Source organism: Bradysia coprophila, unplaced genomic scaffold (genome assembly GCF_014529535.1).
Source record: "Bradysia coprophila strain Holo2 unplaced genomic scaffold, BU_Bcop_v1 contig_87, whole genome shotgun sequence".
Lineage (NCBI taxonomy): Eukaryota > Metazoa > Arthropoda > Insecta > Diptera > Sciaridae > Bradysia > Bradysia coprophila.
In genome coordinates this window covers 1,390,109-1,678,466 of record NW_023504014.1, presented here as the reverse complement: position 1 = coordinate 1,678,466, position 288,358 = coordinate 1,390,109, and the positions used below count along the sequence as shown (strand labels likewise).

At 34.9% G+C, this 288,358-nt stretch overlaps 2 protein-coding genes and 1 long non-coding RNA gene across 3 annotated transcripts; 2 read left to right on the top strand and 1 right to left on the bottom strand.

Moving 5' to 3' along the window:
* The first annotated feature begins 21,498 nt into the window (after nucleotides 1-21,498).
* On the top strand, nucleotides 21,499-22,337 carry LOC119084640 (probable serine/threonine-protein kinase clkA). Its single transcript, XM_037194707.1, has 3 exons — nucleotides 21,499-21,652; nucleotides 21,721-21,867; nucleotides 21,929-22,337. Exons 2-3 carry the CDS (start codon nucleotides 21,729-21,731, stop codon nucleotides 22,153-22,155), a joined length of 366 nt encoding a protein of 121 aa, XP_037050602.1. The 5' UTR covers nucleotides 21,499-21,652; nucleotides 21,721-21,728; the 3' UTR covers nucleotides 22,156-22,337.
* A 65,291-nt stretch (nucleotides 22,338-87,628) lies between these two features.
* LOC119084638 (neurotrimin-like) lies at nucleotides 87,629-275,554 on the bottom strand. The gene is made up of 10 exons (XM_037194706.1): nucleotides 275,263-275,554; nucleotides 265,236-266,386; nucleotides 202,924-202,992; nucleotides 154,403-154,656; nucleotides 146,246-146,362; nucleotides 146,032-146,125; nucleotides 135,080-135,207; nucleotides 113,862-113,971; nucleotides 113,726-113,784; nucleotides 87,629-87,748 (listed from the first exon to the last, which is right to left on the bottom strand). The coding sequence occupies exons 3-10, from the start codon at nucleotides 202,985-202,987 to the stop codon at nucleotides 87,648-87,650; spliced, it is 927 nt and encodes a 308-aa protein (XP_037050601.1). The 5' UTR covers nucleotides 202,988-202,992; nucleotides 265,236-266,386; nucleotides 275,263-275,554; the 3' UTR covers nucleotides 87,629-87,647.
* Nucleotides 258,460-272,758, top strand: LOC119084639. Its single transcript, XR_005089104.1, has 3 exons — nucleotides 258,460-258,491; nucleotides 269,826-269,829; nucleotides 272,748-272,758. It is a non-coding gene; the product is annotated as an uncharacterized LOC119084639 (long non-coding RNA).
* Nucleotides 275,555-288,358: the final 12,804 nt, after the last annotated feature.

Genomic DNA, 288,358 nt, shown 5'->3' with positions numbered 1-288,358 from the left:
GCTACGATCTGGCCACAAACCACACCCTCGAAATGCGGTGAGAAGTTGACGCTCTCTCTGAGGACAGTTTAGGTGAGAAATTTTTTATTTTCTCACCTCTTGCTTCTCTTGGACAAGAGTTATTTTTCTAATAAGTTGCGAGATACAGTAGTTTTAATTTTTTTTTCCTTTTTGCAATTCCCTTTCAACTTTTAGCCCATTTGTATGCTCATTTTTCTATTTTCTGTGGGTTCAGACGACCACTTAGAAATCGACGTCGTTTGGTTGCTTCTATCTAAGCACAATATAATATATAATATACAATATAACACAACGAAAGGTGTAACGTCTGCAACTGCTTAATATTTGGAAATTTATACAATTTGCAATATTTTCCTAGTTGGAATCATTTCTGTAATTTCCAATTATAATGTTACACTCCCAGACTCTCGTATCTAAATTCAATTATGTTCCGTTATACAGTTTAGGTCTTTATTTATGCGACAATTATGAAATGGAAATTCCTATGAAAATAATAAATAAACTAAGCCGGCACCAACGTATCATATATTAAATCCACATCCACATACAACCGTTTGCATTCCTCACAAAAAGGTGCTGGAACCATGTGTATAAATGCTTGCCTTTCATATACAGGATAGAACTTAGCCTGGAAATAAAGACATCTTCCACATTCGAAAAGTGTAATACAAAACCCGACTTCAGTGTTGTGGTTAGACCATAATTTACAATAACAAAATTTTCTGATTCTCTTTAGGCTACTCTTGTGTTCGACCTAAATGTACATTGTACGTATAGGACGTATAGATACGATGCCAACAAAATGGAAATTGTTTTGAATATTAAGAGGACATATATTACGTAATATAATAAGTGGTTGTTTCGGAAACGATATATATATGTATGCTCACGAAGCACAATTTTTACAGGCTACGTTTTCGGTTTCCCTTTGTTGTTTGTATTTAAGCATAACGTAGAATTTAATTTGGAAATATCGCTCTCCTATGTGGAATAATCGATTCCATTTCAACAAATAATTGTTAGACGTTTTCATAAAATTGACAATATACTGTAGACATGGGAATAATGAGAGGAATATTAGGGTCCCTTAAAACTTTGAAATTTCAGAGAATTACTGGGGAATAAAACTTATAATTTTTGTCATCTCATCGCTAAACTAATTACCAGGAAAACTTTTACATTGTTACAATTGATTCCAAATAACAATGGTAAAGTACAGACGTATGGTCTCTTCATCATACACAGCCATCGTTGCATGTGGAATCATGGGCGCGCGTTAGCATAGCGCCCGTGACGCAAGTCCTATTACTAGAAAAAATTTCAAAAATTTTTTTTTGTCGTAGACTGCAGAATCATGGGCGCCCGTTAGCATAGCGCCCGTGACGCAAGTTCTATTACTAGAAAAAATTTAAAAAAAAATTTTTTTGTCGTAGACTGCAGAACCGTATATACAGAAAATATTGAAGTTCTACAATTCAAAGACAAATGACTCCAAATTACCATTAAAAAAAACTGGGCGTCCGTACGAGTTCAACGAGCTATCACACGTTCTTGCAGCTTAAAATTTAGCCACGCAAAAAATCTTCCAAGAAGCCCCATTTCCATACATTTTGGTCAGTACTTTAAACGAAATGAAAAAATCCTACGTTACTTCCGTCCGTCCGTCCGTGTTTCCTATCTTCTAAAATCTTCTTTAGATTTTGTTGAAATTTTGGGAGTAGATTCTAGTCGTCATTCTAAGACATTCCAGAAAAAAAAATTTGGGGGAACCGGCCTCGTTTCGGAGCTAGGGCTCTTCGAAGTTTCCATATAGGCCCCATATAAGAACACCTTTAAGTGTGTGTGGATGGGTATGGTAGAACAAATTTGTTCGCTTTTGGTATTTGGTAAGCTCTGCTCGCCTCAATTTTTTTCCTAAATTTAGTATTTTAAAAATGTTTAAATTTTTTAAATTTTTAAATTTTTTAAATTTTTAAATTTTTTAAATTTTTCAAAAATTTTTAAATTTTCAAAATTTTTCAAATTTTTGTTAATTTTTCAAAATTTTTAAAATTTTTGTTAATTTTTCAAAATTTTTTAAATTTTTCAAAATTTTTTAAACTTTTCAAAATTTTTAAATATTTTAAATTTTTTCAATCTACTAATTCTTCCAAAAGAACTGATATCAGTCAAAAACACTCAAAAGAGTAAAAGTGACGCAAGTCACTGTGCATACTTCCAAAACAACTGCTATCGCTGGAGGTGACGCATTCTGCGCTTGTACGCAAAAACAGTAACAGCAAAAATTTGACCAAAGAAATTCTAGAAACAAAATTTTACCAAAAAAATTTTGCGTCACAAGTGGCAGATGTTGAGGAAAGTACTTTTAAGAAATTTTTTAAAATAGGCAAGAATTTGTCCTAATACGTCCGAACCATCTGCCACTTTGTGACGCAAAATTTTTTTGGTAAAATTTTGTTTCTAGAATTTCTTTGGTCAAATTTTTGCTGTTACAGTTTTTGCGTACAAGTGCAGAATGCGTCACCTCCAGCGATATCAGTTGTTTTGGAAGTATGCACAGGGACTTGTGTCACTTTTACTCTTTTGAGTGTTTTTGACTGATTAATAGAAAGAAAGGAACTCATAATTCATAGTAAATGTAGTTCATATAATTCTTATCACAGTGCTAGTTAGTGTATTCAGTATGAACTAAGGTTAGTCTGGACTAAGGAACATATTAGAAGGTTTTTGACTTTTTCCCTTGGCACTCTCAAAGTTTGCTATCAAGGGCGTATCATGACTGTAGTGACTTATGCAGCAAATGTCCGATGATGTTACGAACATCCTTAGATTTGTGTAACGTAAGTCACAAGTCGTGAATCAACAGTAATGATGGAGATAACTAACTGCACAATATACAATTTCATAAGTGTTAAGTACCTTCCTGATGTTCTATCGCCTTCCCAGCGCTATCCCGTATTTTTATCGGATTTCTTTCATGTTTTTCTGGCATTATGTGATTCTGGAGGATATTCAGGGACCTAGAAGTTAAATGACCTATAAGGAATGATCAGTAGATCAGTTGTTAGGAACTGGCCTCTAATTACCGCAGTAGCGACTTTCCATTTCCCAGAAAAAGCTTCGTTCCACAGTGCTCAATCATATGAGATAAGAAAAAATCGAAAAACTTAAAACGAGCGACACAAGGGGTTGGATTATTGTGGTCAATATCTATCTCGAGATTAGCCCAAACGATTTTAATGAAATTTTAAGATTAGTTCGGGAGTAGTAATCTCCCGGGTGCTTTCGTAAGTTAACATACATGTGTAAGCGTATCTCGATGTGTTGCGAAGTTAGAGTTTTTCTTTGACAATAGATGTCTCACAACAAGTACAACTGTGCGGTATTTGCGAAAAAAGTCGGGCAGTTGGAAAAGTGTTTAAATACAAAAGAGATGATATCCGACAAAAACCTTGCAAAAGTTTGAAATATAGAGGGAACTAGTTTCGGGACAACATTTTCCCAAATTTTTTTTCATTTCTCTCATAATATTCCCATATTGAAAATTCAGGAAAAATCGGTAAAGAAAGGAAAGCGCTTACCAAAAATTGGCCAAATAAAGAAAAGTGTAGATCTGGTTGTGGTCTACATTTTTCTCCATTTGACCAAAAATGAGCCATCATGGCTTCATGGCGAAAAATCGTTTTAAAGAATGTCTTGGCCAGAAATATGTCAGTAAGTTTTATGATTCTTTTTATTTTAATCTTTTCTCTGACCAGGGAGTATATATTCTGAGCTGAAGCGCGCTAATGGATAAAATACAATTAATGTGGAGCCACTCTTTCTTTCGTATAATTAAAAGATTTGATTCAGAAAAGGCCTAATCATCACTTAGTGTGACATAGAAACGTATTTCAGCGATTTATCGCTGATTTGTTATTATGGTTATAAATACACAAAACATTGGTTCTCTTTTTCAATTATGAAAGGATTTTCATTTAGCGTCTCGGGGTGCCTTCCTCGCATTGTTTTTTTGTTTGGAGTGTACAAGGACGTTTTTTTTTTGTTGTTGTCCTAGGGATTCCTCTTTCTGTTGTTTGTAACACTTTTTATGTTGCCTTGGTAAAGTGGGTAGATTTTTTTCTTCAGCTTGGTATTGTTATGAAACTGCTAATTATTGATACACAGACAGATGGTTCCATTTATGTATTGAAAGAGAAAATAATTACTTTTCAGACGAAAGCAATTTGTTATTTTTGTAATATAACACCATAGAGTTAATGGAAAGCTTAATCATCATCATACTCGTATAGCTATGATTAGTTGATAGATTTATAAGTGCATGGTGGAAGAAGCGGGAAACAAAATGTGTAGCACAAATTATTATTTGAAAGATTGATTTTGTCTTCTTTTTTTGTGATTTTTCCGACGCGTTTTTATGAAAGTGATCCAATACTTTCAAACGATTAGCACTGACAAATGCTAAGGTTATGATCGCGTGAGTTTGAGTGTTTCTAGTTTCAACTAGAACACCGCCTTGGCATTTTCATACTACAACCGAATTAGAATTTAATATACCTTTAAAATAACATCAAAACTGTGCCATTCGCTGGTCCTTGGACCAGATAATTTTAATTATATTTTTTTTTTAGTTAGAGCGGTATGGCGCTGATGTACAATAGTGCTATAATGACACTGAAATTTTTAAAAATGTGTTTTATCTCCTGTAATGTCATAATATTCACAATTTGAGTGTCACTTTTAGAATCAAAATGGGCTGGATTTAAACACGTCATTCACAGAACGTACGTTTATTAACTGAAAATTTCTATAAATGGTCATTTGCGCACGGCTAACTTCGATAATGTCACATTTATTCACGGAAAACTTCAATAATTTCTCATTTATTCACTGAAAATTGACAAATTCTTGACAGTGTACTAGATGTGTATTTTATTCGTGGGGAATATGAATGAGTGACGGTGTCATGGAATGTTTATGTTTCAGATTGATTTTTTAAATTTGTTTTTTATGGTTATTATGACCTTACAGGAGATAAAACCTTGTTCCTAATACGGTAGTAAATGGGGGTTTTGCGCACACGATGTGTTGCCGAATTCGCTTCGCTCGTGTCGGCAATCTCACATCTAGTGCGCAAAACAATCCCATTTACTACCTTATTATGAAAATAGCTATATATTCAGTAGTGCGCTAGTGCGCAAAAGTGACGTTTGGAAAAATGGCTTCGGCTTCGGCTTCGCCTTCGGTTGGCAATCTTCACATCTATTGCGCAAAATTTCCATTTATAGCTATTTGTGCATTCATTCATCTGTTATCGATAACGACGACAAAAATAATGACAAGCTCTGGGTAATATGGTGTTTATAAAGTAAGATGTATGTTAAAAAAATTGAAGTACAAGATTTGAAATTAATTGATTAAACATAGCTAACGCCGACCCGTACGAAACACCTATTTGTATCAAAAGCCTTTAATGTGAAACTCTTCATTTCTCTTACTTCATTTTCTTCTCTGCTGAAAAACTATTCTCCCTTTAAAATCACTTACATTATCCACTCTTTGCCTTGTTATCATATACAACTAAATTGCCGGAGGCAATATAGACATAGACAGCCCCGTACGAAGACAGATTTCATAAATTCCTATTTAAACAGCTATATACCGCTATATTTAACTATATTTCACTATAAATAAACATTTCACAGATAAATATATTATATAGCTCTATATGCCTGTATATAGCTCAATATAGCTGTATATAGGTATATATAGATGTCCGTATATGGAATCCCTGAAACCCCACACACATAACAAATTATTTCCATGTTAACAGAAACTCTCTAAGTATCATTTTTCCCAAGATATTTCTATTTTACTAAAATCCAATAAAGCCGCCGGCAGCCATTTTGTTAGGAGACCGGAAATAGTACCGACGCTTTACATTCGTTAATACCTTTCAAACAAAAAAAATTCATGAAATTCGGTCAAAATTTACTCGAGATATTGTCAAAATACACCACGTTCACTGTACTTCCGAGTAGCCAGATAAGAGCTCACTCCAAGAGACCTAGCTCACGCTCCGGAGAACATAATTTCATTTTTTCCCTGATTGGTACAGTCAATACATATCTAATAAAGCTAAAACAGACGAAATATGTTCAAATGTGGCCGACCTACAAGCAAAAACTGCTTGCCGCCCTGTGCCTGTTCCACACCAAGGGGTCTAACTCACGAGTCGGTCATCCGATTTCCATAAACTTTTTTTTTGTCGATCGGTATAGTAGATACCTTTTATTTGACGTATCACTTACAAGTTTAACGTTTAAATGTCCGGAGATATCTTCGAAAAACCGTAAAGCACTTATTGGGCCACAGCTCGGGAGGGGTCGATCCAAAATCACTCATCTTCGAACTTAGCCTGTTTTTTGACATTACCAAACGGGAAAAAAAAGAATTTTCAAAATCGGATGCGTTTTACTCAAGTTATCGTGCAGACGGACAGACGGACAGACGGACAGACGGACAGACGGACATTTTTTTTTCGCGGATTTGGCATCTCTAGACAACCACAATAGGTTTCCCCTTACTCAGGGAGTTCAATTCGACGTGTTACAAACGTATGCGTAAACCTATAAGACCCCAGTACTTCGTACGGGTCTAAAAATACTTTGATCAATGGAAGTAATACGACAATTATTAGGAGACAATTATTGAAATTTGTAACTATCTGATGTGAAAATGATTTACTTACTTATCGTGCCGTCAAAAAACTAGTAAAAACCCTTTTAGGAACAACTTCTAGATAGTACATATGGTCTATCTAAGAAGTTAACCTCGGGATTTTTTTGCATCTATGATTGAAGCCAATCTGAAGACCTGTCCATAATTACTCAAGTTATCGTTATCGTTATTTTCCGTTTTTTGCTTACTCATTCATACATTTCATAAAACCGATCATAGTGAACTTTGAGACCTATTTTCTGATGTAAGACCATTGACTTTACAGTCAAGGGAACTAACAAAATAAAATGTTTCGTACCTGCAAATGTACTTGGGAGTTCCTGTATTATTCTCACCAGATTTGGTTACAGAACGTTCGTCCTAACTTGTTTCTGCTGTTTGATATGTGAACAACAAAAGAATCTTGTCTACGCAACACACTCCACATATCAACTCAGATGACTTGTGTATATTGAGAGTACACAGACAGGGGGTGCTGGCAATGTTATCATGACAATTTGACATTCAGTAGTATTTTCATCCATGGATCACTACAAGTTTGTTCTTGCTCTGAAAAGATGATGGACCGTGGGATTTTAGGAACCAACCTACTACCTATTACAAGAGAGTCCAAATAACTTAAAACAAGAATAGACCGGCTGAAGCCTGGTGAGGTCTTTTTCATTTTTTTTCAATTTCTGTTTACTACTAGCTTGGTACTCATTCAAGTACCACTTTGGTATTCAACTACCAAATTTTGGAATTATGAATAGGCAAGCAAGCCGATTAATTTCATCAGTCGGTGTGCAGCTCTCAAACAGTAAACATATCTACAACATCCGTATTAGTAAACTATCATGTTGGTAGTCAACTACCACTTTGGTAGTCAACTACCACTTTGGTAGTCAGTCAACTACCACTTTGGTAGTCAGTCAACTACCACTTTGGTAGTCAGTCAACTACCACTTTGGTAGTCAGTCAACTACCACTTTGGTAGTCAGTCAACTACCACTTTGGTAGTCAGTCAACTACCACTTTGGTAGTCAGTCAACTACCACTTTGGTAGTCAGTCAACTACCACTTTGGTAGTCAGTCAACTACCACTTTGGTAGTCAGTCAACTACCACTTTGGTAGTCAGTCAACTACCACTTTGGTAGTCAGTCAACTACCACTTTGGTAGTCAGTCAACTACCACTTTGGTAGTCAGTCAACTACCACTTTGGTAGTCAGTCAACTACCACTTTGGTAGTCAGTCAACTACCACTTTGGTAGTCAACTACCAAATACTCGATTTATAAATAGACCAGCAGGCCGAATAATTTCGTCAGTCGGTGTGCGTCTCTCGAGTAAGAAACATCTTTGCTGCTATATAGTTTGGGGGTCTAACTACCAACAACTACCAAATTGCAATGTCTGCTATGAGCGATTGGTTACCAGATAACAAATAATAATTGATTTGCCTGGTGTTGGTTTGCTCATAGTAGCATTGCAATTTACCACCGAGGTAGTCAACTACCAAATTTTTGAGTTATAAAAAGGCAAGCAGGCCGAATAATTTCGTCAGTCGGTGTGCGTCTCTCGAGTAAGAAACATCTTTGCTGCTAAATATTTTGGGGGTCCAACTACCAACAACTACCAAACTTTCAAATTGCAATGTCTGCTATGAGCGATTGGTTACCAGATAACAAATAATAATTGATTTGCCTGGTGTTGGTTTGTTCATAGTAGCATTGCAATTTTAACTTTTATCAATCACATTTTATTTGTGACACAGACGGACGGACGGACGGACGGACGGACAGACGGACGGACGGACGGACGGACGGACAGACGGACAGACGGACGGACGGACAGACGGACGGACGGACGGACGGACGGACGGACGGACGGACAGATGAAGTGCCCACAATAGGTCTTTTTTTCCTATGGAAAAAAGACCTAAAAATATCTGAAGATCACATAAATTTTGATAGATCTTTTTTTGCTACTTTTCCTCATTTGACCTCAGGAATGCAGTTCACACAAAAGATCCCTGAGTTATTGTTAATATTAATAACAAAAGAATGTTAATTAAACGTGTGAAGATTGTACTGAAGAATCCTGTTCCAATTATGTGTCAATCACAATTATACACTTATACATGGTCATTTCGTTCGATTTAATTACTCTTTTCGAAAGAGTCGTTCGACATGTTTGAAATTCCATTTCGTTGATGAAACCAAATACTCACTTGGCATACATAAATATTTATCTTAACAATAAATATTTTCCAGAACTATGCTAAAAAGGTAATATTTTTCCAAACACACAAACGAGTGGAAGCTTTATATAACAACCAATCCCACATTATATTACAACATTTTTAGTGATATGTTACTAAATTTATGTATAATACTAAAATCAATTCGGTTTGAATATTGCGAATCGATCCCTACAGGCATATAAAGGTGCTGCAAATCCATCGGTACTCTACGGTATGTATACGTTTATGGGAAATCCACGGATAGATGGGAAATGAATTCTCTTCAAGAATGGAGCTGAGATAGGAAAGGATAAAAAGCGATTTTTTTTCTTCTTCTTTTTTCTCGGTTATCAATGCTGATATGTTTTTGTGATATCCTTTGCGCACCCTGTGTAGTCGTAAAAAAAGTGTTATTTCCGTCCTGTGAGAGAATGTGGAAATAAATTTCGAAAATTTATCAGCAAATTTTTTTTATTTGGTTGTTTTTCGGTTTTTTTTTTTCGATGTGCAATTTGTTGTGAAAGAGGTCTTTTGTTTTATATTCATGCTTTTTTATACCTTCATTCGACAACAATAAAATGTATCTCGACATCCTCAACATTTTGCGCTTTGATGAAAATCAATGATGGATTTTGTTGGAAAGGATATTGTTCCATGTACATACTTGTGTACAACATGCACTACATTACTTAACATTGTGATCATTTCGATGGGGTTTTTTTAGGTAGAGCGAAATAATCAGATTGCCCAAAAAAATTACTCATTTCATTGAGAAGTGTACACTATGAAGACAGAGCGCCGATTTTCATGAATTTTGAGAGATCGTAACTTGAGTTGTCACCTTAAACGTTAAAAATCGTGTGGACCACTCTTACACGGAAAATTCAGCAAATTCGACATTTGTTGTGTGCTGCATATATTTGCTGCTGACTGAATAATGTTCCCGGGTGCTGTATTACAATAAACATGTAATATGAATATTTTCAAAATATAGTTCCGGCAACAATATTATTCAGCTCGTAGGAATATTGTGAGGTTCCCAAGTATATATTTGCTGTGTGCTGAATTATATCTTCAAATTAGGTGTGGGAACTATACCTGCATGCCGAATATTGACTAAATTGTACTATCGAACTATACCTGCATACTGAATATTGACTAAATGAATAAAGTCGTCTGTATTTAGAATGGACTATGCAACAATAAATTTATTGTTTTAATGAAATAAAAGGAAGATCTCAAGAACATACGCATAAAGATGATTATCAAATCTAATTTTATTCCTTCATTTAAAGTTATTTCTATTTTTACCGAATTAATATGCAATGATAATGTTACATTTATGTATTTCAATAGAAATTTTGACGAACGAACTTTCAAATCCATTTGCGGTGTTAAAGGCTTTTGAAATGTTAACAGAAATAATTGTTGGTATTCAGCAATTAATTCGCGTAATAGATGCTCACTATTAATGTGAACAGTTTTTTGTAGAACGATTGAAAAAAACCTCTAATTCAGAACCAGGCACAGAATTAAAATAATAATATCCGATGACATTGCTTATTGGGGAGAAGTACTACATTTCATAGAAAATAAACTCAATTAAATGTTGTTGTATAACCCATTCTAAATACGGACGACTTTATTCATTTAGTCAATATTCAGCATGCAGGTATAAATATGCCTGTGTGCTGCATGAAGCAAAGTAACAACGGTTCGAAATAAGACTGCCACTATACGCAAGCAGTATAGCAGCAGTGGTAAAGTCGTTGGCAGTCAGAAACTGAGGTTAAGCATCGATGGTCGCGGTCCGTACTTGGGTGGGTGACCGGAAAAAACGTAAGCAAAAAAAAAATTCTGTTAGCAATTTAATATGATGAATTTAAATATAAATCTACGGCTAATAACAAATAATAATAATAAAATTGAAAATAAAAAAAAAAAATTTGAAAAGTTTTTTTGTTTTTTTTTTGCTAACGCAAATAAAATTGATAAAGTTAATTAAATCAATTTCTTCTATTAAACGATAAATTAGGTTGTTTATTGAATTGAAAAAAATGGCGTCATTTTATATTATAAAACAGGCATACAGCTAAGACCTGCACGCTGAAAAATAATATCCAGCACACAACAACAATATTCATTAGGCGGGCATTGTATGATCCTCAGATCAATATGCAGCACACAACTAATGTTCTATAATCGTGAAGCTGTTCCCGATTTCTTCGTCTGGGGTGCATATATGAGTTTTCCGTGTAGCATTAAGGTGAAAACTGTTAAGTTGCGAATTCATAAATTCACTAGAATTGGCGCCCAATTAATGGTTTTTTTAACTATGAACATATTTGAGATTTTTTAGACTTCTCAGTCAATAAAGTGTTCCCTGGTTATGATATTTTAGCACAAAATTTGAAAATTCCCAAGCGAATTCAAATTTTGCGCCAAAATATCAGATACTGGGAACATAGATGACACTTAAAACTAGGATAAATCCGATAAATCTAAAATTGTGTTTTCTAAAGTTAAACAAACTGTATCATCGTTTCGTTTCGAACATATGTAATTTACGAGAATGTACATTGTAGGAAGAAAGGTACTACCAAGAGCGTGAATATCCGTTTCGGACGATTGATTTGCGTGGTGAATTTTTAGCTCCGTACGAAGTACAAAGGGGCTTATAGGATTACGATGCCGTGTGTAATTGATGGAATTCGAAGCAGACGGTAAGGGCAAAGTGTTTGCCTATGTTCATAGATGACGAATCTGCAATAAAAATTTAGCCTGTCCGTCTGTCCGTCTGTCCGTCACGTCGATATCTTGAGTAAATCAAATCCGATTTCAAAATTTTTTTTCCCCTGAAATATAGTCGAAATAGTGAGGCTAAGTTCGAAGATGGGCATATTCGGGTCGGCCCTTCGTGAGTTAGGGCCACCTAAGTGATTTAAGGTCTTTTGGTGATATTTATGGCAAAATAAACGATGGAAATGTAAATGACATGGCAAGTGATAGGTATTGTCAATACCAATCTAGGAAAAAAAAGTTTTAAAATCGGGTGAGTGGACCGTGAGTTAGGGCCTTAGAAGTGAAATCCTACTAGGGCCCTATGAGTATTTTACATAGAACTCGAGTAAATTTCATTCGTTTTTCGAAATTTTTGTTTCATTTGGAAGGTAATCAAAGGCCGAATAGAATGTTGTTGAAAAAAAATTAAATTTGGGTCCTTGGACTAAGGCCACTACTAGGGCCCTATGTGTATTTTACATAGAACTCGAGTAAATTTCATTATTTTTTCGTAATTTTTGTTTCATTTGGAAGGTAATCGAAGGCCGAATAGAATGTTGTTGAAAACAAATTAAATTTGGGTCCTGGGACTAAGCCGCTACTAGGGCCCTATGTGTATTTTACATACAACTCGAGTAAATTTCATCCGTTTTTCGTAATTTTGGTTTCATTTGGAAGGTAATCAAACGCCGAATAGAATGTAGTTGAAAAATTTTTTAAATTTGGGTCCTCGGATTGAGGCCGATACTAGGCCCTATGAGTATTTATAATCAATAAATTAAAATTTTAGGGCGATTTGAAATTTTTGTTTCATTTGAAAGGAACGTCGTACGGGGCTTCGTAATTGCGCTATGCGCAATTTGTAAGATGTACACATTACATAATAATTTTACTTTAACTACATTAACCGGCGCAATAGGCTTACGGTCAAAGTAGGGTGACAGACGCACTAGGGTCACGTACGCAATAGATATACGGGTTTGTACGGGGCTCAGTCGCAGCAAACGCTCCGACTGTTCTGATGGCTCGTTTGTATGTCACCCGCGTATCTGCATCTGGATGAGCTCTCCAAAGTGATTCCCTTTCCATTATTACGAGTTCTCGGGTCATTTCAGGATCCTCTAGCTTATGATAAAAAAGTATTTGCAATTTAATTACCTCTGACTTGATGGTAATGATGATAATGTCTATAAAATGAACGTAGATGGACAAGCCTAATTATTACAGCTGGGAATTGTTGTATTGCTTATCGGTTGAAAAACAACAACAAACGATTAATTATTACAACTATCTGGGTTGAAAGAATTTAATAGTTGGGATATGCTCAAATTATTGCCTGATTGAAGAGCAGTACGACAAATTTCCTGCAAGTGTAACTGTCATATGGCAACAATATTTTAAATTAAAGTTTTCAACACGAGCTTCTGTGTGAAACTTTTGATATATTATTTACCTGCCAAAATCTAGTTACTATAAAATGGGGCAGGTCAATCAATATGTGTTCAATTCAAATGCCAAAGCATGGGAAGTGAAACAGTCCCTCGAGACGGACAAAGGTTGACGCTTTCCGATATTGAATACCATGTTGGACAGCGCTCCCTTTTATTCAAATATGTTGATTAATTACATCATTCCTTCTGCTCAATGTGTGCCATATGTTTTCCGATATCATGTGCAGAGTGGAAATTTGTTTATCCAAAAAATATTCTTTTTTATTGATTTCGAAGCCATTGTAATCATAAATTTTGATGGGTCTATTAGAGAACGGTATATATATAAGGATTGAATTTAATAAAAACGAAATATTCCGGTGATCGATTCGCATACATATTTTACGATGGACATTCATTTGCAGCGATGAATTCAGTGATTTATTTAATAAGCATTTTGGAATTCGTAAATCTTTTTCGGAATTAATTCAATTTACCACAACAAGGGCATTTGGAAATTTGTATTGGAAATCAATGCGACATTTAAATTTAATACGATTTTCAGATGACAATTTTCGTACGAACAATGGATATGCAGAAGCAGAGGAACGGTACCGCGTTGTGGAAATTGGAGGTTAGGTTTTGCTAAATAAACTTCGAATTTTGCCGCATAAATTATTCATTGAATATAATGGAAACGTTCGTTCATCCGATATATTTGCTAAAATGAGTCGAAAGGGTTTTCGATCTCTCTCCATTGAAATGGATTAGTGAAATGGCCGAAAATGTAGGTATAGAAGCTACAAAGCCTCATAAAAGAGTTACTATAGTACAATACACAGTCGAAAGCAGTTGAAGTATATTTTTTTGACGCTTGAAAGCTTATTACGAATGAAAAGCTTTTCTCGCTGGAAACGTTAGTGACGCATGATAACTTTTTATACGTGTTTTTGTGCCATAAGGATAAAACTACTGATTTAGATAGAAATGAAGAGATAACGAAAAATTTCTTTTGTTTTCACCTGTTTTCGTATTGTCATAAAACGTCAAACTGACATTTGCTACCAATTTTTCTTAATTGATTCAATTCAATAGATCATCTTTAAGATACGGTACTTTCATTCATTTGTATGAGCACGACAGAGTAAAGTTAACCAGGCAAGAGCGCTGATTTGACTAAGGACCTGAATAATCTAGTAGGCCTATATTTTTTGCGAATAATTCAATTTATGTCAGTGTTCATTTGAGTTCATTTTCATACAGTGTATTAGGTCCCTTATTTGACGTTTCGAAAATGAATCGCTCCTGCCTGGTTTACTTTACTCTGCCGTGGTATGAAATGTTTTTTATCGCATACGCGGTGTGATTCCCCGAAAAAATTATTCACCTAGGATATATAAACAAACATTATACTTCTCTAAATTGTCAAAGTGTCATTCGCATATCTTGTTGTCTCGTTTTCGCTTATGCGATAAAAAAGAATATGCACGTATGACAAGCCATCTCGGCAAGCCTCGACCGCTTTGTCATACGTGCATAATATTTATAACGTGGATGGCAAAATTTGCAAACTTTAGATGCTTCTGTTGCATAAATCGTTGTATGAATCTCGGTGCAAAGTACTTTATTAGACTCTTATTATGACAGGATACGGCACTCGATGTCATAAATAACTATTATATTCAGGTGGACCAAAAATATCACTTCCCATCACCAGATAGCACGTCAAAACGAAAACAGTTGTTCCCACATTTTCGTCGCAGTTATATCTCCTTTTGCTCGGAACGTGTCTTTTTGGTGCGTATGTTACTCAGACCAAGAACGTGTAATTTTTTATCCTAGTGACATAATATACTCCTTTGTCTCGAGAAAAGATGGTGACACTACTCTTGTGTGATTTAATAATTTCGAAGAGAGACTAGAATGTCTGCTATTATATACACATCACATTGATAAAATATAACAAAATACCTAATTCATTCAACTGACACAAATAATATCAAATCCAGAATGTGGATCAAATCAATATGACAGCAAACGATAGATAACACTAAATCAGTCATCCGAAATGAAATAAAACTTACAAATAATATAAAATGTTCCTTCAATTTCATTTCTTCAAATCAAAGATGAAAAAACAAATCCTTCAACAAAATAAAGTATAAAAAAAATAAGAAATCCCTTTCTTCGCATGTTTTAAACTTAGACGGTCTTCTTGTCCGTTGCCACATATATTTTCTATCTATACACACATTCGTCTATAGATGTGTACATGAAACGCTTTATGGTATATTAAATGGAACATTTTCCATCTACAATCATACCATATATGATGTGTGTGTGTATAATCCATGTGAACTAACTAAACCCGATAAAGAGATATTCTGGCACATTTACAAGAAATTTAGTTCGGAATGAAAAATACGTAACCATACGTATTGAATCGGATGTATAGATATTATACTGTTCAGTTGCATATTAGGCTTTCAACTACCTCAATTTCTGAACTATGCAATGTACACAGCCTGTTATATATAGATAATGACCCACTATATTGAATTGACGATAAATTTTCAATTTTAATGTTTACCCAATAACTTATCAACGACGAACTTCAATAAATTCGGAGTGTTAAACATAATTTTTAGAAAAATAAATGCATTTCGGAATACAGTTTGGGATGGTATAAGAAAGTCATGGAATGGTATATATTAAGGCGTGTTCTCATTTCTTTTTCGTCCAAATATGCTCAACATTTTCGATGATATTTAACATTTTAGAACCGTTAATCGGATAACCATAACGATTGAATCTATTAGTTCGTTTGTTCAAAGTATCGCTTAGTATTTGATGACCTGATGATGATGACCTGATGACCTTATTCGAATGCAGGGATAATTCAACGTTAACTCACGAAATTTCCAAAACCGACACATTTTCTGTTTTGTGTTTTACTGGTTTTTTGTGAATTTTGCGTGTATTTTCGTATGGAGAAATCAGAAACTCAAGTAAAACACAGAAACAGAAATGTATCGGTTTTCAAAATTCCGTGAGTGTAGTTCGAATAAACTGTATACCAGGAGAATACGTTTTCACCACTTGGGTCAAAAACAAACCTTTTTGTTCCGGGTGACATTTACTATTTTTCATTCAGGCTGACCAAAAAGTCATATTTTGAACAAAGCATTACAACAAACACTACAGTACATGAGTCACCAAGGCCAACGCAATATCTATGTACTGTACAGACCATTCACGCATACACTACACTACACATTCAATCTAGCACACGGTGTGGTTGAATGGAGTTTAATTAAACATGTCGTCGCAAATTTGATATTTTTGGATATTCTTAGTCTGCTTGTGACCCTGAACAACGTTCCACAAAAATTTTTGATTTTCATCCGTGCAGTCCGGAGCACCCGTACCAAGGCTGCCTAGAGTGCTCTGTGGGTGCGATAGAACTGATTGGGGTTGCAATCGATAGGGAATGGAATTTTAATAGTCAAAGTACAAAAAAAAAATTCCCATGGATTCAAGGTGCAAGTCATGCTTAAAATTTCGTCGTAGATGGACTTACCTCACTCAGGCACTCAATAGAATGGCACTGTTGACCAGAGATATAGCAAGTGAGGTGTTGTTGGAAAGCTGAGACTAGCAGCAAAACAAATCTAAGCAGTTTGGCTGCGAAAAACTATCATGAGTGTGACTTACGTGTTGCTGAGTTTCACAACTATGGCCAAAAAAGTGAGAAAAATTTTGAACCACTATAAAGTTGCTATGTAGAAAATTTGGAAAAGTAATTTGTTGGATATTGGTAGAGCTAATGTCCCTCTACTTGTACAACTAATTACCACCTCTGTGACTCAAGTATCCATACCTGTAGAACCTATCAAAGATCGTCATTTTTCAACTTCAATGAGTCGCCACCTGTCCACCTTGAATCCATGGGAAATTTTTTTTGTACTATGACCATTAAAATTCCATTCCCTATCGATTGCAACCCCAATCAGTTCTATCGCACCCACAGAGCACTCTAGGGGGCCTTGGTCCTGGTTCTCCTGACTGCACGGATGAAAATCAAAAGTTTTTGTGGATCGTTGTTCACATGTTTAATTAAACTCCATTCAACCACACCGTGAGCATGCTACACAACATAAAAGCCTTCGAAGTAAATACTTGAGTAAATAAAATTTTCTATGAACCCGTGGCTTTGGCGCTAGAGTTCTCAACTCATAATCGATAGGTGCCGTGTTCAAATCCACGACTGTTTTTCCGTCTTTCGATTTCTATGTAGCCCTCACTAATATGATATTCTAGTGGTCCGTTGCCAATTCACAACGTTAAAAATATCGAATGTTTATTTAAAACATGAAATCCTTAGCAACACGCAAAAAATGACGTGAGTGAGAGAAAAGAGAAAAAGGTGTTGTTTTGGTGAAAGAATGTGACGTTTTTGGTCCACTTGAATGGAAAAACTATTTCCACTCTTAATGTAAAATATTTTCCGAAACCTTTTTCTACGCGTCAAAAATATTTTCATGTGGCGAAAATAAATTTTCCCGAAACATGTTTTCAAAATGTTTAGGCGTTACAAAAATGTTTCCTCACTTAAAAAATGCATCCAAGACGCGGACGGAGAAAAAATCTCACGTCAAATAACGCATGAAATTTAAAAAAAACGCGGGTTCCTCCTAAATTTTCCTCAATAGTCAGTATATTAACTTTCAAGTCTTTAGGACTTTTCGAAATTAGCGAGTAGTATTCTTCTATAATATAATTTTTTTAAATTAATTTTTGGTGGTTTTCTTTGATCATTTGGTGATTAATAAATTGTGTTCGATTGTCTCGAGTTCACATAAACTAAACAATCGAACTCTTTTGACCAATACCCAAGAAAATCGACCAAAATTAATAAAGTTTACAGTTTGTTTGTTTAGCCCAGACAAGACCTAAAACTTGGCATACTGACTGCTGAGGAAACTTAGGGAGAACGTTCAAAAAGAAAAATTCACTTTCATGCTTTATTTGACGAGTGAATATTTTTGTCCGCTAGCGTCGCAGGTTGTTTTAATGGAAAAACTTTTTTACGCGTGAAAATTTTGGATGCGTGAAATTCTGTATTTTGAATTTACTCTTGGAGCGTGAAAATATTTCTCAAGGGAAAATAATTATCTAAAATTTTGAAATTATAGCAATCTGTCAAGTACCAGAAGGTACATAAGACTAGATATTGACTACCGACATAAGTCCAATTTAACCAACCATATTTTCATTCTGCCAAGCCAAGCTTAAAAAAAGTTTTTAATTTATTAAAGATCTGAATTAACGCGATTTTTTGTCGTTAATCTGCGTTGTTGATTTTTGTTGTTAACATTTTTCGCATCACACGTTGTACAAGTACTTTTTTATAGAAAAAAAACCGTCTTTATTGACCAGATTGATATATACATCTTAACGAATAATTTAAGTTTTAAGTATAAACTACCGAAATCATACATCAGGGTCAAAATTGTAATTATACACACGGAATAATCAAAATATGATAAGCTGCGCAGATAGTACGGGGGACATAATTCATATTTTTTAGCCCCGTACGAAGTACTGGGGGCTTATAAGATTAATATGCCGTTTGTAACATGTTGAATTGGAAGCAGACGGTAAGGGCAAAGCATTTGTCTATGTTCATAGATAACGAATCCGCAATAAAAAAAATGTCCGTCTGTCCGTCTGTCCGTGACCCCTCTACCTTGAGTAAATCACAACCTTTTTTCAAAATTCTTTTTTTCTCCGATTGGTATCTCATCCGATTTTGCAAGACTTAGTTTTTTTATGGAAGGTAATTGAATACCGAAAAGAACGTGGCGAAAAAAGTTTCAAATTTGGGCCCTTGGACTAAGGCCGCTACTCGGCCCTAAGTGTTTTTTGCACATAAATCGAGTAAATCTCATCCGATTTTGCTAGATTTAGCTTTTTATGGAAGGTAATTGAATACTGAAAAGAAGGTGGCGAAAAAAGTTTCAAATTTGCTCTCTTGGACTAAGGCCGCTACTCGGCCCTAAGTGTTTTTTGCACATAAATCGAGTAAATCTCATCCGATTTTGCTAGTTTTTGTTTCATTTGAGAGATAATTGAATGCCGAATAGAATGATGGCGAAAAAAGTTTCAAATTTGGTCCCTTGGACTAAGGCCGGTACTCGGCCCTAAGTGTTTTTTGCACATAAATCGAGTAAATCTCATCCGATTTTTCTAGTTTTTGTTTCATTTGAGAGATAATGGAATGCCGAATAGAATTAGAGCAAAAAAAAGTTTTAAATTTGGGTCCTTAGACTAAGGCCGCTACTCGGCCCTAAGTGTTTTTTGCACATAAATTGAGAAAATCTCATCCGATTTTGCTAGTTTTTGTTTCATTTGAGAGATAATTGAATGCCGAATAGAATGATGGCGAAAAAAGTTTCAAATTTGGTCCCTTGGACTAAGGCCGGTACTCGGCCCTAAGTGTTTTTTGCTTATAAATCGAGTAAATCTCATCTGATTTTGCTAGATTTTGTTTTATTTGAGAGATAATTGAATGCCGAATAGAATGGTGGAAAAAAAGTTTTAAATTTGGGTCCTTGGACTAAGGCCGCTACTCGGCCCTAAGTGTTTTTTGCACATAAATCGAGTAAATCTCATCCGATTTTGCTAGATTTTGTTTTATTTGAGAGATAATTGAATACCGAAAAGAACGTGGCGAAAAAAGTTTCAAATTTGGTCCCTTGGACTAAGGCCGCTACTCGGCCCTAAGAGGTTTTTTGCACATAAATCGAGTAAATATCATCCGAGTTTGCTAATTTTTGTTTTATTTGAGAGGTAATTGAATACCCAATGGAAAGTTGGCAAAAAATTTTGGGTTTCTAAAATAATGTCGTAAATTGTTGGTTTTATTTGAGAGGTACTTCGTACGGGCTTTCGTAATTGCGCTATGCGCAATTTTAAAAATGAACACTTTCAGTAAATTTGACCATGCCCAACTTGACTTGCATTTTGGTAACAGACGCATTAGAGGGTTGTAGACGTATTAGGGGTCCGGGCGTATTACGGCTACGTTCGTATTATGGTTACGGACGAAATAGGATTACAGGTCGTACGGGGCTAAGTCGCAGCAAACGCTCCGACTGTTCTGATGCCTTGTTTTATGTACATTTACTGTTTGCGTTAGGTGCGTTAGGGATTTTTGCCAATATTTTTGTTTTTGGAAAAACAGGTTTAGATTGAAAGTGTCTGTCTCCAAACAATTTATTTATTCATTTGACAAACAATTAATTAATTCCAATAAATTTTCGTTGAAGATGTCTGTGAAACCGGTTCAGATATTCAGAGGCATTCGGAAATAGCTAAAATATACAAAATTTTACTATACTTTTGCAGTTATTAACATGTTAACAACTTAAGGATGGTGGTAGGAGGAAGGAGTAATTTTGGTTCCATGCGGCAAAATTGATGGATATGCCAATTTAAGTGTAACTTTTGTAATCTTCCATTGACACATAAATCACAAAATATCAGTCGATACTTCTAGGTGCAGTCGGTTGGGCATATTTTTCGAGCACGGGGTTTCTTCCTTTGTAAGGTCCATAAGAACGATTATATGGATTTACAGTTTTGTCCTTATTTTCCCACTACTACGAAGGTTTCTATTTCGTCCATTCCAATTTTTTTATCATGTTTTGATCTTTGAGATATCTTTGAGTGACAACGAAAAATTCTCAAAAAATGAAGCTGAATCTGTGTCTGTTAATATACGTGCGTACCAGGTCATGGAATACCAAATTTTACCATACCAACACTAAAGAAAATGTTTGGTTTTTGGCCTTAATCAAGGAGGGTAAGAGATTGTAGATTGTACCTACTGCGAAAAGTTTGCCCATCGTGAAAAAATCAAATATTTAGGTTGTAGCCAGTTGTTGAGCATAATTCATTACACCAAAGCACCTAGCAGGATAATAGAGGTTTTACCACGTCAACTAGAGTAGTATTTTGATACCAATAATACCATTAGCACCCTTAATGGTAATTTTGAAATGACATTAAGAAAAGAGGTATGGAAATATTCGAATACCTAGATTAAAATTACTATTTGTTTCTATTACCCTGCTAGGTACGTTGATTACACTCAGCCAAATACAAAATTCTTGGTTTGACAACCACTGAAACCAATTCTTTTGTACGTTAATAAATATGCCTACGTTTCATGGAAATGCACGTGTGTCTGCTAAATCGGTTAAGTGTTCAAATCGTAAGTGTTTTACTTAGTCGGCTCTGTCAACTGTACGTTTTTCCCTACCCCATGTCACTCATTTACATCCAAATTGGCGAAGACTTATTACCAGCCATATAAAAGATTTTTGTTGGAGGAACCAATTATACAGTTGTGTTTTCTATTTCATAAACGGCAGTGTTTTCGTGGATAAAAAAGTGAGATCATTTACAGAGTCGAGTGCTTGTGGTTCATTTTAATTTTCTTTTTCGCTTTAATTTTCCAGTTGATACAATGAAGACCATTTTCTTCATATTATTTGTTACGTTCGGATGTGCGTATTGCAGATCCGTACCAGTACAGCCAACTGATAGTAAAGTGGAATCATTAAATGGAAATCCGATTCCTTTAGTGAGAAAAGCTCGTCAATTCGGTAACATTAATTGACTTACAAACGTATACGAATCATACATCTATAAATTCATCGATTGCAGGATATGGAGGCTATGGGGGCTATGGAGGTTATGGCGGTTACGGAGGATATAATAATTATGACTTCAATCCCTATAACGATACACCCAACAACTATGACTCAAATCCATTCAATGATTCACCCCATCGTCAAATCTACAACAATTTTGATTTTAATCCATTCAACGATTCACCCAACAATTATGATGGTAATCCGTTCAACGATTCTGGATTCTTCGGCAAGAAATAGACTTTGTTTCAATGATTTTATTAAATAAAAGTTTTCCTTGAAATCCGAAAAAAAATCTGTCGAAAAAAGGTGACGCTTCAACCTAAGTTTTCAAGTCCAATAACTTATTCGCATTATAAATAACGAATTCGTATCAATGTCGTCACGTGTCATTGTCAAATACACACTGCATCAATACCATCGACGATACGGTCAAAGACCTGATTTCTACAAATTGATTTGACACCAGACAAGACACGTAAGAGATTTTTTTTCTCTGATTTCGAATTTTTTTTTTGCAGCAACTTTTGGATAGATTTAAAGAGCACACTCAATAACTCAGGTAGACTGTTGATGTGCTGATGAATCGCTTATAGTTGCTTCAGCAATCAGGAATAATTTTCAAATCTACTTGAAATTGTGGCTAGCAGAAGTGAATGACAATTGGTTCATGAGAATTAAAAGTGTTCTTCAGTGGTCTTGCTTTTAGAATTGATCCGAATCCGAATCCTTAACTGCTAAGTGGGTAAAAATTATTTTAGGTAATGTCATAGCTCTACTTTTAATAAACAAGCTTCGATGACCATTCTGATTTATAAGATTTGTTAAATTCGACATCCATCCATAGGTACCTAATACATAACGGCACAAACAGCTAAAGTTGTTGAGTGAGGCGATATAAAACTTACAGATCGTGTGAACGATACCGTTTTTTGTTTGATAGCGAATCTTTTTAGATATGTCGATACCCATGACTACAGAGAATATATTGTTCTGCAACCGTTCCACAGACGTCACGCACATCACCAATATTTTAATTCTATCGATCAAAACAATTCCAACAGGTGGATGCAATAGTTATTTTACTAAAAGGCATTTTTAGCGAATGAGAGGTTGTTGTTTATAGTCGAGGTGTAGTGAATGATCCGATGGACATTATACGAGCGATCGAGATCGTTCACGTACCGAGGTGAAGTGACTGATCTAATTTAAGTTCGAGATCCGATTCCTTGGTTCCTATAATTAGCCAATGTAGCAAACAAGAATAGTACCGGCTAACGCCTAGTGAGTCTTTTTTCTTTTTCTTTTTGAATCTCACCATCGTTTTTGAATCTCCTGTTTATTGCCAGCTTGGTATTCATTCAAGTACCACTTCGGTATTCAACTACCAAATTTTCGATTTATAAATAAGCAAGCGAGCCTATTAATATCATCAGTCGGTGTGCAGCTTTCAAACATTAAACATCTCTACAACCTCCGTATGAGTTTGGTAGTCAACTACCACTTTGGTAGTCAACTACCACTTTGGTAGTCAACTACCACTTTGGTAGTCAACAACCACTTTGGTAGTCAACAACCACTTTGGTAGTCAACAACCACTTTGGTAGTCAACTACCACTTTGGTAGTCAACTACCACTTTGGTAGTCAACTACCACTTTGGTAGTCAACTACCACTTTGGTAGTCAACTTCTACTTTGGTTAGCAACTACCACTTTGATAGTCAACTACCAAATACTCGATTTACAAATAGACCAGCAGGCAGAATAATTTCATCAGTCGGTGTGCATCTTTCGAGGAAGAAACATCTTTGCTGCTAAATATTTTGGGGGTCCAACTACCAACAACTACCAAACTTTCAAATTGCAATGTCTGCTATGAGCGATCTGTTACCAGATAACAAATAATAATTGATTTGCCTGGTGTTGGTTTGCTCATAGTAGCTTTGCAATTTACTACCGTGGTAGTCAACTACCAAATATTTGAGTTATAAATAGGCAAGCAGGCAGAATAATTTCGTCATTCGGTGCGTAGCTCTCAAACGGTAAACATCTCTGCTGCTAAATATTTTGGGGTCCAACTACCAACAACTACCAAACTTTCAAATTGCAATGTCTGCTATGAGCGATTGGTTACCAGATAACAAATAATAATTGATTTGCCTGGTGTTGGTTTGTTCATAGTAGCAATTTTAACTTTTATCAATCACATTTTATTTGTGACACAGACGGACGGACGGACAGATGAAATGCCCACAATAGGTCTTTTTTTCCTATGGAAAAAAGACCTAAAAAGAATAGACCGGCTGAAGCCTGGTGAGGTCTTTTTCATTTTTTTTCAATTTCTGTTTACTACTAGCTTGGTACTCATTCAAGTACCACTTTGGTATTCAACTACCAAATTTTGGAATTATGAATAGGCAAGCAAGCCGATTAATTTCATCAGTCGGTGTGCAGCTCTCAAACAGTAAACATATCTACAACATCCGTATTAGTAAACTACCATGTTGGTAGTCAACTACCACTTTGGTAGTCAACTACCACTTTGGTAGTCAACTACCACTTTGGTAGTCAGTCAACTACCACTTTGGTAGTCAGTCAACTACCACTTTGGTAGTCAGTCAACTACCACTTTGGTAGTCAGTCAACTACCACTTTGGTAGTCAGTCAACTACCACTTTGGTAGTCAGTCAACTACCACTTTGGTAGTCAGTCAACTACCACTTTGGTAGTCAGTCAACTACCACTTTGGTAGTCAGTCAACTACCACTTTGGTAGTCAGTCAACTACCACTTTGGTAGTCAGTCAACTACCACTTTGGTAGTCAGTCAACTACCACTTTGGTAGTCAGTCAACTACCACTTTGGTAGTCAGTCAACTACCACTTTGGTAGTCAGTCAACTACCACTTTGGTAGTCAGTCAACTACCACTTTGGTAGTCAGTCAACTACCACTTTGGTAGTCAGTCAACTACCACTTTGGTAGTCAGTCAACTACCACTTTGGTAGTCAGTCAACTACCACTTTGGTAGTCAGTCAACTACCACTTTGGTAGTCAGTCAACTACCACTTTGGTAGTCAGTCAACTACCACTTTGGTAGTCAGTCAACTACCACTTTGGTAGTCAGTCAACTACCTTTTATCTCACTTTGGTAGTCAGTCAACTACCACTTTGGTAGTCAGTCAACTACCACTTTGGTAGTCAACTACCACTTTGGTAGTCAACTATCAAATACTCGATTTATAAATAGACCAGCATGCCGAATTATTTCGTCAGTCGGTGTGCGTCTCTCGAGTAAGAAACATCTTTGCTGCTATATAGTTTGGGGGTCTAACTACCAACAACTACCAAATTGCAATGTCTGCTATGAGCGATTGGTTACCAGATAACAAATAATAATTGATTTGCCTGGTGTTGGTTTGCTCATAGTAGCATTGCAATTTACCACCGAGGTAGTCAACTACCAAATATTTGAGTTATAAAAAGGCAAGCAGGCCGAATAATTTCGTCAGTCGGTGTGCGTCTCTCGAGTAAGAAACATCTTTGCTGCTAAATATTTTGGGGGTCCAACTACCAACAACTACCAAACTTTCAAATTGCAATGTCTGCTATGAGCGATTGGTTACCAGATAACAAATAATAATTGATTTGCCTGGTGTTGGTTTGTTCATAGTAGCATTGCAATTTTAACTTTTATCAATCACATTTTATTTGTGACACAGACGGACGGACGGACGGACGGACGGACGGACGGACGGACAGACGGACGGACGGACGGACGGACGGACAGACGGACAGACGGACGGACGGACGGACAGACGGACGGACGGACGGACGGACAGACGGACGGACGGACGGACGGACAGACGGACGGACGGACAGATGAAGTGCCCACAATAGGTCTTTTTTTCCTATGGAAAAAAGACCTAAAAACATCGAAACAGCAAGAAATGATTTCAAGGCTGTGAAGAGGTTGGATGGTATGTGCAGAAGGTTTTCAATTTTTTTTACGAAAATATGGAGAAAGTTGGGAAAATTGAAAAATTTAACGGCAGTCAACTGTACCATAATGTCGTCAAAGTCTACCATAATGCAGGGCTTATTATTGGAAATTTTTAAAGAATTTTTTAAGAATTTTTAAGAATTTTTGAGAATTTTAGGAATTTTTAAGAATTTTTAAGAATTTTTAAGAATTTTTAGGAATTTTTTAAGAATTTTGTTGATTTTTGCTGTAAAAAGATAAGTTCATGCAAATTTACGTATCTAAGTTAATTTTTATATTTCAATTACGATTATAAAATCGAACAATTCAAAATTCAATTTTATCGCATGAAGTTGTGTCTGATACGATTTCGACTGATGAAGTCACCTCTGTTTGTCAAAGCGACAAAAAACCATTAATTAATGTGAAGAAAGTTATTTTGAGTTTGAAACTAGGCCCCACCTCGCTTGTCTGACTAAGTTTTCCAATAATTGTAGTCCTAGTTTTCTTACCATTTTTGAATAAGCTTGTGTTTTTAAGCTTAGAGTAATTATACCTAGAGAGGAAATTGGTACGACGAAATATGGTCCCAACATCAGTTTGTATAAGATACAAATTTCGTATAATTTTACACCAATACATGTATGCGTTTGCTTTGTATAGTTCAATAGCTCTTAATTAAGAGGGCAAACACATATACCAATAAATATTTCGTATTTGATGTTGGGACCACATATTTTACGTATTTTTTTTCGAAATTTCCTCTCTAGGTATAATTACTCTTAGTTTTTAAGAACACAAAATTATATTCAGATGAAAAAGCGATACAATAATGGTCTATTTGCCACATCATTGATTGTGTATCTCTTTTACTTTCACTGGCCGTTTAGAAAACTCAAAATTATTTTAATTTTCTGAATAAACGAAGAGAGCTCTGAGTTGAAGGTTCAGCAAGCGATGTTTTACACCCGATAAATATGAGTCTACTAAAAAGCACTGGAAAGGTGGCATATTTCTTACCTACCTCGGTGAATTACTGCCCTCGCTTCGCTCTGGTCGCAATATTTACATTCGTTCAAATGTTCCCTTTCATAAGTTTATAAGCATGTTAAAAATTCTTTTAAGAATATAATTTCACGCAAAAATTGTCTTAGATTCCAGATTACTAGTCCAATAAAAATCCAATCTTCGAACTTCACTACCCACTAGTCGGAACCAGCAGAAAATATTTAATGTCATGTAAATCCATGCTTAAACTTACTTTCAAAACTCACTTTTCTGAACTACGACCGAATGAAGTTTTATAAGACCCATGTACCTCCAAACCACAGACTACCTAAACCCTTATCTCTATAAACAATATGGACAGCAATTCGTATCATACAATTAAATTTCGTCTTTCAGTGATTTCATGTGTATTTTATGTAAACTCAATTTCTAGAGCCTAATAACTACAGTGAACGACATCTCAAATGTCTCACTGTCAAATTTTTCTGAGAATTTTATTGTGTCATTGCAAATTCACAATGACATTCTCTGAAAAAAATGACAGTGAGACATTTGAGATGTCGTTCACTGTACTCAACCAACCAAAAAAAAAATTTCGTGGCAATAACAAGACAAAAGTTGTGTATAGAATTACTCCCATCTCACTACTTCAATATTGCCCATCTACGAACTTAACGTCATGATTTTCATTCTCCATCGATTAAAACCAAAATTTTGAAAATCGGTAAAGAATTACTTGAGTTATCGCGGAAGCAAGTGTACGGACGTTTTCTGTATTTAACGTTTTATGCCAATGTAGAACATTTTCAAAATATCATATTGAACCTAGCGTTACGTACATTAAGGTTATTTTCTGTCATAAAACCCTGACTTTCATATTAAATACAAAATATTTTTGAATTTTTTTAAAGAATTTTTAATGAATTTTTAAGAATTTTAAGAATTTTTTAAGAATTTGTAAGAATTTTGAGAAATTTAAGAATTTTTTAAGAATTTTTAGAATTTTGAGAACTGAAATTCCCAATAATAAGCCCTGCCATAATGACGCTAATTAAAGTCAAGTGCACTGTAATTGTGCTGTGGTACTGTTTTGATGTATGGATGGAACTCGACTATAATCGGAACATTACAAGATATTTTCACCGATTTTTGGTGTTATATTGGCGTATTATAGTATAGTCCATCCACAATGCAATAAAATTCTTACAAAAAATTTTTTTAAATAAATTTTATGAGATTTTTAAGAATTAAGTTCCTAAAAATAAGCCCTCGTATCCATGCAACGCAATAGTAACAGTAATAGTAACAATAGTAGTTTATAAATTAAAACGGATTAAGTGTATGGAATTCATTTTGGCTCACGTAAAACCATATAATTTCACTAAATGTATTCCTGGAACTAAATTATTTAACTAATTACATTAATTGAATAAATATAATTCATTTCGCTAAACGTTAGCACAGCAGTATTATTATCGTGGCCGGGATTTAATGCGCACAGTAGAAGTATAAATATTAGTTTATTTATCGGATGGATAAATTTTATCGTCATTATTTAGTGTGACACAATTTGTTACTTTAATTTTTCATTCATACGATTATCATCCGATATAGTTTCACATTGCATCGCTGAACAGTGGATGTCATGCAGAAAGAAAATTGAAAATGCATTACAATGTTATATTATCTTGCATGTAAATGTTCTTAAATTTCGTTATTGTTATTTATTCCAACAGAATTTTAGATTGCAATCTATTCGGATGCATAAATTGTCGCAGCAAAAAAGACTCCGGTGCTAGAAATAACAATGGAATGAGTGTTGTTCTTTGTTGCCTTTAGCATTTTTTGTCTGTCAGATAATTGATAATGTAAAAAAGGACGAAAAATATTAAAACTTTGCTTTAATGAAAATAAAATGGGTAAATACCTAGCTGAAGTTGAAGAAGCGATTTGGTTCGCTTTGTTTACAAGAAATTTAATTCATAATTCTTAATAGGCGGAGAGCCTTGTTTCATAGAAAATAGGGTCGCGTTTTCAAATTGATACAATGTTGACAGGCTAAGATGATAACTAAGTTTAAAATATCGCGACTTCGTCGTTTTTTAGCGAATTCGATTCGAGACCTTACCTCCGGAAACCATACTTCTTAGCATCCGTTAAGAAAATAACTACAGTGAACGACATCTCAAATGTCTCACTGTCATTTTTTTCAGAGAATGTCATTGTGAATTTGCAATGACACAATAAAATTCTCAGAAAAATTTGACAGTGAGACATTTGAGATGTCGTTCACTGTATTTCTAAATTTTATTTTTCATCATTCGTAAATATCTTCATTTGGACACCAACTGGCAAAGACAGACTGGCTACTAAAAGGCGCATCGCCCGATCGCCCAGTATAGCCAGTCCGGGCCCACCAACTGGTTAGGCTTGATTCACACTCAAGAAAAATGTATCCGTTTACAGAAAATATTATCCCGTTTATGTAAGCCACGGCTCGATTCTATTGTTTGACCACAAGTAAATGAAGAGCTAAACGGATGCATTTTCAATCTGAATTCAGCCTTAAGTCTCCATTCCAATCAACAAAAAGTACTCCGTGAGAGAGCGAGCTGTCAAATAAACAACTGAAAATTGAAAAAATTCAATTTTGTCTCTCACACGGATTACTTTTTTGGTAAGAGGAAACTAAGCATTAAGCTAAGTATAAAGTCACCTGTGAAATCAAATTCTGACATATAATGTGCGGACTTTCAGCCACTTTTTTCGCTAGGAGTGACATACATTATCTGTCAAAAATTTATTTCACGGCTTATTTTATAATAAGGCCTACTAATCGATGAAAAACGCTGAGTTACAGAATCGCATCACAGCACTTGACTCAGGTTTATTGGCAGTGGATTGATTCTAATAATGCGACTGTACTGATCGAGATATTTATTCAGAATAAATTAGATTCACAAAAATGAATTAAGGCGCCTACATGACTCAAAAACATTTAATTGAGAATGTAGCCCGAGCCGAAGGCCTAAATAATAATTCGGACAAATTTTTATTGTTTTTTCCCGCATCTGTTTGGATTTATAAGTAAAAAGTAAATGCTAAAATATGCCGTAGATCTAAAAATAGACGGTATTTTTAACCATATTATAAAACTGCATGACAATTGTTATGATTTTCCTTGAATAAATGAAAGCTTAAATGCGCTGCAACTAGAATAACTGTAAACTACTGCAAAATAAAAAAAGACACTCTTTTCTAAGTCATAGAATATAAGACTACCAAAGGAGCATTCTGCACTCGATCTCGATGTCATAAACTATTATGACATCGATTGTAAAGTACTTTTTTAGGCTCTAGATGTGTAATTATGACACGAAGCGGAGGCCGCAGGCCGTGTGTCATAATACACATCATTATCATTAGCCCAATCAAGTACTTTGCATCGAAATTCATACAACAGTATCTCGAGTTGCATAATAGTTATTTATGACATCCAGTGCAAAGTACTTTATTATACTGGTCGAGAGTCACAATACACATCGTGAGCCTAATGAAGTACTTTGCACCGTGATTCATACATCGATATTATATAGGGTAGATAAGTAAAATGTCAAAGCAACTTTATGCGGAAAGATCGTATGGATGTATGAGTAACGTAACTTACGTTTTGAGAAAGCGCGCGAAATAATGTCATACAAATATTTGAAAATAATTGAAACTCTGCATTTCTCAATTTCCTTTTTCTGTTCGTTTTAAGTGCCCATTCCACTCAAAAAAAGTACTCCGTGAGAGAGCCGTGAGAGAGCAATCTGTCAAATAAACAAAGAAAAATTGAAAAAATTCAATTTTGTCTCTCACACGGATTACTTTTTTTGGTAAGAGGAAACTAAGCATTATGCTGTGATTCGTATTTTTTGCACTTGTATGCGTGCTATATTTCCGAAATTTCGTTCTTCGTGTCTCATTATCTGCAGTATATTATATCGATGGATTCATATAACGTTTTATGCCACAGAGACATCTAAAGTTTGCAAATTTTGCATATTATGATGCTGAGTTGCATAAATAACTATTTTCTGTTCGAATCAGAAAATTCATCGCTTTAAATGACTAAATAATGACAGAAAAATTATAATTCGGGTGAAGTGTTCGATTCGATCTTATTGCAAAATAACAGTTTAACCAATGTAGCCATTCATATTACAGATGACCTGACTTATTATCAATTTGGTACATTTATTCAAGAAAATAATATGCTTTCATTTCAAGAAATCGCAATAAAACTGAAGCATAAACAGAAATAACGAAGAAAAAAATTATAAAAAAACGAAAAAAAAAATCAACAACAACATCAAAGGGAAGAAGAGCTTATAAAAAAATGATAGAAACAAACTTACACATACGAGGTATTTTTATGAAAATGGGTAAGGCGCTTAGGGCAATATAAGGAAAATAATGTGGACGTGATTCATAAAAAAGTTCATGTTCAGAGAGAGAGGCGCCATAATCTGTAACAGTCGTACAATTGCGTGCAGACGAAAACATAATATTAACCATGATGTATAGGGATATGAATTATTAATTTACTTTTGTTATTTATGCAGATTTTTTCAATATTGGTTTCGGGATCGTCGTAATCGTAATACCGAAAACATCAAATTGAATAGGACTTCTGTTTCTGTGTAATATTTATTGAGCAATGAACCTAAAAAAGCTTTTTCTGTAATGAACCATCGAATATCCGAAATATTAGGGTTATTATGTGTACGAAAGAGAGTACATGAACATGATGATAATAAATAGATTGAATTAGGTTTGCACATAAAAAGTGATGTATATGTATGTACTCCGGTACTCGTTACATTGTACACTCACCTTCAATGGCACGGATGTTCCGGAATTAAAAACATCACCAATTGATAGAATTTTCTCTTTTTTGGCGAATATCCAAATTATTTGATTCGAATACCGAACGTAGATCGACGTAGATAATGTTGCTTGATATGTCAGTAGATATATATTGTAACAAGGAATTGTAGGCTATGTATAGAGCGAGTGAATTTCTCGCTTCCTTCTTATGTTTTTCTTTTTCTTGTAGCAGGAGTGTTCGTTACAATCGAAATCGGTTCCACCATTTAGATTTCTTTATAATTTTTAGATTAACCGTGCTCGCTAATTCATTCAATCGATAAAATAAATTCCTTAGAATCGATTATCGATATTCTCAAAAAATCAATATGAATCGATAAATCGATAAATATCGACTGATAATTCCGTTATTAGTCGATACTTATCGATTATCGATAAAACATTTGATTGATATTGTATCGATTATTTGGAAATTCCATCATCGATTGAACATGTCTATAGATAATTCGAATTCGAATTCAAATGTCTGCGTTTTGCTCATAAAACTTCTTTCAATACCCAAAATGTTTCCTAAAGAGACTTTTGGCACACAAAGATTTTATTTGAGAAAAATGATTTTAAATGATTTCGTTGGCCGATAGTCTCTCTTGGATAATCATGTCCGGAGCGTTAGCGGAGGACTTGACGCAGTCTAACTTCCAAAAACAGAACGAAGAAATTTTTTTGAGACGCGGCAACTATATATAGGCGAGAATTTAAGTTTCTTTCCTTTGGCCTGTATCACCACAAATCCTATTCTATCTTATTCGCGCTTCAAATACGAGCAAAACGAGCTATCACTCGACTATGTAACTTTAAAATTGCCGGATACATCGTTTTGAAGTTGGTCATTTTGATAGAAAATGCACCAAATTGACTTTTCCCAAACAATCAAAATCTTTCAACTTACTCTGTATGTTTCTATCTATCTATCTACGAGTCTATCTATCGACGGTCGATCTCGGAAACTAGTCAGCCAATCTCCATGAAATTTTGCACTAACCTCAGGGTGGGCATAAAAATGAAAATGTGATACGCCATTACCCCAGGAAAAACCAGAATTTTGTTTTATTGGCCTCGAAGTGGTTTCTGAGTGTGGTTTTCGAGGGTCGGGAACGCGTTTTCGGCTGTAGCTTAGCTGTATTGAAACCTACAGAGGCGTGCGAGCCATCAAATGAAAGGTATTCGTAACACGATTCGAACAAAAAAATAATTAAAAAAATCGGGGCAGATTCGTTTGAGCTAGAGTGATTAGAGTGACCAAATTTTGAGCTACTCGAGCGTAGGATGAAAGGACTAATATTTTTTTGGGTTATGAGAGATAGAGAATTACTTTCTTCGGCAAAGTCTCAGAGTTTTACGAGTTGGAAATGGGTGGGTCAATTATGTTTTTAGAGGTATTTCTTGAATGGTGACAGATAGAGAGTTACTTTCTTCGGCAAAGTCTCAGAGTTGTACGAGTAGAACAGAGGGGAATATGTGAAAAATGTCGAAAGTTGGAAATGGGTGGGTCAATTGGGGTTTTGGAGATATTTGAATGGTGGCAGATAGAGAATTACTTTCGTCAAATTTTCGATTTTCGTCAAATTTTCTGAATTTCGTCAGATTTTGGATTTTCGTCAAATTTTCAAATTTCGTCAAATTTTGTCAAATTTTCGAATTTCGTCAAATTTCGTAAAATTTTCGAATTTCGTCAAATTTTCAAATTTCGTCAAATTTCGTCAAATTTTCGAATTTCGTCAAATTTCGTCAGATTTTCGAATTTCGTCAAATTTCGATTTTCGTAAAATTTTTGAATTAAAACTGTAAACTGTTATAAAAAGCAGTGTTGACTACACTTCTAAAACGACTGATATCCCAACAAAAATCTCTTCGAGAAAAGTGTGACGCCGTCTTTGAAGTACAATTTCTGAAATGAATGATATCGCTAGAGTTGACGCTTTCAGCTTCGTTACGCAAAAATTAAATTTTACACCCAATTAGTTCAAACAAGCTGGCTTAGGTTTTCTCATCATCAGCCAAATAATTTTTACAAAAAAATTTTTGACTGGAAACAACCAAAATTTTACCAAAAAAATCTGCGTCGCATGTGGCAGATAAATTTTCTTGCTGGTCTGTTCCTGAACATCTACCACATGAGACGCAGATTTTTTTGGTAAAATTTTAGTTGTTTCCAGTCAAAAATTTTTTGGTAAAAATTATTTGGCAGATGATGAGAAAACCTAAGCCAGCTTGTTTGAACTAATTGGGTGTAAAATTTAATTTTTGCGTAACGAAGCTGAAAGCGTCAACTCTAGCGATATCATTCATTTCAGAAATTGTACTTCAAAGACGGCGTCACACTTTTCTCGAAGAGATTTTTGTTGGGATAATTTATTAAACCATTGTTCAGAATGTCATGTCAACGAATTTAGCGGATATAACAAAATTATTTAAAAAAAACATTGTTAAGAGGCATCGATGCTTTGCCGAAAAGCATACATTTGGTCGTTTTTAAAATACTGGGTTTTAGTTTACTTTTGATGACATCTTTCCACCAGAAACTTTTTTCAAAATAATAGTACCGCAATGACGAAAGCAGACCTGCATCCTTTATTTATTTTATTAATCTCTCATCGATAACGACGACAAAAATAATGACAAGCTCTGGGTAAACATGGCACTTTATGTAATAAAATGCATATTAAAACAATTGAAGTACAAGATTTGAAATCGGCCGATTAAAAATACTTTTATCATGGAAAGTAATAGACCACATAATAATGCTGGTCATATACTTGTTAAAGTTTACATTGAGGTTGTTCCGAGGGTCGACGACGAATTCGATGTCAACATGAAATTTTAATTTTCGACATACGAATTACCATCACCTAATGATCAGCGTAGGTCCTTTCGATTTTCGGTTATACCACTTATAATGGGCTTTAATCCGGTGCCTACATTGGGACATTTTACCACGAAAATCAAGAAAATTACTGAAATCCTAAAATCAAGAAAATTTCGAGAAAATTACATCGATTTTCTCGAATCTTGGAAAATTTAGGAAAATCGAGATAATCGAGATAAAATCGAGCTGAAGGAATAAATCCTTTTAATCGGTTATTTTTAGTTTTTCGAATCAATTTTTTACTTCGACAACGGCACAGTGGAAACAACTGATCTTTCACCACTGTAAAAAAAACCTTGCATGAAAACCTGCGTACAGCTGTTCAGAAATTCTGTCTGATATTCCGCTTAACGGAAAACTGAATAAGATGGTACTTGGTAACCAGTCATTGTCATCGCATTTATCGTTAGACTTAAAAGTTTTAAGTTAAAACTCCTGCTCTGTAAAACAATTTTAAAATTTTTGATTGAGGCGAATATGAGGCAAAGCATGAGAAAAAATAATTCACGATCTATCAGTTGAAATCACTGCGAAAACTTTTTCGATCGGAAAAGTTATAGCGAAAATATTTCCGGTGTTTGAAAAATGCTAGACACTGCCCACCCACCTCAAATTTCTGATTTCATATTACAGTTTTTGAAATGTTCAATGCATACTGGAAACTATCAATTCCCTATGGAGAAATCCTTGAAGTGCAACTCATGTGCAAGTATTTCAAATAAATTTTTTAGTTATACACCATTCACTGGTAATGCTATCAGCAAAATGTTAACGATATACACATGGAAATCGATATTCTGCAGTCGAAAGGAGGAAGTTATCCTTCGAAATTATCCTACAAACTCGATGCCGTTTTTCATATGTAATACACCTGTCTGTACACACTTTATCCATAAAAGATATGCAAAACCCATTGCACAATGGTAATTTATTTTTCGGGAAAAATGTAAAAATGAATCAATTGCTAACTTGAATACCATAAACTCCGTTCTGCTCCTTTTTTTTAAAGTTTTTGTTGAAAAGAAATATGGAAATTTCGTAATGTTTTATCCTCGAAAGTGTTCCACTTTAAAGCTATGAAAACGGTGAAATTGTTGAAGTACCTCCGCTGGGAATAAATGGCCAAAACTTTTACATAATTTATGTGACTGCTTGCTTTTTGATATATTTTAAATATGCAAAATATAACTATACTCTCTGCGCTACCCCGGTATAATATTTGACGGATACTTTTTTTTTGGTCGGTTAGTTTTCTGTTGTTATAAGTTTACTTTAAATAAAAGATTAAAAACATTTTCTAAAAACTTTTAATAATATTTGTGTACACCCTCCGTTAACAACGGAAACTTTACAACGTTACATTAACATTTGTTTACAAATTTTTTGGTACGCAGACGAATACTCCACCACCGGCATACATTAAATGAATAATCGTTTAGTTAAAGATTTAGTTGGTACAGAGATTTATGTTGCAACTTTTTATACTAAACAACTGAAAAAATCATGTTCAAAATATTGGGTGCAGCAAAGTTTCACCCGTTTCACCTCCCCCGTATCATACTTATTTTTTACTTATAAAAGAAAAATTCCAGTTAAAAAAATGGAAAAAATTTCTTTATGAAAAGTCTGACGCTTCACGAACAAATTTTATTATAGAATTCGAAATGTTGCCGGTATATAATGGTGGTGCTTTATGCTTTATAAAACACAAATATTGAAATTATTTATATAAAAAAATGGTGGCATAACGGTGGCGTGCGGATGTGATATAGACTTTTAGTTTAAATCGTTTTTTTTTTAAATTCATTAAGCAACAGTTTGTGACGACTTTCAAGGTTTAAACATCAAAAATATCAGTTAGGAGTTGCTTCACTTTTCCGAAATTAACATACTTGCTCCAAACCTCTGCCTATTTCAGATACGAACATTCAACAAAATCCCCTGAGCTTCCGATGTCTCCCGAAGTTTCAGCTGAGGTGATAAAATGACCGATAGTAATATTTCGGTTGATAAAAAATATAAAAAAGGAGATATAAGTGGAGATAAAAAAGTGTGATGTGGAGATATGAAACTCCAAAATGGAGATAAATTCCATAGAAAATTGGAGATAATAAAATCTAATTTCGGAGAGAATAAAATGAGTTTTGGAGATATTATAACTACAAATGGAGATAAGAAATGTATGGAATGGAGATAAAATAAATTAAAAAGTGAAGATATTAATTTCAGAAAAGGAAATAACATCAGAGATTAAAAATTTAAAAACGGAGATACCAAGTGGAGATAAAAAAAACTAAAAACAGAGATAACAAATTTAAAAAAGAAGATAATATAACTCCGTTTTCAATCAAATTATCTCCATTTGTTAATTTTTTATCTCCGTTCCTTGTTATTTAATCTCAAGTTTTAGTTGATTTATCGGCATTTTTTAATTATTTATCTCCATTTTTACTATTTTTTATCTCCTTTTTTCAATTTTTTGTCTGCCGTTTATTACGATCCATAAAATGACCATTTTCTCGACTGCGTTGTGAAAATTAATTTGTTCATGATATTAAAGTGTATGCTGAAGCTAGGTTTGAGTCACACGATATGGTTATCAAAATACCTTCATAACACCTCATCTAGAGACAAACCACCCCATTTTCAAGAAAACCCTTACAAAATTTGTGACCAGAAGAGGATTTGTTCACTCGTTTCCTATGAAAATAGAATATAAAGTTAGTAAATCTTTCAGTGTTTGGAATATTTTAGTAAGATTTTACTTATCATAACATTAAAATCATGGAGCGGAAGCGGAAGTTCCTTCTGTAAGAAAAAAGCAAACGATGAAATGCTTTCGAGCGTGACACTATGTATAGTCGAACACTTTTATCTCTTGATCTATATCGCCACAAAACCTATTCCATCATACTATCGAAAGTTTTCGTTAAATTTATGATTTTCGTCAAATTTTCAATTTTCGTCAAATTTTCAATTTTCGTCAAATTTTCAATTTTCGTCAAATTTTCAATTTTCGTCAAATTTCAATTTTCGTCAAATTTTCAATTATCGTCAAACTTTCAATTTTCGTCAAATTTTCAAATCTCGTCAAATTTTTGAATTTCGTCAAATTTTCTACATACAACTTCTAAAACGTGTGATATCCCAGCAAAAACCTCTAAAGAGAAAAACGTGGCGCTGACACGATCTCGTTCTTAGATACATTTTCCTCTGATCTTGTTAACCAAATATAAAAAAGAAAATATCAAAACGAGATCAGAATCATCATTGTGTGTCGCTAATTTTTTAACATGATTTTCTACATGAAGACAACTATTTGCACGTAGAGCTGAAAGCGACGAAGTTACACAAGGCTAGCGCCAAACTTTTCTCTTTATAGGTTTTTGTTGGGATTGTCTCGTTCCTATGTTACAAATACATTAATCTGAGATGGTGACACTAAAAAAGAATATTCTACAATTCTTTGATAGTCATTCAAGTAACAAAAAATTACAGTGCTTGGATCAGCTAACAAAAGTTTGTATAAAATCTTTTTAGATGAAGTCCGTTCTAACGTTACAATTCTTAGACTTTTGTCTGAGATATAATGCCAGGTTCGAATGGCAAGCATATTATATTGAAAGCTCTCATATTTTTGACTTGTTCATAAAGAGCTGAGAAACTTCCACTACTAATTTAATGTATAAGCATGATATGGTACACAAAATTAGTTCCGTTTTAATTTACCAATTAGAACAGTAATTCATTCTTTCACAACGCAGTTCGTCTTCAGGGCATTTATATGGTCAAAAGTCATATTCAATTCAAATTAATACGAAAAAAAAATCGTGTTTGCGACATGTAAAACCTAATTTCCGGTAGTTCAATAAAATAAAAAAATGTTCGATATTCATTGGGTATATAACAGACTGACTATGACTGGACAACGTTTCATGCTGAATACAAACGTTAAACAAAATTATTCGTAATATTGACACGAGATTTAAGCAAAATGTTCTTCCGTTTCTTAGAACTTTTCAAAGCTTTTCGAACATTAATAACAACGTATCACCCCAACCAGCGAACGGTCATCTTAAGGGTGTTGATAAAACATGACTAATTGGATCGAGATCATCAAGAAATAAAAATATTCCCTACAGCTTTTCAAGACAATTAATTAACTAATTAAATTAGATTCGGTATTTGCACCTACTTAACAACCATTTCTTTTATACACATACATCCATATATATTCTACTACTTTTACGGATGAGTAGCCTGTTTGCCTGCGCAAAACTTTTTTTTATTTTTAAACTTAAAGCTTCAAAATGTGTTTACGTCTATAGTCATACACTGACTCGTATCGCATATTTTTTGCACGAATTTCTGTAATGTTTGTGTACATTTACATTTTACATTATCATTTATGTGCTTTTCACTTTAGCATAAAAAAATATTGTGAATCATAAAAAGTATACCTGTTTTCTTCGCAGAAAATATCTTTTATCGTTTTCTTTCTTCGTTTCTTTTTTTTTTTTTAAATCCTCTAAGGAGATTTCATTTACTTTTCTACTTTTTCTTCCAACGAATTTCTACAAGACAAGCCTCATGAATGCCATGTTTTCATAGGAAAATATCGGCTAAATCAAAAGTGATTCGAACAAAATGTGATGAGAGTATACATAATAATTTGCTGGTGACTTATTGTTCCGATCCAATATGGATTGTATAATGCTGATAGATTGATATTTTATGAAATCCCAGTGCGTACATTAAATTAGATGGGGAGATGGAATTGATTTAAATATTACGTTCCTGATATAACAATAGGTTGTTGTACCAATCTTTTGAAACCACGACATTGTAAATACACTGATTTAACTCTGTCGTGTTTGAAAAAGAAAGTATTTTTCTTCGATCTTTTGCAACAATTTTGATTGTTTAATAAAATAAAATTAAATTCAATAAAATTTCGTCACTTCTTACCTACCTAAATACATGCAACAGTAGATTTTGTGGGTTGGTAATATGTAGTATCTACTGTTTTGCATACGTAAATACTGCCAAATGAATCGATTGACCAAATTGCGTAGCTTTCGCAAGTTTGACATTTCAAAACAATTGGAAAATGATTACAGGAATGTGTGTTTGAGGACTAATTTTTTGTTTAAAAAAGTTTGAGGACGGTCCTTGAAAACTGTTCAAAATTTAGTAGATTTTGAGGGCTTATTTTAGTCTGCTAGTCAAATTGACTGAAACTGGTGGTCACAGCACCGCTCGGTATACAAACATTGGTTCTGAAACTATGCTGTGGTTACGAGTCGGTTGCCAACCTTTAGATGCGATGTTTCTTATTACAAATTGTTCGATTATTCTAATTTATCATAAAACTATGTTGTGGTTATGAGTCGGTTGCCAACCTTTAGACGCGATGTTTCTTATTACAAATTGTTCGATTATTCTAATTAATCATAAAACTATGCTGTGGTTATGAGTCGGTTGCCAACCTTTAGACGCGATGTTTCTTATTACAAATTGTTCGATTATTCTAATTAATAATAAAACTATGCTGTGGTTATGAGTCGGTTGCCAACCTTTAGACGCGATGTTTCTTATTACAAATTGTTCGACTAATCTAATTAATAATAAAACTATGCTGTGGTTATGAGTCGGTTGCCAACCTTTAGACGCGATGTTTCTTATTACAAATTGTTCGATTATTCTAATTTATCATAAAACTATGCTGTGGTTATGAGTCGGTTGCCAACCTTTAGACGCGATGTTTCTTATTACAAATTGTTCGATTATTCTAATTAATAATAAAACTATGCTGTGGTTATGAGTCGGTTGCCAACCTTTAGACGCGATGTTTCTTATTACAAATTGTTCGATTATTCTAATTTATCATAAAACTATGCTGTGGTTATGAGTCGGTTGCCAACCTTTAGACGCGATGTTTCTTATTACAAATTGTTCGATTATTCTAATTTATCATAAAACTATGCTGTGGTTATGAGTCGGTTGCCAACCTTTAGACGCGATGTTTCTTATTACAAATTGTTCGATTATTCTAATTAATAATAAAACTATGCTGTGGTTATGAGTCGGTTGCCAACCTTTAGACGCGATGTTTCTTATTACAAATTGTTCGATTATTCTAATTAATAATAAAACTATGCTGTGGTTATGAGTCGGTTGCCAACCTTTAGACGCGATGTTTCTTATTGCAAATTGTTCGATTATTCTAATTAATAATAAAACTATGCTGTGGTTATGAGTCGGTTGCCAACCTTTAGACGCGATGTTTCTTATTACAAATTGTTCGATTATTCTAATTTATCATAAAACTATGCTGTGGTTATGAGTCGGTTGCCAACCTTTAGACGCGATGTTTCTTATTACAAATTGTTCGATTATTCTAATTTATCATAAAACTATGCTGTGGTTATGAGTCGGTTGCCAACCTTTAGACGCGATGTTTCTTATTACAAATTGTTCGATTATTCTAATTAATAATAAAACTATGCTGTGGTTATGAGTCGGTTGCCAACCTTTAGACGCGATGTTTCTTATTGCAAATTGTTCGATTATTCTAATTAATAATAAAACTATGCTGTGGTTATGAGTCGGTTGCCAACCTTTAGACGCGATGTTTCTTATTACAAATTGTTCGATTATTCTAATTTATCATAAAACTATGCTGTGGTTATGAGTCGGTTGCCAACCTTTAGACGTGATGTTTCTTATTACAAATTGTTCGACTAATCTAATTAATAATAAAACTATGCTGTGGTTATGAGTCGGTTGCCAACCTTTAGACGCGATGTTTCTTATTACAAATTGTTCGATTATTCTAATTTATCATAAAACTATGCTGTGGTTATGAGTCGGTTGCCAACCCTTAGACGCGATGTTTCTTATTACAAATTGTTCGATTATTCTAATTTATCATAAAACTATGCTGTGGTTATGAGTCGGTTGCCAACCTTTAGACGCGATATTTCTTATTACAAATTGTTCGATTAATCTAATTAATAATAAAACTATGCTGTGGTTATGAGTCGGTTGCCAACCTTTAGACGCGATGTTTCTTATTACAAATTGTTCGATTATTCTAATTTATCATAAAACTATGTTGTGGTTATGAGTCGGTTGCCAACCTATAGACGCGATGTTTCTTATTACAAATTGTTCGATTATTCTAATTTATCATAAAACTATGCTGTGGTTATGAGTCGGTTGCCAACCTTTAGACGCGATGTTTCTTATTACAAATTGTTCGATTATTCTAATTTATCATAAAACTATGCTGTGGTTATGAGTCGGTTGCCAACCTTTAGACGCGATGTTTCTTATTACAAATTGTTCGATTATTCTAATTTATCATAAAACTATGCTGTGGTTATGAGTCGGTTGCCAACCTTTAGACGCGATGTTTCTTATTACAAATTGTTCGATTATTCTAATTTATCATAAAACTATGCTGTGGTTATGAGTCGGTTGCCAACCTTTAGACGCGATATTTCTTATTACAAATTGTTCGATTAATCTAATTAATAATAAAACTATGCTGTGGTTATGAGTCGGTTGCCAACCTTTAGACGCGATGTTTCTTATTACAAATTGTTCGATTATTCTAATTTATCATAAAACTATGCTGTGGTTATGAGTCGGTTGCCAACCTTTAGACGCGATGTTTCTTATTGCAAATTGTTCGATTATTCTAATTAATAATAAAACTATGCTGTGGTTATGAGTCGGTTGCCAACCTTTAGACGCGATGTTTCTTATTACAAATTGTTCGATTATTCTAATTTATCATAAAACTATGCTGTGGTTATGAGTCGGTTGCCAACCTTTAGACGTGATGTTTCTTATTACAAATTGTTCGACTAATCTAATTAATAATAAAACTATGCTGTGGTTATGAGTCGGTTGCCAACCTTTAGACGCGATGTTTCTTATTACAAATTGTTCGATTATTCTAATTTATCATAAAACTATGCTGTGGTTATGAGTCGGTTGCCAACCTTTAGACGCGATGTTTCTTATTACAAATTGTTCGATTATTCTAATTTATCATAAAACTATGCTGTGGTTATGAGTCGGTTGCCAACCTTTAGACGCGATATTTCTTATTACAAATTGTTCGATTAATCTAATTAATAATAAAACTATGCTGTGGTTATGAGTCGGTTGCCAACCTTTAGACGCGATGTTTCTTATTACAAATTGTTCGATTATTCTAATTTATCATAAAACTATGTTGTGGTTATGAGTCGGTTGCCAACCTATAGACGCGATGTTTCTTATTACAAATTGTTCGATTATTCTAATTTATCATAAAACTATGCTGTGGTTATGAGTCGGTTGCCAACCTTTAGACGCGATGTTTCTTATTACAAATTGTTCGATTATTCTAATTTATCATAAAACTATGCTGTGGTTATGAGTCGGTTGCCAACCTTTAGACGCGATGTTTCTTATTACAAATTGTTCGATTAATCTAATTAATAATAAAACTATGCTGTGGTTATGAGTCGGTTGCCAACCTTTAGACGCGATGTTTCTTATTACAAATTGTTCGATTATTCTAATTAATAATAAAACTATGCTGTGGTTATGAGTCGGTTGCCAACCTTTAGACGCGATGTTTCTTATTACAAATTGTTCGATTATTCTAATTTATCATAAAACTATGCTGTGGTTATGAGTCGGTTGCCAACCTTTAGACGCGATGTTTCTTATTGCAAATTGTTCGATTATTCTAATTAATAATAAAACTATGCTGTGGTTATGAGTCGGTTGCCAACCTTTAGACGCGATGTTTCTTATTACAAATTGTTCGATTATTCTAATTTATCATAAAACTATGCTGTGGTTATGAGTCGGTTGCCAACCTTTAGACGTGATGTTTCTTATTACAAATTGTTCGACTAATCTAATTAATAATAAAACTATGCTGTGGTTATGAGTCGGTTGCCAACCTTTAGACGCGATGTTTCTTATTACAAATTGTTCGATTATTCTAATTTATCATAAAACTATGCTGTGGTTATGAGTCGGTTGCCAACCTTTAGACGCGATGTTTCTTATTACAAATTGTTCGATTATTCTAATTTATCATAAAACTATGCTGTGGTTATGAGTCGGTTGCCAACCTTTAGACGCGATATTTCTTATTACAAATTGTTCGATTAATCTAATTAATAATAAAACTATGCTGTGGTTATGAGTCGGTTGCCAACCTTTAGACGCGATGTTTCTTATTACAAATTGTTCGATTATTCTAATTTATCATAAAACTATGTTGTGGTTATGAGTCGGTTGCCAACCTATAGACGCGATGTTTCTTATTACAAATTGTTCGATTATTCTAATTTATCATAAAACTATGCTGTGGTTATGAGTCGGTTGCCAACCTTTAGACGCGATGTTTCTTATTACAAATTGTTCGATTATTCTAATTTATCATAAAACTATGCTGTGGTTATGAGTCGGTTGCCAACCTTTAGACGCGATGTTTCTTATTACAAATTGTTCGATTAATCTAATTAATAATAAAACTATGCTGTGGTTATGAGTCGGTTGCCAACCTTTAGACGCGATGTTTCTTATTACAAATTGTTCGATTATTCTAATTAATAATAAAACTATGCTGTGGTTATGAGTCGGTTGCCAACCTTTAGACGCGATGTTTCTTATTACAAATTGTTCGATTATTCTAATTTATCATAAAACTATGCTGTGGTTATGAGTCGGTTGCCAACCTTTAGACGCGATGTTTCTTATTGCAAATTGTTCGATTATTCTAATTAATAATAAAACTATGCTGTGGTTATGAGTCGGTTGCCAACCTTTAGACGCGATGTTTCTTATTACAAATTGTTCGATTATTCTAATTTATCATAAAACTATGCTGTGGTTATGAGTCGGTTGCCAACCTTTAGACGTGATGTTTCTTATTACAAATTGTTCGACTAATCTAATTAATAATAAAACTATGCTGTGGTTATGAGTCGGTTGCCAACCTTTAGACGCGATGTTTCTTATTACAAATTGTTCGATTATTCTAATTTATCATAAAACTATGCTGTGGTTATGAGTCGGTTGCCAACCTTTAGACGCGATGTTTCTTATTACAAATTGTTCGATTATTCTAATTTATCATAAAACTATGCTGTGGTTATGAGTCGGTTGCCAACCTTTAGACGCGATATTTCTTATTACAAATTGTTCGATTAATCTAATTAATAATAAAACTATGCTGTGGTTATGAGTCGGTTGCCAACCTTTAGACGCGATGTTTCTTATTACAAATTGTTCGATTATTCTAATTTATCATAAAACTATGTTGTGGTTATGAGTCGGTTGCCAACCTATAGACGCGATGTTTCTTATTACAAATTGTTCGATTATTCTAATTTATCATAAAACTATGCTGTGGTTATGAGTCGGTTGCCAACCTTTAGACGCGATGTTTCTTATTACAAATTGTTCGATTATTCTAATTTATCATAAAACTATGCTGTGGTTATGAGTCGGTTGCCAACCTTTAGACGCGATGTTTCTTATTACAAATTGTTCGATTATTCTAATTTATCATAAAACTATGCTGTGGTTATGAGTCGGTTGCCAACCTTTAGACGCGATGTTTCTTATTACAAATTGTTCGATTATTCTAATTAATCATAAAACTATGCTGTGGTTATGAGTCGGTTGCCAACCTTTAGACGCGATGTTTCTTATTACAAATTGTTCGATTATTCTAATTTATCATAAAACTATGCTGTGGTTATGAGTCGGTTGCCAACCTTTAGACGCGATGTTTCTTATTACAAATTGTTCGATTATTCTAATTTATCATAAAACTATGCTGTGGTTATGAGTCGGTTGCCAACCTTTAGACGCGATGTTTCTTATTACAAATTGTTCGATTATTCTAATTTATCATAAAACTATGCTGTGGTTATGAGTCGGTTGCCAACCTTTAGACGCGATGTTGCTTATTACAAATTGTTTGTTTATTCTAATTTATCATAAAGGCCCGAAAACAATAGTATTTATGTCAAACTCGCGTCACTATGTGTAGCTACAGTAACGTATCAAAGCTGTTCTTTCTTTTATTCGCCGTTTAGTTACCCACCCTGGTTTCTCTCATTTCGTATGTTATAGATTGTGGCTCTCGTCACTCCCGTAAAAATGATCGAGTCGGGTCGGCCTTTTGAGATACGAAATTTAAAAAGAAAAGTCATTTGTTAGGAAATATTGTTCGTGTAAATGACAGAAGTGACCGACTTACCGACAGCGTCGATTATTGAGAGTCCTGTGAATCCACAATCCATTCCTAAATGAGAGGAATGAAAACAGAAAATATACGAGGCCACAAGTGTTCGATCCCAGCAATTTCGTTAAAAAGTTCGATCAGTTTAAAAATCGAAAACTGTCAACAGCGATTCTGTCGATTCAACAGTGTCAAATTAGAATTTTTTCTATAAATCATCTTCAAGGACGTTTGAAATTCCATCCACGTTAAAAAATTTATACAAAAATGAATGAATGAACGGAACATTCAACGAAACTTTAGTGAGGTTACGTCTGAAAGTACCGTAACTTGAAGATGATCTATTTCTCCTTGAATATGTGTGTTGACATTTGCAATTTTGGTGATATCAGTTTGTAACTGAAATAAATTGTGTGGAGCTGAGTGAGTTATAATTAAATATTTTTGTGTAATTTAGTGTGTAACACATCATGCTTTGTGCCAACCGAGAATTGAAACAGACAAATGCACAAAAAATCATAATTTTCATTGTAAACAGTCATCCTTCGAATTCGATCGATCACATTTCCTAAAACGAATGTTGTAATAACTCATACAAATCTCATATCCAACACTGCTTTGAATGCTGAAAAACTCTTACAAAATGGTTTGGAAATTATGGACATTTCAATCTAGTTATCGATATGGAAATCCGTCGTACTCTCGGTGGCACTAATTACTTATAATCTCGCTACGCTCGTAAGGAAAACTTGGGTCTAGTGCTGAAACATTACAATACTAGTAACACAACATACTATATAATCGCTACAAGCGAAAAAATGTCATAAATTTTTCGAACTTTGAGGTTGATATATTTGAGATAACAGTAAATTTGACATCGCAACGAGGAACTTGTTTAAATGTGAGCAGAGCGCTCGTATACATCCTCGTGTGATATCATTCCACTCTCGGCTCCACTCTCTTCACTAACATTAACATGTTAAGATATTCAACACATTCAAACTAGTGCAATAATGACTCACTTACTTGACCAAGGTTGTAATATAATATTACATGCTGAGGGTGCCGAAACTAGTGCTTAATTGATGAGAAACACGGATTTCGGTGCCGAAAAATCTTTTAGTGCTCGTTTAGGTCTACTCGAGATATGTTTATTTAGCTGTAACAAGCAATGTAACCGCCCACATATATATTCATTTGGCTCTGATATGATTTTTCACCTACACTATAGCTATGAGAAACTTTATCATGGATCTTCTTAAAGAAGTGTATTTCTCGCAAATAAATTAAATTTTATAATTTATTTTGGCGGTTTGCGTATATCACCAGACACCATAAATCCAAGAACAACAACATCATAGCTATTCAGATATTTTGCTACTAACTTTTTTTTTTCTCTGAAACACAAAGTAAAAGTAAACAATGTAATAACAGAAAAGTTACAAAACTAATTATGTATGTTGGTTATAATATAGTTTGGCATCAACATTTTTCGTCTTTGGGAACATTTGTTCTGCTGGATACGGATAAATGTACGTAAATAACGTTCTGAATATACATACACACTACACAGTGACTTTGTTTTCTCCATCGAACGTATTTAAAAGTTTCGTAGTTTTTAGTTTAGATTAGATTTTATAATCCAGGCCACTTAATGCAAGAAATTTCTCCTGAATTTTATAAATAATTCTAATGGAATTGCTTGGTAGGGAGCAGATCTGGTGTAAATTGACTTCGAATCATGGGCTGCATTGGTGCATAAAATTTGAAAATTACATTAGAACAAGTGAATCAGTGTGAACATTTGAAGCTTTCGTACTTAATTTGCAGATATTTGGAGAAAATCCTCTGTCAGTCGAAAGAAAATCCTTAAAAAAATCCTTTAAAAACTAAAAATCCCTTCATCAGAAAATCCTCAAAAACTCCACAGGAAACTAAAAAAATCTTCAAAACTTAAAGAAAATCCTTAACAAAAACAGTTTTTAGAAAATCCTCTCAAATTCATAGAAAATCCTCAGAGAATTGTCTTTTTTTAAATCCTCAGAGGATTATCTTTTTGAAAATCCTTTGTCAACGAAATTTGCAAATATCCGCCATCTTTTAAAAACGGATACTAATAAACGACCGATAAATTAATTCAAAACTACCGATAAAAAATAATAAATGACCGATAAATACGGTACCGATACAAAATAATAAATCGATAGACAAATTCACAAGTACCGATGAAAATATTCAAAACTACCGATAACTTTTTACCGATAAAAAGTACTAAAGTACCGATAAACTGGTCGTTTTATCGATCATTTATCTTTTACTATCGGTAGTTTATTACTTTCTATCGGTAGTTAATTATTTTCTATCTGTTGTTTATTATCAGTCAAAAAAAACCCTAAAGGGTAAATGTGACGCAAGTCCTTTATCTTACTTACAAAATAAGTGATATCATTGTGCGCCGTACACAAAAGTTTTATCAACAAAAAATTGACACAAAAAATTTGAGGAAGAAAATTTTACAAAAAGAAGTTTGCGTCACAAGTGGCAGATGATTCGGCTTTCTTCCGTTTAAATTTTTTCAGTACATTTTTTAACTATTTCCCTAACAATAGGTTTCTCAACATCTGCACTTGTAACGCAAACTTCTTTTTGTAAACTTTTCTATCACACATTTTTTGTGTCAATTTTTGTTGATAAAACTTTTGCGTACGGCGCACAATGCGTGACCCTTATCGATATCAGTTATTTTGTAAGTAAGATAAAGGACTTGCGTCACATTTACCCTTTAGGTTTTTTTTTGACTGATATCACCTCTTTTGTAAGTATGTCATTTCGACAACATCAAAAGTCTGAGTACCAAAATCTAGAAACCAATCTTGGAACACCTCACTTAGATCGAAAACAGCCCAAATACATCGAAAAAACAGGCGGAAATTAAGAATTGCCAGAGGAATAGCTGTCATCCCAAAATTTAGGAACCAACCTTGGAACACCTCACTCATGTCGAAAATAACCCAAATCCATCAAAAAATCCGATGGAAGTTAGGAAGTTTCAGAGGAATCATCTGTCGTCCCAAAATTTAGGAACCAACCTTGGAACACCTCACTTATGTCGAAGATATCCCGAATCCATAAAAAAATCCGATGGAAGTTAGGAAGTGCCAGAGGAATCAGCTGTCATCCCAAAATTGAGGAACCAACCTTGGAACACCTCTATCACCCAAAAACGCTTGCGTACCCCCATTTTTCCACAGTTTTCCAATCGAAAACAACAATTGACCATTAACGTTAAGCATTATAAACTGCCGATAGAAAAAATAAAAGTACTGATAGAAAATTATGAATTACCAATAGAAAATAATGAGCTGCCGATAGAAAATAATGAACTACCGATAGAAAGTAATCAACTAACGATAGAAAATGATAAATGATCGATAAAACGACCAGTTTATCAGTACTTTAGTACTTTTTATCGGTAAAAAGTTATCGGTAGTTTTGAACATTTGTATCGGTACTTGTGAATTTCGCTATCGGTAATTTATTATTTTTTATCGGTACAGTCAAAGGCAGTCAATTTTCAGCATAAATTTGCTTCAGCTGTTTTTCAGCTGATCCACACATACAATCAAAACTGGTTTTCCTTGTTCATACGGTTGAAGCTGCTACACGCACGCGCATGATAGTGGTAAAACTGTATAAAGACGTATAAACGGTTGTGATTGTTTGTATGGATCAGCTGAAAAACAGCTGAAGCTAATTTATGCTGAAAATTGACTGCCTTTGCCTGTAGCGAGTTTATCGGTCATTTATTATTTTTTATCGGTAGTTTTGAATCAATTTATCGGTCAAATATAATATCCCTTTAAAAACCACTTTTGCTTCTCTACAGAACAGACACACACACACAATAGAGGTGGCATGTCTCGTAATGAAATAATGTAAAAGTTTATTTTCATTTTATTTATAATTCACTCATTTTTTTTACAAAAAGGTATGACTTACTTCGTAGATAATTCCTACAGAGAAATGATAACAGAGAGCGTTGCTGCCGCATCGGCATCTCTTATCATTTCTCTGCATTTCTATGACAAGCAACCTGAGGAAAAACCACTAGCAATAAATTAGTTGTTAACTGGAAAATTTCATACAAACGCACTTCAAGCAAAAGTGATAACAGTGGTCAGCTGCAGAAAGTACTCTATTTTACATGAAAATATTTTTACAGTTGTGTGAACACACTGTCAAGTACTACTCATGTACTTGTTCTTACCGATTGGGTTCACTTCTGAAAATACGGAGTTAATTCAAACGTAAAAAATGAATACAGCGGAACTGTACAGAGCGAGTCCTCTCCCTTAAACGATCTATTAAGTCCAAGCTATCAACAGATCTACAGATATTTGATACTCTTGTATCTTGAAGTGGGTGCTCTGATCACCTGATGGAGAATACGCTAAATGTAGTTGCCAAGCATCCGAGCGTCTTCACTAATGATTGATTAAAGAAATTATCTTAAGTTCACTATCGCAATCGCACGTCCAAGAAAAGAAAAATTGGAGGCCGACAAATCCATAAAACGATTCCGAACTGTGTATATGGGTCTTATAGTTTATACCGCTGCTGTGTTCATACATATTTATGAAATCGTCTTCAGAAAATAAATAACATTTTTAAAGTAATTCCACATTTATCTTCTGTTGTGCTTATAAAGAAATCTTGCTTTATATCCATGTTAATACAAAGAAAATTACATTTTTTATGGTTGCATATCGTATTGTGGCGCTTTCGAAAGCAATAAAATGGGGGCAAAGACCATTTTCTATGCCAACTTTTGCCACAAATTGGCTTGAGAACACTGATCTGATTTAACAAAATCCATTTAATGGTGTTTAGATACACATATTTCTATATCAAACGAATGGCTTTCGGTTTGCATATGAACTAAATGGAAATATAGAGAGCGAAATAAGCCAATAGGTTAACCAAATACATGGTGCACTTCACCCAGTTCTGTAGTTGGGAATAACAGATTTGTCGTTTGTTTGATAAATTCAATTAGTCGCATTTTACATTGTTTGAAAATAGTACATTATGTTACCGGTAAATATGTCGAGAATTAATACATCGAGTGCACATTACACAAAACAAGTGTCTGTGTAATATACAAGATAAATTAATTCAAAACTACCGATAAAAAATAATAAATGACCGATAAATACGGTACCGATAGAAAATAATAAATTATCGATAGCGAAATTACCAAGTACCGATAAAAATATTCAAAACTACCGATAACTTTTTACCGATAAAAAGTACTAAAGTACCGATAAACTGGTCGTTTTATCGATCATTTATCATTTTCTATCGGTAGTTTATTACTTTCCATCGGTAATTCATTATTTTCTATCGGTAGTTCAATACTTTCTATCGATCATTGATTACTTTTTATCGGTAGTTCATTATTTTGTATCGGTAGTTCATCATTTTCTATCGGTACTTTAATTTTTTCTATCGGAAGTTTATAATACTTAATGTTAATGGTCAATTGTTGTTATCGATAGGTCAAACATAAATTTTTAGTGCTCAAGATTTTTTAGACAATACGAAAAATATAAAAACAAAATAGAAAAAAATAACGGAAGTAATAATAGAGAAATGAAAACACAACGAAAACCAATTTATAAATGTCGTAAATGTCGTGAGGCTCCCCGTCCAGGGCCGAACTGACCATACTGGGCGTTCGGGCGATTCCCGAAGGGCCTTTTGCCTCAGTCGGGCGAGGTCCCAGCAGGGCTTTTTTAAATTTCAACCATTTAGTGTTCAAACAAATGCAGCCCATTTTAGCGAACATATTGGAAATCCTACTGATTGGAAATCGAAAAAAAAAATTAACAGAAAGGCCCTCAGTAGAAAAATTTCCATTGGAAATCGAAAAAATTAACAGAAAGGCCTCTGGAGGAACAATTTTGATTGGAAATTGAAAAAAGTTAACAGAAAGGCCTCAGTGGAAAAATTACGATTGGAATTCGAAAACATTTTGATTGGAAATCGAAAAAAATAAGAGAAAGGCCTCAATTGGAAAATTCTGATTTGAAATCGGGAAAAAATTAACAGAAAAGCCTCAGTAGAAGAAATTTGATTCTAAATCGAAGAATTAACAGAGAGGCCTCAGTTGGAAAATTTTGATTGGAAATCGAAAAAAATTAACAGAAAGGCCCTCAGTAGAAAAATTTCCATTTGAAATCGAAGAAAAATCAACAGAAAGGCCCCAGTGATGAACTACCGATAGAAAATAATGAACTACCGATAGAAAATAATGAACTACTGATAGAAAACAATGAACTACCGATATAAAATAATGAACTACCGATAGAAAGTAATAAACTACCGATAGAAAATGGAATTTGACCGATGAATAGTAGTAAAATTATTAATTTATCGGTATTTTATCACTTTTTATCGGTAAAAAGTTATCGGTAGTTTTGAATATTTTTGTCGGTACTTGTGGATTTCCTATCGATCATTTATTATTTTCTATCGGTACCATATTTATCGGTCATTTATTATTTTTTATCGGTAGTTGTGAATTAATTTATCGGTCGTTTATTAGTATCCTTTAAGATTTGGTGTAATCCGATCAGTGTTAGTGTAAGCGTTTGAAACTTATGACAAAACTTTACAATACATTTGTACACGACTTTTACCTTTGAGGGCTCTAACGAATATATAGACCTAGTGCACATTTCACCCGTCTCACATCGTAGACAATCTAAATTGGTGACAAATTGTAGGTCATGACGAATGTTAAAAAGTTTTTGTTGAAAGGTCTTTCGTGCCAGACAAGTCAAACTTTCAATTCTCATCAACAATTAGAATTGAATCATTTAGGCGACATTTTTAGACATTGCAACAGTTCACAAAATTAGACAGAGGATATTTATTTCAAGGCTGTAAAGTTTAGAGAGTTCACTAAAATTGCCATTTTATTTGATACTCCGGAACACACCACTTCTGAGGATTTTTCACCACAAGTATAGTCAAGTCTCCATCTAGTAACTAAGTAGCTAAGTAACTAAGAAAACTAATAATCATAAACATCGTAATTCAGGGAATCTGTCATTAGAAAAAAAGAAGGAGTTTCAACTCTACAACCCTAAGCATACTTTAAAAACCACCGCTAAGCCATTAACCTATTATAGACGGCAAGCAAATGACCAGTACTATAATCGAGTTTATTACTTCCATCGATCAAAGTATTTTTAATCAGTTTATTTGAAATCTTGTACTTCATTTTTTTTAAATATGCATTTTATTACATAAAGTGCCATGTTACTTTGTCGTCGTTATCGATAACAGATGAATAGCCGTATGTGATAGGGTAGAAACACAGTGTTTCAAACAACCATAAGATTGATTTACGAATCATGTAAAATATACTCCAGAGCCAAAAATGGACATGGCATTGAGTTTAGTGAAATTTTGGAGATTAATTCGTCAAAAGAAAATCTTACGCGTTAGAGCCCGTAATGTCAACAATCAATACAACTTGAATTTATTTTATTTCTGATTAACCTGTCACAGACGGCAAGCATATTAACAGTTTTACTATTCAAACTATCACTTCATTTGATCGAAGATTGATTTCAGAAATCTTTTACTTCATTTGTTTTGAACATTTTTTTTTGCTATATAAGACCTCATCAGTCATAGATTGTCGTTTATTCTTGCTGTCGTTGTCGATAACAGATGAAATTTGTGTCTATGTTTGCTACAACGATTTTAACCAGCTGATTAACCAACAGACTGACTCGTTTTAATCGTACGAGCAGTGTGATTGTATGAGAGGACCATCGGATTTTAAAAAAATCAGCAACAAAGCTTAGATTCAATATTGATTAATCTGAAATGCATTGTTATATGAATCGTCTGTAACCGACATCTGTTCGGTGCAATTCTGCTTTTTTGCGTCGATACTGAAAAATCCCAATTTTGCGAGTGTGTGATTTCTCTAGGAATTTCCGGATTCTATTTTTACATTTAAGATAAGTATTAAAACTCAATTTGATTGTGGTTGATAGCTATAATGGCTGTAATAACCGTAAAATCCGATTCAAGATTAAAATGTGTATAAATAGCACAACAAATATGTCGAAAACGAGAAGTCAATTATCGTGAATAATCGCAAAAACCTTTTTTTTTATTAATATGCAAAATTCATAAAATCCGCATACATCGAGGGTTTGCGCTTTTATCCTTTTTTTATATAAAATATGGAGAAAAAAAATTGTGTTGCGGTTTTGTGTTGTATTTTGCTATATATATATATGCTGGATGTTCCAAGGTATTGGATATTGGCTATGGTGTGCATATTTGTACGCTTAAAGAATCGATGGCACAAACGGTACATATATATATTTGCTTAGTCAAGGGATGTGTGCTATTGTACCATAATTCTAAAGTAGATGTATTGATATCGAACGTAAATGTAGTCAAATTTATATTCATAGGTATGCTGAGATGAATGGCTCTTAAGCATTTCAATAAATTATTTATGAGAGCTTTAATATCTCCGTTCTATGTGGGTGTGCTATGCAATATTCAACGGCAATACGGCAGAGAAACCTCTCAGAGCACCCATTACTGATCTATTCGATGAAGTATGACCACGGCAATCTAAATTAATCAAATTTAATATCAGTTTCCTTCGTCATTCTAACGTGTTTTCTTCTTCTTCAAATTCTCACTTTATTCGTTAACTTGTCTGACTTTCACCTCAATAAATTTATCTCTGGAGACATTCGCAAAATTGTGTGTTAAAGCAAAATTATTATTATTCAAATCTTTATTTCAAGTCTAATTTCAAGACACAAAAAAAATCCATTTTTATTTTCAACAGTTATAATAAATGAACAAATCCACTTCCGCACCGAGCTTTAGCAAAATGCCTTGTAGTTGAAATCCCACGGGCAAAATAAATTAAGACTCACGATTTCGTTTTATATAAAAAAAAAACAAAACAGGAAGAGAGAGAGAGTATTGCTTGCTATATTAGTATATTGTATCCGAGTGTATGTACGAACAAAATGTACATCGGGATTCGGTGAATACACAATAATGAAATATTAAAACATAATAACAATTTTAGAAATTCATTATTGTTGTACTAAATTCGGAAAATGAAAGAAATAAGGAAAATTACACGCTGTGTATCATTATAAAAATATTAAAAAAATGGCATACCATTTCCTATGTAGAACACGTAGTTGTTAATTATTTACATGGTAAAGCGAAAAGCTGCGATGGAGTAGAATCAACGGAATTGTACACTTATCATAAATGAAAAAAAAAGAAGTTTATTAAACCGACATCATCGAACTATTGTTTGTAAATCATCTAGATTACAATTAAGAGTGATATCGCCAAATCTTCAGGTGATTTTTTCAACTTTGGAAACAAGCGGTCTCCGATTTTAATGAGTGATAGCTCGTTGGATTCGTCTTTCAATTCTAGGAAACACGTGTCCTTTCACTTTTTCTTAAAAAAATTTGTTTTCTGTGAAAAGCGCTCAAAAGTGAAGACATGTCAGAGGGTACCGAAAACAGTTTTTCGGCAATAACTCAAGAAAAAATTATTTTAAATTGTTGTAATGTTGTACGATTGTCGGCCTTGAAAAGACCTACAGGTAGAGTATACGCACCGCTTGGTGCTAGTTGATCCACTAGAGTTATGACTAGAAATATAGTGAATGTTCGGAGAGTCCGCCTTTTCTGCAGCTTCGATGTACCACGGAGCTGAGTATGGGGTGTTGTAGCTGGCCTCACCCACTATCGTTGCACATATAAATGAACCCAGTACTTTTGGGCTGCAAGCCTACAGAAGTCTTGAAAAAAAAGTTGGTGCCAAAATGCAGATTTTTTCCTTCTGTCTGAGGGCCCAACTGCCAGAACAGCGTCTGGAACGGTTCTACGTGAGTTATTTTGTATCGTCTACTATTCCCTTACCGTATACGCTTCACTTTGACTCGAATATAGGTCGTTACAACATATCAAGTGTTAGTAATTCTTGAGAAAAATTATTAAATTTTTCTCTGAGGATTTTAGTCAAATAAAGTGTTAGCGTATAGCAAATGACCTCAGGAGTCCGGAACAGTAATTAGTTTTTCAATTGGACCCATATTTGCTACGCGACAGGAGTTTGGAAAAACGATACGATCAAGTGGGAGCAAACGGTTTTCCAAACTCCTGTCACGTAGCAAATATTGGCGATGCTCTTCTGGCAGTGGGCCCTCAGAAAGAAGGAAAAAATCTACATTTTGGCACCAACTTTTTTTTCAAGACTTCTGTAGGCTTGCAGCCCAAAAGTACTGGGTTCATTTATATGTGCAACGATTGTGGGTGAGGCCAGCTACAACACCCCATACTCAGCTCCGTGGTACATCGAAGCTGCAGAAAAGGCGGACTCTCCGAACATTCACTATATTTCTAGTCATAACTCTAGTGGATCAACTAGCACCAAGCGGTGCGTATACTCCACCTGTAGGTCTTTTCAAGGCCGACAATCGTACAACATTACAACCATTTAAAATAATTTTTTCTTGAGTTATTGCCGAAAAACTGTTTTCGGTACCCTCTGGCATGTCTTCACTTTTGAGCGCTTTTCACAGAAAACAATTTTTTTTAAGAAAAAGTGAAAGGACACGTGTTTCCTAGAATTGAAAGACGAATCCAACGAGCTATCACTCATTAAAATCGGAGACCGCTTGTTTCCCAATCACCTGAAGATTTGGCGATATCACTCTTAAGAGAGGTATTATACCTAGCTGAAATTGGAGTCTAAATTTAGGCGCTTCGTACTGTATTTTCGCTGAAATCTTTATACAAAAATCCTTTTCAAAAACATAAAACGAAAATAACCACCACGAATGTATTAGCTTTCAATAAAAAAATTGATTTGTTTGTGGCAGTTTGACCAGTTCTGAGAAAAGTCAACCGTCTGTATATTTGCATAAACTGCTGAGTTTTCCGAGTTTTCTCAGAGTGCTCCAAAAAGTTATTAGCGAAAATACAATACTTTAAAACCGTCATAATGCAGGCTTTTCAACAAATCATCCATTCCTCTTAAACCTTGGAATTTTGCATATATGCGGATAATAACAGGTAAAGCCATTAAATCTCTCCACAGTACTGTGGATGCATCAGTTTATATCGGGACGTCTAGTATAGATTCAATGGCTTGCGAAATCAATTGAACCTGAATTCAGGTGAGCAACAATTATAAGACCTTATAACATTGAAGTATTAGAGAAGTGAATTTGGATGGAATGCCCAGCCTGTAATCCAACGTTGCCGTTTTTGCGCTTTAAGCAGGAAGTGTTAAATCGGACGTTCCGCGATCTAATAGAATTGACGTACGAAAGACTAAGATGGTGAACTGGCAGTTAACTAAGATATGTGGGAAAGGTATAAGGACGCCAATGAAGTGGTTGATAAGGTAAAAGTCGAAATTGAAATAAAAAGGAATGTGGCTTTAAGATGATTGATGTGTGTTTCAAACCGTCTCTGTCTCGCTCTGCCTACAATCCGATTGAAATATTTAAAAGCCAAACCATAAAGTTAAAATTGCAGCTAAACTGAACGACTGTTGTAACGACTATCCACTCATGTTGCTTAACTCAACAGTACACTGCACTAAAGTTACAAAATTCATTGTTTCGAAACAATAGATAACTAACTTCAACTATTATTAGACATAAAAAAGTAAATTAATCCGATCTGTAATTACAAACCCCCTCTGTTATATGTATTATGCAGGAAAATCAAATAATCTCCAATTTAAACATATGAGAGATTATTCGAACATTGCAAATTATTGGAGAAATTACTTAAATGCATAAATTCTAAGCATATCTGATTGTAAGGTTATTTTAAAATTAATTCAACGTTTAACATAAATAATTACATCAGCATCACATACAGTGGTTGGCTTCCAACCAAAATTCACGTAGTTTATGGCTTAATTACATGAATAGTTCAACCTGATTTCCCAGATAGTAAATGCTACTATATGCTACGCTACACCCATAATACGAAGCCAGAAATACAATCGTACACCCATTTACTATACCATAACATCGATTCGAAATTGGATTTTCTGATATTATAAAAGAGAATTGCTCTTTCCAACGATATCGTAAGCCATTATACGAGTTACTCAAAACAGATTTAAAACCAAAGTTAAACTTCAAATTTTCTGTTTTCATTGGTTTTAAACGCCCATTTGATAAATTTTCTTAATGCATACACATCCAATGATGTCCCTACGAGTGCATATTCTCTAGGTAAATATTCCTTCAAAGGATACTTTTGTGTGGTTCCGATATAGAGTTAACATTAGGTAATAGAGAATATCAATTTAATTGTACCGATTGGCCTCTATTAGTTATGCTAAAAGGGTTTTAGTGAATGAATCGATGATAATATATGATGACGAACTGGGAAAATATGTGCAACGTCTAAATTAGAACGTTTTTTGACATCATCGAAAAACCAGGTTAAGACACTCATAAAAATGCGGGAAATTATTAAAAAGCTAGCCTTTCGTTTATTTTTCTGGTATTTTCGTAAAATTATTGTAATTGATGCCATTTACACGATTAACTATAATTGCAGAGTGACATGAATTTTTATAGCTTTCTAGTTTATTAAATTTTCTAGGGTTGAGCAGAAATTTTTAAAACAAACGCTGCGAAGAGCATGTCACCGTATTGCTATGGACTTTAAGATTAGCGCCCTCTTATGTTTATTGGTGCAGCTCCATTGTACTGGTGGAAAAAGAAGAAACTGGTATAACATTGTATCGAAATTACTGGTACGCCAGCACATGAGAGAAACCAGGACATGAAAAGTGAACGCATCCTAAGCTCTCTCGTGTGTGAGAGAGAGAGAGAGAGTTGTATTTCTGAAATAAAAAGCCGCACATCTCTGGGATCGAACACGGGCCCTCTCACACGTCGGCTCATGACAATTCATGTGAGCTAAATCGTTCTTACATGAATGACGGTAATTGTCGAATAGCATTTATCTGCTCTTCTTGTACCAATTACTTTTATTTGTTTTGAAGCTATGAGAAGGAAACCTCAGATCGACGTCTTCTTATTACCTTTTGAAAGCTTGTAAATTAAGACTTCAAAATCCAAAATACCTCTTGGGTCCCAGCCTCCTGGCTCCAGATATAGCTTGTAGAATTTTCCATGTCATACAAAGGACTTTGTTCCAGAGCTACCAGAAGTCACCTTGGACTCACGTCTCACTATACTCAATCGATAGCTACTTGTACTAGTTAAATACTGACAAAAAATTATATGAGTCCAAGCCTCTTGGCCCGAGATATAGCTTCTAGAATTTTTCATCCCATACAAAGGACTTTGTTTCAGAGCTACTAGATATCAGCCTTGGACTCATGTCTCACTATACTCAGTCGATAGCTACTAGTGCTAGGTAAATACTGACAAAAAATTATATGAGTCCAAGCCTCCTGGCCCGAGATATAGCTTCTAGAATTTTTCATTCCATACAAAGGACTTTGTTCCAGAGCTACCAGATATCAGCCTTGGACTCATGTCTCACTATACTCAATCGATAGCTACTTGTACTAGTTAAATACTGACAAAAAATTATATGAGTCCAAGCCTCTTGGCCCGAGATATAGCTTCTAGAATTTTTCATCCCATACAAAGGACTTTGTTTCAGAGCTACTAGATATCAGCCTTGGACTCATGTCTCACTATACTCAATCGATAGCTACTAGTGCTAGGCAAATACTCATATAATTTTTTGTCAGTATTTACCTAGTACAAGTAGCTATCGATTGAGTATAGTGAGACATGAGTCCAAGGCTGACTTCTGGTGGCTCTGGAACAAAGTCCTTTGTATGGAATGGAAAATTCTAGAAGTATATCTCGGGCCAGGAGTCTTGGACTCATATAATTTTTTGGCAGTATTTGCCTAGCACTAGTAGCTATCGATTGAGTATAGTGAGACATGAGTCCAAGGCTGACTTCTGGTAGCTCTGGAACAAATTCCTTTGTATGAAATGAAAAATTCTAGAAGCTATATCTTGGGCCAGGACGCTTGGACTCATATAATTTTTTGGCAGTATTTACCTAGCACTAGTAGCTATCGATTGAGAATAGTGAGACATGAGTCCAAGGCTCACTTCTGGTGGCTCTGGAACAAAGTCCTTTGTATGGAATGAAAAATTCTAGAAGCTATATCTCGGGCCAGGAGTCTTGGACTCATACAATTTTTTGGCAGTATTTGCCTAGCACTAGTAACTATCGATTGAGTATAGTGAGACGTGAGTCCAAGGCTGACTTCTGGTAGCTCTGGAACAAAGTCCTTTGTATGGAATGAAAAATTCTAGAAGTATATCTTGGGCCAGGAGTCTTGGACTCATACAATTTTTTGGCAGTATTTGCCTAGCACTAGTAACTATCGATTGAGTATAGTGAGACGTGAGTCCAAGGCTGACTTCTGGTAGCTCTGGAACAAAGTCCTTTGTATGGAATGAAAAATTCTACAAGCTATATCTGGAGCCAGGAGGCTTGGACCCAAGAGGTATTTTGGATTTTGAAGTCTTAATTTACAAGCTTTCAAAAGGTAATAAGAAGACGTCGATCCGAGGTTTCCTTCTCATAGCTTCAAAACAAATAAAAGTAATTGGTACAAGAAGAGCAGATAAATACTATTCGACAATTACCGTCATTCATGTAAGAACGATTTAGCTCACATGAATTGTCATGAGCCGACGTGTGAGAGGGCCCGTGTTCGATCCCAGAGATGTGCGGCTTTTCATTTCAGAAATACAACTCTCTCTCTCTCACGAGAGAGCTTAGGATGCGTTCACTTTTCATGTGCTGGTTTCTCTCATGTGCTGGCGTACCAGTAATGTATCGAAATATTTATCAGACTGTTTCCTGATTCCTGTGTGCAGAGTACAATGTCATAAATGTCCATGAATATAAATGAAACAAAACAAACCACCAATACGTAATGAAATACTGTCGGTAAATTAAAATTCCGATCATGGAGGCGATACGGCAACATTCCCAATTTTTATTCGAATTGGAGTGTCGCAAATATTTTCGGTCTTATAAAATCCTATTCCATCGTGAAAGTAAGTGTCACAAACACTAACTCTTTATATGAAACGTTGAATGGCTGTTGATTCAACTCAATGATCTCAAATTTTTATTTTTCAAGTCTAGTCGGAATGCTATTCTCATGAAATATTCAATAGAACAATACACAAAGCTTTACGTTATCGATCGACTTGAATATTATCATTGTTGCAGTGCATCATTTTAGTTTTCTTTTAGCTGACTTATTACTGGTACTTTACCTTACGAACGTCGAACTGTAACAACAGAAAAATGTTTGCAGAAACATCCTCAAATTTTATTGTTATACGAAATATCAATTTTGTCCATGTTTCTATGCATCCGAGCAGATAAAAATAAGACACACAAAATGAACAATGGAAGAAGTAAAGAAAAGTATCAAAAAATTGTGAAAAGACAAACGTATTTTGAGAAAATGAAAGGAAATATACGGAAAATTATTACGGTATTTTCGTTGTCGAAAGTATAATATAAAGAAATGTTCAAACAGACAAGCACTTCAAGTCTGTGATTCTCAACGTATTATACATGGTACATATCAAGGGAAACTTGTCCAAGATTTTTTTTTTTCTTTATTTTCTTTTGAATAATTCACAAGAATTTCGGCATTATTATAATATTATTATTGTTATTCTGTTCTTGTGGTATTGTACTTTATTATGTTTCGACTTATATGGGTGATATTTTTTGGTAGAATTTCGATTGTACATGCCGCATAGAATATTGTGGCTGTAATTAGATATCAAACAAATTTTAAACAAGCCGTAAAGAACAGTCAAAGCGTTTGTTGCGACTGAGCGAGCCCCATACGACCCGTAAACCTATTTTGTACGTGATCCTAGTGCGTCCGTAACCCTAATCAGTCAAAAAACCCTTCAAAGGTAAATGTGACGCAAGTCCTTTATCTTACTAACAAAATAACTGATATCGAGAGTGACGCAAAAAATTGTAAAATTGTAAAAGAAAATTTTACAAAAATAAATTTGCGGCACAAGCTTTTCTTCCGTTTAAATTCTTTCAGTACATTTTTTAACCATTTTCCTAACAATAGGATCCTCAACATCTTTTTGGGCCATTATTAGCCTATAACCAAAATATCAGGAAAATCTATAGAAACGTTTAGGAGTTGCTGGAACCACTTTTCCATTGGAACTAAGTAACTAACTTAGACGATTGGCATTATCTGAAAATTCGAAATTTTGCTTATTTTCATACAAACATCAATATGTCGAAGTTCAATATCTCGGCCAATTTTGAAGCTGCTGTAACGTGTGATCCCAACAAAAATCTCTTCGAGAAAAGTGTGACGCAGTCTTTGAAGTACAATTTCTAAAATGAATGATATCGCTTGAGTTGACGCTTTCAGCTTCGTTACGCAAAAATTAAATTTTACACCCAATTTTAGTTCAAACAAGCTGGCTTAGGTTTTCTCATCATCTGCCAAATAATTTTTACCAAAAAAAAATTTGACCTGAAACAACCAAAATTTTACCAAAAAAATCTGCGTCGCATGTGGCAGATAAATTTTCTTGCTGTATGAACATTTGCCACTTTGCTACGCAGATTTTTTTGGTAAATTTTTGGTTGGTTCCAGTCAAATTTTTTTTTTGGTGAAAATTATTTGGCTGATGATGAGAAAAACTAATCCAGCTTGTTTGAACTAAAATTGGGTGTAAAATTTAATTTTTGCGTAACGAAGCTGAAAGCTTCAACTCTAGCGATATCATTCATTTTAGAAATTGTACTTTAAAGACTGCGTCACACTTTTCTCGAAGAGATTTTTGTTGGGATATCAGTCGTTTTAGAAGTTTTAATACATTGCTTTTTGTGACAGTTTATAACAGAAATTCGGAAATTTGACGAAATTCGAAAATTTAACGAAAATCGAAAATTTAACGAAAATCGAAAATTTGACTAAATTCGAAAATTTGACGAAATTCGAAAATTTAAGAAAAATCGAAAATTTAACGAAAATCGAAAATTTTACGAAATTCAAAAATTTGTCAAAATTCGAAAATTGGACGAAATTTGAAAATTTGACGAAGAAAGTAATTCTCTATCTGCCACCATTCAAGAAATATCTCCAAAACCCCAATTGACCCACCCATTTCCAACTTTCGACATTTTTCACATATGCCCCTCTGTTCTACTCGTAAAACTCTGAGACTTTGCCGAAGAAAGTAATTCTCTATCTCTCATAACCCAAAAAATATTAGTCCTTTCATCCTACGCTCGAGTAGCTCAAAATTTGGTCACTCTAATCACTCTAGCTCAAACGAATCTGCCCCGATTTTTTTAATTATTTTTTTGTTCGAATCGTGTTACGAATACCTTTCATTTGATGGGTCGCACGCCTCTGTAGGTATCAATACAGCTAAGCTACAGCCGAAAACGCGTTCCCGACCCTCGAAAACCACACTCAGAAACCACTTCGAGGCCAATAAAACAAAATTCTGGTTTTTCCTGGAGTAATGGCGTATTACAATTTCATTTTTATGCCCACCCTGAGGTTCCTGCAAAATTTCATGGAGATTGGCTGACTAGTTTCCGAGATCGACCGTCGATAGATAGACAGATAGATAGAAACATACAGAGTAAGTTGAAAGATTTTGATTGTTTGGAAAACGTTAATTTGGTGTATTTTCTATGAAAAGTGCCAACTTCAAAACGATGTATCTCCGGCAATTTTAAAGTTACATAGTCAAGTGATAGCTCGTTTTGCTCGTATTTGAAGCGCGAATAAGATAGAATAGGATTTGTGGTGATACAGGCCAAAGGAAAGAAACTTAAATTCTCGCCTATATATAGTTGCCGCGTCTCAAAAAAATTTCTTCGTTCTTTTTTTGGAAGTTAGACTGCGTCAAGTCCTCCGCTATCGCTCCGGACATGGTTCGTACGGGTCCCTTGTTTTGTTATTATATCCATTTTTCAAGGATTCCGATTCGTTAAGGCCACATGACTGGTCACAAACTAATTTCTAATTCACACTATTTATCGAATTCTATCAATGTTCTGAAGTGAAACACTTCTCTGGTTGTAATAAAACGGTAAATACAATTTCTGTTAATCCAGTGATATAGGTTGTATTCAACGCACGCACAGTGTGTTGTTGTACAATCTCCATAAGTTAACAAAGTTTGACAGTCTCTATACGATATCTTGATTATTTAACGTGCTAATGTTCATTTGCCTTTGAAGTAACCCCATGATTCCATTACAATTGAAATCAATTATAAATAAAAGATCTGAGGTTAATCCTCCGGTAATTCTCAATTTTGTGACTGCTCCATTTTCAAAGTACACATCAAACAAAATAGAATCAAATGAATATACAATGTACATTACCGGATATTAGAAAGGATAATTTTCATTGTTTCTCCATACATAAATCTAACATATTCTCGGTCGGATATTATGAAGCGAAAAGACTGAAAACAAATTATTTTGAAGAAATTTCGACGCTACCAAAAAGAGAATTCACATCACAGAGATTATTATTTGTAAATCGCTTAAGACATTCTACCTTAAATATTTATTACTACGGTACTGAAGAAGGAAGAAAGGACTTTTAACGTATTCTACTTCTAAAGGTCTCGAAATGTTTAAATAGACGAAAGCAAAAATTGAACGAAATTGGGCAACGGTAAACTTAACATTCGACGGACCCTTTTGCCATTCACATTAGGATTCATTTTTTGAAATTTCCGAGAAAATTTTCAATCCCAAAAGAAAATATTTTATTGAAACGCACGGATACGTGAAACGAATGAAAGGAACAAAGCTGCACAATGTTGAAAGGTATTTGAATTTAAATCGGAAATTTCTTCATTTATGCGATCGCTGCATAAGTTTTCGATTTACTGAAGTGTTTTTGATAAACATAACCTCAAATTGTTTAGAATAATTTAGTTTTTGTTTAGTTGCAGTTTGTTCATTTCATTTTTACACAGTTTTAGATATGTCAGAGTTTTAAATGTACCCAGTCAATTAAGTTATTCCCAAATTATGAATTTTTGCCGCAAAATTTAAAATTTCTATCGCGAATTCAAATATTGCGCAATTTGGGAAGAACTTAATTGACTGGGTACATTAAAAACTCTGACATATCGACAATCTTTAGAAACTGTGTAAAAATGAAATGAACAAACTGTATTAACAAAATAGACCGTGTGCAGTATAAATAATTTATTTTTAATTGATGTAGATTATTATTCTGTAGAACAAAAGTGTTAACAGAATATCTGAAAAATGTCTGCTTGATTTTATATCTCACTTTAAAAGCTGTAATTTGAATGAGACTAAAAGGATATCCGAACCATTCTAATTCATTCTAATTGGATTCTTACTAAGATTCTAATAAGTGGGATGGCATCGGGATGGCAACAATATTTTTCAATAATTTCTATAAAAAAATTTAAATATTTTTTTCAATGGTTTTCATGGTAAATCTTCTTTTTATTGAAATATGAAACTTTTTTCTCAAAATCGCACACGGTCTATTGTGAGCGTGCATACAAACCGAAGGAAATAGCGATTTCATACAAAGAAACTCATATTTTAATGATTGGCAATGGCATTTACATTGCCTAATCACGTGAAGCACCGTACGTAAATGACGTACATGAGTCGCTTCGCTCGTTTGATAACATCACATCTAGTGACGAAAACAATGTCGTTTCGCAACTAGTTGCATAAATTACTATTTCCTAACGCAGGCTAAAATGCTTTTTTAGCGAATGGGAGGTTTCCAGCCAGAGCCGGAGACGAGCCTTTTAGCATAAGTTAGGAACAACGTTTTTCCTAAACGACGTGAGAAATAAGCGACGAAGTCGCGATATTTTAGCACTAGTTAGGAAAACTAATTATTTTACCGCAATCTAAGATCGGGCACTGACATTTTGTTTTGATACGTTGAGTCAAAGTTTTATTTTTCTGTTGATAGTTGCCATTCAAACTCGATTTACACTCGATATACCTACTTAATACCTACTTAATATACTCTATAACAGGCATGAGCGCCGACGGAGAAACCTCGGCGGCGGCTAGCCGAAAAAAAATTTCTCGGCGGCGGCGAAAAAGTCGGCTTGAGCCGGCTTAAAACGGCTCGGCTGGAGGTTCCTTTTAACTTTTTTTCAAAATAAAAACGTTTCGATAAATTCATGGAAAATGAACTAGTAAGCATGAAAATGAAATTGTACGGAAAGCGAAAATGTAGGTAGATTAGGTTGTTCAAAGTGCAAGTGGAACTGGTCTTGTTACAAGCAAGTCTCTAAGTCTAAGGTTCACTAACACGTCAAGTTTTATTGCCTCAAAACTTGAACTAAATGGAAAATCATGCTCCGGTACACTCATTTAACTCATTAAGAAAATGGTTTTCGATAAGAAATGGAAAGCTCACGAAAATCAAGTAAAAATTGAAAAGAAAAAAAATCGAGAAAATTCGCAAAGATCGATAAAGTTTTCTCAAATTTGTGAATTAACTGATTGTGCGCCTTCGGCTCGTTCCGCTAAGGTCATACTTGCCAAAACAACAAACTTAGAAGCGAGGACGTAATATACCATTCTGGAAAATTCATGAAAATTGAAGAAAAAAAATTCAAAAAGTACTTGAGCTGCTTAGGATCAACAGGAATCTCGGTTTTCAAAATTATTTCACCCATTCACCTTTCGAAATCTTTATTTCATTTTCCATTTTCCACTGGCTCGGCTGCGGCGCGGCTTGCTCAAAAATGGCCGGCGGCGGCTTGATCGGCGGCTTATTTTCGGCGACGCTCATGCCTGCTCTATAAAGTCGAGCCTTGGAATTCCCCTAATGTTTCATATTTATGAAAATGAAGGTAGTCATTATAGAACTTAAATAAATGATCCGCAGAGGTTTCAACAAACCAAATCTGTGCCGCGCTATTACGAGTTAGTGGTTTACCTCAGCATTATGCGATATAAGTCTCTTATTATTTATTTATAGACATCCAATGTTTACTGTTTATCTTAAAGTAATCGGTACTTGGTAAGCCGCTGACTCTTATACACAAAGCTTCATTTTTGCCATCCAATACAACTCCTTCCATTGAATGTGCCCCGGTTTTTTTGTTATCAGTTTTTAATATGGCCTTTGTTCTGTAGAATGAACGGGAAAAAAATATATCTGGAGCTCAACACAAAAGAAAATAATTAGGTTGTTTTCAAAACGTTGAACCGAAAATACACAACAAGCGACGAGAAATGTTATAAGCTTTAAAAACTCAGTCATCCATTATCCTAATTGTATACACACGAATACGAATGTTTGTTTGACAAATAAGAAGTTGAAGACGAGGAAAAAAGAGAACCTCCCCAGTTATGGTTGGGTTATACTTATGTGTACTGGTGGAAATGTATACTTTATGTCGATTGTATTTTATATACATAAGTCATATATGAACATACTAACTCGAAAATAACAAAAAAAATATTACCAGTTTCTGAAGTCTTCTGCTTTTGCTATAAGCTTTTATTGAATGATTTTTCCAGTTTGTCAAAGTTTTGCGATGTGTGTACGTACATAAATAAATAAATAAATCTCAAGCCCATATGTACCATGTTCGGGCGAAAAAAATATAAAAATAAGAAGCAATTCAGTCTGACTGAAGAATTTCAAATAAATATACGAATTGCTGGTGTATATTATACTATACGTATAACCGACTAAATTCATACGGATATGCTCTATAGAGTTGTCGGTTTATGTTGTTTTTTTTTCTTCTTCCACATATTGGCAATAAGTTCGCGGTTGCGTGCGGAGCTTGCAAATATTTAAACTATTGGTTTGGAAAATTCTCAATTTCAAAATGTTATGTTGAAAGGAAATTTATTTATTTGAAATAGTACGGTTAACTTAGTGTTATACTACCTAACCTAGTGTGTACTGGCTTTATACACAGGCACTGTACAGATAATATATTATGTTCAAAGATGTTGTTTATTGAGATATTGCGCGTATATTTTCGAGATAAACTCATAAATTATGTCGTAAATTCGTGATAGAGAAGTTAATAGCACAGAAAATAACTCATTTGCTTTGTGAAGGGTGGAATTCGTAAAGTATGCAAAGTTGCGTTACCCAGCACCACAGCCATTTCGACCTTGAAAGTATATATATATAGACGAATCTATCTATATAAATTTCTAGCACTTACACTTTTCCGTATCCATTTGCAAACAATTCTATTTGAGCAAATAACAAATCTGTTAAATGAAATATCAAGGAATCATTCGTCGGTTTCGTTTATTTTGCGCCTATGCAAACAGAATTAAGTTCAAAGAGTTTTGAAATGATTTTCTCTTTTCGCAATATTTTCTTACGTGGGACGAATAAAACAATTATCCTTTATTGGGATATCGCAAATGCTAAAGACTGTCTCGTCCGATGCTCGTTCCATGGATAGATAGACAACAATTTGCTATTGATTTATCAATCATTACCAAAATATTGATGGTTGAGAATTTGTAAAGTTTAGAGGTTATTGACTCTAGATTTGTACGAAAGAAGTTTGTATTGATTTAATGGAAGATCTGATGAAAAACGATCAAATTATAATGCACCGAACCGACATTGCTTTGAATTTCGAGTGCCTTACTGTTAAAAAATGATTGTATACACCAGATTCATTCTATATTGACGTGGCTAAAGCGTAAAGTGTAAATATATGAAACATGCTATGCATATGGAAACTCACTAGTCAATATTCGCTCCGAAAATGTAAAAAAAAATAATTAAATTTCCATCAATCACATTGAAAAGCATATTTCAATTCGGAAACCTTTTTTTATTGTAAAGTGAAATTGCTTCTCTTTGCCACTATCGACAAGCAATTCAAATAGTGTTTCTGGTGTCAATTTGCCCTTCCTACTAATACTTTCTGTTCTCTATTACGTGGTATAGCCAAATATTGTGATATTGTCAATTGTCACACACCATTTACATCGGTATTTGTTGCCGATAGATGTCGATCCCTTGTAACGTAATAGTCTTTAAAAACTAGGTCCCACCTGTTGGGTGAGTTAGATCCATTGACTGTCTGAACTTCTCAATAGTATTTTTATTGGAAATGATTTATTAATTTATTTCAATGAAATGTAATTTTGATGGCCACAAAAACGTACTTAGAAGAAGAACTACATGGTCTGAATATCTCATTAAATTCTGTTTAGCTTCCACTGAGAATCTTCGAAACGTTTCTATAAAATTCCCCGGTAAAAAATGGCGTATGTTTTCAATAAAACTTAAACTCTTGTGAATTGCGGCCCTCGCTTCGCTCCGGCACTCGGTAATTTTTGTTCAATTCGTTCGGTTTTGTTTACACGACAGATCACATAAAAAGAAAAATACTTTTGAAATAGACACAAAAATTCGTTTAGCAACAGCAGCTAGATCGTTAGACCAACATAATCCATCTTGGAATCTAACCTCAGGAATTTCATTCTCCACATTTTTTTTTCTCAATCCGTTGAGATTTACTTAAGTTATCGAGTTAACAAAGAGCACAAAATTGTTACTTTTAACAATTCCATACTTTTTTAATCATAGTGAACGTGCGCGGTGTATTTTCTTTTGTGAGACCTACGACCTACAGGCTACAGCCAATGGAATAAATAACTTAGAAAATCCTTAAAAAAGAATGCCAAATCATCTGACCTAATTTTTCTGGGATACAACTCGTTAACATAATCTCTTTTTTTGTGGAAGTGATAGCACAAGTACTTTCGTTTCATTTGACTTTAAGTTTTGAATGTAGATAATTCGTCGTTAGGTGTTTTGTCCGTTAGATACTTTTCCGTAGACATTTTGACCGATACCCCTTTCATTTACCCTATAAGAATTTTTGGCAGAACTTTGCAGAGTGTGAATCCATGTAATGAGAGAACTATTTTTACATTGTTACCGAAGGAGAGGCAACACCTCGCGGACCAAACAAACATACGTGTGTAAAAATAATTCGTTATTGAAAATTCGCATTATTCAGGAAAACATCGTTTCCCGTTCTAGGAGTGTTTCCGTTCATATAACGAGATACGTAAAAACGTGTTGTTCCGCATATCTTTAGGCGCTTAAAATTCAGTGTTTTCGTGATATGGCGAGTTGATGCACACCTAGAAACTTAAGTTACATGACACTATATTAAGAAACTATTTCGCTAAAACTTAACTGCATCCAAACAGTAAACGGCAAGAACTTCCACAGTCTAACTAATTAAAATGCACAGGTACACAAGAGTTCCTCCGTCAAACGTAGAACATTTAATTTAATTTTTTTTCAAAAAATGGTTTTATTTTGTAAACAAAGTGAAACAGAAAAACCCCGGTTTTCTACGTGATAAAATCCAAACTTTCTTCGTAACATATACGACGTGCTTTTAAGTTTCAAATTATTTTTCAAATAAAGTTGAGTTAATTAATGAAACATAAACTTAAAATGTCTCTACGCTGGCTGTAGAGTTTCTTATCTTATCTCATTTGAACATTCCATTTTTCTCCTGTCCTCAGCTCAATTGGTAGCTCATGGAACGCTCTACATTTTGAAAGTTTTTTTTTTCTTCTTCCTTAATTACCACTAACAATTTAACTACGACTTGAACGTACTTACTATCCGAGGTTGAATTAATAGAATAATAAAATAATTTTACGACATTCAGCTTTAATTGACTTTCCTTGCGTTCATATTTTCATGTTAACTAATGCCCGACAGCTGTCCGGGTAGTTTTTAATTTAGTAACATGAAATTTATTAATTGTTTTGTAAGGCGAACAAAAGGAAGAGCGCGCACAATTTCGAATTAATTTTTTTTTTAATTTGATGTTATCCGTCCTTTTCACGCTATCACGCTTTTCACGTTGGACTTTTATTCCCTTGACGGTAAGTCAGGGTCTTATGTCAGAAAATATGCTAAAATGTTTGTCCCAAAAGTTCTATGAAATGATGAAAAACGTAATTGTTTGTTCCAAAATTTTGCTTGTAAACCCTATAGCTTGAGTAATTCTCAACCAATTTCTTTGAAATTCGTTTTAATCGACGCAGAATTAAATTTCTGAGATTAAGTTTGAAGATGGGCTATGTGGGATTAAGGATCGGGAAGTTGCACTGTTGGAAATTCAATCAATCGAAAAATATTACTTTGATGAAATTTGATTTTGTCGGTTAGTTTTATCTAGCTATTACGCATGAGTGAAAAGATTGCGACCAGAGCGAAGCGAGGGCCATAATTCGCACAAGTCGTGATATTTTATTCACAATTAAAGGTTTTGTGAATGTATTAAGTACCGAGGGACTTCCTTTTTGTTAATATGTGTAAGAGAAGAACACCTATCTTCCATTTTTAGTTTGTATCAAAGTGAAAGAGTCCTCTAACAATAAGACAATGAAACAGTGGGGTGGGAAGTTTGCGGCCGGAGCGAAGCGAATTTATGCTTAATGATTGATTAAAAATCTTTCTGCAAATTTACAAGGAAATTGAGAACACAAAAAGTACTTTTCCAAAGAATTAGGACTCAGGCGAAGATTTTTGCATCAGTGATTTGACATACTTCGGAAGTTCGATGTGGCCTAGTTCATAAAAGCTCAAACGAATCATATTGTTGTAAATAATGTTTCGGAGCAGACTGTCATTGGTCATTTATGTAAGAAGGTGAAATGACTCGTGGATAATTACACGTGAAGATGACCCTTTGACCCAATTTATACACGAAATACAAAAAAAGAAATACTTTGCCCTAGGGTTGTAAATATGAAAATTTATTACCGAAGGTGTTGGAGATCAACATAGCAGTCACATCGAATTTGTAATCATAGGAACTTTAGTCTAAATTGTATATTTGTCGTGTTCTGGTTTATCAACCTGTTCTTTACATAAATCGTTTCTTCACTGGAACTCATTATCCAAGATTAATGGCATCAACGACTAGTTTTCGAAGTATCAAATTTTTACGATTTTTTGGGATTTATGGTGTAGTCGAAGCTTACAATGGCTTCCAGATGGAATCAAAAAATCTTTCATATCCGAGTTAATCCCAAAATCCCTGTAAATCTCAATAAATCTTGAAGAGTACGGGACTCCAACAGGTGTTTTTTCCTGATTTTTTGGTTTTATTATTCGTCTAAGGTTATAAATATTTTGGAGGCTGTAAATACTGTGAATTCGGGTGATTTTTGTATGATTTTTTTTTTTTAACTTTTAGGCCTTTAACTAATGAGTTATGTATGTAACCCTCGACGGACTTTTTCGAGCCAAATCAGCCCTGATACCTTGTATCATTATATTCATTTGTCGTGGATTTTTAAGCCAATGCTTCGGGTTCTGGGCATATACATTTTTCAAAAGCTTTTCAATGAAAATTTTTCCGATATTATCAGTGCCGCTTTTAGGTTTTGGGCGCCATCGGGCAATTGGAAAAATAGGCACCAATTTAGTAGAGCAAAATATTTTTTAAGCACCTCGGGCGCCATTGTCTTCTGCTCCACTTCGGGCGCCACGGGCATTTGCCCATTCGGCCCATATGGAAAAGGCGGCACTGGCATATTATGATCTACTTGAATGCCAAACGCGTTCAATCAAGAGAACATTATCCTCTTTTTATCGTTTGATGTTTGGATCGGAAAATCGAATCAATCAATCATTGTAACATAATAAGCTTTACATTTCAAAAACACATTCAATATTTACAACTCATATACATTAGTACAAAGATCTGTAAGAACCAATGTGGCAATAATTTGAATATTGCGAAAAAATTCACTTAATTGTGTTCATATTGACCATCTTTTATTGCTGTCTGGGCTACGTCCACTGAAGGCATTTATTTATGTCAAAAACCACCAACCCAATCGCGACATAATCCACACCTGATAAAAGTACTCTATGAATTGTTAATTGAATTAAACATGCACCCACGTCAAGAACAATAGCATGATTCGGCTTTGATCTCTAATTCTCGAAGAGAAGCAGCCCTTATATAACCGCATTAACGCTATTCATTTATTGTCGATGAATTGCGAATAAACCATTCAATATTTCTGCAATGCATACATCAATGCATTGCTAAAATGCTGCTGTTCGACGTTATGGTACATTGGTACATCCACTCCACATATAAAATTGTAAAGCAACATTACTATTCCACATGACTAGCGTATAGTTTAGGTATGCCATTCAGGTGAAATGTTGGATATTTTCAATCCCATCCATAAAGATACACACCACCGTGATGGCAGCACGAAGTGAAGACGGGTGTAAGTTCATGACACTCAATATTATATCTATTCAAACTGTACGTACAATATTCCATAGTCGTGTATATCTATAGCATGTTCACGAAATGGAACATTTGTGCGAAAGGGGGGCGGGTATAGTATCGTGGCGTACCATATTATATGTAGCACTATTGAGTTACATTCACATTCCGATGGGGATCAGTTTGGTGTGCCGTTATATATATGTGGAGGTGGAGAATACACTTAAATTGTATGAATTCAACATTACAGATATATTGCAAACAACAGAATAAATGCATGGAATCAAGGATGCGGGACATAAATAGTTCTTCTTTTGGTCCTTAGTAATTTCCTTGCAATTTTATCGTCATGTTTTTGCTTTATTTCTGTAGCATAGTTCGTACGGAGAAAATATGTGAGGGAAATTGATTTCAGTATATGGAATTTCGGTTTTTCGTTCTTTTTTTTTGTTCATCTTGCCTCTTCACTGTGAGATTCTTTTATTAACTTGAATTTAATTTCGTTTCAATACCCTCATCAGTGTTGATGCATTTCATTGGTTTTTCACTGCACAAAAGTTTCGTGTGGGAAACGACAAACAGATTTACGATACAAGATATAACGCGACAATGTCACATAATATAGTGCCATGCATTTATTAAATGTTTCTCGTTGTGAGGAGGGTGGATAGGTTTCTGGTAGTTTTACATATTTCACCGACATTTTTGGAATGTTGCAAAAGTACAGGGATTAATTCAACATTTGCAATCAGATTAACGAATTATGACGCTGAAGGCGTCAGGAGTAGATTTGTGGCATATAAGTGCGCTTCGTAAGCGAAATTTACATGATAAAACGAGCCATCAGAACAGTCGGAGCGTTTGCTGCGACTGAGCCCCGTACAAACCCGTATATCTATTGCGTACGTGACCCTAGCGCGTCTGTCACCCTACTTTGACTGTAAGCCTATTGCGCCGGTTAATGTAGTTAAAGTAAAATTATTATGTAATATGTACATCTTACAAATTGCGCATAGCGCAATTACGAAGCCCCGTACGACGTTCCTTTCAAATGAAACAAAAATTTCAAATCGCCCTAAAATTTTATTTTTTTGAAGGGCCTAGTATCGGCCTCAGTCCGAGGACCCAAATTTAAAATTTTTTTCAACTAAATTCTATTCGGCCTTTGATTACCTTCCAAATGAAACAAAAATTACGAAAAACGGATGAAATTTGCTCGAGTTATATGTAAAATACACATAGGGCCCTAGTATCGGCCTCAGTCCGAGGAACCAAATTTAACTTTTTTTCAACTACATTCTATTCGGCCTTTGATTACCTCCCAAATGAAACAAAAATTACGAAAAACGGATGAAATTTGCTCGAGTTATATGTAAAATACACATAGGGCCCTAGTAGTGGCCTTAGTCCAAGGACCCAAATTTAATTTTTTTTTCAACAACATTCTATTCGGCCTTTGATTACCTTCCAAATGAAACAAAAATTACGAAAAACAAATGAAATTTGCTCGAGTTATATGTAAAATACACATAGGGCCCTAGTATCGGCCTCAGTCCGAGGACCCATTTTTTTTTTCAACTACATTCTATTCGGCCTTTGATTACCTCCCAAATGAAACAAAAATTACGAAAAACGGATGAAATTTGCTCGAGTTATATGTGAAATACACATAGGGCCCTAGTAGCGGCCTTAGGCCAAGGACCCAAATTTAATTTTTTTTCAACAACATTCTATTCGGCATTCGATTACCTTCCAAATCAAACAAAAATTACGAAAAACGAATGAAATTTACTCGAGTTCTATGTAAAATACACATAGGGCCCTAGTAGCATTTCACTTCTAAGGCCCTAACTCACGGTCCACACACCCGATTTTAAAAAACTTTTTTTTCCTGGATTGGTATTGACAATACCTATCATTTGCCGTGTCATTTACAGTTCCATCGTTTATTTTGCCATAAATATCACCAAAAGACCTTAAATCACTTAGGTGGCCCTAACTCACGAAGGGCCGACCCGAATATGCCCATCTTCGAAATTAGCCTCACTATTTCGACTATCTTTCAGGGAAAAAAAAATTTTTTGAAATCGGATTTGATTTACTCAAGATATCGACGTGACAGACGGACAGACGGACAGACGGACAGACGGACAGACAAAATTTTTATTGCAGATTCGTCATCTATGAACATAGGCAAACACTTTGCCCTTACCGTTTGCTTCGAATTCCATCAATTACACACGGCATCGTAATCCTATAAGCCCCTTTGTACTTCGTACGGGGCTAACAACCGTACGTTTTATAATTCATTCGCTTCTTTCGCCGCCCTTAGCATGTAACACCAGATTATGCACCTATGTCTAAAATGTTTATTTTGACAATTTGGAAGTTATGTACCTGGCCGAAGGTGTGGTACATAATCTAAATCGTCAAAATAAACATTTAGGACAGAGGTGCACGCTATTTTATCTGCCGAGAATATCTTAATGAAACCAACAAGAATAGACCGGCTATAAGCCTTCTCACTTCTCGAGATACCAACTACCAAATACGTGAGTTACAAATAGGCAAGCAGGAAGAATAGTTTCTTCAGTCGATATCCAGCTGTTGAACAGTAAACATCGCCACCATCGTTCTATCAGTTTCGTAGTCAACTACCAATTTTGTATTCAACTACCAAACTCAACTATTCAACAACCATTTTGGTATTCAACTACCAGTTTGGTAGTCAACTACCAAATTATCGAATTATAAATAGGCAAGCAGCCTAAATAATCTCATCAGTTGGTGTGCAGCTCTCAAACAGTTAACATCTCTACCACCTCTCTATCAGTATGGTAGTCAATTACCAGTTTGGTAGTCAACTACCAAAAATTCAAGCTTTAAATAGGCAAGCAGGCAGAATAATTTTGTCAGTCGGTGCGCAGCTCTCGAATAGTAAACATCTCTTCCCCAAAAATTACGTTTGGTAGTCAATTATAGCCTTGGTAGTCCAACTACCAAATTTTCGAATTGCAATGTTAACTGTGAGCTATCGGTGATCAGATAACAAATAATTATTATTTGCCTGGTGTTGATATGCTCATGGTGGCTTTGCAGTTTTGAATATCAATCCAGCTCGCAACTACCAACTACCAAAGCTACCAACTACCAAATTTTCGATTTATAAATAGGCGAGCATGTAGAATAATTTCGTCAGTCGGTGCGTAGTTCTCGAATAGTAAACATCTCTTCCCCAAAAATTACGTTTGGTAGTCAATTATAGCCTTGGTAGTCCAACTACCAAATTTTCGAATTGCAATGTTAACTGTGAGCTATCGGTTATCAGATAACAAATAATTATTATTTGCCTGGTGTTGATTTTCTCATAGTAGCATTGCAATTTTGAATCAAGGCTGTTATCGTCTCATTTTTTATTTGTGACACAGACACATGGACGGACAGACAGACAGACAGACGGACAGATGAAGTGTCCACAATAGGGTTTTTTTTCTAAAAGAAAAAAGACCTAAAAACTGAGAATGAAAAAAATTCTTCTAAAAGTTACAACACAACTGATATCCAGCCAAACCCCCTCATAGGGTAAAAGTGACGCAAGTGTCTGCATTAACTACACAAACGAATGATATCGCTTATAATTTGATTTCTTTCAAAATTATTTGTTTTTAAGTTACATTTTTTCGTAACGCAGCTGAGAGCGGCTTCCACGATATCAGTCGTTTTGAAAGTTAATACAGACACTTGCGCCACTTTTAGACTCAGGTTTTGAATTTTTTTTTACACTTAAAGCTGAGTCTACAGTCAGCCGTGAAATGAAATTCTGACTGAAAATGTATGGACTTTCTCTCACTTTTTTGCTAATGAAGATAGTCCAGGCTGAATGAATAGCTAGCTTAAGAGCAACTTTAATAAAGAAATAATAAGGTAGAGATGATTATACTCATAAGCTATTGTTAACCTAATCGTAAGGACATTTGTACAAGAATTTAATTCCTATTTGTTCTGAGAATAATAAAAATGAATTGAATTGAATAAACTAGTGCCGGGATGAACATAACTGTATATAAGGTGAACTTACCAATCCTCACAAATATTCAACGCTTTTCGTGTTTCGAAATGCATTTTCTGCTCGTAATTTCATCCATTCCGTTTTGTTTGACGACGAATCATTGAGACAATATTTTCCATGTTAGTCTTTAAACCGGAATTGTTCTTGAGGAATGGCAAATACGACTAATGGAACATACCAAAATGTAGACGGTAAGTTACTGCGGATGAGTGAACATTATATCCAATAGAGTTTTTTGTACCAGCACTAAAAAAACGCATAGATTCCAATGTCATTTTCGGCGAATGAGGTATCATAAATATTTACGATTATTGGCCGCCACGGGTATTGACTCCCAAACGGCGTACGAATAAAAGAAATTCGATAATGATAAATAAAAGAAATGACCGAATTCCAATATTATGCTGGCGACTCATCCATATTAAGTGCGTGTTATAGAACGAGATGGTAGGTAATATAGCATAGCTATCCCCCGTCATCATCGTACCCCGTCATTTATATTGCACAGTGTTAATTTGATTGGATCCTTTCACATAAATCAAATCTCGATCTCGTCGATTTATTCGTGCCGCATATTAATCAGGAACTTAACTTAATAACCCTAAATTCGAAAAAATTTGACGAACATTTGGACGAGTTGACATATTCCACCAAGGATTGAATTATGATAATGACGAATGCCCATCTATTCAATTTGATATTCATTAATTTTCGACAGACTGTCGTACAAAACTGAACACAAAAACATTTTTCCCTCTCTCTCTCTCTCTCACACACACACTCGACTCCCCAAAGCAAGTTAATATGTTCACCTTCATAAAATACGTGATTTGTTACATAATTGCTAACGTAACCAAAAAGTTGAACGCAACAACATTTTCATGTAAAACATTTTCGAAAATCAGATCACGTAGCTACCTTAAAAAGGAAAGAAAATTTCTTATTCTGGAAATCCAAACAATTTTGTTTTGTGTTTTTTTGTGTATGCTTTTGAGAAATGATGCAATCTGGTTTCGCTAAACACTTTAATGTTGTTATGCCATCTAAAATTGAACAGCATATGCTCTATGGTAGCGTATACATGTTAATGAAAATATTGTAAAGGATTGTTTACCGATTGTTTATCGATTGTTTAAAAATTTTTCCATCCAGCACAAAATACAGGATGTTGTCATGCAATTTCCTATTATTATTTTAGCAATAAGCACAACATCGGCTAAGCTCTTCTGGGAATAAGATTGAGCGCAAAATATATACTTGAAAAGGGACGATAACATTGAAGATCGCTAATATTGTACCTTGTCAAGGAAAAGATGATGTCATAAGTTATTTATAAGTTTGCAAAAACTTGAACCCTCCATTCAACATCTTGTACATTTTTCGGTAGCTTTACGCATCGATTGCTTTCAAGTTGTATCTGAAAAGAATTGGATAAGTTTTCGTCAGTTTTATTTCATGAATATCAATTTTTGAAAGGTAAACTTCAGGACTTTTACTTTGTAATTGCGTCCTTTGTACGACGAGGAGTTAAGAGTGTTGTCGGGGAATGAACGTAAACTTTTACGATAGCAAAGATTTTCTCCGTTCGAGACGTGCGAGTAGCGAGATCCACTCCCTTGCTCATCATTATATTCATATCGCTATTTTCACCTAAAGGGATATGCGTGTCAATTTCGATGTCAATATGAATCTGCCGACATGTCGTCTCTTTAGATGTAAACGAATTGATAAGATCGTAGCTTGGTTTCTTTAGAATTTATGGAAATAGTGATTTTTAGGAGACGCGCAACCATGTTTTCTTTTGACAAATACATTTCATTTGGGTATAGAGTATAGAGGCAAGTTATACAGTGTTCAAAGAGCGTAAAAGAGAGAAAAATTAACTGGTTCCGTTGGGTGATACGTCAAAATTTGTATGTAAAAGTCCAGTTAACTAGGAAAAAACCAGTTAATTTAACTGAGCTCGATGGGTGAACACTCTTTTTGACATTCTCTTTGAACACTATATAATAAAGTGATCTGTGGTTCTCTCGCTCTCAACGTATCGTGTTGAAAGAGAAGCAAATACTTTGACAAGTACCCCAAGGCAAGTTATAATTAACTAGTCTTCGGTTTTCTCGCTCTGATCGTAACAGTCTATGTCAATCACAGTTCATCCTTTTAGAGAACCTCTACCCCTGTCACAGACTGTACACAATTAGCCATTTCTCAGAAACCCTCTGTCTATCGGCGTAGCATATCTACAAGATGTTCTTTCTCCACCTGTCACGAAACTCTCCACTATACAACCACACTTGCAATTGGAAATAGGGTAGAATCAGACAAAAATATGACACTCTGTGTTCAAACGTTCCATATTAGTCTGCTGCGTTTAGGAAAATCTGTTCATAAAATTAGTCCCTGCTTCCAATAAAAGTGAGTTTGTCGTCTTGAGTGTTTTTTAAGGGTCATACAATTAATGTGAATCGAAATATTGTTAATCTAGAATACCATTTTCCACAGCAACGATATCGAATATTCCGTAGACAAATTGATAAGATTTATCTGTCTCAATGTTTATACTGGTATCGAAGTTTCGGGACATTTTCTTTGTTAAACGACATGAATATGCCACAGTATATCGCCGTAAATGTCATTGCTTTCAGACAACATTTATTCGATCACAATTTTGACTTGAGTATTTCGTAGTTGGCGAAGAAAACCCGTTCTCTACTCCACTTTCTCCTCCTACATTTTATTTGTCTTTTATGTTACAACAATAAATTATTTTATGCATGAACGGTTCTCCAAACTCTGATGAATTCTCTTCAAACTCATTCGGTTTTTTATGTATCGAGTAATTGGTTCTTTCTCCCATATTCTTTCAACAACTTTAAGATAGAATTTATATCCTTTTTGCTTTTTCAATTGGATGAGAGAGGCAAATATATTTCAATTTGTCGAGAGAATTAAACAAATAAAATATTTTATTTTCTTGCAAAACGAGAAATTTAATTACTTGGGCATTCATTCATTTTAATAAAATAATTTGAACAAAATAGAAAAAAATAAGTTCCTTTCATAGCAGAGGGATAATAAATTGTGTATGCGAGCTCTGACTGAATTTATATTCAGAAAAATAATAATTAGATTCTTTGTGCGCTGCTCATTTGATGTAACAAAACTAAACTGAATTACAAATTGCAATGGTAAAATAGTAGTTGCGGTTTAACTATAAGGAAGAGGGACAAAGAATAGCGAATCTAGCAACCAAATAGATGTGAGAGAGCTATTCAACATAGTTTTCTATACCAAAAACGAATGCAACAGTACATCGTTGTGTCTCCTACAATTTCTATTCGAAAGGATAATGAACTTCAAGTACATAAAAGTATTTTTAATGCAACTGTGTGTCTGTACGTACTACCCACCCAATTTTCATTTTACAATGCACTTAAATGAGTTCAAACAGTTAATTAAAAGAAATTTGTCGTCAAAACAGTTTCATTAAGATGAAATTTATGAACTCTCCGGTTGTATTCTGTTGGATACTTTTAAACGTTGAGCTATATTCCATCTTAAAGTTGGTTGTCGACCTTATTTAGCTTTTCTGACTTTCCAGCTTTGATCTTATTGAAATAGGAATAAAATTATCTTAACCGAATGAATGGAATTGCCTTTGGAATTGACATGTAGATTACAGCGTAGTCAGTCAACATGTAGAATATAAAGAAATAAGGTGTGAATTTGACACAGAGATTTCTAGATAGAGTATTGATATATCCATTCATTACAACTGTCAAAGGAAAAATAATAAATTTTGACCCGACGGATTGTTTATTGAAATTGCCAACCAAATCACGCATGAAAAAGTTCAGTTTTCGTAGCACAGTTGCAGAAACTTTAACCCTTTACTTCATGAGTTTTTTTAGTGAACGAATAATTTTTTTGAGAAACAATCAAAGAAAACTTTGCTTTATAAATGATTGTGTCGAAAAAAAAATACTCAGAGAGAGTAGTAGAAAAAGAAGAAGAAGAAGACAAATTACCGATCCACGCTTGCACTAACAAAAACAATTCACTTCTCAAAATTCCGTACAGGAATAAACACCAGGGTTTTGAGGGTCAACACAAAGTATATTTTCTAATTTTTGTATATTTCGACAACAGATGTTTTAATAACAAATTTTTATAACTAACGCGTATTGAATATAAATTCATCGGGCCAAATGTGAGTTTTTTTTTTAACAATTATGGAATTCGTGGAAACAGTTTCTCTGCTTGTTGCAGCACAAAGCCAAATGACATTTAGAACATCGTACTGACGTGAGCCCTTTGCACTTGGGTTTTTTACATTGCACACGGTTATCGAACCACATCGGCCAGTGGTCAGTTTTGTCCATTCGAGTTTCTTTCGGCGGGATCGGCGAGCAGCTATGATGTTTTCGTTTTAGTGAGATTTGGCGTTCCAATTCGGTTGGAGGACGTCCAATTTTTCGAGCAACGTGATTTACTCTGCATAAAGTTACGCCCAACTTGAGACGAAAATCTGCCAATGATAACAGATGTTTTCGGTGTGTACTGCGATGAAAATTAACTCTTTTATATAGTATCCATGCGTTTGTAGTGGTTAAATCCAAGAGATGGTAATAGATTCTCATATACCATTTTTTGGAACGCATTTTAATTTTATTTCGTCCAATCATGCTATCGAGATAGTCCACTCCACCCATATAACTGTTGTATTGCTTTACGATGCTTGGACAATCAACAGTAATTTTCTTGCTTAGTTTTTTGTCGAAGCGGTCTACACTTTGCAACGGATTTGCGCCCACAAAATTTGAAATCAGATTAACGACCTTTGTATCTCGCCAGGTAACACAGACCATTTCAGTTTTATCTATTTCGGTAACCATTTCAAAAGACGAGCCACGACCAAGAGACATGATAACTTTATCTTCCGGCAATTTTGCATTGTGGAGCCGCTTTCGTCTCATTGTGCCCACAGCATGAATTCCTCTCTTCGATAGCTGGCCGATAAGTGGTAAGGTAGAAAAATAGTTATCGAAACATACAATATAATTTTGAAAGTCGGGTACGATTCTCAGCAGCCGAATAACGATATTTGCACTCGATCCCAGATCCATTTCATTAGCTAGTCTGAATCGAGCGTCATTCTCACAACCAGTAAAAATTTCGAAAGTGTAGCAGAATCCTGAATGACTTCCAGCAAGGACGTGCAGCTTGAATCCCCATTTATGAGGTTTATTGGGCAAATATTGCTTGATGATACTTTTGCATTTAGTTGAACATAATTGTTCATCGACAGAAAGATTTTTTTCCAATGGAACTGTTTGAAATCTTTTGATGAGTGCGTTGACGAGCGGACGAATTTTATAGATCCGATCGTGATTTACGTCACCTTTTGGGACCATATTCTCATTGTCATTGAAGTGCAATTGTTGTTTGATCTGCTCAAACTTATTAACGGACATTGTTTCCTTTATTAGTGCATTTCCTGTGATAGGTGCCCAGTAGCGACGCGTGTTAGACATTTGAATCACAGACATTAGTGAACATATACCAATAAATTGATCAAGCTCTGTTTTTGAAAGTTGCAACCGTTTTTCTGGCCAGTTTTGAGAACAATATCTGTTTGATTCGGTTATTATTAAATTGATGACATCTTCATTGAAAAAATATTTGAAGAATTCATATGGAGTCTCCAAACTCATAATGTCATCGGGTAAGGTGACATCACCCAGGAATTCTTTTTCATTTACTGGAAATGACTTTGCATAGCCAGAATACCAGAAAGGTTTTTCCTTATTTTTCTTTTTAGTTTTACATTTTAGATTTTTAGAAGAGACTTTCTTCGTACGTTTTGTTTTGACACTCTTTTTTTTCGGTGTATTTTCCTTCCTTTTCTTGTTACGGATTCGGTTAACGGTTGGTATGTAATCCAGATCATCGTCATCATCTTCATTTTCAAGAAACTCATCTTCGCTATCCCCCCAATTCTCAACAATTTTCTTTAGACGCGACTTGTTCAGACGCATTCTGAAAGTTTACGTTTACTTATAAGAGAGGCTCTCTCTGTCAAGAAATCAAAAAGGAGGGCCTACTATATGTGAATTGAACACTTTAAGCTGTAATATCAAATATGATATGCTATGAAATCAAGGGTTAATTTACCAGTCTTACGCTGCACGCTGTTATTTTGTTCCGCACGAAAATCTGTCGAGTCGAAATTTGATTATTTTTCTGTTGACAGTTGTTTTGACTAGATACACTCAATATACTTGAGTATATAAAGCCGAGGCTAGGAATACCATTAATGTTTATAAGTTGTAGTGCAATGGCTCAGTATATGTATCTCATTACTTACTTCCGTTCATCTATCCATTAAAAAACGATTGTTAAATGATATGATAAGCTAACATTAGTCAAATGTTTGACAAAACAAATGGAAGCCAAAAAATGGGTGAAATTTTCAATCCCAGGCGATCCTTAACATATTCAATGATTATATCGCGATACATACGAGCTAAGAAAATTTTCGTTTTTCATCGAAATGTTTTTTTCCGTTCAGCATAACACATTCCAAAACTTAATTTTAGTCGTCTTACCAAGAAAACCCATCCGTACCATTGTTGACATCGGTCGTTGTTTTTGTGGTGAAAACGAACGGAAAATTTAAGGACTTTGATAGGATCAAATAAAAATGTAAAGTTGGATTAAGTGAAATGCTCCGGCAAAAAAAAATACTTAAAGTTGTGGCGATTGCGTTTAGCTTGACATGGGAAGTTTTGATTCATATATTTATCTGTTGAATTTGCACAAATGAAATCATTGCAAAGGAAGAGGGACACTCTAATCAATTAATGTTTGTTGATTCATACATTTTTGAGAATTAGATTCCTTTGGAATCTTTTCAAGGTTCTTTGAGTGAGTTATGAAAGATTTGCCACTATTTGTATACAGAGAATAAGCGAGCCTTTTGAACTATATGAAAAACATTCAAAGTACCATATAATTTAATACCATATAATCAAGCATTAAAGCATGCTTAGCTTACGAGTTTTCCACTTGCATTGTGAAATGTTTACTGCAAATGGTTGAAATGATGTTCACATTTATCTTTACATAATGCTCGCAATTTAATATATCAGAAATTGAAAGACAGAATGGCACTACGTTCTGGCTTTGCGTGTACATTACATTTACTTCCTTGGTTCTACAAGCGATTTATAATCGTATTCAGGTCGCAAATATCATTTTCTTAGAACAGAGGTTCTATGAAGACTTTACAATCGTCCTTTCACGATGTTTATCATAAATGTAGAGTCAATTCATGGAAACGTTTTGCAGCGAAAAACATGAGCGAAGTTTTCTATGACTGTGAATGAGAGCTCTCTGAATCGTTCGTTTGATGATCGTCTCATTTTCATATCATTGCATTGCGTTTGTTTGTGTAAATTTGTATCGATGGATATAAATGCTTTTAGATGTATGACGGACTTATTTAGTCAAAGAATTTGTAAATTTGTTTACGTTTATGTCTGACATAGATAAGAGATGATTTTGTTTTTGTTTTTGATTCAACCCCTTTAATACAGAAAAGCTGTTTGTACAGTTTAAAGGACGAGTAGTTTAAGAGCAATTGACAATTTGCAAATTTGTAGCCTACATAGTAGTATCTGAACCAATTTTTTTTTTCGGAGAGTCCGGATTCTCTGCAGCTTCGTTGTTCCACGGAACTGAGTATGGGGTGTTGTGTCTGGCCTCACCCACTATCGTTGCACATATAAATGAACCCAGTACTTTTGTGCTGCAAGTCCACAGATGTCTTGGAAAAAAAGTTGGTGCCAAAATGCAGATTTTTTCCTTTTTTCTGAGGGCTCTACAGCTGGAACAGCATCTGGAACGGTACTACAGCAGCCATTTTTTATCTACTACTATTCTTTTACCTTATCAGCTACAACACCCCATACTCAGTTCCGTGGAACAACGAAGAAGCAGAGAATCCGAACTCTCCGAACATTCACTATAATTTTAGTCATAACTCTCGTGGATGTACTCGCACCAAGCAGTGCGTATACTCTACCTGTAGGTCTTTCCAAGGCCGACATTCGTACAAAATTACAACAATTTAAAATAATTTTTTCTTGAGTTATTGCCGAAAAACTGTTTTCGGTACCCTCTGGCATGTCTTCACTTTTGAGCTCTTTTCACAGAAAAAAATTTTTTTTTTAGAAAAAGTGAGAGAAACGTGTTTCCTAGAATTGAAAGACGAATCCAACGAGATATCACTCATTAAAATCGGAGATCGCTTGCTCCCAAAGTTAAAAAAATCACCTGAAGATTTGGCGATATGACTCTTGAATGAGTTACTTTTAAAGGAGAAATTGGTTTGTGGGTGATAACTTTTCCCACTTGGAGTAACCTTTGCAAATGTGTAAATTTATGTGTTTTGCAAAGGTTTATCCAAATGGGTTAAGTTACCGACCACAGACCAATTTTTCCCTTGAAAGTAACACATTTTTGTATGCTTTAATGGTTTTACTTTTTCAAAAAATGATTTTGATTCAGGAAAATGATCAAAAAAAGAATATTTTTGCGCACAAATGTAGGCTAAAAATTTTCCAAGGGGTGAGCGCTCTTAAAGGAAAAATTGGTTTGTTGGTTATAACTTTTCCCACTGGGAGTAACCTGTGCACATTACACAAATTTGTTCTGAATTAATAAAACAAATTGAAATTGAAATTTACGCAATCTGCAAATGTTTCTCCAAGTGGGATAAGTTACCACCCATGAAACTATTTTTCCTTTAAAAGTAGCACATTTTTGTGTACTTAAAATGTTTCACTTTTTCAAAACAAGATTTTGGTTCAAAGAAGTCATTGAAAACACGAATATTTTTCCGCCTAAATGTGGATTAAGAGTTGGAAAAAGGTCCATTGCCCTTAAAAGTGAAATGACATTACAACGTTAAACGGTGTGAGAAAATACAGAATTTTAAAATTTTCAACGTTTTTACAACCAACTTGTTCCACATGCGAAATGTCCACGTTACTATTTATATACCTATGCATCAGTGTGGTCTGTTTGACAATATTCAAACTGTAAATTTATATTTTGTAGTCGAATTGGGATAACGCATTCAAATAATTCCTCAAATGCATTTCTCGGTATGTACTAAACAGTAGATGCTATACAAAACATCTTTCGCAAATACGAATTATCAAGCTAATCTGTTGAAAGATTTCAGTAACTTTAATGGTGATGTAGGGTAAAACTACCACAACTGAGACCCTACTGAAATGGAGTTTTATACTACCGTTTTCTTTTGTTTATTTGAATGAAAAAAGGAAAAGGCTTGTATTATAGTCGCGACTCGGATTTGGTAGTTTTACCCTATATATATGACGAGTGTGCAACACGGCGCGGCGCATAAGTTCAGAAACTCACAACTTTGTCTTTTCATTTCCATAATTTATTTATTTGATTTCCTTGTCTTTATATTTATAATTTTTAACTTTCTAAAAACGAAACTTAAACAGTAACAAAAATTTTTAGCTATTTTGTAATTTATAATTATTTGTAATCTTTTCTTTATGTTTTTAATCATTTTATTTAATTTAGTTATGTAATCAGCTTTTGTTCGCTCATTTCAGAAGAGTTTTTTGTTTTTGTTTTTTTAAATAGATTTCTATATTTTATATAGAATTTAGGTGAAGGTTTTGTTTCAGAAAATATACAAATTCACTTTTAGAAACTTGTTTAGATAGGTTTAATGTAGGTACTCACTCATTCAAAACGAAGTTTTTTTTTATATAAACAAAATGGCTCCTCTCAGTTCTATAATAATAAATTTGGTTTTTGTTTCCATCAGCCAATCAAATCTTAAAAATTAATTTTTTCATTGTTATTTACACTCGTACTTATACATTTTAAATTTTTTTTCTTTTAATTTTATTTTTCGTCAGTAAACATTTAATTTATTTATTTTTTTCCTTATTATATTTCTCATATTTATTCATTTCTTTAAATTTTATTTTTTATTCAATTATTTAAAAGTTTTCATTTTCTGTAATTTTAAGTTTATCCGTACATTAAAGTATAAGATTGGTTTTAATTTTATTAAATTTTCAGTAGGTTTTCCCTTCTTTTTTTTCATTAGATGTAATAGCTCTTACCGTTGAAAAATTAAACTAATTAGGACAACAATTAGTATAAATATTGGACTTTTGGTATGTAAATTGTTTCCGCGTTGTATGGCTGCTGGTTCCTCACCTGGAATAGAGAAATGAGAATTCAGTGGCATTCATATAAAAGGTAAATAGTGTCGAAATTAAGGCTCGAAAGATTCAAATTTAATTCCTTAATCCCTGACGGAATTAAATTTTAATAAAAAAAGAAGATTAGGATCTATTTAATTCGAAAACGAAGACACTTACTCATTTATTTGACTTATCTAAAACTTAACTAAAATCAATTTGTCTCTACTGTAAAATAAAATCAAGATCTTGACAAAGAAAATCATTTCCACAGTTTATATTAGTCCAGATATATTTTGGTGGGAAAAATGACATTTTTATATCCCTTCGAATCGTAATCGAATACTCGAACCTAATACATTTGCATTTTACCTTTTTTCCTTATCTTCAGTTAGCTGAATTTCAAGTCAGAATTCCAAAAGATTCACTTATCAGTATTTCTTTGTATTGTATTGAGAATGGCGAGCGAAGCGAGCAAACTTTTTTTAATATGAGCAGGGCCTATTATGTAGAATTAAATTTGCAAAAATTCGCACAAAATTCTCCACAAATTTGCAAAAATTTTCAAAAAAAATAACTTCTACAGTCGAGGAAATTTAGATTTCGGGTTTTCCAAAGGTATTAATCTTATTTAACCCACACTTTATCCCACAACAATGGAATCCACAAATTTAAATTTAGTTAACACAACGGTCACAATGACGGCGCTGCAGTCACGATTTCAAAATGTGATATAGGGTGGCTAATTAAATTTTGGTTTTGGTTACATTTTCTCTTGGTTTTTAATTATTATATTAGGCTTCTTAATTAAGAGTAAATTTATGCAATATAAACCGTTTGAGTTTGAAAAAAGATGTTTTGTATCAGTGAACGATATAGGAAAGCGTTCAGTACGTCTCAACATACAAAAGAACGTAAAATATAATTGTACATTTAGCCACCCTACGTCCGTCATCGCTTCTATTGTCTTCAAAAACATATTGTGTGCTTGTCATGATATGTATCAGACGTTTGTTTATTTATGTGTCTCATCTAAAATGCTGGCCAGCAAAATTTTAATCATTAAATTCAACGGCAAAATTGATCTAAATGTTAAAATAATTGTGAATAATAGTGAATAGTGAATAATAGTGCCTCTTAAGAGGCATAATTGTTCCTCCTCAGACACACTCCAACATGATTCTTCTTAACAATTGATACTTGTTCCATCCAACGATCACAACTCAAAACAACTAGGAAATTCGGAAAAGCGCAATAATTTAAATTTGAACACACAAAATTTTGACTAAAATATGTAGATTTTCTGTTACTTATTTACTGAAACCAACTTCTACAATGTATGCACTGGTAATCAGCGTATAATAAAGGCTGAAATCGTTTAAATTATCAAAAATTTATTTTATTATTTAGATCAAAAATTTGGCTGCCCATATGTCCCCTTCACTGAAAGTAGCATTTTAATCGAAATGACATCATTTTTGAAATCATTTTTCGGAAATGATTCGATTTAGTGTGACGCCATTTTATTATATTTTGATAATGCTTAAACCTATTGCAGTTTGTTTTTTAACATTTGTGAAATTTAAAGATTTATTTTAAAAATTTGTGACCGCAATTCTAACCGAATCAGTGGCAGCTTTTCATATAATACGCTCTTGTGTTGTGATATTTTTGGTGTTGTCAGGAAAGTGAGCAGTTTTGTGAAAATTTTAACTCAAAACAGAGATACTTTAATTTCATTACTTTATTAAAATTTTATTAATTTCTGGAAAATGTAAGACCGCAATTCCAACGGCGAAAGTCCATATTACCTTTCTGAAGCATATTCGAATCATTTTATATGACTTCCTAAGAGATACATCGACAGTTTTCGGGTCGTTTTTTCGGGTTTTGTGGTAGGAAAAAGTGCCGATGCCTCTTAATGTGGTTTTGTTTTCTCTTCATAAAGGAATTTGCATCAGTTCGATGTAAAGTGCGGAGCACCATTAGAAAAAAAACTTGTCGCTGAAGAATGATCAAAAAGTTGCTGGACGCAATAGCTTCAACTAATGCTTTGCAGGATATAGAATCAAAATTAGAGAAACACCAAGAGCCGTCCATTTGAAATCTTCATCATCATCGTTTCAACTAAAGGTTTTTGTTAACGAAACGGAAGTTCGCTCGCAGATTTGGATCGGAACATCTCATTCGTTTTCGCTAAAGCTCGTAGCCGTCATTAATCATGATTCCCATGAAGAATCGCCAAAAATAAAAAATTGGCAAGGGATGAAGAAACGCCAGCAAAAACAAAGAATGATAACTTTGTCTTTGTTGCGTTTCTTCACACTTTGGCGATTCTTCGTGGTGATTAAACAAATCCTTTGAAATTTATCCTTTTACGAAATTTATCTAAAAGGCGTTATTTGTTCGAAGCTAGTGAATCTATCCTTTTATAAAAGTTACGAAATGCTGCCTGGTTCGATCCTAAGGAAACTCTTATTTTACGTCAGGTAACGGCATCTTGTTCGATCCTAGGGAATTCATACTTTAACGAAAGATCCCGAGGACACTATCATTTTACGAAAGATAATGTAGAGACATTTCAAAAACGTATTTTTACACTTTGGCGTTTCCTCACACTCTGGCGATTTTTCTCTTCTTCTCTTCACACTCTATCGATTTTTCTTGGCAATTCATCATTATGGTTGATTTGTTAAATCAACAAGAAAAATCGCCATAATGTGAAGAAAAACCAAGAAATATCGCCAAAGAGTAAAGAAACTCCAAGGATCATAGAGAATTGAAAATTTGTCTTTATGGCGTTTCTTCACACTTCTGAGACTTTTCTTGATGATTTAACAAATCAACTAAATATGATGAATTGTCAAGAAAAATCGCCAAAGTGTGAAGAAACTCCAAAATATGACAAATCGCCAAATAATACAATATTGTCGATTTGACTATAACTTTTATTTAGAAAAAGATTGTACGGGACAGTATGTACTGCATATCCTATAATTCCTCTCTCTTGTGTTTATCTGTGTTCTACGAAGCCAAAATATAATTTCGGACTACAAGTAAACCGTCTCGACTGCCCAGTAGTTATTTTCCTAAGTTCCTAATGAGTGCAAAAAGGCTATTTCAACATTAGTTAGGAAAGCACAATTTTTATGTGAATGTTTCTGAGGTTTTCCATCTTAATATTTTCATGAAGTTACAAATAATCCACAGAAAATTTTATTACCCTAGAACGAGGTCGGAAATACATCAAATAAATCAAATAGAAAACAGACTTGGAAATTGTTATTTTGTCTAAAAGTTGATATTAAAATTCTTTGGAAATCGTAAATCGCATAATTGCATGAGCAGGCATCTCAGGATTATAAATCAGGAACTTTGAAGTTCGTCATATATTCATATTCTTATCTTATTCCTGACCAGATTCTGTTTTCATGATTGAGCTCAATCATGAGCTTCACTTATACAAAGAGTTGAATTTATTTCCTATGCCAAATTGTAATTTGGCGAAAAAGAATGTTCCGAATCTGCGTTTCGTTTAAAAAAAAAGCCTTTAGTTGAAATGATGATTGTGAAGATTTCAAATGGACGGCTCTTGGTGTTTCTCTAATTTTTATTCTATATCCTGCAAAGCATTAATTGTAGCTACTGCGTCCAGCAACTTTTTGATCATTCTTCAGCGACAAGTTTTTTTTCTAATGGTGCTCCGCACTTTACATCGAACTGATGCAAATTCCTTTATGAAGAGAAAACAAAACCACATTAACTTCACTATTATTCACAATTATTTTAACATTTAGATCAATTTTGCTGTTGAATTTAATGATCAAAATTTTGCTGGCCAGCATTTTAGATAAGACACATAAATAAACAAACGTCTGATACATATCATGACAAGCACACAATAGGGCAATTCCCGACCCGAGTTTAATTTTTTATACTGGAGTATAAAAGTTTAGAGTTGAAGATTTTGACATTATCGTATAAATGTGATGATTGTTGACTGAAAAATAATTACCTTTTTAGTCGACGGATTTTGATCAGTTAGTTGGCCACTGTGTAGCAAATGATGTCAGCATTCCGGTAAACTAATTAGTTTTTCAATTGGACAAATACCTTGTGAGCGATAAGGCTTTGAAATCATGAGGTGATCAATATGTAAATTCCGTTTTTCCAAACTCTTATCGCTCGCAAGATAGTTGTCCAATTGAAAAACTAATTAGTTAACCGGACTCCTGAGATCATTTGCTACACACAGACAGTTTGTTTGCCAAAATTCATGGACTAAAAAGGTAATTATTTTTCAGTCAACAATCATCAAATTTATGCGATAATGTCAAAATCTTAAACTTTAAACTTTTATACTCGAGTATAAAAAATTAAACTCGGGTCGGGAATTGCCCTAATATGTTTTTGAAGACAATAGAAGCGATGACGGACGTAGGGTGGCTAAATGTACAATTATATTTTACGTTCTTTTGTATGTTGAGACGTACTGAACGCTTTCCTATATCGTTCACTGACACAAAACATCTTTTTTCAAACTCAAACGGTTTATATTGCATAAAGGTACTCTTAATTTAGAAGCCTGATGTAATAATTAAAAACCAAGAGAAAATGTAGCTAAAACCAAAATTTAGTTTATCCACCCTATATCACATTTTGAAATCGTGACTGCAGCGCCGTCATTGCGACCGCTGAGTTAACTAAATTTAAATTTGTGGATTCCATTGTTGTGGGATAAAGTATGGGTTAAATAAGATTAATACCTTTGGAAAACCCGAAAACTAAATTTCTTCGACTGTACACACCTTCAAAGTCAAATTAATTGCTTTATTCACCTTAAATTGTACTAAAACATACAAAAGAACGCAAAGACTTGCAAAATGTGCTGAAAATGAAGCGTAAATTTGTGCAAATTTTTGTGAATTTCTGTGAATTTTTGCAAATTAATTCTACATAATAGGCCCTGAATATGAGTCTGAAGACAGTAATGAAAATAAACTTTGAAAATTTCCTGAACCTGTTACAGACGGTAAGCACATCAAAAGTTTTACTATCTGATCTATTACTTCATTTGATCAAAGATTTTCAGATATTCATTTCAGAAATCTTTTACTTCATTTGTATTGAACATACTTTTTGCTATATAAGACCTCATTAGGTACAGCTTGTCGTTTATTATTGCTGTCGTTGTCGATATCAGATGAAAGCCGTCTGTAACAGATAAGAGCATCTTTATTGGATGCTTCATTGCTATATCTTCAAAGGTTGGAAATAACAAAAGAAAAGTTCCAGTTGTTTATTTGTGATTTTCCATAATATACGCGTGATAGTCGCACACAATAAAGTGTCCATTCCACTCAACAAAAAGTACTCAGTGAGAGAGCCGTGAGAGAGCAAGCTGTCAAATAAACAAAGAAAAAATTGAAAAAAAATCAATTTTGTCTCTCACACGGAGTACGTTTTTGGTAAGAGGAAACTAAGCATAACACAATTATACAGATTCATCTATCCGTTCTTCAAATATTGACAGATTTGGAAGAAGGATAAAGAAGAATACAAAAACGAGTAATTGTATGACTGAGTTTCTTCATATCTCGCGTATATTATGCAAAATTACATTTAAACAACTTAAACGATTCCTTTGTTATGTCCAGCGTTTGAAGATAGAGCAATGAAGCAACCAATAAAGATGCTCTACAAGTATAAAATTTCGTCAAGGTTTTCCTGTGAATTGTCAACTATTGGCTCACCAGAATTAAAGAAAAAGCCGTGTCGTGAAATTTTTTGCTTATAACATCGCAAGACTAGATTTAACGAGGTACGTTTGGCCACTGTTTCGATCTGTGAGAAATTTAAATATGTCTTTCGACATGTTGCATTAATATGCAGTTCAAAAATACCATTTCTCATCAGGCCATGGCGACGGTTTAACGGTTTCTGATTCTCAAAATCAGTTTTCAAGTTAGGTTCAGTGGTAAACTTTTCGCTCCTTCTCATCTTAAAAATTAAGATTCCACTGGAAGTCGTATATTCGATCGAAATACCCAGTGCTCTACCGTGGAGTCCACGGAGTGCTGCACTCCGAGTGCACATTAAAACTGTTTCGATCAACATTATTCAAACTTATGCTCTAAAAGGCTTCAGAAGTTTTCTCCTATAACAACAAAAGAGAAAGAAATTTTTATTCTTCTCAATTTCACCATTTTTACGCGCTGTAGTTCCAAAAAACGAATACATTCCTTTGAAAGCAGTTTATTTTTCATGTGAGTGAATCGACGGATGAACAGCATAAACTTTTCCAATGTACCTAGACGCAATATGATACGAACAAACGGGGAAAAAAATCAATTCGATAAAGCGAAGCGATTTTTTTTTTTGATCTGTTTGAAGTGTTCGATTTTTTTTAAATATCTCTTTTTGCTTCTCACACGACTGAGCGAACCACTTTCGTTTGTCACTTTGTTGACATCATCTCGTTACAAATCAGATTTTACTTGCTGTATCATGGCATGCCATTTATATTCAATCTTCAAAATATATCACAATAGTCTGCAAACTTTTCACATTCAATCCTCTTACCCGCCTCAGCAAAACTTTGAAAGAAAACTCCCTTTCCACGTCACACATTTTCACACATTCTCAGAAATAAGTGTCAAACAAGCATTTTTCATGCACTTATCCAGCCTCATTTTGACCAGCTAGATGATATAAACCTTTTCAAGTGCCATCATTTAAAGTTTTCTGAAATATTTGCCTCGTGAGACATGCACAGCCACACGCATATATAAAACCGTTTCCATATTCGCTTAGGAAATCGTTTATGGAAAACTTAAAAATCGTAAGAAAAATCAAACTTTTATGACGAAACTTTTCCGAATATTTTATCTATATCTTAAGGCTGAGGCGCTATGAACAAAGTTTAACTTTGTTCAGTTTTGTTGAGTCTTGTGAAATCAATTTAATTTAACCGACAAAATCGAATTGATATGGTGATAGATCTCAACTTGTTAAAGGCAAAACGAACATTCGTCCTACGCCAGGAAAGATTAAATTGAACTTCTCTTTAAGAGGCATCGATGCTTGGACAAGTTTGTAGCCAACATTTGTGTGTTTCGTATTTTATTTTCGATTACATCTTTTCATCAGAATCTTTTTTTTGAAAAATGTAACGACCAAGAACGTATCAGCTTTCAATAAAAATTAGATTTGGTTGTAGTTGTTTGACCAGCTCTGAGAAAAGTAAGCAGTTTAAGAGGAATCTACACATGGCTAAACTGTTGCCGACATTTGGGGGCAAAATTATTACCATTTAAAAAAGTACGACCATCATTTGGTGCTATAATGAGTTAGCTTCCAGTAAAATATTGAAACTGCTAATAGGCCACACAGAAAAACAAGAATAGACCGGCTGAAGCTTGGTGAGGTCTTTTTTCATTTTTTTTCAATTTCTGTTTACTACTAGCTTGATACTCATTCAAGTACCACTTTGGTATTCAACTACCAAATTTTGGAATTATGAATAGGCAAGCAAGCCGATTAATTTCATCAGTCGGTGTGCAGCTCTCAAACAGTAAACATATCTACAACATCCGTATTAGTAAACTACCATGTTGGTAGTCAACTACCACTTTGGTAGTCAACTACCACTTTGGTAGTCAGTCAACTACCACTTTGGTAGTCAGTCAACTACCACTTTGGTAGTCAGTCAACTACCACTTTGGTAGTCAGTCAACTACCACTTTGGTAGTCAGTCAACTACCACTTTGGTAGTCAGTCAACTACCACTTTGGTAGTCAGTCAACTACCACTTTGGTAGTCAGTCAACTACCACTTTGGTAGTCAGTCAACTACCACTTTGGTAGTCAGTCAACTACCACTTTGGTAGTCAGTCAACTACCACTTTGGTAGTCAGTCAACTACCACTTTGGTAGTCAGTCAACTACCACTTTGGTAGTCAGTCAACTACCACTTTGGTAGTCAGTCAACTACCACTTTGGTAGTCAGTCAACTACCACTTTGGTAGTCAACTACCACTTTGGTAGTCAACTACCAAATACTCGATTTATAAATAGACCAGCAGGCCGAATAATTTCGTCAGTCGGTGTGCGTCTATCGAGTAAGAAACATCTTTGCTGCTATATAGTTTGGGGGTCTAACTACCAACAACTACCAAATTGCAATGTCTGCTATGAGCGATTGGTTACCAGATAATAAATAATAATTGATTTGCCTGGTGTTGGTTTGCTCATAGTAGCATTGCAATTTACCACCGAGGTAGTCAACTACCAAATATTTGAGTTATAAAAAGGCAAGCAGGCAGAGTAATTTCGTCAGTCGGTGTGCGTCTCTCGAGTAAGAAACATCTTTGCTGCTAAATATTTTGGGGGTCCAACTACCAACAACTACCAAACTTTCAAATTGCAATGTCTGCTATGAGCGATTGGTTACCAGATAACAAATAATAATAATTGATTTGCCTGGTGTTGGTTTGTTCATAGTAGCATTGCAATTCTAACTTTTATCAATCACATTTTATTTGTGACACAGACGGACAGACGGACGGACGGACGGACAGACGGACGGACAGACGAAGTGCCCACAATAGGTCTTTTTTTCCTATGGAAAAAAGACCTAATGAGCTGTGTATAGCCGGTGCTATTTGTTCTGGATATTTTCTGGAGAAAGAAAAAACATGAGGGTTTGAGGCTCCACTTCACCGATAACCATGCCGATAATGGATTTTGTAATCTCAATTCATAGAAAAGACTCAAAGACATACACAAAGAGGAATACGACAGATGTTTTACCAAAGTAAGAAATTATTGTTTTTGAACGTCACCGTTTCCATCTTCCAAGAATATCCAATTTCTAGATGATATCCTTTTTAGTCAATGAAATAGACAAAACAATTCGAAAATTGTTTGAATCTTTCGTTCTTTTGTTTGTTGCATCAATAATACAAAAAAAAAAAACAAAACAAAAATTGATAGCAGTAAATAAAACCTTTATTCCATATCAAATGTACAACTTTACGTAGCCGTACATCAAATTTCAGATATTACATATCGATGTTTGTGTGTATATACGTACGAATACTTCCACATGAGCATGAACAAGTATTACATTTCCAATTTCAAGTTTCGAATTTCAATAGAAAATACCTTTTGCTCTTTAGTTTTCGTTTCAAATATTTTTCAATCAACAGCATCTTGAAAATATCTACATTCTCGATCTTCTTCAACGGAATATTTATTTCATGAATTTTTATTTCCAGCAACTTTCCAGTAGAGATAGGTTACATTGAAGAAAAAAAAGAAGGAAATTGTTTATAATGTCAGGTAAACGCTGACAAACGTTTGTTTCCGCTGAAATATTGGGTTGGTTTTAAAGTTCAACCAATGTGTCTGCTGTACCTATAAATGCGATTGTATCTATTGATATTTACAATACCTCACTTGTCCTCATTTCAAAATTGAAAATATTTATTGACATAACTTTAAGGCGCTTTTATGATTCTTATTTCTGTTATGAAATGGCCGTTGTGCAATTTCACCTGATCCACTCATAGAACTCTTAGAACCTCACTATCACTATTTCACTACGTGTTTATACGGATTTAGCACTACTCGTCAAGACACGTATCAGACAGTACAGTTGGATGAGTAGATCAGCTGAAAACAGCAAATGTGATTGTGGTTAATGGCGATGGCCCTCTGCAAATATAGACCCGTTTAGGAGGAAAAACATTTGTTTTTTGATGATTTCTCTGAATCAAAATCTTCCTTTTAAAGGAAAAATTGATTTGTGAGTCATAACTTAACCCATTTGGACATACTTGTGCAGATAATATAAATTTACTCAACCTGCAAATGTTTCTCCGAGTGGGATGAGTTATCATGGACAAACCAATTTTTCCTTTAAAAGTAACCCATTTTTGCGTGCTTTAATGGTGTTACTTTAAAAAAAAAAGATTTTGTTTCAGAATCATCAAAAAACGTATATTTTCCGCCTAAATGTAGGCTAAACAAATTTGCAAAAGAAAGAAAACTGAATCGTTGATGGATTTTGATAATCGTATTGCAATTGCAAACCTTTCAGAACTCTGAGAACACACAAAGAAAGTCAACCTCATTGTAAATAATCAAGGAGGTGCGGGAAAGTATGAAAATATACAGTTTTTATTGCTTTCTAATAGCTACTGCAGGGAGCCCACTCCTCCTTGATTCCTTAAATCTCCTTGATTTTCAAAAATCCTCCTGAAACCTCCTTAATCTCATCAAACTCCTTATTTTTAGTTTCACTTTAGTTAAAACATCTAACATTTTAATTCTGACTATGGAACCATATATATTCAAAACCAAAAAAGCTCATGAAACCTAAATAATTCAACAAATGAGATCGATAGAGCTAAAAGGTACTTGCAAAACCCTATTGCTTCAATTGTTCTTTTCATCGATTGTGTTGATGCTGCTGGCAACTTAATCATTTATTGTCAATCAATTGTTAACTTTCGTCTAGTGTGTATCGTGTTTGAGAAAAGTTTGGCCATCTGGTTATAAGTTAGCCAATGCGTATTTATTCCTCAATCATACACTCACTGAATTTGAAAAACCGACACATTTTCTGTTCTATGTTTTACTGGTTTTTTGTGAATTTTGCATGCATTTTTATATGGAGAAATCAGAAACTCAAGTAAAACACAGAAACAGAAAATGTGTCGGTTTTCAATATTCCGCGAGTGGAGGAATGCTGATCCTGAGCGAGGATTTAGCGTAAATAAATTTGTGTTTCCCGAAATTTCAAGGAGCAGCTCTTAGAAGAAACGATTGCGGCTATTCGGATAGGTAGCGAATGTAAATTAGATAAATCGTCAGTGGCCAAGGCACAGTTGATTTTAAATGCGGGCATTACAAGTAGCAAGAAGATAAAATCAAAAAAATAAAAAAAAGACAAAAAATTATGTTACTTTTTTGGAAAAATCTTCGATAAAATATTTGTGAAAAATTCGGAAAATATTTTCCAAAGAATATTCTCTTAGAAACACCAAAAAATCTACTTCATATATCCTTTATATGACTTTGGAAAGTCAAAAAAATTTCGAATTCATCAAATTTAATCCAAAATCTCATATTTTAAAACTCCTGAAATTCTCCTTAAATTATCGAAATATTCTCCTTTATTCCATAAAAAAGAGGCCGAATTTTGAGTGGGCTCCCTGCTACTGTTGCATGTACAACTCCGATTTTCTTAAAAATAAAAACATTGAAAATCAATGAAATCCTTGACAATTAGTGGAAATTCCGTGAAAATGCTTGACAATCATTTGAAATCGACATAAAATATCCTTGAAAACCATTTCAAGATTTTGTTTTAGAAAATCATTTGTACTGAAAATACACGATTATCTTCCTCTGACATTTAAATTAGTTATCTAACACATTCCCCGGTGAAAAAAAAAACGTATTTGAGACCCTTTTTGAGACCGAAACTTTTGTATGGCCGTGAGACTACGTATTTCGAGCCTTTGAGAATATTTGAGACCGAGAATTTATCGAAATAGTTCATCGGAGTTCATCCAAAATTCATGAGACGTCTCTCTTTAGACTCATTTGAGGATGTTCTAGTCTGACTGAGTGGTCTGGTTTCGGATTTCCTAGACGTAGTGAGACTGACTGAGTGGTCTGCTTTCGGATTTGCTAGACGTAGTGAGACTGGATGAGTGGTCTGGTCTCGGATTTGCTAGACGTAGTGAGACTGGATGAGTGGTCTGGTTTCGGATTTGCTAGACGTAGTGAGACTGGATGAGTGGTCTGGTTTCGGATTTGCTAGACGTAGTGAGACTGGATGAGTGGTCTGGTTTCGGATTTGCTAGACGTAGTGAGACTGGATGAGTGGTCTGGTTTCGGATTTGCTAGACGTAGTGAGACTGGATGAGTGGTCTGGTTTCGGATTTGCTAGACGTAGTGAGACTGACTGAGTGGTCTCATTTTGGATTTGTTAGACCTTGTGAGACTGGATGAGTGGTCTCATTTTGGATTTGTTAGACCTTGTGAGACTGGATGAGTGGTCTCCTTTTGGGTTTGTTAGACGTTGTGAGAATGGATGAGTGGTCTCATTTTGGATTTGTTAGACCTTGTGAGACTGGATGAGGATAAATGAGTGTCATAAAAAAAAAAACTTTTTCAGACTTCTAATTTTTGAGTTTTTTCTAGACCGTTTGAGACTTCTCTTTTTTCAGTTTTTTCTAGACCGTTTGAGACTTTTCATATTTGATTTCTTTTTAGAACTTTTTTCTTCGTTCGTTATTTATCGGAAGATTTTTTTTGTACTTCTATGTTGAGTTCACAGATGGCCACTACCCTTTACTTTTTTTATAATTCGCTAGACCAAACTGACTGAAATTGTAGAATCGTTAGTAATATTTGAATTTTTTTATTTTACCTTTTTTTATTTGTAATGTTTTTTCCGGTCACCCATCCAAGTACTAACCGCGACGAATGATGCTTAACTTTCAATTTGGACGGCCGTCGACGTTCACGTGCTGCTAAATCAGATATATCTATTTGGAGTTCTAATTTTGAACCGTTGTTACAATTTCCGAGGTCGGATGAGCAGTCTCATTGGCAGGCGGCTTGAGACCGAGTGAGTGGTCTTTTTTGAAGAAAATAATTTCTTCAATTACTGAGACCGGTTCAGTGGTCTCATTTGAAGAAAATATTTTCTTCGATATCTAAGACCGAGTGAGTGGTCTTTTTGGAAGAAAATATTTTCTTCAATTACTGAGACCGGTTGAGTGGTCTCATTTGAAGAAAATATTTTCTTTGATATCTGAGACCGGTTGAGTGGTCTCATTTGAAGAAAATATTTTCTTTGATATCTGAGACCGGTAGAGTGGTCTCATTTGAAGAAATCATTTTTTCGATTTCTGAGACCGGTAGAGTGGTCTCATTTGAAGAAATCATCTTTTCGATTTCTGAGACCGGTAGAGTGGTCTCATTTGAAGAAATCATTTTTTTGATTTCTGAGACCGGTAGAGTGGTCTCATTTGAAGAAATAATTTTTTCGATTTCTGAGACCGGTTCAGTGGTCTCATTTGAAGAAAATATTATCCTCGATTACTGAGACCGGTTTAGTGGTCTCATTTGAAGAAAATATTTTCTTTGATATCTGAGACCGGTTGAGTGGTCTCATTTGAAGAAAATATTTTCTTTGATATCTGAGACCGGTTGAGTGGTCTCATTTGAAGAAAATATTATCTTCGATTACTGAGACCGGTTCAGTGGTCTCATTTGAAGAAAATATTTTCTTTGATATCTGAGACCGGTTGAGTGGTCTCATTTGAAGAAAATATTTTTTCGATTTCTGAGACCGGTTTAGTGGTCTCATTTGAAGAAATAATTTTTTCGATTTCTGAGACCGGTTCAGTGGTCTCATTTGAAGAAAATATTATCTTCGATTACTGAGACCGGTTCAGTGGTCTCATTTGAAGAAAATATTTTCTTCGATATCTGAGACCGGTTGAAAGCTGTTGAGGAAGACATTGACTTGTCCGAGGTGCTGCTGTTTCGAATGGGTTCAGCAGAAGAAACATCTGCTTCAATATCATCAGAAACGAGCGACAAAGATCCTGAATAGAAATTGTTACCTCTTTGTCTCTTACCTTTGGTGTACATTTGCATGAATCTTTTTTGACGCAAAAAACGTCATTTTCGTACCTTTAGTGTACATTCGCATTTATCTTTTTTCATTTTGTTGACGCAAAAAGCGTCGTTTTCATACTTTTTTCGTTGTTTTGACCAATTCAATTTCCTTTGTTAATAAAACGTTTGATTTAATTTAAAACAGTTGTCTCACTGGATCTGCAGAACGAACCAAAAGAACGCAAAACCTCAACTATTCGGTTGCATTTATTTTTAAAATTAGCATTTTCTTCGAAAGAGACCACTCGACCGGTCTCAAAGAATTGAAAAAATATTTTCTTCGAAAGAGACCACTCGACCGGTCTCAAAGAATTGAAAAAATATTTTCTTCGAAAGAGACCACTCGACCGGTCTCAAAGAATTGAAAAAATATTTTCTTCAAAAGAGACCACTCGACCGGTCTCAAAGAATTGAAAAAATATTTTCTTCAAAAGAGACCACTCGACCGGTCTCAAAGAATTGAAAATTATTTTCTTCAAATGAGAACACTCAACCGGTCTCAGAAATCGGAAAAATTATTTCTTCAAATGAGACCACTCAACCGGTCTCAGATATCAAAGAAAATATTTTCTTCAAATGAGACCACTCAACCGGTCTCAGATATCAAAGAAAATATTTTCTTCAAATGAGACCACTCAACCGGTCTCAGATATCAAAGAAAATATTTTCTTCAAATGAGACCACTCAACCGGCCTCAGTAATTGAAGAAAATATTTTCTTCCAAAAAGACCACTCACTCGGTCTCAGATATCAAAGAAAATATTTTCTTCAAACAAGACCACTCAACCGGTCTCAGATATCAAAGAAAATATTTTCTTCAAATGAGACCACTCAACCGGTCTCAGATATCAAAGAAAATATTTTCTTCAAATGAGACCACTCAACCGGTCTCAGATCTCAAAGAAAATATTTTCTTCCAAAAAGACCACTCACTCGGTCTCAGATATCAAAGAAAATATTTTCTTCAAATGAGACCACTCAACCGGTCTCAGTAATTGAAGAAAATATTTTCTTCCAAAAAGACCACTCACTCGGTCTCAGATATCAAAGAAAATATTTTCTTCAAACAAGACCACTCAACCGGTCTCAGATATCAAAGAAAATATTTTCTTCAAACAAGACCACTCAACCGGTCTCAGATATCAAAGAAAATATTTTCTTCAAACAAGACCACTCAACCGGTCTCGGATATCGAAGAAAATATTTTCTTCAAACGAGACCACTCATCCAGTTTCGCACAGTTCACCAATAAATGTTAGCAAAGAGACTACTTGTTCCGTCTCAAGCGATCTGGACATATAACTGCAACGAGACCACTCATCCAGTCTCGCACAGTTCACCAATAAATGTTAGCAAAGAGACTACTTGTTTCGTCTCAAGCGATCTGAGTATATTACTGCAACGAGACGACTCATCCAGTCTCGCACAGTCTGGCGAAATAATATTCGAAAAGAGACTACTCGTTTGGTCTACGGTATTCTCATTTGTTCATCCGAAATGATTTTAGCAAAAATAAAAATATTTTGAGACCTAATTGAGAATTCCAGCAATTTTGAGACTGGAATTAGACCGTTGAGAATACGTATTTCATGGTCTCGTGAGACCGACATTTTCACTGGGGTTGTCTTACAATTGAAATCGATAGTTATCCCTGTCCAAACGCGTAATCGATGCCGTTGACCTAGTCTCCGTTTATGATAAATATATCATTGAATTATTCACACAAGCGTTCGTGCCTGTCGAACCGAAGGAAAGCTTTTCAAAACTGATTTTTCTCAAATCTCAAAAGTTACGACGCGACATTCGTTACTAAATCTAAGTGGTTGGTGATTTACGGCCAGTGAACTAAACAGATAAAAAGCAAAAGAAAATTGCGAATATTTTATCGGTATAGAAATGCTAATGATAATCATCAGCGAAATTTAAATTGAGAAAAATGAGATTACTTTAGCAGGGGTCTTCGCACCGATTTTTAACAGCTAAATTGAAGCCGAAAAAATAGTTATTTTTCAAAATGGTTTATATTTCCATGTGCGATGTGTAAATTAGATTGTCTCTACGATAACGTAAAACCCTCATCCAATTAAGTATGGAAAGAGGTTGAGAAAATTTAAAGAGAAAAAAATCATCCAAAACCTAAATATAACACAAAATCTATGTGCATAAGCAATCAATTCGTGCGTGTTTTACGCCAAAATCATCCCCCGTTTCATTATAACGAATCCAGTCTTCTGCACAAATGAACTTACCGAATAACACTTGTACTCGATGAACCTAATGATTATCATTCATACCTCGTCGATATTTTGCCTCGATCGACACAATCGTAACTTAGAAACATCAAACAATCAAAGTTTCGATGTTTGGATGTTTGAAAACGAACCTTTCAATTAGCGACACTTCCACATAAAGCATTTTGTTAATTAAATATAGTCGAATGGAAATCGATATTTGTTGTAGAAATACATCGCTCGAGTTGATGAATAAGTAGTGTCGTTGTTTAGAAATTTAATGATATCGTATGTACTCAGTACATTGTATACTGTACATCGTTCGTCAATTTTTGGCCTTCATTTATTTTTTATTTCGCACTTTTCGAGTATAAAATGGCGATTAAAACACAACAAATATGTGGGTCATGTCGTCTAACAATTTGCATATATAAGTTGATGGGAAAGCACTGTCCAATGCTGATATAAAGTATCAATCACTATCGTGCGTGTGAGTGTGTGTGTGTGGACACAGTATATTGTGATGCTTGGATGGGATGTGAGGGATAATATTGAATGGAAACCATGCACATTTCGTTGATACAGATGGTTTGACGACCAGAGAAACATTTAATCCATCAACATATTTTATTCACTGGCAAATTCACATTTTTCGGATAGTTGTACAAACACACACATGATGCTGTTCCCATTTTGATAAATTGAAATATCATTATCAAATGAAATTTCATACAACAAAACAGCGAAATATGCACCATAGGCTGGGCTGTGTTTCATTTTACTTTTGAAACGACAATTTCGGATCAAAGTGGTTTCATCTCTGTGAACAATCGGGAAATCAATGATGATATGACCGTTTCTGGGATCATCATTTCGACCGTTAGTTAGCTAGTCGGACCCTGCAAAATATTCTGCTAGTGTGGGGATACCACGCAGTTTATGTAAGGAAAATTGGATAATTCGCCCGACAATTCAACAAATGGCGGATCTGTAAGCCTGGCTAAGAAAAACCTCGTAAGATACGTAAGAAATTGTAAGAAAATCTTTGAAAGCTAGAGGAAAATCAGAAAAAATCGAGGAAAAATGCTTGAAAATCCTTAAAACTCCACCAAAAATTTTTGGTAATCAAAAAAAATCCTTTCGTTTATATCCGCTCGCACTCAAAACACACGTGATTATGTGAAATAGCTACGTCACCACTCAGCTTTGCGGAACGAATCGAAGACGAGTGAAGAAATCACACAAGCCGAAACAATAACTTACAAGCAATTACGTAAGTTATTTTACGTGTTACGGCATGTTTCATTTTCATTTACATTGCCTAATCACGTAAAGCATTGTACTTACGAGGTTCCAAGTTGTTATTTGACGGTGGCGGGACATTTCCACACCGTCAATATCGTTCTGGATATTATCGTTTTTTTGGACGATACTATCGTCTAAAAAACGATACTATCGTCTAAAAAACGATAATATCGTTTTTAGACGATAGTATCGTCCAAAAAAACGATAATATCCAGAACGATATTATCGTGCCAAAAATTATCGACCAGGACGATAATATCGTCCAAAATAACGATAAATTTGTTCAGAAAAAGAAAATAACGATAATATCGTCCAGCGGATGTTTTCATCCAGGACGATATTATCGTCAAAAAAACGATATTATCGTTTTTTGAACGATAATATCGTTTTTTAGACGATAGTATCATCAAAAAAACGATAGTATCGTCCAAAAAAACGATATTATCGTTTAAAAACGAGATTATCGTTTTTTTAAACGATAATATAGTCAAGAAAACGATAATATCGTCCTGAAAATATTTTAAAATTTATAATTTTAGACGATATTATCGTCCTGTATGAAATTTTTTTGGACGATAATATCGTTTTTTAGACGATAGTATCGTCCAAAAAGCGTTCCTGACGGTATTGACCGTGTAGTTATGTCGCCTCATCTATTTGACACTTATCAAATACTAAACTTTCAACCTCGGAAGTAATATACTATTACATGTTTGTGCACGGTGCAAGTACATTTTCACTGTCACAAACAGTGGCGTAAAGTGCACTTTACCGTGCATAAACATGTGAAATGTGTTTGCATGCTTCAGTTGTGACTTCGTTCTGCAATAAATTACTACAGACCAAGATAATACGACCAGTTGTTAAATCTTGCTTCAGCATATAAAATGCCTTACGTAGTTGCTTCCCAATTTCTGTTTTGTTTAGTGGGATTACGAAGCTCACCTCCGGCTCGTCGTGCAAACCACACACAACTTAAAAATTTGATAATTTATAGGAAAATGTAAATATTCGGAATCTGTGCAACGAAAACCATAAGCGCGAAACTCTTTTTTGTCAGTGTACGTCTGAGCCCACAGCACTCGAAATGCTTGACATAATGATAATGACACATTAAACTTAAATAATATCAATTTCCGTTGTCTTTGCATCGTAAAAATTTTGATGCGAAACAAGTTAATTAAAGAGCTATTGATTGGTCGTCAATGGAATGTTTCACATTATGTGAATCAATCCACCCTAATGGAGGCTCGATATATTTACGATATTTTGAACATTCCTAGCAAAATAAATTGAATGGATGGATTGGTTTATCGATAATAACGTCTGATTTATTGTTATGTTATATGAACAATATTGCAAAATATATTTTCCGAGATAGCATTGTGAAATCGGGGCGCATTTTACCCGCTTTTTTTTTAAAAATACAGATTTTTGCACTTTATTTATGTTTTTCGGAGGAAGTTATATGGTGACAATATTTGTGACATGTCATTTTTCACATCATTGTTACGATACACACATAAATATTTTAAATGGAATGAATAGACGATTTCCTTATGGCTTTTATGAGCAGATTATGAGCCTATTATATTGATCGGTTGTTCCATACCCTGAATTATAATAAGCATTTCATCAAATATTTTACAGAAAGTAACATAATTTTCATAAAGTTTGCGTAATATTACGTATAATTTACCGCTTGCTAGCAGAGCCATTGTATGATTTATGTTTTGTAATGAAAGGAATAGATCAAAGTATAAAGTTTTTGGAACAAGGCATTATCTCGCCGTGTTGTTTAACCGCAAGTTTTACTTCGGAATACAAAAAAAAAACTTTTTCAACTTTCGTAACAAAGCAAGTTGGATTAAAACTTTACATAATGCGGCCCAGGCCTATTCGGTGGTGAACTTTTCTTCTAGTACACATTCCTAAGTAATTATGAGTATTAAAAAAAGCGAAAACTTTTACTTATCTTGTTATTCCATTCAATCAACTTTAATTTCCGGAATATTGGCAATACTTTGCGCCGCATCAAATGTATCAACGAACAAAGAAAATTGACCGTTATGAAAAGAGACTTTTGGGACGTGTCAGACGCCTCAGTAAAAGAATATCCAGAAAGTCGAACCCATTTTGACAAGTTCGACAAGTTAGTTTCATCACTCTCTAACTAATAAAAGCCCATTAGGATAGCTGATCTCCATAACAAATGAGAGATTTGAATTATTGATCACAGATGGCGCTTGTAAAAATAGCATTTCGGTGCTGAAAGAATCAATCACCGACTGAAAGATTATATTCTTGAATAAAGCAGACCAGAACTGTTTGTGGTAAGACAACGCAAAGTATATAAACCACTGAAGGTAATGCAAATCCATGAAAACACACGGAACCCAAGTTTTGGGTGAGTTTGAGTGTAGCGCAAGTAAAACACTTCGTTGTAGCATCTACGATTTCAATAGAATTTTTGCAGTGTGGAAGAACTTATCCAACATTTATGCTATCATCAATTCGATAGAAACCGTTAGTGCTACACCAAACCAAATGTGACGCTGGACTTAAATTCATCCGAAACTTTGGTTCCGTATGTTCTGTGATCCTTTGAATATTTAGATTAAGCTGAAAACACACAAGCAATTTTGCGATGCTGAGATGATCTAAAAGTAATTATACCTAGAGAGGCGAACAAAATTGCATAAAATACATGAAATACGTAATGTTTGTTGGTATGTGGTTGCCGTCTTAATTTAAGAGGGAAAATTGTGCTGTCGAAAGCGTCAAGGTATACATGTATTAGAGATGAATGGGCCGCCCGCAAAAGCGGACTGCCCGCAGCCCATGTCTCATGCCCATGGGCATGGGCGTAATGGGCTTCAGAGATCGTGGGCATGGGCCTGGGCGTGTGCATTTTTATAAAACTTGGGCGCCCAAATTACGATTTGTTGTCGTCATCCCATCAATTCATAAGAATTTTTTTTCGATAATTAGTGTAATATCGGAATTTTTTTTGGATCCTGGAATCAAATTTTGTTTGAAACGTTCGTCATTAATTCATGGGAATTACTAGCAGAATGTCTTTATACAAACTTATTACCCATACAAGACATATTTAACGCTAACTAAATCAGCGATTTTTGTAGACAAAGTTTGTGGGCTGGGCTAGTGCCCATGGGCATTTTACTTGTGGGCATTGGTCTGGGCATTGGGCTCATTTTTTCAAATGATGGGCATAGTGGGCATGTGGGCACAAAAATTTGCTATGCCCACTCATCTCTAACATGTATTGGTGTAAAAATATAAGAAATGTGTATCTTGTACAAACTAAATAATGTTGGGACCAAATGTCGTCGTACAAATTTCCTCTCTAGTAATGATTACGTAATCAGTCAAAAAACCCTTAAAGGGTAAATGTGACGCAAGTCCTTGTGTCTACCTACAAAATAACTGATATCGCCGAATTCTGCGCCTGTACGCAAAAGTTTTATAAACAAAGATTTGACCCAAAAAATTTTAGAAAGAAAATTTTACAAAAAAAAAAAAATTGCGTCACTAGTGGCAAATTCGTTGGAGTTAAGGGGGAGAAGTAAAAAAAATTCTGTAAATATGCTCCGCCGTCCTCAAAAATATTTTTTTAAAACATTTTTGGTAGTGGACTTGCGTCACGCCTGCTTACTAACGTGCGGGCATGATTACGTAATAGAAATGTTTATGTGTACATATTTCATCATAAATGCATCCAAACTTCATAAGACCCTATTTAGCCCAAAAGCACATTAAATTACCTTTCAAATGATACCCCACACGACCATGTACGTTTTGTGTACCTCGAGAAATTTCAGTAAGGACAGTTTGAAAACTTCAACTGCACTTATTTCAGTGTCGATGAATTTTAAACACAATAAGTACCTATTCGGCTCAATAGAACATGCAATTACTTTCCTAATGACACCCCACACGACCCTGTACGGCTCGTGTAACTGGAGAAATTTTTGTTAGAAAAGTGCGAGTTTTCGGTTTTTGATCACCTTTCACCAGCCACACAAACTTCGAAGAATTATTTTGAAAGGGATTTTGGCTTCTAGGGTCGAATACCATTCTAGACACATATTAAAAGTCACAGATTTGTATTTGTCCCTCATATATGTGCATGGAACTTCTGAACAGGAACTAAATTTTGAAACTTCAGCAACGGCTGGAGCATTTTTTTAAGTCTTTGCTAAAAAGAACCAGCAGTTCCTCGGTTTCGGAATTTCCTATTAGAACTTACCAAATCACGTAGAATTAACAATTAATTGAAATGAGTAACTTCCGGTCGAACGTCCACCATCCCCAGTAACTTATAAAGCTCCAAAGTTTGGTATTCCCAACCAAGTCAATATAAATAAATTCAAAGTATTTTACTGAGAGGAATGAGCTTGAAAATTTCTAGATTTTGCCGCTAAAATTGAAGCAAGAATTCAGATAATTTTGTGCACTCAACCAACTTTTACAGTTAACGATAGACTGTGTAGTTTCCACGTCTGCTGCCATTCTTATTAGCATAATTATTACGAAAACAATTAAAGTTTTATTCTTTGATTAAACGCCTCAAAGGTCTCATGTTTTTGTAATCATTGTATGAAATTAATTGCACAGTAGGTACTGTGAGATAATATTAATAATGATTTGCCTACGGAAGAGTACTAGGAAAGCATGGATAAAGTCTAGCTCTTCCGTTTGATGTACGCCAAGTTCATAAAAACATTCTTCCCATACTTGTAGCATTGTTCGCAAAGTTTTTATTAAAATGTTCAAAGTGACAATACACTGGGTTGTAGGAAAATATACAATTCTTAGAGAGCGAGATTCAAACGAAGTGGAATGTTTTCATTAAAATTAAAGTGAATTAAGCACAGGGGACACCTATACAGCGAATCACCATGAAGAAAATCAATGACGCAATGTCGTTTATCGTTACAAGAATTCCAATTATTAGCTTTACAGTAGAAAAATAATAATAATTTGAATGAATGATTGTAAATGAAATTACTTCAAATGGATGCGAATATGCTTTGTTGTTTTCAATGGACTGGTCTAGTCTAGGACTTGGCTATAAAACGAATATGCACATCACCGTCTGCCTTCCAATATTGTTTCAAAAGAATTTTATAAAAATCATTTAAAAAGTAAGAGAAAGATATAGCACTGAGCGATGGATGGTACGATCAAGCAACATGGTAACTTGCGAGTGCACAATGTCATAATGTTCAGACCCGTACGAAGAACAGTGGTCTTATACGTTTACCGCCCAATTTTACCGACCATTTTTCGACTATTTTATAGGTATTGACAATACCAATCCGGAAAAAAGAGTCACGATGTTCGTTTCTTAGTTAGTTAGTAAAAATGATACTTAGAAAATGTCCGTCAAGTGAATCTTTTGGTTTATATTATTAAATGGGCGAGATTTAAGCACGTCATTCACAGAGCGTACGTTTATTAACTGAAAATTTCGATAGTTGGTCATTTGCGCACGGCTAACTTCGATAATTTCACATTTATTCACGGAAAACTTCGATAATTTCTCATTTATTCACTTAAAATTGACGGTGTACTAGATATGTGTTTTATTTGTGGGGAATATGAATGAGTGACGGTGTCATGGCGTGTTTGTGTTTCATTTTGATTTATTAAATTTGTTTGTTATGGTGATTATGACATTACAGGAGATAAAACCTTGTTCCTAACACGGTAGTAAATGGGGGTTTTGAGCACACGATGTGTTGCCGAACTCGCTTCGCTCGTATCGGCAATCTCACATCTAGTGCGCAAAACAATCCCATTTACTACCTTATTATGAAAATAGCTATTATCTACCTACGTGAAATAATAGCAGTGAAAAAGTGCTATTATTTCGCCGTCGGTAGATAAAATAGCGTATTCACCTCTGTCCAAATGTTTATTTAGACACTTGGGGTTATAACATTCGCCTTCGGCTCATGCAACAACTCCCCAAGTGTCTAAATAAACATGTGGACAGAGGTGAATAATCTACTAATATATGTGACATCGTACTAAACTTGGCTAAAAAATTGCTGCAATATAAGCTTATCTCATGTATCGATATCCTATTTTTTCACATGAGAGAAAACGAGACAACAACAGTTGTACTTGTCAATAATTACAGATTTATCATTCTAGATAAATAAACGTGACGTTACAACATTGCGTTTGTATACTGTTCGTGCGGGTCCATCCTTACGTTTGTATTTTTAAAGTTAAAGGAAAGCGGGACATATTTTCACTGCTTATATGAAAATTCTGGAAAATGCAGCGTGTTTTTCTTTACATTTTTGTTGAATTTATTTATTTAGAAAAAAATATTAGATTTCTTTGACGCTGGATGTATGAAATTTTTTCAATGTAAATTTTACAAGAAGCAAACATATGACAAGAGAAAATGGTCGACCGGTTTTATTTCTATTCGATAGAATACAGCGTTAAGAGGCATCGGTGTTTAGCTTACATTTGCGTGTCTCGTTTTTCATTTTTGTTGACGCCTCTTAAAAGGCCCGTCATTGGGAAATGACAAGACAGTTTCCCGAAAATGTATGTAAAATTTTATCACAAAAATTCACCGAAAAAATTCAAAGACACTCACCTCTTATGCTTTCCATTGTATTCGGACATAGTCTCTTATGGTCGCCAAGGCATATTTGAACACTAAAACACTTTTTACTCGATGCAAAAACAAAAAGTTTTTTTTTGTTTTGTCGCGACAAAAACACAGAAAATATTGCGACACAACTGTGACACTCCGCTACCTGTAAGTACTACAATCAATGTTTGCTGTGTTCACTTCGGCGGTAAAATATTTTCATTCAAAAAAGTGTCGGACGTTTAAAAACAATCATGAAACAGTTGCCAAAGGGTAGCGTATACAGTTAATAATGTTCATCGACCATTTTTTAAAGCTTTACGAGAGCTCAGCGGACATTCTCTCAACGATGGGAGAGCATTTATTAAAAATTTAGCCTCTCGTAAGACTGCGCTGAGCGTAAGTAAATGTTCGTTCCTCTTTAGTAAGCTAAGAAGACTTCGCGACGGCTGAAATTCTCCGCTGAGCTCTAATAATTCTTCGCAAGGCTTCAGGATGTGTCCGTTAGGCCTAAGGAAGTTTCAGGAAGGCTTAATGGAGCTAATCGGACACTCAGCGGAGATCTGCCAAAGCTAAATGGAGTCTTATTAAAGCATAGCAACAATTATTAGGTATCCGCTGATGCTTATTGAGTGTTCGCTTAGCTTCATTGCCTTGTAGTAAGGCTAAGGTCTGACGGACTCTTACTGAAGCCTAGCGGAGAATTATTAGAACTCATTAGAGGTTTGTCAAAGCTCAGCGGAGAATTATTAGAGCTCAGCGGAGGTTTGTCAAAGCTCAGCGGAGAATTATTCGACCTCAGCCGATATTTTTGTTCGAAGAGGTGGCATAATTAGACTCAGCGAAGTCTTGTTAGCTTACTAAAGAAGTGTCAGAGGTTACAATTTTAATAAATGTCTACCATCGTTGAAGTATCGGACACTTTTTTGAATGAAAATATTTTACCGCCGAAGTGAACACAGCAAACATTCATTCTAGTCCTTATAATAGCGGAATGTCACAATTGTGTCGAAATATTTTCTGTGTTTTTGTCGCGACAAAACAAAAAAAAAACTTTTTGTTTTTGCATCGAGTAAAAAGTGTTTTAGTGTTCAAATATGCCTTGGCGACCTAAAGAGACTATGCCCGAATACAATGGAAAGCATAAGAGGTGAGTTTCGTTGAATTTTTTCGGTGAATTTTTGTGATAAAATTTTCCATAGATTTTCGGGAAACTGTCCTGTCATTTCCCAATGACGGGCCTTAAGAGACATGGCTGTTTTGCTGAAAAGCATACATTTCCAAATCTAAAAATCTTTTTTTTTGATTGAAATCGTATGAAATCAAACTGGATTCTGGTTCTGGTGAAAAGGTATCATAATAAAATACAAAACATACAAATGTAGGCTACAATTTTAGCTGAGCATCGATGTCTCTTAAAAGTTCGAAACATATTTCTCTTGCTTGGCATTAAATCGTCAGTTAATCTAAGTAGGCCCAAGGTTGTACATGAGGAGGTTACACCGATCGCCGTTATTTCACTGGGGCTGTATCGCAAAACATGGCAGCTATCGGTCACTCTAACTACAACTCTAACTGAAATTGCTCTACAATTTCGTATAGTAATTGAAAAGTTCAGTGGATTGTTTTCTCATAGACAACCTTGATTAGACTAAGTAGATAAATAAGAGAAGATAACAAATCGAAGTCGAATATTCTGGGTAAATAATAGGAATAATGGAAATATGTGGTCATTGGTTGTCCTGTGATTCCATTGACTAGTGGTTTTCCACTTGAAATTTTAGCTATTTATTTGAAATCAAGGCAATGACAGTGTCTCATTTCCGTTGAACAAAATATTTGATTGTCATCTGGTCACTATTTCAAATTGATAAATTTTCAATTAAATCTATTTTATTCAAAATACTTTTTTGCTATTAATATCCGCAAATATACCTTGTGTTCATCTCAACAGTTTCCATTCAACGAAATTAGAATTTTAATCTACAACATCCTGCCTGTACGACAGAAACAATATCTTACACCTCGTTTCACATTGTGGGATAAACTCTTGTTTGTAATGTGAAAACAACGAACCGTGATTGTTTAAATTCTCAAACATAAAGAGCACTTACCGTTTAAAACGTGAACGTTCACCGTTTGTGGATTCGCATGACTCGGAGTACAAGTATACCTATGTGGAACAGTAAAAAATGGAAAGAGAAAAAATGTGAAAGAACGGAATAAACAATTCGTACAAAACACACTTACTTTCCCGAATCTGATATTTTCGCTCGTTGTATTAGCAGATAGGATGTGGTGATTTCACCCTTTTCGGTAATGACAGAGACACCACCACGAGGCGAATCATAATTTATTTCCTGGAAGCAAGAAAGAAAAAAAATCTCTCAGACTTACAAAAATAACATCGGCTCGGTACAACCATTCATACAAATTCTTAGAGAGCATTAAAATAACTCATCCGACAACGACGTTGCCTTTATTATTTAGATGGCATTATGCAAATCATATTTTGACGATCGTATTTATTCTCCATGTAAATTCTATTGTGTTTTATTAATTTAAATTTTATTTATATTTTACGACCAATTTTTCGGCTTCTCCTCTCGACTGAGTAATTTTAGTAAAAATGTCGATGGGCGTTAGTAGCATTTTTGGCAACATATTTTACAAATTTTTATTGCCCATTTTAGGCGCGTGTTAATTCCGTATTGCACTAAACAGAGTGTGGTGTTAAAAAGGGGAAGACGATTTTTTTTCTACCACAATATTCATTAGTGAAACGTTTTACATAATTTTCGATATTTTATTGATTCTCCAAAAATAGAGAACATTTGCTTTTTTGTTGAACTTTTTTTTGGCACTTCAAAATTTTTAAGACGATTACCAGACGGCTCAATAAAAAATTAACTTGTAATTTGAGCGAAAAACATTTAACTCAGACAGACGTACGGCGTGAATAATCCAAATCGTCAAAACAAATATTTTGGGCAGAGGTGCATCATGAACCGAAGTGATAGCGGAGGTTCGTGACGCTAGTCGACTCCCTAAGAAAAGAAAACAACCAACGGGAGACTAAGGATCATGAACCGAAGCGATAGCGGAGGTTCGTGACGCTAGTCGACTCCCTAAGAAAAGAAAACAACCAACGGGAGACTAAGGAACCTATATATAGGCGAACATTTTAACTTTTCCATACTGAACCAAATCAAAAGAAAATTATGTTCAAACGAAAGTGCTCGTCAATACGAGTTCAACGAGCTATAGATCATTAAAAACGGTGGTCCACATCCGGAGAAAACACCACTTGAAATGAAGCATCTTCACACATTTTCAGCACATTCTCCATATTCGAGTTAATAGAAATGTTTCATGTGGGTTTGATATACGTATCGAACCACTACATCTGTTTGCGAAAACTGCGCTCGCACTTTTGCTAAAACTTATATTAATTCAATCTTAACACTTTTTCATCGGCAAATCAATAAATTTTTTTGAAGTTTTTTACTTAATTTCTGTAAATTTAATTAAAACATTTTCATGCAAAAAACCAAAAAACACACTTAAAACACACTTATATGAAAGCCATTATTTCATTCATATGACAAAAATATGACAGCTACTATTATAATGATTGTGTAGTAGATCAGTGTTGCCGTGCTTCATATAAAATGTGCGCGAAATTGTGAATTTGAAAAATTTGTTCGTTCGCAAAATTTTTGGATCATTTTGGAATTTCCAATGAAAGTAAATGGATAGGTATGGCTAAACGTTCAAATTTGTTCTAGGCGGAGCACATACGGATTTGCATGGCGCCACCTCAAACGAACTCATTTCTAGTGCAAATTTCCACTAGAAATGAGTTCGTTTGAGGTGGCGCCATGCAAATCCGTATGTGCTCCGACTTGTATGGACTGGCCATACCTACTTATCTACTTTCATTGGGAATTTCAGGTTTCAGGTTTCAATATGGAATTTGTTTTAGGGTTAGAATGTCCAACAAAATGGTGGAAAGCAGCCATCTTGGAAATTCTTTGAATTTTTTGTATCTATTGTACTTAGGCCTATATGGCACATACACAGTTGCAGTAAATTGATAATCATAGAGTTTCGTTGACGGATAACTTTTTCCGGCATTTCAAGAAAATAGCGGCCATCTTGAAATTTCGTATTTTTTAGATATTTTCGGCTATAGAGAGTTGGGAAAAGTATCGCTTGTACAGTTTCGTTGACGGAAGACTTTTTTCAATATTTCAAGATCATGGCGGCCATCTTGAAATTTCGTATTTTTGAGATATTTCCGGCTGTACGGCATGTAGATAGTTGTGACAAAGTGTCACTTGTACGGCGGTTATCTTGAAATTTCATATTTTTGAAATATTTTCGGCGATATTGCATGTTCAGCTTAAGAAAACACAATTTTAGATCATTTATCAGAGTTTTAATGTCCATCGACGCACCCAGTGCATTAAGTGATTTCCAGTGTTTGATAACTTGGCGCAAAATATCATAAGTGGAAACAACTTAATTGACTGGGAACATCGATGACTGTTAAAATTCGAAAATGTCACTTGTAGAGCTTGCTTAACTCTATGTATTACCCAAAACTTCCAAAACAACTGATATCCCACAAAAACCTCAAAGAGGAAAAGGTGACGCTAGTGTAGTAAAAATTAAACTTCCAAAACATTTGATATCGGTTTTGGTGACGCATTCTGCGCCTCAACGTAATCAATTTTCACCAAGAAAATTTTAACAAGAAAATATGTCAACGAGAAGTTTACCGATGAGATTTTACAACGAAAGTTTTACAAAAAAAATGCGTCACAAAGTGGCAGATGATTATTGTCGTATGAGAGGTTTACTCAGCATCTGCCACTTGTGACGCATTTTTTTGTAAAGCTTTCGTTGTAAAATCTCATCGGTAAACTTCTCGTTGACATATTTTCTTGTTAAAATTTTCTTGGTAAAAATTGATTACGTTGAGGCGCAGAATGCGTCACCAAAACCGATATCAAATGTTTTGGAAGTTTAATTTTTACTACACTAGCGTCACCTTTTGATCTTTGAGGTTTTTGTGGGATACGCTATTTTACTCAACAATGTTTTCTTGTTGACCTGGGATATAGCGGCGGATTGAAAAGACAGTACTCAACAAAGCAAAAAATCAACAAAACAAGAATCGACACAACCAAGTATAACGTATCCCCCTAGACGCACACCGCGTCAATTAAAACAGTTCAAAATCGACAAAACCCTACTAATCGACATTATCAAATTATGAGCTGTTTCTGTTGTACAGCTTTGTCGTAGTCACCTTGTTTAATTATTCTATACCAATGCGGTCCTGTTAAATTTCCTGCTAATGTTAAACAGATCAATAAAAAACCACTGAACCAGCGATGAAAGAAATTCGCTTTGAGCTCAAAAATATTGTAATATGTTATTCGACAAGGCACTGTGTCCTTGGGGGCGATGCGTCATATATATTATGAATTTTAAAGATGTTTTCGGCGCATCTGAATTTCTTTTCAGTTTTTTTTTTATTATTATTTTGTGCTTTTTGAAAAATTGGTTTAATTTTAATACAGGTTTGATAAAATTATTCAAAATTCAATGAACGTGACATTGTTACATGAAGATGAAATATATAATTTATAACAAAAAAAAAACGTGTGTACTGTGTATACGGTTAGGTGGGTATAAAATAGCATGATCCACAAAAATATGCCTAATGCCAATACATAACGTTTGACTGTATACATCAGTCGTGGCATAATATACGCGAGTTTTTTTTTTATATGGCAAAGCAAAGGAAAATATGTGCCAGCATTAAAAAATGAACATTAAAGGTACAACAATTTTTCAAAAATAAAAAAAGCAAGAGAAAATAAATCGAAAGAAATTTATTTATATTAAAAATTTGTTGAAAACAGGTGCAAAACATGTTTCGGGTGATTTGTTTTCAATTGTTAAAATGTTATTGTTGTTAAACTTTTGACTTTGATTTTTCATAATAAATTCGGTTTCAAATTTCATCCACAATTTTTGGATGAAATTAATGGATACGGGTACAGAGAACAGGAATATCGTGTACTATAACGGTGTTATAGTTATTTGTTAACTGAGGGGAGAAAATAGGAAATTCTAATAAGACCTATGTTTATGGCCATTTAGAAATTTCTACGTTTCAAAAAGGTGAACACAACATTTTTCATATGTGCGAAGTCGAGGTATCTACACGAAACAAAAAACGTCAATTCACCATATCATTTTTGAAAACATACACTTAGTGACAGTTCAAGTCAGGCATGAGCGCCGACGGAGAAACCTCGGCGGCGGCTAGCCGAAAAAAATTTCTCGGCGGCGGCGAAAAAGTCGGCTTGAGCCGGCTTAAAACGGCTCGGCTGGAGGTTCCTTTTAACTCTTTTTCAAAATAAAAACGTTTCGATAAATTCATGGAAAATGAACTAGTAAGCATGAAAATGAAATTGTACGGAAAGCGAAAATGTAGGTAGATTAGGTTGTTCAAAGTGCAAGTGGAACTGGTCTTGTTACAAGCAAGTCTCTAAGTCTAAGGTTCACTAACACGTCAAGTTTTATTGCCTCAAAACTTGAACTAAATGGAAAATCATGCTCCGGTACACTCATTTAACTCATTAAGAAAATGGTTTTCGATAAGAAATCGAAAGCTCACGAAAATCAAGTAAAAATTGAAAAGAAAAAAAATCGAGAAAATTCGCAAAGATCGATAAAGTTTTCTCAAATTTGTGAATTAACTGATTGTGCGCCTTCGGCTCGTTCCGCAAAGGTCATACTTGCCAAAACAACAAACTTAGAAGCGAGGACGTAATATACCATTCTGGAAAATTCATGAAAATTCAAGAAAATTTTCAAAATTTTCCTAATTTTGTAAAAAAAATTCAAAATGTACTTGAGCTGCTTAGGATCAACAGGAATCTCGGTTTTCAAAATTATTTCACCCATTCACCTTTCGAAATCTTTATTTCATTTTCCAGCCGTTTCAAGCCGGCTTGAGCCATGTTTTTGGCACCGGCTCGGCTACGGCGCGGCTTGCTCAAAAATGGCCGGCGGCGGCTTGATCGGCGGCTTATTTTCGGCGGCGCTCATGCCTGGTTCAAGTGAGAAAAGTTCTGTTTTCTTCTCACAAGTAGCACTTTTCTCACCAGAAATGTCATTTGACAAATCGTTCGCAAAACGAAATTTGATAATGGTCTAATGAATGAGATAATGGTCATTCTGAGAGGCGTCATTTTAGGCGAGAAAGTTATCATTTTATCCTCTAAAATGGCTGACTACCAAAATAAGTTTTTTATTTAATTTTCTTCAAAGTGGACAAAAATGCAGATTTTCGCAAAACGCAAACATGAAACACGTTGAAACACCTCGGGGAGAATATAGGAAGCTTTCGCTCTTGGTAGAATTTCCTATTTTCTCCCCTTGGTTAACAAATAACTATTCAATTCGTTTGCGATACAAAGCGCACGTTCTTACATTTCGTCTCCATGTATAATAATAATTACATTCCGTTTTCATTCTGATTTTTCTTTTCTTCTTTTTTTTCCTTCCATTAAATTATTTCTGAACATATATAATGTGTAGGTGTAAGTCCACACTCGTTCGTTATACAATGTACATTATTATAATTACTATAATATGCAGTATAGGTACAATGTTCTGAACATTACTTGTATAGATAAAAAACAGTGGGTGTTTCTAAACCCCCAACAGAGCTCTCGACATCGATGTTCCCTTTCATCTTTTCACTCATTTATACCAAATATATATTCGTTTTGTTTTATTCATGGTTCGTTATTAGTTTTCATTTCTACATGCTGCTCGTCATGAAAAACAATCGACATCAATGGCAATTGTGCTATACTCAATTTGGAAAAAAAGGAACACCAATCTCGCTGATTTACAATGATCTGGACTGGATTTACAATGACTGGAGAGCACCCTTAAACATGCTATATTGAGCATTGCAATAATACCGTGGTGTGTATAAAAAATCGGTCGTTCCATTTTATTATTCTGTAATATGTGCATGAATGTAAACATTTTTAAAAACCGTTCAGGTTTAATGCTCATTCACAATCAAACACACCTGAAAACATAATGGTGCATGTTTACTTAGGTGAGAGTCTTGTAATCGATTTATCCTGTTTAATTCGGAATTTTTTTTTAAATGTAAAATGGTCCAACAAAATAACAGAAATTGAAGCACGCAGAGTATGCCGTTTCAAAGCGCTATAATCACATCCCCTTCAGTGAGAGTTTTGTTTGGAAAATATTTTTTCACAACGCAGGCGAGAAAATAATCATTTTCTTCCCTCCGCTGAAACTTCGAAAGCCATTGTTATGGAAAACGTTGTTTTAAACTAGGGAAAACTAGGGCCTAATAAATTTAATTTCCATCTTTTCTTCCCTCGTTGAACAAATAACTATTGCTTGCTTACGATCAGAAAATGCGTCATTCCTGTTCCGATGTATTTTCTGTATTGTCTTGCTGGGGGTTTTTTGCTACAAACTTTCCGCACATATCAACTAAAAATATCTCAGACATGTCATCATCGTGCCGAAATTAACTAATCGTATTATGACCATGGTTGCTCTAGCGGTAAATTTTCCATTAGAGTATTGATTTAGCCACGCTTATATGGTTGGATTTTGGTATACAGTATGTTCGTCTTTAGAAAACATCAGTTTTAGATTTATCAGAGTTTTAAATGTCATCGATGTTTCCAGTCAATTAAGTGCTTCCCACTTTTAAAACTCTAAAAAACCTCAAATATGTTCCGAACTAAAAACGAGCCATCAGAACAGTCGGAGCGTTTGCTGCGACTGAGCCCCGTACAAACCCGTATATCTATTGCGTACGTGACCCTAGTGCGTCTGTCACCCTACTTTGACCGTAAGCCTATGCGCCGGTTAAAGTAGTTAAAGTAAAATTATTATGTAATATGTACATCTTAGAAATTGCGCACAGCGTAATTACGAAGCCCCGTACGACGTTCCTTTCAAATAAAACAAAAATTTCAAATAGCCCTAAAATTTTAATTTATTCGGCCTTAGTCCGAGGACCCAAATTTAATTTTTTTCAAAAACATTCTATTCGGCCTTTGATTATCTTCCAAATGAAACAAAAATTACGAAAAACGGATGAAATTTGCTCGAGTAATATGTAAAATACACATATGGCCCTAGTAACGGCCTTAGTCCAAGGACCCAAATTTAATTTTTTTTCAACAACATTCTATTCGGTGTTCGATTATCTTTCAAATGAAACAAAAATTACGAAAAACGGATGAAATTTACTCGAGTTGTATGTAAAATACGCATAGGGCCCTAGTAGCGGCCTTAGTCCGAGGACCCAAATTTAATTTTTTTTTCAACAACATTCTATTCGGCCTTTGATTACCTTCCAAATGACACAAAAATTACGAAAAACGAATGAAATTTACTCGAGTTCAATGTAAAATACACATAGGGCCCTAGTAGTGGCCCTAGTCCAAGGACCCAAATTTAATTTTTTTTTTAACAACTTTCTATTCGGCGTTCGATTACCTTCCAAATGAAACAAAAATTACGAAAAACGGATGAAATTTGCTCGAGTTCTATGTAAAATACACATAGGGCCCTAGTAGCTTTTCACTTCTAAGGCCCTAACTCACGGTCCACTCACCCGATTTTAAAAAACTTTTTTTTCCTGGATTGGTATTGACAATACCTATCATTTGCCGTGTTATTTACATTTCCATCGTTTATTTTGCCATAAATATCACCAAAAGACCTTAAATCACTTATGTGGCCCTAACTCACGAAGGGCCGACCCGAATATGTCCATCTTCGAACTTAGCCTCACTATTTTGACTATCTTTCAGGGAAAAAATTTTGAAATCGGATTTGATTTACTCAAGATATCGACGTGACGGACAGACGGCCCAAATTTTTATTGCGGATTCGTCATCTATGAACATAGGCAAACACTTTGCCCTTACCGTCTGCTTCGAATTCCATCAATTACACACGGCATCGTAATCCTATAAGCCCCTTCGTACTTCGTACGGGGCTAAAAACATCTGGAAAAATTAGCTGTTTGTTTACCGATGAAATTACAATAAGAGAAAATTTGATAATTTTTTAGTCGTTTTACTTTTCAACTACTATAATAAACACTTTCATGTGTTCGCAAAGGATCAACTAAGTGAGTTATTAATTAGTGAATAGTGAATTCCATTAATCTGTCCAGTATTCCAGTTTTTATTCAAAAAGGGAATTAAAACACACGATAAATCCGGCCACATTCACGTTTGATTTTTGAAACATTTTCCGTCTTTGTAGTCGGTGGTCTGCTTAACTCGCATTGCTGTTAAGCTCATCCGGTCGTATTGCTTGCGAATCCACTGATTTTGCTTTCGGGATACTTTACGTTTATCGCACAGTGTATATACAGTCTCTTCTCGTGTCTTACGACAACCCCAAAGTATGGTACAACACGATCCATCGTCGTCTGTATTCGAGACCAGTAGTTTCTGTCGTCCTTTCTCGGATATTTTCGTTGAACAATCTTCGTCGCTTTCAATATCGAAAGTGTTGTACTCTTCGCCTAATTCAAAGTTAATTGTGCTGCAACATTCACCGCTAGATAGGGCGAAGTACATTTGGAAATTAAGCAACGATAAGTGATACGACAAAAGGGCTGTACTGTAAGTGAAAGTCGTCCCACAGCATTTCACTTACTCGTTTGTTATTCTGACATGAAGACTGTCGCATCCTATTGGCTCAAACTTGCAGACTTGATTGTCAGCATATCCGGTTGATATGTACAAGATGTAGAGATATCCATCCAGTTGCTTTGAAAGTTTCAAATTGAAACAATAGAGTAAAATCAAAATTCTATTTCTTCTTTCAAAAAGTTCATTTTTACCGATGCGAGGGTAGCGTTGTGTTTATAATTGTTACCCGCACACTTGTTATTACGGTTTTTTCCATCGGCACACGGCTTTTCGACTACAGTCAGCAGTAGAAAAATGCACCAATTGAATCTCATGTTCATTCTTGCAGAGTCACTGGCCTCTGTTAAGTGAATGCATTTTTCACCGCTTTATAAATGAAGGCTTATTCGAAAAGCTGATTGTAACTAATTTTTAAATTTGATTTAATTGCAAATGCAAATTCGTTTCTTGAGGGTTTATAGATAAAAGTTTTTATTATAGACGCAGGCATTGGAGCTGCTGAATATCAGCCGCCGAACAATTTTGACCAAGCCATGTCACCAGTGATATATGTGAATATGGTTATTTGAGCTGTTATGTGTTCCAAGGTTATTTGAGCTGTCAAAACATCATCTATGCAGCCGTAACCAAAAAAAATTTTGTTGAAAAATTGTTCGCAAAAGCGTTGATGTTCTGGATGCCTTCGTTCGTTTTCGGCTTGTCAAAAATCGTTTTCACCGTACGATGGAACAAACCTATTTACAAGAGGAATACTGTGATATTATTTCCGGTTGAACCGGTTCGACTAAATACTTATAGCTTCAGGCTGTGAAGAATTTAAAGTTTCATCAGGGTAAATCATGATTAATGCTTAATTTCCTCTTATGCCGTTTACGCTCCGTTTAGCTAAACCACGCCTCTTTTTTATTGTTTAAAACATAAACGGAGTACAAACGGAGCGTAAACGACGTAAGAGGAAATCAAGCGTAACGAAGGCTTTAAACTGGCGGACGCCATTTTACGTGCAGATCACCAAGGTCATCTTTCGTACAAACTAACAAAACAAAATAACGCGACAATACAGTGAACGACATCTCAAATGTCTCACTGTCAAATTTTTCTGAGAATTTTATTGTGTCATTGCAAATTCACAATGACATTCTCTGAAAAAAATGACAGTGAGACATTTGAGATGTCGTTCACTGTAATTCTATTGTTCAAAAAAGTTTTTCTGTTAGACGTCGCCGACAATTTTTAATCGGCTTTCATGCCTCTTTGATGGTATTATTTTCTACATACATTGTCGAAAAAAAACGAGGTAATTTAGCGATTAAATAAAGTAAATTTAATGCTATAACAATTATAACGTTCGAGCCAAGGTCTAAGTGACTATATTAACAGGATCAGTCGAAAAGACGCTTGTCCGTGTAGATGTGACGCTTGTGCTTATGTAATCGCGTGAAAATGAGCGAAATGACGAGTAAATTTTCTATTTCATTTTGATTATTATATTCTAAAAGCGCGTCTAAACAAAGAGCTGGCGACCTCTATTGACATTTTACAGCTGTCACCGTTGACATTATAATGTTGTTAGCTTACGACCAAGGTAAATATAGTGAGGAGGTAATGCCATATACAACCGAGTCAGATGCGCAGTGGCACGAAAGTTTGCTATAAACGCCATCTCTCTCTGTCTTTAAAATAACAAAATTGCTTAGAAACCTGGGCCATCTGTTTTGTGATAGGCACAACATTGGCATTACCTCCTGTCTGAATGGCATTACATCCGCCCATATATTTACCTTGCTTAAGGCCAACTCACATCTAGCATCTAGTGTCATCAGGAATACGATATTTCTATGAATTAAATTAGCTAAAAACTGGTAAAACCGATTTTAACAATAGAAATATCATATTCCCGATGACACTAGATGCTAAATGTGTGTTGGCCTTTACATTTGTCTGTAATATTCTTATAGCTGGAATTTTTCAAGAATGAAAAACTCTCGTTTCCGGACTGAAGTATGAGAAAGTTGTTAGCAAGGTCAGTCCTGATTATGACAAGTTGTTATACGCTAGTGGCTCTTCCTTACATTTATAACCAGAACCGGTGTTGTGACCCCGTTAATTTGTTATTCGATAAATATGCTACGGACAGATTTTTGCTGTATAAAAGACGATCATTGTCATTGACCATCAATTGCTTCGTTTTTGCTGTCGTTGAGACATCTAAGTAATTTACATATTTTCAGTGAAGCGGCAAATTAATTCTAACAAAGACAACGCAGACAAATTTGAGCACACATAATGTAAGCGCTTTCTGTGTATAACTCTTTACGATTCGGTCAGCTTTTCGTCTAAAAATGTTTTATCTTTTTTATAGCTCCGTACAATGTAACGGTTCAAGGCGGTTGTCTTGAGAGTAAGAGAGTAAGATATTAAAAAAAAATGAAATGGCACAATTCTGTTGCCAAAAAAAGAAGCAGCGCGCCGAAAAGCGAATAAACGTCCGTTGCTTATTACATCAATTATTTTATTTGAGATTCTTTGCCGTATAATTTTTATGTCGATTTTTATCTACTATTAGCATGACTTTGCGAGTTTCTTAACCTCCACCACTCCCACATGCCTTCTAATAATAATAATAAAACATTGAACATAAAAAAATGCAATAAAAACGGAAGAAAAGTATTTACTACAATTTGAGATACAACCAAAAAAATATGAATTCATCGCGAACACAGCCAACTTGTGTATGTTAAAGGAGATTTTTACTGTTTTCCATTTAAATTTTATTAAAATTGTAATATTTTCAACACACAAATGGTTGGCAAAAATCAGGGCTGATGGAAGAGAGTAAACCGAAAGTAGAACAGCCAGTGTACACATACTTACAAAAATGTAAATACTCGTTCCCAGAGTCATATTAAAAACACCACATTACCCGGTCTTAAATACACACAAAACACGATATACATACACGGTGTGTGTGTACTTTCCTACTTTTACAGCCCAGCAAAAAAAAACCCATAACCGTACAAAATGGAAACCATATAATTTCCATATTATTTGGTGTATTTGAAAAATATTCATGGAATGCTTTGAATGGTAATGGTTTTCTGCACTTCGCCTTTGTCTCCGTTTCAGACAAAAGCCGGAATACTCTTCAACGAACCGAACAAAAAAGCTTAAGTGAAATCGAACTCAAATTCAAACTTTCTACTATATATTCGCTAAAGATGAACTCTGAAGAAAAGGAATTTTCCTTTCCAACAATTTCATGCTTCCACTTCTATCTTCCCTTAAGTGTGTATATATGTTGTGTGGTACGAATACTTCTTCTTCTTTTTCTTCCTTTTTATTTTTGTTTGATAACTCTCTTATTGTTATCATCGAAAGGAAATTTATTATATTTTATGGAACAGATATGTATACACATACAGTACAGAGCGTAAAATAGACGCTGGTTATACTTTGAAAATAAGAATGAAAGACAGCATTGAGATAGGATTGTTTTATTATTGTTGTTCGAAGTTTTTATATTATCATCGTGTAGAAGCTACCAGAAGGTATTGGCAATATTGTAATTTCATATCCTTCCCAAGAATATCGCACAGTCAATGTACTATACGAATGATTTGAAGAAAAAAATAAATTCAATAGGAGATCAATTATTTGCACTTCTCCTTTTCAGCAGTAACAATGAGAAGTTTCTATTTGTAATCATTGTAATCCTGCCGATGTTTACTTAATTGAATCGAAATCAATAGATGGAATATACACTGAGAGAAAAGTTAACGTGCTGAACGTATAGTATACGTAGCAGACGTCTACACAATCACTGCCAGACACAGATATTTTCGGATCGTACTTCGGGTACGTTAGTCCACGTGTGGTGCGTAAGTAAACGTCCCATACGTTTGCTCTGGTATCCGAACTTCGTTTTTTTTCGGATTTTTCGTGTTTTTATTTCTGTTTATAAATTTTTTTCATGTGTGGTGCTGGGTTCGAATTAGGGACCTCACGATCTCCGATCGGCGCTCCAATTAATGCTGCCATTAAGAGATACTACATTGCTAGTCTTATTGTCAGGGACGCCGACTTGTGTTTGGGAGTAGTGGTGCTCATACAACAAGCGAATCTGGGAGTAGTGGTGCTCTTTCCAGTAAAACTGGAAAGATGTAGTGGTGCTCATCATTCGAGTAGTGGTGCCCGAGCCTCGCTTGTCCTTAGAAGTCGGCGCCCCTGCTTATTGTGAAGTGTTGTTAGAAGTAAGTAAACGTGGTGCACGTGTGCCCACGAAGTACTTATACATGCTGCAAATCATTTTATATTTCTGTTTTTTAGTGAAATCTAAAATCCTGATACATTCAACTCATATGGAAAATACACAGCGTATGTATGTTAACGCATTTTGGCATCATACCTACCGTGCGTTGCGTATACAAACATGTTGGACGTGTTGGACGTATGGTATGAGGTATAATTTTGCGATGACGTTATACATACCAAAATTTTTACACATGTCCTACGTCTACCATACGCGTGAGATGTATGGCTGGCAAACATATTTTACGTAAACTTTACATACGAAACGTTTGCCACCCGACGCATACTATACATAACAGAAGTATATCATACATTCGGATATGTACACCTCCAAAATCATTTTTATCAGTGAGGTGCGTGGCCATTAGATGCTGGCCCAAGTCAATAAACGGATTAAGAAATGACCATGCATTTCACTTTTCTCTTTCACCTTTTTCACGGTTGGTTTGAAACGAGATTAAATAGGGACCGCCGACCACCAATAATTTTTTTTCATATTTATAATGAGTGATGGACAAGAACATACCACAGGAAAAAATTAGCCCGAACCCCTGAGCCGTTTCTGAGAACCAGTGGATGCGCTACCACAAGCAGTCAGACACAGCCTGATCACAAATTTTAATGGGGATCGGTAGAGGGAACAATTCTAATATCTTCTGTGTAAAAATTATTGCTTTCGGTCATTTGCTCTCGGAGCAATAACTGTTGAAAGTCAAAATTTCACCATTTTCAAAGAGTAATATATCCCTGACAAAGTGACCGACCCAGCCAGTTAAGATTGATTCGAGACGCGGTTAGTAAGCTCTTTCGAATGACGAAAAAAAATTGAAAATATTCTTCTATGTTACAATTTCAGAGAAGTTACTTTTTCCGCTACCCTCGGTGAAATTCGGTCACTTCTGTACCCTTCTGGTAGCTTTATTTCAAACTTATTTTTCGCTGATATTGTAGCCTGAGGAATAAGCTTTTCAACGATACCAAACATGCCATACTTGATCCCCAACAAGTACTGTTGATGATTCAGTTTTTCAATCGAAGTCACTCTACTCGCAAATCTGAAGCCCTCGAAAACGAAATTATTAAATTTCAAGATAATATTACAATTGAATGTCTTTTACTCAATTATATGTATGGTACCGACTCAGAGAGTCATTAAAGTCCAATTCTTTTCAAAAAAAAATTTAAATTTAATAATTTCGTTTTCGAGGGCTCCAGATTTTCGAGTAGACTGACTTCAATTGAAAACTGAATCATCAACAGTACCTTTTGTGGATTAAGTATGGCATGTTTGGTATCGTTGAAAAGGTTATTCCTCAGGCTATAATATTAGGGGCAAATAAGTTTGAAACAAGGCTACCAGAAAGGTACAGAAGTGGCCAAATTTCACCGAGGGTAGCGGAAAAAGTAACTTCTCTAAAAATGTACCATAAAAGAACTTTTTCAAATTTTTTTTTTCGTCATTCGAAAGAGCTTACTAACCGCGTCTCGAATCAATCTTAACTGGCTGGGTCGGTCACTTTGTCAGGGATATATTACTCTTCGAAAATGGTGACATTTTGACTTTCAACAGTTATTGCTCCGAGAGCAAATGACCGAAAGCAATAATTTTTACACAGTATATCTTAGAATTTTTCCCTCTACCGATCCCCATTAAAATTTGTGATCAGGCTGTGTCTGTCTGCTTGTGGTAGCACATCCACTGGTTCTCAGAAACGGCTCAGGGGTTCGGGCTAATTTTTTCCTGTGTGATGTTCTTGTCCATCACTCATTATAAATATGAAAAAAAATTATTGGTGGTCGGCGGTCCCTATTTAATCTCGTTTCAAACCAACCGTGATTTTAAGAAACTTAGAAAATTAATTGTTGCCCAACACAACTGGCCTAAACAATATCAGTTCATCAGATGTTTTGTTGCATCACACCTCCTTTTAGTTTTTTTCCTTTTACTTTTCCTTTCAATGGCTCTACTCTTCAATAATTATATAATATATTGAGCGATAACGAATGAAAATATTTATTAATACAATTTAATATGTCGATTAATTTTCAATTAAATTAGTGCCTTCAACTGTCGGTTTATTAGCAATAAAATGAACATGAACATTAAGTTCGACGAAGCGACATCAAACAATAATCCCGCAAATTGCCGATCGTGTATATTATGTCACTAGGACCAAAAAGATGTATTTTTACCCTGGTGGTCTTCGTCAGTAATATATACTATAATATATTCAGGCGCATAAAAAAAATCACATTCCGAACAAACATTGACAGAACTGTAACGAAAAAGTGGATAGAAAAATTGTGGATTTTTTTTCGTTTGATCTCTCTATCTGGTGAGAGAATGTGACGATTTTCATCCGCCCCAATATAACTGTAGTTTACATGCTTGCGATTCGAAAATCCTTCTTTTTTATCGAATTTGTATAAAGTTTTGACATGAAAAATCCATTACAAAACGAAAAGTCACGTTTTTCAGCGTAAATTGACCTCGGCTTCGCCTTAGTTCAACGATTTTCACTCGAAAGCTCAACTTTTTAATTTTTTATCCCTTGTCTTGCGGATGTTAATAAAAACGATTTTTTATTAGAGTCTTGCCTTCGCCCATACTATACCTACGAAAAAGTGAACTGTCTCTTTTATGCCGAGTGCTGAAGGTGCCGAGAGATATATGCATAATGAATTACTGTTTCGCCCTGTATGCACGATAATTGGTAACTGCTGGTAATAATACCAATTATTTGCACATTTAATTAACTGAATATCTTAATGAAATGTGTCAAAAAAAATGTGATAAAAATGCCACTCTGATTGCATTTCGTATGAAACCCGGGCCAATTTCAATTTACGACACGGAAAAAAAATTCACAAAAAATAATAATGAAAATGTGAGGCAGACCAAAAAAAAATATGACAAAACTCAAATAAAATGCAAATTAAAATGTGTAGTTTCGAGCTCATCAACATTGTTGAATGTTTGGTATTCGAATCAACCATAACGCTATGTTCATGTCATCCGATGTTTTATTGTATCAGTAAATATTAAAGGCAAATATAAATTAAGTATAAAAAAATCACCCTGACCGCGCGGCCGGACGCATCATACACACATATACATTTTCATAAAACAATTCCGGGACCTACCTATAATAATATTTTATTAATTGAACTGGAAATGTAATTTTCATTTTGTTCATTAAACTTTATTCGAACAGGCAGACCCAGTCGACCGTTCAAAATTTTATATAAATTTATTATGAAAATACCATAGATACATATAGGGATGAGCAAAGGTAGCATGATTTGGACATAGATACGGCTGTGTTGTGTGTGCGCGATGCTGCTTGTAAGTTCGATTACGGATATATTTCGAAAACGAATAAAAATGACATGGCAACAAATTATACAATTTGATGGGGTGTTTTACGTTAGCAGAACCTTATATATGTCGGTAAATTGTTTGAAATCATTTCAGGGATTGGAGTATACTTTTGCGGTAGACCGGTCGATTTATCAATCACTTAAGTGTTTCCCCTCGTCTTCCTTTTTAGTCCAATAAATATGCATTTCCCAAAAAACGGCTGACATAAATTTGAGATGATATTACAAATCGGTTATTAGCTACGAAGCTGAATTTATGGTAATGAGGACTTTTCCGCCATAAATCTTTGAACATCGAACATTTTTGTAATCTACAGCAACCAGCTGATTTTCTTTGGCATTTTGAATATTATATCTGAGTCGGTATTAATATACCACCCACAAAAGACGTCCACACGAAGAGGTGAGGCGGGTCTTGGTAAGTGTGACACGCGATTTCAACGGTAATAAATCGTTTCGAGACGATACTTATTAAATTTCCTGTCCAGTTCCTGCACTACCATGAGTCCTTGCTTATCCAAATATATGTATATATTCTTAATTGCGAGCCCTTTTTGTGACCTCATTAAAGTCAATGAAAACATGAAGAGAAAATGTGACCCGAATGCTATACTTTCAGTTATGAGTGATTCAGTTCCTTTAACTCACAAGAAAACATTCATGAACCGTGTATGAATATTCAAAAATTACCCGGAACGGTCATCGTGTTATATGTTTAGCAAACATATATCTTTTCCCTTGATTCCGGGAGATATCAATACCGACGAACATATAAGAAATGTTAGTTTCATTTTTGGTTTTAATAGAACATGTTTCGGGCACAAAATATTCCTCATTTATATACGATCCCTATAATGTACCGTAATGACAAAACACTAATAAAATGTTTTCCATTTTGTTTTTCCTGTGTTCTATTCAACCTGAAAAATCTCAATGTATATCGAAACATATCCAGACCGAGCGCCCCATTCCTCCCCTCATACTCATATAACCATTATAATATAAACGAATCCATGATACTGACTGTGAGTAACTACTTTTCCCATGACGTCTGCTTGAATTAAATTAATATGTTTGTGCGAGTAGATAAAGACCGCGTCATCTGTTTCATGTCACAAATGAAAACCTCCATGTACCATGGACGACCGTATACGTATTTATATATATATAACCAGTGCTACCAAGAGAAACTAGCATAGCACCAAAGTAGAATAATGATTACTTTGTGTGATAACCTTGACTTGGGGTGGGTTTAATATCCTTTTTCGGTCAATGTTTGGTATACATGTGTTGAATATTTTGAAACGGTGATTTGGGGATTGGAGCTGAGTTGGAGTAAGAGCTGCTGGGATCAGTTGTTTGTTTACGAGTATTTTTATTTTGTTTTATTTTGTTTGTCACTTATAAGATGTTTGGTTTGATGGTTTGATGGTTTAGTGGAGATATGAAAAACAAGAGGGTAAATGTTGGCATACAGAACACACATAAATTTGAAAGTTTTGAAAGCATAAAAGTGTTCGTAAATACTGAATTTATTTGAGGATGTCTATGAATGAATATATACACATCGGTAATGCACGTTTCAGCAATCAACATTCCATTTTTAAAGGTTTGCATTCTTATTCAACACATTTACCCCTGCCATATATCACAGTATACTTAGTCGACAAAATGAGTCATTCATTTTGTAAGTCGAATTTAGGTTATGCTTTTGTCAACCTTTATGGTCACCATAAAATAGTGTCGAGTCAGATGGTTATGTAGTTTGAGTTGATATGTGGGGCGATAGAAGGAGAGATGTGCCATCGGACGAATGAAAACATTCGTGACGACATGACACCGACTCATATAAAGTTTTAATGTACATTTTTCTCGCTTCACAGCAAAGTATGCATCGCGAAATATTTAAATTTATTGCATACGCTCCCCGATAACTCCACATTATTGATGAATTATGAAATTTTTTTTGCAGCAAAGCGTCGTATTGACGATGCCTCGATACTTCCTCTCTCGATTTGATTGTCAGATTCGGTTGGCAATGATGATGAAGAAAACTTGCTTTTTATTTAGAGGGATTCTTTTGAATATTATCATCCCAAAAACGGCACTGTTTTTTTCAAAACTGATTTATATATCACTGGATAGCTCTTGGTGCCAAGCCTCCAATCGGTGTGGTTTGATCGAAACTCGAAAAATAGCGTTTTTCTTATCCTTGGGGCATTTCCTCAGGAAGAGTAGGACAAGAATGGCTATTGTAGTAAGACATTGAAAGGCTTGGGTTGAGTATAATCCTGGGGCTAATTTAAATTGGATTTTTGGTTTGAGATCAAGGAGTGAACATCACCACACATATATGAATTAATGTCTAACGGGAATATTAACAAACACGGTAAAACATAAATGTTCGAGCACTGTGGAACTTAATAATTAATTTTCAGGTATATCTGCCTTATAGTTCCGACAATTAAATTGAGGACTTTCAAATGACGCGACAACCGAACGTGCATGACACATAAATTAATTTATCGCATACGCGGTGTGATTCCCCGAAAAAATTATTCACCTAGGATATATAAACAAACATTATACTTCTGTAAATTGTCAAAGTGTCATTCGCATATCTTGTTGTCTCGTTTTCGCTTATGCGATAAAAAAGAATATGCACGTATGACAAGCCGTCTCGGCAAGCCTCGACCGCTTTTTCATACGTGCATAATATTTAATATATTACACACTTGTCACGAAGAAGTCGAGGCTTGCCGAGACTGATAGTGACAAGTGTGTACTCTATTTTATCACATAAGCGAAAACGAGACAACAACATTGAACTGAAGTGTAATTTTTGAATTAAACTTCTAGGTAAGTAATTTTGACAGCCGATCACCGCGCGTATGTGATAATATATATTATGCACCTGTTGCCAAGATTGGTATTTTGACGTGTAGGACATTATTGCCCTAGCCGAAGGCGTGGGCCATAATGCCTGCTCGTCAAAATAACAGTCTGGCAGTAGGTGCATATCATATTTTATCTGTCGAGATCAGATATATCGAGATAAACAAAAACTCCCTAGAGGGATAAGCTCGAGATTATTGTTCTAGACAGATAATAGTAGATTATTGCATGAGCCAAAGGCGAATGTTATAACCCCAAGTTTCTAAATAAACATTTCACTGCTATTATTTCACCTAGGTAGATAAAAATCAAAAATTACATAACAAACCTCTCAAACGTTTTCGAAATCAACGATATCATCTTCGGGAGATGATGAGTATCGTGTAAGAATGACCGTTGAGCTCTCGTAAAGCTTTGAAAAATGGTCGGTGAACATTATTAAATGTATACGCTACCTTTTGTCAATTGTTTGATGATTTTTATAAAATGTCCAAAAAAATTTTTGAATGAAAATATTTCACCTCTCATTCTAGTCAGAGAGATGCTAATATGACGACTGGGTCGTTTCGACGGATAGAGGGAATATGTCGAATGACAGGTGGGTTTTTGAGAGAGAATTCAATACATTTTCTGTCAACCAATTTCAAAATCATTCGACATATTCCCTCTAAAAATCATTCGACATATTCCCTCTATCCGTCGAAACGACCGAGTCGTCATATTAGCAACTCCCTGATTCTAGTACTTATAATAGAGGACGGAGTGTCACAGTTGAGTCGAAATAGTTTTTGTCGCGACAAAACAAAAAAAAATGGTTTTTCCTTCGAGTAAACAGCATGCCTTGGCTATAATTGGCGACCGAAAAAGAGGTGAGTTTCTTCGAATTTTTCGGTGAATTTTTGTGATAAAATTTTCCATCTATTTCCGGGAAATTGTCCTGTCATATCTCTATGACGGGCCGTAAGGTTAGGCCTAGTCGATGCATTTATACACCACACACACCTCAAATGGAATTAGAAACTGTCAAATTTAATTTTTAGTTTATTAATTCGTTAACTTCTGAAGTTCTTTAATTTGTCATTCTGAAATGAGATTGTCATCTAGTCGATGATTCACGTCACACAGCAGTAACCGACCTTCTTTTACGTGTTATCTGAATATTATACTCATTCCGAAAAAAAGGGAAGATAAATTTTTATTTAAAAATATCTTACACGATAGCACAGTATTTGAGATGATGTGACTTCTTATTTTCTGTTTTTTCTACTTTATTTTTGAAAATAAATTTCCCTTTGCCATCCATGGAAAAAAAAATAATTCTCTGAATGATAAAGAAATTTCTTTATTTCCCTTTTTTCTTGTGTACATATACCTTTTAAGGAAAGCTTCTCTTAACGTTCTACCCTTTGCCAATCCTGATATCCTCTTGTAGATAAGCAAGTAGAAAACGAAAGGCGAAAACTTTGCATTTCTAAATTTACCTTATATCATTATCTTTATATAATAATAAAAAGAAAAAAAAAAGGAAAACGTTCGCAAAAGCTTTTGTTTACCTGACACATTTGTTATGTTTTCCTTTTATGTTTCAGATACTTTATCCCACCTTTGTGTTGAAGACTTTACCAAGGTATATAAATGTACTACATATGTACATAACACATTATTTGGTATGGAGATCCCTTTCATTGTTTATATATGTACACACCCGTAGCTCAGACTCCAATTTAAGTAAGTGTATACTATACCACCTACTCTTTACCGTATAATAATATGCTTTCGTTGACTCGCAAACAGTCTTAACAAAAAGTGGAGAATTGCTTGACCCGAAGTAACTTCCATTCAACTGCACGAGTTTCATAGAAGACCACAATAAATTAGGGTTATAAATTTATGGGCAACAGCGGTTGATTTATAGTGTGCTATAGGCTTAAATGTATTTTAAATGCATCCTACACCAAACAAAAAATTTGGTCATGTCATGGGTGGTTGGGCTTACTATTTTGCTATATTTGCACATCGTTAAATTTGAATTTGTTTTCAGCAAATAATGCGACAATCACACGTTCAAATAATGGGACTATTTTCGTGTCTGTTTTTTTGTTATTATCAAAAAAATTTGTTTACCTCATTATTGTGTGTCCATTGGATTGTAGCCGGTGGTTCAGGTAAGTGACGCACTATGCAGGTGAGATTTACAGTTGAGCCGGTGTCGATGTACAAATCGGGGGATCCGTGTATGGTGGTTACTGGTTCTGGAAGTGAGAGAAGTTTCGTTATGTTTGTGTAATTAGAAAACATGGTAACCACGAAATCTCAGTGGCCACAAGCTATCATACGACCCATGAGAATAATGACATATGACGATTCAACAAAGTTATACAGAAGGAGGACGCGGGAATTTGACCAAAAATCATTTTTTTTTGCGACAGACACTCTTTGCCGTTGTCAATTCATATTCGTCCCTCATGCTACAAGTCCACACACACTAGGGCGTATCGAATTTTGAGAATTTTAAGGGTCGCGATAGCCTGTGTGCGGAAAACGTAGATCATTGAAAACTAATTCCAGGCATATGGTTGATGGATCCGAAGGTGCCCGGGAAGAAGTCCCGCCGGACGACTTTAACTTTCAAATGGTCATAACTCGGAAAGTTGAGAGTATTTCTGAAAACAATGTTCTAGCAGGATGTAGAGCGTTAAAAACTCTACAAAACTGCCAAAGAAACCGATGGTCCAAAAGGTGTGTCTGTCGAGGTTTTCTAACATCGAAAGTTCGACATTTTGGTTTTTGACTTTTATTTCCTGAGAGACAAATTATTAACTTTAGCTTTTGGCATGAGGTTGTAGATGAGGTCGAGTACTACCAGTACACTAGGCATTGCAATGGACTTTTTAAGTGTACCCACGTCGCCCACGAAGCCATTGCAGACAATGTAACCGGTGTTGCTGAGTCGAGGTAACCTTGGCCAGTAAGTGCACATAATATTCCATAACAGTAGCTGAACTCTTTACTGAACCAATGATATAAGGTCTAATTACCACTCAGGCCCGGACTAATATTGGGAATTCGATTGGGAGTCGATTTATGGATTTTTCGACATTTTCACAAATAAGTTGCATGCAGTCCCCAAAGAGCTTTTTCAAGCCAGTGCGGCCCTGTTACCGATATATTACCTTAAGATTATTCAAGTGGAAATAAACAGGAACACCTTTGCTTAACAACCTTTTTTTTATCTGATTTGAAAACGGCGTCATTTAATTAGCAATTTTATTTTCTGTTGTTTACAGTCAAGTTAATAGTGTTTTTAATAGTGTAGCAGTATAGCAGTTCATTGTGATAAATTATTTATGCTCGACCCAACAGCCAACCTATTCATAAACGAAGCAATGAAATGAATTGGACATGATTAAACCAACAAAGAGAACTGTTCAGTGTGATGTAATAGATCCATTTGAAACATGTGTGCCCCATACTTTAAGTTCAGCTAATTCATTTGTATGACTGCCGCAAACATAACTTCTTGATTGTTTATTCGTAGAATCGAGTTGTTGGTTTAATTAAAATTAGTTTCACATATTGAAGGGAATTTGAGGGAATTTGTGAGGAGTCCTCTTACAAATTCAGAATAAAATATTGCTTTATGCAAAATTGCTCCACGGGTGTGCTTTCCATGGCTTATGCGCAATTATTGTTCTAATAAATATAAAATGTCATGTGGTCGATCAAATACACTTAATACCAACCGAATTCGTTTGCTTTACTAGCTAGTCCACTCATACAAACGCACTGCATATGCCAGTATGCCACGCTCACCGTGTGAGTGGACCAGCTGGTAAAACAGCAGAAGCAAATTTATTCACATATTTGCGATAGTGTGTGTTAGGGCGTATCGAATTTTTAGAATTTTAAGGGCCGCGATAGCCTGTGTGCGGAAAACGTAGATCATTGAAAACTAATTCCAAGCATATGGTTGATGGATCCGAAGGTGCCCGGGAAGAAGTCCCCCCGGACGACTTTTCTAAAATCGCAATAAATTTCAGTTAAAATCAAATCCTTCATTAAAGGTACTCAACAACGTGATAACGTACAGTTTAATTTACTGCACAATTACTGAATTTCAACTTTCTGTTCTAAGTAAAACAGATGGCTGAATTCAATAGTTATCGAAATGGAACAAAATTTTATATTTTCATAGTCGCCCACATTGCTTAACGCATTGCAAACACGCAGAATGTTTTACTTTACTCTAGTTTCACCCGAGGGGCGAACCACTCAAAAGAGTTGCAAGTAACGCGAAAGTAACTCTGTGTGAGAGACAAAATTGATTTTTTTCAATTTTTACTTCGTTTACTTAAGAGCTCGCTCTCTTACGCCGGTAACGAGTAATTTCGCGCCGCGCGAGATTACACATATTATAGTGGAATTTCGCGCCCATACATTTTTCAATGGCTAACTTGATTTAGAGAATTTTTACGAGTACCTGGCGATAAATTGGCGGTAGATTCAGTTGAGTATCAGGCACATAAATTTTGGAGATGCGAATTTTATTCTAACACCCTAGAGCTTTGTATCAGGGATACCGGTATCCTTAGAAAGTGTGGATTTTCCTTTTACAAAACGTTAGGATACCGGTATTCCAACTGAGATACACGTATTTTGTATCAAGGATACCGGTATCCCGACATAGAAAGTGTGGATTTTCCTTTTACAAAACGTTAGGATACCGGTATTCCAACTGAGATACACGTATTTTGTATCAGTGATACCGGTATCCTTAGAAAGTGTGGATTTTCCTTTTACAAAACGTTAGGATACCGGTATTCCAACTGAGATACACGTATTTTGTATCAAGGATACCGGTATCCCGACATAGAAAGTGTGGATTTTCCTTTCACAAAACGTTAGGATACCGGTATTCCAACTGAGATACACGTATTTTGTATCAGTGATACCGGTATCCTTAGAAAGTGTGGATTTTCCTTTTACAAAACGTTAGGATACCGGTATCCCAACTGAGATACACGTATTTTGTATCAAGGATACCGGTATCCCGACATAGAAAGTGTGGATTTTCCTTTCACAAAACGTTAGGATACCGTTTTTCCAACTGAGATACACGTATTTTGTATCAAGGTTACCGGTATTCTTAGAAGGTGTAATGAGAATATCTTTCTTCATATGAATATGTTTCAACTGAATAATCACAACAGTTTAAGTATATGTCAATCTATCAGAAAACTACTATAACGAACTGCGCAAGCGTATAAGATTTTGTACAAAGTACACAAGATCAGATATAGCGCATCTCATCTCAGAGATATTGTATGTAACACTATGTATGAGATTATGATATGAAAAGATATGCTACATATACAAAACGTACTTAACATAGAATTTATTCAAACGCAATGAACACATTTATTTTATAATTCGCTAAACTTAACTATCTATGATTATACGACCTTAAGTCATACATTCTTGAAAGATCAGTCCGGTGTAGACCGAGCGAGTGTTCACAGCCCTCCTATCCTGGGATAAGACTCAGCTGTAACATTCGTAGCAGAAAAGAGTTGAAAGATACTGTTATTTAAATAAAGAACATTAAGTTTGGTTTTGAAAACAGTGTTTCATTTAATACTCGCTGGATGGCGCTTCAAAGGTGTGGATTTTCCTTTTACAAAACGTTAGGATACCGGTATCCCAACTGAGATACACGTATTTTGTATCAAGGATACCGGTATTCTTAGAAAGTGTGGATTTTCCTTTTACAAAACGTTAGGATACCGGTATCCCAACTGAGATACACGTATTTTGTATCAAGGGTACCGGTATTCTTAGAAGGTGTGGATTTTCCTTTTACAAAACGTTAGGGTACCGGTATCCCAACTGAGATACACGTATTTTGTATCAGTGATACCGATATTCTTAGAAGGTGTGGATTTTCCTATTACAAATCGTTAGGATACCGGTATTCCAACTGAGATACACGTATTTTGTATCAGTGATACCGGTATTCTTAGAAAGTGGGGATTTTCCTTTTACAAAACGTTAGGATACCGGTATCCCAACTGAGATACACGTATTATGTATCAAGGATATCGGTATCCTTACTCAGAAAAAGTGGATTTTCCTTTTACAAAATGTTAGGATGCCTGCATCGCAACTGAGACGTTGCGAGATTCCTACCACCAAGAAATTCCTAATGGGCGCGAAATTACACTAATAAAGTAGGAATTTCGCGTGGCGCGAGATTCCTACTTTAATAGTGTAATTTCGCGCCCATACGGCGCGAAATTACTACTAGCCCTTACGCCTCTTACGGAGTACGTGGAAGAAATAAATAATAAATGTTTTTGAAACGATGAGTTAAAGTTTAGTTGATCAAATCAACGCACTTCAAGCAAAAGTGGTTTGAGAGACAGCTGTCAACTATTTTGTTTTAAAACTTTTTCCAAATTTTCGCAGTGTAAGAATGTATATGATACACTGTCTACTTGAGAGTACTGCTCATGCTTAAAGTGCATTGAAAACGAGTTGAATACGGAAAGAGTTGCAAATGAGTTGCACAGAAAAAGAGTTGCAAATCGAGTGGTTCGCTCTCGGTTTTACCTGGAGCTCCATCATATTTTCAGCTTTTTTTCTCCGAATACTTTAAATTTTCGCATCGAATTTCATAAAGATAATCGTATCGACCAAATGATTTCGAATGTAAAATTCACTACTTAATAAACGAATAATAGACAAAAAAGCGACAAAATATACTCTAGTAACAATTTGAAAATAAAAATGTCCGAGAGTGAATGCAAAATTGAATACACTGTAACCATGATGCTTCATATACGGCAGTAATTTTGTGTTGTGTGTTCGAAGTGTTATGGTTTAGCAGTAGAAACATTTATTTTCCCATCACCATTTCTATCTAATTCCCTTCTCAAAGTCCACAAGAGCCCATACACAATAGAATTCTCATTAATTTCAACTGGAATTATCCATTTTATGCTAGCACCATTATGTGCATGTTCCGTTCATCCCCAATACGTCTATTTTATGCAAACGCTATCCACAATTCAGTGGTATGCACGTAGGGTATAGAGGTGTGTAGTGACATATATACATTTTTAACGTATCTCTCTATTGTCGTTTTACACATATTATCTATCTATATTTCCATTACGAATATATATAATGTGGATTTACTCATTGCACAATTAACTGTGGAGTGATGCAGTTGTCATTTCATGATCGATGCACTTAAATATGAACGAGCTTTTTCTCTAAAGTCTATAATGTTTATAAGCTTTTATCAGTACAACATAAATTTGCATGTATTTTCGTCATTTGCATATTATACTCAATGCCTGCCTGCACACACAAAACTCTCTAAACCATTCAATGGCACAGCATTTTCAATACACAAAAGCATGGAAACAGATATGCAAATTATTCGGCAAATGCGTTTATAATGAGAGTTTTATCGTGTTTATATGAAACATATTTTCTGACAGGAAATTCAACTTTAAACGATGACAAGCTAAGCAACGTACAGAGAGAAAAAAATGTTAAATAAAGAAAATATCGCACTTCAGTTCGCTTAATGCCTTTCAGCGTACTCGATGCTGTGATGGAACATTGTTTTTTTTTATGGAGATGAGATGTGAAAGCCCAGCACTTTTATGTGCAGAAATATAATTTCTTAAGAGTTTTTATTTTAAACTTTCTACTTAATGGAAGATGATGGATTTTTTATTAGAAAATTCTGTGCTGTAAGAAGGTGTTTGATGCTGATGTTGTCAAGTCATTGAAACATCGCTTGTTGATATTGAAGTCTAATGGATACTCTCCATGTGGATTTAATTCGATAAATCCCAGTTATAATTTCTTGCAGTCCATAAAAAAACTGTTTGCTGATGTGAAATTGGAATTAGATCAGGTCTTTATTGTTAATTAATTTTTACGTAGGAGGTGGGTAGAGTCAATAATAGTATGTTACATACCAAGGATCGAAAAGGTGTGTTTTAGACCCAGGTGGTGAAAACGTCCAGGGATGGAGCGACGCGAAGCGGATTTAATTCGATAAATCCCAGTTATAATTTCTTGCAGTCCATAAAAAAACTGTTTGCTGATGTGAAATTGGAATTAGATCAGGTCTTTATTGTTAATTAATTTTTACGTAGGAGGTGGGTAGAGTCAATAATAGTATGTTACATACCAAGGATCTAAAAGGTGTGTTTTAGACCCAGGTGGTGAAAACGTCCAGGGATGGAGCGACGCGAAGCGGAGCGGAGACCAAGGACGTTTTCACCACCGTGGTCTAAAACACACCTTTTCGATCCGTGGTATGTATACTATTTTTCTTCCTGGAGTACCAAAGTCACATTCCGAACAAAACATAACAACAGATTTGCACGCCATATTCAGCTGCGATCTCTATACCACATGCGAGATCGTATGCGATATCACAAAATCTCATGCGATATCACAATATCACATGCGAGATGGACATAACATTCGACATAACAAAATATAATGCGAGATCGCATGCGATATCACAAAATCTGATGCGAGATCGCATTTAATATCACATGTGTAGCATTTTCATTTGTTATAGTACATGACACATCTGGGAAAGAATAAAGATAGGATCGAAAATGACATAAGCGGGAATGAAAATTGAGAGAAAAAAGTGTCGGAGAATGTTCGGTACTAAATTTGGTGAGTGAATGTGACGGTTTTGGTACTTCAGGAAGAAAAAATTGTTTTTGAAAACTCTGACAAAGGTACAGCAAGAAGCAGCTACACAAAAACCCCATCGCAATGGTATTTAAAAGAAAGGTTCGGTAACAATGTATTGGTGTAACGGCATTTTACTAATTTTTAATGCATTCAAGAGGCGGAAATTATATTTTTTATATTTTGATTCTCCCACGAAACATTGAATCTATTACATCGATGACCTTTTATTAAAAATCTGATAAATCCAAAATTGTGTTTCAACTCTTAAGGTGTAACTGTAACTTTTTTGTACATCTTGTAATTTTACTTCCAAATTTGCACCACCTGGTTTAATCTATACACGCGAAACATGTTTCCCATACGAAACATGTTTCCCATACGAAACATGTGCCCCATACGAAACATGTTTCCAATACGAAACATGTTTCCCATACGAAACATGTTTCCCATACGAAACATGTGCCCCATACGAAACATGTGCCCCATACGAAACATGTGCCCCATACGAAACATGTGCCCCATACGAAACATGTGCCCCATACGAAACATGTGCCCCATACGAAACATGTGCCCCATACGAAACATGTGCCCCATACGAAACATGTGCCCCATACGAAACATGTGCCCCATACGAAACATGTGCCCCATACGAAACATGTGCCCCATACGAAACATGTGCCCCATACGAAACATGTGCCCCATACGAAACATGTGCCCCATACGAAACATGTGCCCCATACGAAACATGTTTCCCATACGAAACATGTTTCCCATACGAAACATGTTTCCCATACGAAACATGTTTCCCATACGAAACATGTTTTCCAATATCTTTTCATACGATGAGAGAAAAGTGAAACTCGACAAGTTATCTGTTTTGAGAGCCGTTGTGGTTTGATAATGACTCCACACAAAATTTGTTTAACAAATGAAAATCTCGATTTTTTATTTTAGTATTTCATTCTTAGCGCGAGCGCGTGCCTGGCCAGAATTTAGGAATAAAAGATCTAGATTTTCGATTGTTCAACGAAATACTTTCGGAATAAAATACAAACTACAACAACTCTTAAATGAGAAAACTTGTATTTTACTTTTCTCTCCCTATAAATTTCTGCGCCGTATCGACGTTTTCTACTCTACTTATATCCATGGACACGCAAAGTCAACACAAATTTCAATATTTGTTTACAATACACACAAAACTTTTTGTCCAGCTGAATAACAGCTGGTAGGCAAAATAACGAGCAAAATTAAAAGACGCCAATAAGGGAGGGGCTTATCGATTTTATTCGCGATTTCTTGTCAAATATCAATAGAAATACGAAAAATAAGAAACTCGTACATCGGGCATCCTCAAAATATTGTCTCATTTAAAAGATTTTACAAAAAGAAAATCTATGAAAATAGCACTTCCCACTCAATTTCACACCCAAATCACATCCACCTTGAACTTAGTCAAATATGGTTTAACGAAGAAAATCATCGTAAAAGTCGTTCATCGGAACATGATTATAGTTTTTCAAACGTCAAATCGCCAACACAAAAATGTAGTGTTTGTTGTGAAAATGTCATAATTTCGGTGATTTCGGTGTGATTTAATTCAGATTTTGTGAGGAAATGTGCTTCTTGTGTTGTTTTTAACAGTTCACTTATCGGTTGACTTAAAATATTCGTCGAAGCAACCAAAATTATGAAAAAAAATTTATGACCAATCATGTAAACAAACAACAATATTGTCGTTTGGTGGGACGTGAGTTGCAGAAGAGATGACCCAGTAGAAATAAAATGACGGCGGTAATCTTAAAAATTACGTTTTAGCGGAAACGTTTTGCTTTAAATGTGTATCCGTTTCCGGTAAAATAAATTAGTGCGAAAGCAACTACTTTTCATGAGCTTTATAATAACACCTTTAGTTAGGGGTGGGTCACATCCCTTATTGTATCAATGAAAGTACAAACCAGGGAGTTGCGGGAAATGTTTATATTTGGTATTTTAACAAAAATTAAATCTCAGCAAAAAGGTTCATAACGTTAATCCATTTCGAGACTTATTGTAACTTCGATATAGCTCTTTGATTTATAGAGCTTCAACGTTTGTAAACTTTATTGTCTAAAAAAATCAACGAAACAGCCGATGACTTCTTTAATTTTACTGTAGACTCTATCGTTTCTGAGCCCTGTATACGCCTGTATACCCACAAGTTTAACGGTGGTACTAATAGAACCAACGAAACATGAATGATAAAACTTGCACCGTACATTAAACAATTAATTAATTTCGTTTTTTACTCTATAAACTCTCAATCTATAAAGCAAAAGTAAAAAGCTTTTGTTTCAAAAATTACGTATAACTCACGCTGAATAAAGTTAGTATTTACACCATCTTCATGAGACCAACATTTTTTTCTAGTGTTTGTCTGGAGAAACCAGGCTAAATAAATTGTGCTCCCAAAATTCGAACGTAATTAACCACAAAAAAATCAAATATATTTAACCAATTCGTGTTTAACCAACACTCGAGCTTATATTCTTGAAACTTATTTCTAACATACAATCTTAGTATGCTTCAAAAACCATTTTAATTCATTCTGCTTCAAAGAACATATTTCGCATTCGTTCACATTTATTTCAAATTTGAAAGCGAATGTGATCACATTTGCAAGGCAAATGTGGACACATTCGTTTCAAATAATTTGAAACGAATGTGGCCACATTTTTTTATGACAATTTTTGAAAATGCAAATTCGCCAACAATATTGAATAAATCTTGAAATATTTTTGCAGATCCGAAGACTTCAGGCTCATAGCAATCTAGTGACACAACAAAAAATTCTGAAAATATTTTTTTTAAATACAAATTCGTCCGTGAGACTTAGCGAATTTGCCCAAAAAATGCACATTCGCCCATCTTCATCGAACGAATGCGCCCATGAACCAACTAACTTCGGATTTTTTTGACGCACATCTAGAATGATATTGACCTGTACTTTACGGATTCGCAAATCATTTTCATGAATTATTCAATATTATTGGTGAATTTGCATTTTCAAAAATAATTCAAAATAAATGTGGCCACATTCGCGCCACATTTTTTGAGCGAATGTGAGCACATTCGTTTCAAATGATGCGAAACGAATTTGCTCAAATTTGATGACATAAAATGTGAGCAAATTCGCTTTTCAAATTTGGAACGAATGTGCATGAATTTGTTCAATCTTTTGATGTTGAATTGATGTCTCAAATTTATGAACGATTTTTAGCGATCATATTTACAGAAATCGTGAAACTGACAAAAAGCCATTTGGTCAATATCAACTGATTCCAATTTTTCTGCACTTTTTTTTATTTGTGAAATTTTACGTCCAAATTCAATGGAGAACGAATTTCGCAGGAAATGTTTTTGAATTTTATACAAGTTATTATTATTATTATTATTATTATTATTATTTCAACCATATTAATTCTAAACTCATAAGAGCTGTTGTTTAAAATATTTTTCTAAGAAGTTTTGAGTTTAATCAAAAATAATAAATGTGTTGAGTATTTTTTGAAAATTGTTATACTCTTCAGTGTAAGTATTTCACGTTTCATTCGTTCAATAAGTGGACATTGGATTTTTTTACATAAAATTCTGGAGCTAAACTGAACAGAGTAAAATCTTAAAATCGGTTGATGATTTTAGAAAAATTAAAGTTTTCATATTTTTAATGAACTTTTTACAACTTTCGATACAATTTCAAAACAAATAAATCACCGTGGAAATGATTCTTGTTCGATTGTTTTTAGTAAATTTTCAAATTTCACCATTTCCCGCAATTCCCAGGGATGGTCTGTCATTTAAAGGTGAAAGGTGAGTTTGTTTATATAAAATCTATTTCCTCCGCTTCATACAAATTTTGACATTAGACCATACCTATAGAGTATACTTTTATTGAATTGCATTTTATCAAGAATTGAGTCATCCATTCGTTTCAATTATATCCTAGCGTCTGTGTTCCGTTCAGTGGCAAACTTTTACTTTTACTTTGGCGCCTTCGGCTTAGGAACAGAATCACATACTCGTCAAGTCAGTTTTGATATTTACACGTTTTAGATTTTAGAAACAATTGAATTAATCAAAAAGGTTTAAAATTCAGTTAGCATGAGGAAAATGTCAAATGTGGTAAAACCATTCGTAAGCTAAACGAAGGCTTGATTTCCACTTACCAAAAAGTACTTCGTGTGAGAGACAAAATTGAATTTTTTCAATTGTTGCTTTATTTACTTGACAGCTAGCTCTAGCATGGCTCTCTCACGGAGTATCTTTTATTGAGTGGAAACCATACTTAAGGCTGAGAAACTTACCAACGACTGACAGGATCATTGAATAAGCAACCGGTGGTGTAGTTGAGACTTGGCACTCGTATACGCCTGAATCTCGCCTTTGTGGATACCTCACCTACAAATTTAAATATGTTTAGAAGATGCGATCAATGTTTTAACTAACAAAAGCGACATTTCTTAATAAACACAAAAATCCCGAAAACAACTGAAGGCCCACAACATTTATATTATTTACCTGTAATGACCAATCGCCCATCTGAGGGTTATGCACACTAACAAATCGTTGATCGGATGTGTATGTAGTCTTATCCACAGTGAGTAAATGTAGATCTCTGTGTCGAATCCACGTCACCTATTGACGAAAAAAGCAACAAAATTTCATTCCAAGAATGCACAGGTGTTGTCGAGAACCCTTACAGTTACGGGAAACTAATTACATCAATGCACCATCGTATCAAACTTATCTCTACGAAATAAATCTTAAGCACAGCATTATGGATTGAGCTTTCCGTTTTATCGTAAAACTATAAAATAATTTGAGTAGACGGTAAACTAATGCTTTACGGAGGTGATTAATCTGAAACCATATTTTATGTGGAACATGTTTGAATAATGCAATCATTTATGTAAATCGTAAGACGCACTTGTATGGATTTATGCATGAAATGCACTGCTTGAAATTATTCCGGTTCAATAACTTTACATGTGTGAATTGTGGGAAAAAATATCGTTTGCCATAAGGGGCTGTACCTCAATTACATAACATCGAAGCTTACAAATATGCTAATTCAAACGAGCCGTCAGAACAGTCTGCTGCGACTGAGTCCCGTACGAACCTGTATATCTATTGCGAACGAGACCCTAGTGCATCCGTCGCCCTATTTATTTTGAAAAAGACCTTAAAACACTTAAGCAGCCTCTAACTCAGGAAGGATCGACCCGAATATGTCTATATCTTCGAACGTAGCCTCAATAGTTCGACCACATTGAATGAACATGCGTAATTTACAGGCTCTAACAGCTAGTCGAGACTTCACATTGAATTATTGAATTGCCAGTTGTGGGTTCGAAATTCAACCGCAACACAAATAATTCGTTTCATCAGGTTGTTGGTCACAACAATGACATCTGATTGAATCGGTTATAAAGTTGCGTCTTGGAAAGCCTCTGAAAAGCTCGTTGACGGTATGTGGTGTCTTTCAAAAAGACGTGAATCATTGACGGGATTCGTAGACCTGTAAGGGGGGGCAGTGCTGTTAAAATCGAGGTAAAACTAACGAAATAAAACATTTTGTGTTAAAATCTTTTATAAATCAAGAGAAATAACATTCGACAATTTCATTGGCGATAACCATCTGCAATATTGGATGCTGCTAATGAAGAGATCATTATATGAGGTAACAATTTTCTGAAGGCCCGTCATTGGGAAATGACAGGACAGTTTCCCGAAAATGTATGGAAAATTTTATCACCAAAAATTCACCGAAAAAATTCAAAGAAACTCACCTCTTATGCTTTCCATTGTATTCGTGCACCGTCTCTTTATGTCCCCAAGGCATATTTAAACACTAAAAAACTTTTTACTCGATGAAAAAACAAAAAGTTTTTTTTTGTCGCGACAAAACACAGAAAATATTTCGACACAATTGTGACATTCCGCTATTATAAGTACTAGAATGAATGTTTGCTGTGTTCACTTCGGCGGTAAAATATTTTCATTCAAAAAAGTGTCCGACCCTTCAACGATGGTAGACATTTATTAAAATTGTAACCTCTCCCACTTCTTTAGTAAGCTAACAAGACTTCGCTGAGTCTAATTATGCCAACTCTTTGAATAAAAATATCGGCTGAGGTCGAATAATTGTCCGCTGAGCTTTAACAAACCTCCGCTGGGCTCTAATAATTCTCCTCTGAGCTTTGACAAACCTCTAATGAGCTCTAATAATTCTCCGCTAGGCTTCAATAAGAGTCCGTCAGACCTTAGCACGTAGTAGTAAGGCAATGAAGCTAAGCGAACACTCAATAAACATCAGCGGATACCTAATAATTGTTGCTATGATTTAATAAGACTCCACTTAGCTTTGGCAGATCTCCGCTGAGTGTCCTATTCGCTCCATTAAGCCTTCCTGCAACTTGCTTAGGCCTAACGGACACTTCCTGAAGCCTAGCGGAGAATTATTAGAGCTCAGCGGAGGTTCGTTAAAGCTCAGCGGAGAATTATTCGACCTCAGCCGATATTTTTATTCAAAGAGGTGCCATAATTAGACTCAGCGAAGTCTTCTTAGCTTACTAAAGAGAAACGAACATTTATTTACGCTCAACGCAGTCTTACGAGAGGCTTAATTTTTAATAAATGCTCTCCCATGGTTGAGAGAATGTCCGCTGAGCTCTCGTAAAGCTTTAAAAAAATGGTCGATTAGCATTATTAAATGTATACGCTAGTATGGTTGTTTTTAAATGTCCGACACTTTTTTGAATGAAAATATTTTACCGCCGAAGTGAACACAGCAAACATTCATTCTAGTACTTACAGGTAGCGGAGTGTCACAGTTGTGTCGAAATATTTTCTGTGTTTTTGTCGCGACAAAACAAAAAAAACTTTTTGTTTTTGCATCGAGTAAAAAGTGTTTAGCGTTCAAATATGCCTTGGCGACATAAAGAGACTATGCCCGAATACAATGGAAAGTATCAGAGGTGAGCTTCTTTGAATTTTTTCGGTGATAAATTTTTGCAAACATTTTCGGGAAACTGTCCTGTCATTTCCCAATGACGGGCCTTAAATCAAACTACCAACTATGTTGTTAAGCAACTAGCTTTGGTATAACTGTCTTTTCGCCCTCGGCTCGGATGTGCACTTGTTGAAAAACAATTATCGAAGCAAGTTGCTCAAAAATACACGAAGGAGTTTACAAGCATCACTAAATTGTTTCCGAATTAATCAATTCCGTAGCATTTCCGTGTGAATTTTACATAAAAATTCACGAAAAATGAACCCAAAATATTCCATATGTAAACGATCGTTTTCGCAGAGTGGAAATTGCTATGTAATGTTAAACTTACGCATGTGGCAGGCGGTAAAATGAAATGAACAAAGATATTTGAATTCTAAATAAAATACCGGCCCGTAAAAAAAAGATTTAGTCAAAATTCCACCACTCTATTTGATGTAAATTTCCGTTCAATTCTTTCACTACACTTTTAAAGACAAACTCTTTTCTCTTTACATTAAGTGTTAAGATTGACCCACTTAACTTTTCTATTGTGTGGGTAAGTCATTAATTATAAGCATTTCAGAGTGAACGTACATCTTACATGTACTAACGGCTTTCATTCTCCCAGTATTATTCAAATAATATCTGGTACACTCACCGCCGAAAGTTAGCCACGTAAATGTCAAAGTAAATGTATAGCACACTACATGGTTGACATTATTATTTAAGAACTTAAAGAACTAACTTTTTCGGATGAAACTTTGCATAAATCTGCATATATGGAAATATTGTAGAAGATTTTCCGATTAGACACAAAAAGTAAACTTTTGGTGGAAAACTTAAATAATAAAGTTGTTTTAAGACTAATGTCACACCGTATATAGATTATGCTGAAGAATGGATAAAATGGATATATGTGTGAGCCGAAAGCATCAATGTACCCATACCTTACGCTAAGTACCATACTTAGTCAACTTTCGTAGAACCATGTGAATTTGTGGAATGCAAATAATTTAACATGTCTGAGTCATCAAGTATTACTCATAGCCTAGACACTACAATGGATTTTATAAATTATTCACAATATATCTAAGTGACACGTCCATTAATTATTTACTGCAAGTGATATTTAAAGTTAGTGCACACATTTTGATAAAATTAAACTCGATGCATTGGTATGAGTAAATTGGATGCGGTTATTGCTAACAACAATTTTTCAATTGTAAGGTTAACGAAAAATACCAATGGTCTTTCGATCTCCTTTTATGATAAATGATCGAGGCTGTGATTCGTGTTTGCATACAATGTTTTACAGTAATATTGTTTGTCTTCCCTCAGACTGTTGCAGTCCTGAGAGACTGTTATACGATGCAATAGTTATTTGGATCACAAGGGACGAAAGTAAAGAAATTCAACCGTGTGCGAGAGTTGCTGCCCGCGCCGAAGGCAAGGGCCGCAATCGCACAGGTTGAATTTCTTTACGTCGTCCCGTGTGATCCACATAACTTTTTATCACGAGAACTACGAAAATTGTAATTGAGGCACATAAATTCGAAGAAATGCGTTGTACTATGATGGATTAAACCAAAATATGCTGACATTTGCGGGGGTCCAGGGGGCGGCAGCCCCCTGGCAAAAGAAAATGTTATTATTATCAACCATCACAACAATCAGACGTAAAAAACAACAACAATATCCTTTGAATTATTCGTCATCAATATGTATCAACTTTGTATGTTAACATTAATCAGAGCACTGGCGCACGGTTTGTTCAATATTAATCAAAGTAAACATCTTGACAAGATTTGACTTTCGCATTATGTACATCGACTTTCGCATTATATACATAGACTTTCGCATTATGTATTAACCGATATCGATACATAACTTGCATTTTTTTACTTTCGCTTCCCATTTGGGAACCGAAAATTACAATTTTCGTAGTTCGTGTGATGAAAATGTTAGGAGAATAGTCATAGATTAATCGACGTGCATGTTAAGCGAATAATGAGAAAAATCAATTGTATTTTCTATGAAAATTTTAAATGTTACATTTTTCTCATAATTCGCTAAACATACACGTCGATTAATCTATGACTATTCTCCTTAGATTGGGATTTTAAGACGTCACAAATGATTTTTTAATTAACAATGTCTTTCGTCACAGAACTGCATAAAATACTATTTCCTAACTATAGTATTAAAGTATCGCAACTTCGACATGCGTATTATCAACCTCATTGTTCCTAATGCATGCTGAATGTCATTTTTAGCTAATTCGATTCCTGAACTCCTGCTCGTGCTGGAAACCTCTTATTCGCTAAAAAAATGACTTTCAGCATGCGACAGTTACATAACTATTAAACGACCTTGCATCACACAGCAGATACAAACAATCTTAATATATTTTGCTGAAATAGTTATTCCTCGTTGTGTGTACTTTCATTACATTATTCAAATAGTTGTTCCTCGTTGTGTGTAGCTTTCATTATATTACTCAATGATGTTCTACATTCCTCCATCAAAACTTCAATATTTTAGCATTTATAGTTAAGTGAATTGTTACATCGATTGCTCACATTACTTCGGTGATATGAGTGTATCAGAAGAGCAGTTAAAAGTTTTGTGGCAGATTTGTGGAAGTGGTTTCTATACGTTTTACACAAATTGTCCTAAATTTACATAAAATGAACAATTTTACCTTCTGATGGACTCAAAATCGGAACTTAATCTCTTGTATTTCTTATCGATTGTAGTCAGCAAATGGTTGTTTCAGCTATTTTTACGCTAGGCAAATTATGTTTTTGCTATATTCTAGAAACTTGCAAGATGACATGGACCAGAAGCGGAAAGAAATGAAAATTAATTTCGAATTGTTGTGTTGCTGGTCTGGTAATATTAAATTACTAAGCTGTTGTATTGCTTACTATACTTATTGCTTATTGTATTGGTCGGAACAAAGCAATACAACAGCTTAGTAATGAAATGAAAATAATTTGTATAAAAACTAAGAGAAGCAGGAAACCCAACAAATGAATAAAATCCAACATAATTCACATCTGAGTGGAAAATTGTTTCTAATTTAATTCATAAGCCTCGCGTAATTGCTTTTTTCAATGTTGTTTATTCTACAGCGTTTTCACCCAGTTGATTGATAATATTTTTCTTTATCTTCCCATTCGAGAGTATAATACGCGTTTTTAGTCGTCCTGCAGTCGATCTTGAAGACTATTGTTCGATTTTCTCCGAGGGGGAAACTACGCGAGCAAATCTTGTCCAATTGGTGAGTATTTGCTTATATTGGTGGCTATTCGCTTCTATTGGTAACTATTGACGGCTATTGGTGTCTGCTGACGGTTATTGGTGCCACAAGCAAATAGCACCTGTCCCAGTATTTGCTCGCGAAGTTTCCCCTTGATTTTCTCGCCTCACCCGTATTTTATAAATAAGATATTTTAGAAAATTTAGGAAATTCCAACAATAACGAAGTTATACTACCAGAGGGGATCATTCGAGTTAAAATTTCAACAAAAATTTTCAATACAAAAACAAAGTTGACAGTTCGGGAAGAAAATTTCTATTTTCTGCCCCATCAAATCAAGAGGAAATAAAATAGACATTTTCTCCCCCGAACTGTCATCAAACAAAGCGTCAGAAAAACGCCATTTTCTCATATATATTTGTAGTAGAAAAAGCACTGAGTGTTTTCACGTTCGTTTTGCAAAAATAACTCCGATTAGTCTTGATATCGATAAAATGACACTTAGAGAGTGTAAAACGCCATTTTTTCAAGTATAGACTCCAGAGTACACGTAGAAAAGGATTCTAGGAACGTAAGCTCGAAATAACCACGGGTTACGTATGTTCGTGCCATTTCCATTTTAATAGTAAGAAATTCAAAATTAAAAAATTTAGATTCTTTTGGTCTAGTTTTGCCAATTTATCAAAATGGTATAACCGTTGGAGCATGAAATCGAGGCCAATCACGCTATATTTGCGATTAATTTGGCGAGCTATCGTTCGGGTGTTTTTTCTTTTCTTTTGTATGTGTCTGTCTAGGATGTTGCCGCAAAACTATAATATCTGGAATAATGCTGGAAACTTCAATATTAAACTGACTCCATTCAAATTTCGAAATCGATAGATTTCCCCCGTTTCAATTTGAATGCAAATAACACGCCACCCTTCATTAAAATTTTGAATGCAATAATGAAGCTCTTTGAAAGTAATTTCTTTTCTTTTCGTGTTCGAAACATTTCAGAATGGATATAAAAGACACACCGTCGGGAGAGAAATAATATAATGGAACTAACAATTTGAAAATAAATTTAAACCCATAGTTGTTCGTCCAGAAATTTTCTTCGTCTTATTTTAATGTAATTAAAGTCCATGTTCTGTTACATGGATATATACAATTCAGAGCAACATTTTAAATCAGCAACGATATTTTGTGTGTAAAAAAGGTGGAAAATTTACTTTGAATGTGTTTCCGAAGGAAAAGTGGAAAAGTTTTTTTTTTTCATTTTCGTTCGAAAACGAAAAGCTGTGTGTAATACGAAAACATTTGTTGTTATGAGAAATTTATATGGTGATAAACTGAACGACGCAAAGTTTAGAGAAAAAGCAAAGTTGTTATTTCACAAGAATTAGTTGAGAGCTTTATTTAAGCATTAAGTCGTTGTTCGTGACCTTTTGACACATGAGTTACTTAAACACTGCAAAGTTTATTAAAGTGCACATTCCATGTATCGACCTTCAGGCTACACTAACACTCTGTTGATTAAGTTCTTAATTTGAAAAGTATTTCGATTGGAAAAACTAATTTTTAATGAAATCTGCTGAAAGAGAAAAGGGAAAAGGATAAACAATTTCCGCACTTATTAACTTGAAAGCACATCGTTGGGTCGTGGGTCAAAGGTAATTCACAAATGATGACGTGTATCACACATGAATCTCTTTCGTCAATACAGATTTATTGACATGAGTCACCTCAAAGTCTCTAAACACTGAAGGTCATGCAAATCTTGAGCGGATCACACGGAGCCCAAGTTTCTGGTGAATTTCAGTGCAGCGTCATATTTTGTTTCGTGTAGCGCCAACGGTTCCTATAGAACTCTATGTGGTGAATGTGGGAATGCTGGAAAAGTATTTCAACACTGTAGTGACCCTTCACTGTCCTCAAATTCACCTGAAATTTCGATTCCATCAGTTCCTGCGGATTTGCATTACCTTCAGTGGTTAAAGAATAATAGTTATTTGTTAACCAAGGAATTTCCTACTTTTCTTCCCGATGACAGCACTTTTTCACAACAAAGGCTTCTGAAGATTCAGCTGAGTGGAGAAAATAACCATTTTCTCGCTTGCTTTGTGAGAACTAAGTTTCACTCTATTTTCCCTTAGTTTCACCAATTTCTCTAAATGTCACTAATTGTTAAGGCCAGGTGCCAGGTGTTAAGGCAATGTTTACATTGCGATGTAAGCACCTTCACCTGGCCTTAAAGAAAAGTTTTCTAATATAAGGCCCAGCTTTAGAACACCTACGGTTCAGATAATACCTCAAATCTACACTTTAAAAAATTAAAATTACAGTGTGCACACCGTGCAGCATTCAATTTTTGTATTTCTTGGTTGTCTAACCAACCGTGCGTGTCAACACTGATTGACATTATTGTTGAACTTACCGTCTTGTTTCCTAGATTTCGTATCCGACAATTGAGGTATGCTGTTTTCCCGACTAGTGCTGTCACATTTTTCGATGCCGATGTGTCAAAATATGGTCCACGATTTAATGCGTTATTAATCACCTCCTTATCGTTGCTGTTGTAGTCCAAATCAAAGTTTTCCGTTGAAGTGGAATGAAATAGCTGCTGCTGTTTGGGCCGAGACGAATAGTGAAATGTGTCATTGGTATATGATTGGTGAGGTGATGTGAATCCTAGGAGAAAAGGAAACGAAAAGTGATTAGATCATTGGTTCACAGGAATCAGCGTAATTTTTAGTGACATTCATTTCATGTAGTAAAGAGAGGAACACGGCGCGTGAATGCAAACGGTTAGAATTGCAGAATTTCTTTCGGCTTAAATTAAATTTAGTTTTGATAATAACAAACAAATCCAATCTATTGTAAAAAGGCAGACCGGCTAAGCTAATCGAAAGTACATAAAAACTTGGTCGTCTCTACTCCTTGGACTGTTTACAAGTACTGTGAATTGCAAATTGATGTTGTGGTTTCGCTTTATTCCCAATTAAAATGCTTTCCCTAGCATTCAACAATATTTACTTAAAATTTTATTTTTGCATTTCAGAAAATCCAGTTGTTGGTTAAGCATAACATGGCGTGCAATAGCCTCCAGTGTTGCTCAACAATGCACGGTTCAAATTGAAACAACATATGTCTTCCAGACGAGTTGGTTCAAAACATAATGAATGAATTAACTATACATTCGGACGGATTTCGTAAATGATTGCATTAGCCTTTATGTCACACATTATTCGCTATTCAGCGGATTGTTTTACAATTTCGGCAGTAAAATTAATTTTAAGCATTAGAAATATACCGAATTCGAAATAAGCATTCAGAATGAGAACATTGCACTGAATGGCCATTAATTTTGTCTCAGATACTTATCTATCACTTGTATTCATCCCGTAGTCCGGGATTATTTCATGTAATTCAGTGATGATATGAGCAAAGTACGCAGCCTGTGGGCAATGTTATATGAAAGGATTTTATCGCTCTAGTGCGATAAAGGATTAGCAAAGGACTTTATCGCAATAGTTTGCATAAAACGTTGTATGCAACACGACGAATCGTATGCTGGTATATTATAACACACGACTTTTTCCCAACTTCGGAATCGTCTCGGATAAGCAATCTGACATCTAGTCCGACCTTCATACGATTCTTGTTACATAAATAACTATTATACAACACAGCATCATAACGTGCATAATCTGCAAACTTTATAGACCACATGTCTCGCATGTCACTGCATGGCTAGTGATGAAGCGGAATTAAAGTTTACTTTTATTTTGCTAATGATTCGCTAGACTTGTACATGCAACAGGATATGACTAGTCACTTGTGGATAGTTGTTTCCTTGCCACTGTCACCATGGCCTGATGAGATGTTGGCAAAAATAATTCTTTAAAACTTTTGAGGAATTATGAAATTGCATTGCACTGTCTCTCAGATCGAAACTTTACGCACCTTGTTAGGCTCACGATGTGTAATTATGACACGAGGCTAATAAAGTACTTCGCACTCGATGTCATAAATAACCATTTCAGATCACTTTATTAGGCTAGACAAGTCAGTAAAATTTGTATGAGGGAAAACGAAAGGACAAACTATAGTGGGATTCTGAGTTCCATGTCTATTGAGCAAATAATTCCAGTCAAGCGACCTGACCCACCAAAAGGTTCCTAGTCAGTGTGCATACGTAACATTCGTTCACATAATTAATCGAACACTCGGTACCTACATGTTTGTCTGTTATGTAACGATCTACTACATTGTGAGAGAAAATCTAATAAAAAAACGAACGAGACCGCAAATAACAAAGAATAATGTCCGCAATTCAATATATACATGTTACGTCTTCATAGAAACGTAAACGAAACCCACAAAAATCTATTATCCTGCGACAACTATTACTTCGTTCGACTGTTGTTATGTTACAAACTACTACCAGCAAGCTTCAAAATTCCAGCAATGTGATTTTCTAATCAACTTAAAATGTTAAAGCTTTTTCACAAATATTTATTTCAAAAATATTGACAATATTATAGTCTTCATGAATATATTGTAAGTATAAAACATGATATTTTCATGGCAGAACAGATCTGTATGCTAGCATTTCTTGTTCATTTTATAATCAGCCCTAAGGATTATAGTCGATTCCATAATATTCGTTTCATTACATAACTGTTTGTTTTACCTATAGTATCCAACCACATAGATACGTATGAATATAATCCCTTTAAGTATTTAATGAATGTTTCGATAAACAATAATAGAGACGAAGATAAGTTTAGTCAGTCCAATTCTTCTTGATTTCTAGCTTTCTCCTTCGACTAATATGCAAAAAAGCCCGTCGGAATCGAATATTTTTATTTTGAAAGTGATTCCCAATATATGATATTTTCGCGCAAAATTTGAATTCGCTAAGGGACTTTCAAAATTTGTGCCAAAATATCATGACACCCGAAAAGACTTTATTGACTGGAAACGTCTATGAACTTTAAGCCTTGATACTCCGCTTGCTCTCCGTTTACTCTTTAAACAATTGAAAAGAGGTTTAGTGTTCGATTACCTTTCAAATGAAACAAAAATCTGGAAAAACAGATGAAATTTACTCGAGCTATATGCCTCAGTCCTCAGGCCTCAGTCCAAGAACCTAAATTTAAATTTTTTTTAAACCAAATTCTATTCGGCCTTCGATTACCTTCTAAATAAAACAAAAATTAGGAAAATAGTAAGAAATTTTACGATTGATTTTAGGCAATTTCACGAGTTGCTACATGCGAAAGTGCCTAAAATCAAACGTCCAAAACAGATACTCAAAAAAAAATTCATGTAAGGGGTCGAAAACCAGAGAAAATCTCAAAACTCCATCATTTTCGTCAGATTATTTACCTGAAAATTGTTTTTGTCTTGAAAATGTTCAGTTATTTAGAGAATTACACTGATAAAAACCTTAGACGAATTATGATTAGTCTAAGATGTCTACCGATTAAAAATTATGTCACGGGAAATAGTTTAAAAAAATGCATCGTGGAGGCGGCAATTTAGCCACTTTGACATGTCGTTTAACAATTTTTCGTTTAGAATTCTGAGTGGCATCGATTAAATAGTACATTACTATGCAAGGGAAGTAAAGTGATATCTCGTATCCAGATGAGTAAAAGTAGCCGAGGGCTTTAGCCCGAGGTACATTTACTCATCGTGATACGAGATATCACTTTATTTTCCGTGTGTAGTACGACGTTTTACTATGCGAGTGATGTAAAGGCTATTGTCTATACATGTAATAGCCTTATTACATGCACCAGCATAGTAAAATATAAAAACATTTGGTGTCTCCTGACGGAGGAGCATCCGGTGAATAATAGTAATTAAAGGAAATACTAGAAATTGATGGAATTACAAGGACTTGACTGGAAATATGAAAGTACGGATAGGTCGAATGATCAAAAGAACCAGCGAATGTATTAGAAACTTTTACTTCTCACTCGCTGCACGTTTCGCGAATCGCGATCTTGGCGATTTGGCTCGTTGAGCATTTTTTCAACGCTAAGACGGAATCTGAGCATCAGGCTTGGCATTTAAAATTCAAACCAATAGAAAATACAGTTCAGTTGCAGGCTCTTTTATTCGAGCCGTTGATTTACCACCCTTTTCAGGCAATTAAGAAAATTGGTTACCGACACTCACTTTCCGGCGTAAGACCCTTGACCCAAGTCAACATAATTTCGGTAAACGAATTTACCAATAATATGCCCTGACTCACATTCGTGTATTTACGACCCATTTCCATAGGATATGTTGTAATGTACTAATAACATCAACTATTAATGATAAATATCCATAAATATTCTTTGTTTCCATCTAAAATCAATAAATAACTTCCTGTATGGCTTATCTGAAATACATGCAATGGTATGGCATAGTATATTCGCTAGCATCATCATCATTGTCGTACTAAAACATTTCATAAAGCACTCCAAGCAAATAGCTGATTTTGTAAAAATAATTTTTCTGATGTGCTCTGAACTGAAAAGCTTTAAATTTGAAATTTATTTCGTTTTCTTGTAGATGGTACAGCCAGTGTGAGACGATTGTGTATACTCGAGCCACTAGAGTGAAATATAGTATCTGGAAATCAACTAAACGAGGAAAATAAAATTAGGTGTAGCGTAGTTTTCTTCCTTAAAATAAATAAACTGCAGAGGAAAAAAAAACCGAGAAACAGACAAGAAAAAAAAACTGTACAACCAAGTGAGTCCTTTTTATTTTTATTTTATTTGACTGATTTTTTTAGCCCCGTACGAAGTACGAAGGGGCTTATAGGATTACGATGCCGTGTGTAATTGATGGAATTCGAAGCAGACGGTAAGGGCAAAGTGTTTGCCTATGTTCATAGATGACGAATCCGCAATAAAAATTTGGGCCGTCTGTCCGTCTGTCTGTCACGTCGATATCTTGAGTAAATCAAATCCGATTTCAAAATTTTTTTTCCCCCTGAAAGATAGTCAAAATAGTGAGGCTAAGTTCGAAGATGGGCATATTCGGGTCGGCCCTTCGTGAGTTAGGGCCACCTAAGTGATTTAAGGTCTTTTGGTGATATTTATGGCAAAATAAACGATGGAAATGTAAATGACCCGGCAAATGATAGGTATTGTCAATACCAATCAAGGAAAAAAAAGTTTTTTTTAAATCGGGTGAGTGGACCGTGAGTTAGGGCCTTAGAAGTGAAAAGCTACTAGGGCCCTATGTGTATTTTACATAGAACTCAAGTAAATTTAATCCGTTTTTCGTAATTTTTGTTTCATTTGGAAGGTAATCGAACGCCGAATAGAAAGTTGTTGAAAAAAAATTAAATTTGGGTCCTTGGACTAAGGCCACTGTTAAGTATTTTACATAGAACTCAAGTAAATTTCATTCGTTTTTCGTAATTTTTGTTTCATTTGGAAGGTAATCGAACACCGAATAGAAAGTTGTTGAAAAAAATTAAATTTGGGTCCTTGGACTAAGGCCGCTACTAGGGCTCTATGTGTATTTTACACTGAACTCGAGTAAATTTCATTCGTTTTTCGTAATTTTTGTTTCATTTGGAAGGTAATCAAAGGCCGAATAGAATGTTGTTGAAAAAAAAATTAAATTTGGGTCCTCGGACTAAGGCCGCTACTAGGGCTCTATGTGTATTTTACATATAACTCGAGCAAATTTCATCCGTTTTTCGTAATTTTTGTTTCATTTGGAAGGTAATCAAAGGCCGAATAGAATGTGGTTGAAAAAAAATTTAAATTTGGGTCCTCGGACTGAGGCCGATACTAGGGCCCTATGTGTATGTATACTCAATAAATTAAAATTTTAGGGATATTTGAAATTTTTGTTTTATTGGAAAGGAACGTCGTACGGGGCTTCGTAATTGCGCTATGCGCAATTTCTAAGATGTACACATTACATAATAATTTTACTTTAACTACATTAACCGGCGCAATAGGCTTACGATCAAAGTAGGGTGACAGACGCACTAGGGTCACGTACGCAATAGATATACGGGTTTGTACGGGGCTCAGTCGCAGCAAACGCTCCGACTGTTCTGATGGCTCGTTTTTTCGTTCTTTCCTTCTCATGCAGCTATAAATGTTTTCATTTTCCACAGATTTTATATCGTTGTAGCATTAAAACTTCTGACAGTCGCACATAAAATAGGTTTGTTTAGATAGCTTTTTCAACTTAAGAAATTTATTTATGCACCCTTGTCTATACACACTTTGGAAGGATATTCCACGGATGTTCTAACCTTTACAAAGTATCCTTTGTAATAGAATAGAATATAATGTCCCGTATATAACATGTATATATGGACGAATGGAGGCTAGTAAATTATTATACGCCACGTAAATATAATCAAGGATAGATACCAACTTTCGGCATTTTCGAAATGAGAGTCGAAAACGTACAATTAGATTTAGCATTTTGAAAATGTGATTATTCTACAGAAAGATCGTAAAGTGTTGGAATATACACGAGCCGCATGTATTTAGTCAAATTATGTCATAATTTGTAAATCGGTTTACATTTATGAGTCAATGTATATACAATTGGGCCAACCCGAAATTACTGTAACTTAATAAACAAAATGATTTATGAACTTAAAGACAAACCAGATTATTTACCACTTGGCAGTGCTGGTGTAATATTTCAAACAAAATTAAGGTCGCTCGAAACCGTAAATTATATTTTGCTGTTTTACAGTTTATTTCGAAAACTAAATTTTGGGACATCGTTTTTATTCGGTGAAAAATCACACAGAACCAAAAAAAAATTATTACGTCTTGTGTTCATTATGCAAATTTCCATTTTTCAATTAGTACTAAAACGTTTTTGTAGATGCAAAGCCAATATTAATTTCTAGATGAAATTATGGCATTGCAATGCCAGTGATTAAAGTCAGAGAAAGATAAATGACAATGGAATTCGCGTTTTCCAATGTTCGTTGATACTAGTGGGGAGTTTCATCGTTTTTTGTTTCATTTTTTATTCAAATTTGTTTATGAGTTCACATTTTGTCATAATTGAAATACCAGAGACTATTTTTGGGAAAACATTGTACAGTACTTGCAGGGACACACCGTTGACTCTTGCGATAATTATCATTTTCGCTGGGCTTCACAAGTAAAATACTTAATTGTTTGGAGATTGTTATTTTGTTCACGAGGTATTATAGCCTCGGCTTCGGCTCTGGCTACAAACCTTCCTCTCGGCAAAATAAAAATAACCAAACAAGGACGTAATGTAAATTTGACATTTTGTATCACGATGGGTAATAGGGCGTATCGAATTTTTAGAATTTTAAGGGCCGCGATAGCCTGTGTGCGGAAAACGTAGATCATTGAAAACTAATACCAGGCATATGGTTGATGGATCCGAAGGTGCCCGGGAAGAAGTTCCCCCGGACGACTTTAACTTTCAAATGGTCATAACTCGGAAAGTTGAGAGTATTTGTGAAAACAATGTTCTAGCAGGATGTAGAGCGTTAAAAACTCTACAAAACTGCCAAAGAAACCGATGGTCCAAAAGGTGTGTCTGCCGAGGTTTTCTAACATCGAAAGTTCGACATTTTCGTTTTTGACATTTATTTCCTGAGAGTCAAATTATTAAGTTTAGCTTTTGGCATGAGGTTGTAGAGGAGGTCGAGTACTACCAGTACACTAGGCATTGTCCCGGTCGGCGATCCATCCGAAACCACTTTTTCAACATTAATGAATGAACTTTTTAAGTGTACCCACGTCGCCCACGAAGCCAGTGCAGACACTGTAACCGGTGTTGCTGAGTCGAGGTGACCTTGGCCAGTAAGTGCACATAATATTCCATAACAGTAGGTGAACTCTTTTACAAAATATTTGGGATTTATTAAGTAAAATAGGAAAATCTAGCAAAATATGTGAAAATTCAAGAAAATTTGAGAAAATGTTTTCCCATAAATAGTCCCTGTTTAATACTTTGTCATTAGGTGATGCTGATAAAACGCATCGGCAACACACGATATTACGTTACAATAATAACATAACAGCTGAATTCATATGAAACGTTTTTGTAGCACCTCACATTTTTGAAAAAATAAAATTTATTAGAATCTTTAACGGCTAAATTTTACTTTAGGGGACAAGTAACCACTAGAAATATTTTATGTTTGGATATTAGGAAGCATTATAGATGGAATTGCAAGATCTACGCATACAAGAACCTATATATATTAGATTTCAAGATTAAATTGCCTGATCTAGTTTCGTTAAAATCACATATGCAAATTTTGTTTTCCTCGTATTCGAGCAAAATTTCCCGGTAACCAAAAAATGACTTCATACTGGTTCCTACTGGTTCGTTCAGCCCGATTCATTCGATTTCCCGGTAACCTTTTTTTTTTTACGAAAATTTCCCGGTATTGTGGATACCGCGGATAAACATATTTTACATACACGGTTAGAATTGATAACTTGTAGAGTAAGTGAATCTGAAATTTTCAATCAAAAACGTTTCACCTTCCACTTCCATCGGTTCACTTTCATCCGATTTCGTCGGATCAGAACAGGACCTGATGACCGATTGCTATCTCTAAAGCGACAACCAAAATTTGTAACATGCCAAAAATCAGTTCGGACCTGATGACACAGGTGACACAGACTCAAAGTTTGGGTTTTGGAAATTGGGTTTTAGATTAAATTAAAAATTACAAAATGAGAAACTTCTGGAGGATTTAGAATATCTTTATGCACAAAAACATTAAGTCTAACCAATTCCAGACAAAGAAAACACAAACGAAAGCTTATTGTTTACTTGTTTGTTTCTCATGTTGAACATGAACACGTCTAAGCGTAAGTGTATTTTTCACCGCATATTCAATTGTATAACACTACTGCCTCAGGAATTTCTCTCTGCGTTCATTATTCTAATATTCAAAGCTCTACCACTAAATTTATTTTCTCTAACACAGCTTCAAAGAACAAATTTACTTATGTAACAGAATCACGGAAAAGCTTTCAACATTTTTATTTGTTTGTTATATTTTCGTGAAATATTTCATTATAATGAAAGTAATAGTTATTTACATAGCTAGGGATAAAAAGTCGCTAGGAGATCGTTAACGAGACTTTTCATTTTTACCCGGAGTTAGGCACATAACTGAGCCCATCCCTGGATGGGTTATGGCATTCACTAATGCTATGTAAATATATTGTTATAGCTAACACCATAGCCAGAACCTGGCCGTAATGACTTCCTGCTAAAAACTAGAAAATTCCACTAACAGAAGAAGGGGTTAGGAAATAAAGGATCGTTGATCTCTGGGTTTCTGCTTTCATATATAATGGAAAGCCTCCCTAATCTCCAAACTATCTATCTACCTACATAATTGTACATGCAAAACTCAACGCAAAAATACTTTACCAACCTAGGGTTGTAAAAAGAAAATGAAATGACATGCGTCGAAAACCGTACTTTTCATGTTTTAAGCACTACTTTCGACGCCCTCCGCATGTAAAATCCATTACAAACCTCGGGTTAAAAAGATGAAAAGTCTCGTTTTCGTGTATTTATTGACCTCGGCTTCGCCTCGGATCAACAAAATTCACACGAAAACTCTACTTTTCATCTTTTTATCCCTAGTCATGTCATAGTATATTACTATACCAGGGAAGTAATGTGGGAACCGAGTAGTTGGCACAGGTCAATTAACTATTCGAATGCAGATATTCTTTTGTTAACTAGAACAGTTGTTGACATGAGAGAGTATGATTGTTAATCAGTTTCAGGCGAACCGTAGATGAAGAAAGATTTAAATAAAATTTGATTCGTTTACGTTGAGAAAATCGGATGTTTTATTAGGCTACGGCCTTGCCTGATCCTATATGGGGGCTCAACCGCTTTTGGACCTTTAAGGGATGTAAATTGTGAGAAAAATTAAAAGACATTTGAGAAAATCCATTTAAAGTTTGCAAAGTGAATTGTGTAAAGACGATTTTGAACAATAGAAAATCGAAAGTAAATGAAAAGAAGCACGTGGAGAAAAGAATCGCAAAGAGTCCGGGTGAATGCTGAGTGGGTATTACGCCGAACAAATCGCAAAGAGTCCGGGTGAATGCTGAGTGAATTTACGCCGAACAAATCGAAATGAAGATAACAAACAACTGCTAAGAAGTAAAGACTGAGATGGGAGAAGCTGGGAAGAAAACGAACACGCAACGCGACGGAAAAAGTAATTTTAAAGTTGGCATGCGAACTTTGAAAGTTTCAGAAACATCGAATCGACAGCAACGTGGTGTATACAATTCGAAACAATAAGCAGGTCGGCGAGACAACAACAAAAAACAGATCGAACAGTGACTTGCAAGGCTGGTTGTATATTTTTCGGATCATACGATGCGACGACTTGGATAATTTTGAGCTTCGAATATACGAGGAATGTGGACGATTTTGATGTGAACATGAAACGTTGCAATGGCGATGAATATGGCAAAAGTGTTTGGATTTATCATTCGTTACATTTGTGAATTTACTATTCGTTATATTTGTAAAGAGGGCTGTGTGGTTGAACACATTTGAGGTCAAATGTTTTGTTAAGAGGGGGTTGTGTGGAAACCGAGTAGTTGGCACATGTCAATTAATTATTCGATTGCAGATATCCTTTTGTTAACTAGAACAGTTGTTGACATGAGAGAGTATGATTGTTAATCAGTTTCAGGCGAACCGTAGATGAGGAAAGATTTAAATAAAATTTGATTCGTTTACGTTGAGAAAAGTCGGATGTTTTATTAGGCTACGGCCTTGCCTGATCCTATATGTGATATCTAGTATCCAGATGAGTAAAAGTGTAAGAGTATCGTGATACAAATACGAGATATTTTCCTTGTGTAGTTGTAGTATGCTATTTTATCTACATAGGTGAAATAATAGCAGTGAAAAAGTGCTATTATTTCGCCGTCAGTAGATAAAAGAGCGTATTCACCTCTGCCCAAATGTTTATTTAGACACTTGGGGTTATAACATTCGCCTTCGGCTCATGCAATAACTCCCCAAGTGTCTTAATAAACATGTGGAAAGAGGTGAATAATCTACTATTACTTTACGAGCGATGTAAAAGGTTTACCCTAATGAGGTAATGGCCATATTACCTCCCTAGTAATGTAAAATTGGCTCAAAATTCATTTTATTTTGCTTGGTGGTGTAGTCACTCTTTCATGCGAAATTTGCAAATGAAATGCATTGGTGATTGATTTGTGGTTTTGTCAACGAAATGTTAAACCGTTCGCTTGCATTGTTTGGCTGTTTTCTTTCGCATCTCGCATGGACAGATACCAGCAATAACCTAAAAAGCTTTTCGAAGAGCTATTACCTGTATATGTAATACAGAGTCTGTGTGCCCCAAATCTTGGCTTGTACGGCATATAAAAGCTGTCCTTGTTGATGATATATTGATGAAATGGATTATCTCTTTTCATGACAATGTATGTGGAACGTATCAAGCCCTCATGTGATACATCACCACACAATCATATAATCCAAATTTAATCAAAAATATGAGTGCAACCTTTTCACTTTCATAATTGAATTTTCCTTTTATTCGGGAAAATTAAATAAAAGTAAAATTATGGAAATTTGTTGATGCTATCTATCATTACCGGTTGGGCTACCATCGATGATTGTAAAAACACACAGTATATTAATAGAACACACACACACACACACCCATACTCAAAACATGTATATAAAATACCGTAATGTAATACCCTTAAAAGTGATACACACTAAAGGTTTTATAATGCTGACATAGTCCCATAAAACCAAACCGTAGACCTTCTCTTCCCGGTACAAAGACCTGGCTTCGATGTATAGAACCATTGGCAATCCACACAAACACAATTTAATTTAACCTTCGTGTTCATGTTCAAAATAAATAAAATGACATACGGATTTCCCTATGCTAATGTTAAAATAATTCGAGCACCTCATGTGACCCACCAAAAAAATATTTAATGTCGAAAAGATAATCGTCAGCTTAAAGGTTATGTTTACCAGTCCCAATATCATAATAAAAAGAGACATTCAGCTGAGATTGAAATTATGTTGATTTGGTGTGTGTGTGTCCCATCTCTGTTTTACTGTTTACTTAAAAAGGAATTAGACCGTGAACAAAGATTTCCGCAATTTATTATAATTAGTTGGATACTTATTGACCTGTTGTGAACGGAAGAGATTAGGCAATTTCGCGAGGTATGGCCCTAACGAAGTTAATTACATGCCTTTGTTTTCGCAAGGGTCGAAAGTGGTCTATTACACCACAGTGATGTCAAGCAAATTTACTGAATGCATTATAGAACTCTGGATAAAGATGAAAATAATACATTTTGTTCCGAGTGATGAAAAGTTAACCCGAGTAGGACAAGCTTACGAAGTGTACCGAAAAATTCAGCTTTCATCACGAGTCACAAACGACGTTTTAAGAGAGCGCTTGAGAAAGTACTTTCTTGGCCGCAAATACTCTACCATTAAAAAGTATTCGATCATTTAGTGTTTTCAGTGTAAATTGACAAACTTTGAGAGGGCGCCAAAAATCGAAATGGTACCGGATTTTCACGAAAGATGGCGCATTCAATAACTTGATCCTTAATCTTTAAAGGAAAAATATAAAAAATATTTTCACCAAATATGAAAATTTGGAGAATTTTGAATTTTCCCGAGGGTCTGCATGGACTATGCAGACCTCTGCAAAAATTAGAATACTTTTGAAAGGTAGTGTACCTCTCTCTGAGAAATACAGAAAAATTGAACTTTTCGATCATGGTTTGCGTGTCGAAATCCGTCGAATTTCAGTGTTCAAGCGCAAAATAGTTATTTAAGGCCCGTCATTGGGAAATGACAGGACAGTTTCCCGAAAATGTATGGAAAATTTTATCACAAAAATTCACCGAAAAGATTCAAAGAAACTCACCCATGATGCTTTCCATTGTATTCGTGCACCGTCTCTTTAGGTCGCCAAGGCATATTTGAACACTAAACACTTTTTACTCGATGCAAAAACAGAAAGTTTTCTTTTTGTTTTGTCGCAACAAAAACACAGAAAATATTTCGACACAACTGTGACACTCCGCTATTATAAGGACTAGAATAAATGTTTGCTGCGTTCACTTCGGCGGTAAAATATTTTCATTCAAAAAAGTGTCCGACACTTCAACGATGGTAGACATTTATTAAAATTGTAACCTCTCCCACTTCTTTAGTAAGCTAACAAGACTTCGCTGAGTCTAATTATGCCACCTCTTCGAACAAAAATATCGGCTGAGGTCAAATAATTCTCCGCTGAGCTTTAACAAACCTCCGCTGAGCTCTAATAATTCTCCGCTAGGCTTCAGTAAGAGTCCGTCAGACCTTAGCACGTTGTAGTAAGGCAGTGAAGCTAAGCGAACACTCAATAAGCATCAGCGGATACCGAGGGGTAAACCACTATTTTGTGATTAACATGGTTAATCAGTTAATCTGTTAATCAGAAACATAAGTTTTGTGAATCCAAACGGTTAATAGGTGATTCAAATTGATTAACCGCTATATTTTACGTTTATTTGTAGTTTTGCGACGATTCCCCCGGTCAAATGTTGGTTAATCAGCAATTTGTCATCATGTTAATCACTGCACTGGTTAATCATGTTAATCACGTCAAAAAATAGAGTGGTTTACCCCTCGGCGGATACCTAATAATTGTTGCTATGATTTAATAAGACTCCACTTAGCTTTGGCAGATCTCCGCTGAGTGTCCGATTCGCTCCATTAAGCCTTCCTGCAACTTGCTTAGGCCTAACGGACACTTCCTGAAGCCTAGCGGAGAATTATTAGATCTCAGCGAAGAATTATTAGAGGTCAGCAGAGAATTGTTAGACCTCAGCCGATATTTTTATTCAAAGAGGTGGCATAATTAGACTTCGCGAAGTCTTCTTAGCTTACTAAAGAGGAACGAACATTTATTTACGCTCAGTGCAGTCTTACGAGAGGCTAAATTTTTAATAAATGCTCTCCCATCGTTGAGAGAATGTCCGCTGAGCTCTCGTAAAGCTTTAAAAAATGGTCGATGAGCATTATTAAATGTATACGCTACCCTTTGTCAACCGTTTGATGATTGTTTTTAAATGTCCGACACTTTTTTGAATGAAAATATTTTACCGCCGAAGTGAACACAGCAAACATTCATTCTAGTACTTACAGGTAGCGGAGTGTCACAGTTGTGTCGAAATATTTTCTGTGTTTTTGTCGCGACAAAACAAAAAAAAACTTTTTGTTTTTGCATCGAGTAAAAAGTGTTTAGCGTTCAAATATGCCTTGGCGACATAGACTATGCCCGAATACAATAGAAAGCATAAGAGGTGAGTTTCTTTGAATTTTTTCGTTGAATTTTTGTGATAAAATTTTCCATACATTTTCGGGAAACTGTCCTGTCATTTCCCAATGACGGGCCTTAAGTCAAAATATTCAGAATTCTAAAGAAAATTTTTGGAAATCATTGAAAATCCTCAGAAAATTTTCGTCTTGAAAATTATTTGTCAAGGAAATCTACAAATCCTTTTTGTCAGTCAAAAGAATCCTTTGAAAACTCGAAAATCATTTCATCAGAGTAAAATCCTTAAAAATCAAAGTAAATCCTTGGCAATCCAGCAAAAATGGTAAAGAAAATCATTAAAAATCCTCAGAAAATTTTCTTTTTGAAAACCCTTTGTCAACGAAATATACAAATATCTGCCTCTCGTTTTCGTGTGTTTATTCACCTCAGCTTCGCCCCGGATCATTTTTATCCCGAGCGCTGTAATGGATTTCCCAAGCTCCTAAGCCAATTCTCTTGTTTTCCTTAGTTCCGACCCTAGGTTTCGACACTAGGGAACTCAAAAGCGCACGTAAATCTATTTTATTTGGAAGACATAATCATGAAGAGATCATGAGCTTGTACGAGACGGAACGATATAATCATACCAGATCCGAATGGAAATCCCATAACTTCTAATTAATTATCGGAACTCGAAAAGAATTTTTACGATCATTTTACGGTATATAATAAATCTAGCAACGTAAAATCATACTAAAACTAAGCCCAATTTCTTCATCTTTTTCATTTTCCATAAATTAATACACACCACGCATATTTGCCAACCCTTTGTGTACATTGTTTTCGGTGCCGCCCGAGTTATGTACGTTTATATAACTCGTACATAACATAATTAATCCCTCCATTCCTTATTATTTATTAATGTCTTATAGTCTTATGTCTTATTTCGTTGGAATACAATGCGTAAGAAATTATTTTTTACAGTCAAGGATTAAGTTTTATTTTCGGAAAATATTTTAAAAGCCTAACGCTTTACAGTATATATATATCTCATTAATTATTTAAGTTTGTTAGACTGTAGCCGGGAGCGAAATTTTGATTAAAAATATACATTTTTGAATGGATGCTCTGCGCTGCGAGACGTATTACTACCTTCTTCAATTTTTCTGCTTCTTTTTTAATTCTCTTATTATCTGTGACCGACCGACTAATTAAGTTAAATCAGAAGGAAAAAAGGAAAGTTGCTGGTAATGTGTTTCTGTTATACTATACATATAAGGCATCTCTACCCATCATGTCTTTACTCTGATTTCCAATTTTGTGTTTTTCATTTTCTTTTCACAAAACTTTAAAGTTTAAAATTTTGTTTCAACGAAAAACTATGAATTTAATTTAAAAGTTAAATATCAAGTATCTTTATGCTACATGAAATGGAATAATCAGTTAAAAACATAATTAAATTTTTTCATGGCACACACCAACAAGTTTACACTTTTTTAAAAAATCCATTGCTGTTTCGTAAATAGAATATAATAGAGAGATCTATGTAGATAGCTTATTACAGAGCACGTAAAAAATATTGAGAAGAAAATTTATAGGTTCATTGCATGTCAGTAAAACCTGAACTTAGTTGGAGAAACACCATCTCCATTTATTCGAAAGCAGATTCATTTTTCAGATTCCTTTATGGCTTTCACCAAGGCACCTCAATGAAATTAGAATAACGATTCCATGTGTTCCACAGAAAATTTAACGTAAAAAAGTTAGGGAAATTAAGGAAAATCGTTGGACGAACAAAAGAAAAGACAATGGAAGGCTCGTGTTACAGTAGGATATTTAGTGGTTTTACCCTATAACATCGGCTTCGTCTCGCATTAAGAAATTTCCCACGTGGACTTTTCACGTTTTTATCCATTGTAATGTAATAGTCAGTCACAATAATAGCCTATTACACACCTAGAGAAAACAAGAAAATTAGTTTAGGTTTCAAAAGCATGTAAGCATGTAAAAGCAAGCCATTTCCAGGGAAAACCATTCATCTAGCTCGTAATGTAAAATAGCATACTAATGCTACACACGGGAAATAATTGGATATCTCGTATCACGATGAGTAAAAGTAACCAACGGCTTCAGTACTGGTATAGTAATTTACTATTACATGACTAGGGGCAAAAATATGAAAAGTAGAGTTTTCGTGTGAATTTTGTTGATCCGAAGCGAAGCCGAGGTCAACAAACACACGAAAATGAGACTTTTCATCCTGAGTTATGTAATGGATTTATCACATACGCGGTGTGATTCCCCGAAAAAAGTATTCACCTAGGATATATAAACAAACATTATACAGTGAACGACATCTCAAATGTCTCACTGTCATTTTTTTCAGAGAATGTCATTGTGAATTTGCAATGACACAATAAAATTCTCAGAAAAATTTGACAGTGAGACATTTGAGATGTCGTTCACTGTACTTCTGTACATTGTCAAAGTGTCATTCGCATACCTTGTTGTCTCGTTTTCGCTTTGGCAAGCCTCGACCGCTTTGTCATACGTGCATAATATTTATTACACGCTGAGGGCGTCGAAAGAAGAGCTTGAAATATGAAAAGTTTTTGTTTTCGACGCATGTAACTTGTAAGTAACTATTACATTACTAGGAAGTTAATAAGCCCACGAAAACTCGACATTTCTCACCTGTTTTTATCCCTAGTTAAGTACAAATTGGGGACATTTAATTAGGCTGAATAAGTGTTTGCAGCGTCGTTACCAAAAAAGTAGTATTTCGACTTTGCACTACTAAACTGTCATGAGACTAAGATTTTATTGGAGAACTTTAGCAAATCACACAATAATGACAAAACCAATAATTTCCAACAATAACGAAAACGATATTGACACGGAAAATTTTTATCATTGTGAATGAGGCGGAATGGGTAAATATGTTCACAAATCATGGTTATGTGTTATGTGGTGGCAGAATTCAAAATTCTTTCCATTTTGTGTTTAAAATTTTTGAATCCGATTGATTTGACATTTTCAAATGAAAGTCACACAGAGGATATAAGCGTTTCATGTGAAAATGATAAATTTATATGAATCTCTCGATAGACCAGCGTTGACAGGGCCGTAGCTACTAAGGAGCGAAGGTGTGCTGAGCACACCCTGGAAACTCTTGAGCACAAAATATATACAATATACACAAAACGTACCTCCGCACAAAAGTCCATGCTTCATACGCAAAAAAAACAATTCGCTCCTCCGCGCAAAGGTCCATCGACTTTATACACAAAACGTACCTCCGCACAAAAGTCCATGCTTCATACGCAAAAAAAAAAACAAAACAATTCGCTCCTCCGCGCAAAAGTCCATCCTTCATACACACAAAATAGTCATTTGTGTACCTGTTTTGGACGATTGATCACTTCGTTCGGCCTACAATCCGCGAAATTGCCTTAAATCAACCGTCCCAAACAGGGAAACCCGAGAAAATTCGAAAAATTGCCCTCATTTTCGGCCCCGAAGCATGAAAAAGTAACATTCTATGCACAAAAGTCCATGCTTCATACGCAAAAAAAAAAAAAACATTTCGCTCCTCCGCGCAAAAGTCAATGCTTCATACGCAAAAAAAAAGAATTCGCTCCTACGCGCAAAAGTCCATCCTTCATAAATACACCCCAAAAAGTAACATTCTCCGCGCAAAAGTCCATGCTTCATACACAAAATGTTGCAAAAGCCCATCGACCATAATATTTACACGGAAGAACACAACGCATAACATTATACACACAATAATTGCGTGTTCTTCCGTGTATATATTTCGGTCGATGGAAATTTCAAAAGAAATGTAACATTTTATGGACGATGGGCTTTTGCAACATTTTGTGTATGAAGCATGGACTTTTGCGCGGAGAATGTTACTTTTTTGTGTGTATGAAGGATGGACTTTTGCGCGGAGGAGCGAATTGTTTTTTTTTTTTGCCTGACATTTGTTTGGCATAAACACATTCGTGACAAATACACAGCTTCAGCTAGTTACTAAAATATCAAATGTAGCGTTTCCCAATTTAGTACAGACATGTTTATTGCGCCTGAAGTAATGTAGGACAAACTCTAAAATTTGGTTGGACATTAGGGACAAATTAAGGACATTTAATTGATAACTGCTGCAGGTAGCAATCAGAAAACAGGTGTCAATTATCTATAAATAGTTTATCAAATAGCATCAGTCCTAATGTATGCGTACATCTTGTTATTGCTTATTTTATTACTTCGCTAACGCCAAATAAACCAACTATCTGAACAAACTGACTTCATCTCAAATTTTTGACATCGTTTTATATCTGTACTTTAGTGGTTGCGGAAAAGGGGTGCAGAAATCGACAATGAACCGAAACGATCGAATTGTAAAATCATATTTTGGGGCTTTAGCATATTTTTATTGTAAAGGACTGGGCTTACACTTTTATGGCACCATTATACTTTGGAACATAAAATTTCGATATAACAAACACAAACTTTCTGTTCAATGGCATAATTTATGGCATAACCATGTTTGTGTTCAGTGATGCAAAATTTTGAAATAAAATTGTCAACAAAATTTTTAATGCTCACAGAGTGTTATGATATAATGAAAAGAAGGAAACCAAAACAGAAATTTGTCCGATGAGCATATTGGTCCATCAAAAATATAAAAGAAACGAATTGGCTACAATAAAAATGTGTGACATTTTAAAACATTGGACGAATAAAAATTGCGTCATATAAACTACCAGCGTACACAACGGTCTCATCCCAAAAGCTCACATTTTTAGTTATCTCTTTACTTTCAACTCCTAAAGACTTTCTAGTTGTTGTTGTTGTTGTTGCTGTGACGTTGTAAATATTTCTTCTTTTTTTTTGAGAAAAAAAAACCTTTCAGCTTTTCATTCAATAGAGCTTTTTTATGTCATTATAACGAGGGATAATAATAAACTTGTGAAGAGTTCTATTTATGTTGTAGTGAGAAAAGGGTTTGAATGTTCTGCAAATTTTTCAAATAAAACTTCTGTAAAATAACCAAGAAAACTTTTCGAAGAATCGTTAACCAAATTTGTTATCCGTCAAATAAAAGGCATTGATCTAACAGTAATGTAATAGTACGTGACAAATTTGACAAATTTCGAAATTACGTTCATTTAGTTGCTGTCTTTTTTATGTAGGTGTTGCTGTGTGTATATGTGTCGTGTATCTTAGTTATAATAACTTTTTCTTGGGAAACAATGAATGCTGTTAAGATGAAGAAGTTTAGCAGTCCATAAAGACAATTAAGTTGAATTTGTAACCTTTTTCATCGTAGGTAAAAGAATGAAATTAACGTCGAAAACTATATAACGACAGTCAAGAATGTTAAGAAGAAATTATGAATATTGCACCTTCAGTACACCGATACCGAGAGTGTTCAAGATGACTAAATTTAGACTTTTCTGAAACACATACCGTGCGCGTTGCCTAGTTTCGACCATACAAGTTGTATGATACAACAGAATACCATATGCATAGATAGGATTTACGTAGCCAAATTGCTGCAACCAAAATAACCTAATGATATAGGTGGCCTCAGTCGTCCGTTTCAATTCCGTTTTGCCTCCGTGTATGTGACAGTTGTCATATCAAACAATTGTGTGAAATGAAATGCTAACGGTCATGTACACGGAGGCAGACCGGAATGAACACGGACACAAAACGTAATGACTGTGAATTCAGACTGAGTAGGTAATGCAGGCAAGGAAAAGTTATGCACCAGATGGTTATCATGGGCGCGCGTTAGCATAGCGCCCGTGACGCGAGTCCTATTACTAGAAAAAATTTAAAAAAAAATTTTTTGTCGTAGACTGCACAACCATATATACAGCAAATATTGAAGTTCTACAATTCAAAGACAAATGACTCCAAATTACCATTAAAAAAACTAGGCGTCCGTACGAGTTCAACGAGCTATCACACGTTCTTGCAGCTTAAAATTTGGCCACGCAAAAAATCTTCCAAGAAGCCCCATTTCCATACATTTTGGTCAATTTCAGTACTTTAAACGAAATGAAAAAATCCTACGTTACTTTGTTAGTCCGTCCGTCCGTCCGTGTTTCCTATCTTCTAAAGTCTTCTTTAGATTTTGTTGAAATTTTGGGAGTAGATTCTAGTCGTCATTCTAAGACATTCCAGAAAAAAACATTGGGGGGAACCGGCCTCGTTTCGGAGCTAGGGCTCCTCGAAGTTCCCATATAGGCCCCATATAAGAACACCTTTAAGTGTGTATGTGTGTGGATGGGTATGGTAGAACTTTGTTCGCTTATGGTATTTGGTAAGCTCTGCTCGCCTCATTTTTTTCCCTAATTCAAACTTTTAAATTTTTCAAAATTTTTAAATTTTTAAAAAATTTTACAATTTTCAAATTTTTCAAATTTTTCAAAATTTTTAAAATTTTTCAAATTTTTAAAATTTTTCAAATTTTTCAAATTTTCAAATTTTTCAAATTTTTCAAATTTTCAAAATTTTTAAAATTTTCAAATTTTTCAAATTTTTCAAATCTTTCAAATTTTAACTAATTCTTCCAAAAGAACTGATATCAGTCAAAAACACTCAAAAGAGTAAAAGTGACGCAAGTCCCTGTGCATACTTCCAAAACAACTGATATCGCTGGAGGTGACGCATTCTGCGCTTGTACGCAAAAACTGTAACAGCAAAAATTTGACCAAAGAAATTCTAGAAACAAAATTTTACCAAAAAAATTTTGCGTCACAAGTGGCATATGTTGTACTTGTAAAGTACTGTTGAGAAATTTTTTTAAATAGACAAGAATATGTCCTAATACGTCCGAACCATCTGCCACTTTGTGATGCAAAATTTTTTTGGTAAAATTTTGTTTCTAGAATTTCTTTGGTCAAATTTTTGCTGTTACTGTTTTTTTGTACAAGCGCAGAATGCGTCACCTCCAGCGATACCAGTTGTTTTGGAAGTATGCACAGGGACTTGCGTCACTTTTACTCTTTTGAGCGTTTTTGACTGATAAGTCATAATATGAAAGTGGCTGCCTGTAGAACCAAATTTATAAGTTTATTGTTTACACCAGTACTAGTACTGACAAAGATGTTTTGGCGTCAGTGAGCTATTAAATTTTAGAATCTAACCTGCTGCCATCTTACTAATCCCAAGAATACAGAAAATAATTAAAAAAATCTTTGAAAAAATCCCTAAAATTCCTAACTTTTATAGAGAAATCAAGACGTAAAAGTAATAGGAAGAGAATTTTTTCCACTTTCTTTCTTCCTCATTTTACCTCAGGAACGCAGTTTATGCAAAAGATCCCTATAGGCTTCATTCATGTATAGTACACTATTTCCATCTCTTTCTATATCCCATTTTAAATCATATCCTGCAACTCTTTCGGTCGTGGCATACTGAATGAACGATTCCGTAGCTGTTAGATAGAATTAGAAACATCATTTTGCGATGGCATTTCACGGACTTTTTGCATGAGGTGCATTCATGCAATGAATGTAAACTGCCAGTTATGATCTTATGTCACCACGGAGGACAGAACGATTTTAAAAACGGATTCAAACGCACTCATTTTCATAAGTAAATAAGGGTTCATTCAAAAATTTTGCCACGACAGAAGATGCTAATAAAAGATTATGTTTTGTGTCATATTTTTGCGTGACAAAATTTATGAAAAGTCATTAATGAATCAAGATAAATCAAGGTCAGATAACAAAGAGGGATTATCAAAAAATATTTGAAAATCTCTTATCGAACTAGTGCGAAAAAGACCTTTATTTTGGAATTGAAGTAAGACATGAGATTTTTCGATAATGACGTTTTCTTTTGCTATGTGTAATGGTAGCGGTGCATTTTTTACCGTTCCCTGGTGTTTTAGTAACACACTTTTGATATTCGATAACCGAATTTATAAAAACTGAAATATTTAATTTACGAAACAAGAAGTTGGAAATTACGATTCCGCAAAATACAACACTTACTGCCGTCATAAAAAGATCATTGGTACGAATTTCGAACATCTGAGTAATGTAAAATTTAAACAAATTTCCATACGAAGCTGAACTAAATCGGTCATCACCGATATGACCTGATTTTGGTTATGCTTTTCAAATAAAATAAACTTAGAAGGATTGGGATTTTCCATTTAAGTGTATCGTAACCTCGATCGTAACATCGACGACAGCAGATAATATGGATATATGAGAGGGATTTGTTATCGAACCCTGGATGTCTCAACTTTTTGAATAAACTTCGACACATTTCACATGAATATAGCAACAACATTTGAATAAAATTATGCGAAGTAACTTCAGATAACTTCTGATTCTTTTTTTTTCATTCTTAAAATTAACGTTATGTAACTTTATCCAACTTTTCTATTATTCTAATTCTGTTTAAGTGAACACCAGAGCTGTAGTTAGAATAAGAATTAAGACGAGTGTGCGACCCAACGAAGCAAAGTTTGCACATATGTTTGAGTGTGAAAAAATAAAAGTTTTTTCAATTCATAAGCCACACGTATTCTTCTGCTTCAGAATGTTACAAAGTGCAATGATCTACATTTGTTTAATTTTCAACCACCAGACGACTCAGTCTTCAATTATGTGGTTGAATCCATCGATATAATATAGGGTAGATAAGTAATGTCAAAGCAACTTTATGCGGAAAGATCACATGGATGTATGTGTAACGTAGCTTACGTTTTGAGAAAGCGCGCGAAATAATGTCATACAAATATTTGAAAATAATTGAAACTCTGCATTTCTCAATTTTCTTTTTCTCTTCGTTTTGTGTTGTGATTCGTATTCTTTGCACTTGTATGTGTGCTATATTTCCGAAATTTCGTTCTTCTACAGTATATTATATCGATGGTTGAATCACATCAACAACGAATCGGTGCCATTAGCAGACACAATGTCTAATCCAACATAAGACATTCGACCACTGTTTCGATCTAAAAGAAAATTAAATACCTCTTCCGTCTTTTAACATGCAGTTCAAAAATACCATTTCACATCAGGGCCTGGCGACATTGATATACGCGATACAATGTTCTAAGATCACTATACTGATCTGCACACGAATAAGTCTAGCGATTCATAGTCGAAATGAAATTTCAACTAATCACCAAACTTGCTAACTCGTGGCCAGTCAGTGGTTTACTTTACCAAAAGCCCCCACTCGTATTTGCACGTATGTAAGCGTAAAGAAATGAAGATAGCGACTTTATCACACTCTTTTCAAGCCACACCCGATAGAGCATTTCGATGGAAATAATTCCACCAAAAAGTTTTAGAATATTTAGTCTTCAACACTTCAACTGACTTATATCGCGATGTCAGTTAATATAGGTCTATATCGATTTCGCAGCTCTTAAAAAAAAATTTAGTAAGCTTGAAGTCAATAACAATTTTCGATTTCGTTACAACCTTGTCTTACATTCTCGTATAAACCGATGATCTTCACAGTTTACATACAACTCATATAATGTAGTGCCACGCACGGAGTCTTCAGAAAATTTTAAATGCATGCATATGCGGCAGGGGATTGTAGGTTGGCAATATGTGGTATCTAAAGAAAGGGAAACAGAGTTTCTAAACAAATTTCATTAACTGTGTCGTTGTATCAGCATCGAAAACTTAGCAAAAATAAATACATCGTATTGTGGCGGGCGGGGATTTGAATAAATCCTTCTGGCTACGGTTCTGCAGCAAAGCATACACATCGCATATAAAAAGAGCAAAAATCAAATGAAAAAAGTATACCTCAAATTCGGAACGAAATCACGATGAAACATCAAGCAAAAATTGATAAGCGATTACATTATTGTGGAAAACTTTGTGTTTAAGACAACTTTTTCCGAAAAGTCATAAGTTTTTAATATTATTTTGTTGCGAATAATCCACATAATATTGTACAAAAAGCAATTTCCAAAGAATCATCAAATAAAAAGCCTCACCCACATTGTCGTCATATATTTGACGAACAGACAAAAAAAAAGGAGAGGAAGGAAATAAAACAAAATCCCTATTGTTAAAATAGGAAACATGAAAATCTAGTCATTTTGTCAACTTGGAACTGACTTTGGAAGAGAATTTTATTTTATTCCATTTAATGAAATTATTTATTTATACAACCTAATGGATATTTGTATTTAAAAAAAAAGTTTCATTTTGTTACACAGCAAAGAAAAGTTTAAGTATTTTAAGTCTGTTTACTTTTTTCCGATTTTTTTCTCTCCTACTACTTCTTCTTCTTCTTCTTCTTCAACTCCCATCTCTACTTTTCGAAATGAAAAGACAGACGACGAAGTGTCTAACATTGATTTTCTTTATCCATAACACTGAATGGAAACACTGAAAAGTAACATAAAGATGTTCTTGTTCAATATATATAATGTATAAGATTGTGTCATCAAATTCTATTTCATCTGAAAAGTATTAAAACGAAATCTTGTGACAAAATCATAAAGAATGGTTAACTCAATATATTGCTGGAATACCCGCAATAAATTTTATTAAGACATGTGTGGTGTATGTGTGAACGACGTTTAGATAAAACGTAAGTTTTCTACGGCTATGTCGCCATAGCGGGAAGAGTGCAATATACAGTGTGCAACTGTTATCCAACAAACCAATTTTTGCCAATATTTTCTCGAATTTTTCAATTTTCCCAAAAATTAGTATTTTGGAAAATATTGGAAAATATACCGAAATGTGTTAGCAGTGGTGTACGATTGATTCCAAATGATATCTTCTGGGGAGCGATACTAAGTTCTACTGACTTAAAAGGCCCGTCATTGGGAAATGACAGGACAGTTTCCCGAAAATGTATGGAAAATTTTATCACAAAAATTCACCGAAAGGATTCAAAGAAACTCACCTCTTATGCTTTCCATTGTATTCGTGCACCGTCTCTTCATGTCCCCAAGGCATATGTAAACACTAAAACACTTTTTACTCGATGCAAAAACAAAAAGTTTTTTTTTCTTTTGTCGCGACAAAAACACAGAAAATATTTCGACACAACTGTGACACTCCGCTAGTATAAGGACTAGAATGAATGTTTGCTGTGTTCACTTCGGCGGTAAAATATTTTCATTCAAAAAAGTGTCCGACACTTCAACGATGGTAGACATTTATTAAAATTGTAACCTCTCCCACTTCTTTAGTAAGCTAACAAGACTTCGCTGAGTCTAATTATGCCAGCTCTTCGAACAAAAATATCGGCTGAGGTCGAATAATTCTCCGCTGAGCTTTAACAAACCTCCGCTGAGCTCTAATAATTCTCCGCTGAGCTTTGACAAACCTCTAATGAGTTCTAATAATTCTCCGCTAGGCTTCAGTAAGAGTCCGTCAGACCTTAGCACGTTGTAGTAAGGCAATGAAGCTAAGCGAACACTCAATAAGCAACAGCGGATACCTAATAATTGTTGCTATGATTTAATAAGACTCCACTTAGCTTTGGCAGATCTCCGCTGAGTGTCCGATTCGCTCCATTAAGCCTTCCTGCAACTTGCTTAGGCCTAACGGACACTTCCTGAAGCCTAGCGGAGAATTATTAGAGCTCAGCGGAGGTTCGTTAAAGCTCAGCGGAGAATTATTCGACCTCAGCCGATATTTTAGTTCGAAGAGGTGGCATAATTAGACTCAGCGAAGTCTTCTTAGCTTACTAAAGAGGAACGAACATTTATTTACGCTCAGCGCAGTCTTACGAGAGGCTAAATTTTTAATAAATGCTCTCCCATCGTTGAGAGAATGTCCGCTGAGCTCTCGTAAAGCTTTAAAAAATGGTCGATGCGCATTATTAACTGTATACGCTACCCTCTGTCAACTGTTTCATGATTTGTATAATATGTCCGACACTTTTTTGAATGAAAATATTTTACCGCCGAAGTGAACACAGCAAACATTCATTCTAGTACTTACAGGTAGCGGAGTGTCACAGTTGTGTCGAAATATTTTCTGTGTTTTGTCGCGACAAAAAAAAACTTTTTGTTTTTGCATCGAGTAAAAAGTGTTTAGTGTTCAAATATGCCTTGGCGACCTAAAGAGACTATGCCCGAATACAATGGAAAGCATAAGAGGTGAGTTTCTTTGAATTTTTTCGGTGAATTTTTGTGATAAAATTTTCCATACATTTTCGGGAAACTGTCCTGTCATTTCCCAATGATGGGCCTTAAACACGTCCACACAATTCAAGATATTTATTTAGAATGAAATGGAATTCAATGAATCGTTGACTCTAACACTCAATGATACATTGCCTTCCCATTTTCGCAAAAATAGTCTCTGCTTCAGACACAGACTGAAACAAGAACGAAGCTTGATAGTGGTCTTAAATGTCCGAAACAGATATGAAGTGCAGACATAGAGAAACAGAATGAAAAATGGATTTGTAGTATTCAATTTGCTCAACATAAATAATGCACGAGTTATAGGCGCGCCTTTCAATCAAACCGTAAATTCAATGAGATTACCCTTTTCGAGATTGTGGAACCACCTTACTTCTATACAAAATGATTTATTGTAAAAATTTATCTGCCTAACACGAGTATTCGTGCATTTAAAAGCCTGTCGAAACAAAAACAATTCTTCTCCTCCAAATTGACTTGATACAATATTTTGAAGTTCAGACAACCTGTCTGTGTTGACTTTATGTTTGAACAAATGAAAGGTGATAGGGCAGACTAAAGGTTAATGTAAAGGTAGACCTGTTTCAATTTTAATCAATCCCAACGTGCTGCAGTTGACTTAATATGAAAGTAACATTAAATGAACATTAGAGGAATAATTCATATATTGTCAGAGCCCTCAACATCCCACGTAAATATTAACCATCACCGACATGCTGAGACGTACTGATTTAAATCACTTTTTCTTCTTCCTATCTATTTGAAATGAATGGATAATTTCATTTCTGCGTTTCAATATCATGCCAGTACGTTTGTAAGCGGGCGTGACGCAGGTCCACTGCTTCAAAATTTTCCACAAAAAAAATTTAAGGAACATATTTACAGCAACTGTTTGGCTTTTCCCCCTTGGCTCCAATGACCACCAAACTTGGATCTAGTTGGAATCTAGGCATCCATACAAGTTCACTTTTGACGCAATTTCTTTGTAAAATTTTCCTTCTCAAATTTTATGGGTCAATTTTTTGGGGCTAGGGAAAAATCTCCGAGTGTATTATCGTCGGGGACGATAATATCGTTTTTGAAACGATAATATCGTCGCTGTGACGATATTATCGTTTTCTGTAACAATATTATCGTCCGAGCGACGATAATATCGTATTAGACGACAATAATATCGTTTTCCGAACAATAATATCGTTTTCTGTAACAATATTATCGTCCGTGCAACGATATTATCGTCCGAGCGACGATAATATCGTATTTGACGACAATATTATCGTTTTCCGGACGATAATATCGTTTTCTGTAACAATATTATCATCCGTGCAACAATATTATCGCTCATGAAACGATATTATCGTCCGAGCGACGATCGTATTAGACGACAATATTATCGTTTTTGGGACGATAATATCGTTTTCTGTAACAATATTATCATCCGTGCAACAATATTATCGCCCATGAAATGATATTATCGCAGATTGAAACGATATTATGGTTTTTGCGACGATAATATCGTTTCATGCAACAATATTATCGTCCGAGCGACGATAATATCGTATTAGAGGACAGTAATATCGTTTTCCGGACGATAATATCGTTTTCTGTAACAATATTATCGTCCGTGTAACGATATTATCGCCCATGAAACGATATTATTGTTTTTGCGACGATAATATCGTTTCATGCAACAATATTATCGTCCGAGCGACGATAATATCGTATTAGAGGACAGTAATATCGTTTTCCGGACGATAATATCGTTTTCTGTAACAATATTATCGCCCATGAAATGATATTATCGCCGATTGAAACGATATTATTGTTTTTGCGACGATAATATCGTTTCATGCAACAATATTATCGTTTTTGCAGTGATAATATCACCCGTGAAACGATATTATCGTCAATGAAACGATATTATCGCCGATTGAAACGATATTTTTGTTTTTGCGACGATAATATCGTTTTATGCAACGATATTATCATTTCTGCAGTGATAATATCACCCGTGAAACGATATTGTCGCCGATTGAAACGATATTATTGTTTTTGATACGATATTATCGTATCAGACGACAATAATGTCGTTTTCCGGACGATAATATCGTTTTCTGTAACAATATTATCATCCGTGCAACAATATTATCGCTCATGAAACGATATTATCGTCCGAGCGACGATCGTATTAGACGACAATATTATCGTTTTTGGGACGATAATATCGTTTTCTGTAACAATATTATCATCCGTGCAACAATATTATCGCCCATGAAATGATATTATCGCAGATTGAAACGATATTATGGTTTTTGCGACGATAATATCGTTTCATGCAACAATATTATCGTCCGAGCGACGATAATATCGTATTAGAGGACAGTAATATCGTTTTCCGGACGATAATATCGTTTTCTGTAACAATATTATCGTCCGTGTAACGATATTATCGCCCATGAAACGATATTATTGTTTTTGCGACGATAATATCGTTTCATGCAACAATATTATCGTCCGAGCGACGATAATATCGTATTAGAGGACAGTAATATCGTTTTCCGGACGATAATATCGTATTCTGTAACAATATTATCGCCCATGAAATGATATTATCGCCGATTGAAACGATATTATTGTTTTTGCGACGATAATATCGTTTTATGCAACAATATTATCGTCCGAGCGACGATAATATCGTATTAGAGGACAGTAATATCGTTTTCCGGACGATAATATCGTTTTCTGTAACAATATTATCGCCCATGAAATGATATTATCGCCGATTGAAACGATATTATTGTTTTTGCGACGATAATATCGTTTCATGCAACAATATTATCGTCCGAGCGACGATAATATCGTATTAGAGGACAGTAATATCGTTTTCCGGACGATAATATCGTTTTCTGTAACAATATTATCGCCCATGAAATGATATTATCGCCGATTGAAACGATATTATTGTTTTTGCGACGATAATATCGTTTCATGCAACAATATTATCGTCCGAGCGACGATAATATCGTATTAGAGGACAGTAATATCGTTTTCCGGACGATAATATCGTTTTCTGTAACAATATTATCGCCCATGAAATGATATTATCGCCGATTGAAACGATATTATTGTTTTTGCGACGATAATATCGTTTCATGCAACAATATTATCGTTTTTGCAGTGATAATATCACCCGTGAAACGATATTATCGTCAATGAAACGATATTATCGCCGATTGAAACGATATTTTTGTTTTTGCGACGATAATATCGTTTTATGCAACGATATTATCATTTCTGCAGTGATAATATCACCCGTGAAACGATATTATCGCCGATTGAAACGATATTATTGTTTTTGATACGATATTATCGTATCAGACGACAATAATGTCGTTTTCCGGACGATAATATCGTTTTCTGAAACAACAATATCGTCCTAGCAACGATATTATCGTCCATGAAACGATATTATCGCCGCTGCAACGATAATACACTCGGAGATTTTTCCCGTCACCAATTTTTTGTTGATAAAACTTTTGCTTTGAGGCGCAGAATGCGTCACCCTCAGCGATATCAGTTATTTTGTAAGTAGAAACAAAGACTTGCGTCACACGTTCACCCTGCAGGGTTTTTGGCGGATATATATACTATACACAGCGATGACACACCCATAAGCAATGTCATTGCCATGATACATTGTGCATAATACCTCGAAATATTCGATAGGAAAAGCTTTTCTCGTTTTGATTTCTCGAACGTTGAAGATCAATTTATGTTATTGCTACGTTTGCTTTTGAAATTTTTCGTATACTTTATGTGTTATGAAATGCTGCGTAGGATGATACTTACGTTTGATATCGGGAATGTGTCTTTGAATAAAAGCGAACGGAACACAAAAAAACAGCTGACTGTAAGAATTTCCATTGTTTGTGTAACACCCGAAACGACGTTTATCGGTGAGAAAGCGTTTATTAATAAGTCACTTCTAATGAAAGGAAGTGTAGTCCTCTAGGACTTGGATGGCGACAAACAAACTTGAAATCCAAGAAAAGAACTTTGGAGTCATGAATAAAAGAATCTGCACGTACTAACCAAAAGTCCTTAAAAAAAAAACTTTTCAAGACAACAATTGAAACGAATCGCCATTAAAATATTTAATGTGACACCGGCGGCGTCTTCGTCGTCAACGACGAAACGAGACTGAATTTACAAATAATTGGGCACATTTTAAAATCATATATCATCCGACTTATAAATGACAAAATAAATATTTACGACGGAAGCCCCAGAATCAACCGAAAATTCCAACCAACTACATACATAATTATGTGTGATTCGAAACACCCAAAAATAATTTATTTGTTTTTTTCACCCAGTGCTTACATCAACAAAACTGTTCAAACAATTCAACCTTTTCATATACATATAAATACCAAATCCATGCCACCCCCTTGTGCTTTGCCATCCGGCACACATACATTCAATAATTTCTCTAATGGATATAAAAATGTCCCATTTTTCAACATATATGGAGTTTGACTGGTTAAAAGTTTTGTAATGCGGCTTGGCTTGGGTTTTTATAGCACTTTTTTTTTGCCTCGTCCCTATATAGATGGGATTAACTACACTCATATGACTCGGTAGACGTATATAGATCCATACCTACATGCATTACACCTAATATTGCATCTCGTTCATGATATCGGTCCCCGTATAAACAGCGGGACCTACATACAGCACCTCTTTGTGCAATTGCACTTTATACTGTGTACAAGCGCATTAGCACAAACAAGTTCAAACAATTTTTCCTGGATTTTTATATGCGACTCGGGTCGTTTTGGGTATGCTGCAATAAACATTTCCACCGTTGAAACTTTATTAACACTTATAACAACCGGCATTTTGCACTTTAAACTTTTTTCCATTTCAGATTATCAGTAAGATAGACGGCAAATAAAGCAAAGCCATAAAACGGATTTATCCCGACATAAAGCTATATTTTACCATGGACATTATGCAATAAAATCGCAAGAAAATGTTCAAATATTTCTTAGCACATAGTGTCTATTTCGCCTTACATAGCAATGGATACGAGATGGGGGTATTTCGTTTCGTGTATCGAAATAATAGTAAAAAAAAGAACCGCCGACGTTCCTGTAGAATGGAAAATATGATATTTTTTGTATGTCGAAACCGGATTTTCACTGCAAAGTGGTTGATGCGCACACAGATTTTATTTGTGAAATTTTAATGCATTCCATTTGTACCTTTACAGGTTTTTAAATTGACAAACTTTTGAGTTTAAAAGTATATTATGTGGCTTGGATGGATATAGTTCTTTAGCACTTTGGTTGAAGAAAAGGATGAATGAAATCCATAATAGAGTTAAATCAACATAGTAAATTGAACAGCGAAGGAAGCCGAGCCAAATCACCTAGCAGGGTAATAGAGGTTTTACCACGTCAAATAGAGTAACATTTTGATACCAATAATACCATTAGCAGCCTTAATGGTAATTTTGCCATGACAGAAAGAAAAATAGGCGTGGAAATCATGGCCCTACGTTAGTGCCGTGACGCAAGTCCGTTCACACTGAAAAATTTGACAATTTTTTTTTCCGTAGGACTGAGGATCATGGCCCTACGTTAGTGATGGCAGATGATTCGGCTTTCTTCCGTTTGAATTCCATTCTTTCAAGCAATATATTTCACAATTTTAAAACTTTTCCTTCCTCAACATCTGTCACTTATGACGCAAATTTTTTCTGTTAGAATTTTCTTTCTAAAATTTTTCTGGTAAAATTTTTGTTGATCAAACTTTTGCGTGCTTTCCTCATCAGCTGCCATTTGTGACGCATATCTTTTTGCGTGTCGAATCTGTAAGCGCCACCTACACCGATATCAGTTCTTTTGTAAGTGGATAACAGGACTTGCGTCACACCTCCACTGTAAGTGATTTTGGGCGATATTTGCAAACTCTATTTTTTCCTATTACCTTGCTTTGGCGGTGGCGGGACATTTCCACACCGTCAATATCGTCAGGAACGATATTATCGTTTTTTTGGACGATACTATCGTCTAAAAAACGATACTATCGCCTAAAAAACGATAACATCGTTTTTTAGACGATACTATCGTCCAAAAAAACGATATTATCGCCCAAAAAATTTTCATCCAAGACGATAATATTGTCTAAATTGAAAAATTCTAAAATATTGTCTGGACGATAGTATCGTTTTCTTGTCGATATTATCGTTCAAAAAACGATATTATCGTTTTCTGGACGATATTACCGTTCTAGAAAATCTAATGGATATTTTCGTTTTCTGTACGATAATATCGTCCAAAACGATAATATCGCCCAGGACGATATTATCGTTTAGTTTTGGGTGGTAATATTGTCCAGGACTCAATTTTACTCAGAGGTGCAGCAAGAACCGAATTCTCTTCCAAAATATCGAAAAACAATTGTCAGAGGAAATCACCTACACATAAGTGTTTAGAAAAGGCGTTTAGTTCGTCCCTAAATAATTCATCTTTTTACGAAATGAATACATAAAAAGCGTTTTAACACGCCGAGCGATCCGGCCCATTGCCCCGGAGCGAAGCGGAGGGCCGCAATACGAGCCGGGCGCCGGAACGGTGTCGGAACTTAGGAGTTAATTTTTTTTTCTCGCATCGTCTCATAATTAGTCTGTGTAATTTTTCTGTATAAAATTTAAATTTACGAAACCAAATGAACCAATTTTTAATATATATTTGCCGTCTATAAAAAGGTGTTTATCTACAAGATTTTGTGTTTCGTCTTCAACAACCATCCAGAACGATAATATCGCCCAGGACGATATTATCGTCTAGAATTATTATTTTAAATAAATTAAAAACGATATTATCGTCCTGGACGATATTATCGTCTCAAATTTAAAAAAATTAATAAATTAAAAACGATATTATCGTTCTGGACGATACTATCGTCCAGAACGATATTATCGTCTCAAAAATTATCGCCCAGGACGATAATATCGTCCAAAATAACGATAAAATTGTTCAGAAAAAGAAAATAACGATAATATCGTCCAGCGGATATTTTCATCCAGGACGATATTATCGTCAAAAAAACGATATTATCGTCTTTTGAACGATAATATCGTTTTTTAGACGATAGTATCATCAAAAAAACGATAGTATCGTTAAAAAAAACGATATTATCGTTTAAAAACGATATTATCGTTTTTTTAAACGATAATATCGTCAAGAAAACGATAATATCGTCCTGAAAATATTTTAAAATTTATAATTTTAGACGATATTATCGTACTGGATGAAATTTTTTTGGACGATAATATCGTTTTTTAAACTATACTATCGTTCCTGACGATATTGACCGTGTAGTTATGTCGCCTCATCTGCTTTGGCCGAACACATCCTCTATTTTTAAATTTATTCTATCGAATTTTTGTCGTCGCTACGAAAAATTTATAAATCTAAAGTCGTTTGAGCGTAGCGAAATAATTCACTTGTTGATTAGGTCGGATATCGCTTCTTGAAATAAATGCTGTAACTTGACTGATTGAATATTTAGGACTGTTGCGTTGACGAATTCTTGGTTGACCTTGACTGAGCTTCAATTCGATATCTTCTTTCTGAACAACAGATTTTTTCGAAGTGAATAGACAGATTTTTTGCCAGTACGAAAACACTCGCTTATCTTGCTTCCGGAACAATTCTCTGGTAGCACCTTCCACAAACAGGTTAGCGACTTTGTTGAAGAACTCTGAGATTCATGACTGGTTCTGCAACAGATCCCAGTGCTTCCTTCATTGAAGAAGATAATAAACAACGGTCCACCTTGAAGAATGTCTGAAGGCAAGCTTAATTCAGTCGATTTCCAGCTTTTCAAATACGATTTAATGCAATCCAAGAGAAATTGAAAATGGTGTTGTTGTACGCACAAGTTGTGTATCTCGCCTACCGCTCATACGAGCTCACATCTAGTGCAGCAAACAATAAATAGAAATGGAAAAAATCTAATTGCACAATACGATTTACGAAATAAATTGGATCTCGGCAATAACAAACATAAAATGTCAAATCCCGTTACAATGTACCTGATGCCCTTCACTGTAGGTAACATCATCAAAGGCCCAATACGTTTACCGGACTGTACATCAATAATAATTAACAGAATTGGTATGTTCTGGTATGTAGTACAAATAAACAACGGTTCCGCCAGTGACAGCAACATGCAATTACAGCCAAATAACCATTTCGCTTTATTGCATCACCGTATCACAATACAAATTCATGGGAACTGGGAAACGAAAAGTTCTGGAATTCTCTGACCATAAAGATTCATTATATTTTTTGCATTTCCCTAGCTTTTTTTCAATAGCAAAAGCTACAACAAAATCGCTGCTATTTCAAATTGAAAATGCTGTTAAATCCGTTTGTTTGAATAGATATAAATGGGATACGGGATAGCATATGGACGAAGAACATTTATCAAGAATGTTGCACGTCGTGTATGTCTCTGGCTAAAAATTACTGTGTTTTGTGTAACAACAAACAAACACAAAGCTTCGCCAACTATTTCATGTCTTGGAGGAGAATAGTAGGTTACAGTGCACTCTGCGAAAATGATTCATTACATGGGGGAACAATTTTGAGATACGAGCAACTCACAAGTGTGTGTTTAAGCGCCAAGGTTTGGAAACTGTTATTTTGACAAGGGTAGAGTTTGCATATCCGAGCCGAAGGCGAGGCGCTTAAACACACACGCGTGAGTTGCGAGTTTCAAAATTGTTCCACCATGTAATGAATCATTGCAGCAGGATGCACTGTATTCTATTTTATTGCTTGCCCATGCGAAAATTGATTCTTACATATCAATTTCTATAAATAGCAACAAAAGCTGATTTAAATACAACCATCTCCGTAGACAAAATCAACAAAACAAATAGAAATTTTTTCGGCACTATAAAACCAATACACAGCCGAAATCGGCTCATACTTCTTCATAAACATAGCTAACGCCGACCCGTACGAAACACCTATTCGTATCAAAAGCCTTTAATGTGAAACTCTTCATTTCTCTTACTTCATTTTCTTCTCTGCTGAAAAACTATTCTCCCTTTAAAATCACTTACATTATCCACTCTTTGCCTTGTTATCATATACAACTAAATTGCCGAAGGCAATATAGACAGCCCCGTACGAAGACAAATTTCAAAAATTCCTATTTAAACAGCTATATACCGCTATATTTAACTATATTTCACTATAAATAAACATTTCACAGATAAATATATGCTATTATATAGCTCTATATGTCTGTATATAGCTCAATATAGCTGTATATAGGTATATATAGATGTCCGTATATGGAATCCCTGAAACCCCACACACATAACAAATTATTTCCATGTTAACAGAAACTCTCTAAGTATCATTTTTCCCAAGATATTTCTATTTTACTAAAATCCAATATGGCCGCCGGCAGCCATTTTGTTAGGAGACCGGAAATAGTACCGACGCTCTACATTCGTTAATACCTTTCAAACAAAAAAAAATTCATGAAATTTGGTCAAAATTTACTCGAGATATTGTCAAAATACACCACGTTCACTGTACTTCCGAGTAGCCAGATAAGAGCTCACTCCAAGAGACCTAGCTCACGCTCCGGAGAACATAATTTCATAAATTTTTTTTCCCTGATTGGTACGGTCAATACCTATCTAATAAAGCTAAAACAGACGAAATATGTTCAAATGTGGCCGACCTACAAGCAAAAACTGCTTGCCGCCCTGTGCCTGTTCCACACCAAGGGGTCTAACTCACGAGTCGGTCATCCGATTTCCATAAACTTTTTTTTTGTCGATCGGTATTGTAAATACCTTTTATTTGACGTATCACTTACAAGTTTAACGTTTAAATGTCCGGAGATATCTTCGAAAAACCGTAAAGCACTTATTGGGCCACAGCTCGGGAGGGGTCGATCCAAAATCACTCATCTTCGAACTTAGCCTGTCTTTTGACATTACCAAACGGGAAAAAAAAGAATTTTCAAAATCGGATGCGTTTTACTCAAGTTATCGTGCAGACAGACAGACGGACAGACGGACAGACGGACATTTTTTTTTTCGCGGATTTGGCATCTCTAGACAACCACAATAGGTTTCCCCTTACTCAGGGAGTCCAATTCGACGTGTTACAAACGTATGCGTAAACCCATAAGACCCCAGTACTTCGTACGGGTCTAAAAATATCCCGAAAATATTGGTATTGGTACAGCAGTATTGGTACAGCAGTATTGGTACTGCTGTACCAATACCAATATTTTCCGTACCGAAAGTGATCGAAGTGATCACACCATAGCAGGTGCCATATTGTCATTGAATTGTTATTCCGTTCCATGATAATACATTCTAAGCAATGATTTTGTTGTCTTTGTTATTTAGACGAAAAATTTTGCAGTGAAGTGAAATGAATTGTGTCTAAAATTAATCAATGTGTGAAGTGTTTTCGAATTTAAGTGAAAAATACGCAACTAAAAGTGCTCGCTATGTGTGTTCATAACAAACATTGAAATTATTGCTAGAACAAATATGGCTGACGCTTTCAGTTTTGTGATTTTTCTTTTTAAGAATTGAAATTCTTTTGCCACACTGAACTCTCGCCACTGCAAAATAATTGTCCAAAAACACAAAACAATAATTATTCCCGTTTTCATGTCAAAAAGCATAAAATATTTCAGATGACGCATTCACTTTCATATGGCTGCACCCCACGAAAACTCGTTTTACGTGAATGACTGTGCACCCCGCGAAAATAGAGATTCCTTGACGATAGTGTCACACAAATATCCCTCATGTAATCGACCATTTTCGCAGGGGCCAAATTGATATGTAAGAATCAATTTTCGCATGGGGCAAGCAATAAAGTTTTTTATTTGCCATTTTGGTGTAACGTCCCTTTTGTGCGTAATAAACGTTATTGCCGTAAAAGTCATTATTATGTAAGGTGACTGCCATTTTACAAATAGCTCCGCAATTGAAAAGTTTTCCATTCAATTCGGCACACAAATGCACAATTTTCACCGCTTGCAACAACAATCCTCACAGTTACAATAAAAGCTAACTTTCTAGCACAATATAGCCCATTTGCAAAGTGTTCTTTAATAATCGAATTTATTACGAAGAGAAAATATATTTTATTCGCCTATCGAACTTTGCCAAACAATTCATTTCCATTTAATTTATAAAAGGAAATTCTCTTATCGAACATTTTCTTCATCGTAACAGCCGAGGTAATGATAAAACCTAATATATAACGTAAGTTCGATGCGAGTACGTGATACACGTGCAAAGACCGACACGAAGCCATATTCAAAATGGGAAGCTTGAGGGTTTCCAGCATGCCGCCATTATATTTTATGTAAATATAAGACGTTGGATATGTCTAAATTGATATAGATACACACGGTACGGAAGTATATAAAACACTTAAAATAAGTAGGTTAGTCATTCTTCGCAAACATGAAAATGCGAAACATATAATCACAGATAAATTGCATTCAATAGTTTACGAATAGAAGCACCTACATATCGAAACCGTCCCATTAAATAAATATCAAGTTCTCAAATCTATTGACTATTGTTGTAGAATAAACACCACCGAGTCAGGTTTTCCCTCGATTGCATATAATTGGTTAGCTGGTTACGGGCTCTTCTATGTATGGAGTGGAATGAGTGGAATTTTATTGCTCGGCTTAATTAATGTAAAAATTTATGTCATAAAATTCCATGTTTGCAATTAACATATTTGACGAGAAATTGTCAAACAATTTGAATCCTGGAAATTCCGTATAAACTGCGTCCATTCGGTGTTTGGGGAATGTGGAAACATTGTTTATGTTTATCAATCAGGAAAATGTTCGATTAATCAATAATACCGATGCGATGTATGCATGTGAGAACAATGCAGTGCATTTTTGGTAAATATGCGATAAATAAAAGGAATTGTGAGCTATATGTCCAGGCCTCCCACTCCTCCTAAAATCTTCTATACATTTTTAAAATGCTCCTAGAATCTTTTAAACCTCCTAAAAGTCCTGAAATGAGACTTCGAACATCTAATTAACCTCATTACCCGCGAGATTTCAGCAAAAAAGACGCTTAGAAACGATTTTGCACAGAAAGCAAAGTTATGATACGACTTGGAGAGAAGCGAATGGAGGATATTGAACCGATTCCGATGTGGTCATGGCTGCTGTAAATAACAACTGTGACTGTGATTATATGCAGGCGTCCCACTCGTCCGAAATGTCCGAAATTTTACACATTTGTCCTAAATTGTCCTAAATTGTCCGAAATGTCCGAAATATTCTTCAATACCTGACCAGAATTAAATATATAAACTTATAAAAAAATTGCCTGCGGCGCGCTTCACAGAATTTTTAATTGAACTTTCAGTCTATCAATACTTTGTCCCTAAATTTTTATTCACTTGACTGTAAGTCATATGGGTCTTTATGGCAGAAAATACCGGAAAATGTGTATAGGTACCGCGATCACTATAATTGAAAATTATGTGGAAATCTGACGATAAATATGAAACGTTAAATGTGTAATATTTTTTTAACTTGAGTAAATCTAAATCGATTTTCAAAAACGTTTTGTTCGAAGGAGAACTGAATTCCTCAAGTTTTTAAATGGGCGTTATCAGCTCAATGGTCTGGGAGTAGTTCTCGAAAAACCGATATGCTCATTGTTTATTTTCCTATGGAACACGATAACTAACTCAGCTAATTCAGCTAATTTTCTAGACCTGGTTTTCATTCAAAAAAGCATTTCCTCAAAAAAAAATCCTGTTTTTCTGATTATGGTACTCGGGCATAATGTTACAATTCTTCCTTCGAGTGAAAATCAATAAATCAATATTAAGATAATAATATAACGAGTGAGCGCAGCGAATGAATATGTTAGAAAATAGCTGTAGCTCTAAAAGACAGCCACGTTAAGAGTTTCCTGCGTCACATCTTGGCTGACTCCAATATCTTTTTTAAGCATTTTTTCAGTATAGTCGACATTAAAAAATTTCGAATAGAAGGGAGAATATGATCGAATTTTTGAAGTAATAGTAGGAAAAGTAGACAAAAATTCCAACAGGCTTAATGGAAACTAATTACAAGATTCGCATGTAGCGCATCGAAATTTTAACCTTTCTTGTGATCATTATTTCTTCCATCCTTCGATGAAATACATGCAAATGATGTAGGTCGACGAAGGAAGTGTATTGACTAAAAACCACATATTTGAGGAAATTATTCTATGCGAGGAAAATGTATTTCTCAGCATTTGTCCAAAATTTGAGGAACGGAAAGAAGCCTGACCCGTATTCAACCTGATTTTATTTAAACATACAGTCTCGCAAGGTTGAAATACGACATGTTTCTGATTCGGGAGTTGTGGTTTGTAATTGAATTCACAAGAATTTCGTTTGACAAATGAAGATCTGGATTTCTGTTTTCTGAATTTTTATACTAAAATACCAAATCTAGATTTTCGTTTGTTTGACGAAATTTATATGGGATCTATTACAAACCCTTACCTCAGCAACATGTCAGATATTATTCTTCCGCGACATGCATTAGTTAACCTACATCTTTAACACTATCTTTTCGTGAAGGTTTCAAGCCCTCTATTCAGGTTTATGATCTGTACAGCTACAGGTCATGTCAAAGTATACTTTTAAAAAAAACCTCATCTCTCTCATCTCATATAAAGCCTTAGAATATGTTGGTGGAATGGACTTAAATGACTTCAAGACTTTTTCTAATGCGTAACTTTAGTGAAAATTAGAAAAAAAATGTCCGAAATTTTTGCAGAAAATGTCCGAAATTTTTATGAATTTCCGAATTTCGGACAAGGCAAAATTTAGTGGGACGCCTGTTATATGACTGTTCGATAAATCACATCTTGAGTGATTGCCATCTTAGACATTTCTTAGGTGATTTGAGCGATTTAAATTTAGTGACGGGAGAAGCCGTTGAGTGGCTTAAAGAGTTGGACTTAGAAATTTAGTGAATTAATTTAATGAAAATGTAGTATCTGCCATACGAGCTTCTCATTTCCTAGATCTCAATAAAGGAATTTTTTTTGGTAATTACTAATAATTCATTTACAGTTACCCAATTATATTATGACTACGGTTGTGGGATTCATTCCTTTTACATCCTACACACTTCCCACATTCAATTGAACCAACAAATTCAATTTCATTTTTGATTTTGTCGATTGGCACCATTGACATACAAGTGGTTAGTTCTCATTATCTGCTTGTGGTGGCACCATATACTTTGCGTGTCCAAGCAGTTAAAGAAGTACTAGGTAGCGTCAATCAAAATTCTGAAAGAACAGTTTAGATCACATCTGATTTGATCGCAAAGGCAGTAAGCAATTTAGAAGGTTTTTGTGTGTGCATTATATGTATTTTACATGCTACATGCGTCGAAAACGGTACTTTTCATGTTTCACGCACTAATTTCGACTTCCAAAGCATGCAAAAACCACTCGGGATAAAAAGATGAAATGTCTCGTTTTCGCGTGTTTATTGACCTCGGCTACGCCTCGGATCAACAAAATTCACACGAAAACTCTACTTTTCAACTTTTTATCCCAAGAAATGTAAAATACAAATGCTTTTTTGATCTTTCAAACGTGTGAGGTATACTTGCACCAACCAGTGCATACACTTCCCAAGACCGACATTAGTACAGCATAACAATGATTTTAAATAATCTTCTTGAGTTATTGCTGAAAAACTGTTCACGGGACCCTCAGAAAAGTCCTCACTTTTGAACACTTTGCACCGAAAACAAACAAAATTAATCGAAAAAATTAAAGATGTGACTTCTCTAGAATTCAAAGATGAATCCAACGATCTATCACTCATTTGAATTGGAGAACCCGTGTTCCCAAAGTTAATGAAATCACCTGAAGTTTTTGCGATATCACGAAAAGCTTAAAAATAACTGAAATGTCACTTCGCAATCTGTTGACAAATGAACAATGAAAATGTTATGAAAAGAATCTTGCATATGTCATGTACCAAGAAGGCGGATATCAAAAACGGTGGAGGTACAGCCGATCGTCATTTTGTTGCACAACATCTTATGATTAGAATTTTGCTCTTTTGTCCAATTTAAACTCAACAATAAACATACGGTTTTACCGCTTTTGTTGGTTTTTTTTCATCCAATTCATTCCATTCATTCTACATGTATTTCATTAGCGTTTTACATTTCTCCGATTTCACACGAACTTGCTTCTCACGTTTGAAAGATCAGAAAAGCATTTGTATTTTACATTTCTTGGGATAAAAAGATGAAAAGTAGAGTTTTCGTGTGAATTTTGTTGATCCGAGTCGTAGCCGAGGTCAATAAACACGCGAAAACGAGACATTTCATCTTTTTATACCGAGTGGTTTTTGCATGCTTTGGGAGTCGAAATTAGTGCGTGAAACATGAAAAGTATTGTTTTTGACGCATGTAGCATGTAAAATACATATAATGCACAAAAAAAACCTTCTAAATTGCTTACTGCCTTTGCGATCAAATCAGATGTGATCTAAACTGTTCTTTCAGAATTTTGATTGACGCTACCTAGTACTACTTTAACTGCTTGGACACGCAAAGTATATGGTGCCACCACAAGCAGATAATGAGAACTAACCACTTGTATGTCAATGGTGCCAATCGACAAAATCAAAAATGAAATTGAATTTGTTGGTTCAATTGAATGTGGGAAGTGTGTAGGATGTAAAAGGAATGAATCCCACAATCCCATAGTCATAATATAATTGAGTACCTGTAACAATTGTCCAAAATTGAACTTAGAGCATTTTGGTAACTACAATTTTTCTGGATAGATCCATTTCCGATCCTGTAAAATCCTAAAGATCCCAAATACCTAGTCTAATTGATGCAGCCGGAACGAACAAGACAATACTTGTCAAGGGATGTTACAAGAAATAGAGACTTCCCTGGAAAAAACCATTGTAAAAGAAAAAATGTGAGTCTTATACAAGAAATAGGACTTTTCAGAATTCGTACAATGATGATTTTATCCCAAAAATATTGCCCCACCACATCAAGCTATTTGTACAAGGAAACGTAAAAGGTTGATAAAAATGTGTATTCCTCTCAGCGAACGAAAGCCCTAAAAATCTCTTAAAACCTAAGTCTAAAAACCTCCTAAACATATTTTAAAAAGTGGGAGGCCAGTATCTTCCATAAGGGAACTATTACTATATTGTCCGCTCGTACATGTAAATCACTTATAGAGAAAAAAAACCCGTGGTAGTAAAATACGTTCTTTAATCCCTAACTGGCACTAACAAATCGAAAGTAATCCCACCCGGAATTATAATTTTAATCGCAAATTTTTGTCTGTGTAGTGATATGGTAACGCATATGAACGCTATGATCTATGAATATGCTCTGAATTTGTCACTTAACTACAAATTCCTGTCCAAAATCTTAAGTAACCACATGATACTATGTACGATATGTCCGGAGGGTTGCAAATTCCAACGACAAAAAAAATATGACTGCATGCCATACATAATAATCTCGATAAAATATTCTCCTCTTAGATTTTTCGTTCTGGTTTTTAAACGAATTCCTGTAAAACTGTTAGAGGTAGAAAAACCAGCAAGTGCTTTCGAAACATATCCTGATTTAATGTACAATTAGTTTCTATTTTAATGTGAAGAGAAGGAGAAAAAAAAAACGTTTCGTAAATTAACAGGAATATAACCGACCACGTGAGTTAAAATGTCGATATTTCTCTGATACATCCTTACAGCAAATTTAATTAAAAGTTATTTTCAGCTCAGGCAAATTGTTCTGAATTCGTGCGCTCAAATAAAAAAAAAAAGTTTCCAATTAAATCGTACCTAGTCATTCGAACCCTTTAAGGAAAATATTTTTAAATTCTAATTACCGACGTTAAGTACATCAAACCAATTAGTTCGGTTATTTTAATTCTACTTCATACTGTGGAGTATATCAGGTATTTTCAGGTAATATTACCGCAAACAGTTTTTAATTACACTTTCAAGCTTGTGAACCACTTAGGCACCACTTGTCTATAGTACAGTGGATTTATTGAAGTAGCTCGATAAAAAGATGCACTTGTTTTACTCACATGCACGCCGTTTTGATCGTTTTGATATAATGTGTTACCAAAGGCGGTTCAACTATAGGTTCGCCGAGGTTGTTGTTCTAATTTATTTATTTTTTCTAATTTTTATCAATCGTTCGTAATTTGTAAACGTTAATTTAACATTCGCAAAGATCCTTAAAACCCGTTTTAATCGACAATCGTCGAACTTTACCTGTCTGGATTTATGCTCGACGCTTATTGGTGTGGTCGTTCAAAGAAAAGAAAAAAAAAATCTCCGCTCGTAACACTTTATTAAATTTATAACCCTTCCAATTGCTCCCGAAAATCACTCTTGCCGTCCAAGAGAAATTTTCGGCTCATGAACAATTAGAACGTTATAGTTTTGCAATAGAAACTTCTGGCGTCAATCACTTGATAAATTAAACAAACCGAATTAGCGACCGTACAAAAAGAAAATATTTTTATTCAGATTCCTCTTGTTTCCTTAAAACTAATATTTAATTTCAATTTTTCACTTCTTAATTATCATTTATTCTTAAGCCTAAAATTTCTAAATGCGCAAATAGAATAAAAAAAAACTCACGATGGGTACCTTACTGCAATTGATGAATTTGTGTCCATCCATGTTCGAAGACCATGCCACCCAAAATCGTCTCTATGTTACGTAATAATATCGTGCGATATTCAGTTATCGTTCTTCGCAATTTATTTCACTTTTTTTTTTATAATTTCTATTGGAACTGTTAACCTTGCAATATACTTCGGCAACAAATGTTAATAAATGCACTTGTCCCTATTCGCTGGGAAAACAGTTGGACTAAATTTGTCTTATCGACTGAGAAATTTTAATATAAAACGAAAATTGACTTTATATGAGAAAATTATTTCACGCGATTTTATATTTAAAATTCTTGATCACTCTTAGTTAATTTGACGATGGTGCAACGGGTAAGAGACCGAAATCAGTGACTGTACCAGTATATATAACCCTTTTAACCTCTCTCTCTATCCGGTTTTGGTGGTGAATATAACTCGGTCAGTCAAAGCGGTCAAAGCTCTATCGAGTTTTAACAAATTTCGTTCACTTAAACATTATTCGAGCTTAATTTGAATTATTGAGGCTTATATCTAATACCTTAAACTATGGTCGCTTGTCTTTTCTTTTATTATTTTGAATTTTCTTGTTTATTTTTATTTATTTTTTCTAAGGAGAAAGCGTCATAGCGCACTAAAACTCCCCGTAAACGTTATAATGAGGTTCTTATTCTAAACTTAACTACAGGTCGCTTTTCGATATATGATATGACGCCTATTAAAAATACTTATAAGGTTTCAACTCATGAAGTGGGTTGACACGTTATAAATTATGGATAAGGTAGACTCTTTCAACAGGAGGAATTTCACGTGGCATATTGCTATATAATACGTGCACAATATGCTGTGTCAAAGGTAAATTGAACTTTAACACGTATATAGTATATATAGAAGATGTTGTGAGTAAATTTTTATAAAAGTGGAATTTCAAGATAGCAAAATATGTTTTTTGGTGAACATAATACGGCCTTTACAGATTTTCTGATCCAATTTGCATGTCATTTTTTTTTGCTAGACACATTTTTGAATGGCTTATCTACCTAGAGTGTTAAGAGACATTACGCTAATTTTCATGCATAAAATATCGATTTTGTGTAATATTTGGCGCATTTTCTATGGATTAACGGGTTGTTTCTGTGCCTTTTAACAACAATCTCATTAATCTCGCGTTAAAGATAAATCAATTATTATTGGACGTACGAATTTCATTTAGATAATTTTATTTGAATTATGGAAGCGAGTATGTAATGGTTCTGAATTGAAAAAAAAAAAAATCTGGAGGGGTTCCAGCCTTAACTAAAACTTATACAATAAAAGAAATCCTTTTTTTACCGAATAAATTGTATTGTGGGAGTCGTAGCTAGTCTGAATCGATCTAGCTCGGCTAAAATGTATTCCCTTGACTGAATGGCAGGGTCTCACGACATAAAATCACTTGAAGAGTGTACCTAGCTATATGTTCGATGATGTTTTGAAAATGTCTCAATACTGCTGATACCGCTAATAACGCTAATACAAAAAACGAAGTGACTATTTGCACCCGAGTGCAAATAGTCAATATGAACACTATTTCGCACAATGCGCTGCAAATTGTATAAAGAAAGTGTCTGGATTGATCCAACTGAATTCTATAGCTTCTACAAACTGTGTTAGGAAGGACTCTTGTTTATTAGGGCGTATCGAATTTTTAGAATTTTAAGGGCCGCGATAGCCTGTGTGCGGAAAACGTAGATCATTGAAAACTAATTCCAGGCATATGGTTGATGGATCCGAAGGTGCCCGGGAAGAAGTCCCCCCGGACGACTTTAACTTTCAAATGGTCATAACTCGGAAAGTTGAGAGTATTTCTGAAAACAATGTTCTAGCAGGATGTAGAGCGTTAAAAACTCTACAAAACTGCCAAAGAAACCGATGGTCCAAAAGGTGTGTCTGTCGAGGTTTTCTAACATCGAAAGTTCGACATTTTCGTTTTTGGTCGAGTACTACCAGTACACTAGGCACTGTCCCGGTCGGCGATCCATCCGAAACCACTTTTTCAACATTAATGAATGAACTTTCTAAGTGTACCCACGTCGCCCACGAAGCCAGTGCAGACACTGTAACCGGTGTTGCTGAGTCGAGGTAACCTTGGCCAGTAAGTGCACATAATATTCCATAACAGTAGCTGAACTCTTTTACATCTCATTGTCAGTGTACTGGTAGTACTCGACCTCCTCCACAACCTCATGCCAAAAGCTAAACTTAATAATTTGTCTCTCAGGAAATAAAAGTCAAAAACCAAAATGTGGAACTTTCGATGTTAGAAAACCTCGACAGACACACCTTTTGGACCATCGGTTTCTTTGGCAGTTTTGTAGAGTTTTTAACGCTCTACATCCTGCTAGAACATTGTTTTCAAAAATACTCTTAACTTTCCGAGTTATGACCATTAGAAAGTTAAAGTCGTCCGGTGGGACTTCTTCCCGGTCACCTTCGGATCCATCAACCATATGCCTGGACTTAGTTTTCAATGATCTACGTTTTCCGCACACAGGCTATCGCGACCCTTAAAATTCTCAAAATTCGATACGCCCTATTGTTTATTGCTACTGAATTCATTCCTTCTACAAACTGTGTAACGAAGGAGTTTGGTTTGTTCCTACTGAAGTCATCCCTCTACAATTTGTGTAAGGAAGGACTTTTGCTTGTTCCTACTGAATTCATCCTTCTAGAAACTTTGTCAGGATGGTGTTCCAACTGAATTCATCCTTCTACAAACTGTAACGAAGGATTTTGGTTTGGTTTGGTTCCAAATGAATTTATCCTTCTACAAACTGTGTAAGGAAGGAGTTTGGTTCGGCCCTACTGAATTCATCCTTCTACAAACTTTGTAAGGAAGGACTTTCGTTTGTTCCTACTGAATTAATCCTCCTACAAACTGTGTAAGGAAGGACTTTCGTTTGTTTGCTACTGAATTCTTCCTTCTACAAACTGTGTAAGGAAGGAGTTTGATTTGTTCCAACTGAATTCATCCTTCTACCAACTGTTTAAGAGGGAGGAGTTTGGTGTGTTCCAAATGAGTATACTGTTAGCAGTGGATGCTGATTCCAAATGATATCTACTGGCGAACGATACTGATAAGTTCTACTGACTTCAAACACGTCCACTCTATGCAAGATATTTATTGAGAATGAAAACATGATCAAAACCGAATTAAACGTATTGCAATGTATCATTGATCCTAACACTACCCCTCAATGATAGCATTGAGTTTCTCATCTACCCCTCAATGGTATTATTGATCAAAACAAAAATTCATAGCCATTGTCCTCGTCAGCACAAATTAGGTTGGCGTATTGAGTTGGAGTACTGTTGGGTTTTTCCGATTAAATTTGCTTTTCCAATTCCTTCTGCTTTTCCAATTCCTTCTTGAAACCAAAACAATTCGATTTCAAATGACCAGGTTTTTCACAATAAGTACAGATCTTTCGGTTGTTCGAGATTTTCGCAAATTCATTCTTGAAATTCTAAAATCTATTGACAACTTTTTCAGCCAAGGGACCAGACCAAACGGTCGTTGGCCTAGTTTTTCTTCATTATACTGATGCGTTCAATAAAGCGACATTCGGCAGCTTTTTTTCGCTCAATGGTGTCCATTTAAAAACTTTTGTTCAAAATCAATTTTTCTCGAGAAAAAGTTCAGTTATGATTAGCAGAACAACATAACCTGTATAGTGGTTGTAATGGTAATTATAATTAAAATTACATTAATTTAGTAGCATGAAATTTGAATAAAAAAGAAATTGTTGTTATTTCCTGAAAGTCGTTTTCCGTTCGAGAATGCCACATTTGTGATTTTCATCACGTTTATATAGTTACACGTTCATAACATAACACCAACGTTTTAATTAAAGTATAAAAAAGATCTCACACTCTCTTTCCTCCCACCTTTCATTTCATTTTTTTTTCTATTATAACGTTGGGCAATCATAATTCCGAACAGAGTAACAAAAAAAAAACGTACTATCAAAACAATCCACCACTCCTCCAAGTTTATGTTATATCATCTCTTCAAATTACATTTGTTATTCATAAAGATGTTTGCAGAAAAGTCATTTTGCTTTTGTGCTTAATTAAAATGGTTCAATTTTTTCTCCTTTTTTTTGGTTGGTTCATTATGTCCTTTTTTATACAAACATACTTGCCGGGAATCTCTCTCTACCATGTTCAGTAGGATGTTATACCTCTGCTTTCCGCTTTTGTATTTTACATATTTTGTTTGAATATATTCGCCATCATTTAATATTTTTTTTAATTATAGCCTGTGCTTTGCCAGTGTGCATAAGCGTGTAATTATTATCAGATTTAACAAAAACAGAAAACCGCAACACAAAAAGCGAAAAATCAACATATTCTCCTCGCTAATGTCTTTTAAAAACTAAGCTCATTAATCCAACACCATAACAATGCGGTCCGAAAAAAATGTACTTGGATTTGTACATTACGTTTGCACCAATTATTACACGCTTGCTAGGTCAAAGTATGACAAAAATAAAAAGTAACGACAAAAATACAGATTTCATTCATGAATGTAATTCTCTGTTGTTGGTTTTTTTCCGCAACTTTCTATGTTCTCCCTCTCTCTCTGTTAAGTTTTTAAATGAAAATTTCCGTACTTACCATTTTGAATGCAAATAATCAGGAACACTACAATTATTTTCCTCATAGCGTCTGATGTCAACATCCATCCTGAAAAAAAAATGAACGAAACAAACATTAATTTCCATATACAAAAGATTAATGCGACGGCGACGACAACGTTCCGGAATTATAAATTGGAAAAGACTATGTTAAGCGTGAAGGAGGTTATAAGTTAAGGCGGGAATACTAATAGCTATCACTGACACAGTAATAGTAAATCCAATTGTTCGTGTTTCACAAACCACGTAATAAAATGACCGAAATCACCGAATGCTCGATATAATTGTTTTTACCTTACTATGGAGGTAATATCGTTTTTCCGTCCCTAGGGAAGCCTCTTTACCGCGCTCGTAAGGTAAAAACCCAATACATTACACGGAAAATAATTTGATTTCTCATTTATCTAATTTGTTATTTGCCACCTCGGGTTGAAGCTCTCGGATAATTTTATTCATCTGGATACGAGACAACAAATTATCTCCCTTGTATAGTAACGTACTATTTCCTGACTAGTGTTAAAATGTCGCGATTTCGTCGCTTATTTTTCACGTCATTGAGGAAAGACGTTGTTCCTAACTTAATAATTAACTTCGATACCTCTCATTAGCTAAAAAAGCATTTTAGCATGCGTTAGGAAAATAACTGTTTATTATTCCGTACAATTAACAATCTATCAAAATTATAAGAAGGATTGTCAACCTACTGGAAAGTGAGGTGGAGGTGTTACAATTGGAAATTGTTTGTATACATACAATTTCCAATTTTAACATCAGACGAAAATAACTTAGAAACTTTTTTTTTCTTTTTGCAAGCTACTTGTGTTCTCATATAAACAGATGGCGCGCTCCCCTTTAACAATGTTTATATATGCGGCAGTGGATTTTCTGGGTTGACTATATGTGGTATCTAAGTAAAAGGAGACAGAGTTTTTAAGCCAATTTCGTTGAGAACATTCAAGTATACGCTCACAGATCACGAAAACGCGAACAGGTGGGAGTAGTTCAAATTTGGTTTAATTTCTGAAATTTATTTAAAACCGTTCGGACATATGTTTGTTTCTAGTATTTTGGAACACAAAATATTGGTTTTACAGGCGTAAATAAAACATATTTTTTTTAAATAAATCCGGGTGGATCGACAGCATCAAAGAAATTCGAATATTTAAATGTAGCGGCGTGTAATTAAATTGGCCTCTAGCAATTAAATCGAAAAATCTGTCGAACCTTGGATAGGTTTTTTTTGACGGTAAAAAATAATTATTTTTTTTTAAACTCAACGATTAATTAAACGAAATAAATAAAATTGCAAAACACTCACAAAGCGACTGGAAAGCCAACAATTTTTAAGCTTTCAGTTAAGCCGAAATTTCGTTTTTTTTTATTTATATCATACAAACGTTTCTCACTCCTTTATTAAGAGATATGTTGATGTTTGTTTTTGTTTATTACTCTTCAAGAGACTGAATTTATTTTTTTTTTAAATCTTTTTTATTGTAGAAGAGTCAATTAACTTTTTATTTAAGTATTTTAACCTATTTATTGAGACTGCCTAGCCCTATTTATTAGACAAATATCAATCTAAAGATTTATGCTAAATTATGCCAAATGAAACCAATTAATCATTATCCAAACTATTATGCGAATTAATTAACGAGATCCAAACTGAATCAATAAAAAAACAAGGCATCAGAACAGTCGGAGCGTTTGCTGCGACTTAGCCCCGTACGACCCGTAATCCTATTTCGTCCGTAACCATAATACGTCCGTAGCCGTAATACGCCCGGAACCCTAATACGTCTACAACCCTCTAATGCGTCTGTTACCAAAATGCAAGTCAAGTTGGGCACGGTCAAATTTACTGAAAGTGTTCATTTTTAAAATTGCGCGGAGTGCAATTACGAAAGCCCGTACGAAGTACCTCTCAAATAAAACCAACAATTTACGACATTATTTTAGAAACCCAAAATTTTTTGCCAACTTTCCATTGGGTATTCAATTACCCCTCAAATAAAACAAAAATTAGCAAAATCGGATGAGATTTACTCGATTTATGTGCAAAAAACACTTAGTGCCGAGTAGCGGCCTTAGTCCAAGGGCCCAAATTTGAAACTTTTTTCGCCATCATTCTATTCGGCATTCAATTACCTTCTATAAAAAACTAAATCTAGCAAAATCGGATGAGATTTACTCGATTTATGTACAAAAAACACTTAGGGCCTTAGTCGAGGGGCCCAAATTTGAAAATTTTTTCGCCACGTTCTTTTCGGTATTCAATTATCTCTCAAACGAAACAAAAACTAGCAAAATCGGATGATATTTACTCGATTTATGTGCAAAAAACACTTAGGGCCGAGTAGCGGCCTTAGTCCAAGGGCCCAAATTTGAAACTTTTTTCGCCATCATTCTATTCGGCATTCAATTACCTTCCATAAAAAACTAAATCTAGCAAAATCGGATGAGATTTACTCGATTTATGTGCAAAAAACACTTAGGGCCGCGTAGCGGCCTTAGTCCAAGGGCCCTAATTTGAAACTTTTTTCGCCACGTTCTTTTCGGTATTCAATTACCTTCCATAAAAAACTAAATCTAGCAAAATCGGATGAGATTTACTCGATTTATGTGCAAAAAACACTTAGGGCCGAGTACCGACCTTTGAGCCCTCCCAACAAGCCCACGTTGCATCTTATCCAAAAACAATGTTCAGCAACTTTGTTCTACTCGTCAATACCTTTCATTTGATATATCACAAGCAACCATTGCGTGCGTATTTCGGTAGATATCGTCGAAAGACTGAAAAACACCTATAGGGCCCTAGCTCTGGAAGGGCCGACCCTACCATGCCCATTTTCGATCTTGACCTTACTTTTGTCGATACCAATCAGGGAAAAAAAGAATTTTGAAAAAAGGTTGTGATTTACTCAAGCTAGAGGGGTCACAGACGGACGGACGGACGGACGGACGGACGGACGGACGGACGGACGGACGGATGGACGGACGGACGGACGGACGGACATTTTTTTTATTGCGGACTGTCTGCTTCCAATTCGACGTGTTACAAACGGCATATTAATCTTATAAGCCCCCAGTACTTCGTACGGGGCTAAAAACAATATTGTAAGACGACAAAGCCTAAATTGTATTCCACTCGGCACTTTAATTGGAATGATAATAAATACAACTTTTCAAAAAAAAAAGAGAAGAGACATTACTGACAGAGGGTAGAATGTGTACGGTACTAGGGGACCATATGTGCTCCGTTCACAAAACTGTCTAAAATTTATTTAGGATATAATTTGACTCAATCAGAGGATAAGTGATAAAGGGTATTCATTGTCGCGAACTTATACTCGAGTGTATCCAGTACACCGAGTATATCCCATGTATCGCTCGCAGATATTAGTCCGATTGAAAAAATCCATCGGCTTGAAATTTATTTATTTTTCAGGTGACAATTGTCTCTACACGATTTATGCTCGATATGCGGGATAAAGTGGATATACTCGAGTATAATTTCGCAGCCTTGAATACCCTTAATAAAATGTAAATAGTTTAGAATTTTTTAGATTTTTTGTTTGTTTGTTGATTAAAACGTCAAAGTTGAGTGTGCAGTGTATAAAGTGTAAATTATGGGTTCTATTCTATTATTAAGATACTCAAGTGTCAACAGTCACCTACATTATGTGATAATCAACTGTTGGTACATTTGTTAAATTAACAAAGTTTGATAACGTAAAAAATCCCACTTCGTATCTAAGCTTATTGCTTTTCCTCAAAGTTTGTCGCTCTGATTTCTCTAATTTCGAATGCTATTTCAAATTGTAAATGAGACAAATCAGAGAAACCAAGAAGAACAGCTTTTATACGAAAGTAAGATTATTTACGTGTGCAAAACAGTAAAATCGTGCTTTTTTCAGCTCGACCCTGGCATAAATTTGGGACTAACATTAAAAATCGATTTTAGCGGGGAAAATGTTGTCCCAAAACTAAAATATTTGATTTATCTTTGAGAAAAGAATAACTTTGATTTCGCGTTTTCGACGAAAATAATGTGTGGAACGTGAGCAAAATGTAATTTTCAACTCTTTTCAGCTGGTTGCACCAACTGCTATTGGCTTACACGGGATTAGTTGTTGTTGATCTCTTTGTGTAAATGCTCCAATTTAATTGTTCTGTGCCCCCCACATCAAAACAAAAAATATTATTGTCGAAAAAAGGCTTTTCTATATTTCAAACGTTTTTCCATTATTTTTCCAATTCATGTTTATTGAAACGTGCGGTAAGGTTCCTTTGTAAGTCGGAAAATTTAATTGATTGAATCGGTTTTTTTTTATATCAAATTTTCAATTTCGAACTGTACAACACAGTGATCCACTGGCATAGCATTTCGGACAATCAATTTTTTACCGCACACTAGCTAATAATAAATTGTGTAAGCAAAAATAGTGTGACCAGACAAATTAAATCCTTCCTTTCAATTTATCCCCCGTTTTATAAAAAGCCATCCAAAACAATGCAACCTGTAACAAAGAGTATTGTTGAACCATTTCTAGCTCAATTGTCTTAACTGTTTTATCACTCTGCATGCTTTGTATTGTACAAAGCCATTGTATATTCGGTTCTTTGAATTTTCCTTCCCAAACTAATATGAAAAGAGAAACAAGTTCTGGTGGTAAGGTGCTCGTAAGGAAATTGGTGTGCTAAGCAACGGTTATACGGTTCATTGGGATGAGAATAAGAAGTATAGTCTTTCGTTTAAATGAAGCTTGGTTCATCTCTCCTGAAATTTAACCGTAGAAGTAGTAGAATGTAAAATGAGCCATGTCTGAAAAGTTGAAAACTAAATCCAAGAAATTGATTACAAGTTAGAGGAAAGAGGAGGGGGTAAAAACCAGCGTTTTAGAGAGCGACCGTGGTATTTGAATGATCCCTTACTATTTACTCGGATTTTGTGCTTGAAAATTCGTTTTTACAACTTCTTTCTGTTAGACTTGTTTTTCTTTTGATTATTTAATTCACCATAATTCTCTTCTGACATTTATAATAATTTAACTCATTTAAGAGTCAAATGGAGCTTAGATTCATCTAAAAGTAAATTTGAAGTCAAACATTTATTTACAAATTTTGTGGTTAATGCCGTGAATAAGTTCACGAAATGTTACCCTAATCAGACCTATTACAGTTTCCATGTTTCGCAGCATCAATACTGTCTGCGATGCTTGTCATAAAGATACATCAGCTTTACACATGCAAAACTTCAAAGCAAACAGGATCGTATATACCTCAATCATTATAAATAACATAACATCACATTCATTAAATAAATATTACGACGCCGACGTAATAGATCACCGAATCGGCATAACCAAAAATAAATTTCACTTTGCGAAACATGCATGTCTCTTGAAGTATATATATCTTTTCGTTTAACTATTATATACAAATGGGAATAATTATCTTTTCAGAAATTTTCTTTTGATGTTGATATATCCCTGGGAGTCCTTGATGTATAAGGATTTTGTACATACATATACAGCGTACAATATACGATTCTAATTTTTTGATGTTATTAGCAAGAAGTAATTTCTTAAGATGTTTTTATTTCGTTTCGTTATTGAAATGTTCAGATATGGATACAGACGTTTAACCATCTGTGCGACGGCAAAGGCACTCCAATTATAATGATGACTACTGATTTAACTCGTCTTCGATTAAGGAAATGAATAACGCCTCAGCTTTGTTAATAAGATATTTTCAGTAGCAAATAATCACCCAAAATTACACAAAGTTCGCCATTTTTTTAGCCCCGTACGAAGTACAAAGGGGCTTATAGGATTACGATGCCGTGTGTAATTGATGGAATTCGAAGCAGACGGTAGGGGCAAAGTGTTTGCCTATGTTCATAGATGACGAATCCGCAATAAAAATTTTGTCTGTCCGTCTGTCCGTCACGTCGATATCTTGCGTAAATCAAATCCGATTTCAAAAATTTTTTTTCCCCTGAAAGATAGTCGAAATAGTGAGGCTAAGTCCGAAGATGGGCATATTCGGGTCGGCCCTTCGTGAGATAGGGCCACCTAAGTGATTTAAGGTCTTTTGGTGATATTTATGGCAAAATAAACGATGGAAATGCAAATGACACGGCAAATGATAGGTATTAATCAATACCAATCCAGGAAAAAAAAACGTTTTTTTTAAATCGGGTGAGTGGACCGTGAGTTAGGGCCTTAGAAGTGAAAAGCTACTAGGGCCCTATGTATATTTTACATAGAACTCGAGCAAATTTCATCCGTTTTTCGTAATTTTTGTTTCATTTGGAAGGTAATCAAAGGCCGAATAGAATGTTGTTGAAAAAAAAAATTAAATTTGGGTCCTTGGACTAAGGCCGCTACTAGGGCCCTATGTGTATTTCACATATAACTCGAGCAAATTTCATCCGTTTTTCGTAATTTTTGTGTCATATGGAAGGTAATCAAAGGCCGAATAGAATGTTGTTGAAAAAAAAATTAAATTTGGGTCCTCGGACTAAGGCCGGTACTAGGGCCCTATGTGTATTTATACTCAATAAATTAAAATTTTAGGGCGATTTGAAATTTTTGTTACGGGTTTGTACGGGGCTCAGTCGTAGCAAACGCTCCGACTGTTCTGATGGCTCGTTTTGTTTCACATTAATAAAATACTCATAAGGAATCAGATAGGACCTCGGATAGGATGATGATCAGAGTTGTTAATTTATAGATTCATATTGGAAATAGGGCCTAATAACGTTGCGCTGATTAATTTTCGCTGTTCTCAGAGATCATTAAAATTAGGTAAACGATATTATGAGAAAATAATGCACTAGACACCAGCACGGACCGGTAAATGAAACAGGAGAGTGACTACTCTTCTAATGCCATGCTCTACTTTTTCTTGAGTGTTAAGGTGCTTTCGGCGAAGAGTAAGGCGAGGGGGAGACAACAAGAGCGAATGGTGGGACTGGCTTCATTCGCCATTGAAGCGAATGGAGTGAAGGGGAAGTATGAGCAAATGGAGAATATGAGCGAATGACGTGCGAATGCTAATGATGGGAACAGGATTTTCCGTTGTTGTTTTCCCCTGGGAGTAAGACATGTTCGAGTTGAAACATTTGTGATAAATTTTGTTTATTATTTGGTAAAGTACCGGCAGTCGGACGGCCTAAATATTCTTCTTTCATTCATAAAAAGTTTGGGTTTGAAAGGGATGGATGCTTAGCTAAAATTGTACAAAGCCTACATTTGTGCGCTTCGTAATTTATTTTCGCTGATCTCTTTTCATCAGTATCTTTTTTGAAGAATGTTAGACGACCATAACGACCACAAATGTGTTGGCTTTCAATAAGAAATAGATTTGTAACAGTTTGCCCATATCTGGGAAAAGTCGAAAGTTTATGCAAATTTAGTAGACTGCTGAATTTTCTAGGGACAAACCGGTCAAAACACAAACCAATCTTTTTTTTATTTAAAAGCCAAGTAATTTGTGGTCGTTATTGTCGACATTTTTCAAAAAGGATTCTGGGGGAAAGATGTCAACAAAAATAAATTACGAAGCGCTCAAATGTAGGCTATAATTAAAGATAAGCATCCATGGTTTTGTGCTTTTATCAAAAATGTATAATTTGTTCGCACAGATTTAGGCTTCATTTTTAGCGTTAGAGCGAACAAGTCGTTAATGATATTCTTTGGCTGAAACAATAGTTTGTCACATTAACCACGGCAGAGTAAAATAAACCAGGCAGGAGCGGTTCATATTTGAAACGTCAAATAAGGGACCTTGTTCGAAATTTTAGAAGTCGGTCGGCTCACCTACACTAACAACAGAATTGTAGCCACTGGAAGGGATATTCTCCTCGCACATCACAGTGCCAGAAATATAAATTCTTTCTTACTTTACCGGCGCTACAGCCACTTGTGGGCCTTGGCCTGGTCGAGAAACCGGTTCCAGCGTGCCCGGTCATTCGCTGCACTTTGCCAACCTCTTATTCCCAGCGCCCGAAGATCTGATTCGACGCCATCTATCCATCGCATTTTAGGGCGTCCTACTCCTCTTCGCCCTTCTGGGCGAATTCTTTCTACTGAGAATGAAACACTTATTTCGGGCGTGTTGCCCTTTCAACGTTCATGTTTATTCTGTTTCTATTTCACACAAGCACCTCGTATTTAAGGCAACGTCTAGGTTTACGTTCACCATTTTCAATTCAAGAGGTTGCTAGATTCATTTCAGTTTGAACAGTGGAAACACTCGTGGAATTCCCGACAGACCTGGATGAAAATGAACTCAAAGGAACACTGACATAAATTGAAAAATTTTGTTCGCAAAAAATACAGGGCTACTAGATTATTCAGGTCCCTAGTCAAATCAGCGCTCCTGCCTGGTTAACTTTACTCTGTCGTGCATTAACAAACTAACGCAAATAGTTTCCATGTTTACTCCTCAAAGCAGATAAAATAATCTCAGCTTTTCAAATAACTGTTCTATACCAACGTTTAACCAAAACGGAACATCCTTTTTACTGTACTAACAGACGGTTAGTCCAGCCAAATTTACTTGAATCTGATAATCATTCAACTGCACAAATACGTAAACCAGCCAACAACACGAGCAGATATACGTTTTTCATTTCATTCAGGCAAGCCACAAATCACACAAAAGATCAAAAGTTTTAGCGGACAAAAAACGGGGAACAATTTAATTTATGCATCATAATAATCCGAAGAAGTTTTCGGAGGCAAAAATATATTTCGTCGACCGACAACATACAAACATCGAAAATCTACCATTCGATGTAATGTTACACCAGATAGGGAACGTATATCGTATATACTAGGTAGTTTGGCAAGGGAAGTGTGTTGCTTAAAACGAATAAGACCACATTAGAGAGAGAGTGTTAAAGCTTTCATGAAGGAACCACATCCGCAACTTTCATAAATTGTGCCCATACTCAAAATATATATTATTTCCTGTTGATAAATTTATCATACTAATACCTGTCCTGAGGTAGAATTTATGTTTGTTAAAGATTAGCACTATTCTTGGAGAAACATTTGTTTCAATGCACATCCATAATACGTTGGAGTATATGTATTTAATATTGCCAAAGGTGAGCATAATAAAAGAACTTTTGCACATCTACCCACTTCTATGTATGATGTCAAGCTACGTACGGACGATAGATATGGGGACGCAATGGTAAACTATTACACCTCATACTGTTATCGCTAAAAGCAAAACTAAACTTCCCAAAGTTGTGTTAATGTTTGCTCCAGCATTATAACGTATTTCTATAAATATATGGGCTCTAGAGAGAGAGAGAGAGAGTGAGATTTTATATTAATTATCTGGGGTGTCTATGGTAATAGAATATTACGGGGATATTAATTGAGTTTGCGGGAATATTAATTGATTATACTCAAGTAAACTGGAAAATTTATTTAATTTAGAATATTTCGATGGAAGATCGGATGGAAGGGTTTCTGTTTGCTGTAATTCAAATTTGTTGATGATGGTGCGGTTGTAATGACTTTGTGTTATAAATTTTCCCCAAATCCTATATATACGGAAAATGAAACATTTACCCAGCACATCAAATGATTTATGTGAAAAAGTGGTGATGTACTCGAAAAGTGCTTGTTTCACAATATTCAATTAGTTTTCTCTGCCGGAAAACAATGAAAAAAAATATCAAAAATTATGTATTTTCTAATGTAATTTCCTAGGATGATATTTAACATTTTCCGAGGTCTGGGTTCTGGTTCTGAGAAATGGAAATTCGGCTTATTAAAATATATGTTTGCACTGAAATGCTGGAAGTAAATTCGGTTTGTTATTACATTTCCTTTGGAATGGAATGTATGTAAACAGAACGGAAAATTGGCAATCTTCCTTTAAAATGCAAATAGATTAGAATTATTTATTAGCTCAATATATCGCCCGCATCGATTTTTGACAGCATGATTATTCTACCGTAATTTTCAGATTGAAAGTGTTTGCATGGTTTCGTTAAATTTAATTAATTGGAAGGATTGACTGTACCCATGGGAATTTCGTCTAAATAATATAATTAAAATACGGATGTCGTAGTCGTTGTAACCCGAGGGGCAAACCACTCAAAAGAGTTGCACGCTAAAGAACTGCCCCTCGTTGTAACCCCACCATTCGGTGCAGTGTCTCATTTAGGTCTATAAATTTGTGTTGTCCAATGATATTTATCATTCGGCTTTGGTACTTTGGAACCAAAGAAACCAGTTTTAGATGATAACATTTTTGACATGAGACAGGAGATGGTTCATTCGACAGCACGAGATTATTGTCAATTCACTCAAAATATCTATAGAGATGAGCGGGCGGATCGAATCATCGCGTATGCAAATTATGTTTTCTTCCCGGTATCCGAGTCGAAATTTTCGAAATTTCCCGGTATCCAAATACATAAAATTGACTTCCCGCACATACATTTCCCGCTGGTTTGTTCAGCTATCATTCGTTTTCCCGGTATCCAATTTTTTTTCCTAAGAGTTTCCCCGTATCCTGGATGCCGCGGATACACATAATTTCCACACGCGCAAATCATTTTGACCAATTTTTTAACACCCGAGGCCCGCCCCAAAAATTTGTACTCACATCATGTCTACTACAATGATTAAATAGTTTTGGTGGGCTGCCCTAGCAACAGCCGTTTTTGTATCAGCTGATGTCTATTTGATTGTTAGTACAATCTGCATTTATCGTACCCAACAAAAATCTCTTCGAGAAAAGTGTGACGCAGTCTTTGAAATACAATTTCTAAAATGAATGATATCGCTAGAGTTGACGCTTTCAGCTTCGTTACGCACAAATTAAATTTTACACCCAATTTTAGTTCAAACAAGCTGGCTTAGTTTTTCTCATCATCCGCCAAATAATTTTTACCAAAAAAAAATTTGACTGGAAACAACCAAAATTTTACCAAAAAAATCTGCGTCGCATGTGGCAGATAAATTTTCTTGCTGGTCTGTTCCTGAACATTTGCCACTTTGCGACGCAGATTTTTTTGGTAAAATTTTGGTTGTTTCCAGTCAAATTTTTTTTGGTAAAAATTAATTGGCAGATGATGAGAGAAACTAAGCCAGCTTGTTTGAACTAAAATTGGGTGTAAAATTTAATTTTTGCGTAACGAAGCTGAAAGCGTCAACTCTAGCGATATCATTCATTTTAGAAATTGTAATATTTTGAACCGAAGATGTATGAGGTTCTATGTTGAATTGACCAAGTGTAAATATTGGGATCCGGTGTTTTGGATATGTTAAATTAATCTACTGGATTGTATTTCAAAGACTGCGTCACACTTTTCTCGAAGAGATTTTTGTTGGGATATCAGTCGTTTTAGAAGTGTAGTCAACACTGCTTTTTATAACAGTTTACAGTTTTAATTCAAAAATTTTACGAAAAACGAAAATTTGACGAAATTCGAAAATTTGACGAAATTCGAAAATTTGACGAAATTTGAAAATTTGACGAAATTCCAAAATCTGACGAAATTCAGAAAATTTGACGAAAATCGAAAATTTGACATTTTTCACATATGCCCCTCTGTTCTACTCGTAAAACTCTGAGACTTTGCCGAAGAAAGTAACTCTCTATCTGTCACCATTCAAGAAATACCTCTAAAAACATAATTGACCCACCCATTTCCAACTTTCGACATTTTTCACATATGCCCCTCTGTTCTACTCGTAAAACTCTGAGACTTTGCCGAAGAAAGTAATTCTCTATCTCTCATAACCCAAAAAAATATTAGTCCTTTCATCCTACGCTCGAGTAGCTCAAAATTTGGTCACTCTAATCACTCTAGCTCAAACGAATCTGCCCCGATTTTTTTAATTATTTTTTTGTTCGAATCGTGTTACGAATACCTTTCATTTGATGGGTCGCACGCCTCTGTAGGTATCAATACAGCTAAGCTACAGCCGAAAACGCGTTCCCGACCCTCGAAAACCACACTCAGAAACCACTTCGAGGCCAATAAAACAAAATTCTGGTTTTTCCTGGGGTAATGGCGTATCACATTTTCATTTTTATGCCCACCCTGAGGCTCCTGCAAAATTTCATGGAGATTGGCTGACTAGTTTCCGAGATCGACCGTCGATAGATAGACAGATAGACAGATAGATAGACAGATAGATAGAAACATACAGAGTAAGTTGAAAGATTTTGATTGTTTGGAAAACGTTAATTTGGTGCATTTTCTATCAAAATGACCAACTTCAAAACGATGTATCTCCGGCAATTTTAAACCTACATAGTCGAGTGATAGCTCGTTTTGCTCGTAATTGAAGCGCGAATAAGATAGAATAGGATTTGTGGTGATACAGGCCAAAGGAAAGAAACTTAAATTCTCGCCTATATATAGTTGCCGCGTCTCAAAAAAAATTCTTCGTTCTTTTTTTGGAAGTTAGACTGCGTCAAGTCCTCCGCTATCGCTCCGGACATGATGTTACCCGTCACACACACACGCATATAAAGAGAACAGCAAGATAAACACAGAGTTAACAATCGTTACAATGTTCACCAGCTGATACAAAACCAGATGTTGCCAGATCTGCCCACCGAAATTTTTAAATTATTGTATTCGACAGCCCGAAATATTTTACAATTTTCTTTTTGAGCCATGGTGCACCATTAGATCGATTAAACATTTGCAGAGAAAGAGAACCAGTTTTTTCTTTGGTTCCCAGACCCAGTATACTAATGTCGAGAGCGACACTATTCGAGAACTTTAAACAATTGGGCTAACTCGGATGCACCACTAACGAAATGCACCTACAATAGAGACATTTTTGCACAATTTAAACGACTTAATCATATTCTGAATTATTAAACAAGAAGTAGTTTCAGAGACTCGCAAATCACTGAAACATGCTGCCCCTTTCGCATAACAATAATGAAGCAGTATCTTACGTACAACGACAACGTGCACCATCTGAAAACTCAACTAAACATTTTAAAATCTCAATGACAACAACCACATAAATGCAGTATTTATTCTGTATACGTGCCAAGTTTATACAGCAGAGAGAAAATTCTAATTTTTCGCTTTAACTTTGACCATTTGTAACGTTACGTATGTGTACATACAAAGCTGAAATGAATTGTATTGCAGTTGTGCAATATGAAAGTGTACTGACAATAACTCAAAAACTCTAAGCATTTTAGTCACACCTACAGGACTATTATAGTCCGGTCAAATATAAGTTGTAGATGCTTTTGACAGCATAAATTTATATATCTGATAAAGAGGAAATTTTGTGGAAAAATACATATTTTCCGAGGGGCAAACCACTCGATTTGCAACTCATTTTTGAAGTGCAACTCCAATGAAACTCCTTTTTTTAATGTGTAACTCTTTGCAACTCCTTTTCTGTGCAACTCTTTTGTAGTTTGCCCCTCAATATTTTCAAATTTTCTACAGCCATGTTTCTGTAACACTTGTACCGCTAAACATTAAAGAAATTTTGAATTCTTTTTTGTGTGTGTGTGTGTGTGTGCAAAAATTGATATTGGCATAATAAATAAATACGCTTTATAGTTGACTGTATCAACAATCTATGAGCTGCTTTCATACTGAAACAGCCCCGTCGCGGCGCCATTACCAAATTGCTTTCGCCAAATACATAAGTACATAATAATATATTTTCGTATGTTATGTGTATCCTCCAACCAGCCAATGTTTTGTGTAGTATAAATAGCCAAAAATTATGTTTCGATTTGTCTGAACCGGATGCGATAAAAGCAAAATAAAAAGCAAGACAAACAACACAAAATGGGAAGACATTCGGGGAAAATATGATTGGATGAATACTGTTTAACAAATTCAGCGTGCGCTCTTTGTTGCACAAATAAATTAGAAGGTCGAACGAAAAGTTGGCCATTGTCTCGTCTCGGTGTTATCTGGAGCGGAAGTTGCATATTTAATAGCAAAATATTTATCCAATCAATTTTTTTTGTTGACTGTGCTTGTTGAAACAGTTGAATCTTAATTATGAAGTCGAGCCAATTTTTTGTTTTCTTACTTTTGTTCTGGGCTTATAGATTCTGCACCGTACACAGAGAGAAATATGGACCTAGATGTTAATCTTTTAAGGATTAAGAGTACGCGACTTTATCATTTTTGTATTTCAAATTTAATTCCATTAGAAATTACTTTCATTTGACCAATTCCCAGAGGGATTACATTCTAATCTCTCGAGACCTTAGAAAAAAAAACAGATTCATATTCGGAAATCGGAAATGGGAAATCAGTCAAAAAACCCTGAATAGTGAAAGTGACGCAAGTCCTTGTGTCTACTTACAAAATAACTGATATCACTGAGGGTGACACATTCTGCGCCTGTAGAAGCCTCGGGCTCCTATCTAAAATGTAAAATGAAAGGTCACCGTTCAACTTACTGATTACAATTTATTGAGCTCGATTATATGTTGCTAACGCTATGGTGGTCGAGTGAATAAAGATCTTCGTCCTGACTCATACGTTCTAGTTATTTTGCAGTCGGTTAACCGAATATAACGAGAGAGTTCAAACTAAGAGAATGCGATGTTATTGGACATTTCGACACTTGTAACGTAGGGGTAGTGACTCAGTTCACGGCCACTACACGCCTGTACGCAAATATTTTATCAACCAAAAATTTACACAAAAAAATTTACAAACGAGCCATCAGAACAGTCGGAGCGTTTGCTGCGACTGAGCCCCGTACAAACCCGTATATCTATTGCGTACGTGACCCTAGTGCGTCTGTCACCCTACTTTGACCGTAAGCCTATGCGTAAAGTAGTTAAAGTAAAATTATTATGTAATGTGTACATCTTATAAATTGCGCATAGCGCAATTACGAAGCCCCGTACGACGTTCCTTTCAAATAAAACAAAAATTGCAAATAGCCCTAAAATTTTAATTTATTGAGTATAAATACACATAGGGCCTAGTATCGGCCTCAGTCCTAGGATCCAAATATATTTTTTTTTTCAACTACATTCTATTCGGCCTTTGATTACCTTCCAAATGAAACAAAAAATACGAAAAACGGATGAAATTTGCTCGAGTTATATGTAAAATACACATAGGGCCCTAGTATCGGCCTCAGTCCGAGGACCCAAATTTAAAATTTTTTTCAACTACATTCTATTCGGCCTTTGATTACCTTCCAAATGAAACAAAAAATACGAAAAACGGATGAAATTTGCTCGAGTTATATGTAAAATACACATAGGGCCCTAGTAGCGGCCTTAGTCCGAGGACCCAAATTTAATTTTTTTTCAACAACATTCTATTCGGCCTTTGATTACCTTCCAAATGAAACAAAAATTACGAAAAACGGATGAAATTTGCTCGAGTTATATGTAAAATACACATAGGGCCCTAGTAGCGGCCTTAGTCCGAGGACCCAAATTTAATTTTTTTTCAACAACATTCTATTCGGTGTTCGATTATCTTTCAAATGAAACAAAAATTACGAAAAACGGATGAAATTTACTCGAGTTGTATGTAAAATACGCATAGGGCCCTAGTAGCGGCCTTAGTCCGAGGACCCAAATTTAATTTTTTTTCAACAACATTCTATTCGGCCTTTGATTACCTTCCAAATGACACAAAAATTACGAAAAACGAATGAAATTTGCTCGAGTTGTATGTAAAATACGCATAGGGCCCTAGTAGCGGCCTTAGTCCGAGGACCCAAATTTAATTTTTTTTTCAACAACATTCTATTCGGTGTTCGATTATCTTTCAAATGAAACAAAAATTACGAAAAACGAATGAAATTTACTTGAGTTCTATGTAAAATACACATAGGGCCCTAGTAGCTTTTCACTTCTAAGGCCCTAATTCACGGTCCACTCACCCGATTTTAAAAAACTTTTTTTTCCTGGATTGGTATTGACAATACCTATCATTTGCCGTGTCATTTACATTTCCATCGTTTATTTTGCCATAAATATCACCAAAAGACCTTAAATCACTTAGGTGGCCCTAACTCACGAAGGGCCGACCCGAATATGAAATCGGATTTGATTTACTCAAGATATCGACGTGACGGACAGACGGACAGACGGCCCAAATTTTTATTGTGGATTCGTCATCTATGAACATAGGCAAACACTTTGCCCTTACCGTCTGCTTCGAATTCCATCAATTACACACGGCATCGTAATCCTATAAGCCCCTTCGTACTTCGTACGGGGCTAAAAAGATTTGCGCAACAAGTGGCTTTGAGCCAAAGGGGAGAAGTCAAAAAGTTGCTGTACCAAAAAATTTTTAAAACTTTTTAGGCAGTGGAATTGCGTCACGGCCGCTGGGTGTGGATTTCTAAGTTGGGAAAATCGGGCTACCCTTTTGGGTGTAGTTCTATTTTCTATGGAAATGATCGGTCAATCCAAATTGTAGAATCGGTGACGTGAATTGTTATCATATTAGTTTCAACTTTAATCCACAGAAGATTTGAATGTCTTTAATCCCTAGTAGGGGATTACAATGTAATACCAGAAAAACTATTGGAAGTCATTTCTCCCGGGAATACAATTTTAATTCCAGATTTTTGTCTGTGCTTATACAAACACCGAAAGTTTCCTTTTATATATAGGATAGAGGTACACGAACTAAGAAAAATGGATTTTCCGTTCAAAATCACGAAAAAATACAAGTTGAGCAAGGAGAGAGTCATTGTAAAATTTTGAATACAATAATAACCGGTAGTTGGGTATGTACATTCGTTGTGAAAGTATATATCGCCTTAATCAGTGGAATAATGCATAAAATGAAAACAGCAGCTAATTTAAGATTCTGACGAATCATTCCAACTTTAACTAATACAATTTTTCGTCTTCTCCAGTTTATTTTTTCTGTTGAAAATGTAGTTAAAAATAAGTTTGTGAATAACTGAGAATGGTGAGATAAACGGCAAACTTTTAAGCTAAAAGAAATGAACAATGCAGAAGAACAGCTAAATTAAAATTTTTGTGCAAATGAAAAGCGCGAGTTTTAATCCGACAAAAATGTATTAAAAGACTTTTCAGCTACAAACTGCAGAACAACTCACTTGCTGTTTTATCCACTTTTTATTAACAGTGTTAAGAACGTCTGCGTAAAAATTGTGTTTTGACTGAACATCACGGACCATTTTCTACAGGGAATTACACTTTATGTTGGAATGTGTTTGTAGAGATTTTTGTGCATTAGCAATGCTCTGTCAGAGCATCGGTATTAGATTTCAATTTCGTTATATTTCGAGAAGATTTCTTTCAATGCATATTACGTCGGCGGTGCTTTCTTCTGCTTTTTCTACACAGCTACACCGTGTTTCAATAACACGTTCAATGAACGTCATTCATATTAGATTTCCCTTATGTATGCCACACGGAAAAAAGAAGCAGAAAAAGGCAAAATGTCTGAAACTTTTCAGTTGATGTCAACAAGTAAAGCATCCTACCATCTGCGATAAGCCTTTCGATCCCCATTAATAAAACTATGGGTAAACAAAGGAACGTCGAAGTTAAGAATTGATTCAACGCTCTGATAAGTTTCATTGATGAGGACCATATTTGCATGTGATTAATGGATGAATGGGTAGATTTGATTGTTACTCGTTAATTAATCATTAATCGACGATAATTTTATAACTTCATTGAGAAGCGTTGTAAAATTTCCTGATTTTACAATTCTGATACATTGAGGATAGGATATAATATCAACAGCTGCATTCCTTCAGTTTTTCCGACTAAATTATGCGGGTACGAAAGAAAAGAAAGCCCAGATATCCGACGAAATTCCATTAATGGTTTGTGGGGTGAAGATAAAGTTTTTTTTTTGTGTAGAAAGAAAAAGCCGAGTCGGTATAAAATAACCACGGCCGTTTCAGAAGAATACGAAAAACATATTGACATCATTTGTAATCTATGACACGGACGAAATAAAAGCATACATTCGAAAGTTTCATCACTTCTTTTGTGTTCCAGCATTATAAATATATCTCGGTTGTATAACCCGAAGAAAATTCATTCGCCAAAAACAGAATCCATTTATCACTGTCATACTTCGACAATACACAGCTGTATGTATAAATTCCAAGTATAAAAATTAGCAAAACACCAGGTATCAAAATCAGTCAAAAACACTCAAAAGAGTAAAAGTGACGCAAGTCCCTGTGCATACTTCCAAAACAACTGATATCGCTTGAGGTGACGCATTCTGCGCTTGTACGCAAAAACTGTAACAGCAAAAATTTGACCAAAGAAATTCTAGAAACAAAATTTTACCAAAAAAATTTTGCGTCACAAAGTGGCAGATGATTCGGACGTATTAGGACGTATTCTTGCCTATTTTAAAAAAATTCTTAAAAGTACTTTCCTCAACATCTGCCACTTGCGACGCAAAATTTTTTTGGTAAAATTTTGCTTCTAGAATTTCTTTGGTCAAATTTTTCCTGTTACAGTTTTTGCGTACAAGCGCAGAATGCGTCACATCCAGCGATATCAGTTGTTTTGGAAGTATGCACAGGGACTTGCGTCAATTTTGCTCTTTTGAGTGTTTTTGACTGATTTTGGAAGAATTATTAGATTGAAAAATTTGAAAAATTTAAAAATTTAAAAAAAATTGAAAAATTAAAAAATGTGAAAATTTTGGAAGTTTTGACAATTTTGAAAATTTATCAAAATTTGAAAAATTTGAAAAAATGTTGACAGTTTTCAATTTTTCAAAATTTTCTGGAAATTTTGAAAAATTTGAAAAATCTGAAAATTTTGATAAATTTGAAAATTTTGGAAGTTTTGAAAATTTTGAAAAGTTATCAAAATTTGAAAAATTTGAAAAAATTTAAAAATTTGAAAAAATGTTGACAGTTTTCAAATTTTCAAAATTTTCTGGAAATTTTGAAAATTTTGGAAATTTTGGAAATTTTGAAAATTTTGATAAATTTTGGAAATTTTGGAAATTTTGAAAATTTTGATAAATTTTGGAAATTTTGGAAATTTTGAAAAATTTAAAAATTTGAAAAATTTAAAAAATTTAAAAAATAATTTATTTAGGAAAAAAATTTGAGGTGAACCGAAAACGAACAAATTTGTTCTACCATACACATCGACACACACACACTTAAAGGTGTTCTTATATTGGGCTTATATGGGAACTTCGAGGAGCCCTAGCTCCCAAACGAGGCCTGTTCCCCCCAAATTTTTTTTTTCTGGAATGTCTTAGAATGACGACTAGAATCTACTCCCAAAATTTCAAGAAATTCTAAAGAAGACTTTAGAAGATAGGAAACACGGACGGACGGACGGACTAACAAAGTAACGTAGGATTTTGTCATTTCGTTTAAAGTACTGAAATTGACCAAAATGTATGGAAATGGGGCTTCTTGGAAGATTTTTTGCGTGGCCAAATTTTAAGCTGTAAGAACGTGTGATAGCTCGTTGAACTCGTACGGACGCCTAGTTTTTCTTAATGGTAATTTGGAGTCATTTGTATTTGAATTGTAGAACTTCAATATTTGCTATATATATGGTTCTGCAGTCTACGACAAAAATTTTTTTTTTAAATTTTTTCTAGTAATAGGACTTGCGTCACGGGCGCTATGCTAACGCGCGCCCATGATAGGAGTGAGAAAAAAAAAATCAGTTAAAAAATTTGATGGGTTGTCTGAACGCGGCGGGTCAGAGAAATGGCATTCTAACTTTTCTCATTCGTTTTCCTTTTTTCTTTTGATTTCTTTTCGGTTCTTTATTCGTTCCTCGGTGCACACATTAAATAATGGTCCAACAGATAAAAAAGAGTGGATCGTGTCTATGGCAACTGTGTTACCATTCGTCTATTCGTTCAATATTTTTGAATATACACTCGTTCATCAAAGAATAAAAATCTCTGTGACGTGAATATGTCGGTTCAGAATTAATGGCTGCTGTACCACACGAGTCTGTTATAATTAAGAGTAACATTTCTTAATCTAAACCGCACACACATGCTAAATGAACAGAATATATCGAATTTAACTGGCGCTAATATCATCATATAAACGAGATAATTTAATTTGCTTGTTTGCATTGATCCCAAATCCTAGCAACCGAATATATATATATACAACTAACTGGATTAACCAAAGAGAAATATCTGCTGATATTATCAGCGTTTTATGTGTGTTATTCCCATACACACACCGCTCCGATATGTAATGTATATTTTATATATCGAATCCCCTTTTATTGGAATTGTTCGACAACATCTCGACAACCTCCGTCAATAATCCATGCCACGATTGTATAATATAATATACCTTTCACTCGTAAAGTTCTCATGCTGAAATCACTTTCAAAATTATATTACAATATATTCAGCAACTGTATGGAGCATTGTGCTTTATATATATATATGTGGATTTGTCGAAACTTTTATCATTGACATTAATCTAACATTAAACGTAACATACGTATACATGGTGTCTGACTAAATTTTAGTATTAGCAAAATGTTTGAATGATGACAGAACTGATGACAATACTATTACGAACATTTCTTCATATATTTGCTTAATTGTTATGATAAATGCACCGAAGTTTGAAATAATGCACGGAATTGAATCCCGTCGAAATATTATGAAATTAATCCGGTTAATATTTTCGATTCGATTTAACGCGTTTTGCTGTGTTGCTTCTCATAATGGAGGTAAAAGTTTGAGGAAATGTTTTCGATGAGATGTTATTGAGGTTGCATGTAGTAGTAATACGCTTTCGACAGATGAGAAATAATTGGATGCGGAACTTGTTATCGTTTTTCGAAGCATTTTCGACGTAGAATTCTAATTGAAGCCAATTAGGGTTGACGACATTAAATGTAACTTGAATAAACTTGATGTCTACAAGCGAAGTATCTCAGTTTTTGGAATTCTTTAAGCTAAACCCACACAAGAGAACGAGACATTGGAAAACATGTTTTGATTGGCAGTTGCAGACATCTCCATTTATGGAAGAAACATTCTTAACTTCATTTGACATAGGATGACCCGTAAGACACAATCGTCAAATGTGTTTTGTTCACACATAGTCTAACATGAAAACCTAGATTCAGTGTCTTAGTATTTCAATGCAGGTCGCGATCTCCTAAAAAGGATGAAAATGAAATTCTACAGTTTCCAATTAAGGATGACATTCAAAATAACTTGATTCTACAAGAGAGACCGACGGCATTAAGAAATTGTTCGTCAAGGATCTAAGCCTAAACGTTTCACGGTGTCATTATTTTTAAATCTGTAACTTCTCCAGTTTAATGTTTGCTGCAAAATCTTTTACTTTATTCGTTTAGGCAAACGTTTTGCTTTATATACGATAACACCAGCAAGAGCTTATTGTTTATTTTTATCTTTGCTGTCGACAACAGATGTGTATAATGTACGTAGTAACTTTTTGTTCGTGTCCCCAAGTGGCTGCATTTAGGACTGGAGGGATTCTTTTGAATTTCGACTGACCGAAATCGGCGCTATTTTTTCCGGGACTTTTTTATATGTGCCTAGTTTGGCCTTGGTGTCTAGGCCCCAAAACCAGTCTCAGATATTTTTGATCTTCCATACCTGGCTGGTTGTAAGTGGCCAAAAGTTGAAAAATGGGGTTTCGTAGTCCGTATTTCATTTCCGTAAGGTGGCGAGGACGCGGGCGTGTATGGGTTCGTTGGAAAGCTGATGTCGAGTACTACCGGGGCAAATATTACCTTCTAAAAATTTGGTGATAAACGGCCGAAAATATGACCTCCGGAAAATTTCTCACTATCTAGGGAACTTCGGTGAACTTTGATGAGAGCTGTGACCTGACTAATGCATTTATTTGATTAAATTATTACTTATTATGAATGTGGAGAACCTCAGCTTTACACCGATGCCCATATTTAGTAGTTTGGCACGTGACTACGAACAGATAAAAACTGTGTGTTTCACTCCGGCAAACTACTAAATAGACGTATCGCTGTAAAACTTAGGTCCGCCACATTCATAATAAGTAATAATTTAATCAAATAATTTCTTTAGTGAGGTCACAACACTCATCAAAATTCACCAAGGTTACATCGATTCTGATAAATTTTTCGGAGGTCATATTTTCGGCCGTTTATCATCAAACTTTTCGAAGGTAATATTTGCCCCGGGAGTACTCGACGTCAGCTTTCCAACGAATACATACACGCCCGTGTCCTCGCCACTTTAAGGAAATGAAATACGGACTACGAAACCCCATTTTTCGACTTTTGGCCACTTACAACCAGCCAGGTATGGAAGATCAGAAATATCTGAGACTGGTTTTGGGGCCTAGGCACCAAGGTTAAACTAGGCATGTATGAAAAAGTCCCGGAAAAAATAGCGGCGATTTCGGTCAGTCGAAATTCAAAAGAATCCATCCTTAGAATTATAAGGAAGCTAAGGCTAATAGATTAGGGGCAAGCTCTATTAAAAAGTTCAAACAAGAGGTACGACCTAAAGATTTTGTTAGAGCTGGTATATGTTTCGATTTTGAAAAGTTCCCTCAATGACTCAAGATCACACCCGTGGCATTCTAAGGGATCTACATTTCAAGATGCTACGAAATTTTTTGATTTGAGATTGGTTGCTAGATTTCATATGCATAAAAAACACTCCTGCTGGCAGCAGTCTAGCTTTCTAGTGTGACAGTCTTTCTGTTTTATGAGAATTTAGAGAAAGTTGTGTTTTGCAATATTTTCTTTACTTTCTCTCCCGTGGGGAGAAAATGGAACTTTTCTCATTCGAACTGTCATTTTGGTTGTGTTTTTGAAAATGGTATGGCGAATCAATGTTTTCTTTTCGTGGAGAAAAACGCCAAAACAAAACACATGAAGGGAGAAAAATGAAATTCGAACTCCAGCGAAATTCCGGCACTCACCTCGCCTTAGCTATAATTAAACTGCAAGGCTGGGTTTACAAAGAGCATTCTTCTCGCATTACCTACTGTTGGACAGTCTGTTAGAATGTGTATTGGTGTTATCTCATCCTTGTAACAGTGCTATGCTTCCGGTTCGACTAATTTTGTATTTTTGTCCTGAGAAAATTGCAATTATTTAAAAGCCCTTTTGATCCTTTTTTCAGTTTCATCACCACAAGATCTTCCAATCGAAAGTAATTTAATTTCATTTGTACTGGCTACACAAAAACGAGAACGTGTACGTCACATTCTTAAATGGCTTCATTTAGAAATCCATTCAAATGTTTACATTCCTAGAGTTATGTGTCATCATAAATACACGTCTCTTGGTTTTGCGTTTTGCTATTGTTTTGCTCTGGTAAATAGTACATGACTGAGATGTACTAACTCCTTTTGGCAGTGTATAAAAGCACACATACATTACTATTTAGCGTAATCTGTACGGAAACATTGACAAACATCTTAATTCAGACAATACAACCCCTACTTAATTATACGTTTTACTTATCTCCAGTTGAGCTTTAATTTAAACATGTAATGTGCGGACATATCATTCAAAATATTTACATTCTGAACGAATGTATGTGTGTGTGTGTGTGTGTCAGCAGCAGTGGGAAGAAATCTACTTTTAACCTTTAAATTGCCAAGTTAAATTTGTTGAAGTTACGCAATGTGAAAAGCATTTTAGTGGTTAATGTGAAGAGTCTCAATTAAAGCTTAATTACACCGAACAAAGAAGATCTTTTTCCAGAGCAATTAACCATATAAATAACTTCTTTGTGGCGCGACGCAAAATTTATTATAAACTGGAAAGTCTTTTTCCGAGTCTTTTCCGGTTGTTTAATGAACTTTTCAAATGCGTCGGTTTGAAGGTTGGCGTTTTTATGTGAAATTTCTTGCGTTGAGTTTTTGCAATTGAAAATGTTTTTTTTTTCTCGAAAGTAACTTTAAAGTTTGCTGCAGTGTGTTTTCAACTAAAAAGTTTAATTTCTTTTAGGCGGCAAGCATACAATGACCAATATAACTATCGAATCTTTTACTTTTCTTATCTGAGTAAATATATCGACAGACTCACAGACTCGGACAAATACGAATTCTTTTACATTCTTGCTGGTCGAAAATCGTTCTTTTTATCGATTTTTATGAACGTTCGACGATCTTATCATGTAGATCCGTTACAAGGCTCTTGACTTTACTTGACTTTGAATCAACCGAGCTGATTCCTGTGGACGACTCCCAGAGATGCATGAGAGTTTGCAACTTCGACTAGGTTATTAACACCTAATTCAACCTTTTAGCACCCCAAGTTTACTAAAATTAAGTAAACATCATGTAAAAAGTTCGAGTATGATCATCTAAAATCACGCTTTCGTGTGTTTCGTGACCTCGGCTTCGGCTCACATGAAAACGTTTCAACTTCTTATCCCTTGCTTCAGCAGGATTTTTTTTATCGATTATTCTTGTCATCACTGTCGATAACAACAAATATACGCTTGCCACTGATCTTAAATACTTTCATGTGTAATAATCAGTCAAAAACACTCAAAAGAGTAAAAGTGACGCAAGTCCCTGTGCATACTTCCAAAACAACTGATATCGCTGGAGGTGACGCATTCTGCGCTTGTACGCAAAAACTGTAACAGCAAAAATTTGACTAAAGAAATTCTAGAAACAAAATTTTACCAAAAAAATTTTGCGTCACAAAGTGGCAGATGGTTCGGACGTATTAGGACATATTCTTGCCTATTTTAAAAAATTTCTTAAAAGTACTTTCCTCAACATCTGCCACTTGTGACGCAAAATTTGAAAAATTTTGAAAAAATTTGAAAAATTTTGAAAAATTTAAAAAATTTAAAAAAATTTAAAAATTTTTGAAAAATGTAAAAAAATTTAAAAAATTTTGAAAAATTTTGAAAAATTTTGAAAAATTTAAAAAAAATTGAGAAATTTTTAAATTTTGAAAAATTTTAAAAAATTTGAAAATTTAACAAATTTTGAAAAATTTAAAAAAATTTAAAAAATTTAGAAAAATTTGAGGCGAGCAGAGCTTACCAAATACCAAAAGCGAACAAATTTGTTCCCATCCACACACACACACTTAAAGGTGTTCTTATATGGGGCCTATATGGGAACTTCGAGGAGCCCTAGCTCCGAAACGAGGCCGGTTCCCCCCAAATTTTTTTTTCTGGAATGTCTTAGAATGACGACTAGAATCTACTCCCAAAATTTCAACAAAATCTAAAGAAGACTTTAGAAGATAGGAAACACGGACGGACGGACGGACTAACAAAGTAACGTAGGATTTTTTCATTTCGTTTAAAGTACTGAAATTGACCAAAATGTATGGAAATGGGGCTTCTTGGAAGATTTTTTGCGTGGCCAAATTTTAAGCTGCAAGAACGTGTGATAGCTCGTTGAACTCGTACGGACGCCTAGTTTTTTTTAATGGTAATTTGGAGTCATTTGTCTTTGAATTGTAGAACTTCAATATTTGCTGTATATATGGCTCTGCAGTCTACGACAAAAATTTTTTTTTTTTAATTTTTTCTAGTAATAGGACTTGCGTCACGGGCGCTATGCTAACGCGCGCCCATGATACGTACATTATTGACATGCTTGGTAGAGGTGAAAATTAGTCTAATCCTGCAGCGACACATAAACACTGAAATTCTCAGAAAGAAGTATTTGAGGCCAAAGAACTCTTCCTTCTTCCTCTTATCCGCATCAACGGACAACAAGAGTATGTATATAACGGGATGTATATAACATAACAAGAGGAAGAAAATAGACATTTTCTTTGCCGAACTGTCATAGGCTTCATTGAAAATTTTCTTAAGTGATTCACCTAAAAAATCTGACTTATAGAAAAGCCCTAAAAATTGCAATACTGCAGTCACAGCACATACGTTTAACCATTTTTTATGTACATTTTACATTTTGTACGCGAACAATCCGCAATATTGATTTGATATAAAAAAAAAACTTTCAAACTTCTTCACTATCATCAGATGCAACATTGTTATTCACATTATTTATGCAGTCACAGTCACATACGTTTATCATACAAAATTACATTTTAGTATTTCCAACAATAAATTCCGGAAAACATAAATTCAAACTGCTGCAAGTCATGTGACTGTAAAATTTACCGATCTTTGACTAATCTGAAGTGCTCACCATCTAACATTCACCCACCACATTAAACTTATAGGTTTCCTTTTGCTGAGAAGAGAAACCTGTTTCGACGGATAAAATTGAAAAGAAAAATTTGGAAAAAAGGACAAAATGACCATTGAATTTCTCACTCACATGAGGCATAAAAATTTTTCTTAACGCCTGAAAGAACTGGGTATAATATGTATAGGCAAGGGCCAAGGATATGACGAATTCAAGCATAAAAATTATTACATTTGAAGAAAGTGGACCGATTTCACAATGTGGTTGGTAAAATATGCTTTCTTGAGAATGTAAGTTCTATCACTGATGCGTACATAATTCCCAATTTCGTTTAATAATTCAAATTCCAAAGTGTATGGAACTAATAACACGTATTGTAAACTCGCATATATTTACAATTTGTAGTTAGTTCCTTTCGTGCCTCCGAACGTCTATGGAACTAAATAATTAGTTAAATAAATTCGTGACACGTTTTAACTTTTAAACCAGCAGAAATGCCGAAACTCGATCTATATTTGCTTAAAATTGTTTATTTGTCAAACATGAGCCATGCATGCGTATCATGACGGCTGTAGGCAGCGTTTGCACAAATATCTGGTGGAATTCACGCTTAATATATATAATGAACTGTAAATTTTCTGCCGAATTATACCGTTTAGTCAAATGATTTTGTCGCATAAGTTGCCCGGTAAGTTGTGTTTGCTGTGTATGATACCTACTTTGGTAGCAAACACTTGACATCACCGTTCTGACTGTGATGGTAAGTGTTTTATCGTAACTGATCGAGAAAAAAAAGATAACACAACACCGTTACAGGCTGAATCCGAAACGCAAACCAAATGAACCGATTCAATCAAATGTTTGTGTTCTGAACAACGATCTGATCGATAATTCAATGTGAAGGCTCGTCTTAGTCAGTGTGGTCAATGTGCTTACTCATGAGTGGGGAGTTTGTATGCAGAGCCGAAGGCGAGCAAATCTTTCCGCAGGTACGTAATTTGGTCACTCGGTATGAAAAGTTGAATATGCATCTGTTTTGGACGGTAGATTTTAGGCACTTTCGCTTGTCGCCCTCACTTCGTTCGGGCTACAACTCGCGAAATTGCCGAAAATCTTCGTAAATAACGTACTACACGCTAGCGTCCGGTAAGCACTTTTTCACAGTCACAAACAATGATGTAAAGTGCAGTTTACTGCGTGTTGACATGTAATGTATTGAAGGACATTTTTAGTCGACTGCGACAAAATTCAATTGTTGTGTTTTCAACAGTACCAAACGCTAATAAAATCATTACACTCGTTTCACAAATATTCACACTCGGATATTTGACCACGCACACATTCAAACCAAACTAATCCAATCATGACTCACTTTTAGTAGACCAATTGCGTAAAATTGTAACAAACTAAAATCCGTTGAAATTAAACAGTTAAAAACCTGGTCCAGGTAAGATTAAAAATTGATCTCATGTCTAAGCATGACCAGAAATGGTTAAAAAAGAATCGGATCCCCTCAACATACGAAAGCACAATAATTTTCCACATAAATAAAACGGAAGTAAAGCGACACGACCCATCCATGAGGAACAGAAAGCTCTCCAAAATTATGAAATCATGTCCGGAGCGTTAGCGGAGGACTTGACGCAGTCTAACTTCCAAAAAAAGAACGAAGAAATTTTTTTGAGACGCGGCAACTATATATAGGCGAGAATTTAAGTTTCTTTCCTTTGGCCTGTATCACCACAAATCCTAATCTATCTTATTCGCGCTTCAAATACGAGCAAAACGAGCTATCACTCGACTATGTAACTTTAAAATTGCCGGAGATACATCGTTTTGAAGTTGGTCATTTTGATAGAAAATGCACCAAATTAACGTTTTCCAAACAATCAAAATCTTTCAACTTACTCTGTATGTTTCTATCTGTCTATCTGTCTATCTGTCTATCTATCGACGGTCGATCTCGGAAACTAGTCAGCCAATCTCCATGAAATTTTGCAGGAACCTCTGGGTGGGCATAAAAATGAAAATGTGATACGCCATTACCCCAGGAAAAACCAGAATTTTGTTTTATTGGCCTCGAAGTGGTTTCTGAGTGTGGTTTTCGAGGGTCGGGAACGCGTTTTCGGCTGTAGCTTAGCTGTATTGAAACCTACAGAGGCGTGCGACCCATCAAATGAAAGGTATTCGTAACACGATTCGAACAAAAAAATAAATAAAAAAATCGGGGCAGATTCGTTTGAGCTAGAGTGATTAGAGTGACCAAATTTTGAGCTACTCGAGCGTAGGATCAAAGGACTAATATTTTTTTGGGTTATGAGAGATAGAGAATTACTTTCTTCGGCAAAGTCTCAGAGTTTTACGAGTAGAACAGAGGGGCATATGTGAAAAATGTCAAAAGTTGGAAATGGGTGAATTGGGGCTTTGGAGATATTTCTTGAATGGTGGCAGATAGAGAATTACTTTCGTCAAATTTTCGATTTTCGTCAAATTTTCTGAATTTCGTCAAATTTTCGAATTTCGTCAAATTTTCGAATTTCTTCAAATTTCGTCAAATTTTCGAATTTCGTCAAATTGCGTCAAATTTTCGAATTTCGTCAAAATTTCGAATTTCGTCAAATTTCGTCAAATTTCGTCAAATTTTCGAATTTCGTCAAATTTTCGAATTTCGTCAAATTTCGTCAAATTTTCGAATTTCTTCAAATTTCGTCAAATTTTCGAATTTCGTCAAATTGCGTCAAATTTTCGAATTTCGTCAAATTTTCGAATTTCGTCAAATTTTCGATTTTCGTAAAATTTTTGAATTAAAACTGTAAACTGTTATAAAAAGCAGTGTTGACTACACTTCTAAAACGACTGATATCCCAACAAAAATCTCTTCGAGAAAAGTGTGACGCAGTCTTTGCAATACAATTTCTAAAATGAATGATATCGCTAGAGTTGACGCTTTCAGCTTCGTTACGCAAAAATTAAATTTTACACCCAATTTTAGTTCAAACAAGCTGGCTTAGTTTTTCTCATCATCTGCCAAATAATTTTTACCAAAAAAAAATTTGACTGGAACCAACCAAAATTTTACCAAAAAAATCTGCGTCGCATGTGGCAGATACATTTTCTTGCTGGTCTGTTCCTGAACATTTGCCACTTTGCGACGCAGATTTTTTTGGTAAAATTTTGGTTGTTTCCAGTCTAAATTTTTTTTTGTAAAAATTATTTGGCAGATGATGAGAAAACCTAAGCCAGCTTGTTTGAACTAAAATTGGGTGTAAAATTTAATTTTTGCGTAACGAAGCTGAAAGCGTCAACTCTAGCGATATCATTCATTTTAGAAATTGTATTGCAAAGACTGCGTCACACTTTTCTCGAAGAGATTTTTGTTGGGATTTTTATTGAGAGTGTTGTGTTGTGTGAACATTAAACAGTTCATGCGGGTGCATATTCATCATTAGGTGCATTGTACGTTCTCATTGACTAACTTTCGTTATAACTTTCCCGTAAAAATAAATTTCTGACTACAAATATTCCAGCCGTGGAAGCGAGTACAGTACACACATTTAGTTCAAATTACTACAGTGAATGTCAATACCAGAAACTTTAATCACGACAATGAAAGTTACATTTCCTGTAGTTTCAAAATATACATTCTGTACCGACATATCCCTTGTGTGTACAATAGTAATGTACATACGTAATAGGAAAATCAACAAAACTTCTGAACGTGAAACAATTTACCCATACACTAAAGACATCATTTAATTTAAATATTCCGTATTTAACTTAGTTAATTAAGTATTTTGGTGTTGCGTTTCTGAATAGTAATTATAATTAACAATGTAACGACTTCAAGACTTAGGAAAGTGGTGCTCATTGTATTACTATCTACAACCCCGCCTAATTACACTGCAAGAAAAGATTTAATTCATCCATCGTCATGCCGAGCACATTTAATACAATTATGTCATAATGAAATTAATTTTAATCTGCAGCATTATGGTTACCTGTAATTAAAGGCAAAAACGAGTCGAGTATTACATTCATTATGCATTATAATGTATCGATTAGGATCCCAAGTTTCTTATCTGTAAAAGTTAATGTAATTTATAATAAATGTTGTAGCGTGTTAGTTGAATTAAAATCAACTAAACTACTAATGAAACCGCACACACATAATGAATTCGCGGCTTCCATGACAGGTCAGGTAGTCAGGTATACGTAACGTATATATATTCAACGTTATTGTACATATTATAATAATATTTAGCATCGCGTCGTCGTCGCTCCTCTTTTCTTGAATAAATTCATGATTTATTTACAGAAAAATGCTTTACGGTTATTAATTACTGTGTACATTTTATACATGAAATTTTACATTAAACGCAGCAATTGAAAAGCACCAGAGAGAAGTTGCTTTAAATATTAATTACATGGCAAAGTACTTATTCCTCGGAAAACGGAAAATGTGTTAGTTGAAAAACAATATTCAAATCATCGTACAAGCATGGGGGTAGAAAATTTCTTGTCATTTTATATGGGATGAGTTACATGCCGAAATTTCTTTGGAATTATTTAGTACGTTTCAACTTTCAGTACTGTGTAGTGTGTATAGATATATATATATACGGCGAAAGTGTGTGTCATCCATATTGGTAACACACATAAATGTCATTAATATAAATTATCATCATTCGCGAATTCCTTTGAAAAAATCTTCTTACGAATACTTGCGCGGCTGTAAGTTTTTAACAAATTTGCACAACGTTATTGGTAGATTCTTTGTTATTGAACTTTATCTGGTAAAATGTGTGCACGTGTCGGTCGGAGAGGTCGGCATGATTTCCACTCAACAAAAAGTACTAAGTGTGAGACGCGCGAGCGACCCACGGAGTACTTTTTTGGCGAGTGGAAATCAAGCCTTAAACTTCGAAACCATCGAAACCAATTGTTTAATTTTCTGTTTTCTCTCTTTTTTCGCTCTTTTCACAATCTGTAGAGTAGGATGATAAAATGATCCGTAATAATTTTTTCTTGAAGAAACAGCCTCCATTTGAGCTAATTTTAAGTTATTGTCTTCACAAAAATTTCGATACAAAAAATTTTTTCTTGAAGAAACATGCTTCATTTGGGCTAATTTTAAGTTATTGTCTTCACAAAAATTTCGATACAAAAAAATTTTTCTTGAAGAAACATGCTCCATTTGGGCTAATTTTAAGTTATTGTCTTCACAAAAATTTCGATACAAAAAATTTTTTCTTGAAGAAACATGCTTCATTTGGGCTAATTTTAAGTTATTGTCTTCACAAAAATTTCGATACAAAAAATTTTTTCTTGAAGAAACATGCTTCATTTGGGCTAATTTTAAGTTATTGTCTTCACAAAAATTTCGATACAAAAAATTTTTTCTTGAAGAAACATGCTTCATTTGGGCTAATTTTAAGTTATTGTCTTCACAAAAATTTCGATACAAAAAAAATTTTCTTGAAGAAACATGCTCCATTTGGGCTAATTTTAAGTTATTGTCTTCACAAAAATTTCGATACAAAAAATTTTTTCTTGAAGAAACATGCTTCATTTGGGCTAATTTTAAGTTATTGTCTTCACAAAAATTTCGATACAAAAAATTTTTTCTTGAAGAAACATGCTCCATTTGGGCTAATTTTAAGTTATTGTCTTCACAAAAATTTCGATTCAACAAATTTTTTCTTGAAGAAACATGCTTCATTTGGGCTAATTTTAAGTTATTGTCTTCACAAAAATTTCGATACAAAAAAATTTTTCTTGAGGAAACATGCTCCATTTGGGCTAATTTTAAGTTATTGTCTTCACAAAAATTTCGATACAAAAAATTTTTTCTTGAGGAAACATGCTCAATAATGTTCGCAGCGGCGTTGAAGAGTTTCAAATTTTGCCGACTGTTCACAATATGATTGTCAAAGAAAAATGAAAATTATAAGAAAACAGTATATGCAACACAGCTTGTTGTCAATAAAAGTCAAATATCTTGAAATTGCACTGCAACATTGCCCCTTAAAATTCATCCATTGAAATATAGGGTTGTTATATGTCTATATAGCAGGCTATATGGGCAACTCGAACTGACGAACACCCTGACAGACTCATGTAGTATGTTGACAATGTTGACGATGTTGTACTACGATCATGTGAAATAGGATTTTGTGTTAGTTACGGGTTGATGTGGTTTTGCATGAAAGTTATGAATATTTTCACCAGCAGTAGATAAAATCTTGTTGCTAACGCGTTAGTAGATGGGGATCTGCGCACTCGCTTCGCTCGTATCAGCAAACTCGTATCAGCTCGTGTATCTAGTACGCAAACCCCCATCCCCTTTTACTAACTAGTCAGCAAAATAGCTATTTTGTTTACAAACGTTACGGTAAACTTACGACACAATGCTTCGAATAAGACGTCAATCTCATTTATATTGAAACTTAAATTTTTAATTAAAATAGACAAATTGGTGAAACGCGACTAACAGTGGAATTGCCAATGTATAACTCAATTTAGCTGTATCCGCGCTTTGCAATTGTTGTCCTGCTTGGCCTACAAAAACAAATATGCTGAATTTGGTGCATTGTGCCTCATCAGTGCACCTATGTCTAGGAACTTGTCTAGTTCATTTTCTAGCATACATTTTCTTAATGGTTGAATGAAAGACAGATCAAAAAAGGACGCTCCATCGCTGAGATGAATTTTTCTTAGTAAAATGGATCAAGACTGAAACATTAAGACAAGAATTTAAAAATTTGACGCTACTCGTAAAGGAAATAATTTCGAATTTAGTTCCCAGGCAAGGACTTGGACTAGGAAAAAAACCTTTGGGGAAAGAGACCAAATATTTATTCATTTAGAATATTTTGTCTCTTTTCCTCTAAGGTAGAAGGCAGAAGATGATCATGAATGAGTAGAAACATAACTAGTCACTCCTCGCAACAACAACTCTGTAGGTAGCAGCATTACTACATTAACTAAAATTCAATATGACGGCTGTTGGACATTTGTACACCTGTGTATACCTTTACTGTACAGACGAGCAGCCTGACTCAGGCTCGTTCATGGAACCCTTGGATTTGTTTTTGCTGATTTGGCATCTCTGCACAATAGGTCTCCCCTTACTCAAAGGTCGAACTCTTCAAGTCATAGACATAACAGACTGTACTACTGTACAGACGAGCAGCCTGACTCAGGCTCGTTCATGGAACCCTTGGATTTGTTTTTGGTGATTTGGCATCTCTGTACAATAAGTCTCCCCTTACTCAAAGATCGAACTCTTCAAGTCTTAACAGTAAACTCATATAACGTATCCCATTCGGTTTGATGTGTGTGCTTCAGAAATATCAAAGAAAGGAACATCATACAAAAGTATTTCTTGCTAATGAATATGGTAGGGCTTCCAGATTGAACTTAAATGACGGAATTGACGTTATACAAACTTAAAACGATTTTTCTTTAAAAAAAAATGGCAACAAAAACGTGTCTACCTCCTGTAAAAACAAAGTTAAATCGGTTTGTTTCTTGAATTGATTGACAATACCGCCGATAACACCCACCAGTATACCGTTATGGGTAAATGAAATATATGTCGCATGAACTAGGAAGTATCTGAAGAATTTATCAAAATTGGTTTAGAAGAAATAATGAAGATTGACATTCCTAATCGAATCTTTCATTTTGCGGGAGTGTTTTGAATTTTTATGGATCATAAACCTTTCCATAAACCGTTAAGCGAGTATACTTAGCTTATGGTAGGTACTTAAAAAAACGGAGCATTTTGAAATGAGAATTTCTCGGTAAACAAAATTTATGGAAGAAAAAACGAATGGGATTATATGTGAAAAATATTGTTAGTGCTACAGTCTGGGGCAAACATAACAAAAATGGTTGACAGGGATTATCGTTTGTGGAATAATTAAATGCACAGAAAGCTTATGCACAAAAAGCTTTTTTATTGAGTTTTATTTGTGCTCTAACGAAATTATGATTGTGATATAAAAACCTGAATGACTCTGACAACTGAAATACTATTTCTCTTGCATAAATAAAAGTGTGCAAGTCTCTCAAAAGTATTAATAAAAGGTTGGTAACTACCGAACGTGATTCGGTTGAGCGTTAAAAATAATTCATTTTACCAATATTTTCCGACGGGTCATCCACTTCTTTTTTCGAAAGGTTATTTAAAATTTTTGTGAGATTATCTTTAGTTATTATGATGTGACACACGAATACCATCACATATGAACGTTGACAGGGTGGCCAAATAAGTTTTCGTGAATCAGTCTGATTGGATCATGTCCGGAGCGATAGCGGAGGACCTGACGCAGTCTAACTTCCAAAAAAAGAACGAAGAAATTTTTTTGAGACGCGGCAACTATATATAGGCGAGAATTTAAGTTTCTTTCCTTTGGCCTGTATTACCACAAATCCTAATCTATCTTATTCGCGCTTCAAATACGAGCAAAACGAGCTATCACTCGACTATGTAACTTTAAAATTGCCGGAGATACATCGTTTTGAAGTTGGTCATTTTGATAGAAAATGCACCAAATTGACTTTTCCCAAACAATCAAAATCTTTCAACTTACTCTGTATGTTTCTGTCTATCTGTCTATCTATCGACGGTCGATCTCGGAAACTAGTCAGCCAATCTCCATGAAATTTTGCAGGAACCTCAGGGTGGGCATAAAAATGAAAATGTGATACGCCATTACCCCGGGAAAAACCAGAATTTTGTTTTATTGGCCTCGAAGTGGTTTCTGAGTGTGGTTTTCGAGGGTCGGGAACGCATTTTCGGCTGTAGCTTAGCTGTATTGAAACCTACAGAGGCGTGCGACCCATCAAATGAAAGGTATTCGTAACACGATTCGAACAAAAAAATAATTAAAAAAATCGGGGCAGATTCGTTTGAGCTAGAGTGATTAGAGTGACCAAATTTTGAGCTACTCGAGCGTAGGATGAAAGGACTTATATTTTTTTGGGTTATGAGAGATAGAGAATTACTTTCTTCGGCAAAGTCTCAGAGTTTTACGAGTAGAACAGAGGGGCATATGTGAAAAATATCGAAAGTTGGAAATGGGTGGGTCAATTGGGGTTTTGGAGATATTTCTTGAATGGTGGCAGATAGAGAATTACTTTCTTCGTCAAATTTTCGAATTTCGTCAAATTTTCGATTTTCGTCAAATTTTCGAATTTCGTCAAATTTTCGATTTTCGTCAAATTTTCCAATTTCGTCAAATTTTCGAATTTCGTCAAATTTTCGAATTTCGTCAAATTTTCGATTTTCGTCAAATTTTCGATTTTCGTAAAATTTTTGAATTAAAACTGTAAACTGTTATAAAAAGCAGTGTTGACTACACTTCTAAAACGACTGATATCCAAACAAAAATCTCTTCGAGAAAAGTGTGACGCAGTCTTTGAAATACAATTTCTAAAATGAATAATATCGCTAGAGTTGATGCTTTCAGCTTCGTTACGCAAAAATTAAATTTTACACCCAATTAGTTCAAACAAGCTGGCTTAGGTTTTCTCATCATCTGCCATATAATTTTTACAAAAAAAAATTAGACTGGAAACAACCAAAATTTTACCAAGAAAACCTAAGCCAGCTTGTTTGAACTAATTGGGTGTAAAATTTAATTTTTGCGTAACGAAGCTGAAAGCGTCAACTCTAGCGATATCATTCATTTTAGAAATTGTATTTCAAAGACTGCGTCACACTTTTCTCGAAGAGACTTTTGTTGCGATTATACAATGCACCTAGAGAGTGACCGATAAAGAATCACATATTTACTGTCCGCATTCACTTGAAAGGGCTGACATTTGGGGTCTAGCAAAATGTCAGGATTTCGCCCATTTCAAGGAAGTCTATGAGATCTGAGGAATAGTATTAGGAAAGTTGTTGCCGAGGATCGATAGATGTGAGATTTTCATCGAGCCTTAGAAGTATGGCAGCTCATTGTATATGTAAAACATCCATTCTAACGTGTGCAATGGATGTTAGGAACCAGATTTTATCATTTAATGTATGCGAAACGAGGCACTGCTTTAGAGTGCGACAACCAATACTACAAAAAATCTTTTATTTTCCCAGCTAGCATGACTGATTCACCTCAGACTATAACCTCAGACTACACCTGGTGCAAATACTATTTACCGAGAAATTCTCAGATTTCACAGTTAAAAGCTGCTTGCTTTGGAAAGGAGAAACTGAGCTAGGGTAGGGACCAGTCAAAATTATATTTTTAATCATCCAATTGACAAATAGTTTTTTATTTATTGCGGGGAAAATAGAGGAAAATCCAACTTCGCTCGAATTTCTCTCATATAGGTGAACCTTTTTCATACGTGCATGCTGTGTTCCACGAAACAAAAACATCGATTTGCCATACTATTTTCGAAAACATAAACAAAGCGACAGTTCGAATGAGAAAAGTACAATTTTCTCCCCACCGGAGAGAAAGTGCTACATTTTTCTCACTAGAAATGTCATGAAACCAGTCGTCAAAACACAATTTTCTCATGGCCTCTTATTGAGGAGAGAAAATAATGCAAAACACAACGCGCACACGAAATAGTCATGTACGTATCTATGGTGGACGGTAGATTTTAGGCAATTTCGCGAGTTGTAGCCTGAACAAAGTGGGAACGACAAGCGAATGAGCCTAAAATCTACCGTTCACCATATACAAATTTTCGTGCTGAGGGCCTAAATTACGAGAAAAATTCCGAAATTTATGCCCAGGTCGTGAAAAGGCTTACTTTATGCGTGTGCTTCCCTCTTGTACTGAACTACACAGGCTTTATGGTTAAGAGTGATATCGCCAAGACTTCAGGTGATTGGGGAACAAGCGGTCTCCGATTTTAATGAGTGATAGCTCATTCGATTCGTCGTTTAATTCTAGCGAACACGTATCTGCCATTTTTTTGAAAAAAAAAATTACTTTCTGTGAAAAAGGTTCAAAAGTGAGGACATGTCAGAGGGTAACGAAAACAGTTTTTTGGCAATAACTCAAGAAACAATTGTTTTAAATTATTGTAATGATGTACGAATGTCGGCCTTGGAAAGACCTACAGGTAGAGTATACGCACAGCTTGGTGCGAGTATATCCGCGAGAGTTATTACTAATAATATAGTGAACGTTCGGAGAGTCCGCCTTCTCTGCAGCTTCTATGTTCCGCGGAACTGAGTATGGGGTGTTGTAGCTGGCCTCACCCACTATCGTCCCACATATAAATGAACCCAGTACTTTTGTGCTGCAAGCCTACCGAAGTCTTGTAAAAAAAGTTGGTGCCAAAATGCAGATTTTTTCCTTCTTTCTGTGGGCCCAACCGCTGGAACAGCGTCTGGAACAACACCCCATACTCAGTTCCGCGGAACATCGAAGCTGCAGAGAAGGCGGACTCTCTGATCATTCACTATATTTTTAATAATAAATCTCGCGGATCTACTCGCACCAAGCCGTGCGTATACTCTACCTGAAGGTCTTTCCAAGGCCGACATTCGTACAACATTACAATAATTTAAAATAATTTTTTCTTGAGTTATTGTCGAAAAACTGTTTTCGGTACCCTCTGACATGTGTTCACTTTTGAACACTTTTCACAGAAAGTAATTTTTTTACTACGTGTTTCCTAGAATTGAAAGACGAATCCAACGAGCTATCACTCATTAAAATCAGAGACCGCTTATTCCCAAAGTTACAAAAATCACCTGAAGTTTTTGCGATATCACTCTTAAGTTTAAAACCGACCGTTCCAACTAACCTTGATATTAAAAGTTGTTCCTTGAAGCGAATCCGTAGTACTACAGTCGCACACAGAATGAGTGGGTGAATAACCAGAATATATTTAAATTAAACCGAACACAGTCATTTCCCAGGTTTCCATTTCAATTAAACTTCAATTCTTGTAGGAAAGTCAAATTAGAAAATTTTGTTCATTTTATATACACGGAAAAACGAGGTAAAGCTTCTTAACCAAGCGTACTTGTAAGCATTCCCAGCAGAGGTAACCCAACCCGACACATTAAATGGTTTTGTGTATATAAATTTGAGTTTTACAAATAAACCCACAACTTTTAACAACACGTGCTCAATGTACACGTAACAATAGGAAAATGGCTGATATAACTCTAAAATCGACAATCACAATGAAAAAATAAATATTTCTCACGTACGAACAGATAAAATAGGGCATACACGTTTGACGCGTACACAATACGGCTGAGCCCAAGGGTGCGTAATATTATTTCACTTTTTTTTATCTTCAATAACACGAACTTGAACGAAAAATCCTAAACTTGAACTTCAATAATAAGACTGTTTTGCCAATGTTATGTGTGTAACGTACATATGTATACAAAATGTGTGATGTACCCATACTGTGCCTGATGTGACTAAGGTAACCCTCCTCCAAAAAAAAAAGTTTTGTTAGCGAAAATGGTGATGGGCCGAAACAAATTCGATGAACATTTGCAGTTTCGTATAATTATTGAGAAGCAGCTTTTGACCTACTTATGGCTACAATTTTGTGTTGGGTTCATAAAACTCTTGATATTAGTTTGTGCTAATGGCCTAATCCATGGATTAATATTTGATAAATATGGTTGGTTTACGTTTGTGACATTAGCATTAAATAACTGAGAGACGGGAAAGATATTTGTGAACGATGGAGAACATTAATCGGAACAAGAAATGGTTCTATTTCTAGGGTATGCAGCGATTTTTAGTTTTTTTTTTCTTCGAGAAAAACGACCCTATTGTGGACACTTCATCTGTCCCGAGGTCTGTCCAGGTTTCTGTGCCGCAAATCATAAATTATATTTATAAATCGAAAATTTGGTAGTCGGTAGTTTTGGTAGTTGGTAGTTGCATAGCATTGACATTCTAGTCAATTTTGTAGTTGGTAGCTGACTACCAAACGCAATTTTCGGCAGAGATGTTTACTATTCGAGAATTGTCGGGGTGTCGGGGAATTTCGCATACGGCGTGAAAATAGACACATTTCAACTTAACTGTTCTCAACTTAAAAATTGCCCTTTTACGAAATTTGATATCAACAAATTGAGTCCGATTTGTAGTTTCACGAAGTTGAAGAACTTGTCTATTTTCACGTCGTGAGCGAGACTACCCTATCCCAACTGCGCACTGAATGACGAGAATATTCTATCTGCTTGCCTATTTAAAGCTTGAATTTTTGGTAGTTGAGGTGGTAGAGATGTTTGAGAGCTGCACGCCGACTGATGAAATTATTTAGGCTGCTTGCATATTTATAATTCGATAATTTGGCGGTTGACTACCAAATTGCTATTTGAATACTAAATGTGTAATTGACTATGAAACTGATAGAAAGTTGGTGGAGATGTTTACTGCTCAACTATACTACTGTTACTATTTGGATCAAAAGTCGGTCTATTCCATCTGTCAAAGTGACGTTTTAAACGTCAAACCAAAATTTTTATGTAAAATAGTTGCGAACTCGCTTATTTTTCCTCAATTCTATCAGTGAAATACACTCATAGAAAAATAAACGATTTTAGGATTATTTGGCTAAAATTTTTGGGTTTGACGTTTAAAAGATCACTTTGACAGATGGAATAGACTGACTTTTAATACCAACTGTCACATTGATAGTTGTTAGCTCCAGAATGAAGAACATTGAGAAAAAAATAAAAAAAAGACTTTACTAGGCTTTAGCCGGTCTATTCTTGTTTATATACTTTCTAAACCTTCGAAACAACCGAATCGTTTCCTTGCTTTTGGCACAATTTCGCAAAATGAGTCGAACATGCCGTACATGCCGTATTTACACACATGTGTACCGCATTTTCAGACAACTCCCTTTACGTTATCGGGTTAACAAAATCATATAATATATACCCACTTCTATAGGGAGGGAAGATGATCGAATGTGTAAAGATACCTAAGTGAAAAACTTTTGAAGTTTGAAAGTTAAATGCGTGTGTTCATGCAATATTTCAACATAGGTTCTCATGTGTGTTTATATCTATGTTATTCCACATAAAAGACTACTGCTTGAGATAGTGAAGAGTCAAGCAAAAAAAAAAATAATTCGAAAGATTGGTGAAGTAACTTCCCTTTGCGTTACAGAATTTATTGTGTTATGTTAGGCGGGGTTCGTATTTTGCCTTATCTAGCACATAACTATTTCAACAAACCCATTATGCCTTTCGACCCTCAAAAAAAAAAGAATCTCAAAGAAAAACAAAAACGAAAAGATTTTTTCCATTATATCACTAATTTTCTCTTTGAGTTTTTCAATTTGTCTGATGTTTTTTCATGCTTTTTTTCTTGTTGTAGCCTCTCCAACATTTTACATATTTTCTTTTCGGAGGAGTAATAGAATTTTCCGCTTTTAAATTAGCTTGTTTTGTTATGTGATACGATACGAAACACTGTTATAGCTAGTCATGAAGAGATATCATTACATATATATATTCGCTTACACGCATATCTATAACAAAGCCATAATTCCGATTTCTATTCGGTTACACCAGAAAAGCCAGACATTGCAAATGGTAAAAAGACGCAAGCGAACGTAAAATAAAGTATATGACGAGAGCAGCATTTTCTCCCGTTAAGTATCCCTTCTCGACTAATTTTCTAAACGTTAAAAGTCTTGAATTTCTTCAGTGAAATTTACTTTGAAATGCATATACACTTCGAATGGTGGAAAAAACAATTTATTTTAATTATTTTAAAACGTGTTATCATTCCGTTGACAATAACAATGCTCAGTTGGTCGTTTTATTTAATTTTTGTTTTGCTGTTTTTATTTGTTGGAAATAATGGATTAAGTTTTCTGGCTTGAAAATTATTGTTTGGAGTTAAAATAAACTTTGTGGAGGTTTTTTTTAATAGCTTTTAGTGATTTGGCAAGTTAATTAAAGTTTGTGTTGGTTTATTGTTCGTTACGTATACGTACGTTCTCTTTCAGATACCATATATTCGGAATTTGGTATGGTTTTTCAATTTCGTTAAATTTTCACTGACTGATCGAATTGGAAATTTTAGACAAAATGTTTTTACAAACTTAAGGGGGAAAAAATGGTTGGCACTGGGCCCAAAAATGAACACTATTTCGATGTTGAAACGTTTTATGGGTTATGTACGTACATTGTGTGTATGGCTCATGGTTTGCAGTTTGAACAACCAATTCATTTCGTTAAATTTAAAAATCTACGGTCCTATGTTAACAACGGTGTTTCGTGTTTCTAGGATGTTGTACAATACGAACATTAACTTGTCATAATGCTTCATGGTAAATAAGACACATGGGATAAGAGTCCGTTAAAGAATCGCCATCAAGAGGCTATGATTATACGTTACGAAAACATCATTTTACTCAAATGACAATTTAGCCATGAAGCTAAATACAATTGAACTGCTGGGAATACGAGATACAAATAAGTTTCCAGTGAATTTAAATTTGTTTTTTTTTTTTTTTTAAAGAATTCGTTAATAAAATCTTGTTCCATGCTTCGGCTTTCCTTGGGGTCGAATATGGCCTATTATAGTGAAGTTTATTACATCACTAGGGAGGACAAGAAAATTGGTTTAGGAGTTCAGAGCATTTATAGAAGTGCAGTCACATAAGACAAAATATCCGCCAAATGAATTCTAACGCTCATGTCAATGAACTAATTGGCTTATTTTCCGAGGGTCCAGTAAATGAAATTGTGTTCCACGCAGAAATAATGGAATGATAAATAAATGAATTTCAAAAAAATCATTTATCTACCTAGGTGAAATAATAGCAGTGAAAAAGTGCTATTATTTCGCCGTCGGTAGATAAAATAGCGTATTCACCTCTGTCCAAATGTTTATTTAGACACTTGGGGTTATAACATTCGCCTTCGGCTCATGCAATAACTCCCCAAGTGTCTAAATAAACATGTGGACAGAGGTGAATAATCTACTATTATTACCTTTCCCATGCGAAAGTTGACCGATCAATCATGGGTGCGCGTTAGCATAGCGCCCGTGACGCAAGTCCTATTACTAGAAAAAATTTCAAATTTTTTTTGTCGTAGACTGCAGAACCATATATACAGCAAATATTGAAGTTCTACAATTCAAAGACAAATGACTCCAAATTACCATTTAAAAAAACTAGGCGTCCGTACGAGTTCAACGAGCTATCACACGTTCTTGCAGCTTAAAATTTGGCCACGCAAAAAATCTTCCAAGAAGCCCCATTTCCATACATTTTGGTCAATTTCAGTACTTTAAACGAAATGAGAAAATCCTACGTTACTTTGTTAGTCCGTCCGTCCGTCCGTCCGTGTTTCCTATCTTCTAAAGTCTTCTTTAGATTTTGTTGAAATTTTGGGAGTAGATTCTAGTCGTCATTCTAAGACATTCCAGAAAAAAAAATTTGGGGGGAACCGGCCTCGTTTCGGAGCTAGGGCTCCTCGAAGTTCCCATGTAGGCCCCAAATAAGAACACCTTTGAGTGTGTGTGTGTGTGTGGATGGGTATGGTAGAACAAATTTGTTCGCTTTTGGTATTTGGTAAGCTCTGCTCGCCTCAATTTTTTTTCCTAAATTTAGTATTTTTAAAATTTAAAATTTTTAAAATTTAAAATTTTTAAAATTTTAAATTTTTCAAAATTTTTTAAATTTTTAAATTTTTTTTAAATTTTTTAAAATTTTTCAATTTTTTTTTTAATTTTTCAAATTTTTCAAATTTTTCAAATTTTTTCAAATTTTTCAAATTTTTTCAAATTTTTCAAATTTTTTCAAATTTTTCAAATTTGACAGCAAAAGTTTGACCAAAGAAATTCTAGAAACAAAATTTTACCAAAAAAATTTTTCGTCACAAGTGGCAGATGTTGAGGAAAGTACTTTTAAGAAATTTTTTGAAATAGGCAAGAATATGTCCTAATACGTCCGAACCATCTGCCATTTTGTGACGCAAAATTTTTTTGGTAAAATTTTGTTTCTAGAATTTCTTTGGTCAAATTTTTGCTGTTACAGTTTTTGCGTACAAGCGCAGAATGCGTCACCTCCAGCGATATCAGTTGTTTTGGAAGTATGCACAGGGTCTTGCGTCACTTTTACTCTTTTGAGTGTTTTTGACTGATGACATTTACTCATCTTGCGAAAATGATGCATTGCACGAAGAATATTTTCATTTTTCGTGAATTCCTTTGCTGTAATAATCAACTTTCGCATGGGGCAGGCAATAAATACAGAACACATTGGATGCTGCTAAACGTAAATTATTAATTCAGAAACAACTTTGCGATACTGATGCATCTCTGGAAAGTGACTACAATTGTATCTGCATTATGTCATTTTCTGGCAGTCCTGCTTCTGTAATCGTAGGTATTCCATTCGTAATTCTAATATCAGCCAGGCTGATTCAGCCTAAACGGCCATTTATTTTCGTTTCAATTTGCTCAACCCAGAGAGTTGGGCAAGATTGTGTAAGAGATTTTGTTTATGATCTAGTTCAGTTCAAGGTTAATTTGACGGGGTTTAGTTATAGTTTGCACACACATACGAGCCCACGCGAAGTTGATTGAATGTTTTGCATATTGGAAAGGGAAAACTAATTGTAAGAATTCGCTAGCAAGTCCTTTGAAGTTCTCTTGTATCAATAAATGAAGAGAACAAAAGCAGCTGTTATTAACAACGCTCAGATTTAGAATCCCCTTCGACCTGAAGTTGCGATCTGCAACATATGCAACACTAGTACATAACTCGGTATAAAAACGTTTTGTTGTGTGCTTACTAACCACGGCTTCGCCTCGTGCTATTTACACCTTCTTATGTAAATGACTATGAATCCAAAAACGACATTTATTTCAGTAAAAGCTTTACAGACTGTAACTCTTTTTCTCTCGACAATTAAACATCTCGTCTTCACGTTCTTCGGAAAAAGCATGGAAAGCAATACAATACAAAACCAGTTAACTGAACATAATTTAGAAGTTGAAAGTAGGAAACCTTTAAACTTTTTGTGTAGGTTTATAAACCGAAATGAAGGGAACTAATTTGTGGCGAATGTTACCACATACATGCAATACCAGATGAAAATCGTTTCGTTTTATACAAAATTAATTTCTCGGTGTTTTCTACTTTCCGTCTACGTTTTACCTGTTTTTATTAAATTGATTTCGCATAGAACGTTTGTATATATGTGCAAACGGAGAGGCTGCATGTTAGATCTTCGAGCAATAAATTGCTGGAAATTTAAATATTTATCACTTAAAAAAGGTTACGGTCTAACGGACACATAGATGAAAATAAATGTCGTGTCTGGTTTTTATAAATTACCGTTCGAGATAGGCGAACGCTTTTACCCACTCCAAACTCATGATTAGTAGAGCTACTTTCAGAAATTCATCCATCTTTTGTCAAAATAAGCTATGAATAAGACCGATAACACGTACGGTACTGAATAATCGACTTGAGTAACAAATTTTTGTTATCCCGGAAAAAAATCTAGCGTTCGAATTACTGCTGCTGCTGTCATCAATTTTAAATTCTGATCTAAACGATTCCAACATATACACGAAATCCCATGAAGTTTTAATGTCATGGATTATTATTACGGTTACGTTTCACTCCGACAACAACGTTTAGGTAACATGTTTTTCTGCATCAATCCCTCCGTTTATACATATACACGAATATCTTAAGACATACCTTAACTACCCACCTACCTACAATGTCAAACACGAAAAGTTAGCGAGAACGTATTTTATTTTGACTACCATGTAGGATATTGTGTCAGTGTGGTTCCATTTCTTTGCAACAATTTTCGTTTAAAAGGAATTCATTCACTCGAAAGTTTCTTCCTTTCACCACATTGTATGTCACTGTATTAACATGTACCAGTACCTATATATGGGTAATTCCAGCTAATTTGTGACTGTTCGAAATATTTTCACCAATTGAAATGCGATTTCGGCAAACTTTTTTTTCCTTGAAAGCTGTTGACCAGACGCGTCGTTTAAGCCCCATATTACGTCGGTGGCCAAAAATCTCGGGGAGATACCACCATAAAAATGTATGCTTGTTTTCAGCAAATTTATGAAAATTCTAGTTTATTTCACGAAACCTGAACCGATTTCACTAAACTTTTTTTTTGCTGAAAGCTATTGACAAGACGCGTAGTTTGACACCAATATGAGGTTATTGTAAAATGCGGTCTCGGGGAGACATGACCAAAAAGTGTTTGTTTGTATTCGACATTCCGAGATATTCTCAATAAATCTCAAATGATTTTTGTAAATTTGTTTTCCTGTAGATGTGGACCATATAATTCCACAATTGCGCCAAATGACACGAAATTAAATTTTTTGAAGATTTTTGGTTCATTCTGCTTCGAAGTAAGGTAAAATCACTTCGACCCAAACGTTGCCGAAATTACATTTTTTCAAATAAAAACTGAAGATCGGTATCATTCGAAAGCTACAGCATATGACTTCACGAGAAAAATAACTTTGAGTCAATCAGGTTAGTTGGGTGAGTAACGTAGGTGACAACAGCTTCCCAGTGGTGATAAAAGTCATCCTCGAATTTTAACTCGTCGAGATTATCTCGAAAAATTTTCTAGCCATTTTTTTAAACCGGTTTTGAGCCGAAACAACATTTACTGTGGGGTAACAACCACCAATTGTGAAAAAAATATATTTCCGGCTATTTATGACCTCCGAAAAATATCACTTTTTTAGACATATCTCTCCCAAATTTTGGGTTACCAACCTCATATTGAGCCTAAACTGCGCGTCTTGACCATAGCTTTCAGGGAAAAAAAAGTTTACTTAAATTAGTTTTTATTTAGTGAAAATATTTCGAAAAGTCACAAACGTGTAATGCAACTAACCGCCGACTTTTGCGATCACACAAGTCAGACTTCGCAGGCTAAAAATTCCAATTCTTGTTGGTATGAAAGCACTATGTCTCCTGAGTATTAGAAAATTTATAGACTGATTTGTTACCGCAAAACATAGCCAGCACAATTAACTTTATGACTCACAGTTAACGAAATTTGTAACGCAACTAACCATGGAATTACCCATATACAGATGTAGCATGTAGCCGTATAGATAACGAATACACCGTTTCAAATCTCCGAAGTCATTAAGTAGTCAGCGTACTAAAGGTTTTTAAGGAGTCTGGGGACATACAGAATGGAAATTGTAGACACTCCAGCGGTATTATTTCAAAATTTTCCAACACAAAATGTTAAAAAATGCAAATGCTACAACGGTTGTGTGTGTGTGTGTGTGTGTGTGTTATTGACGCTCGAGTAAAGCAAACAACTTATATTATGAATGACGTCGACGTCGACGACGACGTCGACGGTTATTTATATGGAATGTGATATAACATTTGACCCAATCTGTTTCAATTTATGATACAAAAACAAAACGCAGTCACTTAACAATTATAAAGAGCCAAATTCAAGAGTTTTGAAATTCTCTGTGGTGATTTAAGGAAAAAGTTATTTGAGATATAATTCGGTTCAAGGGCACGGTTAAAAAGAATTTCGAATGGGCTCTAAACTTCATTGAATTATTCGGTACAAATTGAATTTGATAAGGATAAATTGGGGTGACTTTAAAACTAATGGAAATATATTTATCGAGTGAAATGGCATTCTCCCCCCCCCCTGTTATATTAGCCCGGCTTTAATTACGTTTTTAATTTAATTACGAGAACGATTCGTAATCACATTACGTTTTGCCCATTTTCTCATTGTTTTAAAATTGCAAATTTCCCTAAACACTTTATATCCGAGCGATATTCAATACGATCTACTTGAACTCTCTTATCCCGATGGTAATTTAATAATTGTTCATCATGGGACAACAGCCGCAACACGAATGAAGTTTCAATTTTCAATAATTTACACGTGTCTCATGTCGGAAAATGTTATTACAGAACAGCATAGTATGTACAGTGTACAGCAACATCGACAATATTTTATCAAGGAACTGCAGCATTAATATTGTCAACGAAAACCCACCATCGTTCATTTGTTCATTGAATAACCTTTCGCAAACGGTAACGATATTTCGTCTGTTACTTCCGTTTTCTTGTTTCTGACACCGAATCTTTTACATCATTTGTTTCATCATACAAATTTATTGTTTTGTAAAAGGCAATGCTCTGTCTACGAGTAAAAGGTAAAAGGGTATCAGACCCTTCGCTTAGTTTGGTCGTCACAGTCGGTCATAACAAATGAATTCTAATACGAATCCCGACTCCATCCTATATTTCAACAACGAAATCTGAGTATACGTAGCGAAGCCACAACAAATTAAGTTCTGATATATTTCCATAAATAACAGCAAAAGTAGCCAGAAGGCAATATATCAAATTTTCACAAAATATACCGTATCGTGTGTAGAATATTCGATACCTCAAAAAACTGTTACATGCAACGGTATACGTACCTATCTGCACTGGTGTCCGAAACACTTTGGGGAAGAATGCCAAGGTTTATACACAAAAATTATTGGTTTGGTGGTATGGTACAGTGTAGACTATATTCCATATTTTACATCATTGTTACTACGAGAAATGCGTACACAACTTTGGACCCACAACCCTTTTGCCGTAACTAACACAAGAGTAAAGTACAACGTCCATGATGATGTTCGGTGCATTTGTAAAGTGAAATATTTCAAGCTGTATCTAGGTATATCTGTACTCTGTACAATAAAAGGGAAAACTTTAAGTTGAGCATTGATTTTCCGCAATAAATAATAAAGTTCTGCTTTGAGAGAAGTGTATAGTTAGTTAGTTCCGGGAGCGAATAGTCTCGACTTTTATTTATTTACGGATGTCAAGTGCCATAAATGAAGGTATTTTATGGCTCTAGTGTGAGAAAAGTTGGCGGGACATTTCCACACCGTCAATATCGTCAGGAACGATATTATCGTCCAAAAAAACGATAATATCGTCCAAAAAATTTTCATACAGTATCGTCTAAATTGAAAAATTCTAAAATATTGTCTGGACGATAGTATCGTTTTCTTGTCGATATTATCGATATTATCGTTTTCTGGACGATATTACCGTTCTAGAAAATCTAATGGATATTTTCATCGTCCTGGGCGATATTATCGTTTTCTTAAACGATAATATCGTCCAGGACGATACTATCGTTTAAAAAAACGATAATATCGCCCAGGACGATATTATCGTTTAGTTTTGGGTGGTAATATTGTCCAGGACGAAAATAACGAAAAACAATTGTCAGAGGAAATCACCTACACATCAGTGTTTAAAAAAGGCGTTTAGTTCGTCCCTAAATAATTCATCTTTTTACGTAGTGAATACCAACTTTGATTGTACATAAAAAGCGTTTTAACACGTCGAGCAATCCGGCCCATTGCCCCGGAGCGAAGCGGAGGGCCGCAATGCGAGCCGGGCGCCGGAACGGTGTCGGAACTTAGGAGTTAATTTTTTTTTCTCGCATCGTCTCATAATTAGTCTGTGTAATTTTTAATCGTGTAATCGTCTAGAATTTTTATTTTAAATAAATTAAAAACGATATTATCGTCCTGGACGATACTATCGTCCAGAACGATATTATCGTTTTTTTAAACGATAGCATCATCAAAAAAACGATAATATCGTCCAAAATAACGATAAATTTGTTCAGAAAAAGAAAATAACGATAATATCGTCCAGCGGATATTTTCATCCAGGACGATATTATCGTCAAAAAAACGATATTATCGTTTTTTGAACGATAATATCGTTTTTTAGACGATAGCATCATCAAAAAAACGATAGTATCGTCCAAAAAAACGATATTATCGTTTTTTTAAACGATAATATCGTCAAGAAAACGATAATATCGTCCTGAAAATATTTTAAAATTTATAATTTTAGACGATATTATCGTCCTGGATGAAATTTTTTTGGACGATAATATCGTTTTTTAGACGATAGTATCGTCTAAAAAACGATACTATCGCTTTTTGGACGATACTATCGTCTAAAAAACGATACTATCGTCCAAAAAACGATACTATCGTTTTTTAGACGATACTATCGTCTAAAAAACGATAATATCGTTCCTGACGATATTGACCGTGTAGTTATGTAGCCTCATCGTGAGAAAAACCCTTTATGAAGTATTCTGTAGTTACAGAGACAGTTGAGCGTTGAGGAAAGTTGACAAATAAAGTCACTTAGCAACTTTAAATCTAACTGTTTCAATAAGAATTACATTCTATTAAGGTTTGCACTTTGAACAGGAGAGGTATATTACGGCATGAGTTTTCTTTATTCTAAGCTAATGACAGTGACATCTTTTCTGAAAATGCTTTACTACGATTTACTTGCGCAAAAAATATTTTGTCTATCTCAAAAAAGTTGGCTCGAGTTTCTATGCAATTTGCACCATGCCTACCTTGCCTTTTCCTATCGTACCGTCGTCAGAAAAATAATTAAATTTTTATTTGTATTGCGCATGATCTCGGGGCTCCGCACATTGCACCAGTATCTGCTACGCGCTAAGAAACTCATATTGCGTAACAAATATTGGGCCGATTGAAATAATAATTACTGTTCGTGGAGATCATGTAGTCGAGTAAAAAGTTAATTAATGTTCTGTTGACATTATACCGACACCGGTTATTGGAACGACGTCTTGCTCTACGAAGTGAATCGACGGTAGAATAGAAAAAGAGAAGAGCTAGGAATATAGAAAACTAATGCCGAAATACCGCTCCAGGTAGAGTTTAAAGTAGTTCGTCGCACCATGTACTACATCCAATTACTTCGATAAGCCGATAATCTATAAACGAAACATACCCAGATACATAGCTCGTATCCGGTGAGTTGACACCAAATAAGTACATGTAATTTTCATTGACAAACCAGTTTTGGTTGTATGGAGCAGAGTGTTTATGGAATTTTGCTGATGAAGACAAAAAGCTTCGATAATGTTGAATCATCTTATGATGAGAAGTTGCTTTTCTTTTCCAACTGAAGTATGATATGTTAATCCGAAGACAAAACAGACTGGGCAGATAAATTTCAATCTGCGAATCCGATAGACTTTGACAGCACAAACCAATAATTTACCTCATAAAATTGGCCAAATCAACCAACCAACCAAGTCATTTCATTATACATTAAGTGAAACAATAACGGAATGAAAGACAATGTAATAATCGGAATGGCTGCGAATAAAAACCAATTGTACTGCCTACATATGTAGCATACAAATCTGCTTCGATTGCGTGTGCCTCACACACTACAATAAAAGTTAAGTACTCGAATTTATTTGATTTTACCGGCACATCTAATACAGAAAGCCTGACATTTCATTACGTAATAATAATAACCTATTTAGTATGTCAAATCTAAAGTGAAAATATGATACATTGTATCCTTTCCATGGTTCTTAGTATCGCTTCCCCCCATCGACGAAAAGAAATGTTCTGACTATACACAGCACAGCTAATGAACAATATTATATTTCGGGGTGTGTATAACCAGCTTAAGTATTCTCTTTTTTTTTCTCCCTTATACCCCCATCAACACACCTCTCTACATGGTTTTTATTTTGTTCAGAATTCAGAGATAAATTCTACATCAGAAATGTATGATAGAGCGAAGTAGAACATATATACCGTATAGAACGAACCGTTACCGTATCTATTATTCTGTTTATTCGGAGAACTCAAGCGGAATGCTATGGGGAACCGGAAAGTCCATCAATCAATTATTCATTCTAAGCTTGTAAGCTTTTGTTATATGTGCTCCGTAACAACATCAAACAAAGATGAGGAAAACGAAAGATTTCTTATTGTCGTCACACATAAAATGATGTTCATATACCATTTTCCGACCGAAAAGTGAATTTGTAGCTTTTCCGTTCGATTTTCAAGAGAATATAAAACGTGAACATGTTTTGTGTACGTTCGGGATAATCATAAAATGCATGACTGCTTCATCCACATCAAAAATATCTGCTTAATGAGATGAAACTCAAAACGGTCTCGTTCTATCGCTGGATTAAAAATAACGGCAAAGTGAATAATAAAGCTTTTGTGCTCCCTTTTGTCGTTGTAATAAAGCTCGAAAGCAAAAACCGAATCCACCGTCATTAAATCGAACAATTAGAGAATAATGTGTCACGTGACGTGAAACATTTATTTCATTAATCAAGATTATAATGTTGCTTTGTATGCAGATTCCACTGGACGTTTTGCATTAAGTAAATTGTAGCATTGGGTGCGGTTCGTTTACCGAAATAGCTCGATTTGATTACGGACACATATTGATGTGAAGTGTTAATTAGATTGGTACAATCTATGGTAGATTGGTAGTCATACCAATCAACAAACTTTATCGGCTCGACTTGACTATTGGCCGAATTTCACATTTACGTATGTGTGTGGCTGGTAAGCAAAATTAATTGGAAGTTCTTTTATTTTGGATAATTGTGTGAATAGTTTGTACTTTAGGCAGGTATTTACATCGAGTGTTAATTAAATGAGCAAATACAAAGGTAATGAATGTCGAACGTTTCTGTATTGTATACAATGCGAAACACATTTGTTTCAAATTTATTCATTTTTAAATGACAAGTATCGGGACTAACAAACAAAATAAAACTCAGAAAGAAAATTGGAAACAGTTCTAGCATATGGTTAACTATATAATGGTTATTTGTTTACCAAGGGGAGAAAATGGAAAATTCCAACAAGAGTGCAAGATTATTATGGCCGGTTTGTCTGTCTGTCTGTCTGTCTGTCCGTCTGTCTGTTCCACAAATTTGGTAGTTTTGGCAGCTCTCAGTCGGTAGTTGATATTTTTGGTAGTTTCGAGCTGGATTGACATTCAAAATTGCAAAGCCACCATGAGCATATCAACACCAGGCAAATAATAATTATTTGTTATCTGATCACCGATAGCTCACAGTTAACATTGCAATTCGAAAATTTGGTAGTTGGTAGTCGGACTACCAAGGCTATAATTGACTACCAAACGTAATTTTTGGGGAAGAGATGTTTACTATTCGAGAACTACGCACCGACTGACGAAATTATTCTACATGCTCGCCTATTTATAAATCGGAAATTTGGTAGTCGGTAGCTTTGGTAGTTATGGTAGTTGCGAGCTGGATTGACATTCAAAATTGCAAAGCTACCGTGAGCATATCAACACCAGGCAAATAATAATTATTTGTTATCTGATAACCGATAGCTCAGAGTTGACACTGCAATTCAAAAATTTAGTAGTTGGTAACTGAGTACCGAGGTTATAATTAACTACTGAACGTAATTTTTGAGGGAAAGATGTTTACTATTCGAGAACTACGCACCGACTGACAAAAATATTCCAACTGCTCGCCTATTTAAAGTTTAATTTATGGTAGTTGACTACCAAACTGGTAGTTGAATTCCAAATTGGTCAAACGTTAGTGGAGATGTTTACTCTTCAACAGCTGGATATCGACTGATGAAGCTATTCTTCCGCCTTGCCTACAAAAAAAGAAAAAAGACCTCACCAGGCTTTAGCCGGTCTATTCTTGTTTATTACTCCCCGAGGTTAAAAAACATTTTTCATCCGTACGTGGCGTGAATTACCGTTTTTATCCACGAAACAAACACATCAATTTGTTTTGCCATTTTTTTAAAACTAAAACAAAATGACAGTTGCAAAGAGAAAAACTCTCGCTCGCCCCATGGGAGAAAATGAAAATTTTCTCACCTGAACTGTCATCATGGGTCAGAAATCTTACAAGTGTTTTCCGAGCAAGTTGATAGTGTTCGTCCATACAAAAATTTAACGCAGGTTACGATAGGGCTATAGTTAGAAACATAAGCTAAATAATAGCGTTTTTGTACACTATCGGAGTAGAAATAATCAACTTAATGATCCATCGGCGCATTTAATGAAACCTCCTTATTTTCACTCAACGAAAATACACTATACGTTAGCGTTACCGATTTAGCGTCGGCAAATCTGACGTCACCCATTAATTTTAAAAGCCCTTACCGATTATACCTCCTTGGAAATTGAAAATGTTTCCTAAACTTTGAATCAGGTGATTGTTCTGTCTTTGAAAGTGTTCTCTTAAGATCCCAAAATAAACAAATGTTTTTCAAAGAGATTATTGAATTATTCAAGCTGTTCTCCTAACCTAGCTTAAGTTTTATCTAAAATCAAATAAATTGAAATGAATCAGGCGTGTTGTGAGCGTTCTGTCTTTGAAAGTGTTCTCCTGAAATTGAGAGTGTTCTACGAGCCATGCATGCTATGATAGTTTTCTGACCCATGACTGTCATCATAGAGAGAGCTCACCGCGGGGGAAATAGGAAATTCCAACCCGAGCGAATTACGGCTCTGGCTCATTAACATCTACGGTCATTTAGTATCTCCTCTTGCTAAGGAAAATCTATGTGCAACTTCCTAATAATACCATATTCTATCTCCTTTAAAACACACCAACATTCTTGAAAGCAAACGCCACATTACAACATCCATTGCATTACAGAAACGTATTTTTCCGGTTGAATAATTGAAATTGTATTTTTCATTTGATGTTTTGAATGTTCGGAAAATTCAACAAGATATCAAACTCCATTAGAAATATAAACCCTCCGAATCCGCCGAATTTGAATATTTAGGGGAAAATGTTTTTCAGTACTCGCCCACGTGATGTTCTCATAAAATAATGTAAGACCTGGATGGGAAGCAAAAGAGAAATAAACATAAAACACGCATGCATTAGCCAAACTGTCTATGTAATTTTACATATTTTTGCTAAACTTATCGGATTTTCCAATATTGGGTATTTGCGGATCATGTCTTGTTTGAGCATATTCGATCTTAATTGAACGTATGAACATTAGATGCGTGGGTGAATAGCACCACAGTTTGTGGAACAAGAAACACATGGAGGTTGGAAAATGAGGTTTTAAAAAATTGACAATTCAGTTTAAAAGTGGCGATATATTTGACAACAGTCTGAGTTTTTGAGCGGTCGATACAAATAGTCATTCAGTTCTAATTCACTGATCTAATCTTCTTCCATTCATTTAGATACCACACTTTCCCACCGAATACTGCCAACCCACAAAGTCTAGTAACAGGTGAATTTCTGTGAGAGTAAAAGGAAAATCAAAAGGAAAAAACTTTTCTAAGCAATTTTCACACCAGACGAAATAGTTAGAAAATTATTAGAATTAGAAAAACCAGAAATAATTGTGTCATGTGAGTAGTCTATGGATTCAGGTCTGCAAAATTTACATAGTCCGCCATCAGTTGATTAAGAATAGAACTTATTCTGTCAGAAAATCAATAAATACTCTATTTTAGTGGACGGGCCTGCATGACTATATAGTGGACCTGCTTAGGCAAAAAATTGTGCATCTTTGAAAATCGTTATTAGGATGATTGTAGGTTGTTCCGTATCGATTCCTGATTCTAAATTGATGTGGGGTCAAGACGGCAGCTCAATGGTTCTCTGGTGAGCGGCCGTTAGGTCCCTTTTTTTCTATGATTTTTCATTCGTAAGCGAGAAGAGATATCAATCCACTCCCAAAGGATAAGTTGTAGAGAAAAGTCTAAAAAAATTTTTGGTGAAATTTATTTTTTGACATTTGAATCCAAAATGGCGGAAAAAATTGGTCAAAATCGAAAAATATTTTTTTTCTCAAAAGAAAATCTCTGAAACCGATAGAAAGACTGTAAATTCGCAAAAATTTTCTTCTAAAGGTTTATAGAGACTTTAAAGAACTGGTCAGATCCTAAAATTTAACCATTATGGTACATCATCTCGATATTCAGGATTATTGAGAGTCATCTTAACAATCCCGTAAATTCAAACGATATCCTAAGAAACCTCAAAACTCTAGAACTGGGAAGATGGTAGACCATGTTGGATGGAGGAATTTCGAGAACCAAAATACTACCATCTCATTAACACCAGAAGGAAACCCAGAAAAACTTGACAAATCCTTCAAATTACTCAAATTCTAGAACTGATAGCATGGTATGCCATGTAAGGTGGTGGAATTTTAGGAACTAACATAATATAATCTCAACAATCCCAAAAGTCCAGAAGGGAACCCAATAAAACCTGAGATATCCTTCATAATACTTACGTTCTAGAGCTGGGAACATATTGTGCATGTGCATAATTTTAGGAACTGACCCACTACCACCTCAACAGTTCAATGAATCCTGAAGAGAATCCAAAAAAAACCCAGAGATCCTTCAAAATCTTTAAATTCTAGAACAGGGAGCATGTTTCCGTGAAAATATGAAACTCGGTTACGCCTTGAGTTACTAAAATTTACAAAAATTACAACTTTAGGTCGATTGTCATGGAAATACGTGTGATTATTTACTCTAAAGAAATAATAATTTCGATGTATTTTTACGTGAAGAACATGTGGTGACTTCACTGTTACGGACATATCTCCGGAACGAGCTGCCCGATTTCAATAAATAAAAAACGAAAACGTTTAAACCTTTAGAAGAAAATTTTTGCGAATTTACAGTCTTTCTATCGGTTTCAGAGATTTTCCTTTGAGAAAAAAATATTTTTCGACTTTGACCCATTTTTTCCGCCATTTTGGATTCAAATGTCAAAAAATAAATTTCACCAAAATTTTTTTTTGACTTTTCTCTATAAATTATCCTTTGGAAGTGGATTGATATCTTTTCTCGCTTACGAATGAAAAGTCATAGAAAAAAGGGACATAACGGCCGCTCACCAGAGAACCATGAGCTGCCGTCTTGGCCCCACATCAATTTAGAATCAGGAATCGATACGGAACAACCTACAATCATCGTTATAACGATTTTCTAAGATGCACGATTAAGCCCTTTTTTCAGCCTAAGCAGGTCCACTAATACCGCAAATATAGCTATCTGATTCAATTAGCTTTTCCAACAATGATTTCTGTAGTATGCGTAAACATACTTACATTTTGTATGAACAACTCAATCTACTCTACCCAAACCTCAATGATTTCATATTCACCATCATAGCGCTGCTATCGTCAAAATCGTTAAGTCTTATCTGTAATTTGCGTTCATCGGATTGAGTCGATGGTAAAATTAAAATTTTCTTCTATACAGCCAAAAATAGGCGTACCGCTTCTCTATATATACATCCTTTGTTCATCATTAGCTCTCACTTTGTGCATAGAAATAATGGATTTCGTCAAAGTTGCACAGATTATTTAACCTGGTCAATATTATACAGTGCAACTACAGCATATATACAAAAGCTTATTCGATTATGGCCAGGCTCTGCACTTTTGAAAAGAGATATTGTTTGTATTTTGCCCGTATTTGGGCTGCAGAAAATTGAATGGGAGATCCGGATTAGCTGCAAAAATGTTGGTAGATTTTAAACGAATCAAAAAAAAAATCAGACCGAGACAAAGGAAATGGTTATAATCGTTTCGAGATTCGAGTGGAATCAGATGTATCATCAAAATTTTCAACAAAAATATCGCATCCATGTTACATAATGATATACACACACAAAATAATAGACTTCCACTTCATCGAGCTTAATAGATACCTAAGCCCGAGTTAATAAAAACAATCCGACCCCGATCCAACAAATTATATACACAATCCACAAAATATTATTTTGAATTATATTCGGATACCCTACACATCCCTCTGCCGTTCAATATTATGATACACTTAATGTATTTTGTTTATTTTTATGAAAATACGCACACAATTCCATTATCCATAATAGAAAAATCCCTCAAATTATTCGACATTAAATTTATTCAAGTTTATATTATTCCAACGAAACTATTTCATTTGAACAAAATATGTTAATAAATTATGAATTCATAAGTTATACGTTCTGCTGTTGTAAATATAACCAATTCGACTTTTGACGAAGAAAACGATGAAGCAACCAAACATCCCACTTTACAAGTTCTATTTGTAAATGTACACAATTTACTAGGCCCCACCTTATGGGTGGGTCAGGTCTCTTGACTGACTGATTTTCTCAATAAATTTATGCGATTGTTACAGAAGTAATAATAAAATTGTGCATCGATTCTCATGCCATCGTAATCCTAAATATTCGTAGCTTAACTGTTACGAGCATAAAATCCCATAAGAATTGCCAAGTTACGAAAATGCGAGCTGCACACTGACTTATTGTCTTATAAACTGCGCATTCCTTTATTTTATTCAAAATAAATTTTTAGAATATTTAAACAAGGCAAGCCAAGCCTTACATTTTCAAACGATCGTAAGTCTTATTGTCTGCTTGTAAAGGTATTGAAAAGATTTCTTGTCTATGTATTGAACAAAAATGAAACTCGTGTGGATTACGGTCCTCGCTTCGCTCTGGCCACAACGTACACACTCGTTCAATACTTTCCATTAACGAACATAGCCTCAGGAATTTCAGTCCTCGTCGATTAAAAAAAAAAATTGAAATCCGTTTAGAATTACTCGACTTATCGTATCGTCGTATCGTATCAAGCGACGAGACAAAATTTTTTTTTTGGTAATATCACAGAGCTCACCCGTCCGTTGTAGCCCATCTTCGATTTCATCATCATTTCATTCCTCTTTGATTACAATTTTTTCTATGGTAATCCGTTTAGGATTGCTCAAGTTATCGTGTTATCAAGCGACGAGACAAAAATTTATTTGGGAACATCTCTAAGATCATCCGTCCGTCATAGCCTATCTTCGAACTTAACCTCAGGAATTTTATTCCTCGTCGATTAAAGAAAAGTTTATGGAAATCCGCTTAAGATTACTCAAGTTGTCATGGTATCAAGGAATGAACAGTAGTGAACATTGTGTGACATTTGAGAGTGATTATCATCCGTAAGACCCATGACTTTCAGTCATCAAGGGAACAACAGAACTTTCTTTTTGGTATATATTCAAATATTATGGTTTCTCAACTGTGCTACTTCCCATCCGCAAAAAGGCACAGTGTATGTATATGTATAGTATATCCTTTTACAATATTCATAATAATCCCGAGAATACAATAATCATATTTCGACCGGCATCCTGATATTCGTATTTCGCATTCATTTTGTTTGTCTTAGACGTTATAAGAATAGGAAAATATACACATTGAATCAGGGCGTATGTGTCTTATTTAAATGTACTTTTACAGGGTGTTAAATTATTAACCGTTTTCCTTGTCAAAATCTGGAACACATTTTCAAATGTTGAAGGAAATCTTTGCCATTTGAAACAACAGGAAGATGTTTATTAATTCTGAAATACAGGTCTGTTTGTAAGTCAATTTTTGATTTGTGTAGTATATATTGAGATGTTAACATTTCTGGAGCTTTGAAAGACGTATATAACTTTGCAAACAATTCTCAGTATTATTTAGTCATTCACTGTGTGATGGAACTACGTTTTAATGAACCCAGATGGTAAAAGGTAAATGGGAATTGCTAAATAGGTTTCACGAAAGGCTAACCAGTTCGGGTCATATATACACAAACAAACACACGATGGCAATTTTATTAAAATCTAGTCAAGCGAAAGAGTTGAGGTACGTCTGAAATAATGGAAGTAGAAAAAGGAGAAGATTTCAGTGTCAAAAGTTTTTTTCTTTTTCATCGAGATCGACATACATGGCCCAGGTTGAAACAACATTTTAAATTCGAGACATGTACACACCATACCATTGGACGAAAACTTTTTTTTTTAAAGTGAGACGTGATCAAAGGAATTACAGTATTTTTTCTTCATTCGGTAACCTTTTTTCAATATGAGGAAAGGGGTGCAGGAAGAGATATACATTCTGTCGATAGAGCTCGTTCATTTTTGTTGCAAACGAATTATTGACTTTCGTCGACTCAATTTAGCTATCTTTAGCGGGGACAGTAGTACAAACTACAAATATTATTGTTGTACTTCACTGATAGACGAATAATGGTTGTCATCACGAACGGTCATTACCTGTGTTTTCATGAAATGTAAATAACATCAACGAATGATAATTAAGCTCTGGCACTTTGTTAGATAGCGAAAAGCTTGAACGCAAGACTGAGCAATTCGTCATAATAGACTAAAATAATAGAAATGTATGGTATAGACGTCAATAAGTGTAATTGAACGATTCTTTGAAATTTAGTTCTTCATATAACTATATGAAGCAAAATGGTTCATGTTCCAATTTACTGGCTACATTGATTATAGTTATACAGAATGATTCAAATTTCTATAAGATTTTGCAGAATTACTATGAACTGACGACTGTGTTCAGCTTTTTTTTCTCAATATTTTTTTAGAGACCTATTACGGTCGATAGAGCTGGTTAGTGTTAACTAACAGCAGACACTAATCATTTACGATAAGGAAAAACCCGATGAACTATATGTCTGACGCAGGAGTCGAGCCTGTAACATATAGGGCGTGAGTCCATCGATCTACCGATTGAGCTACCTACGAGCATAATTCACTTATTTACCCACAAAACTAGCATAATTCACTTATGCAACACTTCGCTCTTGTGTTGAGAAATAACGGAAAATGAATAGTAGGGTGACTGTGTTACAGAGTCGTGATTCCGAAGATGTTTTTATAAAAATAATTCTGACATTGCAGGCAGGTGCGTATGGAAATTTTAACCGCGATTTTCTCGTTGTTATGTTTGTTTTGCATACAAACCTGGCAGCAATGTCAGAATTATAAAAAAAAAAAAATCACCGGTACCTGCCGTATTAAGCAAAAACATCGCATGTCTTTTCGCATTAGCTTTTAAAAGCTTTCGAAATTTTTTTTGAGCTTCGAGCTTCTTTTGAATTCAAATGGAATGTTTCACTTTTTGAATGGAATCTAAAAGAAACTCAAAGCTCACAGTAGCTTTCGAAAGCTCTTAAAAGCCAATGTGAAAAGACATGCGATGTTTTTGGTTAACACTGCAGTTGTCCATGAACCAGAGTTGTTGGTAAAGATGAAGTCAGTCCTTTATTACCTAAAGCCACATACTGCCGCATTAAGCAAAAACATCGCATGTCTTTTCGCATTAGCTTTTAAAAGCTTTCGATTTTTTTTTGGAGCTTCGATCTTCTTTTGAATTCAAATGGAATGTTTCACTTTTTGAATGTAATCTAAAAGAAGCTCAAAGCTCACAGTAGCCTTCGAAAGCTCTTAAAAGCTAATGCGAAAAGACATGCGATGGTTTTGGTTAACACGGCAGTACACGTATGTATCTACGGAAGCATGGATCGGTAATATCGTATTCATCTCATCTTCCGTAAATAGGTACACTGCAATCGAATAATATCGGCCATTTACGCAGAGCTTCGTGAGTACAATTTACTATGTGACTAGTATCGTAGTACTTTCTGTAAATTTCGCACCTGTCTAAATAGAAATGTCTTTGCAAGCATAGATGTAGTCAATTATATATATTAGATGATCAGATGAAATTACGCTTCTCATATGTTACGTAATTCGCCTACGTGCAATTCGATACAGTGCACGTTGTTGTGTAGTTACAGAATGTGTAATACCTTAAACGTAAATATATTCTAAAAATCTGTGCCTTAACTCTTCGCTTTAAAAAAAGAAGCGTAAAATGAAATGAAATTATTTTTGATGTCGACAATTTTAGTTCAATATTTTCGTAATGTGCAGTTATCGTGCGCTGTGCTGTTGGCGTATTATATTTCAGAAATAACCACCACATAAAATTTCACCCAGTTAATGGCGCCGTTAAAAAATTGTAAACGGTTTTGTTCAATAAAGTTTAACTGTCAACCCGATTCAATTTTTTAACAGCGCACCATATACCTCTACGGTTTGACAAATACCCAATCGAAAAATGTCTCTTGTGAATTTAATCGCATTAAACATTTTTTTATTGTTCATTTCAATCGAATCATAAATCAGTATTGGTTGAATAAAGAAATTTTTACCTGAATAACAGTTTTAATTGTCATGGCATGGCAATCATGAAAATTACACAACTTTTTAGAATAGAAATAGAGTGTTTAGCGATAACGAGGACGAGTTAAATTTAACTGGTCTCGGGGTCACACGTCAAAAATTCCCTGAATGAAGAATAAAATTGAAGTCGCGCTCTGTTTACAAACAAAACAAAAGCGGCAAGACTGCATATAAATTGGCAGGACTCAGGACTTTAATCGTGTTGCACATTTAGTGTGATCCGGACCACAAAAACCTTGGCTATTATATAGCTCTAAATAAAATCGAAATGGCAAGCCAATCGACAACAGTGGATAAAGGTTAATCAATGGGACTGGTTTGTATTCCCTTATAAATCAAAAAAGAGTTGACACTAATGAAGTAAGAGATTTGGCAATATTTTAAACGAAAGAAGTAACAGATTTTGGGGTCGTTTGGCCATGGCCATGTGCCGTTTTTTATTGGTTAATTGCAATATTTTTGAGCTTAAAACTTGAGACAGTAGAAGAAAATTGACGTTAACGTAAGTTGACTTGTCATTCTCGCAGAAGGGATTAACTGAGCGTGTCTATCCTATTAAATCGAACTTTTAGTTAAGATGTAAATTTTGGGGTGTAATATGCAATGCATTGTTAGGATGGTGAATGAACGGTCAAATAAATTGTTTCTCGTGACAAGAGTGGTATAAAATCACTACATCAACGAAAAGAGTACGAAATCATAGTGTTCATCGAGTGCGAAAACGAACCGATGTCATCCATAGTACCATAACCACAACTTATCTTTCTTTGTTATTTTGACAATTGCTTCGTTAACAGTGTTGAGGTTATGGCTCTATGGATGACTGTTTGACATTTCATTTCACCTTGGAATAAATTTTGACGTTATACCCACAAGTAAGTCAAAATTAACTGGTCAGAGATCGCTTTCCGATTAATACTATAGTCTAATTGCATATAAGATTGTTATGACTAGAGCAAGAACACCGGAGACCAGTTAATTATAACTTCAATTTGTCATTGAATATTTTCATATACATTTTGACATATCAAGGCAACTTAAGATAACTGGTCCGAATTATATTGCACACATGAATGAAAATATTTTCCCACACCCTGTGTATCTGTTTATTTACATATATCAACAATTTGCATATTTTCGAATTCATAATGAGCAAAAACATTTCTAGGAAGAATAAGAAAGAAAAACGAAAATGAATGAAAAATTTCGAATTTACCTTTTTCAAAGAAGTTGATAATTCCATCTGTTGTGATGGTGTTGAAAAATAATCCAAATGAACAATGCTGTCTTACTCCAAACACATCCTTTTATGACTTATTCAAATTCGGATTTTCGATTTTTTTTTTTTTTCCTTATTGTCTACGGCAAGCTGTTTTCGAATTACTTATCGCTGCGTTGATATTTTTTTAAATTAATTTCTTTGTTAATTCCTCGTTATAATTAATTTTAATTCGTTTATTCACATTTATGTTTGTCGAAAAAGTTTAGTTTTAATTCTGAGTCGTAAAGTTTGTAAAAAATATTATTTTCGGGGCTTCACACACTGATGATTCAGAATCACACCAAGTGAGCAAAATTGTAAACTTCTGTCGATTTTTTTTGCGCGAACCTGAGCAGTGAAAATTTAATTAAATTTTCAACATGACTGACGAGCCGGGCAAAATTAAATTCACACAACACTGGTCGGTTGGGGCTTTTTTTTCTCTCTCGTTACGATTCGGTCAAAAGCAATCAAAAAAATTATTTTCACTTAAATGCCTCTTTCTAACTTTAATCAAGTTTTTGTGTTACATTTAGACTAAGTATATTATATACAACAGTCGCACAAAGTGGATTTACGTTTTAAAAAAAATAATATTACCCCGAGATACAATCTGTTATATATACCACGACACGACCGACCGTTTTGTCGGTGTTGTTATACGTTCGTTTATAGATTAAACTTTCTATTAATTTGATATCGGTATCGGTTAAACGGACAGAGAAAGTGTATCAGCCCAGTCGTATAAGTTCTATAGATTTTTCACAGTTGAATACAAAGTTTGAAAAGAAATTAACAAAGGGTTTAGGCTCATGCACACACAAACTCACTCTTATTCCAAAAAAAAAAATTATTTTCCAACGGCAACAGAGTTTCTTTTTCTATTCTGTCTTCTATTTTTCGGTGAAATTTTTCTTCTTTTTCTTTTCCGTTCTTCGGCTATATATCTGTTTGGAAATTTGGAAATTGATTGAAATAAGCTTCACTTTCAGAAAGTTTACAATATTCGATTTATAGCACAATTAACGCTTAAATTTACGGAAAAACGAAATTTCCTTTTCAGCTTAATCCATTTAATTTAATGACTAGAACTGTGTGGCGGATATCTGTTGAGAGAAAAAAGAAATTTTTTTATCAAAATGAAATGAGACTTTTTTCGGTTGCTTGTTTTCGATTAAATTTGCACAGATTTATATATGTTCTCGTTTTTGTGTGAAAATTTCTCGATATGTACGTAAGTTTCGGGTTTTCCTATCTCCCTGCACGGATTATATGCGGAGACGGGTGAATGTTATTTGTTGTGATAGCTATGTGTCCCAATCGTATTCGTCACTGATTCGTTGGTAAATTGATGATGGGCATGTAGCCGACTGCCTTTGTGATGTTGTTGGCTTAGCTGGTTGTATGTATGGGTTATACATTATTATTGAAAAGATTTCGGTTGTTATACTGTACAAAGCCCGGACGTTTTCCCATAATCCTACATCGAAAGTCACTTCCTTTTGTTTACACAAATGATAGTTTTCGTACACTAGGCGAATTATCGTTTTTTGTTGGGAAGTTAATGACGAATTATGTTATCATTGATTGACGATAGAACAGCCAGTTTTACCACAAGATATTCAATCATTCCAATTAAGGAATGTGTACGACAATTCTGGGTTAATGATTGGGCGATATATCTGGAGAGACAAGTTGGAAAGGAATGTGTACAGTGTGGTTGAATAAACATTAACAACTTTCAATGGTCATGTTGTGGGATTCTTTTCGAAATCGACTTCATCGGATCCATTTTTATGGGGGATAGCGGGCCTGGAAAGGACTTGATGAAAAAAATGTTTAGGAGTTATTCTGGCGCATCTTCAGACGTTTATATAAGCCATCCCAAACAAAATTCGGTTCGATGTTTACAAGTCGATTTTTAAAAGAATCTCTCTTTTAATCTGGAGAAATTTCGTTTTACTTTACGAAGGATGGAATAGTTATTTACTTTACTCGTGAGGTAATGTGGCCTTTCCTTCACTAGTGAAGACCCTTTCCCTCGCTCGTAAAGTAAAACGCCATACTTTACACGTGAAATAATTTGATTCACGATGAGTAAAAGTACCTCGGGCTGAAGCCCTCGGATACTTTTACTCATCTGGATACGAGATATCAAATTACTTCACTGGTATAATAATGTACTATTACATAACAAGTGATAAAACGATGAAAAGTAGAGTTTTCGTGTGAATTTTGTTGATCCGAGGCGAAGCCGAGGTCAATAAAAACAAACGAAAACGAGACTTTTCATTTTTATCCCGAGTTATATATTGCATTTTACATGCTGAGGGCGTCGAAAGAAGTGCTTGAAACATGAAAGGTACGGTTTTAGACGCACGTAGCATGTTAAGACTGTTCCCTAATGAAGGAATAGTAAAATTTCTAGAGAAACGTGTTAGAGGTTCCAGTTTGCGGTGAGAAATAAAAGCAGTGATACAAAAAGTGATGTTTAATCAATCGCTGATTCTAACAGAATAAACATAAAAACTGTCTTTCCTCAAGTGCCAACTTGATTGATTTAACTCAATTAGAATTTATGAGAATGCTAAGTTCAATCTTCAACACTCTCATTCCCATAAATTCTACCACTTGAATAAATATCATCCTCCGTTGCATAGCGACAACATAATAAATCAAATTTTATCTTAAGTCTTCGTCTCCGTTAACTTCCTCCTTAACCAGAACCATATGGACTGCCGTAACCAGCTTCTCCATCATAACCATACACTCCGCCGTACGAAGAACTATCGAAGCCTTCACATGCAACTTTGCCACCAACGACCGACTCTGCGGCGACCGATTTCTCAACCATTGTCCCAATGAATCTTCCACCTTCGTCTTATTGCCTTCCGTCTTCGTCTTCCGCCTTCTGTTTTCTTCTTTTGTTCTGTTTATCATCCTTTCCTCCATCTTCTTCTTCTTCTTCTTTTGTCTTCTTCTTCTCTTTTTGTTTTCTTCTTCTTTTGTATCCTTTTTCTTTTGCTCAAACTTTGTTGCTCTCCGCTCAAGTTCTGTTACTCAAACTCTGTTCCACTTTCTTCTCTTTTCTTTTCCTTTCTTTTCCTTTCTTTTTTTTCTTTTCCTTTCTTTTCCTTTCTTTTCTTTTCTTTTCTTTTCTTTTCTTTTGTCCGGTAAACTTTGCCAATGTCGATGCCGTAAATAACACTTGTTTCTTGTTCTTTCATTGCTCGCAATCCATTCTTTCGTCCATTTTTAGTCCTGTCGTCAACGTTCTTTCCTTTCCAAATCTTATTTCCAAATCCTACTCCGTTTTCAGTCCATGTCAGCATACTTTCATTCTCGATTTTATTTCCATCTTCATCTTCTACTTTTCACTGCCCTATCCCCGATCTGTGATCCAGTGATACAAAAAGTGATGTTTATTCAATCGCTGATTCTAACAGAATAAACATAAAAACTGTCTTTCCTCAAGTGCCAACTTGATTGATTTAACTCAATTAGAATTTATGAGAATGCTAAGTTCAATCTTCAACAAAACGTCACTAGTAACAATATACCATTGAAACGACGCATGTTCGCAAGTGAACCTCTTATGACAGAACTGCATAAAATTACGTTAAATACTTTCTTTTGATTCGATGTTGTTTTAACCGTCAAATTCCATCCGCCTTTGAATGTGTTAGTCTTTGAAGCACCTGTGCAGAATTTATTAATAAAGAAAACGAGTTCGTTAAGTTCCTCTGTTAAAGTTTGTTGATAAAGCTGAAGCTCATTACTTATTTAACAGTTGACAAAGCCATCCGTAAAAGGTTAGCTGTACCATTTAGGAAGACGAAAATGTTTATATCAAACGATGCTTGTTGTAAAGCTTAAGTTTATACTCAATACAGAAACCGCTCTTCTGAATAGAGTGAAAGATTGATCAAATGTAGTCAGTCGTTTTAGTAATTCATGTCTATTTTTATACATGCTTCCTTGAGCTTTACTCGCCTCAATGCCAAAGAAACGGCATCTGTTAATGCACTCATTCCCTTTCATAAGTAAGATGAAAGAAAGGTGCATCTGCATCATGCATATAACATTTAATTCGTCAAACATTTTATTCTGATTCATGAGCCATTAGAGGAAAAACTTCTTTTTTATAGGGCGATTGCGATTGTCACTTATAGTTATGGATTGACGTAGAACTGGGAAGTTACAAGTTGATTCCCCACCCCATATACCTACGGTATAATATGTAGAATTTACTCACAATTTTCGAGTTCTACGTCAACTTAATTGTAAGTGAAAATCGCAATCGCCCTATTAACGGATTTGAAGAGATTCTTCTGAAACATACTCCTTCAATAATAAAAACTACAAGAACACACATAAGTCGACGCAAATCCACTTTAAACACTTTGATGAGGATTTAGTTCCGACAACGACATTGCATCTAATTATATATATATATATATATATATATATATATCTTATATGTGGTGTGTATGTGCTGTGCACTGTTGAGTTGAGAAACGATTTTAAGCTAAAAGATGAAATAAGTGGAGTGTTGACAGGTTAGTTTCATTATCGACACAGTTAAGTGTATTGTGTACTTCATATTTGACTGCTATGTTCAATGGGAATATTACGTTCTTGGATAGATGCGAGAGATTTGAATTGATCTTAAGTTTTGTTTTATGCAAAAAGCAAACAATTTTCATGCGATACACCATCGTCTCCGTCCAATATTACGAATTGTTCACATTGAAAGCAGCTATTTTTCCATCTTTTACTTAAACAAGAAACGCTTTTCATCCTCAGCAGCTCGTTGTCGCATCAGCATTTCAGGTTGTCACATAATTCCTCTTGGAAATCTTTTTGTTTATACCGAAACTCTTGTGCATTATTTGATTTCACTTGCATTGTTTGTACATTGCTTGACGGTAAAAAAAAAAGCGCTGAACAAACGAAACGAAACAAAAAAGCTCAAAGAGGTTTAATTAAAAAGACTCTGCCATTCCGGGATATTTTACGTAAGAAAGCATGAATAATGTAAAAGTTTAATGCGACACAAACTGCCATTATGTATTACTACGCCACCACAGGCACGATTTTAATATGTCTCAGTAATTACAATTGACACTTAATTACAGCTTTTAAAAAGAGAAGGAAAAAAATCGTAAAAGGAAATGCATCAAAAATCAATTTACAATAAACGAGTTGCTAATGAATGAATAAATAATGAAGCGAAAGTAACTGAGTTAATTATACAAAAACCGATCTAATGGAGTGAGAAATTTTTACAGTAATTACTCAATCACCAAAAATTATTATTCCAAAGAATTATTCTGCACCATGCACAATCGATCAAACTCAATACTTTTAACCATTTCATTATATGTGTATGGCTTATTGGTAACACAACGTTTACCTTAATGAATATTCGGTTGCAATTATTTTATTTTAGCAATACCATTTATGAAAATAATTTTTGGGACCAGGCTCATCATAATGGGAAAAACAAAATAGTATGTTGTGTTACAAGTATTGTAATGTTGATTTTTTCAGCACTAGACCCAAGTTTTCCTTACGAGCGGAGCGAGTAAGGAAAATTGGGTCGTGTGCTGAAAAAATCTCATTACAATACGTGTAACACATCATGCTTTGTGCCAACCGAGAATTGAAATAGACAAATGCACAAAAATTCAGAATTTTCATTGTAAACAATCACTCTTCGAATTTGATCGATCACGTTGCTTTGCATTTTTTTAAAACGAATGCTGTAATAACTCATACGAATTTCATTTCAACACTGGTTTGAGTGTTGTAATAAGCCATGAAAACGGGTGTTGTAATTTTGGACATTTCAATCTAGTTATCGATATTGAAATCCGTCGTATTTCAATTCTCGGTGGCACAAAATGTTTTTTTTTAACTCAAAAACGCTATTATACGTGACTTTTTATACACCGCGCGTCGACGAAACGTTACCTCAAATGTTTGAGTTACCTTACTCGGCCAATAGACGGATGATAGAAATGTTGCCTTCTGGTAAGAGAAATGGACCCTTTACAAATTTGTAGCCTACATTTAGGTGGAAAAATATTCGTTTCCTGATGATTTCTCCGAACCAAAATCTTTTTTTTTTTTGAAAATATGAAACCATTAAACTCCGAATTTATCTGCTCTGAAAATCCTAACTGTCGCTCCGCCATGTTTATCCATTAATTTTCCCCAGAATTCTAATTAATTTCGAATAATAATGTAACGAGTGAATGAAGTATAAGATAATAAAAGAACTTGAAATAATTTCGACTTTCGAATTCGTTTACATAAAAAAAACCAAAATATTTCGTTCGTTTATGACTTTTTATTCTGGAAAGAAATGCATAAATTCCTGAGATGGTAGGAAGTAATGTTTAGCGGATTCTTTATATTTGAAGGAGACGTTCAAAGTTGGCATTTCCATAAACGGAAAATCTACAAAAGTTTTCTTTACGACTTTCGGCGTTTAGACGGTTATATCTCATGTTATTACTCTGTTAATAAAGGATTTTAAATTAAACAAGACTTTGTTATAACGCCATAATTAGCTCTGCGCAAAATTTCCCAATTTTAGTAATTAAAAATTTGACTGAAATTCCCTTTTTTTCGTGCACATAAAACGTTTTTGTCAATTTAATTTTACCACCGTGTCGTATGGAACTCTAATTATGAAATTTCGATGAACAACCTATGTTTGACATGCAATGCACAGACTATGGAAGTTAAAGTGGAACAAGTTATCGTTGATACGAATTATGCGATAAACTCAAATGTGAACAATTTGTTTTGCACAATTAGGATATAAATGAATTATCATTTCTATTGGAGCGATATGGCTCCATAATGGGTTTTTAAACGACAATTTTAATTCGCTTTAAAATTATGCATCGTGCACAAATTGCGATATTCGGTCTCAGAATGTGTGTGTAATGGTGGTGAATGCTGTTTGAAAGTGTGCTAGTTAAATCGTCAATGTTGCAATTTCGCGGAAATGGGAAAAATTTGAATTCGAAAATACGAAAATACGAAAACTTCCTTTGCAACAAGTTTTGTAATTTTGCAACAAAATTCTTTCATTTGGCTGTCAGCTGCAAGTAATTCAAGTCGAGAATAATGGCAGCAATGATATTATGTTTCAATCTTTAGTACAAATCAGTATAGAAAGCTTTATCAGTTTTAATTGTTTGTTCGTTTACTGTTTGTCGGGCTTTTGTGTAATTGTTTTTATGTCTGAAATGTAAGCGCGCCCTTCGTTCAGTTTGTAACATTGAATCACATTTGATACATAAATACATCGGTTTTCAAACTCTAAAGAGACAATCGAAAAATTCTGTTGGCTTAAAGCAGCTTGAGAACCCGAATAACGACAATTTTTGTAAGATCAAAAACCGAGAAAAAGCCTTCCGATCGATTTTCCTTTCGAAATAAATCTGGGAGGGAACACGTAGTTTAAGATACTTTTGTTGAGTGAGTTTCATCAAAGTGAAACCATGAATCGAAAGTGTTCTAGTAATGAGACGTCTTTAATTTGCACTCCAAATGACGGTAGAAAGAACCTTTCCAACGTCATTTTTAACATTTCTCCTGTGTATGACAAACCAACCTCAACTTTCGAAACATGCTTTAGGAACATGCTTGAGATACATTTCTGAAACAGGAATCATTACATTGATGAAGCTCTTATAAACACGGAGGAATATATTTTCGTGGAGCTGATGCTACAAATGCTGCAACATTTGTGTGAAACAAATTTCGTTACTGGAATATTACGATTCGTTTGCAGCTATATTTGATTTATGTCGACATTCTCGTTGTTCAGTGAGTTTCATTCTCAAAGTTTTCACAGCATTCAATGTACTGTGCGAAAGTCACAAATGCGAGAAATAGAAATGAAAAATAATTATTTCCCGAACGAACAGTGTTGTCAACACGAACGGCAGTACCATGAATTTTTAAATAAAGACAGTCTGCTTTTGACAAGAAGACCGAATTATAAAGTCTCCAAATTTGACGACCAATAATTTCCTGAAAAATATTTCCACTTTGTGTGTGTGTGTGTGTGTGGTGGGCTTTGACTTTAATTTTTCGGTAAAAAGTTATTATGAGCACATCAATTATTCATTATTGACAAGTGAAGCGTAGTATACAATCAATGAAAATTGTGAAATTTCTTTACTAGCACGGCATATACACACATCGATGTATTCATTCCAAGAACTTGTAAAGTTGAGAAAAGCAACGTTTGTTTACGAAATTTCCTTGGCAAACCGCAACAAAACCTGAATAAAGTTTTCAGTGCTAAAAAGTCGAAACTTTTTCGGTATAACCAAGTGACATTTTTTTTGCGAACATTCTGAGTATAATGAATGAATAATACCGAAGAGTAACGAAAATCTGATTTGAAGGTAAAAAAGCGTCGGGAAAGTTTGTACAGTAGAGAAATGTCTTGATTTCAGATTCTGATTTTTGTTGTTGTTGAAATAATTAAATTCAAAAGTACGATGTTAACATCTATGATTTTCGTGTGGCGGCACCTAAAATTTGTAAAAAGGATCTCGTATTCTTAGCAATCTGTGCAGACAAATTTTTGCAAGATCCCATCACTTGTCATCACTTTTTTGGCAATAATTTTTAGAGAAATCCTACAAGGAACCATTAACATTAACAATGAAGCACTTCTGTGTACCATTTCAGAATTGCAACTCATTTCCTTTCGTCACTAGTGCCGTAATGAATTTTAAAACATCTTAAAATGAAATGTGAAAGTTGCTCCATTTTGTTAATCAAAAATGAAAAATGTTCGAGCATGGGAATCCAATGGAAAGCCAATAGAAACAGGACGCGATTTAACATCCCACATTAGTAAGAAAAACATACCAAAGTTGAGTTGTGCAACACAAACTTTTGATAGCAGATAATTGAATCGTATATGCACATTGCAGAGTTAAAAGTCAATGAAATGTTACATTCAAAACGGAACGACCTTTCACCTACATGAACGATTTTGTATTCACATTTTGTTTTCTATAAGCTACCAATGTATGCTTTTCCATTCATTCAACCGTTTTCTTTTGTTTAGTCGGTAAAACTTACAGTCGAACTGTAGAATATGACCATTGAATTCCATTTACCATAAATATATTCGGAGCATATATCCAGTAACCTACATGCACGAATAAATCCAGGCTAGATACACACAAAGATGCATGAAAGTTTGATTCCAATTTAACGATCTTTCGAAAGTTAAACTTTCTAATTAGGTGTGTACCTACATAGCATCGAAAGCATACAAATTACATTAACCACTTTAAAATCACATTCTTTGGGCAGAAAAGTTATAATCTAATTATAATTCCATCGAAATTTATGCAAACAGAGAATTTGCCAGCGAAGATTTTTAATCAAATATCTCTCGACGTTTCTCCCTTTTGCAAAAATATTTAAAAAAAAACGAAGAAGAAGAATCGTTTCATTTCATGTGTAATAAAAAGCTATCGGAGGCTTTCACTGGATAACACTTAATACATCACAAGAGAAGAAGTTTTTTTTTATGTTTATCCCTCATCAATCTTTTCCACTGAGTTATTGACGCATTATATTTCAAATATTATCATCGCACTGTTCGGATGTCAACAAAAAAGTCAACATTTCCCCCAGAGTTGCCTTTTTTTATAGATGAAATAATTGGATTACGGACTTTGAATCTAAAATAATAAGAAAAAGTTGGTGATGCGGTTGGTCCGAATTTTTTTTATTTTTTTTGTTCGTTGGAACTTTTACGGGACTTTTTACCGGTTGAAAATTCAGTTATTCGAATTGGCATTGATGGAAATTTGCATAAAACCGAGAACATATACTCTTCAAAATAAAATTACAAATATCCATATCTCTTGGTGCGTATTTTTCATCAACCAAAAAAAGGATTAAAAATGTTGAAAGAATTTTTTCTCACTTTCCGGAAAATATCCACAAACTGCACATTCATGAATTGTCCTACCGATTGCACATTTATTTAAAAACAAAAAGTTTTTTTTTTTTTTCACCAAAAATATTTTTCTTTCACTTCTCAATAGGAAAGTCCCACCAAACTATGATTGCCAAAAACTCCTTTCCGTTGTAATATTTTTGTATAATGATTAATCTACCGCCTCGTAAATATCCCGTGACGTTTTCCGAATCGCACAATGTTTCCTCCGTACAGGACTTACATCAACTAATATATCGGGACGATTTACGTTAAGTTGAGAACCGCATTTTCGCTATACAACCCATCAACTATCTTTCGTTAAATTTTTCCCGTTTTCTTTCGGTGTATTGTCGGTGGCAAAGGAAAAACAGAATAAAACGAAACGCTCTCTCATATTCTCCTTTCGGGCTAACGGTCTCTACATAAAATGGGTTCTCTCTTCCACTACCCCAATTCAGTCTCTCTCTCTTCTTATCTGGCTCCATGTTATCGTATATTGCTGTTAAAGCCTACATATATTCGTAGTGGGTTCCAAGGATTTTGCGCAGATATCGCGGAAAATAGCTAAAGCATAAATGACATGATTTTCATCTTCATAAATATTAATACAGAACATCACATACCAACCGTGTATAGTAGTCTTCCATAATATTTTTCGTTTATTTTGTATAAATATAAAATAGATGAACGAAGTACATATATCTTGGGTGAATTCTTCTTCTTCTTCTTTTTTTCCTCATCGCGTTCGTCTCATTGTGCTAGACGTTCGCTTCCAAAATATAAAGGTACTAAACTGTATATATATGTGAACACTGTGTGTGCACATTGTATGAACAGCATCATGTAGAATATATATTTTTGTTGGCACACGTTTATATATGTATATACAGATATCCGTCTAATACATCGCGCGGAGCACAATGAACAAGTATATCAGCCCATAAGGTTGGTTAAAAATTTATAAATATGAGTTTGTTCGAGAACAACAACAAGAATTGTATATTTTCATTTATTTTATTATACAAACCGAGGCGCTATAAGTAAGTGTGCCCTATCAATCTAAATCTGAGCGTATATTACTTCACATGAACTTCTCTATATGTTATACTGCCAGAAGGGGAGGAGGAGTGGACGAAGTATAGCATGGTTTTAAAACCGTTTCTTTTGCTGTAATATTTATACCGTTTTTTTTGTCTTTTGCCTCTCCACATTTCACCCAGAAATATTACATTGCAACATTTTACGTGACGACACATTTTCTTCGACGATGAAGATTTACTAGTTATACATGGTTAGCTGGGAATCACCGATTGGAAAATTTTGAGTATCGGGTTGTACGGTGGCAATTAATTTTTTTTTTTTTGGTTGGTTCGGGTATGTGTGCTACATTGAATAATTGAGCTGCTCGTTTAAATTGTGATATTAGTGGAATGTCATGATAGATGGACTGATAAAAAATGGGAACGAGATGTGGGATTAGTGCGGAATTTCATTTTATGGTGTCTGGTCGGGAGAGAACACTGTTTACGAAGTTTACTGACCGTTTAATAGTTTTTCAAATGTAGTTCAATTTGTCTGATTCGGTATATATATCTGTTTTATGGCTTAGTTTATCGAATTAAGTTTAATCGAATTAATGAATACATTTGTTCGTCTACACAAGAAGTTTCTTTTGTTTTGTAGCTAATTTTGTAGACACACTTTACGAGGCGAGACAATTATTCAATGCGATTTGTACTTTGAACCGAAACCTAAATGTTATGCATAATATAGCTGTCGTATACAGATGTGTCGTATACAGCTGTCGCAAACTTTCGGTACATATATATAGGTAGGAGAAGCGAAACATCTCTTCAATCCCGAAAACAAATTCTTGCTAAATAAATTGTAAATAAATCAATTTAATCAATCCAACGTAACGGTTTAAACAAATCCCCCAAAAAACCCAGAAGGGTAAATGTGACGCAAGTCCTTTATCTTACTTACAAAATAACTGATATCGCTGAGGGTGACGCATTCTGCGCCTGTACGCAAACGTTTTATCAACATAAAAGTGACCCAAAAAGTTTCAGAAAGAAAATTTTACCAAAAAAAAAATTGCGTCACAAAGTGGCAGATGATTCGGCCTTCTTCCGTTTAAATTCCATTATTTCACGACGGATTTTGTCCTATTTTAATTATTTTCATAGCCATGGTTTCCTCAACATCTGCCACTTGTGACGCAATTTTTTTTGGTAAAATTTTCTTTCTGAAACTTTTTGGGTCACTTTTATGTTGATAAAACGTTTGCGTACAGGCGCAGAATGCGTCACCCTCAGCGATATCAGTTACTTACAAAATAAGATAAAGGACTTGCGTCACATTTACCCTTCTGGGTTTTTTGGGGGATATAACTTCTTTTGGAAGTTTAGGGGTAAGGGTCACTAGTTTTGTAAGCATCTCACGTCGACTACAGCTCAAATCCATCAAAAAATCCGATGGAAGTTAGGAAGGGCCAGAGGAATCATATGTCATCCCAAAATTTAGGAACCAACCTTGGAACACCTCACTTATGTCGAAAATAACCCAAAACCATCAAAAAATCCGATGGAAGTTAGGAAGTGCTAGAGGAATCATCTGTCATCCCAAAATTTAGGAACCAACCTTGGAACACCTCACTTATGTCGAAAATAACCCAAAACCATCAAAAAATCCGATGGAAGTTAGGAAGTGCCAGAGGAATCATCTGTCATCCCAAAATTTAGGAACCAACCTTGGAACACCTCACTTATGTCGAAAATAACCCGAATCCATCAAAAAATCCGATGGAAGTTAGGAAGTGCTAGAGGAATCATCTGTCATCCCAAAATTTAGGAACCAACCTTGGAACACCTCTCTTATATCGAAAATAACCCTAATCCATCAAAAAATCCGATGGAAGTTAGGAAGTGCCAGAGGAATCATCTGTCATCCCAAAATTTAGGAACCAACCTTGGAACACCTCTCTTATATGGAAAATAACCCAATCCATCGAGAAATCCCATGGAAGTTAGGAAGTGCTAGAGGAATCATCTGTCATCCCAAAATTTAGGAACCAACCTTGGAACACCTCACTTATGTCGAAAATAACCCGAATCCATCCAAAAAACCGATGGAAGTTAGGAAGGGCCAGAGGAATCATCTGTCATCACAAAATTTAGGAACCAACCTTGGAACACCTCACTTATGTCGAAAATAACACAAAACCATCAAAAAATCCGATGGAAGTTAGGAAGTGCCAGAGGAATCATCTGTCATCCCAAAATTTAGGAACCAACCTTGGAACACCTCACTTATGTCGAAAATAACCCAAATCCATCAAAAAATCCGATGGAAGGTAGGAAGTGCAAGAGGAATCATCTGTCATCCCAAAATTTGGGAACCGACCTGGTGTAAGTTAATATTTAATAATCCACACAATTTCCAACAAGAAACACATCCAAAAACAACACACACCTTTCACCACATTACCATCCATATCATGCACTAAAATATACAAAACACACACACACACATACAAATTGGTTTTTATATGACATTTGTATATGGAGACTTTGAGGAGCTCCAGCTCCTAAGATATGAGCTTTTTCCAACTTTTGAAAATTCCATTCTTATTTTTGGGCCATTATTAGCCTATAACCAAAATTTCAGGAAAATCTATAGAAACGTTTAGGAGTTCCTGGATCCCGGAATCCTGGAACTAACTAACTAACTAACTAACGTAGGCGATTTCAGTTATCTGAAAAAACGAAATTTTGCTTATTTTCATACAAACATCAATATTTCGAAGTTCGGCCAATTTTGAAGCTGCAGTAACGTGTGATAGCTCGTTGAACTCGTATGGATTCCTAGATTCCAGATATCCTAGTTAGGGGGTCGTTGGAGTTAAGGGGGAGAAGTCAAAAAGTTGCTGTAAATATGCTCCGCCGTCCCCAAAATTTTTTTTAAAAAACATTTTTGGTAGTGGACTTGCGTCACGCCCGCTAACTAACGTGCGGGCATGATCCAATTTGACGAATTAAAATGAAGTTAGTACAGTCCTGGTAAGCCATTTACGTTATATAATTATTGAGACGGTGTTGTCTGTGTCTGTAGATGTACTATTTATTAATAACGTTGGGTGCCTTAAAGGTCTATGCATTCGTAATTTTAATGTTTTGTTTATGCTAACCATTATGGAGCGCACCGACTTTAGTTTGTTTGACAATTAATTTTTGTCTGCAAAAAATCTGGGTTTGGATTGAACTGGGCCATAGCACAGAATAGAGGTGTTACCTATATATATATAGAACTCTTCGTCTTTAATATAAGATATTCAAACTTTTAAAGCACATGAAATGGAAAAAAAAGAGGGAAAAGTGACTTCAATTTTGCCAATTTAAATTGATCAGTCGAGCTAAGCCCGACTCTAGTTTCGTTTTGGAGACGGTGAAAGTAAAAACGGCAAAGTTTCGTTACAGAGCATACAAGTGGAAAACGGATGCTGGTAACAACTCTGCAACAAAATTACATACGTATTCGTCCGGGAAAATAAAACCTTAATCAGTTTAAAGTCTCAAGGACTTGTTACTTGAATTCAAAACTAAGCCCGTCAAGTATGAAGACGAAGTGTATTTTTATGCGACACATACGACAAAAAAAAATTGTAGCGAAATGCACGTCGAGAAAAATTGTAAATTCAAAGAAGAAACTTGTTACATTTATAACAATTGTAACAATATTCAAAGTTGTTGTTGGTGGTGGTAGTACTATAAGTGTTTCTTATTTTTTTTTTGCTTTTCGCACAATAAACTTATGTATACGGCGCATATTATGCATGCTTTTAAAGTAAAAGGTTCTCTGTAGGTTTTAGTATGAATTGGGTGTGAATAATGTTGATGTAAAGTGTTTGTCGCGCTATTGTAGATGACATAATTATTTTGTTCAACTTTTGTATTTCCCTTTTCGCAAATAAAGGCGAACTTCCTCCATATTTGATCGAATTTTTGCGCGTATTTACAGTAACATTGACATTTTTTTTAAGGCCCGTCATTGGGAAATGACAGGACAGTTTCCCGAAAATGTATGGAAAATTTTATCACAAAAATTCACCGAAAAAATTCAAAGAAACTCACCTCTTATGCTTTCCATTGTATTCGGGCATAGTCTATTTATGTCCCCAAGACATATTTGAACACTAAACTCTTTTTACTCGATGCAAAAACAAAAAGTTTTTTTTTTGTTTTGTCGCGATAAAAACACAGAACATATTTCGACACAACTGTGACACTCCGCTACTATAAGGACTAGAATGAACGTTTGCTGTGTTCACTTCGGCGGTAAAATATTTTCATTCAAAAAAGTGTCCGACCCTTCAACGATGGTAGACATTTATTAAAATTGTAACCTCTCCCACTTCTTTAGTAAGCTAACAAGACTTCGGTAAGTCTAATTATGCCACCTCTTTGAACAAAAATATCGGCTGAGGTCGAATAATTCTCCGCTGAGCTTTAACAAACCTCTAATGAGTTCTAATAATTCTCCGCTAGGCTTCAGTAAGAGTCCGTCAGACCTTAGCACGTTGTAGTAAGGCAATGAAGCTAAGCGAACACTCAATAAGCATCAGCGGATACCTAATAATTGTTGCTATGATTTAATAAGACTCCACTTAGCTTTGGCAGATCTCCGCTGAGTGTCCGATTCGCTCCATTAGGCCTTCCTGCAACTTGCTTAGGCCTAACGGACACTTCCTGAAGCCTAGCGGAGAATTATTAGAGCTCAGCGGAGGTTTGTTAAAGCTCAGCGGAGAATTATTAGAGCTCAGCGGAAAATTGTTAGAACTCAGCCGATATTTTTGTTCAAAGAGGTGGCATAATTAGACTTCGCGAAGTCTTCTTAGCTTACTAAAGAGGAACGAACATTTATTTACGCTCAGCACAGTCTTACGAGAGGCTAAATTTTTAATAAATGCTCTCCCATCGTTGATAGAATGTCCGCTGAGCTCTCGTAAAGCTTTAAAAAATGGTCGATGAGCATTATTAAATGTATACGCTACACTTTGTCAACCGTTTGATGATTGTTTTTAAATGTCCGACACTTTTTTGAATGAAAATATTTTACCGCCGAAGTGAACACAGCAAACTTTCATTCTAGTCCTTATAATAGCGGAGTGTCACAGTTGTGTCGAAATATTTTCTGTGTTTTATCGCGACAAAACAAAAAAAAACTTTTTGTTTTTGCATCGAGTAAAAAGTGTTTTAGTGTTCAAATATGCCTTGGCGACCTAAAGAGACTATGCCCGAATACAATGGAAAGCATAAGAGGTGAGTTTCTTTGAATTTTTTCGGTGAATTTTTGTGATACATTTTTGCATACATTTTCGGGAAACTGTCCTGTCATTTCCCAATGACGGGCCTTAAGGCATTTTACATCGTTGGTCCTACCTTCCTGCCAGAAACATAAAAGTGAGTTACTAAATGAGTCTTTGATCAATGGATGACTTCGAAAGAATGAACATATTCACAAAAGCTAATGGGATCAGAATGTACAAATAGAATTTATGGGAATGCTACAATTAATAGCTAACTTCAACACTTTTTACCGTCCTCCTAAATTCTTAAACCAAAATAAATTTATCTTCCTGTTGATAAAAGCAAAAAAAAAACGTTCACCTGAGCTCTGTCAATTACTTCTTCCTGTTTCAACTTCTTCTTGTTTTCGCTTCTCCTCTCCTTCTCCTCTCCTTCTCCTCCTCCTTCTACTTCTACTTTTACTTCTTCTTACCTTAACTTCTTTTTCCTTCTTCTTACTTTCCCTTACTTTTCCTTTCTTTTCTTTTCTGTTGTTTTCTTTCATACGTTAAACTTGGCCAAGGTCGTTGCCGTAAATATCAATTGCTTATACTACATCCCTCGCATCACACAATAACAATCCAATCAATTGTCAGTCTTTCATTGCTAGGCTAGCACCACTCTATGGGCCCATAACCTGTTAGAGGTTCTACCTTCCAGCCAAAAATAGAAAAGTAAATTACAAAATGAGTCTTTATTAAATGGCTGACTTCGAACGAATAAACATTATTCACAAAATATAATATGATTAGAATGTACAAATAGAATTGATGGGAATGTTACGATTAAAAGCTTACTTCAACAGGACCACGCTAACCAGTTTCTACCAAAGATGCGCCGGGCAGAGTATGCAGAGCATATTCATAAGTCCCAAAAAATTGAATCTTTCATATAAAAATTGGAAAAATGGTCAATGATACGATGACACTTCACCCCTTTCATCCTTCGATTCCTCCCATCGTTGATCCTCCATATTCAACAAACTTTCAAAAAAGCTTTCCCATAAAAACCCTTCCAAACACAAGTGCTTTCAAATACAGCATAATGTGCACTAAAACAAATGAAATAAAATGTTTTCTGCAACTGAGCTAATATTTCATGTGTTCAGTTTGACAGTTCTATTTGCTTTCCCCTCTTGTTTTGACAGATGGTTATAGAAATTTTCTGTCCCTAACTGTCACCTTTGTTTTAGGTTCGCTCGCTTTTGTTGATTTTCCTATTTTCTTCACTCGGTAAACAAATAACTGCTGCAAATATGCAATCTAGGTTAACTAGATTAGAATACCGATCCTTACCGACATCAATGGCACTTGTTGCAAAGGTATTTCATAAAAGTTGCATTAATTAAACAATTAAATTGAAACCACACAAATTATTTCAAGTCTCTTCCACCCTCTCTATCCACTAAACTTCTGTCTGTTATGATTTTATGACGACAGAACATAAATTGAAAAAAAAATCGTTTTCTTTTTTCTTCCTTCCGTATCTAAATCCTTTGCCGCTCGCTTGCTGGTAATGTGATACGAAAAAAAAAGTAATTTTTCTCTTTTCTTATTTAAAAAAAAAATCCTCTTATTCAAATTGAAGTTTGCATTTTTCTATCTACTAAAGAACCTTTGTAGTAAGCCTTTGTGCCAGTGACAGGCCATCAGTTCTAATTGTAATTACATCGTTATAAAGTGTTTAAAAAAAAGTGTAGCCAAAAAAAATTAACAAAAATCGCGTTATCATCGTTTTCCTGCTACAGTCGGTATATATTCAGAGAACTTTTCCTTATAATTTTTATACATCCGTTCATTTGTGTACCGTTTTTGTGATGTTTTCGCATAAAGTATCTATCTTGTAAGTACACAAAAAATGGGTAGGTTTTCGTTGCGAACGATGTATTAGGGAAATAAATGTGTTTCGTTGTATTATACACAGATTTTTTTTTTTTTGTAAAGACTGCGTATGTGTTCCAATTTAACATACCTAAGTGAAGCCCTGCCTAACCATCGATACGTGGTTTTTTTTTGTGTGTGTGAAGAAAACCTCATAATTTAGTCGTTAAATTTCAATATCGAATAAATAAATTACACTCCGAAATTACCCATAAAATGTGAATGTGTGCTCAAATTATCGTCGAATTTTCAACTTAAATTTATTCGAAAAAATAATGCGCTTTCCGAAGGGAAACCATTCTATTCATATTTTTTAAGAGGAACCTCATTTTTTTCAATGTACTTTGTGCGAGACACAAAAAAAAATATAAAATATGACAAAGTGTAAGCTTAACGGATATATCATAAAGGAGAGTTAATTAACTTCGGACGTCTACAGCACATTCTCTTATTAAAATTCCAAAATGTTTTAGAGGTAGGTAACACTTTGTTAAGTTGAGTCATGTGCATTTTCAGTATAAATTTTCAATAGTTTTGTGTAAAAGACAAGAACGCCATATACTCCACTTACACAATGGACTTTTTTTTTTGCTGTAAAAATGGTTTACTATAATTTTTTAACGTTTTACGTTTATTTCGGAAGTTGACGCCATATAACCAATTTTTTCTGAAATAAAAAAAAATGTGAACGATAGCTAGAAGCAACATTACACACAACCTCCTTGATATTTTGGTACAACATGTAATTCTGATTTTTTTTTACTCTGTTCGACAGACGTTTTTATAATGAAAATAGGTCGTTTTGTGGTTCACATTTCTTTGAAATTTTGAATAAATAGGTGGAGAGCATAAGTGAACAGTTTGAGCCCTATGAACTAGATCTAGAAAGAGGCAGATAAACATAGACGATAACACTAACTCTATATGTATGAATATGGTGGACATCTAAAAATCTAAATGTATGAATATGGTGGACTCCCATCTAAAAAATAATTAAATTTTGACTAAACGGATTTTGACCAAACATAATGTCTATGTCGAGGGTCGAGCGATAAGACTTTCAAATCATGACGTAATTAATGAAAGAATTTTCAAAGCCTTATCGCACAGCAGATATTTTTCCACCAGTCATAAGATAAGATAAGATGGACAGTAAAGCTGATGCTTTCCAAGCACCTAAGCCGCCAATGGACCTGTTGTGCATTACCCATATTTTCGATAGATTTTACAATTGTGAATCGTATGATTTATCTATTATAACATAGGTGTCGCTAGTAGTTGACATTTTTAGAATCACGATTGTGACTTATGCATGTGACGTATGAGAACTGTGTTCAGCATTTTTTGTTGTTTTCTTATAGACCTATTACGGACGATAGAGCTGATCAGTGGTAACTAACAGCAGAAACTAATCATTTACGATTAGCGAACCCGTGACTAATAGGGCATGACTCCATCGCTCTACCGATTGAGCTACCTGGATGGTTTTTCCACCAGTCATACATTTAGCGTTAATGTTACAGTCTTTATTCAGCGGTGACGTTCTCTATTACTTAATTGATATGAACGCTAAAATTCATTTACCGGGGGCTTAGTGAGTAAAAGAATCTCGTAATTTTTGTCTTGTTCGTCACACTTGGCAAAATGAAAAAATTCCACACAATGACGGAATCTATTATTATTAAGAAAATCTTCAAACTCGTTGAAATTTTAAGAAAATTCTTAAAAAATAAGTGTTAAAAAATCAAAGGAAAATCGTGAAAATCCTTTGAAATTGACAAAAAAAAATCCTAGAATCCTAGAAAATTCTCATAAAATCTTTGAAATCCTTAAAAGTCCTCTTGCACATCTAAGCCGTCTGACATCATAGAAAACCTATATCGACATCAAATTAAACTATTAAACGTATATGTTTCCACCGTTACATTATGACAGACTGATATGCACACTAGCTCTCGGTCTACAGTTTTTCACATTTCGAGAATTTAATGATGATGGTATTCACCATTTCGATTTCGTAAAAAAATTTCATATAATTTGTTTGACAGTAATGGCAAAATGTCGTATGTCTTTCGTTATAACCTTTTCTGAACAAACTTAACATCAATGAATCCTTTGTAAATTTATAGCCTACATTTGGGCGAAACCTTTAGGATAAACCTTTGCAGATTAATAAATTTACACAATCTGCAATGTTTTCTCCACGTGAGATAAGTTATCATCCACAAACCAAATTTTCCTTTTAAAAGTAACACATTTTTGCGTGCTTTACACGTTGCCACATGTTATTGACAATTTCAAGAGGTTACGCTGATCGCTTGGTGAAAAACGACTTCACCTAGCACAAATTAAAGAGTTTGAACATATGTTTGACATTGCAATGTGGGCAACGTAGAGATACTTGATCTCAAAACCAACCTAAACCACGTGTTTCCATCTTCATAAAAAACACTAATCGAACCCGAACTTGATTTAACCCGAACCTGAAAAATTATTTCGGGTTCAACCCGAACTTGACCCGAACTTGAATTTTCGATTTCGGGTTTAACCCGAACCCGACCTGAACCCGAAATTGTTCAACCCGAATTTGACCTAAACCTGAATTTTCAATTTCGAGTTCGACCCGAACCTAAACTGAACCCGAAATTTTAAATTTAATCAGGTCGGGTTCGGGTAACCCGAAATTTTTGACTTTTTTTAGTGTAATAAACGCTCAAAATTTCGGGTTACCCGAACCCGACCTGATTAAATTTAAAATTTCGGGTTCAGTTCAGGTTCGGGTCGAACTCGAAATTGAAAATTCAGGTTCAGGTCAAATTCGGGTTGAACAATTTCGTGTTCAGGTCGGGTTCGGGTTAAACCCGAAATCGAAAATTCAAGTTCGGGTCAAGTTCGGGTTGAACCCGAAATAATTTTTCAGGTTCGGGTCATAAATCCGGTTCAGGTCAACCTGAACTAAAAGAGGTCAACCCGAACCCGTTCCGAGCCTTATTTACCACCTAGTTTTCGTCTTTGATACAACCTCTCCACTCCACCCCTAGCCGTTCCACCCCGCAGAATTCCATTTTGAATGCCTTGGTATGAAAAGTGCTGGTTAATGGTAATGATGGCATATTGCCACTCTAATTAATCCATAAAAAACGACATTAGTTTAATGTTTATCCCAAGTTTAACTGTTGAGTCTGATTTGTAAATAGTGATTAGTGACGATTCGTATGCAATTTGCTTACACTTTACTCCCGAATAATTACACTGTTGGGACCGCCATTCCAATACTACGAACTACTTATAAAATAATGACAAAGGGGAATATCAATCTCGAATGGAACAAAATTCAATTAGAAATAGTTATTAGTCGACATAAGGAACAAAATTTGTGTTTCACATTGTAAATATTGTAAATGAAACGTTGATAGCGGTCTCTAGCAATATATGCGAACAACTTCATTTTGTTACGTGCATTTGTCAAACAAGATTTGAAATTTGATTAAAAAAAAACGAAAACGTTCATACATCAAACGTTGGCAAAATGTAAGGTGTTTCATTGCAGCATTACGCAACCATACGAAAACGTACCCCAAGATCTTACGAAAACATTTAATATTAATTTGTTAAATAAATAAAAAAAAAATAAAACGACTAGCAGCACGCACACCTAAACTTCCACGCTGTGAATAAATTGACGCCATTGAAATTAATAACCTCGCCAATAAAACAAATGTCCCGTTTACGTATTAAATGATGATTTCATCAAAACACTGGCTGTTCACGCACACCGACGCACACAAGAGAGGAACCATTTTTAAAGCACAAGATCAAATATTACTGAGGCGACCGGCGAGCCTAATGCAACAGTATTATCGTCCAAGCATAATAATTTCGGTTTTACAGCAATTGCAGCCCGTCATGCACGAACAGTTTTCGTTTCGGTGGAATTGAAAATCTTTTCGAAACCAAATTTTTTCCAACATGAATCAAAGTGAATAATCGCAGACACTTCCTGTACCCCGAAGTGAAATATCGTTCGGATTCTTTTCCACTTAAAAATTGTTGGATGCTTTAAATTTTGAAACATGCTTCCCGTGGAGAATGTTCCCACGATATTTATCTCAAAATATCATTGTTCACTTGAACTGTTATTGTAGCAAAAGTTTGTGTTTTAATTTAAAGTACATCACAAAATGGTTTAAAGTGTGTCACAGTTGCGTGTCATCACCTGAAAACTCTTTCCCATCAACGACTGAAAAAAAAAACTTTACCAAAACCACATTTCCCATAAAACAAGGCTTTCGTGTATTCATTCTCATCATAATTACTGAAGGTGAAACAGAAAGAGGAACATCTAGAATATTATTACATAGCTCAGTAATGTACTCTGTATAACTGATGGTGGAGTGGGGGCCTGTTAATTAATTTTATTCATATCATGGTAAGGCATATATTTCTCTATACCTTGAATTCAGTACACTAACAACATTACACAGTGTATATTATAGCAAATACTTTATATGAATTGTGTTTTAGTTTACCGATACTTTTGGAGCGTAATAATTGTATGTTTCTGACGGATTTTGCTACGATAATTGTTGCTACACATAACGGTATTAATTCTCCCCCCTAGTTTATGCCACAATCATCACAGTGTAAACTCTTACCGTTATTCTAATTTAAATCGAAGGTGACGCATTCCATTTAACATTTATTTATGGGAGCACAGCATTATTGTTAACAACACTATTTTTGATAAATGGCTGCCTGTTCGTTTACACGTTGAATTTGAGGACGATCAGTGCAAGCTAAGGACGAACCAAGGATGGTAAAACAATCGTAGCCGTACATACCATTTAACTGGCC

What these genes read in the sequence shown, in the direction of transcription:
- LOC119084638 (XM_037194706.1), bottom strand. Translation starts at nt 202,987, where the DNA reads ATGTTGACATCAGACGCTATGAGGAAAATAATTGTAGTGTTCCTGATT. An exon ending in GATTATTTGCATTCAAAATG is followed by an intron (nt 154,657 to 202,923) that starts GTAAGTACGGAA and finishes CTTTTCTCCTAG; the next exon opens with GATTCACATCACCTCACCAA. An exon ending in AAAATATCAGATTCGGGAAA is followed by an intron (nt 113,785 to 113,861) that starts GTAAGTGTGTTT and finishes TGTTCCACATAG; the next exon opens with GTATACTTGTACTCCGAGTC.
- LOC119084640 (XM_037194707.1), top strand. Translation starts at nt 21,729, where the DNA reads ATGAAGACCATTTTCTTCATATTATTTGTTACGTTCGGATGTGCGTAT. An exon ending in GAGAAAAGCTCGTCAATTCG is followed by an intron (nt 21,868 to 21,928) that starts GTAACATTAATT and finishes CATCGATTGCAG; the next exon opens with GATATGGAGGCTATGGGGGC.